Source organism: Anomalospiza imberbis, chromosome 5 (assembly GCF_031753505.1).
Source record: "Anomalospiza imberbis isolate Cuckoo-Finch-1a 21T00152 chromosome 5, ASM3175350v1, whole genome shotgun sequence".
Classification (NCBI taxonomy): domain Eukaryota; kingdom Metazoa; phylum Chordata; class Aves; order Passeriformes; family Viduidae; genus Anomalospiza; species Anomalospiza imberbis.
Window position 1 is genome coordinate 5,811,914 of NC_089685.1, and position 232,381 is coordinate 6,044,294.

Below are 232,381 nucleotides of genomic sequence, written 5' to 3' on the forward strand. Positions count from 1 at the left end.
CAGGAAGTTTCTCCTCCCATGGGATTCAGATTGCAAAGAGCAGAAAATGGTCTTTGCGAGGAATCCTTCTGGGACAAGGCTAGCCAGCCCAAAAGACTACATTTGTCTATCCCTTCTAGGCACAACGGTGGGACACAGTGTGTGAGAAAGCACTGAAATGAGAACACAAAGAGATTTATTCATGCTGCAAACTTAAAATGCAGTGGGCAACTTCCCTTCAGCACAAACAACTCCTTTTATAACCTGTTCGAAGAGGTTTTTTGTATCTCCTTATTACTCAAGTAATTAATTTTCAACAATGAATGTGAGAGGACACTGCATTAACACAGCAGGTAAATTTGGGAAAGAAAAGAAAGAGCACTAGCCCTTAAAATGAGATTTATTTGTGAAGACTACATCTAAGTTTCTAATGGCACTCTGAGCAAAATCAAGGTTTTCTGCTTTCATTTGCTGGGCTGTCTTCTTTCATTACAGAGTGTCCTAGCGCAAACTGATCTGCCACACTCCTGAATCCTTTTATCTCTCATTAACTCTCCTTTTTTTTTTTTCTCATTGATCACTTCCTTCTCATGCAAAGACTTGATATGTTTAACCTTCATAATCTTCCTACTTTGCAGTTGTGGGTCTGTAATTACAGGCTGTTTGAGGGTTCAGCCAGCAATAAATCAAGTTGTGCTAACTGAACAAAAATTTATACAAAAACCTTCTCACTGAAGTGGTCATTTTGCCCTTTTTTGAAAAAAATTACAGCTCAGGAATAGCATGCAAACTTATTATTTATCTGTGTTAGGATTATTTTCATACAATCATAGAATCATTAAGGTGGGAAAAGATCTCCAAGATCGTCAAGTCCAACCTTCAGCTGAATACCACCATGCCCACAAAAACATATTGTGAAGGGACAAACTACTCAGTTTTTTTAACATGACCAGGGATGGTGACCCCACCACTTCCCTGGAGAACCTCTTCCAGTGTTTAACCACTCTTTCAGTGAAGAAATTTTTCCTAATATCCAACCTTGGCCCACTGTGGATGCAGATGAAGTTGTCCCTACAGCAGGTTAGGCTGCATGTTGTGGGCAACCCAAGGGAACTGTGAATGACCAAATGTTGGTTTGGGAGAAGCCCATCATTAGAGGACAATTGTCTCACGTACAACAGCGTGACATTTTACCACTACAAACATCCATTCCTGCATGTCTGAGGGACTAATTAGAAAGGCAGAGCACAAGATTATCTCATTTGGCAAACGCAACATCGCAATCCAGCTGTGGAGAACATGTGGGCTGTGGATCCGGCTTCTACACGTGTGGGTCTCATGAGGTCACAGCGACTGAGGCTGTGCCAATACTGGGGCAACCCTCAGACTTTTGGCCAAGTAAAGGCAGGTGTATGGCAATAGCTGATGACAGAGACTCACAGGTCTTGAAGCTGTTTGGGTGCCTGATGCCTGTGTCAGTTGATGGGAGATACCTGCTGGCACTGAATCTCCATGCTGCACTGGCATGCAGAGCAGTACTGGCTAATAATTAATGCTTTGCTACTTGCTGGTAACACCAAAATTACTTCTCTTTGTTGTCCCTCAATTTTCACACTTCATGTTCTTCTTTTTTCTCTAATTTACTGCTGTTGAGTGAGGACTGGCCGGAATCTCCAGGCACAGAATGTGTCTTCAAAATTCCAGTACTCCAAATAGCTGACAGCAAATTCACATTCCCACAACCACAGGCTGAGGAAGCAAGAAAAACAATTTTACCTCAATTTTACAGTGCAGAATCCTGATGCTTCAGAGCTGGAAAAGCCCAAAGAGAGTGGGGAGATGCAGAAGTGACACAAGGAGAAGGTTTCTCGCCACTTTTCCTTTGTCTCAGAGGGTAATGGCTGCATATTAATGCCAAGTAAGATTGTGCATGTTCTTTAGCTTGGCACAATAACTCCTGCCTTGCTCTTTGTCTGATCTCCTGGATATAGCAGTTGACTCATCTTCCAGATCCTCAGCTCAAATTTCTCAGTGTACCAGCAAGCCAAACAAACCTTCCGTGTGTCTCAGTGGTTTCAGGATCCTTCCCTCTCATTTAAGTAGTTCTTGTAGTGGTTTCAGAATCCTTCCCTCTCATTTAAGTAGTTATTGTTGTGGTTTCAGAATCCTTCGTTCTTATTTAATTAATTATTGCAGTAGCTAATGGCCACCAAGTGTGCTCTCTGTTTTTCCCTGTGGGTTATGAAAGTCTGATTTGGAGATGATTTCAGAAGGCATCTTGTAGGAGCAGAGGGTTTTGCCACACTGACCCTCAAAATTTTATTTATACTTCTGGTGATCCTTCACTTCCAGGCTAAATGTTGCAGCAAAGTGAAAGGACCCAGCGGGGGATAACCAAGCCAAAGCTCCTCCTGCACACTGCATTTTCAGAGAAGCATTTTGAGACTGCCAGTTCACATCACCAGGGCTAGTTTCACGAGCTGCCATCACTAAGAAGCTCCTCTTTGGTTACTGCACTGTGCAGCACAAGCTGTTCAAAACAGAAGGGCTTTGTGGCCAACCTGAGCTGTAGTCTTCAGCAGCTCCTCATATACCTCAGTGTCCCACGGATGTCTGAATGCCATTTTCCTTCACAGAATATCAAGAGATAATAGTGGGAGGAAATCTGTATCCTTGAAAAAACTTCTTATTGGTGGCTGGTGAGTAAATTTTTGGAGAAATTATTATATGCCTAGAATTAAAGAGAAGCTTTGGCAGGATCTTGGAAAGCAGAGATTTTGTCCATGTAACATTTCAGTGAGCAAAGTTGTGCCAAGGGAAAGAAGATAGGGAGGGTTAACAGTAAAAAGCAGCAGCTTTCAACTGAATTTTAAAAAATGGAAAAAGAAGATTCTGTGAAAACATTCAATGTCTTCTTACAGTGAAAAACCTGAACTGAGTATTTCCCTTTTTTCTTTTTTGCATTTCTCAATAAGCATATTATACTTTTTTAATGTTTTTCTCTGTAGGGTGTTAGTGTTACTAAGTGGTGCTGGTTCTTGAGCCTCCATTTTCAATACCTCACCATGAAAGTTTTGCAGCAAAGATGTGCCAAGGCTTGCATTTGACTCTGTAGTGCTCAAAGTCTTCAAGTTCTCATTATCACTATGCCAACTATTAATCATTCGTTTGTTGTACCATAAAAAATATATGCCCTCAACTAGAAAGCATGTTACAAATCACTGGAGTACCCTCTGAGCTGATCTGTCTAGCTCTAGGTCACCCAAAGGAAGGCCCAAATACAGCTCTGAGTATGTCAAAATGTTGCATCAAACCTTGTGGTTTGGGTCACCAGAAGAACAAAGTAGTCAAGTAGCCAGTGTGGGCTTTGTGTGATTTCTCAAAAAAGTAAATGCCCATGATATAAACATTTGCTCTAAAATGTGGAAGTTCAAAGGTTTGATAGTCGCACACATCTTGCCTGGGAGATGGCAAGGTGACCCAGCACACCACCTCCAAGGAGCTGGATCTTCATGCAAGAACAAAATTTGAGGTCTTGGAGACAATATAGGCACGTCTGCAAGGAACTCCATTCTCCAAAGTAAGGCCAGTGAGATTTTCCTTGGACACAGAGCGACACTGGCAGGGCTACACCATGTCACACTTGGAGGTGCCGCGGAGGTGCCTCTGTCGTGCAACACAGCATGAGCACATTCTCTGTGTGGTCACAAACCAAGGGCCAGCACGGGGCATCTTCTGCTCTCCTCTCTCCTTTTCCCAGCCCCAGCTGGCTCTTCCTAGTCACTGGTACCAATACCAAGAAAGACTTGAGGACAACATCTGTAAAGACATTTGAGCAGCCACTTTAATGAAAATTAAAAGTAGCTCTCTTGGCCACACTGCTACACCAGTGCCCACAGCAAAGTCCACCCATTTCCCTTCCCCTTTCCAAGAGCAGCTGAGGCAGACTGGTCCATATCCTGCCTGAGCACAGCAGCCAATGTGAACATTGGTCAGCAACTTGACTTAGGTTTTCTATGGGATGCTTCATGGCCCTTAAACATTAGTGGGGCAGGACCTTCATTCTTATTTCAGACTCTTTCTGTTTTCTCTTTACAACATGACGCTGAGGGTGAAGGCAGAGCCCCAGGCCAAGGGATGAGAAGATGCCTGAGGGTGCAAAGCCTGGTTAGGAGCATGTGGGAGAACTGGTCCAGTACTATTTCCAGAACCTGCAGTGAGTCACCATGGCAGCCAAGTGGCTCTGCTGAGTTAGCCTGGCAGCAGCCCCTGCAGCCAATGAATATGGTCACAGGGACCATCACCAAAACAGACCAAGAAAGGTCACTGGCAGCTGGAGACACCCAACCACCTGGGAAAACCTTAGCCCTCATCCTGACAGGCCACAGTGAAGAGTAAAAGCCCACACACAGCATCACTTAGTCTTTGGATTCTTTTGAAACAATTAATGACTTTTTTCCTGGATCAGTGTGAGCTTTACACAGTGAGAACAGGCCTAAGGCCATCATTTGTACAGGTCACTGGCACTGAGAGCTGGCAAAAGGCTCTGCAGTATTAGTAGCCATGGTATCCCAGAGCATCTCCTTTGCTCCATAAGTGGGTGAGGGGAATTGATTACTCACTTTTATTTGGTACTTGTGAGATCACATCTGGAGCCCTGGGGCCAGTTTTGGGCCACCAAGAGAGTGGTCAGATGGTTGGAGTGAGTCCAGTTTGGTTATTGTCCAAGATGCTGAGGGAGCCGGAGCACATGATGTGCGTGGTGATACTGACACAGAGAGTTTGTTCATCCTGGAGGAGACACAGCTTCAGGGGAAGTGGGGAAGGATGGGATCTTACAGCTGTGCTCAACAACCCAAAGTGGACAGACACAGATGTTCCTCAGGAGCCTACAACAAAAGGACAAAAAGATCCATGGACAGGACAGGCACAAGAATTTGCAGGAAGGGCACTTCCAATTAGATACAGGGAAGGAAAAGTTCACCATGAAAGGCGTTAATCTCTGGAATGGGAGTCAGGAGAGGAGGTGAGATCCCTGACCTTGGAGACATTCAAAATTCAACTAGGCATGGCCCTGAAGCAACCTGAGCTAACAGGGAAGTCGGCCCAGCCCTGAGCAGCACATTGAACTCGGACCTCACAAGGTCCTTTCCAGTCAGAATTGCTCTGTGGTGCTGTGATCTTTTATTTAGGTGATTCCTACCTCGCTAATCCCCAGCAGCACATCACTGCAAACAGCAGCACATCACTGCAGAATACATGTTACTTAATCCACCACTCTTTGATCTTTAGGACTGGAGACAGTGAGGGGATCACTAGATGAATCCAGCTCTGGAGGGATCTTGTCTGCAGAGATTTATGACAGCTAACTACATTCATCTCTCAGCCTACATGGCATTTTATTTTCTTTTATCTGTCCCCTTCCCCCACCAAATCCCTGTGCCCAGTGTAGGAATTCTCCTCAGTGTTGTATAGAATCTGAAATAAAGAATTCAAAGGTGTGTTAGTGCCACCAGGAAAGGCTTTAGAATTAGCTGGCTGCTGAACATCTTCTATTCAGATTAATCAGGGAAATAATCACATACAATGCTCATAAATAGATGGATCCTGTGTTCCTAACAAAGACTAAACTTGCAAAAAAAAAAAAAATCAAAGGGTGGTTTGCATCTGAGAACAGCAAGCTTAGCAAGTGGAGAAGGAAAATCTTCTCATGGTATTTCTGTTCAAGTCCAGACTCAGCATAAGGTGATCACGTTATGTATTTAAAAATTAAAAACTTCAATTTTTTTGAAGGAAGCTTTATCACAAGGATTATCTACAAAGGCTACACAGAAAGATGTCACAGCAAGGAATAATGTGCCAGACTGGATAGGAGCAGCAGAAAAGGGGCTCCATGATGCCCAGCACAGCCGAGATCCTGCGATAACAGCGTCTTTATTCCATAAATGTTTTTCCATAACGCTTGTAGCTGAACTACCAGAGCACTTTAAAGTCATGCACCCAGCAATATGACTAACATCTGTCATGTTTTTCCTTTCATCCTCTCCCCAGGGGCAGAAGCTTGTGCAGTTGTGAGGAGGGGAAGTTAATTCATACACATATTGGTGTGCATGCATGTGACCCACGGACACGTACATGCTGAGAAAATCTTCTTCCTTTAATTTGCTTTTTGTCAGTAAGTAAGGCAAAGAGCTAGAAGACGTACTTTCCACTGGAAGATGTACTTTCCACAGCCATCAGGGTGGAGATTTGCCACACATTTAAAAGCAGAGATGCAATTCTTTGAAGTTCTGAAATCCCAAGGTAGCACATCCAGAATTGCATCTTACAGGCAAACATTATCTTAAAAAACATAATCATCCCTCCTCCAGAAGTTCCAGCCCAGAATAACCATCTGTGTTCTCAAAACAAAGATTAAAAAACAAACAAGTTTTGGCTGCAAAAAGCAATGTGAGATGTGGCAAGGCAAGAGATGTAATGGTGTTCTATTCCAAAGCAAGTATTCAATGCTTTTATTACAGTGAAAAACAATAATGGGATACAGAGCGTACATGATGTAAACACCTTTAATGCAATTCTAATTTTATTGTTGCTTCAAGATCATAGATTGTTATGGCAACTAAAGAGGGAAGTGGGGGGGGAACCTGATCGCAGCATTAATTTGATATCAGATTCATTTGTTCCACATTTGTGCTTCAGTGCTTGCATAATAAACAATCTTGGTTAAAGAAAAATAATATTGTAGTTATAATAATGGAATAATGTAGTATCCACTTAACCCCCACGTCTGGTTAAAAAATAAAAAATAAAAAAATATTAAATCCATTATGAGTATATTACTGTTCCAGCTGCAACCCAACACACATTATAATCAATAACACTTGTAGAGCAGGAAGGCAAATTTTCAGAAATACAGTCTATTAAAGCCCTGAAAACTGCTAAACTGACAATTACAACAGTGGCCCAGTGTCACAGCTGTAAACTCCAGGAAGGAGACTCAGCAGCAGGAGAAGATCCCACCCCACTCCCTCAAATGGGATGTGGACACTGCAGCCCCAAAGGCTGGCAGGGATTCTGCAATGCTGGCAGCTCCCTGATGCAGCCCTGCCTGGATGGGGAGGGGAATACCTCATGCTTTGTGAACCTGAGCCATGGTGGTTGAGCTGGGATTTGGTTTCTAAGCTCAAACTGAGTGTGAGAGAACTCAGTGCAGATGAGCAGCTCCCCAGTGCTGTTAGAGCACTTTGCAGGGATGCCACAGACCAGCTCAAAACCTTGCACTGGCCATCAAAGCCAGGAACCTGAGCACACAGACCTCCATCAGGGCTTGAAGCAACTTGGTCTAATGAAAGGTGTCCCTGCCTGTGGCAGGAGGGTTAGAACTCCGTGATATTTAAAGTCCCTTCCAACCCAAACCATTCTGTGATTCTACAATCCTTCCTGAGAGTAAAAACTCTCAGGAGGAGAGTACTGCAAAACCCTAAAATTTTCCACTAACCAGAGTGCCCATTCTGCCCAGAAGATCAATAAGTGTAAAGTGGAAAAAAGATTGAAGCTACTTAAATGAGGATTCTTAAGGGAACCATATCCATCTCTGATAAAGTGAAAAAAAAAAAATAGGTTGCATCAGAGAAATGGAAGATACATGCTATTGCCCTCCAAGGAATGTGATGTCTGCAGTTTACCCAAACATAATTCTGAAGGCTCTGGGGCATGAAGTGTGGCTTCACTTTGAAAGGGACCCATTATTAATAGTGTCATGGGTTTCTGGGATTACTGTGTCTCAGAGGTTTATTGTATGTTCATTTGCTCTGTTTACTAGCAAAATGTTTCTCCTCCAGATTCTCATCTTCCAGGGCTGTAAATGCAGCTTAGGATCTGAAAGTCAAGATGAGCTCTTCCAGGGTCATCCATCAAGAGTAATAAAGTGTCTCCTGGAGGTTACACATGGGTAAGCAAGAGCACAGCCTGACAGCAGTGGGATTACACCGTGTGTACTACAATTAGAAATTAATGATCACTCCTTTCAGATAATGCAGAAGAGAGAAAAGGCTCCAGTTCCTGAGTTCTGTTAGTACACCAGGGCTGAGGACAGGAAAAATGGCATGTGCTTCCCCAGAAAACACAAATCCCAACACACGTAAAGCATCCCGGCTCACCGAGGTGGGAACTTGCCTTTTCTGTGTCCTTCATTTTCAGAGAAGTAGATTTCCCTTGCAATTCTTTCTTAGAAGAGGTGAAAGTAGTAAGGCACGATGTGGCCTGAGGGTTAGAAAGATGAACACCCTGCTAATGCAGAGTGAATTAAAACATGAAAAATGGTTTCACACAATTGGCTAATAAATGGCAAAATGAGAAATTAGTTTGTTCTGTTCCCAAAATAGAGTCTCATTCAAATGTGAGCCTGCAGTGCAGCTTTCAGTAGCATTGTCCTGTGCCTGGGAGCCAGGTAAAACTCTTTCAGTCCAGCTGTTCAAAATCTACCTCTATTATTCTTTTAGCGACAAAAAAAAAGCAACAGGTCTCTTTACAAAGGACTACCAGAGCCAGCAATATTTGCACTTACAAATTATAAATGACCAAACCCAGTTCAACAGAAGCAGTGTCACATAGCTACCAGCCTCTACTTCAGTGTGATTTAATTATTCCTAGCATCACTGCTTCATCATTTTTAAGCTGTTTTCATATATGACAAAGAAAAACAATATGTCATAAACCAGCCCTCGTTGGCACTTAGTGTATAAGATGCAGCAGTAACTTCTTAATTAGCCAGAGCCCCAGAGAGATCTTTTTAATCTCCTCTACCATCAGTCAGTCCAAAGCAAGGAGACAAAGACTTTCAAAGTTTTGGGTGATCAGGGCTGACTGACCTGCAGCCTTTGAAAAAGCTTCAGTCTTTGCAGGACAGGCCACCTCCACCAAGCTGATGGCACAAAACCTGTGCTCAGGCTTGCACCCTGTGACAAACATGAACTTCTAAGTTCTCCTGACCTGCCAGCATAATCTTTAATAACTGACATGTCATGCAGAGTTGTAGGAATTCATTTGCATGGTTGAACCAGCCATGACGGGAAGTGGAAACCTGACAAAACTTCAAGCAGGAAACAAGGTGGAAACAATAGGCTTCCTACAGAGGAGACTAAATTAGATAAGACAATGATCCTTTTGAGGATTGAAGGCCAGGAGTTGCCTTTATTTTTCATAAATAAACATGAAATTGGTGTGTTTATCCAGGTACTTGGGTAATGGGTTTTTTTTTATTTTTTTTTCTCACAGACCATCATCCAGGGCTATAGCAAGGACAGGTTATTTGCACAGGAATTGAAATATTTGTCCTTCATAGTTCATTTCTCATTTGACATTCTTTATTCCTGATTGTTCTGCTTTAAAAGATAGAAGCATCCAGCCATGGAAAAGCAATAATCCCCAGCAAGAGAGGAAGCTGATGACACAGCACAAATGGTGCACTTTGTGCTTGGTGCCTGGCACTCAGCAGCACCATGGGAGCTGAATCCAATGGGGGGTTCTGCACAAGCCCATTTAGCAGATTCTTCCAAATAACAAACTTGCTTAAATGAGGCTCAGCCCATAAGCAAGAGGCAATAAAATTTAAAAACAACAGCAACAACAACAACAACAAATATTGCCCAACTTCTCCCATTGGGATTTTGCAAATACTGACAACTGGGTCATGAATACTGGCCACAGGGTCTTGAATGGAGAGCCTCCAAATATTATCCTCATGTTTCTTCTGGAACAAGACCCCTCAGATCAGGAGTTCTGGTGCTGCCCATAACCTCCTGACTTAGGAACCATCTGAAAATGACTCCTGTAGTAAAAAAGTCAATGTCCTGGTCAAGTAGATAAATAACAGGCATGACATGTCCCTCTGCCAGGGGCTTGCAGCATAAAGGGTCTCTTTATGGGTGCTATAAAGGGTAAAGTTTCTACAGTGCTGTTTCCTGTTCTCCTATTGCTGATCTTTTTTCCTTACCATCTGTTGCTGTTCTGGAGATAGAAACCACATCCTGAAGGAGAAGAAAGGATTCTTAGGCAATTTAGGCAAACTCAGATTTCTACTCCCATCTCTTCTTTTCAATATGGAAGTGAAACTTCTAAAAGGTCTTTTCCAGACAAGAACTGAGCATCAGGAGGGATCTTATAAGTCCCATCACCATGCTGTTTTAGAGTATTGCTGCCTAGAGCTGAAGTGTGAATTCAGATGTGAATTTTGGATTTGAATTTGGTCACTTTTGACCAGAATGCTACTTTTAATGTCTTTTTGATGGTACATTTTGGATTACATTGGCTTGACTTAAGAGAGCAATCAAGCAAATGCAGTGAGCCCTCAGAGGCTGAATCTGCTCTTCTTTTCCATCCATAAAGTTGGATGGAAGTAGTTACCAGTAGTATAAAATAATTGTACCAGTAGTATAAAACAACTTTCAGTTCTGAAGTTGATTTTTACAGTGATTTTGAGTCTTTCTTGTTGAAGTTTATAATGTTTGGATCATTTTGCTTTTTCATGCAATTTCCTGTTTATGATCTCTCAACAACTTACAGTGATTAATGGAAGCTCCAGCACACTCTCATATGACAGAGGAGACACAGGATTACAGCAGTTTCTTCTTCAAGAAATGAAAATTGCACTCTCTAAGCCACTAGAATAAAGTAACTGGTGATGAACATTGACTTTAATGGCTACTGGGGATGGCTCATTCCACTATTAAAATCCAGCCACTTGTCAGATGAGGACACATCTGCCACCCAGGCATCTGCAGACACAGAGAAAAGCAGCTTGGAGATGTCTGTGTCAGGGTCACAGTGCAACAGAAATGGAAACTGACCTTCAACAGAAGCAGCTTTCCTTGCCTGAAAATTATTTTTTACATGAAATTTTAAAATAAATATAAAATAGACATTTCAAAAGGACTGACCTCTTTCAGTTAGGAACAGTTCAAAGCAAAATGTTTTCACCAAGTTCGGATTAAATATTGGGAAATGTAATTTTTTTTAGACTCTATCCATTTCTGAAAATACTCTTGGACTTGCAGTGTTTTCAGCGCAGTGGAAATGCTGCTTACAACACCAACAGCCCAGAGATGAGCCCCAAGACAATGCAGATGGATGGGAAGAGATATCCCATGTACCAAAAAACCTGGAGCCCAAAGAGACGAGTCAGGCAAAGAGTGAAAAGAGATGGTAAAAACCAACCAGCTAGTCTAGGTCTCACAAATCCCACTCTGCTGTGTCTTTTATGGAATCCCACAAAAAGGATGTTTTTTCCTTGCTTTCAATTGCAAAGGACTCTCAGCTGGTACTTTGACTGGCCAGGCATGAAGGTGGGGCTTTAATTCCTGATGTTTCATTCTTTTGTATGATTATAATTGGCTCGGGCTTAGAAAGAAAATAGAATCACAGAATGGTTTGGGTTGGAAGGAACCTTAAAGATAATCTAGTTCCAACCTCCTGCTGTGGGCAGAGACACCTTCTACTAGACCAGGTTGCTTCAAGCCTCATCCAACCTGGCTTTGAGCATTTCCAGGGATGAGCAAATGATTTGTATTTAATGTGTTTGGCATCCATTCTTTCGCCTAAAGGGTAGCTCAGGTGAGTTTCCTGGCAAACACAGACTATTTTCTTTAGAGAAGTAAAAGCCATTATGCAAATCTGGGAGCCACAGGACTTGTTTCTCCCTCAGCCTTGCAGATAGAGCCAGCTCCACTGAGTGCATGGCTCTGTGGGCTGCCCTGATATCATCCCATTCCTGCCCTGACAAAGCAAAGCCCCACGGCCATGGTTAATGTGGCACAGATTAAAGACATCCTTTGCTAGGCAGCTTTCAGCCAGCACAGCAGAGCTCCTGCTGCCTGAAAGCAGTTGGGAAAAAACACCTTTAGTGACCCAGGCAATACCCAGCCATCCCATGCACTCATTGCCCAGGGAAGAGACCTCTTATCTGTGAAAAAGCGCATGGCAGGATCAGTTTAAATACGTTAAGTTCCCTCTGAACATAACCAAACATCACAGCTTGAGCCCTTCGTCCAGGATTTCCTGGATCTTTTTACATCCTGCTCTGGGCTCACAAGGAGGTGAGCCAACCTTGAGCCTCTGTGTGTTGCACAAGGGAACCCTCTGGAGAAACAGCACATCACTCTTCAGTGATAAAAGCATCTCCTGCCCTTCCTCTAGCTGTTAATAGATATGCAAAAATTACCTGCTTTGCATAACCAACAAGCAGTAGTTGTCTGGAGGACACGTCCTCCTCTGTGAACACGAGACCTCGAGCTGCTGCTGGTGGCTGTGGGCTGCCCAGGGTGGCCCCCATCCCTGGGAAGGGATGCTCTGCCCTTTCTCTGCCATGTCACCCAGCAATGAATCTCTCAGCTGTAGAGTACATGAGTGGGAGGCATGCTGGGAGGCATCAGTTCTTATCCCCTGATGAAGCCTCACGTACAAAATCTCCTGCAAAAGGGAACTAGTCAGAGGTGGGAGAGACTCCTCGACACAAGGCAAAAATAACATTCCCCTCTCCAGCTGAGCCCAAGAAGTTGTGCAGGCATGCTGGGGCACCCAGCCTGGCACAGTAATCAGCCCCACAGTGCTGCAAGGGCCATGGTGAGCAAGACAGAAGGCACAGGGTGTGGGGCTCCCTGTGAGCCCAATGTGGTGGGTTCATGCCTGGAAAAAAATTCAGATGATTGCTAGAAGAGGTTCTTCATTATTTGCAGTAGACTTCCCCTCGTTGTGATATTGCCCATTTCCTTTGTCCTGGAAGAGAGGTGGGCTCAGCCCCCATTTCAGCAAGGCTGGGAGAGCAGGGAAGAGTGGAGCTAAGTTAAACTCTAATTATGGACTTAGTTGTCTAAGACTTTTATATCAAGCTGGCCTTGGGGTACAAAGACTGGCTCTTATGGATTTCAGAGGAGAGGCCATCCCAACTGGTGGAGGCCAGGAGATGTTGGTTCATCCTTGAAGCTGTATCAGAGTAAAAATGAAAGGCCAAGGTGAACAGCTAGGATGGCTCTCAGCACAAACCAGCCTCCCATGCCTATCAGGAACCAGGCTGACCTTCAGTGCCTGCCCACCCATCCACAGCCATAGTGGATGTAAGGATGGGACGTGATTAGCCCATAAAGACATAAAATGTGGCTGGCTGGTGAAAGCTGAGTCAGGATTTGGCAATTCAGGGCTAACCAGAGCCAGTGAAACATCTTAGGAGAAAAGCAGCAGGGGCGGTGGGGGCTGAAAATAATGAATGTGATGACAAGCTGGAGGGTGGGAACTGATGGAGAAGGTGATCTGAAGAACAGACAACCAAACAGACAATCTAAAGACAAGAATCCACTGGGTGAAATAAAGGCAAGAGCAATGGAGCAGTGGAGGCAGCAGGGCAGCCAGTGTGAGACAGTAGCTGACAGACAGGGCAGGCAGTCAGGGTCCAACCAGTCAGAGGGAGGCAACTCCAGAGCATCAATCTGTCATTCCCCTGGTATTTATTCCCCTCCACCTCCCCTTTGATTAAATAATTGCCTTTTCATCGAAAAAACCCCTTTTGTCTCTGCTACTGGCAGCCTCACTGTTTATTATCTAACCCAGCCCTCCCTAAAGTCATCCTTCCCACCACTATGCACGCACAGCCTCTCCAGCTCACCCTGCATTCAAATGTTCATGCCCCATCTCATCCAAAGCCAGCCCAGTGCACCTAAATCTCAACATGCTCCCACGTTTTTCACTGCTGTGCAACTGGGACACCACTCATCACATCACCAACCAGCTGAGCAGATGTGCCCCTGAGTAAGGCATGTGGGTACAGCACCAGAACTTCTTTATCCCCACCTGTTAGAACAGAAAACTGCTGGAAAAAGAGAAATAGCAAAACCTAAAAGCAATTACCTGTGGTATTTGGGATTACGTATGCCCCGACAGTTGAAAAATGTCACAACCAGCTCTCTGTACATCTGTGACAGAAGAGCTGGCAACTGCTCCAGGTCACAGTCAACCTTTGCTGAACTCAGGCTGGCCCCACAGAAATTAGCCCGTCCAGCCCCAAATTCCTGCCCACACATCCTCACACCTTTCCCACCACATGACCATAAGCTTGGAAAGGGGAACAGTTTGCACCCTGAAAAGGACAAAGAAATCACAGTTTTGAGTAGAATTCAGTAAAGAGTTTGGAATCAGAAGAAGGAGAGGAAAAGAAAAAAAAAGTAGAAAAAGAGCTCCCCCAAATCTCACAAGTGTTTAATGTTTCCTTCTCTGAGATTTACTAATTTTCAGCTGTCATACAAAATTTGAAGACTCCAAATAGAAGAAATACCATCAGAATGGTAAAAAAGCTCCTACATAACTTCAAACTACTTTTGAGCAGGGACTGAACTAATTAGGAAAGCTTGGTCAGGACAGTCCTAGAAAGAACATCATTTAGGATTGTTGTTTGCTTTGGCCCCATCAATGAAAACAGAATTGTTTTCAGTGTGATTCACAACCAGCTTGTAAGGTTCTTGGGAAAAAAGAAGGAAAAGATATGCAAAACTTCTTCTTCTGCCACAGCTGGCTCCTCAGGAGAGTAACCAAGGCAAAGGCAGAACAGAGAGAGAAAAATTGAAACAAACTGAATTTTTAAAAAGTTTTCAAAATCCCTGCTGGGGTTGTTCTTAATGAAGGATGTCATGGCTCCTTTTCTAAAGTGTGCTCTTGAAATTCTCTAAACCCAGATTTTCAATCACTAGAAACTACTTATTTTCCATGTACTGTTTTCAAAATTCAAAAAGATGGAGAAGAAAACCACCCAGTTCAGCCATTTCAAGTGGATTTCTTTTGGCAGAACAGAACTTCATATTTGGGACATTTGCCACAAGACTCTGTGTTTGGAACATTTAGCTTGTAGCTCCTGGCAGCTCTGGGAGACACAAGGTGCTGCTCAGAACAAGATATTCCCATTTCTCAGCTGTGTGAAGATGCAACACTGTGAGCCCCTTCTGTTACTTTGCTCCAGCATCTGGAGAAGGAGAGAGGGAAAAATCTGATTTTGTATAAAGATGCACAGGCTCAGCACAAAGGAGGAGCCAGGATATACATCAGGACTAGGGGAGAAATAATCTTTCAACTGACAGTTTTCATTGGATAAGGAATAATTTGAATCCTCAGCAACTGAAAAGTACATTTTTTTTAATCCAAAGAGGTAAAAAAATCAGCCTTTCTCATTTTTCTCAGTGAAATTTTGCTGGAAAGGAATATATAAATTCCAGCAAATGTGTTGAAAAATCTTCTATGTGACTTTTTGTTTTTTTAATTGTGGGGGGAGGTGTTGAAAGGGAAGTTTAAAAAAAAATAAACTTACCACCTGTCTTTTCAGCTTGTGGGTGTCAAGCTTACAAAAAAAACCTAACAGCAATGTCAAAATCATAGCCAAATTTAGAGCAAACATCACTTTTCATATGAACCAACCACATTATTATGCAACTTTTAAAAATGACAGATGATAGTTATTGAAAGTAAATGATAATGAGTGTTCAGATGGAAGTGTTAGAAAATGCATAGGCAAGCATACAACTTAAGCATGCAATTTGTGTGTGTTGAATGGAAGCTGTAAACTATATATTTTAAGTGAAATGAGAGTGAAAATTCCCTAGAAGAGCTGAGCCCTACAAGTTAAATTAGCCATTCATATGCTGAGTTCCTAAATAGATGTCAAATTTCATGTGTATGCATATATTATAGATAATTATTAAAAAATAACATTTAATTTCATTAAACATTTTATTTCATTAAATAACATTAAATAATGTAAATATATCAGTGTGTGTACATAAATATATGCATACACACATATCTATGGATTAATTTTTTTAACATATTTATGGGTGAACGTGCACACACACATCTCTATATGTGTTGCTGGAGGCCTGCATCTTGTGCACATATGACTGATCCTATTTTGACATAATGGATTTGTAAAGTAGAGTGGCAAAGACCTATAAAAATGAACTCTGCTGCAAGGACAAATTAGCATGTAGTGAGAGCCCTGCAGAGGATATCAAGCATCCAGACATTTCAGCCTACAATGTCCTGCAACAAAGAGATCGCTCCAATTGCCTGTAGTCATAATTTTTAAAGATGAGAAACTAATTAGCGGCATTATCAGCATAACTTTATCAAAAATTCTGTATTTTTCCCAAGTTGGAGAATGAAGTGTACAGGGAAAACGTTGACTTTAACAACACAATACGAGGGCCTCAGTGGGTTCTCAGTATAATAATAATATCAATAACAAAAGCAACAATAGTAGATAAGATAGGTTTTATCTTTTTCCACAGTGGTTGGTGGCACATCCCAGGTACCTGTATCAGTCTTTCTTCCTCTGGCCAGAAATAGAAAGAAATTAATTCAACCCCACCCCCATTTACTGAAAATATTCAAAATCTACCTCAGGGTCCATTATAGAGGGATGCAAGGACAGAGAGGACCTGTTTTGGTGGAGTCAAAAGAAGAAGTGAGAAGAGGTTCCTGGAGCAAACTACTCTCAGAGCTGCATGTTGGGGAGAACAAGCTGGGGAATGAACCTACACAAATTGACCTGCACCTGTGGGCACAGCACAGATGGCCCAGGGCAACCTGAAAAATCAAACCATTGGAGTAGATGCACTTTCACGATGAAAAAAATTCCCAAAAACAAACCAACAAAAAAAAAAACCCCAAGTGTCTTCTCCTGGTTTCAGCTGGGATAGAGTTAATTTTCTTCCTCATAGCTGGTGCAGTGCTGTGTTTGGGATTTAAGATGTTGGTAACACACTGACATTTCAGTTGTTGCTAAATAGAGTTTATCTAAGTCAAAGACTTTTCAGTTTCCCAGGCTCTGCCAGGGAGGAGGTGCACGGCCAGGACAGCTGTCCCACGCTGGCCAAAGGGATGTTCCACACCACAGGACATCATGCTCAGTACATAAACTGGGGGAGAGTTGGCCAGGGGACAGACTGGACATCAGCCAGGGAGCAGTGAGCAATTGTGTTCTGCATCACTTTTCTTTTTTACTATTTTATTCCTCTCTCTCTCCTTTCCATCACTATTATTAATCATTGTTATTATGAGCATTATTATTATATTTTACTTTGTTTCAATTATTAACCTCTTATCACAATCAGTGAGTTTTACTTTTTTTTTCTAATTTTCCTCCCCATTGGGGCAGGGGGTGGGAATGAATGAGTAGTTGTGAGGTACATGGTGGTGTCTCCTTTCACTGTGGTAAAGATGGAACAACACCATGATCTACCCATCAACAACTCTTCACTCTCAACCAGGGTCATCAGAGACGTCTGAAGTCCAGGGACAAATAAACTTTCACAGCCAACCATAGATTTTTAAAATCAATATTAAGTAATTAATCAAATCAATTAATTGTTTTTAAATTAATATTAATTAATTGATCTAATGTCAATATTCAGGCCAGAGAAGTGCAAGCAGTGATAACACACTCATAAAACCAGTTTGTTTTATGTAGCTTTTGTTTGCTGCCTGGTGTTGTCAACTGTCATGATTTTACCAAGAAACTCAAAATAAGTGGTGCTTTTCCTGCTGGCCAGCATTCCTGAAATTGTATTTGTACTTCGTGTGTCATTGAAAGCTTGAAAATTTCAGTCTTGTATATACCTCTTCCTAAAAAGAAAGCAAAAGCAGTTTTAGTTTTCTTTTTAATCTTCATTTTCAAGCCATTGTTGGAATTCACAGAAGTGAAAAATTATGGTGGACCTTGTATCACTGAGCATCCAGTGACAGAGGTTTCCACTGTGGGTTTTGAGGTTTTACATGAGAAACCCACTCCCAAACTGTGCATACCATGAGCTGCAGAGGCCAACATAATTGCTGCTGAAGGGCCAAATTATCCCTGCTGGCACCTTGAGCAGATGCTCGAACCTGAGGCTCCAACAACTGGACTTGGGAAAAGTCACAGGAGCCTGAAGAATAATAAAATCATGGAAATATCTCCCGAGGGAATGCATGTCACTCAACGCTTCCATCAAGGAAATGGCAGACAAATTTCAACTGACAAACACACACACCCCAGGAGCAGCACTACCCTGGGTGCCAAACCCATCACACCGGGGAGCAGTGATTGCTGCACCCCTTCAAACTGCGGCCTCATCGCTCGGGGGCAGAGATCCATAGCAGACAAACAAGCCCCAGGCGATGCAAACTGCCACACTTCCTGCAAAAATACCCTTCCTCAAACCCCCAAATCAGAAATAGCCCTCACAGGAAGGGAATACCCTGCTCTTGCCCTTCCCCTCCCACACAGATGCCACCAGGAAAGAAGACAGGAGAGAAGAACCAAAGCTTTGCAAGGAACTTTCCCATCCAGAGAGCAGAAGGCAGCAGCATTTCTTGAACAGTGCTCTGGATTTCTGGGTTTTGTGTCACCTCTGAATGGAGTGAAATCAGCCCAGGGGGAGTTTTGCCAAAAGTAGTCACTGAGGTGAGGTCACTGCTCACACAGAAGCCCTTTCTCACTTTGGGAATGATCAGTTCAGCTGAGCCCTCAGCACTGCCTACAAGTGTAGCCATGGATGGTGCAGGGACTTGAGCAAAGCACATGGATTTCTTCAACAACTTCCATGGCTTTTGACTTGTTCTTCTGTCCAAAAACTGAGTCTGGAAACACACCTGGTTGCACATCAAGGTAGAGGGAGAGCAGAGTTATAAAAATCACTGGAAATCTATGTAGCAACTATGTTGTACCTAAAATATTTTCTCTGCAGATTTAATCAAAGCATCCTCCAAATCTCATCCATTGGGAGTGTTTTATTTGAAAAACAGATGAGGTGGTGTTTCAATGCCAGGCCTCAGCTCTGAGGCACCAGATTTAAAAAACACTGTGGGATTTTGGTGCCTGGGTTCACAACAGAGCCCACAAGGCAAGTCAGCTCCACTGGAAGTTAAGCTTAGGACATGGGGCTGGCAGGTATGACATGAGATCTAAACAAGACTTCTTCTTTTCTGGACTGACACCTGCATTGGGTCAAACAAATGAAGCCCTGACTGTCTGCTCTGCTCTGACTGTGGTGCTCTCTAGATCAGCTTCATCGCCACTGAAAATAATGGGAGCTAAAGGCTTCAGCATATACAGAGAAACCGAATGTAGGTGTCACTTCAGGCTGAAACCCACCCCGAGTTCTAGATGTAAAAGGACAACCCATCCTTTGTTACCCATCTGCTTTGCATGGAGAATTTCCATCTTGTCTATCTACAAAGATGGGAGAGCAGCCACAGGGTGAATCACAGAATGTCTGGGATGGAAGAGACCTTCAAGATCATCGAGTCCAACCCATGTCCTAACACCTCAACTAAACCATGGCACCGAGTGCCATATCCAGTCTTTTTTTGAACACATCCAGGGATGGTGACTCCACCACCTCCCCAGGCAGGCCATTCCAATATTTTATCACTCTTCCTGTGAAAAACCTCTTTCTAATATCCACCTTATATTTCCCCTGATGCAGCTTGAGACTGTGTCCTCTGGTTCTGTCAGTTGCTGCCTGGAGAAAGAGACCAACCCCGACCTGACTACAACCACCCTTCAGGAATTTGTAGAGAGTGATGAGGTCACCTCTGAGTCTCCTTTTCTCCAGGCTAAACAGCCCCAGCTCCCTCAGCTGTTCCTCATAGAGCTTGTGTTCCAAGCCCCTCACCAGCCTTGTCGCTCTTCTCTGGACACGCTCAAGCATCTCAATGTCCTTCCTAAATGGAAGATGGACATCAGCTGGGATGGCCACTGGCCAACAAACTGACAGGCATCACAGACAGAGGAAAGTAGCTCATGGTGATTACCAAACCAGCTCAGAGACTCCTGCAGCTGCCCAGAGACTGAGGTCAAAGCTGGGCCAAACCTGCAGACTTGCTCATCTGGGATGTGACTTTTGGTGAGAGCAGAGGGTGTCTGTGTTGTGAAGAACAAGCTCTATCAACTGTGCAAGTGGTTCACATGGCCAGCAGGGTTTTTGCTAGAGCAGTGTAGAGCCTGAGGGATTTACACTTCACTCTTATCCCTCTACTCACCACACAGCTCTGCTCTTGTGAGCAGCAAAGGATCTACCAGTCACCAGCTCGAGAGTTCCAATGCAGCCAGCTGCAGACCCTTCCCACTGGGTGTTGGTATGAAGAAGATTTACAAAAGCAGAGATCCTGCCATTCCTCCTGACAGGTCCAGTTGCACACTCCATGCATCGTGGTCATCTGTGGATGATGCTTAAGAAAACATCCGTGAAAGAGCAGAGGGACTGAGAGGTGCAATATTGCTGAGCTTGAAGGGACAACAGCAAGGACCCTGCTGAAATTTCACCCAAAATCTTCATCACTCCTGGGAAGGCTGGACCAGCTAGAACGCGGTGAGACACCCTTTTTTTTAAAGGCTAGACAAATTTTCAGAGGCTGTGTCGGGAAAGCTGGAAAACCCAAAGAAGCAAGTGCCAAGAGGCAATGGCCTTCTGGTACATGAAAAGTGTGCTGAAAAAGGCAAGGGGCAGTCTGTTTTCCAGGTCCGGGGCATATAGGACAATTAATAGGATTAAGTTAAGAAGAGGAAGATTCAGTTTAAATGTGAGGGAAAAACTTTCCAGTGGCTGGGAAAAATAGAGAACTGGAATAAATTTTTCAGTTGTTGAGAGGTTTATGGCCCTATAACTTTTGGGATTTAGAATAATATAGTCTATTTACACTACTTACAGTATCATTGTATTTACATGGTTTTATGTATTCTAATAGTGACTTACCAGCAGCTGCCTGGTTCTTTTTGAAGCTGTGCAATACTAATATCTATTTATCAAAGTACAGTGCATAAAAATGATGCCTAAGTTTGGGAAAAAGTTTTTGCATGTCCCAAGTGGACAACATTCTGCAAAATTCAGCAAAAAAAATTTGCAACTGCTTCTGCATTCCGTGTTCCAGCCCAGAGCTGCTATGAGTTATGGTAGCTTTGGGAATGTGGGATCTTTCAGCAACCTGCTCACCTACTCTGATGTGGTTCTTCACCTTGATAAAACTCTTTTCTCTTGCACATAGATAAAAGCACACACATATGCACAGAGATCTTTAAAGGTCTTTAAAGTCAATCCCGGCAAGTGGAAACAAAGAATATTATTTGAGATGGGCCTAACAGATTGGATTAAAAAAAAATAAATAAATGAAACCAGCAACAAACAGCCCTTCAGTGCCCATGTGCCAACTTTAATCCCCTCGTTAATTAAAAACGGCCGAATTATAACCCCTTTTCAAAAATGAGGTTTACAGCAGAAATGCCAGCTGAACAGACCCCTCAGCGCAGCAGCCCTGCTGCCGCCTCCAGACCACAATCGCGGAACGGCAAAACATATTGGCACCGCCTGGATCCGCAACTGGAGTATTTGCTCGGTGCCGTCTCTGCCCGTTAATTGCTGTGTGCCAAGTGGTCCCGGCACAGCCTCTTTATCTGCCAGCCTCAGAAGCGCTGCCGGCGGCCGCGCACTCCGGGGGCCCGGCTTGGCCGGGGCTGCCGCGCTCCGCTGCCAAGCGCGGCCGAGCCGCCCGGCCCCGCGGCCGCTCCCGGCGGCGGCGGCAGCGCGCTCGGCTGCCGGGCCGGCGCCTGGCTCGCTCCGCTCCTGGCTGCCGAGCGGCTGTGCAACAGCTTGCGGCCTCGCTGGGCGGGCTGCGATGCTCCCTGCCCGGCTGCGGCAGCTCCGCTGCTCGCTCGTCGGGAGAGGAGCGCTCCCGAGCTCCTCGCTTCCACCGTTCTCCTTCGGATAGCTCAGCGCTGGAAGCCTCACCTGCCTGGAAAACCAGGCTGCCTCTCCCTTGTGTCCTCTGATGTCCGTTTGTTCTTTGCTTAAATGAAGAGCTTTACGAGGCGAGGTTGCTCTTAATTGTGGGTTTCTACGATACCTTTTATGGTGCAACAGCACCCTGATATCAGCTATTAAAACCTGTCAGGCTGAAGGGGAAAGGCAGTCCGTAAAATGGTTTCTGCCTTTGCAGATGGATTCCCTGTACGAATCCAGGACCAGGGGCCAGATCTCCACTGGAGCCGTGCCAGTCCACACCAGCTGTCAGCACAGCCACCGAGGATCAAGTATTTCTGTGCCACCCCATCTCTTCATCACAACTGTCAGCTCAAGCCCCACCACAGAATATTTATTAGTGGTGACAACAGGAAAGAATAGAAATATCAGCTCTTAGGTTGACTTTTACGATGTCAGTAAGTAAAAAATATACAATTTTGTCCTCATAAAGGGATTGAACTTGGTGGAGAAGATACAGGGGGAAAAAACAAATCCTTGGGGCTTAGGAGTAGGTTTGCTTTTTGCTTAATGAAGGATTGGCAAAGGACTTGCACTGCATGAAACCAGATATTGCTCTCAAATTCAGATGCTGAGAAATGAAGCAGACAGTGAAAGCACTGAAGCACTGGTGTATCCATGGGTCTGACCATGCAAAAGTTATAAACAACTAAGTGCTAAGGGTTGCTCTGTACTGAGAGACAGTCTAAAGTCTTTGCATTTACATACCAGCTTTCATCAAGGCTTAACCAAAGTGTTTCCAATTTCTTTTTGTTGTATTTTGTGTTGTGTTTATGTGTTGGAAATCAAGGCACAGAGCCTGCAAGTCAGGGTGAAAAAAAAAGGACAAAGACAAATTCAATGAGGTGCCAGTGGAATTCAGGTGCTTAAATGCACAGAAAACAATATTTAAACTCTCTGCTCTGCTGTTGTCTTAAGAGATATCTAAATTCCCAGTGTACAATTCTTCACTACTCAAAAATTCCTTTATTTCTCTCCTCTACAGTAAGGTAAATAATTTGCAATCCACACTGAAGGCCCTCAGTCCAAGCCCCTCCATCCCCTTGGCATGATCCAGCACCTCCCCTTCCCACCAAACTGGGGCCAATTCCAGGGCAAAAGAGCAAAACTCCGTGTGTCCCTGGCTGTGGACCGTGGCTGGTCGGAGGAGCTTCCCAGAGAACCCGTGTTTGGGACTAAACAGGAGTTAAGGTGAATCTGCACAGTCTGTTTTTGCCAGCTGATTTATGGCATCACCTGGAAGGTGCTTGAGTCTGACTCCAACTCTCGTTTGGAGCCCCTAAACCCCAACCAGAAATGGAGGAGTGGAGATCTTTGGGTTTCCTGCTGGGGACACACATTTGCAGGTGCCCCACAGGGACTGCAGCCCCGATGGCTCTGCCTGCAGCTGCAATGGCACTCGGCGTGGGGGGCTCCTGTCACTTCACATCCAAGCTGCTAATAAGAACTCCCTTGACTAGGAAGACATCAGAGCAGAGGACAAAACCATCTCCTGCTGAAGTGATTATATTTACTGTAAAACACGGAAGCAAATGAAATCTCTGATTGAGAGAGAAGGAGAAAGCTTTTAATCCTGGTCTGTGGCGCTTGCCAGATTGACAAGTCTAGAAATACAAATGGAAGAGTAATTATACAAGACTCACGTCCCTGCTCAGATTTATTTTTCCAAATGTAAGAAAGAGAAAGAGGCAGAAAAGACCTGGCTTGTTATACTGGTTTCCATAGCTGTTAGTGCAAATTGATTAGAAATCAAAGCTCAAGATGTTCCAAACTACTCAAAAAAAAAAAAAAAAAACAAAACTTCTCTCTGAGCTGTGGCACAATCAAAATGTTATAGATGACACAAGACAAAGGGGGAAAAAATTAAGAAAACAGCCATTTGGGGCAAAGTCATGCTTTCATTGTTACAAATCCTAGAGCTCTTTGTGGAAGAAGGAGGAAATGTCTATGCTACCTGGTCCAAACAATTTTAATGTGAGCAAACTCTAAAAATATCCATTAAATCTTTGAACTCAGTTGCTAAATGAAAGGGATAGAGAGGACTAAACAGTGAAGTGTCTGTCAAGTTATAGTCACTAAATTCTGGGAAAAGATGCATCAGGGCTTCAGATCAGGGCTGAACTTGGAGCAAACGCATTTCTTCGAGGGCCCTTGAGGACACTGTACTTTATAATTGAACTTGTACTTCCAATTTCAGACCTGAGCATCCATCCCAAAAGGCATTTTAAAAAAATACAGCATAGACAGCATTCATCTTGCCTAATTCAAAACATCCACGCTGGAGACATCTGTGCCTCACTGAGCCTCCCATCCTTTGTAGCCATGAAGGGAAACAGGCACTTTTACAGCATGCTCAGCTGACTTATTTTAGATATCAGCTTTAGGGCAAGATGAATCATGCCTTGAATGTGCCAGTTTCCCCGTGGTGCCAAAGCAAGACTAGACAACCAGTTTGTTTGCTCAGATGAATCCCACGTGGCTGAGGCTGATAGATTTGTGCTGTGATCTGGCTGAATGTGGGCTGTCTGTGGTTCCAAGTCTTACATCATCCCATGGAGAGTCCTGTGTAGCTGTGCCTCAGTGGATCCTTAGAGGTGAGCTGGAAAACAGCAGCTGCCTCCAGATATCATCAGTCCTGACAACTGCCATGGTCTGCTAATGAGTCTGGATGGCTTCCCTGGAGAAACAAATCACCTTAAACATGTAAGTGGTCCCCAGAGATTTTATAAAGTTTGAATCAAGCAACGATAGATTCAGACTAATTTCAGCAATGTTGGTATGGACCTGTAATGGGAATAATTTGCATGCTCAGTTTTTGGGTTTTAGTGGATGTATATTAATGCTCCAGATAGCAGTATCAAGAAAACAATTTACATTCTAGTCTTTCCTCCTTTGCTGAGGAGTTTTATTGGTAAAGATTCACACTGCACAAGGATATTGAATATTGAACAGGAGCTTTCCTTCCAAATTTTGTTTCCAGGAGGGCTTAAGAAAGATAACCAGAGTTTTAGGCAACTGATTAAAAAGCCAACACTCCAAACTCTGGGCATGTAGGTTTCTGGCATTATTTCTGTTATGGTCATAATCAGCTGCTTGCCCATTCCAGCTGCTAAAGCACACTAGACAAGACTTGAATTCCAAATATTATTCTCATCACCATGGTATTCTGTGCACAGATCCCCAAAGGTAATTAAAGAAGTTTGAGACTCTGACTCCAAAGGCCAGGTCCATAAATAATTTCAGCTCTCGCAATTAGGTAACATAGTGTTTTGTTTTGAGACTTTTGTACCACGGGGAGTGAATCCAGAAGCTGCCTTGCCTCCAGCTGACAGGGAGAGAACAGGGCACCCCCACAAGAAAACACTCCCAGAGCAGAAAGTCAGGTCAGTGCAAGCTCACAGAGGATGCTGCACCCAGGGACACATCTGCCAGCTCACCTCTCCTGGAGGCTCCTCACCCAGGCTTGCAGGGAAGCAGCTCCATCTCCTCAGGGTCTTTGGACAGAATCCTCCTTTCCTCCTGGGTATCAGTGTTAAAACCTGTGTTAAACACAAACGCAATTGGCACACAAACAGCAGAGGAAGACGTTTTGGTCCCTCCCCCCTTCACCTGCCAAATTCACAGCAAGACCTTTAACTGTGAGGTGACAAAGCAGAGACCCTTTGCTATGCTGACTGTTTGGCCCAGTATTCTCATGAACATCCCAAATCCCACATTATTTTCTAGAGAGCAGCAAAAGCAAAACCAAGTTACTTTTCTGGGAGAGGCCAGTTCTGAAAATTTATCTTTAATCCTCCCTCCCATGATAAACAAAAATAACTAGACATCCAAGTGTATCTTTTCCTGCTTTTACCTAACATAAAAAGTACAACTGTTGAGGCTGAGCAGCAGCAAACATGTAAATATAGAAGACTCATAAAGTGCAAGGAGAGACATAATCAAAGTCAGACCCTCCAGAACTGGGTGGTGGTTGGGGACAGGTATTATGTGTTGTCATATTATATTTTACTTGCATCATGTGTACATTTTGCTTTAACTGCCAGGTCCCTTCTGGACACCACACTTTCTAACCTGCATGCAAATATTTTCTTTTGGGAGTAGGGAGAAGAGAGCAAGTCATAGAGCTATTAAAAGTGATTAAAAGAAGAAAGAGCAGAGGGTTGTTTTAAGATAGGAATGGAAAGTCCTGGGAGCACCAGTCCCTAGGACAGGTTCCACCTTCTGCATAAGGGGTAAAGGACTGGCTTTGCCTGAGGAGCAGCAGTGTTTGTCCTGGATCTTCATCCTGCAAAAAAAGCAATTAATGGATTTTAATATGCAATTTTTTACACTTCTAAAGAGGGTTCAGGAAGCACAGGATCAGTATTACTCAGTTGCATGTTTACTCCTTTTTGGATCCTGCAGCTCCAGGTTTTTTTCTTTCTGTTTTGTCCTTCTGTTCCTTTCCTTCTGCTTCAAGGATGAATTGCTGGTAATCCATCTCAGGTGTGTTGTCAGTCCTAAACACTGTCAATTAAGTGTCTTCTGAGGAAGATTTGATCAAGCTGCCTTCTCAGTAATGAACATCTTTTTCGAAATTACAACTCTAAATTATACTATTTGCCATAGTGTAAAAGCTATGAAGGAAAAGAGAATAAAACCCTTGGGAAGAGACATGTACTTTTCCCTCAAGTTCTCTTCCATCCTTGCCATCTTCCATCAGTCTGACAAAAAGCTGTTTGTAAGAGCCTCTTGAAATGAGGAATCTAATATTCAATCACAAAAAGATTAGCCTTTGACTGTACTTCACTGCATGCTACACTAATACAATCAACACAGAAAATGTTATCCTGGAAGAGGTTAGGGGACAGGATGGAAGACCAGGTGGTGTTGGAGACCTAAATTATAAAGATTTATTTTTCATGAAGCATGACTTTTATTTGCTTCTAACTTTAGGAAGTAGCAGTGCTGGAGATGAAACACACAGCAGGAGACGTTCAGTCACGTGTGCAAGGGCAGGTGTGCTGCTGAGTCACTGCTTGACCTGTGGAAAGGTCAACAGGTCCCAGGAAGGTCCAAAGGTCCCAGGAAAACTGGGATTACTTTGGAGAAGTTAATTCACAGCTAGAGCAGCCTGGACACACCATGCCCAAAGTGTCGCTGATGGCAGGAGGAACCACAGGATACCAGGACAGAGTGTGGGCACTCAAACGTGGGAGTGCAATCCACAGAACATTTATCACCTGAGGCTCCTAAAGGGCCATAAACACATAATTTTTGCCACTGTAATTACCCAGCTATCTGGAGTTTTGCTGCTGCACTCAGAAATGTTGTCATCTCAGCAGGACTGTGCAGGTTTGCATCTATGCCATGTACGTGCCTGTTGGGATCTGCAAATTAGGTCTTTCTGTGCTTAAGTTCCCTGAGCAGTCTCAGCTTTTTCTTGCGTATGAAGCACAGGGGAGGACGCTTTGCACAGATTTTCTCTCATGACCCAGGAGCTCAGACACCTCTTTCAGAACAGGAGATGGGACACATCACCTCCCCTCCCAAAACTGCTGCAGCACAGGAGGAAATCTAAAGCTGGAGAGAAAGAGAGAGAGATCACATGATTGTGCAGCCCTGATTAAAGCTCTGACCCTGCACAAAGGCTTGGGATTTCCAGTCTCTGTACGGGCACCACATCTGCATTTTGCATTATTTTCAGTAAGTCATGTACCAGTTCTGCACATTTGCTGCCTCAGCAGCAGAAGAGATGTCTGATCTCCCACAGCATAAGCCAACCTCACAGGAAAAATGCATCACATTTTTGTGGCATGCGCTGTCAGGTGCTAGGATAAACCAGAGTTCAAGGAAAACAGAACTGATGACAAGTATCATTAAATCTCCAAGCAACTTTTTTCCCCCCTGAGATGTCCTTCCTGAAGCCACAGAGAAGGACATTCGATAAATACACGTGTCACCATTACTTACATCAGTAATCTAGCAGACAAGACTGTGGGATTGACATGATGGCCACAGGGGCTGAATTTAGGTCACCTACAAAATGAATTAAAAGCTTCTCCTTATCTCAGTGCCTCATCTCCTCCTCACTCACACCCTTGTAGGGCACAAAGATGATGAAAACTAACCCACTGATTGCCAAGTGACTTCTGAACACCACAGCTCCTTAATTAGGGTACCAGACCACATTAAACTGGTGCAGCCACAACAGCAAAGCTCCAGATTGTGTTTGTCCGCGTGTAGTTACTGCTACAGATCTCAGTGATCAAGATTTGTGTGTCAGCTTGTCTTAAAAAAAAGAAAAAAAAAGAAACTAAAAAAGAAAATAAACAACAAATATGAAAACGAAACAAAAACTCCAATAACAAAACAAGAAGAACCCACACATGCAAGATTTGGACATAGGCTTGCATCAGACCAAATGGCTGGTGACACCTCTGCTCCTTATTTCACCTCCACTTCTGCAGAGCGAGCTGTGCAGCAGAGATAGCTTTGGGCTGAACGACAGACTGCAAGCACAGACTACCAGCTAGAAGGGCCAGTCGAGCCCTCTGCTAGGAAAACAGCTCCCTTGTTCCCATTTTTAAGTGATTTATGGTTTTATAAAGCACACTAAATGCCCTCAGTGCCCAGATTTGCATCCACTCATTACTGATGCCCAAACAAACCTGCAGCCAAGACAAAAGCACATCCTCACCAGAAATAAAAGCATGTTTGAGTCTTCTCGAGGCTGAAGAACAGCAGATGGTGTTTTCTAGGTGTCTGGAAAGTTTGCTGGACAAGGTGGATAAAACTTGAGCTTGGCAGCTAAAGGAGCCCAAATCCTTCATCACTCAACTCTCAGGTGTGGAAAGGACCCTAATGTGATGGGGTTGGGGTTGCAGTGCTGACAAGAGGTCTGGAGTTTTAATCAGGAACATTTCTTGTCTTTGGATCTGCTTGGGCACCTAGGAACTGACCCTGTATGCTCAATATGTAAATTCATACTGTGCCAACAATCTCCTGGGCTTTCTCTCCGCAGTCAGCTTTGCAAAATTCCATCGTTTTGGCTAATGATTCTGATGAAAACCAGGAGCAACATGCTTTGCTGCTGTCTCAGAAACAAAGTGTGATCCCTGTGTGAAACCTCCTGCTCTTCTCAGGACTGGTGGGGTCTCAGCAGCCCATCTCTGGGGGCTGGCCAGCTCAAACCAGTGAGGCTTGGCAGAGATTAAACAGAGGTTAAAATTACTGCACAATGGTTTGCATTCACTCCGATGTATTAGGATGAGATTAAATGAGAGGAAGGGGGACTTTCCTTTTTCGGATTATCTCTAGTATTTTGGGGGTTTTGTCCTTGAAGAGCTTTCTGAAAGGTTGCCAAAAGAGGCAGCAGTGTGTAGCCAGAGTATAAAGCAGCATCCTGTGGGGAGACAGGAGGGTGGCATGTCCTGCCCAAAGCCATCTGCCTGCAAAGGGAGAGGCTGCACGAGAGAAGCAGGCGGGCAGTGAAGATTCTGTGTTTGTGTGTGGGGAAGGAGGCAGGAGCAGGTGCTGGACAGCCACAGATGCCAGGAAGGGCAGTGGAACGAAGTCAAGCCAGAGGAAGAAGAGGCTCCTGGGGATATAAGTCAGGTCAGAGTGATCAGGACATGCATGCAGGTGGCACCCAAACAGATGATCTCTCCCCATTCAGAGAGATATTTTAGAGTCTAATAGACCATGGATTAAGACAACGAATTTAGCCATGCCTCATGTTGTACTTTAGCCTGTTCCATAATCACCGCAAGACAGAATTTGGCTTTAATCATTTCTCATCCCAGGGACAAAGCCTGTTTTCACCCAGTGTGCCAAGACATTCTGTGAGATTAAAATTATGTCCCTTGCAAGATTGTCCAGATCCTGCCTTCAAGGGTCTCTTTCTAATTGTTTTCAGAGGCTGCCAGCCTTGCAGGGTGTAGCGCTAACTTCAGAAGATGTGGGGTGGAAAAGCCTTTTTAAAATTATTTTTTAAATCAGAGGAAGACACGAGGCTGTTTAATTCCATACAGAAGATCACTTCTTCCTGCCAAGCAGCAGTGGGAGCACAGGCCTTGGAGTTCACGGTTCGAGAGTGCAATCATTTGACATGCAAGCACTGCCAGGAGGCAAAAGGAGGGGAGGCCAGCCTAGGCTGAGACTCTGTGACTGACCTTCCAGGAGAAAATCCCATTTTGCAGAGCTCTTCTTCAAGGACCTGGCTCCACAGACATTCAATGCATACATCTGGGCAATCAGAAAAAAATAACAAAGGTATCAAGGTCAAAAGTTTGGACTTAAGATTATAAGGTTGGGAAAGAAAAAAGGGGCTATAGCCACCCAACAATAACCCAAAAAGCCCTCATTGGGAATGGCACTTGGATTTTGGAAGAATGTGTAAAACTTTGATTTTTTTTTCAGTCTTACTATTTAATTAGGACACTGAAAAATGCAGAGGAGCTAAATGACAACAACAGCAACAAGCCCAAACACACCCTGCCCTGAGACAAGTCTGTTGCCTGCCATTGAAAAAAGCCCCCAGGTGACAGAATGTACTGTGGTAATTCATGTCTATGACATTGCAGTGACTGGCTTTCATGCACTCACCATAAATTACTGCGAGTCAAACAAAGCAGTCTGAGGAGACAGAGAGACAGAAAGGAATATTCAAGGTTCTTGATTATTTATCAGTTGGCTGAAACATTCAGAGACCAAGGAGGGCATTACATATCCTACCCAATGAATCACCTCACAGCAAAGGATTTTACATTCATGTGAAAGTTTCCTCTAAGGGCCGGAGGGAAAGGATGTGCAAACAGCTTGACTTCACTAAGGTAACATTAAGATGGCAAAAAGTGGCCAAAAGTTGTTGAAGCCATGAATAAACTGCTGATTTCAGATAAGGTCTGTGTGACACAAAGAGGTTTCAGCAATGTGGACAGTGAACTTGGATCCCTGGAAGCCACACCAAGGATGCTTCGTTAGAGAGAAGTTATCAGGCTAAATGCATTTCCAGTTTCACTGCTACCATCTTTAATTGAAATTAAGGACAGTTAAACCACATAATTTATTCCTCCCTCCTTGCCCTGTGCTTTTTTCAAGCTATTTCATGCAGCCACCTAAGCAGCTTAAAGTCTTTGCCTTCCATGAGTTCACAGTTTGGCTCTCCCACGCCTCACAAATTCTGCACCATGAAAATACCACACTGGAGAACAGCTGAACAGAACTTTGTCTCAGATGACATTTTAAACCATTCAGGAAACGCTGATCACAAGTAGATATTTTCCAGTAGTTTTTTATATAAATAACATTTAGGTTTCTGCCACAAGTCACTTGTGTTCCTCCATTCGCGGGTAACAACTGCGAAGTGCAGCGATTAACCTGTGAGTGCAGTGTGATGGGAAGAACCAGGCTGGGAGCAGCAGAGAGCAAATAGGAGACAAAGTACTCACCTAATATTTCTGAGAAACCAACATGAAAGGCTTGTAAACTGCTATAATATTTCCTTTTTCTCTATCATACTTACATTTCCTTTGCATTACAAACTCTCCACTGAAGAGCACGGGAGACTTGGCGCTGGCTTTTTACACAGCCATTCTTAAAAACATTTCATCAAGGTGGAAAAAAACTTCAAAAAAATCCTAAGGCCCTGCATGTGATGGCACCCTTCTCACTGATGCAGCCTCTCCCACTGGATTCAGTCTGTTCTTGCTAACAACATATGCAATGATTTCTGCATGAGCCATGGGAGATAAGGACCCCCATGGTTCTGAATTGCTATCATGCCGGACTGCATGTAAGTGATAACGTAGCATTTTAGGATAGAAAACATTGAGTATTTTACTCTCTTGTAACCTCTTCTTCATCTTAAACTGTCTTTCATATGATAATTTGAAAGATTTTCCCCAGACCTTGTATCTTTAGTAGAAGTTAGACAAAGCCTGAATCATCCTTTGTTTGGCAAATGTTTTGCTGTGGATGCATTTTTAAATAAACATCTGATACAAAGACCTGGGCACACAATGTAAGAGTGGGATGTGCTGCTGTAATTCCTCTACCCAAATATCTCAGTACATCTGTGATGCTGCTGCATCACCTAACGTTAACATGTGCAATTTATAGGGAAGAAATGGAGAGAGAAAATGTGCTGAAATAACTTGCCTATAGCAATATGCTGAGAGATCCAGTGCCAGGGCTGGGAATTAGAGCTCAATTGATTTCTGGTATCCAGGTCCTTGCATAATTCACTAGGTCACAGTGACAAGGTTTAAATTTGGGACTAATTGAATGTTCATATTGGCATTGCTGCTTTTTGGTCTGGCTTGATACAAAGTTGGACAGGGAGAAGGATACAGAGGAGAAACTGAAGTCTCTGGAGGAAAATCCAGGGAGGGGGGAATAGCTGGAAGAGAAAGCTGCTCTGTCCTCCTCCTGTTATCTCAGTGGCAGGTTAATTCTGCATGACAATTTAAATGTCAAACGTAGTGGATCTATTTCACCAGGGAAAAAAACCATCTCCTCAAATCCCTGCTGACAGAGCAGGAGCAGAAAGCACCTGGGGCCCCAGTGGGCTGCTCTAGAGGAGAGAGCTGAGCTCCCCAAGAACCATAAAACTGCCTCCAAGAGCAGGAACATCTCCTGAGGGAAGTGACCATGGACCCAGGGGTCTTACTGAAGTCACCCTTGAGCTGCTGTGAATAATCATAAGCAGAAACATGAGATGACAGAAAATATAAACATTAGGGTGAATGTCTTCAAAGGAAAATCCTCTCAAAGGTGTGAAAAAAAACCACAAGTGGGTCAGGACAATCACAGCTTCTCCCTTCCCTGGGCTGTCCATCACATCTGGTGCAAGATTCCCCTTCCCCCTTTGTTGGGCAGGTGGTTTGAATGCTGCAAGTCCTCCAGCTTTCCTCTACCTCCTGATGGAGTGTTGAGTGGTTGTGCTTGCTGGGAAGAGGTTTTCCCAAAGCAGCCACCCTTGGGAGCAGCTTGTGGCTCCCAGCATGGCTCCAGAGCCACTCCAGGTTTGCTGTGTGCCTAAGCACACACACTACAAATAATCCTACTCCTCCCCACTGGAAAGACAGAAGAGTCATTTTCCTCCTCCTTCATCATTCTGCTGGCAGAGGAGAGGACTCACATTGCTGCCCTGACTGCGTGGCTTGTCCCCAGGGATGGATCCTGAAGAAACTGCCCAAGTGGCTTCCCCTACCTTGGCAGTATTCAAGCATATCCTTCCCAGGACTTTCTCCTGCAGGACAGCAAATTCCAGGAGCTTGGGGTAGGATGAAGCTTTAATTTTCTTGTAACCTCCAAAGCAGCCAGTTCTTCCTCACTCACATGATATTCCTTCAACCTCCCATTAATTCATACAGGATGTCCCTGGGATACTGGAAGTACTCCAGCTATGTTTCCTGCTGTAAGACCTGCAGCAACACCTGCTTTTCTTCTTAAGCCACAAATGCCACAGATTCTCCATCTGCTCCAACCTTCAGGTCCTCTGGGAATGGTGCTATCAGGTACTCCCAGAGGAGTGCAACGGTGAGCAGGTGATGTGTGTGCAGAGGCCAAGTCAGGCCAACACAGTCTGTTCCCCAGAGGTAGGTGCTATCAGTTCCCAAAGGTTTTGTATCCCAGTAGCTAAATCATCACCCAGACTTCCTAAAAGAGCATCCTAACAATTTCTTCCCCCCCCCCTCAAAAACCCCTTTGTTTGGACTGCCCCATGGAAATATTTACTTTTCAGAGTTCATTTAGGAGCAGGAGCAAACCACAGCTGTTCCCATCAGCAAAGGTGAAGCCTGCTCAGCTGCAGGTCTAAAAACCCTATTTCAATTCTGCAATCCCCATTGAGAAGATTTGATTGAGCTTGGTAATATTTAAAGTTAGTGTTAAAAATTAAAATCCTCCATTCATGTGTGTGTCGATGTCCCCTGCCCCCTCCCTTGCCCAAAAAAAAAATCAAATCCAAAGCCTTCGGTAACTCTGAACAGAGGAAGTTTTTGAAGTTCATATAAAAAAAGAGAAAATAATCTGGTTTGCTTTTTCTGGTTGTTTTTTGGGCTTTTAACTCATCCAGTGAAATATATTCAACAGAATTATTTCAGAAAAACTTCTGACCAAAATCGCACAACCTCTTTAAAATGCATCACCCAATGCCAGCAGGAGAGAGAGATGCTCTGAAAGAAAGGGAATGCTCTGTGTCCTTTTTATATGTCACCACCCGGGGTGTCTTCCCAGTTCACAGACGAGCTGTACTGATTCCTGCGCTGGAAGCTCTGGACACGCTGATGGAACAGCCAGTTCTTCCAGATCCCTCATGCTCAGACAGTTTCTGTGGGTGGGATCTGTTTATGGAAACGTAAATCCCTTGGCTGGGCTCTGAAATTACTTAGAGCAGCTAAGAAGCCACTGACCAAAATCATTACAAATGTTGCTCATCTCCACAGGGTCATTTGGAGATGAGCAGATACAACTCACCTTTGGACTGTCACCAAAGCAATATTAATAATTATGAAAAATAACTTGGGCTTTGCACGACATCACAAATCTAGAGCACCGTGTCTGGAATTGGCCTTTCCTCAGTGACAAATTCTAAACAACAAACATTCATAACACAAGTCCATGAAGTATTGGCTGTAAAGGATAATAAATCCTTTGGCAATATGAGGAGGCTAAGAAAATCTTCCTGGCACAAGTATTGTTAACACTGTCTGTGCATTCCAATGGCAAGTGCAGCTGGATTCCCAGCTCTAGAGGAGGGTGTAAATAAATATTATGCAAAATGTTACGCAAAATATTCCTTCCAGATAAACGCTAGCTGAGCCATATACCTGACTACTGTCTTTAAAATATTTACACCTGGGATAGGTAAAGAAATAGATAATTTTTTCTTATGTCTCATCTATAATATCTCTACATATCTCTACCAGCCAGAAAAGACACCAGGTGCACAGGAAATGTATTTAATGCTGTTTCCCTCTCAAAATCATTATCAGGTTTTAATTCAGCTCCTTATGGCCAAGTGCCCATCCTATGCTTCAGTCCTCCAAGATATTCTGACCCAGACTCCGAGGTCTTTGAATACTCAGGGTTACGATCAGTAAAACACTGACATCTGAGCACACAACCAGATGTGGTGAGACAACAGAGTGAACTATTCCACAAAAATCACTGTATAATGTAGAGAAAGGAAAGCTAATCTGTCACGAGCAAGCAGTGCTGGACATGGCCTGTGGCTACCTAACAAAATACAGCGTTTCTGGGGAAAAAATAAAGGTCTTTCACCTGACAGCAAAAGAACCCCAAACCCAGCAGACATGTAAAAAGTTGTGAGCTGCAAAAAATACATACAGTTAAAGTACAACTACTTCAAAAAAAGGAAAAAAAAAGATTAAAAAGCAGAGCAGAAAGTGGCAAAGTCGGGTTGAAAATACAGACAAGTAATAATGGAGAATACAAAATTCAATGAAAACTTTATAAACTTCAAGAATTCAGCATAATAAAGAAGGCAACTTGAAACAAAGAAATCCCAAGTGTCAGGTACAGCTTTATTGTTGGACATTAATGTTAAAATTGTAAACACTGATATCAAAAGGCAACTTCATGTAATCGCATTAGTGGGAGACAGGAATTGGTGGAGCTTTTCCCAGCAGATTTCCCCAGGGAATAACTCCTGGCTCAGTATTATTTTATATTTTATCAATGTTCTAGATGCTCATGTAAAAATTTCTGTAGATGACAAACAGATAGGATAGCAGTAGATGATAGAAATTAGTTTTACAAAAGAAGCTGGGTTTGGGGGTTGTTGTTTTTTTTTGTTGTTGTTCTGACTTTGGGGGTTGGGGGTTTCTGAAGGATCACAATACAAGCAAATTGATTCAAACATAACTAAACACAAAGAAATCCTTTCGGGAACCAGGAACATTTCAACAAAGAATTGGAAGCCAAAGCATTATGAATTGTTGTCCATCACAGAGGTCTCGATTCAACTGATCTTTGCTTGGGAACAAAAGCTTTGTTTCATGGGTGCTTCATATTAACACACTTATTGAGCCAAAGTATTTGCATATGGCATTAAAAAATAAGAAAACCTGTAAAGACCTGTGATATATAGCACAGTCACCCATCAAATAGCATCAGTTAAATTCTCTCAGTTTGCAGAGACAAGACAGTAAATGCTCTTTGGAAGTCACTGCCTCTGTAAATCCACTCTCTACTCTGGAAATTTATTTTTCTAGACAATATTTAGGCTCCTCAGCTCTAAGTTTTAAGATGAGTCAGCTAGAAAGAGAGAACAGAAACATGTCAAAGTTTCCTTTATTTGTTCTCATTTTTAAATCCAAATAATAGATGTATTCTTTAAAGTTTCTGCAACTCGTAAAACCCACATCAACTATTGCTAAAAAACCCCAAACTTACAGGCAAGGCAGGTCAATGATTTCTCTCTAAACTTAATGGGCACTCACAGCCTGATCCTGCCTGTCTAGGGACAAGTGATGACCTGAGCTGGCAACCAAAGTCACAAACACAGATTGTACCTCATATGACAACTGTTCTTGACTATGTTTAATTACCTATTAAATAATCATTTCAGTCTCACAGGACAGAGACTTGTTCAGCCTTTCTGTTCAGAGATGTTGCTGAGTGGCTTTTTATTATTGTTATTATTGTTATTTCTCTGAAAGAAGCCCAAGAGAAGTTGTCTCACTTTCATAGAGAGGTCTGGGTCCTCCATCACACACAAGCCTTTGTGGGATCTTTGTCCTTGATTTCAATGTTCTTTATATCTGACACCTCTGAACAAAAGATGTGAAGAATTTTCATAGATATTATAAGTTTCTTGAAGTTTGTTAAAATTAATACAATACATTTCTCTCCTGCTACATCTTTGCATTGTGCTGCCACTTCAAACACAGAGCCCACTTAGCTTCTTCTGGAAGACTTCAGATGTCAAGGCTATGAGGGTCCTCTTGGAGCAGTTACAATAAAAATCTCATTTCAAATACAAGCTTTTAAACAACATCTTTACAGAAAAGACTCCCATTAAAATAACAAAAAAAAAAAGTTTTTCAATGTGAATTAATAAATGTATTCCAGAGCAACAGGTTCATCTATACTGAAGACAGGAAAATGTTTGGTATCCTACAGAGAAACTCAGAGAGAACCAATTTAGTTCAGTACTTCTGAGAAGAAATAAAAGCATCATCCCACATCTGTGTATGCAAAAAAAAAAAAAAAAGAAAAAAAAACCCACCACCAAAACCAAAAAAAAACAAATAGTGAAATTAAAGATAAAAGAAATGTAATTTAAAAGAAAAATGGAAATCAGACACAGGAAGAGCTGTTTATACAGTGCCAACCCTGCACTGCACTGTATGAAATGCATCAGTAACTGTTATGAAGACCTGCCCAAAATTTTTAATCTCAGGCACCAAACATGCAAAGACTGATGGGTTTTTCACTCTGCTTATGGAAAATTCTCCCAGACATAAATATCCCAGCTCTGCTGAGCTCAGTGGCCTCGTGCACTCTGTATTTACAGTCTTGGAGGACTGATCTGTGATGGAAGGCTTTCCTCTTGAGGACAGAAGGAACTCTCCAGCTGCAAGCAAGAAGCAGGGGAGGTTGGGCAGGTACCAGGCAAGACCCATCCAAATCTGCCCCAGCCTTTGCTGTGGTTGTGTGCCAGGTGCTTTCTCAGTTCCCATGGTCAAGGAGACAGAGATGGGGGTGGGCAGGGCTCAGTCAGCAGAGGATGAAGGTTCCTGGGCTGGCTGTGCCTGAGCCTGCACAGGACAGAGCTCCACGAGCAGAAGGTGGTCTGGCAGCAGGAAGGGCCAAGAGCAGAAACTTGGCAATGAAAGACTCGTCAGAGAGGTTTAAAACCTGCTGAGAGAGGCAGAGAGTGAACATCCCATGGGGACAACTCTGTGGATGAGAGGGGCAGCTCAGAGCTTGCAATAACCCCCAAAAACATGGCTGGGTTGACTTAAGAATTGGAAGAAAAGATCTGCACAGGACAAGGGCAAAAAAGATCTGCACTTAATGGACAAGGGCAGAGAGCGCTTAAATATTTAAGAATGTTCTTCATAGCTTTGAATTCTAATTAAGATAATTAAGTATTCTAGCTGACATTCTAAAAAAGCTTTTTGAATTCAAAGAGCCATTTTCATTTTCTTTTGTTAGCTCGCTGCAGTGAGAGGTTCAGGTATACCCACCTCAAAGCACCACCAGCATCCTCTAGGTCTATTCCGCTCCTAGCTGGGAGAGAAAGGAAGCAGGCAGTGACTGAAAAACAATGTCCTGAGCCAAAAATAAGTCCAAAAGGTCAGACTAGACTTATCACAAGTTGATGTGATAGAAAATATTTGAGAAATTCTGTTCAGCAAAACGAAGTGCAGTTACAAAGACACCTCAGGTATTAAATGTTGCAGAGCAGGGGAGGCACTTTACATCTTGTTAGGCTGACAAGCATATATTATTTTTTCACAGCAAAGGCAAAAAAGCAAAGAGGGAATTTCTCCCTAAGCATCCCCATCATTAACACAGGAGTTAAAAATAAAAGGGGTGCAAGGTTTTTCGTATAAACAACACTATCAATGAAGTGACAGACGGAAGATGCAGACTGGGGAGGTTTTATAAAGAAGCTCAGCTATGCTAATGGTAAAAATGAGCATCTGTTAGAAGCCAAGGATATAAAGACAGGAGTTCTAACTTGCCTTCCTAAGCAGCATGGACATTGGATCCTCAAATTACATGAATAGTGGCTACTAAGTCACTTGAGAAGTTGGGCACAACTCTTTGGCCTGCTTCAATAATTTAAAATAATTAAACGTAATTTCCTTATGGGAACACCATCATGGAAAGTGTTCCTTCAGCACTGTCTGCTCTTATGGCTGGAAACAATTCCAACCCCACAGCAATTCACTCCTACTGTATTGTTTAAAGAGAAAAGAATTGCAAGACAGAAGTTCATACAGCTCACCTCCCTTTTCTGAAGATAAACCCCTTAAAAATTACTTATAAACCCCCAATGGCCTCCACAGGTCGTGGTTAGGCTCATAGATGGAAACACAGTCCTTAGTTGAGCTCCAAAGACATCTACAGAGGTGGCCAACTTGGCAGCTAAGATTGTGCTGAGCCCCTCCAGCAAATAGTGCACACAAGGATGAATCCTTCTGCATACGGTACTCAGGGGATACACCCAAGGTATCTTTAAAAAAGGCAAATCCAGTGCAACTACCTTGTTAGCAGCTGGCAAGTCTTTTCAAATGTAAGCTAACTCTCCATCTTTGGATGGGTGGTTAAGTAATTTTCCTTTGTTAATCCAATCCAAGGCTAATTAGCAGTCATGGAAGTTTGCCTTCCCTCCTACAAGCCCCATTAGTCCAGCTGGAAAGGAAACTTGAGATCTCAGCTTAGGGTCATTTTAATATCAGAACATGATTCACTTCTAAAAGGGGTGGTAGACAAGGGAGTGTGGCCTTCCAGTTAATAAGAAAGTAATTATCAGGGTTGCACAGAACATTATTCTGGAACTCAAAGGCCTCTGTAAGAAACCACTTAAATGAACAGGGAAAAACATCACCTGACCAACCCTATTGAGTGCAACATGAAGGTTATAATAAAAGTGATCTGCCTATGTGCCCAAAATCACACATTCTGAAAGCATTTCAAAGCCTTTCAGACATAACATTTACAATGATAAATGTGTGCCCAGCGTGACACCCCACCCAGTCACTGAAATCGTGGGGTTTTATAATGGCATTTAAAGAGCAAAACTATTTTGCTCCTTTCTGAAGTTCAGCTACCAGAACTTTTCTCTGTGGGGAGCAGACAGAGCTGCACAATTTCCAGCAGGTCAAGTCCACAGATGCTTAACTCCAGAATTTATGATTTTCCCCTCTCCTTTAGTATTTGGCATAATTTGGACAGAACAGGGAGGACCAGGAGATGTGGAAACTGAATATATTCTAAAGCTTTGTTGCAAAATAAACAAACCCCAAAACCAGCACCCAGGAGGAACCATGAATACTTAGAGCAGACAAGGGGCTAATTTCTTCCCCTGTCAGACTTGGTGTGCCCAACAGAAAGTGAGCCCACCAGGAAAGCAATGGGAGCAGGCAGGATGGACAGTCCACGTGGATGCACAACTGCGTGGCAAAAAGCACACCAGAGGTAAGTGCTGCACTTTTACACATTATACAGCAAAATCACAATGTACAGCATCAAAAAAGTCGGGGTACAGCTCTGTACAATTGCAGCAGCTGCAAATTATTTTCTGTAGCTGTGAGCATGCTCATTGTATGGCAAGGAGAGACTGTTCCTTTATTCACTTTACGTGATGAAATATTTACAGAGAATTCTGTGCTCAGCCATCCAGCAAAGGCTGACTTGCTCCTTTGTGCTGACCAGCATCAAATTGTCGAATCATGGACACAACCTCCTACAGAAGACAGGTATCACTGGGGGAAAGAGCTCAGCAAAGCCACTGATCATCCCAGCCCCTCCAATTAATGGGGTAATAGATAAGCACCTCTATCACTTTTGATGATACAGGCACTGCTCACAGCACAACCACCAGAAAGACCTTTCTAAAGTGCTTATGATTGGCTTTTACACTCATAATTTCTGTTTTATGATCTCCAAATCGTGTACTTTGCCCCTTTTTCAGTGTTTTCTCCAAAGCAAACTGACAGCGCTGCAACTTGAAGACAGACTTTGAGATGGATTGGAGAATGCAATGAATTGACACAAAGCACGAAGCTCATGACAGGCTGACGCAACATTTGAGAGAAAACTCATTCACTGGAGAAGCAAACAGGTGGACATCTCTACTGGAATTGAAAAAACTCAGATGGAAAAAAACCTGACAAAGTAAAACCTGGGGAACAAAAAGGGAGAGCACTCTGAAGGGTTGTGGGAGTTCCAGACAAAGTCCAAACAAATTACATCAAAGAAAGATCTTCTAACACAGTTGCTTTCTTTGGAGACTGAAAGGTTGATTGGATGAGTTGTCTCTAAGGAACACTGAGGCCAAGAGGACTGTTTTAAAACCACTTTAATATAGACATGATAGCCAGTTTGTTCTAGGTTACCTTCATGGGGCTTGTGTCCAGGAATTTGAAACTGCTGAATGGACCCAAATCCTCCTCTTCTGAGAGGATGGGTTCTCCGTGATGTGTTTCAGCCAGGATACTGCTGACCTTGTGTGCTGTGTGCAGATTTGGGCACCACAATGTAAGGGAGATATAAACTATTAGAGTGCATCCAAAGGAGAGTAACCAGGATGGTGAAGGGTCTAGAGGCCATTGAGGAGTGGCTGATGGCACTTGGTGTGTTCAGCTTGGAGGAGACTGAAGAGAGACTTCATTGCAGTTACAGCTTCCTCGTGTGGGGAAGAGGAGGGGCAGGCATTGATCTCTGCTCTGTGGTGACAGTGACAGGGAATGGCTTGAAGTTGTGTCAGGGGAGGTTTAGGTTGGATCTTAGAGAAAAGTTTTTGACCCAGAAGGTGGTTGGGCACTGAAACAGGCTCCCCAGGGCAGTGGTCACAGCACTGAGCCTGACAAGAGTTCAAGAAGTGTTTGGACAATGCTCTCAGGTACAGGGTGTGACTCTTGGGGTGTCCTGTGCAGGACCAGGAGCTGGACCTGATAATCCTTGTGGTTTCCTTCCCTGTGAAATTTCAGAGGAACAAAACCCCGATGTTGCTAAAAATAAGCTTTACCAGCTTTACCACCACAGTACCAAACTCTGCTCCCAAAGGTTAAGGCAGTTAAGCATCATCACGTTTGAGAACCAGCCCTTCTGCTTCAAAGCTGTGTGAGTTTTACTATAAAACACACATTGCTGCTGGGTTCGGGGGGAGCCTTGCACCAGTAAAGTTTTTTCACTTACCTGTATTGCAAAACCCCAGTTTTCATGCTGAGTGCTAATGTGCTTGAAAATACCATCCAACCCATCTGATGGTAGCACTGGAGATGTACCATCAACCACTAAGATCAATTTACTACCTATGGAGTCATTCCCAGATCTGAGCTCTCTTTGGGGAAATATGGGAACAGGGAAAAAGAAGGTACAGATTAGACAAAGTAATCTAACAGACCTTCTGTTATTGAAAAAACCCAAGTCCTAAGGGACAATACCACAAAGTATTCTAAAAGATATTGCTGAACTTCCAAATACAATGATCGAAGTGAATGGTTTGAACCAAAAGCCAACTTCAGTTCTCCTAATTAAAGAGAGGAGCTCAGGCACCCCAGTTCCCAGCCCTGGCTGAAATTGTTTACCTCATTTCCAGCAGAAAAATCTGACAAAAGCAATGCATTACCAGGAAACAGGTGATTTACTTTACCAAATCAAACATATTGGACTGGCAGGTCAGCTGTAGCTCCAAGCTGGCATGCTTCTGTGGCAGGACACAGCATTTTGCAAGAAATTCTTCCTTGGACTGTGTGTAATATGGTTTTTGGTGCTTGACCCCAAGCAAAAGCAACCTTAGACTTTGGATTCCACCGACTTGTACAAAAGTCTCCACCCTACAGCATCCTTCTCCAACTGCCAAACTAAATTGCTTTCTGTCAGGAATTACCCTTTTGAAAAATTTCTGACCAACTGCAATACTGAGAATATAATTTTTGTTACCTTAATTTGCACATAATCTAGAAAGTGAAAGCTGAAGAAGCAAACGATAACCTCTGATATACAGCAGAAACAGCAGCAAAAAGGCATCACAAAGCCTCTGAAAAACATGTTGGCACATTATTAGAGAAAGAAGACAGAAGAATCACATCACACACAGCTCACCTTGACAAGGCTGACAATAAAATCAGTAAAACAAACAAAAAAAAGGAAGAAAGAAAAGTCAGAACAAGATAGCTTTGTTTTCTCATCATTCATTCTAAAAGTTCCATTGATTTTCTACTAACATATTAACTCCATAAGCACAAAGAAAAGCAGTTGGTGCGAGCAGAGAGAATCAAATCACTCAGGAGAGGGACCTACGTGTTCCCTGCTGCAGTAAGAAGTTCTCTTGGCACAAAGAATCCAGAAAATGGTGTCTTTCCCAGGATTTGGCAACCATTTTAAGGCTATTCCAAAATGACTGCAATTCTATTTCCAATTTCAACGGCTGGCCTAGTCATCTCCTCATTGCAACTCTGCCACTAAAAGCATTTAGATTGTCTTAATATTGCCCAAAAGATAAAAGAAACTGCAGCAAATTATGCAGTGGCTTTATGCCATCTAAAGAGGAGCCTGAACGATACTTGGTTAAGTAGCTGTTTAACTATGCTACGTTTACAGAACTCTACAAAAATGCAGTATTTAAAGGACTACAAGAAAAGATATATTTTCCTCTCACTGAAGTATCAAAAGTGGAATGTTCTCTGCGGGAAATGAAACGGTGGGCGTTTGATGGCATATTTTAAATAGTATTCTTCTTTGTGCATGCAGTGTAATGCCACCCAAGGGGGAGATTAAAAAAAAAGTCTGCAATTTGCAAGTCCATTTCAAAGTCATATTGAGGATGATGTGAAATTCAGGATAGGATTCTTGAGAAGAATCTCCCTGGAAAATGTCTGTGTACCTCAGGGAAGCTTTGGATTTCCTTCCCCACACTGGAAGGCTGTTCTGTCTTTTGACGTTTCAATGTTGTTTACTGCTTGCATCTAATTTTGGAATTATTTTGAGGTTTATTAAAATGGTGTATCTTTGACTAGCAATAAGGTACTTCTCTTCTGCATCCTCCACGATGTCTAAAAATCTCTGGCTTTTTTCTTTGAAACTTCACTGATAGTGGGGATAGAACAGTTACAACCAGGGATTCATCCTGCTGACAGATATTACAAAGGTAACTGGTATTTACACATCTTGGCCATGAGAACGGACTGCTTACTCCAGTCTGGTAATTTTGAAACAACTGCAAACAATATCACATGCTTTAAGGCTTTAGGTAGTGATCAGCAGGTGTAGGAGGGAATACTCTTCTTAACAGAATTCTGGCTAAACAGGTTTTCTCCTTCCTCTGTGTTGCATTCCCTGAAGCATTACAGACTGGCCACAGTTGGATTGGGAGAAAGGGAAAGAATTTTCCTGAGGTCAGATTCTCTTCCTTAGCTGCCCAGGCAAGTGGATGTTTAGATTCAGATTCATCACCAAATCTGGTGCCAGAATGCTCCCCTGGAAGGAGGAGCAGGGATGGCTTCTGTCTTCACTTGCAGTGCATAACAACTTGGTTATAGAGGTAAGCAAGCACCTGGATCTTGCCATCACATCCCACTCACCAAAAAGGTTAAGAGTACCAGTGATACCATCCTCCCTATCTTTCTTCCATGGCCTCAACAATTTGTACTGCACAAGACTAAATGCTTCAGTACCACACTGAAGTCATTAGAGCTAATCTAGCAGAGCATCCAAGTGAAAGGAAAAGCAATCACAGCATATACTCAAGGCCCTTTCTTTTCCCTTTAAATCCTAATTAATTTCACTAAATTTTTGCTATACAGAAGTTTGACATGTCTCCTTACTTAGTCCTCTGTGTTCCTCTGTGTTAATTCTCCAAATCCCTATGGCTGAATTTGTCTCACCAACCACAAGGAAAGCCATGACAACTAACTTGGACATGAAACTTACGGTTTATACACCTCAAAGCAGAGATCTTGGAAAATTATTAAACCATAGGAAGAAAAAAAAGGTCTCAAATATTTTATGTTGGTACTTACCACTCCACTGTTTTCAGATCAAAGAAAACAGTGACAGCAAAGCTCTTGTGAGGATATCTAATCCATGACACTGAGATGAGCCCCTCTACCAGCAAGGCACTGCCAGGGCTGTGTCTCCCTTCACTCTGCATCATCAAGTGGGTTTTGTTACTGGTACAAACTCAAATCTCAAATGGCTGTACCTTGAGTCTGGTTTGTCCAGTTAAATGAAAATAAAACTGTATTTTGCACTACAGTCAGATGACACAAGGCTGGGTGGCTTTTCTTTTAAAAAAATCAACTCAATAGCATCCTTCAAACATGTGAGAGAAGCCACAGTAAGACTATTATTTTGCATTTTGATCAATGCAATTTTGCAAATTCCTTATGCCAACAATTCCCTTTTAAACTGGTATTGGGTGAGATTACTAGAACAAAACCAGAAAATAATGATCGCAGTTTATGCTCCTAGCTTTTGCAAATGACAGGCTAAGGTTTAGCAGTGTAATAAACTATAATCAATAATCTTGCCACTTCTGCAATAATGCAAAAGCACTATATAGATTTTATCCACATTGCTTAGTCTAAAAATAAACATGTACAAATTAAATAGGATCCATCATATATATGCACATGATTCATTTATGAAAAGCAATTATTTGTGCTGAGAATAGCTAAAGTCCAGTTTGGAGCTAATCAAATAATTAAGAAGAAAGACAAAACAACATAAACTTAATTATTATTATTTTAACAGGTTAAAAATACAGTCACATCAAAATAGGGTACACAGTTATAAAACTGTTGCAGATGAAATAAGAAAATAGTGTGTATATATTTTATATATAAAAATCTACAGTATTTACTAATGCTGATACATATTTTGGAGCCTCAAGTTGTTTGCACAAATAAATTGTACAGCTTCGTTATGAATTACAGAACCATCGTTAAACACTGAGATTATTACACTTAGCCACAATATTATATACATACATTTCTAAGCTGCTGTAAGCAATCAGAACTAAAGTAAGCCCAAGTCATATTTATCTTCACAATTTTAGTTTAGGATTTCAGTGTAGTGCTTGGCTACAGTTACTTCGCTGCAGTTTGCAATTTTTAAAATATAAAATTGCCCAGTTATTAAAAATTACACCAGACACATTATATACACAAAAAAAAAGTTTTGAAACATACTAAGTAAATGTTACTTCCATTTGTAAAAATTGTTTTACTTCTGTACCTTAAAACTTACAGAGCCAACCTGCAGCAATAATAGGCACTAAAGCTCATTCTTTAAAGGAAAAAAAAAATAATATCCATTTCTATGTTTTTAGTTAGCAAACCTTACAAAACAAAAGGGAACAGGACAACCTTCCAAACTGGTGTTGATAACAACATTTAGTACTTCAGTATTAGAGAAATCTCTCTGTTCAGCACTCCAAGGACCTCTCCTGGTGAGACCCTCCTCTGCCTCAGCTCCCAGGGAGAGGTCAGCGCGTCCTGCAGCTCGCAGGACTCCATCCTACACGTGCCACTTCACCTGCTTCTAATTCCACCCCCAGTTCACAGTCAAAACAGAAAGGAAAACACGAAGTAGAAAAGGCTGCAAACACTAATTAGAATTACTTACATCAGCAGGAGTTTAAGGTTCCTGTTAACAAGTCAAGGTCATTTTAGTGTAAAACACCGCGCAGTGCGAGCCAACAGCACAGCAGCACACGCCCCACCACAGACAGGAGCCCACCAGCAATTTGGGGGGGAAAAGGGCAAAATACAACAAAATCCACTCGACAAGGGACACTGCATACTCACACAGCTCAGGGAATGTCAGGCCCGGAGCAAAGCTCAAACTCCTGCGTGCACTTCACAGAGGTGTCAACGAGCTGCGCAATTCTCTGATACCTGTGAGATTTGGCCCTGCAACCAGTTTGAGTCTGACAGCACAGCATGGCAAAAAGTGAAGGGTGCAGCACCATTTCTGTATCTGGCATTAGTCTCACTGTGCTTTAGTCTTTTGCATATAGAACAACATTCTGAAGGTAGATTTGGGTGAGAAAGTACAAATTCTCCATTTTTGATGCGCTTCAAAAGCTCCTAAACACTGCCCTGAATTTAAGCACCATTTCTTAGCCAGATTAGAGAGACATTTTTGGCTTTCTGTTTTTTCCTGCCTTCTCCTTCCTGCTGAGGAAAATGACAAACAGTAGTCAAAGGAGAGGAAATTAACTCTCACATATGATTAAATTAATAATCCCAAAGCATCTCTCCTGCCCAGAACAGATACTGGGATGCTGAGGCAGTTGTATAAAAATGACAGAAATTCCCATTCAAAATGAATGGCTTCTCAAATAAATTACAAAGAAAAATAATATGAAATAAAAGTACTTCACAAGCTTTGCCCAAAGTTAAATGCATTTCAATTTAAACTCTTTAGCTCTTTTCCATATGAGTTTGTGTACTGTAAGTGCACACTCACACAGCCGCACAGAGACACACACCTGTACAGTGCATTAACAATGTCAGTCAAAACTTTTCAGTGTGTTACAGGTTTTAGGCAGAAGGATTGTAACACGAGTTATTTAAAATATAAGGAGCAATGACAGCATGAACCACATGATGTATATGAGCTTATTGCTATGTCTGTGTGCATTAGATCACTTCCAGTAGCTTCCATGCAAGTCCAAGAACTCCACCAGCTTTCAACCAAAGTCTGAAACATCTCAGAAATAGTGTCGTTATTTTTGAACTCACATGAACCATCCACATTTCAGAGAACTGAGGAGGACTACTACTAACACAGTACTGTTCAACTGGTTTTGGTTCTTGCCATTTTACTAAGCTCAGCCAGATTCTCAGAGAAGCACAGACTCATGCATAGACAGTCCATCAGTTCTGTTCCGATAGTGTTGGGTTTGAGCTGATGGGCCTGCATATTGGTACTGTGGGGAACCATTCTCTTCCAAGGTTGGGGAAGTCCTGTATCTCACTGGACTATCCACGGAAACAGCAGGAAGACTACGGTCTTGTAAAGGTGTTGGTTGAAAATGCTGGTATTTCTGGAAATTATCCATGTGGCCTTTGTTAAGGTCTTGGCTCCAGGGCTGCCTGTAGGGCTCGTGTCTGTAGACGTAGGCGGCGTCCGGCCACTTTCTCTCCTCTGGTAAATAATCTGCTGGAGGGATTATGAACTTGACACCTGGAGAGGACCTCAAGTTGCTGGTGTATGCATCAACAGGAGCGACTTCTGTCTGAGTAGGGGCTGGTGAAAGAGCATTTTGGCGACTGGAAGGATAGGAATTCATTTGCAGTTTATTTGGGGAATAATCTGCTGACATAAAAGGAGCGTATGGCCTTCCAGAGGGGCTGGGTCGATTCCCGTGGTAATGCAGAGGTGCAGAACTTGTATTGCCTATACTGGAAACATGCTTTGGAGAACTCCCATAGTAAGTAGGGGGATTACTATAACCTGGCAGTGGCTGTTTTACATTCAGTCCATGAGATGGACCATCAGACTGCGATGCATATTTTGGAGATCTGGGTTGTGAAGTGTAAGTAAAATTATTGGGTACTTTTAATGGAGCTGGTATTTTTTCCATTTGCTTTCTTGGACTATTAGAAAATGCTACATGCCTAGGACTTTGTGGATGAGCTCTCTCAAGCATTTCTTCAACAACATTCTCGTTCTCAGTTTCATCCTCTGAAACATTGTCATACTGAGATGCATTAGACTCTCGCTTACCTTCATCAGCATCCAAAACCCTCACCTTTTGCTTTACATTCAAAGGCTGCATTTCTCCAGGACTTGGTGGTGGGCCCAAAACAGAATGGTTTACTGGCTTCCCTTTCACTTCTGCATTGACTTTCATTGTCTTTTCCATTATTTTGACATCAGATGGTTTATTCCACTTAGGTACAAATTCCCTTCTTGTATTGGAAGTAGCATTAGAATTCTGATTAGCAGCTGCATTGTTGTATAGACTTGAGTTGTCTTGCTCTGCTGGCTGAGGCTTTTTTCTGGTATCCACCTCATTCTTAGGCAAACTGTTTTGTGTTTCTACTGGTCGAATCTTTTGCTGTTTTAATGAAGGTTTCTTTTCCACAGAATTAATTCTTTTTCGGTCATTTGGTGAACTTTCTGGTTCTTCTTCTGTGGATGGTCTTCTCTCTGTCCTTCTTGCTGCTTGTGTACCAGTACTGTTCTGTCCATTAAGCACTGGAGTGGAGTTAAGCACAGAAGGCAGAGGTCCTGATGGAATCTGCCCCAATGGCTTCTTTGGAAATTCATCTTCTTTACCTAAAACAAGATCAGGAATAACATAAATTCACCATTGTGCAGGAACCTTTTTTGATCTGTTTGTCGTGCAAGCACAAATAGCTAGAAATTAACTGGGCCTCCCTCTGGGTCACCATTCTGCTGAACACCTCAAAGGTTCTTCTGTACACTGACATTGAACACAGATTTTCTTTAGCCTCTAATCCCAACCAGTTATTCCTTCCTACAGCTGATGCAATCTCACCAAGCTTTTGCTCTATCATGACACTGCTGAAAAAAAAAAAAAACATTTTCCTAGATACCATGTTGCTTACAGTACCTACTCTGTATGGAATCCTCCTCACATTGTTCCATTAAGCAAACTGCTTTGTCCACTTTAAAAATCCTTCCCAATATCACTCTACCAAGTGATTGTTTTCCATTCATTTATCATTTAATGTTCACCTCTAGCAAGTCACACTATCAGTTCCTCCCTCACATGCCTGAAGTTCCCAGATGACATCTTTGAACTGTCTCTCACTTCAGTTTTTGCGTGGAGCTCCTCATTAACATCTACACAATTAAGACCTTGTTCCCCCTAAACCTCTTCCTGTCTAGAAATTTCATCCTCAGTATGAAAAACCTCCAGTAAAGGCTCTATACACAGATTTTTTTTTTTTTTTCAGGTCAGCTTTTTATCCATACAGAACAACTGAAGCAGCTGACACCAATACTGGCCACGTCATGGTTTCAATTGAGTGTTCCATGGGCGGGTATTGCAGGACACAAGGACATCATTTACAGAACAAGGACATGAATGGAAAGTTCTCCCAGACTGGAGCTCAACACATTGCAACAGCAAGTGGTAAACATCAACAGTGTGGGGACTCAGAGCAACCCACACTGACATTCAGAAACAATGAAGAAGTGTTTCATGGCTCAATGCTGCTCACAGGACAATTCACATCAAATTTTCTACTGCAATCCTTCTCCTTAGCAGTCAACGCCCTCAAAAATTGCAGCCAAAGTATTTTATCATATCTACTTGCATATAACTTATTTAATTGTGTAATCCATTACTTTCCCATTATAAGAAGAAAAGGTCATGCACTTCTCATAAAATGTATTAATCTAGATTTAATTCATTTGATGTTCAGCATTAAAAAAAAAAAAAACCACAAAAGTTTAAACTCAGCATTACCAAACAAGTCCTATTCACTGTGTATCTATTTATAAACAGAAGCTTTGTTGTAATTACGGAGCAAAAAAGAAATTGCTGGCTACCCTTGCTTAAATGCTATGCAAAATAAATGATCTAAAATGATTGTTGGTAAAATAATTTTGTCTAATCCCTGCTTCTTCCTAAGGCAAGGACTGTAGAATCTCTTCCCATCAGAGATCAGAAAGTTAGCACCTCACTTTCTAGCTATTTGTAATTTAAATTCTTTTTGTTTGTCTATAAGGGTTCACAGGACTGGATACACACAATGTCTCTCCCTGACAAGGGCTGTAGTTACCAGTGAGCTATGTTCATTTATACAGGCTTGAGCAGGAGCTCAATCTTTGATGAGTGCTTCATGATACAGATACACTGAGGAAAGCCAGCAGCCAAGGTGACTGTTATTTGCTATAACAGCAATAACAAACTACCAGCATGGATCACTTGCTATATAAACAAAAGGAAAACTCTGAGTTTGAGCCAGCCAGGCCATTGCAGGAGGACAGCAAAGAACACAATGGTGCCACCACAACAAGAAAACTAAATAAAGGCACTTATTAGAAACAGCCTAGATTTGCCAAACAATTAAACTATTGTTTTCTTGATTTCTCTTTGTAAGGGCCAAAGGTCATATGGAAACCTAAAACCCACCCTTTGCTTCAGAATTAACTTCAAAAACCTCACTTCATATACAGCACACACAGCGGGGACCAGGCCTCAGCACTAAGCTCCAGTGAGTGGCTCTTGGAATTACAAGTCTGATGTTTGGTCTCCTTCCATATGGGCCCCCACTATTCCCAAATAAAATCCCGAACAGGGCTCTCAGACCTGCACCCCCCAGCAAGGGAGTGTCCCACCACTGGAACAGATGAGAGGACAAAGGAAGGAGTTGCATGTATTGCAGCTCTGCAATACACTGACTGCTGCACCAGCCTCTCCAAATTGTCCTTTAGTCTTTATGAATAGGAGTTCACTTTCTGGACTTGCTTCTGTTTGGCAAGAGGCATTTGTATCACTTAATTCTATCTGCATCCTCAAATACACCATCAGGCAAAGATGAAGATCTTGTCTCCTAAATAAAAGTGAATTTTGCACACAATAAATATTCCCGATACTTAAACCATAGATTGCAGTGCTTTCAGTCTTACTAATCTTGAATGTGAAAATAGCATGAAGTCTGCATTCAGAAACGATACTTTGGTACGTACGAAAACCTGCCATCTAAATCATACAGAACTAATCGTTATGGGCTGCTAATCCATTTATAGCCTCCAGGAGATCCAAAGTAGTTATGGAATAGCACAAGAAAATGGCTCTGCAGCGTTGCTAAATTATTTAATTTCTGGCCTTGTATAGAAGACATGTTTTAGAAAAAGTGTTTACTTTCTTCCACATTTTAGGTTAAAATATTCTAGTCATACATATAAAAACCTGAGGACCAGTTCCTCTGGTAGCTGCAATGCTTCCTTCATTTGCCCAGGGTCATCAGAAGCATGAACTGATTTATTTTCTCCCAGCTTTTACTATAAGAAATGCCTACAGAGCAATAGCAGATCCTTTAAATATGCTAGGTTGCACTATAAAGGTGGGGGTTGTGTGAGGTTTTGGTTTTTAATTTCACACACTTAAGGCTTCCTAATTACCATTAAGCTCTAATAAACCCAAGTGAGAACACTGCAGACATTTTTATTGAATTCTATCGAGGCTGCTTTGTGTCACCTTTCCTTCTCATTTCAGAGTAAAGGAACACCCTACAACCAGGCATATGTGGGCTGCATGGTCTAGATGATGCATCCTGTAACATGAATCACAGCTGTAAAATGACTACCAGAGAAATCTTGCCATGTCTGTAGTGAAGTTGTCAGAACTCAACATTAATTCACACCCTGAGTAACACGGAAAATGTTGCAAGAGAGTAATTCATTTAGAAAAAGACCTCTGCATTTCAACAGCACAATACCGTGTTTACAGCTGGTAAGACCAGAGCTCAGTGCAGTCAGGGACAACAAAATACAGAACAAAGAGAACATGTGGAAGAAGGCTCAATGGGAAAAGAAGAAATACAGGTTGAACCTGAGCCACAGGACTTCCACAAACTTGGTTTAACTTGACCTTGGATGCCAACAAGGGCACTGGTTGCTCAGTCACCCATATCTTGTGGAACTAAGCAAGGTGACATTGCTGGAGGTAGCAACTCAGGAATCAAGGCTACCAGAACAGGACTGGTTCTGGATCAAAAGTGCTCCAGCACTGATCACCTCCAGCCATGAAAAGCACTGAGAGGAAAGGAATTGTGTAAGGATTTATGATGTTGCAGCAAAAAGACATCTTGCAAACCAATCACATTCTGAAGGAAATATTTTGAAACTGCAAAATGGCTACTTAATTCTAATTGAAGTGTACAGATCATACATAAATACTTATACACACACAAAGTTGCCATTTCCAGTGAAAGAAGAACTTAAAAAAACAAAAAAAAACCAAAAAACACACCCACAAAGAAAACCTCCTGAAGTTCCAAAAAAGTTCACAAAATAAACAAGTAGAGGATAACCAAATTACCACTATGAACATGACTACAATGGGACACTCTTCAAAATGCCCAAAAAGCATGCCAGCTGTGTTTGGGAATGCTTTAAGCAGTCCACTATCAGCAATAACATCAAGAAACCCATGATGCTGCATGCTAGCAAGGAAGAAAGAAAGAAGGTAATAAAAGCAAAAAGCTGAGGATAAAAAACCATCATGCAAAAGCAAACAAAAGAAACCAACTCACAACAAACATCCCTACCTGAAGAGGTACACAAACAGCTCACCAGACAAGCATGCAAAAGCACCAATTCCTTCAAGCCCCATTTCTTTTACCTAACATTTTTCCACTCCAAATCTGCCTAAAGCCTCACACACAGCTCTCAACCATCTCCTGTACTACTTCAACTACACTCACTGTTCAAACTCCTCAGATTTGAGCAGGAAGAAATTTTAGTTGGATGTTTTAAAGGAAACTTAATCGAGTGTTTGTGTTGCTGATCCAAGATCTGAGTTAATTTTAATTCACTGTCTGACTGAAAGAAACTGTCAAATTCTGTAAGAAGTACTTTTGGGACAAGTGCTTTTCTATACAATCTGTGATATTTACATACAAGAACTGAAAGTGTTTTAAAACCAGAAGTCAAGACAAAGCTGTCTAGTTCAGCTGGGACTGTTTTGACCTGTACAATAATCAAAATGTCCGTTTGTCCTCTGAAGCAATCTGGGTAATGAGATTTTACCCAAGTCGCCAGTATTCCTGTGAGATATGGATGTCTCTACTTTCATCCTTCTCTCCTTCCTTCCTTCAACAGAGTAGGTTTCTAGACAGTTTAGTTACTGGCTTTTCCCAAAAACAAGCACTGTAATAGCTTGTATCAGAGTTTACAGAGCACAAACTATAGATTTTTTTATTTTTCCTTTAAAAGAAAGGCAGTGATTTAGTTGGCTTCTAGACAATATAGCATAAAATAAGCAAGCAACAAAGGAAATATGGTGAAAAATGGGTGAGGAAGGAGAGCAATGGAAGTAGAGGGAGACAACTTAAGCAAAACAAGACCAATCAGGTGCTTGTTTGTTGTTGGCAAACATATTCCCTGACATGAAAAGGAGCAAAGCAAATATAAACAGATCTGTTCCCCAAAAGACAAGAAAGACAAGCCATATTAAAGAAAGTTTGCCTCTCTTTACTTCCTCCCGCTCAAACAAGCCTTGGCCACCACCCAGTGGAAGTCGATCTCCACTACAAGACTTTTACAGATAATTGCTTCAGGAGGCACTGACAGAGCCTGTGCACCGAGTAGCAGACATATAATTGGAGTAAAGTGCTTTAAGTGCTCTCTCCGGTGAATAACAGTCTAGTCCTTAATTTCAGCACCAGAATACATGCACTTTGACTGTTCTAACACCATTTTCAAGGATAGTAATGGCCATAAAGAAAACTCTTAAAATGACAACTTGAAATTTTGTGTTTATTTTTGACCAGTGACTTCCCATCTTCTTCAGTTTACAAGACCAAGAGAATTTTAAAGAAACTTGAGGGCCTGCACTAGAAGCTCTAACTGCTGTCTGAAAGTCCTCCTTCCTTTATATGCCATCATTGGCAAAGGAGTTGCTAAATGAAATATTGCTGGACAACTTGAAGGGAGAACTAAAAGCACTGTTTGCCTCTCTTGCAGCTGTGTCACTTGATAGTACTGACAGCAAGGAAAACTTATTTTAGAAACATCTGCATTCAGATAAACAGATTATTAGGTTATTAGGCAGAAGATACAGGTGATCAGCTGCACATCTTGTAAGGTGCCCTTGCAAAAAATAAATTACTAAAATTAACCACTGCTTTACATTCCTAATTCAACACTTCTTCCAGAAAATACACTTTCTTGAAAAGTCAGTTTTAAACAGCAATATGAACCATGACCAACACAACTATTTGGATCATGTGTTGAAAGATCATGCAAGTTTTAAACAGTAAAGATTTTTAAATGATGCAAAGCCAAAGTCTAAAACTGCTAAGGATATATACTAACTGTATTAGTGTAACTTCACGTATTATTTTAGTTCATAGCATTGTAAAGTAGTTGCATCACACAAGAAACAAGGCAGAAAAAAACAGTTTAGTTTATTAAAGTATGAAGTGCATTGTCTGAAATAGCTACTTGTGTATTCTTGAAGTACAAGAGAAAAATCCAAAATTCCTCTGAAAAAAAACACAACCAAAAGAAAGACACCATCAGAAACAGGAAAGTCAAGCTGATTCACATATTTCTAATCCTTTGGCTGCCAGAAGGCTCATTAACAGGAGAGAACAGACATTATTTAAGAGATTACTGAGGTAGTATACATTTCTGCACTATCCCTAATTACTGTGTAAAATAGATCACTGAATAAAAGATACTGATAATAAATTTAATAACTTGCAAGATAAATATCAGATAAACATTTTTAAATTTATGGCAAATGCAAGATTCAAACTTTGCTAGTTTTCTCCGAATACAGCAAAGACTGAGAATACTAGAAGAACTGCAGTTTAAAGGTGGTATTAATCACAAGGACACAGGCAGATTCCAAATTTGCCAATATTGCTTTAAAATTAAGGTACAAGACCTTTTTCTTTGATTTAAGGCCTTCAGCTGCTGCAAAGTCTATTAAACTTTCAGTAATAAAAATCCAACCCAGGAGCCCCCTGCCCACACTTTTCAGAACCCTTATATTAAAGCACAAGTGAGAAACTGTTTCAAGAAGAGACCTGAGGGGCTTCACGCCTTGAAAATGGGCCTGGCTGTCTTGCTTACAAAACACCGGATTAATAAACTATTTTCCACAACATATTTTTAATATGGAACTTTCACTGGTAAGCACTTCTGTTTATTAAAGTCAGACACTATAAAAATCTATCCATATATAAATATTGTTTACTAAGCATTGCATTATTCATGTAGTCCTACAGGAAAAAAAATTACAGCAAAGCTAGAAATTCTGTCTATATCTTGTGAGCATTTATAGAATTTAGCTGCTGTTTTAAATAACAGACAAGGAAAGGATTTGCATCAAGGAATTTTGGAAATCAGTGGTGTATACCAAGAAAATTTTTCTCATTATGGTCTTAACATCACCCTTGAATTAAGGAAGAGATGGCTGAATTTACACTGGATCTGACTCCAGGAGAATATGTAAAGTCACACAGATTTAGGTGAGAGTGCTCTTCAAGAACCAGCTATGGTGTGGACATCCTTCATCACATTCCAGGCAATTCAGAAAATACTAAATGTCTTTTCTTCTTTGTGAGGCTGAGTCAGAGAAGTACCTTCAAGGACAGATTCTACGTACAGCTGCCACAGCCTCCCTTCTCCAAGGTCTCAAAAACCACAGCTCCCCAATCAGAGGTGAGCTTAGCACACAGCCCCCTGTCTCCAGAGTCATGGGAATAGAGGGATGCTCACCTTGGGGTGTAGGAACAGCATCAGAGTTCCAAACCACCCTCTGCAGGCTGGACTTGCCAATTATGGGCTACCCTACACTTGTCAGCACTCGACTAGAAATCAGCACAGAAAGGAAGAAAAATCCTTGGCCTTCTCTATGCAAAACAGACCTGGTATTGGCAAAATCAGTGCCAATCACTGATATCCAAAATCAGCAAGATCCCCTGAACACCCATCTCTTCTGGCTGAGCATTTTAAGGGCTTTGTCAGAGAGAAAATACTAAACAAGTCCCTTCCTTCTCTGCTCTGAAGGGAACAAGGAGCTCCTTAATTCAGTGAGAGAAGCCATGGAGGAAGTGAGCCAGAGAAAGCTACATCAGACATAAATAGACATCCACTTTAAAGTAACACAAAAGTTATTACCTCTTTTAATATCCTACTGCAGCTTACCCTACTAGGGCAGGAAAATCTATACAGCCTAACAAAGGATGCCAGATGGAAAATTCCACTGAGCTTAATTAGCTCACTGCTATTCCTGGATGACTGATACTGATGCAACTGCAAGATGAAGATTTTTTTTTTTCTTGATCCTAACATGCATTTTTACTTTAGCTCTTAAAGGTGTAATTTTTGCTCAGTGTAAAAAATAAAAAAAGTACAAGATAGACAAGATAGGAAGCAGTGCTTTGATTTCAGATAAGAAAACTAAAATAAACATGGTTTTCTTAGGCTACAGTGAATACTTAAATGAGCAGGCTGGTATTTTTGTGGTCATATCACATATAATAGTTTCATATGTTTTAGATGAAATCAGAATAAAAACAGTGGAATTCAAAGTAGTAAAGAGAGTAGAGCCAGACAGACATTTGCATGGGGGTTACATGGCCAGGTTTTGACAACCTGTGGGAGGGACCCCACCCTGGAGAAAGGGAAGAGTGTGAGGAGTCCTCACCTCGGGAGAAAGAAGCAGCAGAAGCAATGTATGATGGACTGAGCACAACCCTAATTGCCTGCTCCTCTGTGCTGCTGGGAAGGAGGACGTAGAGAAAAAAGGGGAGTGACATTGAACCCACGAAGAAGGGAAGAGTGGGGGAAGGTTTTTATTAAGGTTTTATTTCTCACTATCCTACTCTGATTTAATTGCTAACAAATTCAGTTAACTTCCTCAAGTCAAGTCTGTTGTCCCCATGATGGCAATTGCTGAGTGATCTCTCCCTGTACTTCTATTGATCCAGAAGTCTTTTTTTGTTTTCTCTCCTCTGCCCGGCTGAGGAGGGCACCTGGTATCCTGTCAACAACACATAAGCAAAGCTGAATGTCTAGAGAATGTTCAAAACCTGAAGAAGAATACTGCTTGAAGACAGTGATCAATAAAACCAAAATTAAGAAAGTGAAGAAAACGTTAAAAAATAAAACCAAAGGCTTATGAAATTCATACCAAGAACAAATGAGGCAGCCTCACTCAAGTAATAAGAGCAGAAAAATCAGCTAGGTTCCCAAGGATTAGGCTGAAGGCATCTTATTTCTAGTCTATGCAAGGTTAAATAATGTTCCCTTCTACCCCTAGCAAAAACATACCACACAGAAAGGCTTGCCCAGGTTAATCTGAAATCAAAAAGGAAAAAGCTCAATTCCAGCACCAACATACACTTCACTTTGCCTTTGCTACTCCTGTTTTAAATTTAAACCTTCTCATTCGTGTTCATGGAAAAAAAAAAAAAAAAACAACACAAGAAAGACATTTTGCTACTGATTTTTCTTTAGCTATCAAAATTAAGAAGCAATGTGGCCCAAAACATTTAGCATGCTGTCAGCTCACTGTTTCAGAGGTTACACCTTAAGTGTGCATGATGTGAAACCGAACAATTGCATCCCACTGCCAAAGTGTCTCAGGAAGAAGACATAGTCACCATTCCTTGCTGTTGGTATCCACAAGAAGACTCAGTGAGTCTCACATTTTCACACCCCTGTCACAAGGGGGGTGACTCTTATGTCACCTAAATCCTCCTTGAATTTTCTATGAAAATTCAGACTATTCTCAAACAATCTCTCACTTGAATACATTTTATGCTCTACCAAAACAAAACAAACAAGTTAGAAACAGACTTTCTGCCTTCTGCATCAAGAAAATTTCCAGTAAATTCCACATTTTCCACAGAAAATCTCAATATGACTTACATGCATGTGATTTTCTAGGCTGGAAGACACACTACCTCCATCAAGTAGCAAACTACAAAAATCTTTCCCAATTCTTCCCCTACCACAGTTTCAAGTGGAACTTTTCACTGATGAAATTTATTTTACCACATCCATTTAAAAAAATCTATGTGTCTACAGAGAAGTGTAGCTGTTGGGATAACCCCCTCACTGTTGGAAGATGACCATGAAGAACTCTGTGTTTAGGACTGAACAGACAGGACTCCTATGATCTATCTCCTTCTACCATGGTGGTGTGGAGCTGATGCTGGAGGACACAGCTGCTCAGATTTGTCACCCACTGCACAAGATGCCTGAGACAGCACCTGGCTGAAGTGCAGGGACAAAGAGCAACTTCTTCTTCTGAAGAGAAAGTCAAAACTGAAACTCAGCTTGGGGAAAAAGGATGGAGAGATGGTAGAATAGGAATGCTGTGGTGAGAAAGGGGAAGCAAGAGATGAAAAGGGCAGAAAGACTTAGACCTGTCGTGGGTGGAAGAAATCCTGCTGGACAGATTGTACAGAAATTCAGGAACTGTGCAAAACACAGGAATAGGGAACAAGAGAAATGGCAACTCTGAGAAGCAAAATAAGAAACAAATACACAGAAAGTGTTTGTACTTCAGAACTAGGTAAAACGGGCATTTACTTGTGATGAGTTCTGACACAGCCCAATACTACATGCAATAAATAATGCCAACAGAAACAGAAAAATTAAGATCATTAATGAAAGAACAAGTTATCACAACAATGCCACAAAGGCAACCTTTACTCTGACACTTCCTAACTTCTGAAAGCTAACCACAGCAACTTGATAAAGTTACTTCAAGGTAAGTACTGCCATGTTTGTAATTTTTAAAAAAATATTTTCTCACATACTTTTCTACAATTAGCAAGGATAAAGTAAAATGACTCTGAGTAATTACAAGAAAAATTCTATTTAAAGACTATGGAGATAGGGGTAGAGAAGAGAATAGAATCTTAAGGAAAAGAAGAGATCCTATACATTTCCTAAGGCCACATGAAACAACCATCTCTTATCTCAAACCAAAAAGTACAAAGGCTAAAAAGAAATGAAAACTATTCCATTAAATACCCAGCAAGCCTATCACTTGCAAAAAATTAAAAATCTGGATTTGACAAACAGAAGAAACTATTTGACCTGAAGTTTGGTCCACATCTAATCAATCTACAAAACAGTCTGGATTCTCTGACAATGTAGTGTTTAAGACACTTTGAAACCTTGATATTTGATCCTCTATCTGAAAGGTTTATAAATTCAAGTTAATAAAATTACCAGAACATGGTACTTTTCACAGTGCTTTGCCATTACCTTGAAAACAGTAAACAAAAAAACCAAAAGAAGAGGAAAATTCATGAAAGGAAAAGTGGTGATTTTACACTGTAAAATATTTTTGGATAAAAACTCCCAAAATCTATGCAGTGATGAAGAGGAAAATATTTGCACAGTTTTCAACAGCATTAATTAACATTTTTAAAATTACCAATGTGTGAATAACTCCAAATATCTAACTCTGCACATTTGCAAGTTTCTTACCAGCTACTGGTAAATCCAGCTTTGCTCGTTTCAATTCTGATATAGAATTTTGGAGCTGCTCTATTACAAAGTCATCTTCATAGAAGAAATCCTTGGCTAAAGACTCCTGCAGAAATTCTACAAGCTCTTCCATTTGTAATTTCATCAGATGCTCTATAGAAGGAGAAAAGATTACATTATACATTAAGATATCTTGATAATGAACACTCAAAAATGTACTTTAGTCATGAGGTGCTTTTTGTTTTCAAAGCAGAATGAAAACCACTTGTTAATTAGGCAGATAACAGATTTCTACAACTAGAGATCTAAAAATACATTAAAAATTCACTAGCAAGTCACTGTGGAAACCCTTTCTACGCATTATTCTTTACTTAGGATGGTGTTTTTCAAAAAGGGGCACCTTCAGAAAACTAACTACAAGTCACCCTCCTTCAGCCTTCTCATGTCTAACAGCTTCAGGCCTTTGTCAGCCAGCATCCTCAACTTACAACCACTGCTGTGGATCTGTACAACAGACATCATCTCTCTTATAAGGAGCTCTGAAAAGCAGATAAACATTTTAAAAATCACTATTTACAGCACCCTTGTTCACAACTGAATTAACTCCCAATGAAATGATGATGGTAGTTCACACTTCAGAACCATTGCTTCAGGCTCTCTGAAAATTCAGGTCCTATTTTGAAAGTCATTTTATAATTATCAGATTATTTTTTGTTTCCCTTTTTACACAGCAGTAAGGCCACGTGGATTGCAAGGCTGTGGCTGCATACCTATGTCTCTTTTTTCCTCACTGTACGCCATGAACAGTTTCAGGTGTATAGTTTCAATATGGAAACCATAAAAAAACTGTTTTGATGCTGTAATAAAAATGCTCTTGGCATGTATTCCACAATGACACCAACTGAATACCGTCCATGTTTTTGAGGGTAGACAAGAAATTGGGAAACAAATCAGAATCTGTCTTCTGCCAGCTTCTCTGCCAGCCCTCTCATCTTCTCTGCTGCCATGAGGTTCTCCCAGTGCTCGATCCTGGAGGAAGTTGCTGTGTACTCGCTAAGCAAGCAAATTCACATTCAAGACTTTTTCCCTCAGGTCTCTCCATTAAAAGAGTGGTGAATTAAAAAAATCACATAGATATCTATTTGCAAATAAGGAAGAGAAACCAAAATGTTAAGCCTAATGATTTGCCTCTAAATGTTTAGCTTTCTCAAGTGCAATAATGTAGAAGGTAACCTGTTCCATTTTTCAAAGTTGTTTATGAACAAACTAATGAAAACATCCCAGTGAGACAATAAGGTAGCATCACCACAGTTCAAGAAGGATAAACTAGAAAGGAAATTAAAACATTGATTCTATGGGCCCCACACAGACCTCTGCATTTACACAGATAAATGACTTCACTCAGAAAGCCAAAATCCCACAGGAGGAGTGTCTCGAAGTTCAGCTACAAGGTATCATCCTTAGAAATGCTCAAATCTATTTAGAAGCCAACATCCATCCTCAAAAGCTTTTTGGGTCCTCAGAACTTAGGATGCCAAGTCACTTTGGGGAACCAGGCATAGATGCTTTAGACAGTTCTGTTCAAAATCTCAAATTTAATTCACCCAAAGTCAAGAGATGAAGGAGAAGGTCACACAGACAGACTAGAGAAATTCTGGACTTGAATTACATTCTTGGACAAACAATGGCATAAAGTGCCACAGACTGGTGATTCCTCGTTGCTGAGGTATTTGCTGGTAGATTTTCAGCATTTAGTGGCACAGTCTTGATTCTTTGTGTGCTTTTTTGATTTAAATCCTGTGGGGGTTAAGAAGCCATTTTCAGACCATGAAACTACCACACTTTTCCCCATCGTTTAGTCAGTAATACAAACGACTTCAGGTCCAAATAACTTTCTTACTCTAATAAATACTTCTGTTTGACAATCACACTGCATTGGGCCCAGCTGAGATGGAGTTAATTTTCCCCACAGGTGCTCTCACAGTGCTGCACTGGTGTCTAGAAAAGTCCATCTTGTTTTCTCCTTCCCCCAGTCCTGCTGAGGAAGGGAGGTATACAGCAGCTTGGTGGGCACCAGGATCCAGCCAAGATCAACCCACAACACACACACATTACTAAAGCAAAGATTTTTAATTTTTGTGCATAAGGAATGAAAAATATCTGTCAGAAGCAGCATAAGGCACATGGAAAACTAGGATTTTTGCACATTAAGGTCAAACTACATAAAATGAGAACAAAACTAGCTGAACCTCTGATTAGGTTTCAAATATTTGGCAGATTTCTTTCTTACTTCTGTGCAGTTTCAGAATTGTGTAAGACATAGCAGTGAGAATCCGCTCTCCTTCAAGTATGTAGATATCCCATATCCTGAGGCTTAATGTAAAGGGAGTCTGCAATGACAGAATCAGGCAATGCTGTGAAAACAGTCTGCCCCAAGTCACAATAAAAACAGCAACAGAAAGAAAAACATACTCACACGATCAAGAAAACACTGGAAAAACCACTTGGTTGTGTAAAAGCTGGTGGGCATATTCTGGGAGTCCTGGAAACAACACATAAGTTGAAAAATACTTTCAAATTCCAAGTAATGCCTTGCACTTTCCATGAAAAAACATTTTCCCCTTGAGGCTAATGTACTCAATAGTCAACATAAATAATTAATTTAACACTGTTACTTCAATCCAACAGAGGCAAATTCTGGGTTTTATAGCTTTTCTTCATCAATTTCACCACCTGAAGAACATGCACTTAGAGGTGCTAAAGTATTAATACATCCTAGACTTTTATCATGTTCTTGGGACAGAGGTAGCAGAGGATAAAATCCTCTCTCAAGAATATAAAGCAATATTCAGGAGCAATCCAAGTTCAGGCACGGGGTCCATTAAGTCTTTCATTTCTCTGTAGCAAGGCTGACAATTCATGCCCAAGACTGAAAGGACTTCTTTACAAAAATACATATCCACCAGAAATTATTGGAAAACAACCAAATTCTTTGACCAGTGGACCTCAAACAGGATGTAGGCTGATAAGGAATTTTATTTCTTGATTAAGGGGTCTGATTTGTCCTACAGCACAGATAATCCATCAGGTATGACACCCAAAGATTGCTAAGGCTTCTCTGCAGCTTCATGGAGCTCTTTAAAGTCCTTTGCACAAGTAAGAAGAAAAGCCAAAGTAAAAGCTGAAAAGTTAACAAATCATGAATTTTAACTGTGGGATAACATCATATTCTATGCTTGCCAGATTCAGCTTTGCCGAAAATTATGGACCAAACTTGAGAACTTAGTTATACAAACACTGAATAAACAATGGACCAAATCCCTTTGGTTTATGTGCAGGCTTTACTTTTGTCTTTAAGGAGTTAACATTGGCTCATTTTAGTGACACACTCACAGGAAGAGATGAGGAAAAAGATGTTGCTGGAAGTGAGCATCTCTAATACTACCTTTTAAGAACTGTAGATGGATTCTGGCAGTACAAATGTACTGTTAAACAAAAGTCTTGATGCCTACTGGAAGGGCATTTTTTTCCCATTAGAAAAACAATTTGTATCTTACAATGAATATAGCCAATATTTAAAAAAAGGCATATTATTTTCTATTTAAAAGCATTAAAAGATGTAAAACTCTACATGTAGCTTAAATGGACCATTAACCCCTCTTATAAAGGCTTTTTTTTAAACAGAAATTAAAACTGGTTTATCCTAAAGTCACCTCTGTCCAGAGATGAACCTCAAGCTAAACATAGAAAAAAAACCCCTGATAAAATGTTCTAGCATCAGTTTGCTTACAGAAGCTCACACAAGGCCAAAGAGAAGAACCACACAGTGTCCTTAACTCAGAGGTCCAAAGTGAAACATACATCCAAATTAATCACTCTTAGGATCCAATTTTATAACTTTGTCAAGATGAACCGTAACTTTGTCTATAATGAAAACAACAGCACTTCTGCCTCTTCAAACTTCACTTTTTTTCCTGAGGTTTGCTTATTCTTGATCTAGTGGGTTCACCTGAACTGAAACAAGGTAGAAAGCTGTAAATTTGCATGGCTTGCATAGTGAAATAAATACTTACCAAATGCTGCTTAAGTTTGGACAAAAATTTCCTTAGAATTTTGTCATGATGTTCCTGAAACCTCATCAGTTTTGGAAAACCAGGAATAAAAAAACCTAAGAAAAGAAGGTGGTCACTTAACAGGTGTTTGTACTATAAAATGACATTAAAAAAAACATTAAGGCTCCAAGAACATTATCTTTCTGCAAGACCACTGGATCTGAAGAGCTATTCATAACAATATTTTGATGCCTCTATACAGATATGCACATACTCCTGCCTAAATAACTACAAGCGATAAATTCCCTTAGTGACAATTATTAGATCAAAATGACAAATGACAGCAGATCCATCAGTCCTACATTAGTCAAACCAATATAAGATAATGTGGAAACCACATTTATAATTATTCTTTAAAAGAAAACCAAAATAACCATCACCCACTAAAATTGAAATTATAACCCAGAAAATTCATGACAGAAGGGCAAACAGCATAGGTATCTACTAGAACTGTCTGCATGGAAGAAAAGAGCATAAAAAAGACAAGAGGGATATTCTAGCATGACAAATATCACGATTGTATCCTGTAAGTAAAGACTTGGAGCTCACACAACTGAAACAAAGGGCATTAAAAAGCCCATCTAATTATTTTAGTGATTACACATGGAAAACTCTAAGACCCCTTCCCAGCTGAGGCATCAGCAGAGTTAAAGTTATAAAAAAACTCCAATATATTTTAAGCAGTATGAAAACTGGAAGAACAAGTACAGACCCATAGTAGCCATGCAACTTAAAAAAAAGAGTGACTTAAGTCCCAAACCAAAAAGCAAACCCTTTGAAGTTACCAATTGTGCAAGTCAGTGCGCAGTCACTAAGGCACAAGATTTACCACCTCAGATTCACACAGGTTTAGCATTTCATAGGTACAAATGCAAATTCTACAATACTTAAGTGTCAGGTTGCATATTAGGAAATTTCAATAACACAGGCAAGGCATTTGGTGGTTTTCTTACTGTAAACAGTGACTACATCAAAGCTAATTAGCCATCAACAATAACAATAAAGATTCTTTTTCCATGGAAGGTTGCTCTTTCCCATTTACATACACCAACTCATTATCTTGAATTTTTTAGGAATATAGGAAGATCAATGGAAAGAACTTCCAAAAAAGCAGATCATTTTCAGGGTCAGATGTCTGCATTTTATCATTTAGAGACTTTGCATCTTCTGTACAATATGAAATACCAGAGAGGCCAAATTCATCTCTTGATTTCAAGTAGTTTCTATACTAGAAATTAGTCTGGCTAATGGGCTGCACCCAAAAAGTATTCCAGGTGGCTGTGTCACAGGTAAAATTGAAAAAAAAAAAAAAAAAAAAAAAAAAAAAAGAAAAACCTTGTCTGTGAGGAGAACCTTTTAACCATCCTAATCTTGCCAATATGATTCTAATTAATTATTTAGCCCACTCCTATGATTTCCATAGGCAGATGCCCATTTCAGAGAACTATCTGATGGTCAGTGGCATCAAGTGCAACTATACAAGTTTTTCTTCATGGATACTGGCAATTTGGAATTGAAATTCCTTAAACTTTAAAGAGTTGACAAATAGTGCTTTAAGCTACTTTCCCCAAAGAACACAGAAAGTGCAAACTATAATATGACATCAGTTAAGTTAGTTTTAAAGTTTCCTTTCCAGAATCTACAGTGATATTTACAGATGCACAGTGACATTTAAAACAGATAAATTCAAGGAATCACAGGAAATCTAGGTTTCCTGGACTTCTGGAGATTATCTGGTCCAACCTGTTGAAAGCAGAACCTTAGACTAGTTGGCAACATTTAATAAATGATACATTTGGAACATATGAGTTATAATTCAAGTTTTATCAACCTCTAAAAATGTAAACTTGCCTAACAGGAACTGCCATTTTCAGTGTGTATAACAAAGCTGTGTCACAATGGTTCATTTGCCCTGTGGAGAAGCTCATCAAGCCCTGGGCTTCTCAAAGCCCCCTCCTTCCCTCTCCCATCACTTGACAGGTGTGTGACCAGAATAAATGAGGGAAGGAGGGAGGTCTGCAACATCTCAAGCAAGTCATCTACCTGTGTTTATCCTCTTGTTTATCATGCACATGATTTGGTAAATAAGGACTGGATTTTGACTTACTTCCCCCAAATAAGAATTTGCTGTGAGTTTTGAGGAGCTCAATATTCCACATGGCTGCAGTTACACAGGTTTGGATTATTATGAAATCTATAGATTTTTTTGTAAGATGCTTTTAGTCTGTGTTACCATTGTGTAAAGCTCTAAGAAAATCTTTTGATATTTGATGAATTCAAAATTTCATTTACGACACTGACATCAGATCACACTTTTTTCCTCCCCCCGAGTTGATAGCTTTGCAGAACTGTAAACAGCAAAATAACAAACTATCCCTTTGTTTTGGGGGTGGAGAACATCCAGGAACAATGAAAAGCCTGGGAAGGAAGATATATATTACAGAATGAGAAATTCTTCAGCAGGGAAAAGCAGCTAAAGCTTGTTGGAAACTTGCTAAGAAGCCCAAGTTCTGGATGACATTTACTTTCGCAGGCTTCCAAGAACCACAGCTTTTCTAAATCACCAGAACTGTAACATCACAAAGGTTTTGGAATTCCTGAATACCAACAGCCATAGAATATGCAAAGATCATACTAAATCTGGCATGGAAAGAGAGAACTACCAATAACACAAGAGCAACAATTCCATGAGAGCAGGAAATTCTGTGTGAGGTAGAGATAAAACTGAGAAGCCTGAAGTTCATGCCTAGACACAAGTCCATTTTTTACTGCAGACTTCTGTCCTGCCAAATGACAGCACAGCTGCAATATTACTTAACACATTCTGTATTAGGCTTCCACTACTATTTTATTACTATATGGATGTCTACATAACCAGTTTTCAATTGGTTACATTCCCTGAGAGAATAAGAGAAGAGGAAACCATCTGATTTTCATTAAGGACTATTTGAAAGATATCACATATAAAAACCATTACTCTCTCTTATGGATGAGAGCTCCAGTAAGATCCAATCTCTCTCCCAAGTATAAAGCTCTCATTATGCTTTATTTTTGACCAATCAGAACAGAACAGTTTCATTTTCAAATAATTTACAGCTTAAATAGGAGAGGTTGAAACCTAAATACACTGACATGAAACTCCATACCATGCATAGCGTGCTTTGGACCAGAGAGAAGTTTCACCAAGGCCCAGAAGGCATCTTCTTCATTCATGAACATCAGGAGCAAAGCTGTGATCTGGCTCATTCCCTGACAGTATCCAACTTCCTGAAAATCATACAGTGGAAATATTAAAATGCTGGAAACAAAAGCCTCATAGCCATGAGCTTTTAGCTTTTCCTTGAGTTAGTGGAGGAAAGATGATGCCTGTCCTGATGGCAAAGTTTCCCACCAAACACACTTCATATTTAAACATTATTGATAGATAGAAGGGATGATGCACAACCCTCCAACTGGAAAGTAACCTGGAAGAATTGATTGCTCATTAAAACTCACTACTGATGATCAAAATCCCTGGTCAGTACTAATATTTTCAAGTTACAGTATCATCTTTTTGTCCAATGGATGCATTTCTCATTTAGTTATAATTTGGGGGTTTTATGGAGGGTGAGAGTATCTGGCTTTATTCTTGTTTATAGTCAGGGCACCATCTGACAAACACAGGATTTTTCAAGAGTGACCTGTAACTATAAACTGGCTCGAGTTTAGCAGCCCAATAGCAAGCAACTGTAATAAACCCAAAGAAAAAAATTATTGTTCCAAAACTGAACTTGAGTACTTCCTCTGCTATTAATTTTGAATTTTATGGCAGGAACCACCTATCTCTACCATTCAGCTGCAAAGATAACCCCAACAATAAACTATTTGTAAGGACAATTACTTAATTGTTGAGGAAGTTTTTTTCAGGTTTACAAGTTCTTAGCACAACTTTTTTCTAGAGATAAAACCAAAGCATAAGAACTACTACACATTAAGAGGAAATATACAAAATGAAGTGCAAAATAGAAACCTCAAAAATACAACAAGAAGTGCAAAATAAAAACTTCACTATAATATTCTCATCGTTACACTCTGATGATTGATTTTAAACATAATTATTCATGCAACTTGAAAATACCAGTCCAATATTTTATAGGAGGTAGAAAAGGTCAGACAGAAAGGTTACATTTCCTAGAACTTTGAAAAAATCCAAACAAACCAGTATTTAATTCAAGCACATGCTTTAATTTCTCTTTCCTCTGCTAAAGTTAACATATTTTATATTGACTTCTAGGGAGTTGCTGGTGGATTTAAAATGGTAGATGTACAGAAATGCTCAAAATGGGCCCAAGAAATGAGGGGACATTGCATTAAAACCCCAGTTAAATGTGGACATTAAGGTATTTCTTTTTCTTTTATTTTTAGATACAGCCAAAAGACATTACAAAATACGTAAGCTTCTAACCCTTATGATACAGTCTGGAAACCCCACTCTAATAAATCCCATTCAGGACTGCAGCCAAGACCAAGCACTTATGTAAAGAAGATGCAACCTTTTAAACTAATTCCAAATTTTTAAAGGTTATGAAATACACCTGTGGACTCCAACATGCATCTTTCTGTAGTATTTTCCTCTCCATCATCCAAATGAAATGGGAGGCAGATCATATAACTGGGGAAATATCAGTGACATAACACTCCAGCACAACACCAATTCATTATTCTTATTACAAACTGTAAGCATAGTTCAGTCTGTCCAATAAAACTCATAATTCAGATGCTTTATTTTAACTTCAGCTCAAAATATGTCAACAAGTAATTTTTTTTCTATGTACTTCCAAAGGTCTCTGAAATGTCTGTTGTTTTTTTTTTAGGGAGAAAGAAATGCAAGTTATTATCTTACAGCACATTTAGAGAAACCAGATTTAAGTGCGAAGGAACACAGCTTACCGTATTATATATGGAATATGCAGCTAAAATATGGAACAAAGATTGTTGCCTGGAGAAATAAGAGCAGAAAATGAAAAGACTATAGTATTATATTTTGTAAAAACAGAAAAACATAGAAGTAGTGAACTGCATTTTGGAAACATGTTTTCCCAATTTAACTTGTCTAGCACTAAAGAACAGGATAAACCACACTTCACAATGATAAGTGCTTCTGATTTCAAGCCTATTTTGTAATTAGCACCTTTATGATGTTTTACATGTTGAAATGTCTCAAAAATTATCTATATACTTTAGAAGAGAGTAGTGGCACATCATCACTTTTACAGACAGGTAAAGTGAAACATTGCATGGATGACATTTGAAACACTGATTTATTCTGAATGCCAAAATTTAAACTCCCCAAACCTGTTTTCTGTGCTTGCAGAACACTAACAGCTGTTACTGATTCCAAACAGAGATGTAGAAGTGAAGATGTGAAATACACAAAGCAGCCACAAAGGTGTCTTAATCTTGGCACTGAAATTAAAGTCTGCTCTAGTGACTGCTACCGTCAAACTGAAGAAAAACAATATTAACTCTGGCTCAGCATCCTGTGCTCAGCCCTCTGTTGATCTCTGGGTATTTCAGAGCTAGAATTACAAAGAGGTTTGTAGAGGTCCCTTGCTTTCTGTAAAACAGTCTAACTTGTGAAGGCAGCCAGACAAAAAGCCCCAAACAACACCAGCACAACTCTGCTCTTTCCAACTTGTGTATGAAGGTAACAGTGGAGAGCTCTCATAATCTTTTAAACTCACAGCTGCTACATGTCACCTGTTCAGGAGAGAATCTGGATATCTGAATGCCTACTTTCATCTATAAGTAAAACTACTAAAATTTAACAGCAGAGTTTTGCATATTGTCCTTTTTCTGTCCAGTGACATTTTCTCCCTGTTACTAATCGGTGAATGGAAAGAAATATTACCAGGCTAAATAAAAGAAAGCATAAGCCAGAAGGTGCTTGTTTTCTTTTGGGAAGAGGATTTATACTTGGAGAATTTTATCAAAACACCTGCATAGTGGCATTTTGGTTTACCCTCCTGCAGAACTGAAGTTTAGCCATTCTTCAGTAACCGAAGTGTTATAAGGTACCAGACATTAAGCTGGAGCTTCATTTCACAATGACAAACTAACAGGTCCCCAGTGAACACAGGAACCTCCTGCACCCTCAGCTGACCACATGAAACTGAGCACAGGAGCTCAATCTCATTCACAGTTCCATACACAGAATAACAGTGATTTCAGTATTATTTACACTAGATGGTAGCACTGAAGACCTGTAAAAGAATGAACCTTCAAAGACATACAGTCTACTTAAAAGTCAAACAAGCGATTGGCTTTCCCAGGGGACTTTATTTCAATGCTATGTGAAATGATTTCTGAATTTTTCATCGAGGCATTGCTGGAAATGCATAATATATGTACAGTAATTCCAAGATCTATTCCAAGTGTGAAATTGCTTTAGGCAGCCAAAGGCTTTCCTGTGGACTCTGAGGATGTGGTTACACCAGCCACAGGGACTGGAGCTGGCTCTGCTTGTGTTAACCCCAAACTGAAGAGGCAAAGAGCTCCTGTCGACATCTAAAATGTGTGCACAGAAGGAAGAGAGGCCTGAGCAGCACAGGCACTGCCAGCCCTGCACAAACGGATCAGAACTGCGCTGGCTGTACGGAACCACCTCAGCCTGGGAATCTCTGCTCTGTGCTCCTTCCTTAAAGCCATCTGAGAAATTCCCCTGATTCAAGTTTTTTCCACAAAATATCTAGGATAATAATGTAAGAAAATGTTTCTCTGAGTACCACTTTTTGAGAGCAGCTACCATAAAATCTGCCTTGGCAAGAAAAGGAGATTAAAAAATGAACTAATACAGAGATAGAAGGGGGAAAATACCCTCTTCTTCTCAGCAGGGTGCTGATGCTGCAAGTGAGCAACAATACTGATGTTTGCATCCCCACTTTTTTCACTATTAAGCATTTTTAAAGATGACAGCTGCCTAATACTCCTCCTTTAGTGGCAGCAAAAAATAACGAAACCAAACATTTTGAAGAGATCCAAAAGCACTATGGCCTATAGTTGTAAATAATTAAATGCTCACATAAAAAAACACTGCTTTATTTGGTTCTGAGTTAGATAATGGGAGAAGAATACAAAACCCAAAGGAAGGCTAGAATCTCTGGGGAGATGGAAGTTTACTTACTTCACACCGTATCTGTCCCGGAACATGATGTTGTCTCGGTACGTGCGGTTCACATCGAGGTCAATTTGCCGAATATCTGGCGAAGACCCTCGTGCTTGACGCTTCAATTTCTGGGAGTACAGTAAAGAACAGAAGTTTAAAATTGTGAACTCTAAATGAGCAGAAACCTGCTTGACTGTACAGTTGTGTTGAATTAATTGCCACCATGTGATTTAAAACAATACAGAATAGCAACTCACAAGATTAACGGTTTTAACTTCCAAAATAAGCATATATATGTACAAATTCTCTGCATCAGAAACAGCCACAGAGTAAAGATGTAGAAAGACCAATCCCATAATAGACTTTTTTGGACACATCATTCACTACCCATATCTAAGGCTGTTTCAGCATTTTAAATTTCTTATTGCCATTTCTGAGGCAGGCACAGCACTAAAGAAATAATTAATTTTGCTACTCAGGAACAAGAACCAGAGATGCAAGTGCTCTAGACTAGGCTTTAAGCAAATGATTTAGTGTGGTGTTCATACTTTTCCTGTCTTTTTCTCTAGCAGAAGTAACAGCTACATAGCTGCCAGTTATTATCTAAATATAGATAATGGACATTTCTCTAGTAATTTCCTCTGTCTTTCTGTTCTAAGCTAATTTAGTGGTAGAATATGTCTACTTTAGCACTTACTTTAGTGTTTTATAATTAAATCCATTTTTGTAATTGAATACTTATGAAACCTGCACAGGTTTAGACTGACACCTTATTTTTTGCACTTAAAATAATTTTCTCTTGACTCTCATTCATTTATTCTCACTTCTGTCCATAAAAGTTGAGTTTACAAGACCCTGGATTCAATATGGTATTTTTAAAATATTACTTCTATTAGAGAATACCACAGACAATCAAAAGGCAAAACTCTACAGACTTTGGTTGCAAGCAAACAAGAGTAAAGTCAAAAATTATAACAACAAAGGGATCAAACAGGGAACAATAGCATACATCAAGTCTGCTGAACACAACCAGAAGCTTTAGGCACATGAGGAATTACTTTTAAGTCAAACCAACACAACACTAACCACAATCTCAGCTATGTGCACCTTTCAGTACAATTTAAACTGAACACCCAGAATGATTTTTCCCCCTGATAGACAGAAAAGCAGCAAAGGGAAATTTTCTAGTTTTAAACACCTATGATTTGATGGAATACAGGAAGAGAAACACCCTAAGCCCTTGCAATCATGGCAGCTTCACATATGAGAGAACAGAAAGGTACCAAAAGTTTGAGAAACAGGAAGGACAGAAGGTTAAGAACTGGAATTTCCCCTGCAAAGAGAACTGAAAAAAGCTATTTGACCTACAATAAACATGTACTATCCTTCTAACTTTAAGGTGTGTTATTTGTAAGTGATACTGGCAGTGAGCAGTGTTAATATCACTTCAGGAAATATGAAAATAGAGAGCAGCAAGATGAGAATATCACAAATCAGATAATGATGGGAGAAACTCCTTCTTACTTCTGTATCTGAACTACAAACATTTCTTTGTTTTGCATTAAGCATTAGATGACATTAATAATTCCTTAAGATTATTTCACCTATTTTTAAATGCTTCTAATTTTACTTGGCATTCTTTCTCACAACTACATTATTCAGCATAACCTGTTTTACCTCCTTTGGATCTCCTACTAGTCTTCTTGAGGAACTTAAAATATAATAGTCAGGAAAAGCAGCCTGTTAGACTAACGAGCAAGAAATATGAGGAAGGTAACAGACACCAAATTTAGATAACATCAATACCAACACCCATCTTCTTTCATAAGAATCCTCATCTACTCAGACTCAATCTCAGCTCAGCTTTTGAATACACAGCCTTTTTCCTAGCTAAAATAAGCAATACATTGCAATGTAATTTCTGATTTTTTTAACACTGCAAAACAACAAAGGCTTAATAAAGCCTGTAGCTTTAGTATCTGATATTTTAAAATTAATATTAAGTAGAAATTCTACAAACTCACATTATAAAAGTCTTTCATTTCTTCTTTCATCTTCGGAACATCAAGCAACAAAGACCAGACTTGCCCTCTCAACTGCAGTGGGATCCCTTTATAAATTCTCCTATGAAACTGCAAAACAAGAAAACAAGGTAAAAATGCAGCAAAATTTACAAAGCTCTGAATAAAAGGAAGAGTGATGCACAACATGCTGAGGAGCAAAATGGAATTACACCGAGCACCCTAAGAAAGGGATGACCTGCTGGGGACAAAGTGTTCCAGTGTGTTTTGAACAACATGTCCAGCAGTGCCATTTGGGACCTCTTGACAGAATCCAGAGGCACAAGGATAAAACAGACACATAGGCCAAACCATCCCAGGTGATGTTTTCAAGCCAGGACTTTTGCATGTAGGAAGGTTTGTCAAAATCATATCACCTTTGCTCAGCAAATTTTGTCATTTAGATCCCAAAAATCTGATTCTTAGCATCACTATTTCAGGATAAACCACAAATAACTCACTGTAATTACAGTCTATAAATAGAAATAGCAAAAAAGCAAGCAGCAAAATCACAAAGCTTTAAAAACTATCAGTAAAAACCCAAAAGCAGAACTGATTTTTGCATTCTTCTAAAACTGCGACAGTATGCTCAAATCTATGTATGCAAGGAAACAAACCTTTTATGAGATCACAAAAAATGAGACTGCCTTTTCTAAAGCTAACAGATTTCACATTCTAATTCTAAACTAATAATCAATCTCCTACATACATATTAGAACATTTGCAAAAAACCAACAAAAGAACACAAAAAGGTGTTATCATCTTTTGAAGACATATCTAAGACAAGGAAAATTAAAAAGACAACTCTGACACAGAAAATTAACCTTTCTGAAGTCATGTTTTTTACCATTATTTTCATGATTACACAGGGAGACAATTAGGTTTAAAAGAGAACAAACAACACACAACTGCTCTCCAATTTTTTCTTCATGTTTATCCTACAATTAAGTGCAACATTAGACCTTAAAAATTTCAGTTGACAAAGCTACCACTTCCTTTAAACATTTTTTATAAAAGTTATGTTTGCAGCAAGAAATATTTTAAAAGCAATGTCTTCCTCAAAGACAGGATTGTTTTTCTTTTCACGTATTTCACATCTCCAGTTTTGGGAAATTAATGAACCCCTCGTTGCAGTATATTTCCAAATCTCCTGCCATTTGGAATATATCAGCTCTTTAAAGGTGTTTTTAATGCCAGCAAGGATTTATGTCTGGATTGCAGAATCTGTAACTCTTGCACAAGGTTATGAGTTTCTTCCCTTGTTCCTTTTTCAAATGAAAAGCATAAACTTGTGTAAGATACAACAGCCATCCTGGAGGCTGCCCACAAAAAAAAATGTTGTGCTTCATAAAGAAAACTTTGCTGCATTAATACAAAGAATGCTAAAGCAGCAACACTTGCAGTGTGAGCACAGCTGTGCCAGAAGAGCTTCTCCTGTAAAGATGAAGAACAACATACAGAGCTCCAAAGCAGTATCCTTCTCTACAGATGGATACCCTGAGCTCAGCTTACACAGGACTTCAGTGTGTGTCAACCCAGACACAAGGGTACCTGCTTGTAGGAGGGAAGAAAATTTAGTCTTTTGAAAGTCAAACACGCCCAACTGCAGTGAAGTCCTAGGAAGAGATTAGCCTGTCTGCTGGAAAGCAGAATGAGCCAAATTTGCAGTATCTATTCTGCAAATTTGGAAGAAAGCTATGGAAAAAAAATGCAGCAATTTATGTCCTTAGTGACAGGTAGTTTTACTCCTCAGACCCATGTCCAGCGACAGAGTACCTTCACACCAAACATTTCTGTCAGCTAACTATAATTTTTTAACTAATTTTCAAATGTCTCCAAGAACAAAAGGTTATTAATGAAGACAACTGGTTGAAGAATACATTCTCAAGACTACTGTTGTTGTATAAATTAATATTTTGGGAAAAGGTCAGGTAGATACAAAAGGCCAGAAATAAGCCTTTATAATAACAGCTTCTTATCCAAACAGAATTAAAACAATTCAAATCATCCATCCAAATTGTGGAGTTATTGAGAGTTTTTCTGGAAAATAAAACTGAAGGAGAAGAATCTCTAGTTTCAGAGGAATCCATGGCATTTACAATTTTCCCATCTTCTGCACTGCCTAGATTGAAACAGCCAAATGTTAGAAGAGTTCTTAAAGCAGTAAGTAAAAACTGAGAGAGAGAACTGTGGAAGCCCTTTTCGCAGAAAAGTCTGAAAAGTGAATTGCAAATATAACTTTAAAAAGAGCAGAAAAGACAGAGAGGTGAACAGTCTCGTCAGCCAACTACAGCTATGCAAAACAAAACAAAACAGAAAAAAAAACAGGAGGAAAGCAAACATTTTTAGTAGCTAAGTTCTGAATTGTTGCACTGCCTGACAGAATAAACCCAAATAACATTCACCATTTCAGATCTGTGTTCAACTGACTCTGCTGTTCCATCTATTCTTTTATTGAGGCAGAGAAAAAGCTCTCGGTCATCCCAAGCCATTACCAGATCCTGCCTACAGACTCAGCAGAACACAAGACCAAAACTTTCACCATCTGATACAGAAGAGAGAAATGTCACTCAGTCATGGCATGGGCTCCAGTACACAAACAAGAACATGGAAACGAGCATGAAAAAATTCATATCCAATGGAAAACTGAGAGGAGTGGCTGATACACAAGAGGGCTGTGCTGCCATCCAGAGTGATGTTAACAAGCCGGAGAATGGGCTGCCAGAAACCTCACAGAGTTCAACAAGGAGAGGTGCAAAGTCCTGCACCTGAGAAGGGACAGCCCCAGGCATCAGAACATTCCATGGGTCACCAGCCAGAAAACAGCTCAGAAAAGGACCTGAGGGTCCTGGTGGATACCAAATTGAGCAGGAGCCAGGGCAGGGCCCTTGAAGCAAAGATGACCAGTGGTGTCCTGGGCTGCACCAGACAAAAGTATTCCCAGCAGGCTGAGGGAGGGGATCCTTTTCCTCTGCTCAGCACGCTGAGTCCAGTTCTCAACACACAACAGACAAGGACACATTGCAAAGGGCTACAGAGATGATGAGACTTGACCACCCCTGCCACGAGGAGGGGCTGAGAGGGCTGGGACTGTTTAGCCAGGAGCAAAGAAGGCTCAGGGGGATCTTATCAATTTGTCTGTAGGACCACCCTGAAGGGAGAGCGCAAAAAGGACAGAGCCAGGTTCTGTGCAATGGTGCCCAGTCACACAACCAGAGGCAATGGGCACAAACTGAAACACTGGAGATTCCCTTTGAACATCAGGAAACGCATTTTCACTGTGAGGGTGACAGAGCACTGGCACAGGTCACCCAGTGAGGTTGTGGTGTCTCCAACCTTGGAAATCTCAAAAGCCATGAGGACGTAGTCCTGGGCAGCTGGAAAAGGCCCTGCTCGAGCAGGTGCAGGACCAGGTGACCTCCAGAGGCCCCTTCCAACCCCAACCGTTCTCTGACCCTGTGCAATGCTGCAGTTTTGTGAAAATGACACGGCTGTGCTACATCTTGGGGAGCGGGGGGGAACTCACACACACTTCACTGCAAAATTCATTTCTGATAATCATTCAGTCCCCAAACAGTTAAAGAAAATATAAATGAGCACACTGATTATTAGCTAGCTGAATGTCTTTACCATAAGCACCATGCTAGTGCCCTCTGCTGTCTTTTATGTCCTTATGTAATACCAGGTAAAAAATCTGCTGAGAAATGCTGCTTTGTATCTATATACTTGCAGAGCCCTCATCTACTTTCCTGCTCTTTCCAAATTAATAATTAAAACAGAGAGTAGAAAATTCAGGAAGATACTTTTTTCTTCTGCCTCTGGGAAGGTGAAATACTGAGTAATTTTAAATAATTTGTGCAGATTAAGGCTTTCTTAAAATAATCCCTCAAAACAAAGCACAAGCACATAACTCAGAGTTCAGATAAAAAGACACATCTATGAAAACATTCATCATTTAAAGAATGGGGTTATGGGATCTGGGATGTTTCCATCAGCACAGGATATAGAAAAAAGAAAGTGATCCTCAATACATTTGAACACAGGATACATAAAAATACAGGTTTTTACAAGTTCTGTAGCACATCTAAGCTGATATTCATCCAAGGAGGGCAGTCAAACTCTTGCAATTAGTAAGATGGTTGATCCTGAAGTAGGTAGGAGAAACACTAAATGAGGCCCTATCACCTGGGAATTTAAAGGAGCTTCTCATGCAAAACCAAATTGGACCAATAAATACACTGAATATACAGAATGAACTAAAACCCTTATAAAGCAAGAGGACAAAATGAAAATTTAGCTATCATCTCAATGAAGGCCATCATGTCCAACATGCAAAACCACCTGGAAAACACACAACCTCCCCTTCCTTGCCTGGCCCCCATCTCTCCAGCTCACAAACCCAACTGGTTTCTGGAAAGAGAAATGAGGCCACTGTCACACAGCACTGGCCTGAACAGTGGCAACTGGCATCATTGCTCCTGCACAATATGAAGTTGGTTTTCTTGAAAATAAAACTTTCTCAGCTGTCAGGCAGAGCTGCACAAGTAGCAAAGGGACTCTGCCACCTCAAAAAGAATCCGTGATAAGAAGCATAAGAATTAAAATCTGAAGTCTCACAAGAAAGTATATTTATAATGAAAAGAAAATATATTTATAAAGGCTGCTGCCTTTAGAGGTTCTTCAGCTTCTGTGGGTTGCATAAAAGGAAGAAAAAGGGCAAATAGAAAAGTTGCTCCATCTCATTCAAGAATCTCAGGAATGCAAAGATGGTTCTTCATTAAGGCTCTGTGTTCAGACTCCAAACTAACTGGAGACTTGATTATTATACTGTGTGTGAATGCCAGAACAGCTGGAAATGGCAGCTACCCTGATTGTTTCTCTTCTCCCTTTCCCCTTCAATTTAGGCAACTTCAATCACAGATAGATGAAGGCAGACAGGGAAAGACAGAAATACTTTGGTGGAAATACTCAAATGGGAATACAACATATAACAGTTTTATTTAATCTTTCCTGAAAGTTATGATCATACTAAGCCAGGAAGGATTTACTATCTGTGGGTGGTTGATTGTACCCTGAACTACTAAGCAGTAGAATACAAATAGGAAATAAAAGCACAAACTAGAGAAGGACCACGCTGAAATACAAACTTTGCTGCTCTGTGACACTTCCTGCATAAGAAATGACTGATGGGGAGATGAAAGCTTTATTTTGACAAATATCAATCAAGTAAAGACACAAGGGCAGTTGCACACTTCAGAGTGCTATCTCTAAGAACCATGAAAACTCCACTGAAAGAGATGCCTAAATAACCACACAGGAATCAAGGAGTTTTATACACAAAGAGCAAGCCATACAAAAACACCAGGAGACCTTTATGAATGAACAGGAGTGCCTGGACAATCTCAAACAGAAAAAGGAAGCCCATGGGGGGAAGCAAGGACAGGCAGTTTGGAGGAATACAGAGACCCCATCCAAGCAGCCAGGGATTAGTTAAGAGAGCTGAAACCCTGGTGAGCTCAAATGTGGCCAAGGATATAAAGGCAACAAGAAAACCTCCTACATAAGGAAGAAATTCTTCTCTGTGAGGGTGGTGAGACCATGGCACCGGCTCCCAGAGAAGCTATGGCTACCCCATCCCAGCAAGTATCCAAGGCCAGGCTGGATGGGGCTCTGAGGAAGGTGATCTAGTGGAAGGTGGCCCTGCTCACGGCAGGGGGCTGGAACTCGATGATCAATAAGGTCCCTTCCACCCCAGGCGATTCCATGATTCTGTGATTCTACACTGTTTTGGAGCTGTACATGGGCTCAATTTATTACATCATACTTCACTGCCTCTAAACTATTACCCAAATATGGTAGAGCCTGGCACATTTCTGGTCTCAATATGACAATTCTTCCATCTTTTTCCAGTTCCTCATGGGCATACATTCCTAATCTCTGTTCCCCACCTCATCTTTTTTACAAGGTTTAGCACAAGAGTTCTAATGGGAAAACAGCATGGAGTTTCCAGATGCCTCATCTACTTTTTTTTTATATATATATGTATATATTCTTATATATATATATATTCTTCAGCAGTCAAGATCAGGAGAAGATGTGAAGTGAAGCATCTCAAATGCACACACCCACCCACCACTGTGTCAATGTTTTCTCATTAATTTTCTTTGGGACATTTTGACAAAAAATAAAGTTGAACAGCAGCCTATAGGCAGCTCTGCAAGAGCATTGAATGAAAACTGTAGTTTGCAATTAAGCATATGACAGTTTGGGATAACAGAATCAAATATATGGATTCATTTACAGTATGTGTACAGTATGAACAGATTCATCCAAGGCAAAGCTCTCTCAGCTGTATATTATGAAGGCTCATCACGAACAGGCTGTCCAAAGTCCTGTATTTTGTACATACCTGCTGTATACCTGGGACCATCACTTTCTCTGAGTCTCCCTTCCTACCTACTTAATAGCACAGTCATGTCTCAAATGTGGCATTTTCCAAAAACAAGCCAATTATAATCTATAATCCTGTAACATTGTTACTGTTGTTCTTGCTGCTATGTTCCCTTCAGTGCTGTTTCTAAAGAACACTCATTTCAGGAGCAGCCCGACTGCACAGAAACCAAGGCAGTGTCAGGTGATGTGAGTCTTGTAACACACAGGCTGTTCATTTTCTTTAGCAATTTGTTCCTCTAACATTAATCACTTTATCCAGTCAAGTGAAGACAGAAAATAAGACTCAGGAACTGTTCCTGCAAATACTCCTTCCATGCTTCAAGAATGTGAGCTTGGAAAGCTGGTGCATTCTTCCAACCAACACACAGATAAAAGCTGCCTTTAATTGTGAGTTTTGCACAGCTCTGAGAACATGGCCAGGCTTTCCATAAAGAGCAGTGACAAATAATGTCTGGCTTTCAGCTGGATGCTCAGGAGGCAGCTGATTCTTTATTCTGTATCTTCTGGTTCACTTAGCACATAAAATGTGAGATAGAATAAGGAAAACACCCTTGTTTTTAAAACCTCATGTGCTTCACTAGAGTTCCACAATGAGTGAAAATTTTTCCTAGCCTCAAGTGAAGTTCATCCCTTTATGAACATATTGAATTATTTCAGCCCCTATTTATAGTTCAGCCTATAATTTGTTACATGAACTGAACTCTTTCTGCTCAGCTGATCTGCCAGACCTTCTGAATGCCTGGTGAAGAGAGGATTATTTATTTAAGTCAGTGTCTTGTGGATTGCTGCCACCAATGGCTGAAGAGCACAACCACTACTGCTTAGATGACACATGGTTATTGTGTTACCTGAAAGGTCATATTTGACATTTTCTTTGCTAACAAAGCAGCTGTAATAGAGGTTTATTATTGTCCCTTTGACTTGGGAACATATTTGATCTTAAAATCTTCTTACTGCTACATTAAAAAAACAAAGAAACAAACAAAGTCACAACAGTTAAGACCCCCTAACTTCTTCTCCCAGAGAAAATGGCAGGACAAAAAGTAGGATTATAAGAAAAACTTTAGGAACAAGTAATTATTTTTCATGCTTTCACGTCATATTTTAAGAAAATGGACTTTCTAAGAGATTCTGAGCTTTACCAACAGAAGACCCAACAGAAAATGCAAAGACAGCTTGTATTAAGCTGTCTTGTGTTAAGACAGCTTAACAGAAGTCTTAAGCTGTGTTGAAGAGAAAAAGGAATCCGAGTTTGACATTCTGTGCATTGTCCACCAAACAGCCACAAGACTGCCTACGAAACCCCTCCCACAGCCCAGTGCTGGGAATACAGCCTCTCTAGCAAATTTTTTTCCAGCTGAAATTCTTCCATAATTTAAAGATGACCAAGACCACAATTCCAGCAAATAAACTGCTCACAAGGAAGTCCTCACCTAGCTTTTAAAGCAAGTAAAAGCAATTAGCACTTAGTGGCCCACCTAACATGACCCACTCTGTCCACAGATTATTCTGCACACATGAACACACTGAACACAATTCCTTGCATTTGATCACCAATTTTGTTGGGTAATTAGGAATTACTGCATTTTGGAAGAACGAAAACCTTTATTCTTTCGTTGTGGGGTTTGGTGGTTTTTTTCAGATATCAAACACAGGCCATCTAATTTTAGGGCATACATTCTTTCCGAAATGACAGCCAATGACATTCAGCCATGCACAATTTTACCTTTTCACTATTCTTGTATTTTTCCCAGCTTTTCAGCATCTTAAGCCATTTTGTAGTTCTTTCAATTTCCAGGTTCTTTTGCTGAAAAGGAATTAGAAATTTTTAGTATCTCCAAACCAAATGCATTTAAAGTTATTTATGTTTTTTTTTAATAACAACAGAGCATTATGAACTTTTTATTCACTCATCTGAAAACAGCAAAGAGTAACGCCAGTTCATTTAAAACATCAAAAAAAAACCCAGCCAACCAAAAACCAAGATGAAACTCTTTCTTTTCAGCACTATGGACAAACTGCATTTTTATAAGAGGACATTAAGTAAAATATTTCTAGAAGTTTCTTTTTCACATATCTGGCAAGTTACAAAAAAACCCCCACAACTTCTGTTTGGTTTTATACTCAGTTTTCAGGCAAATAATTTCTGCTGCAAGCCACTTAAAAGTTAGTTGTCTCTGAAATGATCCTCTTTCCCCAGACTTGCCCTGAACATCATTAGCTTCTGTTTGCAAGTGATCACACAAACCATCCTTTCTTAAAAGGCACGAAGTTAAAAATGAACAATAACAAATACATGCAAGAGTGACAGCACAGGAGCAGAAGTGAGAATAAGCTTTAATTTTTAGACATTAAAAGCTAGAAATCCTTGCCATAATTCTCCTCCTGAAGAATTCAGGCACATTTTCATCTGAATTACCCTGTAATTTAACATAAAGCATTTCTTCTGAAGATCTATAGCTTAAATTTTATTACTGACAAGAATATTTCAGTAACAAGGTGACAGAATGAGAATCCAAATCAAAACCCATCTTCTCAAAAGAAACAGTTACATTAAGTAGTCTAGCAAGTACAGCCCTACTACCTTAGAGACTGCCCTTCTGTCTGTGAAAATATTCCTGGAGTTGCCATTCATTAACTTCTCGAATTTGGGACCCAAACAAGCACTTGGGATCAGCCATCTTAGCCCACAGAATTACAAGGCACTTTGGTACCACATGACCAAAAATGTGTATTTTGTTAGCTCCAATGATAAAGACTTTTAGCACTTATTTTTACAGTTCAGTTTTACATTTTGCAAAGTATCTCTGATTATACTACAAAGTTAATAGTTAACTGTGTGTTGTTACATGTTTTTAACGAGACTATCTCAATTCTCTCATAAAGCTTTGGAGCAGAAGATCCAGACTGGAAAGGTTAAAGCAGAAAAATGTATGTGTGTGGCTACTGCTTTCTCTTCAGAGTTGAATATAAAAAAAAGTAGTTAGTTTTATTGTAAAGGACAGCCCCTCTACCTCTAATTTCAAATCCAGGGATTAATAAAGACAGGAAGGATATTCATATGGCTACTGATTCAATCTGGTAACAATGTAAAAGTTTAATTTTAAAGCTTTGCAGGATACTGAAAAGTTATAAATACTTTCATTAAGTATTTATAAAGTCAATTGCATCAAAAATGTTGGGGGAAATATAAAAGAAAATTATTATTTATTGTCCCAATAGAATCCTAAATTTACTTCTAGCTTTTACCCATCAGAATTTGTGCATTCTTTCTTGGCTATCAATGCAATAAAATGGGCTTCTTTAACTTCCTGAACTTCTTTAATCCAGGAGCCCAAAGTCTTGCATTAGCAGAAGTATAACCTGATGAAGTTTAGGCCCACCCCAACTATGAAAGGTCCACAAAATGCCCTGGAAATAAGTTGGTTTGGATTTTCAAGTTATTTTTTGTTTGAATTCAAACTCTGTAAGCCTAACACAAGTATAAAAATGTAACGGGAAAAGAAGTGCCTCTACTCTTTCAACCTTGTCTACCTGCTCAATCAACTGCCCACATTCCTGTTCAGGTTCTGGCTGTACTGGGCAATATCTCAAATACCAGCCTTTTACATTTTTTTAAAAAGACATTTCTTAAGACTTTTTACAGGGGAAGGCTAGAAAAGCTATTGCTTCCAAGATTTCACAACACTGTTTCTGATTCTCCTTCACACTTGCAACCCCTTTAAGGAATCAGCATTTTCAACATCTCTTAAAGCAGCTGTTCTTTAGGCATAGTTTACACGGCAGGAATAAGAGGCAGTCAGGAAAGGTCTCTGCCCTTAACAGGTTGTTCATGTAATTGGTATGAAAAATAAAATCCTATCTGCTTCTACAGTCTTTTTTGTTTCTATGCTTGATCTGCTTTCAAGATTTTTGGTCTTTTGAGCCAGAAGCTCACTTCAACTGTATGTTTGTTCAAGCTTTTATGTCTTTATGTCAATTTACCCATTCTCAAGTGATGCTACTGTAGTCAAAATAGCAATTATTTTTGTGTTCAGTTCTTGAAAACTTTTAGCTATTTCTTTCCCTATCTGAATTATGTTGACTTTTATGTCTAACAGATACAACACTGGAAACACAGACAGATCTGAGGCAGCTCATTGCAGAGCAGAAGGATGCTGCTACTGTTCTTTCAGACAAATTCCACACAGTTGTCACCAAATAAAGGAAAAAAAATCCATTTATCTGTCTTCTGAGTACTTTTTACACTTTGAAGCCCTTTTGCCAGTGGGAGTAACAGAATCTCTAATTGAAGCAGAGCTGCTTTCCTACTCTCATGTCAGTAAACAACGCACTAGTAAAAGCACAAAAATCATGAAGTTGCCAAGCACCCCTCTCATGTGCAGCACTCCACCTTCATGGAGAGGACATGTGCCAGGGACTGAGGCTTAAAGCAATGCTTTAGCAGAAACCTCCCACAAAACCAGAACTTGCTGAACTGCTCCCCAGAGAATTTATAATCAAGTAAACCAATGACAAAACCTAACTGAAAATTACTTACAAAACATTTCATAGAACTTCAAAATCAGAGTCAGACTCCAGATTTCCTGAGGTCAGATCTCTGTCTCCTTTCCTCCTCCAGAAAATCTTTCCTCCCCTTGTTTTATCTGAGATGTGCTAGATGATCCATCTCGAGGTTAAGTAGTTAATAATGTAGGAAAATGATTTGATGCATTTAAGGCATCAAATATGCAGCAAAGTAATGAAGCACCAAAATGAGTAATTATTACTGTTAATGCAGAGTAAAGGTATTATGACCAAAAATACACACAGGGCAATCCCAGTCTAAGGGTTTTTTGTATCTGAGGAACAGATTCGAAATTCACAAGTATATCAACCAAAATTTTATATAAGTTGCACATTATATGAAAACTTGAGTTAGGAATACTTTTTTTTTAAATTCACAAGGCAAGAGGAAAGCATTGTGCAGAATGCTTTCAATAACGTAATGCCCAGAATAACGTAACACAGTAATCCTTATGAATGGTATCTAGAAAGTTTGAAAGATTCCAACTCTGCTGACAGGAGCCAGATAAAGCTCAGACCAGCAGAGGTCAGGATACCATCAGGAGTGTAACCAGGACTCTAATGCAGGAGCATCTCTGGATGTTTATTAAAACACACTAGACTTGCGATTTAACACTGACACCATAAATACAGTTTCTATGCTGACACTTGGAGACAGCACAATTTCGGACAGAGAACTGAGACACTATTTCCCTCAAATAATTTAAGGCTAACTACAAAGCCACAGTGAATCAGAGCTTCAAAACACATCTACCACAGTAGCTGCAAGCTGCCTAATATTTCTGCTCAGAGACTCATCCCCCCTGCTGTGTCCTTCTGATGGAAATGAAATTATACATACACTCACTGTGTTATTAAATGTAATGAAACATGGCAGGAAAAGGCAGCTATTTCAGGCTGTGTATGCAAAACCACACATGAACCAAGGCAAAACAAAAGAGACTTACAAGTTCTACTCTTTCACAGTAAGCATCTCTTACTAGCTTCAGTAAGCACAAAATAATTTATTTTCAGAAGCACTGCTGCTCTTAACACTTAAAGAGCTGAGCTGCCTTGAAAGAATTAATTCCATCCTTTTTTCATGTATTCTACTGATTTGTACAGCCAAGAGGGATAACTTAAACTTACAACTTTAAATACTTTATCTTGAGTTTTCTGATTTGATTTGTTCCTGGAGATAACAATAGACCCGACTGACCAAGGGGAAATACCAACAGTAACTAGGCACAGACAAGCAGAAATTCAGTTCCCCGTTATTTTTCCACATTCCCAACACATCAGTTGTCAAACTATTTCTCCAGAACCCTCTAGCAGCAGAAGGATTTTTGGACCAGGACCCGCAGCAGCTGCCAATAGGACCTGCATATCTGAAATACACCCAGCTCAGCAACTGGGTGTCGAGCATTACAAGAGAGGCCACCACACCATGGTGGCAGCAGGATTTTTGTCACCATTTCCCACAGCAGCAAAGCAGCCCACGCCCCTCAGGACAGCAGCACACACCTGGGTGTCAGTGCCACCACCTCGCTCACATCATCCATCCCCCTGCACAGCTGACGGCAGCGCCTGGCACAGGACCACAGCTTTCACTCTTTCAGGGCAGAGCTGGGTGTGAGCTCCTAAGCAGCTCCGTTTCCTTCACTAGGGCACATAATGGGAGAGGAATATTCACTCTCACTGATAGGAGCAAATGTAAAAACAGGCGGCCCCCAGGGATCTGTGTGTGAGTTACTGTGGCCTCAAGGATGACAGCTCTTAGGGGATTTAGAATGTGCTTCTTTGGAAATGTAAATCACTAAAATGCTTCATCAACTCATCTCACAATGATTTATAGTTTTAAAAGCTGTAAATCTGTAAATGCTTACTAGTAAAACCTGGAGGACAGTGGACTTACCTTTTCTATCACTGCATCATGGACAGGAAGCTCCTCTGGACTGAAAACAAAGAGAAAGTTTCTATTAGTCTTGGTTGATCTTGGCACAAAATTATTTCTGTATAGGCTCTTACAAGTCAGCACTTACACCAGCAATTTGTAGTAACAAGTGAACAAGAATTCTGAACTGTAAAGAAGAACTAATAATTTTAAGTACAGAACTAGGATTTTAAATCAAAGTAGCTGCCTAACTTAAGAAAAACATCACATAGCTTAAGGAAACTTTTTCTTTTCCTTCTGTAAAAGCACTCTGTGCTATACTACTGAACTGAAACCCAAATGATATTTGTTTTGTTTTCTTTGACCATACTACTGGTAGCTGATTTACCAACAAACATAAAAAGCTTCCTCCTTTACTACTGTGCTCAAGGAAAGGCACTGAGATTTTGCTTGACTTAGGAGAGTTAACTCACACGTTCTCAAAACCACAAATCTCACTCTAAGTAACAAGCAGGAGGTAGCAGAAAAATAAATTAGTTGTGTTACTAGGTACCTAATTAATACTAAAAATTAAAGTCTTTTCACTTCTTACCCTAAGCCTAAAAAGGCAGCTTAGGAATTGAAAGCTTGAAGAGCAACCTTTGACCTGATATATCTTCAGACTTCCCATTCCTTTCATTTCATTCTGAGGCCCTGACTTCTGTTTTTGTTAGCAAAGAAATTTGTGCTTTTCCTCTCAAAAGTAACTGGACCACCTTGATGCCAAGAGAGCCTGCCTTCCCCTGCAGCTTCTGAAAACACAGCAGCTCAACTGTAACAAGCAACTCCCTTCTGCTCTTGAGGTCAGATAAATAACACACCCAACAAAACCACGCTTAAAAGGGACTAAAACACAGGAAACATGTGAAATACTTTTAAAAGTTCCTACTGAGTCTTGATATTATGAAAAAAACCCTCATACCCACATCATTGTAGCTTTCTACAGGGAAGCTACTAAATTAACCACCAGTATTTTACACCTGTATCCACTCTCTGCAAGGGTGACCTTGGCAAAGGCTACAGAAGTTAAGGCTGCAGTCAGTGTAAGAATACTCTGATGCAAAACACTTGAATTGTATTCAATCTCATTTCATTTATAAGATGCTGTTTCAGATCCAGAAGTTTTATTTGAATAAAAGAAATACAGAATGAAGAATCACATTTGAACCACTTCATCTAATGGAAAAACTTGCTCCCATCAACACCTTCACAGAGACCGTACACAAGTCAAAGTTTCCAGTCCACAGCTCAGAAACTAATTTTAAACCCAAGACTGTTGCTTTTGAGCAGCATTGCAAAAAGCATCATTCATTTAGAAGCACTTAACAAATATATGAAAGTTTTCTTGCTGAACAACATAATCAAAAAAACCCTTGATGAATATCTAACGCACTAGAAACAACCTGTAGTCAGTGCTATTCGTAAATGTTAACAAAATTATAGTATTGTGCACGCTCTCATAACTCTATCAGCTGAAAGCAAGCCCTTCCTACGCCAAATATGACCTAGAAATTCAGCTTATTTGAAGTGGAAAGGAAAAGCAAAAGGGAAAAAAAATTCAATTTGATACAATCAGCTTGGGGTGGTTGTAGCTTTGTTTGATGCACAAAGACTCACATCACTTAAATTTCCAATTCTTCAGTGACAGTGGCAGGCCCTGCACGAGCCTCCCACAGCAGCCTCATTCTTCCAGCCCTACAAGGTCACACCAGCAGCTGGCTGGGCACACAACAAACTCTTTTTCCTCCAGCGCTGCCTGCAGCCTGCAAGGCAAGGATCTGCCAGCTCCGCATCCCCGCGGACTCACAGCGGCCACAGCAGCTCCTCTGCTGAACTGGTACCACCTGACAGCTTCTCCTCCCACTGCCATGGAAGCTGATCACATGAAAGTTAATCAAATCTCATTTTTTACAAAGGGAGAATGAGTTCTAGTGATTTATTAAGGGATTGCTCTCTGCTAATTTTGTGAGTTATCATCAATGTACAAATAAAAGGCACGGCTGAACCTCCTGAATAGGAAAAGGCTGCCCTCATGTCCTGGGAAGCAGACACCAAATTAATCCAACATCAAATTCATGCCTAGATCGCTCATTATGTTTTTGAGAGGCACAGCTCTTCACTAATACCACAGAGTCACACTGACATTCCACAGCAGCACATTAAGGCAGCCCCGTGTTTGTAGTGTTTTTATTCCTCAAGAGCTGCTGAGCACCTGGCAAACAGCACAGAAGCCAAATGAATTGCCCGAGGCTGCTTAGAAACTCACTGGACATGCAGCAGTTCCTGGAGATCATCCTCTCCATTAACAAAATGCCATCAGCTATGCCCCTAAACTCACATATGTAAATATTAAAATCTACCCTGCAAGGACTGAAGGAAAGGCAGTGCAGACATACAAACACTCTCAAAGCTCCTAAAGGTACTTTAAATAAATGTATTTCCATTTAGTGTGTTTTCTATGCAGAAACCTTAGAGATTTTCTTTTATTCGGTAGAATCAGACACAAAATCAATTAATGTCTATGAATCTGTTATTTTATTGTACCTTCTAGTTTTTCTTTATAATGATGCATCTTTTCCTTCCTTCCCCAGCCAAGCCAATCTAATATTGTTACACCTTAATTATTTCTTTTCAAAATGAATCTTCTCCAACCATTCCCAGTCTACTTAAACTTGCATTTCTCCATGGTTTTTATCTGCATACTTCACCAAATAATAAATAGAAATAGTGAAAAGTATTAACATAATATATATCCTGCCCTAAGATGACTGTTTAATAGCTGAAGTAATATTCATTTAGGGGATCCAGAGAGAATAGAACTGATGAACATCATTAGCTTGGAACCATACAATCCTGGATATCCAAAAGAGGAGTCACAGGGATGCTTTTAACTGAAGTCATGAAAATAAGGCCTCAGAAGAAATGGGATCTTAACACTCTGCTGTCCCCACCAAATAAAATCTGAATAGGTAAAGTCAGCTGTTAGATGAGCCAGGAATTAACAATCACTACACCTGGTCTTTGCCTTGCCATGAAGATAAGAGCTCCCAGCTGCAGCCACCTGGGATCCCAACAGCAGCTCAGGGCTCAGCCTGTCCCTGCCAAGCAGCTCTGCAGTCACAGCACTAGGAGAAAGGGCTGAAGATCTTGTCTCCAAGCTGGGAGCTGCAAAGCACTGCAAGATGAAATCCCAACTACAGTACGGTGCCTGACGGTCGCCCTGCTACAAGGTTCCTCAAAGACATCTCACTGGAAGAAAGTAAATAGTGGATTCCAAGGTCTGACTGGAATTTAGGATTTCTACCCATGGTCCTCACTGGTGGTGATCTGCAGCACCAGCCCAAAGCCATCCTCCCATCTTTCAGCCTGGACTACTTCCACCTTCTAGTGAGGTCTCTAAGACCAAAGACAAGATTTCATTTATTAGACCTGATTGAAAGTGCCTTTTTTTAATTGTGTTTTAAGAGATGAATGGATCTTACATCTTTAAATCCACCAAAGTGGCTAACACAGGTTTTCATTAATGTTTCAAGAAAACTTTTTTAAAAATTATGTCAAATGCATAATCATCTGTCGCTTCAGAATGTTAAATATGCAGATCTATGGTTTTGGCCATTACAGCAGGTGTTGTAATTAACCTCCTTGAGTAACAGTGGTAGTTGAAATAAATTGAAAAGTCTAAGACTTAACAAGCTTACAGTCCCCTACCCATTACTGCTGTTTAAATCAGTAATCTTTAAATAGCACTTTGATGCATTTGTTCAATACAAACACAAGGAAAGACTTTCTTATATTAGACACTCAAAAGATTTATTCTTTTCCTACATTTCTATTTGAATCCCAAGTATGCTCCCTGCTGACTCAAATCACAACATTTTCCTGTTTCTGGTTTGGCTTAAGTTTAAGAAATGTAGAGCCTCCTCTGTCCTTTGCAGATTCAGTTGAGGATGGAAGATATTTAGTGCAATAATCAACCTTGGTACACCAGTCACCCCAGAACTCCAAATTCCAGAGGATCAATTCATTACTTTACAGTTACAAGTCGGACAAGGCGTGACAACAAAATTTTCATTGGGGAAAAAAAAAGTGGCAAAAACTGACCACAATAAGACCAGAAATACTACAAAGCCTAATTGCCTGAAGAATAGTAATGTTCAACATCTTTTAGTATATTATATTTTTATTTCTCAATTTCTATTTCAGAACTGGCCGGGGCACTATGAAGAACTTTGGGGCTTGTTATCATGAAATATTTGTAGGAATAACTGTGATACACACAAGTCATCGAATTAAAAAGTAGATTACATTCAATATTTCTAGATTACTGAACCCAGCGTAACACAGACATTAAAAAGTTTAATCCTCACAAAGCCTGCAAAGCAGTACCTATGCAAAAGGTTTTCTCAAACTATTACTCAATTATTTTCTCATGCTCTCCTCTAAGTGCAATAGCATCACCTTGTAGCATTGCACAGAGTTTCATTTTAAATGAAAAGTCTTTCGAAATCTTATCTGGCGTCACATTTTCAATATAATCTGGGAGAAGTTTCTTGCAGAACACTGATCTTCATGGTCTCATGGAGTTAATCATGAAGAAACAAATGCTGTGCATTCAGCTTGTCATTTGTGACGCCCTTTTAAGTGTTTAAATCCATGAGGAAAACATACTTGCTATTACCCAGGAGACTTATTTTGAAGAAAGTATTTTTAAAATTTTTAAGAACAGTGATTGTATCATTTTGAAACCTTCATGATCAATAAATTTGTGAGGAAACATCCACAAAAACATCGGTAAAGTATAAAACTCCAAACCAAAAGTGATGTGAAATGAATTTGTAAGAGTGATCATGCAGAGGTAAGGTATGAGAAGGGAAGGATTCACTCAACAAGTGTCTGAACACAAAGAGCTTCAGTATAAATGGAGTTGTCTTGCTCTACAAAATGAAACTCAGATTGCTGGAGTAATGGCTTGCACCATTACAGTATCCAGACATATTAGGGAAAAGTAAACCTTCCCAAATCAGTACAGCTTTAAATTGTGTGATTTGTCAGGAGTGAGTTCTAGGAATCTATGGCTTTACTAGACACAAAAAAAAAGACTATATTCACACTGGGAAACCAATTCCACAGCAATAAACACACTAACAAGGGGTTCCATTAGGTCTGCCTCCCCCTCAGAGTCTGACGCATGGCACATAAAGCTGTCAGGCCAATATGGGGCATTATGGATATCTACAACAGTGCTTTGCAACAGAATCACACCTTCAGGGTAATTTGCAGAGGAATCCTGACTATGAATACTACTTTAATCTTAATCTTTTCAAAGGAAATTAAAGCAAAAGTGTTATTTTCAAAACCAATAACATACAGAAAAGATTTCTGAAAATATTAAGAAGGTAAGAAAGCTGTTGTTTTTCACAGCTAAAATTCTATGGCTTACTTCCTTCTTTCTATCTCACAATGTACTTACGAACTCACAATTTTGATTGAATCTGTCTCTCAAAATAATTGCAGCTCTGCTACTGTAATCATTCCCTTGGAATTTTCACCGAACAACCTCTGCACAGTATGGGGGTAGTGACTACAGCAGATTAAGAAACAGCTTTCAGAAGTTTTGTTAAAATTCATATGCAAGCCAAAGCAATTAATTAACATATGGGATAAGCCAGTGTGACATTCCACAATACAATTATCAGGAAACATGCTGCAAGAAAGAATTTAATGCTGGCAAAAGGTTGGACCACATGTGATTTTGTGACTAAAAATCACTTTTGTGATTTTTATTTGCAATTATTTGTGGTTTCTGTGGATGTTGCTGCCAATTTGCACAGCCCAGTGCCATGAACATGCAGCTCCTGTCCAGAAAGTCTCAAGCGATGTGAACTGTAAGAGATGAGACAAAATATAATTCAAGTTTTCTCAAATTCAACTAAATCTCAAAATGGTGCCTTTTTAGTAAAGTACTTGGCTGCTTGAAAGAAGTTGACTTTGCTGTTAGGTTTTTATTGCCAATATGAAAAATTATCACGAAATTCATAGCAAAAAACAAAGAACTGTGTTTTCACTGCCAAACGCTAAAAGTAAGTGCTGTCCTCTGTTTTTAGTGGAAAGGTGCGTTCTATATGAAAATTTGAAGTTTCCCCAGCATGGAATCAGAACACCTTTAAGAAAATTTATAATCTGCTGAACTGAGCACATCAGCATTTCTAGTGATTTTTGATGTCACTTTAATTGCACATAAATAAACACTGAGGTTAAAAATGTCTTCTCAGAACCAAGTTTTTAAAGAAAGGTAAAAATTAGCCTAAGCTACCTTAAAATTCCCAAGAGTCTAAAAGGCAAAGGAAAGAGAATTCCTTGCTTCTAATTTGCATTTGATAAATGTCTAAAATGCCTAGGACTTTCTCCTTAAACATGTATCTCCTGTTTTGTAGTACTGCTCAAAGGTTCCTTTCAGTGCAGATCACTTACACCATAAATTAACAGTGATCCATGGTTTGCATGTTGGCAGCTTCATCTGCATTAAAATTCATGCACTATGCAAAGCATATTTGAACATAAATTACCTAAGATGGTATTGTTCCAGCAATATATACTTGTTCACTGCTGAAGTTCAAAGCATTATGTACCTACACTTGCTTCTTTGAGGAAATAAACTTCAGTGGTCTCAAATCCCATTCTGGTGGGTTCTTCATTGGGTCAAGAGTAGCAGCATCTTTGCATTTCTAAAAACTGTGTCCCCTTTTAGCATCCTTTAAACCTGTGCCAGTGAAACACACTCTGGCCATTCCCTACATTCAGTTTCTTTCATCTTCTACAAATGCTAAATTTAGTAGAAAATAAATGAAATAAATATATACTTATGTTTTAGAGCTTAAGCAGTAACTCAAAACCATTGCACATCGCTTTATGAATGTTGTATAAATTAAACCATATTAACAAAGTCAATCTTTTTTTTTCAGTTTTGCTACCTAATAGCTCTTTTTATACAAGGAAGTACTTTATGAATTCCTAGTACACACTGGATGATCTACTCAAATCAAGCAGCAGCAGCTGTTAACAAAAAACCACATTATTTGTCCTTAGTTGGCAGAATTTCCCTGCAGCTTATTTTTGTGTTTGCCATCAATCTACAGGATTGCATTCACCTCATTTCCTTCTATATCTGCAGAGGATTGCAGAAGTGACAGCCTGGACTAACTCAGCTGAAAGAATGGATTTAAAATTCAAATTTCAACTCTAGTCCTAAAAATAAGCTTAGAATAAAGCTAAGCCAAAGAAAGGGGTAACACTGTGACATGGATTTAGGAAAAAAAAGAAGACCATACCATTCTGAATTACAGCAAATAACAACAGAACGTTTCCTCCTTGCACAGGAAGACCATGCATGAAAGGAAAGCTAAAGAAAAACCACACAATAGATCACCACAATAACACAAGGGAAAAGGGAAGACAAAAAATTAAAGACAAGAACATCTTAAATACTATTGCAAAAGAAATGAAATGCACAGTCCAAGTCACAGAAAAATTCATTGGTAACTTCTAGACACGTAACTTCTAGGCAACTTCCTCCTTCTAGTGAAGTCCTACCATTCAATACACAAGTGCAAATACATGCAATTGCAAAGCTCACAGGTGACCACCAGAGAGAAGGTCTGGTTCCTCTCCCTTTGATACATCTGTTTTTTTTTCTAGACAATTTTCATGAAACAGCTTTGAATAAACAACCACTTTTCCCCATCAGGCTGACAAAGAATACTTGTTAAAAGAGCAAGTGTGAGAAAAAGTGAACAACAAAGGCACTGAAGACTTCCTTGTAGTAACCAAAACACCTTCTAAAGCAACACTTCTGACCACACGCTCTTGCAAAAACAAGACCTCACTTTAAGGAAGCAAATACTGCAAACTGCCATGGACAGCTCATGCTTTTGGACACAACTTCAAATGCATGCTTGCAAAGAGAAGACTCACAACACAACCACCACCAAGAGTGCAGACAAATTCACAGCACAGTATTCACTTCCATCATGGAAGCAGAGCTGTAAACTCAGGCAGAACGGACAGGACTAAGGAAATTTTACAGCAGGTCCAATGTACTCCTCCACTGTCAAGGATGTTTAAGTAAAATTACCTATTTACCCTGGTCTCTGAACCAGCCTCACCACTTCACAAGTGCATAGTAAGCAAGGATTCATTTCAACTTATCAGGAATTCTATAACTGATAAATCATGTGTTTGCTGTGTTTTGTTACGTCATACAGAAATGCAATTAAAATATTATTGTAAAAGTAGTTCCCCATGGAAACAGGCAAAGAGGAAAATAAAAAGGAAAGGATTTGTCTAATGCTAGGAAGATGGACCTAAAAAAAGCATTTCAAATCTCAATAACCAACCCAAGAAAACTAACACTTCTCTCCAAAAATAAAGATAATATCCTCAGGGTATATTAGGGCAAAAAGGAAGAATATTAAATAGAGCTGAATCTGTGGTTGGGTTTTTTTTTTAAGAGCAGTTCCTCAATATGATTAGCAATGAATATTCTGCAGCAAAATCAGTCAAGGCAAGTGTATCACATATTAGAAGGCAGAATCCATAGCACATAATACAAGATTCCAATGGAGAGAAGAGAATTCAGCAGAGTTCCCATGGTAAATCTTAATAATGCCTCATGAAAAATTCTAGACAGTCAAAATGAGGCATATTTGTATACTGAGAAGAAAGAGAAGAGAAACACAACTTTTCTCTAATAAAAGAGATCTGAACTTTTTTTAAAATAAAGATTTGACTTTGGCAGCTGAAAGAGGCTGAACTAGGCACACTTCTTCCCAAAGGAGGGAAGAGTTTAGCCACTCTCCTGACAAGAGGGTCTGACCCTGTCTCACAAAGCTGAGAAGAAGAAAATGACAGCAAGTCCCTGCTGAATGACCAGCATAAATAAAACGCAGCAAGACTGACATTTATAATTGCACTGTTAAGAATAAACGCTTCATTGCTATTTTAGCACACGATCACATCACTTAACGTGTTTGGCAATATTTACTGTGCCTAGAAAATTAAGAATAGTGGTTCCGTGTGACTGTGAACAGTAACTTTGCAGCTCTTCTTGCAGCCTTGGAGCTCCTTCCTTGAACTCACATGTGCAGATTTCATGGCCTCAAAAGGAAATGGCTTTTAACTGAGCAGAGGAGATTACATTAGATATTAGAAAAAAGTTTTTCACTTTTAGCGTGGTCAGGCATTGTAACAGGTTGCCCAGGGAGGTAGGTGGACTCACCACCCCTGGAGGTGTTTAAGCAGCTTCTGGATCTGGCACTGGGTGATGTGCTTTAGTGGTTATGGGGTGACAGTGATGGTGCTGGGTTTACTTCTTACCTCTTCCAACCTTCCATCAGATTCCATGACTCTCCTACTAAGACTGTGAAATTAAAATTATATAAAAACCCTATGTTTTTAATGCAACTTTGAATATTGCCAAATTACATCAACCATGCTTCTTTCTTTCTTTCTTCCTCTTACCCAAAATCTCAGCATAACTTCTTTTGCTGCCAAGAACCCTCAGAGACCCTGTCCTTACAGCTCTCATCTGGAGAGAATTCACTCATGTACCCACCCAAGTCAGCAGGGAGAGCTGTGCAAGAGTTATTCCTCTTGGACACGTGGTTCAACAGCACACAGGAGAAAATACTAAGGAATACTTCAGAGACAAGGACTATTTTCCAGCAAGGCTACATACAAATTACCAAGAAATAGAATTCAAGAGGGGATAACTGGTTCCTCATCATATTGCTCCCTATCAAAAAGTTCAGCGTAAAATAATAATACCAGAGGGAAAAAAATCAATAGTTTCATTTGGAGACATTTAATGGAGTATCTCAATCCTTGACTGAGCTCTCAGTTTCTTTGCTCCCCTAACTCATTTTTGGAGCATGCTGTAGAAATGCTTTGGAACTAATAAAAATGCACTATGTTTTCTAAAGAGTGAAGTTTGATGGAGAAGAGCAGGTAGGTCTCATGTCAGCAGAAGAATGAATGAATTCTGCTATTTGAAAAGTGCCTCTGGCGATGTGATAATCTCCATCATTAGCAAAGTATTCTCAAAGCATGTTCTCTGCTTTCACAGGCTCACGGGATAAAGACTAAGGGTATGAGTCACATTCTCAGCTGCTGTAAATTTGTGCAATTCCATCAGAACCAGCGCAGAGCTACTGTAAGAGTAACACAAGAATCTAACCCAAATTTTGGAGAGAGCCTCATGAATGGGGTGAGGGGCAGAACACATCTGTATTTTCTACCACTAGTACTTCTATTGTACCACTCCTTAGTCTTCAGAGGATAAAACCTCGCTTGAACAACCTTGCAAAATAAACCTCCAATCTGCCCAGTCTCACTATGCTGATCCTGGAATATTTATCACCATAACAGCATCTGCCACACTAAATATATATCCCAGTTGCCAGTTAATGAGCAGGTAGTAAAAGGAAAAACTTTTAAAGTGAATCACCCAAGTCAGACCAAAAATTGTGACAATACAGGTTATTGCTATAATATAACAAGTACTAATATAAGTTAATACATAGCTTGATAATAACAAAGTCTGAAAAGAACTGATAGGGTGCAGGCTGAAGAAATAATAGTACTTTTAAGTTTTTTGAGTGATGTCATGTCTGCTACGATTTTCACAGCTCATCACCAAAAGTTACCAGAAAAATTCTGTTGCTGGCATTCATCAGGGAACAATGGAAAGAAAAAAGTTTCTGGAAAGTTGCAGTAAATAAACTGCAGCTTCTTCTGTTATTTCTACTTCATAACTATTAATGTCTGAACATTTAAAACACTTTCCACAATATATTAGTCAGAGTATTTAGGTCAGAATCTATATTTCCCAATGAGGAATAGTAAAATTTGGACTTGATCTGTACCTGCCCCAAATTCCAAAACCCAACATTTTTAAAATTTTACTTAGAAAAGCAAAACTGTGATCTTGACCAGATTTCTTATAAAAGAATACAGAACACCTCCTTCTCAGCTGGGTGATATACTGAGAGAGAAATATAAAAGACACAAGGATGCTTTGAAAGACCAGATAACATAAATCCTAATTCACAGCTAAAAAGGAAAAGTGTAGGACATTTTATTTTTTAAAAACATTTTTGCTTGGTCCCCAAATGATTGAAAGACTGGAATCTGTAGTTCCAACAGGTACCAAACAAATAAACCTGGCTGTTTCTTCTTCAGGGGGATGTTGTTCAATGCTTTACAAATTTCAGTACAAAGCCCCTCAGGACCTGGAGTACAGTGACCAGGGGTATGTTGGTGATGCTGCTCAGATTTGCTCAAACTTTAGCTTTCTGTGCCATTCTAGGAAGACACTGAGGCCATTTGGCTTATCCTGCTCTGACTTTTAGCCTGGTGTTGAAAGGCCCCAAAGAGGATCAGCTCTTTAAACTGGGGTTGACCTTTACAGTTGCAAAATGCTCTTCTCAGCTTCTCCCCTACTTCAGGATCACGGACAAAGTTTGGGCTGTTTTGCAAACTTCAATCAGCCAATGCTCTTGTGACCATTCAACCTTAACATGTGGAGCAGGGAGAGAATCAAGTTACTTCTTTCCTTGTAGTTAACAGGAGAGTTTAATAAAAAATAAAGACAAGGTTATATTAATGAAAAATACATCTTTAAGTATGTAAGACTTCAACAACAGTCAGTTAAAGCTTAAATTCTTATTTACTTATAAAAACACTGTCATGTAAATTTCCTGTTTCCTTTTACTGTAGTAAGACCTTTAGTTCTTTTTTAGCTATAAAAAATAACTCATAAAATTGTCACTTCTAAATAGACAAATCAATAGAGACATTACATAAACTGTCAGTTTAATGAAAAAAAATACCTTTTAAAACATTCCTAGTTGTAGTAGGGAACTTGTTACTACACAAGGAATAAGGTATTTATTTAGCTTTTTTTTAACCATTCCAAAGCAGCACCAAATCAACTAAATAATTCCAGGAGGTGGAAGGGGAAAATCCCAGATCCTGAGGCATTACTGGAATGCCTGCTATGAGCTTCAAGACGCTCAGAAACTCCTTTAGGCTTATTTTCCCTGAAGTTATTCCCTTATCAATGACTCCTGATAGAAAAAATGCAAATAGAAGTTATCTACAAGGTAAAGAAAAGGGCTGGTTAAAGAACAGTCCACACTGAAAATACTGAGGACATTTATTTTAAAATTTAGCCAGGTTCCAAGATAAGACAGACAAGAACTGCTTTTTTTGGGGTGCAGGGTCAACATTCTTACAATGCTGACCAAAAAGATACATCATATCAAACAAGAGGGGGGAAAAAAAGGAAAAATGAAAAATTGAGCACACAAACCCTGATTATTTATGAATACCAAACACATTCTGCCTTTTTTCATTTCCAAAATCAGCTTAAACAGTTTTTGTTATGACTATCTGTGAAGAGATCTTAGGCATTTCTACCATTCCTAAAATACTTGATTGCAGAAGTCATCCATTACAGGCTAAGCATTCCCTGAGCTCTATGGGAGTTCCCAGAGATGGGCTGCTGGGCCTCCATCAGCTGCAGGCACAGCTCAAAGCCTCCATCTCCTGCACTTTCTAGAAAAGAATATCCAATCTTGTCAAAACACTGACAGAATGTATATACAGACACTGGTGCTAGACTTCAGAGAAAAAAATGTTCATTTTAAAATTGAATGGTACTTTTCACATCAGTTTGACTGCTCAGCACTCCTGCACTGTCATGTGAAATCAGCAGCAGGATTTTTACTGGAAAACAAATTGCATTGAATAAGGACCATGCCTGAAGTTTTTCTGGGAAGGGATATGGCTGCCTTTGTTTGGTTTTTTGGGGTTTTTTTTTTTTTTTTTTAGGTTTATTGGTAACCACATTGGGCTTGTATAAAATATACTGGTCTGCTCTGTCAATACCCATGGTCATGACTAAGACAAGCTCCCTGACATGGGATTCTCTGAAAGAAACATTACAAATGTGAAGGTGTTTTTTTAATAGGCTATTCCATGTTATAAGAATATTTATTTAATTGATGTATTAATTCAATATACTATTCCATATATATTGTGTATATCAGGTAACACTGAGGAAAATCAACAGCACTTGGCAGAAATAAGTCTGTATTAATTAAGAGGAACGATACTAATTGGAGAGACAGAAGAGACACGTGGAAGGGGGTGTTGAGAACATGGCTGGAGTGGGAGGAACACCACGTCAGGGTGGGGGAAGACATGCAAGACACAAAGAGCAGAAGGAGAAAAAAAGTAAGAAACCAGGAGCAGCAGAAAGAAGTCATCATGTGCAGGAGCTCCTGCACCGCCTGCCACCTCACCAAAGGAACTGGGGTGATTGATCCAAGGCCAACCCAGGACAAAAAGGAAAGGAAGTTTGTCCTGGAGGCAGAGGGGAGACAGGTGTTTCCTCTAGGTGCCTGTTAAGAGTGTTATGGTTTGGAGTGTTCCTACCCAGCATCCAAGTCAGCAGTCAGAATGTCATGTTATCTGGCAGTAAATTAGGAAAAAAATTCTCCAGTCTGGTTTGCCTGCAACACCACATGGCTCAAATAAACCACAACCCACTACTTCCTTATAGCCTTGCAACTGAACAGTAGCTGGTAAAGGCCAAATTTTCTACAATTTAGCTAATAATAAGTGTTTCACTCTTCCTGGTTCCTGCATGCCTCTACCATACAATTTATGTTTGCAGTAGAGTAGCTCATAACTGCTACCATTTAGTCAGTGCCACTGAACAAACTCCTCCTATCTGCATTTTGTTTTGCACACTCTGGTGTTAAACATCTCGAGAGACAGTCCCCTTGGGCTCCCCACAGGTTATTTCACAGCTTAACTTTTTGCTGGAAACCTTCTTCCCACATCCAACTTCCCTCTAAAACTTCCCTTTATTCATTTCAAATAAGTCTCATTATTATAATGCTTTGCTACTTCTCACTGAATACACCTTCTTGTTCCCTAAATTCATTAACTCAGCTATATTTTTTTTTGTTTTAAATAGCAATATTAATAACCTGTCCACACCACTTTCCTTTTAATATCCAAAGTTAACTAGAACATTCACATTCATTTGCAAAGCTGCAAAACCATGTACTGTAGTAAACAAATTAAATTCTGTTCTGAAGGCAGCAGCTACAAAAAATTTAAGCTGATATTGGGTAAAGATGGACCTAACTCTTGTAAACAGTAAATACTACATCACTTAGAATTGACCAAAGATGCCAGATACCTCAGCTGAGGGTCTTATAAATAGGTTAAAGTAACATATTTTACTTGAAGGGAAATGTTATATCTGTTTCCAATCACAATCCAGTTTCTCCACTGGTAAATAAAAAGGCACTTTCCCTCTCACAGTCCTCTCTGAGGAAAACCTGAGCCCACTTCTACTGGTAAGGCAGGAAGACAATAGAAGTCTTCAGGTCCCTCAAGTTTACAAATTCCCAGTTTAACACACAAATAAGGACACTGGGACACCAGAAGAATTGCAGATCTAGACCAAAACTACTTTTGCAATGTCTCCAGCCTTTACATTCTCCTGTATCCTATCCAGTGGCAAGTTACAAATGCAGCCTGAGTGCTTCATTCCCTCAAAATTCTCTTTCCTGCCCTAGCAGCAATCCGCTGAACTTTGAATGCCCCTTCACAGAGCCAAGGAAAGCTGCAAACAGGACACAGACAAGGGAAAATAGAAAACTACTGATAGTAATCAAAGCCTATTGTACTTGAGAAAACAAGCCCTAATTTTGTATCAGGTTCCTCACACCCAGCACCCTTCTGATACAAAAGACACCTCTCTTAGTATTTTAAGATGTCAATATAAACAAGATTACAAATCCCTGCAGACCTTAACTAGGACACTAAGTTTGGTACTGCCCCAGATTTTGTTTTCAGTGTGCATCAGCCTGTCTGCTAATTTACACCTGAGAGATTGTAGGGAATTATGTCTCTCAGGGATGACAAACTTCTGAGGCTTTTGGCAAATCCTGCTGCATTTCAAACTCTCATAGAACAGGAGTTTCTTTCAGACACAGCAGGCCCAGTATGACAGCACACATGACCCAGACCACAGTTAAAATCTATAGCACAGTAGAAATTGTCATTTCAGGGAAAGGACAGTTGATAAGTTTATCCTAATTGTATTTCTTCTATTCTATTATTAGATTTCTTTATTCTATTCGGAGAGATTTTGCTTCTCAGGAAAATAAAAACATAATTTGCTAGACATTGAATTTGTCTTAATAATAAAGCAGCCTTGAGAGCACTCCCAGGTGAAATCTGCCCTGTAACAAGACATGGATAAGCTACAAATAGGCACAATTAGTGAAGAGATTATCTGCATACACTGTTAACCTGTGCAGTCTTTATGTAATTTAAATCTTTTAGCTTTCATCCCTTGAAGCTGACTAGATAAAGAATTAATTCTGCATTGGTGAGTAGAGATGTTCCTGGGCAAGAGGAACATCTGGGGTAATGACTGAACAGCAGCAGCAAGCGGAGAGGACCTGAACAATCTTTTACACCTAACACATAAAAATGCAAGTACCACAATACAGGTAACAGGAAAAGTTCAGGAGTTCACAAGGATACTAAAGGCAGAGGTGAACCCTGCAGTGGCTTCCATTACCTCTGCCCCAGAAATAAAATAACTCTGGCATCCTTTCTCCATAAGGAATGCTACAACTGCAGGCATGTGTGCTGCAGCTGGGCTTTACCAACACAAGGACCTCTTTGTGTGAAACAGATCTCTTCCAATGCCACACATCAAATTAACTCACCCCAAAGAAGCACAAGCAGTCTGCAGGTAAAGATGACTTTTAACTGACAGCTTGGAAAAACAAGAATATTGCAAAAAGGAAGGAAGAGAAGGAAAAAAAGTTCCCCAAAAAACAGAACATAAACATCCCCCTTCCCAATACTATGAATTACATAGGTATTACTAAGTTTCCACTTATCACTGATTTTTCTGGATTTAAATTTCACTTCATGTATTCAAAGAAAAATGCCAAACACCAAGAACCTCAGAGAGCCCTAGTATCATCAAAAGTAGCAAGTCAGCTTGTTCTGTTTCTGCAAGCTGCATATTCACCTCTGCCAACCACAAAAACCCTAATACAATTTAATACTCTAATCTTCTATTTGCCAAAAAGGAACAGATTATGTTACAAAGGAGGCACCTGTAGGGGAACTGCATCTGGACTCTGGCATTTTCTGACTTAAAGTTGATTCAACTTTAGGTCCCAAATCAGCAGAGATTTCATTAAAGTTGAAAATATACGAAACCAAAAGATATTAATCTTTCATGGACTGAGAAACACTTTTGCTCATATACAACCATTGAGTGACCTTAATGTGTTGAGATCTTTTTAAAATGACACATTTTAACAAAATTTTTATAAATCCTTCCAAGAACTTCAAGTTTGTTTACATCCAACTAAGTTATTCACAACCAAAATTTATCTCCAATTCAGCCTGGAATATGTTTTTTGTAGACTATCAATTTTCATTCCCCAATAAAACATTTTAAAACACTTCACTCGCTATGCAAGATCAAATTACAGAAAGAAGAACCCAGATAGAAACTGAATTGAAAAGCACAGTGAAAGATTAGCCAGCAGTAACACTTACACAGCAGTTTCCAAAATAGCTATTAAAAGCATAATACTTTCATCAATAGGTAATACAATAAAGAGCCTGAATATTCATAGTAGCAAAATTTTAATCTTATTTGCTTTACAAGCTTGCTACTTACTGTAGAAACCCAAATCTATCTGTGACTTTGTAAAGATGGTAGTCAGCATCTTCCCACGGTTCAATCTGAGCACCCTCACGTCCCTAAGGGGAAAGGAAAAAATAAAAAGCCAAATTTTATTTTATGACACAATAAATAAAGACACATAAGGGAGCATTCAACCACTGAAAGCATAACCCTTCTGACTCTTTGGGACATGGTGGCAGGAGGTTAGAAGAGGGGGAAGAGAACACCAGCCCTAAATTAACCAGCCAAGAGAAAGGAGAGCAGAACACCTATACCAGCCCTTACAAACAGTATATTCATCACAGGAAATCTCTTTTGGTCACTGCTATACACAAAATACATTTCAACCAGAGTCCCAGCAATCCCACACCTGTCGTTGAACTCCACAACAATCCCTCAAGGTCCCCAGAGTGCCCTCTACTCATTTCATTTCTCAAGTCCATCTTTCTTGAACGATCGCCTGCAAGAGCACATCCTACAGACAGTCCATGCTGACCTGCAGCAGCCATCAAACAATGCAGCACTGAGTTTTCCCTCAATAATGCATTCATGCATGCCCCATTCCTGCTCTCCAATTGCCAAAGGCTTGCAGAAGTTTAACTACATTTCAGCTCTACCTGCTTCTGGTGTAGACTATGCACAGGTTACTGGCTGTGAAATCAGGCCACCACTCAGAACACAAAGTGAATTGGGTTTGTGTGGCCTGGTTTTAGTAGCAGGGGGCTTCAGGGGTAGTTTCTCTGGGAAGCTGCTGGAAGCCTACTCCACATCCAATAGAGACAGAGTCAACCAGCTCCAATATGGACCTGCCACTGGCCATCGCCCACACCACACTGGAGCAGTTTGGTGGCAGGAGACCCCATGGGGGACCCATGCTGGAGCACCTGTGCCTGAAGGACTGACCCTGATGGAAGGACCAATGCTGGAGCAGCTCATGAAGAACTGCAGTCTAGGGGAAAGACCCGCAGTGAAGAAGTTCATTGGGAACTTCAGCCTGTAGGAGGGACCCCCCACTGGAAAAAGGGAGGAGTTTAAGGAGTCAAACCCCCAGGCAGGAAGGAGTCACAGAAACATGGAATGAACTGACCACAGCTCCCATTCCCCATCCTCCTGGTGCTGCTCAGGGGGGGAGGTAGAGAAAACTGGGAGCAAAGCTAAGCCCAGGAAGTTGGGCAGTTAGATCCAGTTTTTATTTTATTATTGTCCTACTCTGATTTGATAGGTAATAAATTAAACAGATTTCCTCAACTCAGGTCTGCTTTGCCCATGACAGTCACTGGTGAAGAATCTCTCCCTGCCTTTTTCCCAGCTCATGAGCCTTTTGTTACATTTCCTCTGCCCTGCCCCGCTGAGGATGGCAGTGACTGAGCAGCTTTGAGGAGCAGCTGGCGTCAGCCTGCCACACACAAGCAGGTTTTTCCTTAGTCTAAGGTGAGCCACTCATTTAGTGCACACTGTGCCAACCACCAGTAAGTCTGGCACATAAAACATTTAATGAACTCTACAAATGAGGCCACTGCTCTGTACTCCAGCGACACTTAAAAAGCCCGTAAGTGTTACAAAAATACCTGACTACTATGTAAGCATTGTAGGCACAGTCTGTGCCAGGCTTTTCCTGACAAGTGGTCCAAGAACAAACAAGGTATGATCAGGGCATTTTTTTAGCTCCCCACAACAAGATGAGAAACAATACAGTTCACCGATCTTTTACTTTTCCTGCTATGATTTCAGTGTTTGTACTATCATAACCAAAGACTAAATAAATAAAAAGCAAAATGAGAGTCCTTCTGATCTCACAGATACACTGAGCATCCTCAAACACCCCACTTTCACTACATCTAATACAAGACACTCCCTGAAATAGTCCCAAAATAACTTGCTATGCACCTGAAATTACTGAGTCATTATCCAGAATATCCCCTGTGGAGAGTTTAATTCACCCAGAGGCCAGCGTATCATTGAACATCAGATTAGTACTCAACAGAGTATTTTAAACAACAGCTAGCTGGAATTATGATTCACTTTTTAAACAGACATATTATGAAGACTCATTATAAAATGTCTTTTGAATTACTAAAAAGTTCACTTACTCTGTCATACTTGGCAACTATCTCTGCTCGTTCCTGGGCAAGTTTGATAGCAGCATCCTGCTCAGCATCTGCACCTGTAAAGGAATTAAAATAATGTTGTTCAGATTTTCTCCCTTGTGAAAAAAAGAACTGCAGCCAAATACTTGGAAAATCAACTTCAGGGAGACTATTTCAATGTAGAAATGCCAAAACTATTGTGTCAAAGCAAAATACGACCTTGGTACACGTCTTGAATTCTGCTCAAAACAAGGTACAGTTACTGCGCAGTGTCTTAATTGCTGAGTTTAGAATATTTCTGATTTTCCACCAGTGTAGATATTAAATACAGTAAAAAAATAATTCTGCACAATCCACTAACTGAAAGACTGAAGAAAGTACTAAAGCCCACTAACTGGCAATTCCACAAACAATCTAACAGTCAAAGAAAGCTGAAACATTCACTAGTGGCTTAAAACAAAATTGTGAAGTATTTACAGATTTGTAGAGCTATTGGAATACTGAAGAAATACTGCATGGCTTTCTACTGCTTCTTAGAAATTGCCTAAAACTTATTTCCCAGAAGACATGGAAGGACATCATTACAGTGTCAGAACTGCAACTTGGGCAACCCAGAGCTAGAATAAGTCTAAGGATATGACAACAGGAAGGTTGACAGGCAAAAACAAAAAACCAGTGTGTGAGCAAGCACTGGACATGAGGACGCTGCAGATGCAGCATTTACTACATGAGTGGAGTTAAGTTTTGCTCAGTCCAGTTCCCAGAGCAGAAACCACCTCTAGGACATGGACAGGAACGGAGAGCACCAAGAAAGGAAAAGTTGCTATTTTGAATATCCAACAACAGAAAGCACTTCAATATCCCAAATATAATTATATCAAACCAATCAGGTAAATCAGCTTTAATTACTAAGTTTGTGAAAGATCCAAGCATTGAATTCTTTTGATTATTAAAAAGCAACAAACTTCAGATAAAGCAAGGCTTGCAAAAGGTTTAAAATATAATTCAATCTAACACTGTTATAAAAATAACTCCAAGCATGCGGGTTTTTTTCACTATCTAGTTCATGGCAACATAATGAACTTCAGGAATTGTACATACCAACCATCTGGGCCATGAAATAGAAAAACAGATCACATATTACAGCTTTCTATCCTATGACATTAACACAATTATTTGTTCAAACCTAATGTTTCTTTAATAAAGGTTACCTACATATTTCTCAACATTTAGGCAAGAAGTTGTGCCAAGGTGGCCTTCTAAGCCATCTGTTAGAGATTTAACATGGTCTCTGCTTGTTTTCACTCCACCTTTCTCCAGGGGATCTCTAAGAGAACCTCAGTATGACCCACCATAGACACAAGTACCAGCATTTAGACAATAGCAGTGCTTGTCCCAAGCTTCCCCTAAAGGAAGGTCTGGCTGCTTCTTCAAAGCTTCCATTTATGATCCCCAGAAGTCACACTTGGTTACCCTCACCCAGCCCCCTCTGTCACCATCATTTGCCAATCACATTACTCCTGTTTATTAAGAATACATAGAGCTCTGTCATTTTCTCCAGTGCGCAGCAGAACCAGCACACGTGTATTTACACAGTTATTTGAGGGAGAAAAAAAAATAAATAATTAAATCTGCTATATTTGGAAGCTTCACATCTCTAATCTACAACACTGACAAATCATTTCCTCCCTGTAAAACAAGGGGTGAGTAGAATGATTTCATATTGCTCAGACTTTGGTGTGTCCAAGCAGGGCACTGCTCCTCCTGTGCTTTCAGGTGCTGGATCCTTTATTCCTAAACTGAAAGGGGACTCAAGACCCAAAGCAGTTGGGTCTCAGGTTTGCTTTTCTCTGACACAGCTTTACAGCCACTGCAGGGCTCTGTTACCCTGGCTGCCCATGTGAGCTCTGAGCAAGACACAGCTCCCAGAGCCCCATCACACCCAGGGGCACAGACACAACTTCACACCACTGCCAGGGCATTCCAGCACTCCCCCAACGCAATTACAGCAATCTGGCTCCTAATCTTTACTAGTTGACATGGCGTGTCTGCTGAACTGACAATGTCCACTAAAGCTACCCAATCAACACTGACAAAAAGCAGTGGATGAACCCTGGTTTTACTTTCAAAGTGGGAAGATAAAGGAATTGTAACCAAAATTAAATTGTGTTTCCTTCTGGAAGACAGATCTGTGCTTACAGCAAGTCTTTACAGAAGACTAATTATGAGTTTTTAAAAAGTAAACTTTTAACTTCCTTAGAAACCTGACATTCCTTCAGCAACTTCAAGTACTGATTGACCCAAATCTCCACTTCTCCAATGGACAGCTGTGGGGAAAAGCTCCCTCATTTAAAGTTTAAAGCTCGCCTGCTGCTGAGCTTCAAGAAAGAGATTTAAAGTCCTATCATTAATTTCCAAGTAGAAGAGATTAGATTTGAGAAAGAGTGTGGCTGAATATAAGTAATATAAGTTACTACTGTAATGCACAGCAGTCAATACATTCACGAAGTATGTAGCTGATACATTTTTTAAACAGAAATAAAAATGGTTTCTATTTTTATTTTAAAATGTGCTCAGAAGAACATATATATATATATATCTTCAAAAACACAGAGTAACAGTGTAAGCTGAAAAAACTTCAAACCTTTGCTTAAAAGAATGCCAAACTGTATTTGCACCAGAAAGCAAGTTCCTGATTTATGCTGAAAACATGGCCATGGCTTACCATCCCTTCCTCTGCAAAAGCAATGTGTGAATCAAAGTTTGGCATGTTCTGTGTCTCATGACAATTCAATTACATTTAGTGTGTAAATTATCATATTCATTGCCTTTAAAGTAATCCGCTTTGCTTTCTGCCAGAATCATCTTAACCTTCCAGCTGCACTGAGATAGTTCAATATTTCATTAATCCATCCATACTGAAAACCCAGAAAACAGCTTGAGATGGGGGCAAGAACTTTTCTTTTGGGAGATAAGCATTAAACATGATTTTTCTTATAAGAGAAAATATTTAAATACCTCCAACTTAGAAATTACATGTTGATTCCTGATAAAGTAAAAACTAAATATGGGAACAAGAAAATTTCTTCGGCACAAAAATGCATCACTATGAAATTGAAGACAAATAACTGGTATTCTAAACTCTTATCAGTTTTCTTCAGTGTTATCTCAGTGTTTTTGCAAGAAACAGAACTATGGTTTGATGATCTGATGAAACTTAAAAAAAAAAAAAAAAAAAAAATCCCTCCTTACTCTTGCTTTCATGCCATCTTCTCTCTTCTGTTCCACATGGAGGAAGCGTAGCCTACAGACACCAGAGAATCTTGACCCAAGGACTCCCTATAATCCACCTAAACATGTATTTTAATGTGGGGGTAGGGAGAATGTAGGGGGAAAAATTTTACAACCAGGTAACTTTGTATTCATTTAAATCACCGAGCTAAACCCTGAAGATCCCTCTTGCAGTCCCTGCAGAAACTCAGTTTTCCAGAATAAAGGAGGGGGAACTTGCAGGACTGTCCCTTATGTTTCCAGCAGTCAAGAAGAAGCTGATCAGCCTGTGACAGCCTAGCAGCAGCTCAGCTGCTCCTGGATGAGGTGACTAACACAGAGCCCATAGTTACACCTGGCTTTCATCACAGCCTAGCAGAACTCAGCTGCTGCTGAGGGAAGAATGACCAGAGGACAGTAAAACACTGGTCTTTTCCACAAAAAGAAAAGCTGCTGCTCTACAAGGTTTACTAAGTACCTACCTGTATTTTGAATTTTTTGTCTAATCCTGCATGGCTTCTAATCCTTTTCAGCTACATTACTGCAAACCAGTAAGGCACAGCCTTTTTTAAAGTAATCTCCATGTGCAATCCACTGAGCACACATCTCTAGTCCCTACAAAAGTAATCATACAACTTACAGGAATGGTCTTTGGGGTTACTCAAACTCACTAGTGCTGTTCTCTCTAAAACAGCCTGAAAAATGACTAGGCTGTACCTCACCTGCCAAAGGTAGCAACCATGGAGTAGCTCCCTCATTAAGGTAGTATGAAGCGAGTACCACCTAGAGCCTCAGTGGTTACTTACACTGAAGGAGTAGTAGATACAAGATACATTGCAGCGCTCATGCACCAGCAGCAGTATAATAAACTGCCTCTTACAGATGTGCCATAAATGTAAGAAGAATCACAGATTTGTTTAGGTTGGAAAAGACTTTTAAGATCATTGAGTCCAACCATTAACCCATCACTGCCAAGCCCACCATTAAACCATGCCCCCAAGCACCAAGGGCTTTCAAATACCTCAAGGGATGGTGACTCCACCACTTCCCGAGGCAGCCTTATTCCAGTGCTAGACAACCCTTTTGGGAAGAAAATTGTTGCTAATATCCAATCTAAACTACCTCAATGCATCTTGAACTCCTTTCATCTCATTCTGTCATTTGTTACCTGGGAGAAGAGCCCAGCCCCCACCTGGCCACACCCTCCTGGTAGGGGGTTCTAGAAGGCAGTAAGTTTCCCCTTTGAGTTATCCTTTTCTCCAGGATAAACACCCCCAGCTCCCTCAGTCACTCTGCATAGGACCTGTGCTCCAGACCCTATCACAGCTCCGTTCCCTTCTCCGGACACGCTCCAGCACCTCAACGTCCTTATTGTCACAAGGAGGCCAAAGCTGATTCCAGGATTTGAGGTGTGGCCTCGTCAGTGTTGAGTACAGCTGGCAATCACAGCCCTGGTCCTGTTGGCCACACCATTGCTGGTACAGGCCAGGATGCCATTGGCCTTCCTGGCCACACACTGGCTCAGGCTCACCCGCTGTGGAGCAGCACCCTCAGAAGAGATGCCTCTTTCCATGGAGCTGAGGCTCAATACACCAAGAGCATCCTGTGTAATCTTACCCCAAATTCAAAAAAGGAAATTCTTCCTTTTTTGTCCTCTAACCCACCATCACTGTCTATACAATTGCAGAGCACTCTGAAAACCCCGAAAGAATTGAAAATGTTAATTTGTTTCCCATTACTTTACTAAAATTCTCGCTTGTTTGCACATTACACATCCCACTGCTCAAAGAGCTGCACTGGCACAAATTCCTGTCTGCAGGCACCACCACCAGCTGCTACACATCTACACACTCAAAGCACACATCATAGCAATAAACAAACTCTCTGGTCATAGCAGCAAGTCCCTTAAATACTCAGGCTGTTTATTTTCCTTCCAGTTCATTCCCATAAACAACGAAATAAAAGCCATGACGTACACTTAATAGTATTTTGCTGTGGGTACACCATGTTCAAAAGGAAGAATCTTGGTAAATACCTGCACACCAATACTAAAGCTGCTCTGAACAAAAGGGATTAAGCATCATTTATTATACTTTCTCTTCATGCAAAGAGAATTTCTAAAACAGAGCAGCATTTAACATAAAATGAAGTAGTTAGTTAGAAAAACAATCCCTTTTGCATAGCAACACTTTGAAATATGTATTTCCAGAAGTTAACTGAGATACATTTCTTCCATTAAACATAATTCTATTCCTTAAACATTATTAAGTATTTAAAACTCAGTTATCACTAATTTCTAATTAGAGAGAATAACAGCATAATGTAAACAATTAAAGACCAGTATATAAAATTTTACACAATGCTTTACCAGTCTTTAGACTGTCATTTTCTTCCCAGTCCTTGTAGAGCTCTGTTTTAGTCTTCATGAAGTAAATCTGTTTGCTTCTAGACCATATTCTAAATCAGTTTATCAAAAATGACTGCGGGAAAAGTTCTCCTCCTCCACTTGCTGCATTTGCTCCACACAACTGAGCCACTTGACACGTGCTCCTTTTTCCAGACACAGCCCCTCTACAGCTCCAGGAGCTGCAGAGGCTGGAACAAAGATGCCATTTGTTAATGCCAAGTGTCACGAAGGCACCACGCTGGTGTTCTCCAGCCCAGCCCACAGCCCTGCATTCCAGCTCATAATAAACAAAAGGATTTGAACAAACAGCCTCAGAGGCCAGGGCTCCTGTAACACATCACTGTTCTACTCTTGGGCAAGAATTCTTACTGGTGTTTTCCAAGTGCTGCAGGAAAAGCGTCTTACTGAAAGGACTTACTTGAAATGGGGCTTGAGGTACCCTCCCTTCTGGCTTATTACCTAAGAAACCACAAAATTAGGTAACTCTAAAAGTAGTTTAGATTTCTGTAACTGGCATTCCCTACTTAAAGGATGGAGATTTTACATATTTTCTGATCAAAATCCCTTTAACCTTCAAGATATCTTGAGAACTTGAAACACCTAGGACGACAGAAGTTGACAACATTTTTGTTGATAAAAGTACAAAAATTCAGGAGTAAAGCTGAAAACCAGATCTCTGTACCAAATATCCGAGGCCAAGCATACAAAGCCATTCTCTTGCACAGTCTTTAGTCCCCACACGTGCCCTCTCACACTGCCATTCTGCTGCTATGTGATGCCTGCAGCCAGGAACCAGCCAATTCCATGTCCTAACCTAAGCAAGTCAGGACACACACACTGTCAGACACTTTGTGAAGCCAGCTGAAAGATGATCAGTGGCACTGGCACAGGTCATCCAGGGAGGCTGTGGTATGTCTCTCCATCCTTGGAGATGTTCATGAGATATCTGGACGTGGTCCTGGGCAACCAGCTCTGCATAGCCCTGCTTGAGCACAGGGTTGGACCAGATGACTTCCAGAGGTCTCTTGCAGCCTCAACCCTTTTGTGGTTTTCTTGCACTCAGAGAAGTGTTAAAATGCCCAGAACAGAAGATCTGATCAAGCGTGTTGGACTATTCTTTTTACCCCAGAGACTGCAAAAAGAACAGTTCCTTCAATTGTTTTAACCTTCCTCCCCATATCGTGTGGCAGAGCACCGAGCCTGGAAATGAGCAGCAGCTCCTTTGTCTTTACCAGTGATTACTGCTCATGGATCCCACCCAAGCCCAGGTGTCAACAGTTTAGTCTCTGTAATCAGTATGAGTTTAGACTAAGCCAGTGCCATGTCCACAACCAGGCACATTTCCCTCAAAAGCAGCATTTTCTTACTGCTGACACACACAACAGCAATCCTCTTGCTACACAGAAATCATCTTCCACTTTGCTCATAACAGAACTACTGAACTGAAACCAGCTACTTTCTGTGAGCATATTTGTGGTGAGGATGAAAAGAACTCGCACACAATGAACACAAGCATTTGTCCCATGTTAACTCTCTCACCCCTTCACCACTTGAAAACAATGTGCTTTTTAACATCACTGCTGCTCTTCTACCACACACTAATCTCAGACAGCAATAAGCCATATTACTGACATATATATATGTGTGTGTGTATACATATATATACACACACTATAGCTATACTAGGGATAGCTATACTGATGTGTATATATATACACTATAGCTATACTAAGGGATAGCTTCTCTTATGTCTCTCAAATTTAGCATGTCTGATTTTGTGGGTGTTTTTCAAGTGGACTTACACACAGAAAAGATAGAGTAAAACTCTTTGGAAAATCAATACATTGCATTATGCTATGCACTAAAAAAAAACCCATTGCAACAGCAAAACACATGCACTATCCCCCTCTTAATAATCAGCATTCAGAGTAGACACTATTGTAGTGTTACAGCATGAGGAGTAATGAGTTAAAAATATGAAAACAAAGATTTAACTTCCCTGAAGAAATGTGGCTGAACTCTCATCTTAATGGAAAATCAAGTTTCACTAGGGTAGAACTCTTGGAGTTTTGCAACATCCCCTATGAGACACTGCACATTCACCAATGGAAAATGGTCGCTTTGGAAATTAGTAGAATTAACTACTACTAAAAACCCTCTCAAATCAATTTTAAAGTGATCTCCAAAGGATTCAAGGCAAGGGCAGGGAAATCAAGGCAGCCTTGCTAAGCAATATTCCACAGAGGAAGCCTGTGTCAAAACATGAAATAAGAATTTAAGAGTCTATGTATCGCATAGAATTTAAATCAAATTCTCCATCTTGCTTTTAAGCAACAATGGGCTAAAGGGCTTACAGAAATACCACCAATATTAATCAATTACTGCAAAATGCCTATCATTTTATTTTTAATAACATAGCCTAACACTTTTAGTTAATTCAGCAATGAAAGCACAAAACTCAGAATAAAACAGAAATAAAACAGAAAAGTAACATACTCTAATAAAATACATCTTGGCCATTTAATTAGTCCTAATTTGCAATTTGTTTTTCTGTGTGCTTCATGTAAATAATTACACCTTAAAATTAGATCACTCCATCAGCAATACCTACACCTAACCAGCTGGAATCTGCAGTTGGAACGCTCATGTCATCACCTCACTACTGAGCCTTATGAAAGTTCCCACAAGGGTTACAAAGTGGAGTGACAAGATCTGGCAGGGTTCTACTGTAATTCCATTTCACAAAGTGTTGTGTGCAGTCGTGAGCCAGAAGATAATTAATTTGCTGAAGGTTAACATAATCAGTTGCAAAGCCAGAAGAAACCATAATCGCCAATTTTCAACAAGCTATACTGAAAAAAGTAAGCCCAACTTTAAACAATGCTCCTTTCTTGAAAGAAAAAAGAGGACAAAACCAACGCACAACCCGCCCTCCTGCCCAGACCTCTGTCAACACAACCCGAATCATTTATGGCAGCTCTTAATAGACTTAAGTGTAAAAACTCAGGCTGGGTATAATTTGGGACTTGCCAGTATGCAAAGACTGGTCTGGCTTGTGCCACAACTAGCTCATGTCTTATGTCTAAGCTTAAGTCATCCTTTGTTCTTCTCTTCCCAAGGGTGTAGTTGGTATCTGGCCTTTTCATGACAATTTTTCTCTTTCCTCAGTGCCATGAAAGAGCAGCATTGTGGCCACAAAGAAGTGGTCACTCACCTACACGTTTGTCTTTCAGGAGATCAAACACTGCTGAGCCCAGCGCTCCAAGCAGCTGTTGCAGTGGCCATGGGAGCAGATCTGCATCCCGCTGTTCCAGGGGACACTGCGAGCCTTGTGTGTGGCACACCTTCTAACGCAGCAGCCATGGAACAACAGAGACACAGCCTTCATGGGAAAACACAGGAGGTCTTCTACTACTGCAAACCATTTTATGGTCTTCCACCAAGATATTACATTTCTTAGAACTCCTGCTGTGGCTAGAACTGACCCCACTGTAACACAGAATCTGTTTCATCTACAGCTCATGAGTATTACTCCCACACTCCCCCTGAAATCCATGACCTTTCCCAGCACTAGCCCTAGCCTTTACAATTATGTCTTAATAAAATATGCTGCAAATCATCTGCTGCATTATACGTTAAGATCAGACACTTGACCTCAGAAGCAGTATTGACAATGAAAAGCAGAAATATTTCAGGAATTTTACCCTCAATCTAATATAAGTCAATGGCTTTTCAGGTACTGGTTATGATTTTATAAGCAAATTTAGCTAAAAATGCCTTTTATTTTTTTATCCCTTGTACTTTAAAAGTATATTATGCCTGCAGTTCCCAGAGGATTTTGAGAACTAAAATATCCCTTCTGTACACTGACACTGCTCATACTCGTACTTCTTTTAACCAAGACAGGCTACTAAACACACAAGCAAAACCATCTTTCAGCAAGAGTGAACACAGCAGTTCTCTGCAATAAATTTCTTCTTTGCTTTCCCAATGCTATAAATCAGGATGACATATAAAATCTTTTTTTCCCCAGCAACATAAATCAAAATAACATTAAAAAATTCTCCAAAATGCTGACATTATTTCCGACATAATTTCAGATTTCCTGTTTTGAACATCATAATTAGTGGTAGAATATGAATGTTTTCACAGCACTATGATTTGCTGTATCAATTTAAAGAGTAAAATGGTTCTAATGTTTTCAATTCTGACACAAAGCAGAACATTTCATAACAAGAACTATGCTTCCCACGTTAACAGACTTATATTTAAGTAGTCAGTTGCCACACTGCACTAATTATGTTAAGTCTCCTGATTAATCATTTTTCTCTCTGCATTAGTCAAAATTAATGAAGGAAACAATAATTACATTTTAAAATTCAGCGTTAATGATGTGAAGTCTATTCCCAGTTTAAACCATCACCAAGACAACACTCATACAGACTCTGGATGAAGTTTTTTAAAAGAGGGCAGTTCTTAATTTTTGAGGAAGCTGGTTTATTTCTTCTGTAGGGCTAGAGAGGGTACAACAGGTCTCTAGTTAGAAAATTTCATTGATATTGATATCGCTTTATACTGGCTCAAATAAAGAGAATTGTTGTTCTACACAGACGAGCTGTGAATACACTGACATAGCCACAGTCCAGCTCATCATTTAATTACACAGCCGATTTAACTGATTACAACAGGAACAAAAGGAGGGTTTGTTTTTGTAATACATGCTATTCTGCCACTTAGCAAGACTGAAGAGGTCCCAGCCAGCTCAGAAAAACACGGGCTCTGACTGAAGGTGGCAGGAGCAGACCTTGAGCAGCCCCATGGGGACACAGCAGCAGCTCCCCAGACCTGCCCAGTGCCCACAGCCCCAGGGCTGGCACCGAGCTGCTGCTCAGCTCAACAGGCACTGCCCAAACCTCGCCGCCCCGCTTGAGACTTTGGAAGAGTTCACGAACAAGCGACAGATGAGCAGCTCCTGAAATCACCACATTTTACTCCCCAGCTGCACACAGACCACCAGCCTTTGACTTTTCTGCCTTCTCCTGGAGAGACAACGAGAAGCACACAGGGATGAGTCCTTGCCCAAAAGCGTGAGAAAACCTCCCTGCAGCCTCTGCTCACACCTGAACTTGAGTCCCCCAGGTGCTGAGCTCATGTTCTGCCTATGTGGGCACAGCCTCTGCATGGGGAGACCTCAGCATTCATTTTCAAGCTTTAAATTCAGTTTCAGCCAATACACAACAGGAAAATAAGAAAATATTGTGAAAGTTGTGGCAGGATGAAAAGCATTTCTTGCTTTATTCCAGCAACAGCATGTTAGACGAGTTACACCAGTTACTACAGGCTGCTAGACAGACTGCTGTGATCCACACCACGGAGTGTGGATCTCGGGCATCCCTCCGTCTACCACTGGGATACACTGAAGGAATCACCAAAAAGCACAGTAACAGTGAGGAGGAGCTGCAGGGCCCTTCTGTTCAACTTTAAATATAATCCTAACATACTTAAAGCATTTCACAAAGGAATAAAAATACTGAGTTACACACTACAGCTCAGTTCACCGTAGATGAACAGCTTTCTTCAATTACTGAGCTATTCATCTTTGAGCAGATAAACATTTTAACTGCAGTAATAATACCTTAAGTACAAATAGGATCCTGTAATGGAATCCTCCGAAAAGTATGAATGGCACCAAGAAGCTCATATGACACTAAACCTTCTCTTGGTGGCTCTGTGATAAGTTTGAATAAGTCCACAGAAAGACATCAAGGCAAATTTAGATACCTGCCCTCTTGTATCAGTCAAGTTTACACAGCATGGAGCTGAATAAGTGGCTACTTACAATATCTGTCATTCACTTAAAAACTCAAATGACATTTAAGAGAGTGGAAGAAATGCTGAAATCCCCTCTGAACATGTAAAATAATTTTAAGTGTCAGGCAGCAGCAGATCCATGGTTTTTATGTTTCTAAAGTGGTTATAGGAAAGGCTGGAGGAGTAAGAGACAACCAGATGAAAGGTTAACAAGTTTGTCAAATGGCAGCAGAAACAGGGGAAGTTTCTTCATCTTTGCTATGAGAAAAGGAAGTTCGTGGTAGACAAGAAGGTTCTGTTGTTTTCAGTTTCAGTGATTGAGGACTGGTAAACAAAACAAAGTAAACAGCCATGGCATTTCCCATGAAAAACAGGAATTAGGGCTTCCAAGGCTGTCCTGTGTGCCTGGTCCCAGCCCCAAGCTGAGGGAAAACCCAGGGAAACAGCTGCAATAAATCCCAGCGAATCACATACCCACCGAATCACAATCAGGTTCATTAGCATTCATACTGCTAATTAGCAATACCAGTATGAATTTGTTTGCCTCCACCTAGTTTGCATCAGTTAAAACCTTTGTCAATATAGAACAACTTCAGAGCTTGGATAAAGCAACCCAAAGGTGGGGAGAAAGGGGGAAGCAAAAAGATCACAAACTTCCTGGCTGTGTATCTACATCACACTGTACCTGTAAGAAAAATCTTCTGCCTACATTAGATCCATCACCTTTATTTTTTTTTTTTTTTTTTTGCTATGGGAAGTACCAAATTAGATTTCAGATGTAATCTATCCCTAAAGCTTAGCAGAGTGTGCCAAAAAAGGTCTTGGTCTTTTTCCCCAACTTTTGACTCCAGTTAAGTACAGACAACACTGAAATGTCAGCACCACTGAGAGGCAGGCACAAAGCTGTAGCAGAAAAAGCCCACAAAACGAAAATGAAAAGACTTTTGTTTGAATCTTTGATTTTAAAGGACAATACAGGGTCAGAACAGAATTTTCCAAAGAGCTTATAAATCTCCTTCAAGTAAGAGATCACAGCAAGAGGCAGCATTTGGCTCATTCTTTGGATATTCTGAAAACATTTACAAGTATCCAGTGTTGACATAAGATGGCAATTATTAATTTACACTGCTGTTGCACAGAAACAATAACTTTAATAAGCAGTGCATTAGCAGGCATATCAGTAACACTTTCTTTTTATTGGCTTAGACTAAGATAAGCACTGAGGTACTACAGTAACACAAACCCAGCATCAAGTTTTCAGTGCTACTTCCCCCACAATCAGTACTTTTATTTCAGTACCGATGCAAAATGAACTACAAACACATGCTGTGAAGATCTTACTGCAAAACAAACATGATGTTAATTCTAGTCTAAGCCTTATACACAGCCATCAAGAAAAAAAATCCATTTGTTTACGCTGAAGTCAATAATGCATTGAACCTACTAATGATGATCTGCTTTAAAACCACTACACTCTGTTAAAGAAAAAAGGCAAAGCAAAGAAAACCACACATAACCCAGAAAAATCTATTTGTCACAGATTTTCATATCTCAGAAGAAAATCACCTGAAATTTTAAAAAGCAGTTTTAAACTCACTGAACTGAGAAAGCCTACTTCATCTGATACAAACACTGATGCAGTACTTTGGAAATCCCTATTCCAGTTTATCAGCATTAACTCTAGGACAATACACAAATAAAGCCTTTTCTGGATTCCAGTCCAGCCCATATAACCTATTTCATTCCCAGTAGATCTCTCTCAACCTCTCTGAATTTCATATCCCCCACAGAATCAAAATCCACGGGAAGAGTCACAGCTTGGTTGAGCCTGTGGAGCTGCACCTGGCAAACAGGATCCTGTTCCCTGGGAAAAGCAGACCCACTGCAGAACCCTCCCCTAGGGCGGACATGAGCTGCTCTCTCCAGCAGAGAGAAGGAGGAACACACCAGCTGGGATTTAAACACACATCCACCCACTGTCTGCTGTGCCTGTAGACATGCAATTAAGATATTCAGCACTTTGGGGAGGGTTCAAGTTCTCATTTGTGCAACTCAGATGGACCAGGAGCAACAGGGCTGACTGGTTAACCAGGCATGAAGCAAACAACCCAACCTCCACCAGACAAGAGCTTTGAGCTCTAACTAAAACCAGCTGCAGAAAGAAAACTTAGAGGTCAAACCTCTACATGAGACTATATGGCCTTTAAATCCCTTTTTTGTCTAGGAGAGGTAGACAGAGTAGTCAGGCAGGAAACCTTCCCATGAGGAAGGGGCAACACTCACTCTGAAATCCATCCATGGAAATTCTGCAAACTCATCTGTGAAATTTTCATCAGTGAAGTTAAACCCAAAATTACTTGAAAGGGAAAAAACATATTTTGGTCATGAATTGTGGTTCCCTCTTACCACTGAAAACATTTCTTCAGTACATGTTAAAATGACAGCTTTGCATTTCTGATGTTACTACAGCCAAAGCCTTTTCTTGAAGCAAGGAACTGTAATGCAGCAAACCAAAACCATCTCTGCACACATATTCCTGAAAGGTCTAGCAATAGGATGGGAAACAAAAAGGATTAACATAATGAACGTTCCTTCAATTACAACATTTTGGAAGGATAAGGAACTCTCACTCCATTGCCTTCAAACTGGATGAAAATCCAACAGCCTTTCATCAACTCTTCCTCTTCAGCAGATGTACAGTTGTCATCTATCATACAAGTCTGAAAGTGAATGAAAACTACCAAATATTTCTCCTGTTTTTAGAGTTTTCTGAAACCATTCAATTTAACAACAAACTTCTTGTTATGACAGCAGTTCTTGAAAGAATTTACAAACAACTCAGTCTCTCTTCAGGCGGGGGGAAAAAGAAGAAATATAATTTTTGACTTCAATTTGTTTTGCTATAATCCACACTATAGACAACAGCTTTTAGGATGCATTAGTCATCAGTATAAATCTTACTCTACTTAAATAACAAGTAGAATTTCTACACTTTCTCCTTCTCTAGCTCACCTTATTCCTTGGCAGAGAAAAATCCAGGTGTGTAACTATTAAACACGATAAAATTACTCACACATACTCTATTTGCCACCACCCACTGTTTTGGAAGAGCACACAAAACCTAAGCACTGACAACAGGAACCAGTGGTTTACATTATTGTGATAACGTGCTATAAATGTAGAAAAACAAAAGCATCAGAGAGTACTTTGTACCTGAGGTACAAGAGGCTGCTTAATCCCAGGGTAACAGTCAGGCCACCTCAGACACACTGATGACAAGTTTCTCTGAAAAATGAGTCAGCTGCACACCCTGGGGAAGTTCTCTCTCAATTAAAACAGTATCACAAACAGCCATTATTCTTCAGGTGCTATTGAGCCCAGGTGGTGTTTCACTGAATCACCAGCTCCAACAAAGACTCACTCACTTTTTCTCAGATAAACAGACAGGAATTTAAGCAAAAGCACAAGACAAATACATGGATTTGAAACTCAGCTAATCAGGCTTTACTGAATAAAAAAACCTTTGGTGGGAATGCAGGGAGAGGCTCTCCTCCTCTCTGAGAGGTCTGAATCTACTGCAGTGCTGTGGATGCAGGTGAAGGCTGCAGAGCCCAGAGCTCCAGGGCTGATGGAAGTGCAGCCCAAGCACTGCTGCTCAGCTTGGACACTGCAACCTTCACCCTGACACAGCCCCACAGCCAGGCAGTGACCTGTGCCTCTGCTTCCTGGTCATGTAGCACCTTCTGAGACTTGAGAAGCAGAGTGCTGAGAATTTAGAAGTCACACCTAATGACAGTACAAATGCAAACAGTAAGAAAAGAGGATAAAGAAAGCGGGGGGGAGGAAGTGTGATGTTTTAGCTAAGGAACGACATTTTAAGAGGATGATGTACCAAATTGCTAGACTAGAATTAGCTGTCAAGTTAAAGCATGTAGAAGTCATCATCAGTAAGGGGTATGGGATTACAACATTCCATCAAATCTGAATACCAGTCTTCCCCCCACCTTGCACTTGTTTTCCTCCTTCACACCTGTATATTATATCAGCACTATTTGGTATCTCGCTGCTTACACAAGCAATGCTGAAATGAAAGAAAAAAAAAAAAAAGTAAAAAAATCAAAAGCCTAAAGGAAAACTCATGGAGGCAAAATATGGATGCAAAACAACTGCACATTCTTAATAAGATGAAGAAAAAATAGAAAAAGAATTGGAGAAGAATAGGCTATGGCACAAGTTAGTGTGAAGGGTCTATGAACAGTAAATAACTGAAAAGCACAGTTTTCTCCAACACAGAATTGAGACTTACCAGCACAAAAAGAATACAAACAAGGTATAAATCAGCTTATTTTTTAAAACTTTATAGCCTCCTGTCAGGTAACTCCAAGTTTTAGGGATATAAGGGTATGACACAGGGAACTGCTGTATTTATAAGCCACTGTAATGATGTGACTATCAGATATATCTGCTTTGTGGCCACTTCAGGGCAAGCAAGGCAAATTTCTTATTCTTACACCTCAGAGGTAACTATTCCTCAGTGAAAGTGGTGTGCCATTACTGGTCCAATATCAAAAACTTCCCTGATACATCATTCAGCCATCAGTATTTTAAGTTCAAGCTTCTTAGCTCATATAAATAGAATACCAAATATTTACAGCCTTTCACTGCAAAAAAATAAAAATAAAAAAAAAAAAACAAAACACAAAAAAACCCAAAAAAAAAAAAATGGGACTGTAAGATTTAGCCCAGATTTTAATTGAAGGACTTTTCACATTTGGCTCAGAATAAAAAAGAATGCTTGGGAAATAAGCTCATCTAAAGTTTTTTTTTTTAACTGTGGAGAAAAAAAATAATTAAAAAATACAAAAGAGCTGCAATAGTTTTCATGTTGGAGCCATTTTTGTAATGTCTATGTATTAAAATAAATTATTCCCAAAAAAGAAGCCCTAAATTGTTTTTTCTTTATTTAGTTTTTAATTGGAAACAAAGGTTTTTCCACTAATCAGAAATCTATGAACTCAGCTGATGAAAGCTGCATGACAGATAAAAGGCAGGTAAAAATAGGTTTGAGAGGAAAAAATAAAAAATACCACAGAAAAGTTGTTTGAAATTAAAAAGGAATCACAAATTGCCAAGGCAGCTGAGTCAAATAAAGTCCAGATCAAACTACTAAACAGCAATTCGACAGCAGCCAGAATGATTCAGGTATGTCAAATAAGTTTTGTGTCCCCTTGTCCACCTGCAACCACCTCACATTCAAGTGCATTCTCATTAGCCCTAATTTGATTATCTCTTCTCCAAGCTCCTTACATCACGAAATGGTATCACAGCTAGAATGCAAGGGATAAATTGTTGACATTTCCTAATGGTAGCAATGACTTTAGAATTTCTAACACTTACCAGCCAAAATTGCTCAAAAATATCCCCTGGCATACCAGTTAATACTGTTTCAAAACCAATTACTACACACCAATAACTGGAAATGTTACAAAGCTTATGAACTTTTAACACAGAGAGATTTTACCTAGGAGTACATAAAAAGAGCAGAAAGGAAAAGACAGGAGGACATCATTTAGACATCCAGTCCTGGATTTACAGTGCTTGTTGACTACATCACTGCTCTTTGTCTCCTGCTCTGCTGGAAGTTACTGCTCTGGGCAGAGCTGGTAAACAGGATCATGTGAGTGCACTGCAACCCATGACAGAAAAGCCCAGCTGCTGAATTTGCTCATGCTGCCATCACTGGCAGCTTCAGGGAACGTGGACTGGGGAGAACTCACAGGAACAGAGGCCTGCAAAGTTTAAGTTTGCCCACATCCTCAGCATTGCTGCAGTGGGTTGACCCTTGGCTGGTTGCCAGGTGCCCACTGACCTGCTCTCATTCCTCCTACTTGACTGGGGGAGAAGAAAAGAAGAAAAAGCTCAAGGATCAAGATAAACAGGGAGGTCACTCACACGCATGAGAAAAACCTATTTGGCTAGGGAAAACTAATTTATTGGCAATTAAAAATAGCATAGGTCAGCCCATAACACTTGTGTTTTGCTGCTCCTTTATTGTGACGCTCTTCCCATGCTCCAGCATGGGGTCCCTCCAAAGGGATACAGTCCTTCACAAACTGTTCCAGCAGGGGCCTTTCCCACAAGCTGCTGTTCCTGCCAGAAAACCTGTTCCTGGTGTGGGCTTCTCTACCAGGACCATAGTTTCTGCCAGGAGCCTGCTTCAGCATGGGCTCTCCAGGGGCTGCAGGTGGATCTCTGCTCCCTCCATGGACCTCCATGGGCTGCAGGGGCACAGCTGCCTCACCATGGTCTTTCCAGAGCTGCCAATGACTCTCTGCTCTGGTGCTTAAACACCTCCTCCTGCTCCTCCACTGACCTTGGGGTCTGCAGAGTTGATTCCCACATATTTTTATCTCTCTCCTCTCTCACAACTGCTGCACTGTGCATTTTAGCATTTCTTAACTATCTTATCTCAGAGGTGTCACCAGCTTCACTGATGAGCTCAGCTTTGGCCAAGGATGGGCCGGTTTTGGAGCAAGCTGTGTCTGGCTGTGTCTAACCCAGGGGCAGGTCCTAGCCTCTTCTCACACTGGCCACCTCTGCAGCCCCAGTCACCAAAACCCTGCCACGTAAGCGCAGTGGCCAAACAGAAACTGCCATTAAGTTAACAATCTCAAGATGTAGAACATATAAAAACCCAAGTTATAAATGTAAGTCTTCAATGCTTTAGTGCATAATCTCTCGATCCCCCTTCTGCCCCTGAAACATCAAGCCTACCAGAAATTCCATTTATTTCCAAGAAAAACCTCGTTAGACTATTCTATCACTATTCTATCCAATGCCAAGATCATAAATCTGGGATAAAAGACTATTGAGGTTCCACACCATTCTATAAATAACATTTGAGTCTAAACTGGAAGAGCGCATTGAGAAAAGCTCCAGATCATCTCTATTTACTGCTCTCCACTTTGTGCTGGGAAGAGACTTGGAAGTATGCAAAGTTGGATTCCTTCCAGGTTCAACTATCTGGGAGATGCACTCCTAACCTCCAAGTTATGTTCTACCCAAGGTTTGATCTAGTCTGGAAAAAACTGCTGAAATACAGAGAAATGTTGAGCTCCCAGCTTTCCTCTCTCCATCTCTCCCTCCAGTGCCTCACTCCCTGCCAGCATGGACACAGTTCATGAGCCACTGTTATGTTAAACACCCAGCCCAGGCCTTGCACAGCTGTCTTTTGATTTGCCTAAGTATATTTGCTCATTCCTCCTTTTAGAGCTTATCTGCACTATTTATAGAATGGCTTTACATTCCTATTAGTTTCCAGACAATGATTTTTAATACATGTTCCATCACTACAAATACTCCTCTGCAAAGCTTTACACCTTATGTAAAACAGGCAATTATCACTGCACAGATTAGAAGGTCATTCCAATGCCTATAAACTAAATAGTAGTGGGAATTGGAGCCTGTGTAGCTTATTTTCTTTTTCATCTATAGATTTGGCAAGCTCCAGACTAGCATTCATCCCACGTTTTTCAAAACCTAGCCAGAGTACTAATTCACGGCACAGAATTGACAAAAACGTATCTTTGATTTGTGCAATGTGTGATCCACACTACAGTCTGTGAACACAACATTTTCTTTTACCCAGTGATGTGACATGGTGGCTTCAAGACTTGATGCAGCTGCTGCATAGATGGGGAAATTTTTCAAAACATTTTAAAAGTCTTTTCAATGTACAGCTGTCATCAGAAAAAGGAAAGGATTAGTCAGGTTTTTTCTTTATAGAAGGAGAAAAATTAGGACATAGAGCAATGGTGCAGCCATTTATACATCACACAGCAAAGTGCAACGCCTGAAATCAGCAGTATATTGCACACTGGGGAGCCCTGGAAACATCCCAGGAACACCCAACACTTGAAAGTGATGAAAAATTGTTCCACCAATCCAAACAATGTGACTTTAAATGAAACAGAAAATATTTCTCTAGGAGAGATCACAGCATATTCAAGTTACCAAAGTCCCTTCATTAGCACAAATAGTATTTCCTCTTCTATCAGCAAGAGGAAGTCTCAGATCAAGGCAACATCTCACATTCCATTTGAGACCTGTGAACTGCATTATAACCATGTCCTTCAGACTCCTGCTATTTCCCACCCAAAAATGAGGTTTAGCAACAAAAGCTTCACTTCCATTCTAACTGTGACAGGGATCAGTAAACCAGAAATATTAATTAAAACGTTGAAGTATTTACTTCTAAAAAAGAAGCCTTAAACTCAGCCTTAACTTCTGTAAGATACTTCTGACTAAGTGGAGACAAAAAAGGGCTTGAAGAGTGACCTGTAGTCAAAATACTTTGGGGGAGAAAATTAGCACATAGTGATATGGTGAAACTTGCCTGTTCACACTCATGTTCCTCTCCAAATGCTTACATATTAATCTTGCTTGGTATATTAGGTACATCTCAAAAGAAAAATGTCTCATCTAAAACAAGGAAAAGAAAAAACAACCAATTTCCCCTTCAGTTTCCAGGGAATAAAAATATTTTCCAGTCAATAAATGCAGAAAGTTTTGTGTGATCTCATTTGCCCACAAAATTTACAGGACTTTGCTATTTGCTTTTGGAAAAATAATAGGCAGAAAGGTGGCATTTGACCACTCCATGTTCAGATATAACTAAAGCCTGCAGAGGTGCAAGGAAGGGAAGGTGCAGCCATCACTTAGACCAGTATAACATGAGTGCTAAGAAAAAGACGTTTGATTTTTAGATCCTTTAATAGAAACCTATTTTTCAATGATGAATTAAGCCACACGGAAATAAAGAGACTGTTTTTCCTAGTATTCCACCTGAATTTCATTAATGTCTGCATTAGACTATAACAGTCCTGTGGCTAATGTGCCACAGGAATGGAGCATCCAGATTGTGATAATGTTCGGAAAGCACAACAGTGACAGACAAAAAATTACTGTTAAACAAAGAAAAAACAACACACCAAATAAACAACAACTACCACACACACAGTGGGAAGGGAGGAAAAAATCCCAACTGCAGCACACAACTTTCACTCCCCAAGGACGTACAGTTTCGACTGTGTGAATCAGAGTGATACCTGGCTTAAAAGCTACAAAACCCCCGAGGTCTTCAGAACACCCTGAGACTACAGGAACAGGTCAATCCTCTTGTAGAGTTATTGCTCTGACCACTAATTCCATGTGCAGTGTGCACTCGAGCTGTTCCCAGTGGCAGCAGAGAACACCTCAACCCAGCAGCGGTACTGGCCAAAAAAGAATATCCATAGTCCACAAGCTGAATGTCCACGAGCTTCTCCATGAGCACAGAATCTGCTCATGGGAGCTGTGGCCTGCCAGCCCAGACTCATTTTACACCAAAGGCCACTTGCACACATGGAGCCCTTGTGATAGGTCCCAAGATTTATACCCTGGCTTAGCATGCAGAGTTAAGGGACCGTGACACCCAACACAGGGGTCGTGCCGTTCTCCTGGAGAGAAGACTGAGTAATCATGTGCCTGCACATCTATTTCTTTTTCTTCGTTTGTGGTGACATGTAATAATGCTACAGAAAATAACAGTAAGGGAAAAAAACCTGCATCACCTGGAACATGAAGCAGAAGGGAGTAGAATCTGTTCCTTGAGGAAATTATTTTCACCAAGGACCTGTCCCCTCCAGGTACTGCTAAAAATGCTTCATTAGGTGCTTTATTAGCAAGGAGACAACAGCAGTCTTGGGCATCTGTGCACTTATTTTCTCATTTCCAGCAAGAATTTAATTAGCTGACATTAATTACATTTTCTGTTTGATCTGGAAATTCAGTTCGAATTAACATTTTTATGGATAGTTTAATACTAATGCTGACAGATAATTTCCTTTAAAAGAAACTGCTTGGACTTGCAAACAGAAGGACAAAATAGTGGAAGCTAATCCACTGAAAAAACAGTATTTTTATTTGCTGATAGACAGGATTAACTACAAAAAAAATTTAAAATTGTTTTGATAGCTGATTGGAGAAGTCTGGATGTTTTCCTTACAGGCTATACCAAAAGATCTAGAAGTTCAACAGGACAAAAATACTTTGAAGAAGCCAGATAAGATGTCCAGAGAAGTTGTGAATGTCAGTATACACCAAAGTACTGTCTAAGCCACCCAACTGCTATAATTACCCGTTGTAGAAAATGTCCAGCTGGGGCCCTGTCACTTTGAAATATTCACCACATTCTAAGCTATTGAATACAAACAAGCAAACATATTAGCATTTGTCTCTGCACCATTGCTTAATCGTATCCACTGCAATTTAATAAAAAAACCTGTCACCTTTTCAAGATTTTAAAATAAATTCTGTACCAGCTTCCTAATAACAAACATGGACATCAACATATTTAACACTGAATTCCAAATTCCATAAGTATGAGGATAAAATACTGAAAACTTAAGAACTTAACACATTAAAACAAACAGATGATCCCTCATTGCTTGAAGTGTACACATGGCAACAGCACCAGTTTTTCTTCAAGGAAAGAAATATACTTGCTTATGTAAAATAACATCAGCATTACCCTTTGACAGTCAACAAGAAAAGAAGTTCTACATGCTTGAAAACAGCATATGCACAACTGCCGTCCCACCAAAATCAAGATCAGAAAAATATGTTCACTTGAGCCATGAAAATACAAGACTGAGAATGAGGCTTGTTTTTCTAGATCCTTCAGGCAGAACTTCCCGGCCTTTTCTCAAAGTCTCCAAACCTAAACTGTCTAAGTTGTAAAATTCACACAGTGACAGAAGCACAAGAGCCAGTAGAGAAGGCAAGGCACAGGATACAAACAGCTTACGGCCATGTTCAGAGATCCAGGCTTGAGATCTTGGCTCTACTGCAAACAGAGTGGACAAATGCCTCAGGCAACACAGAATCTTTGTCTCAGCTGGAGCATCACTGAAACCAGAGAGCCAAATATACCCATCCTACCAGCTCGAGCTCAAAACCCCGTAACTCATTAATCTTCCCAAATGTTAACCAAAAACTTGAATGAATCATTAATTGTCCTCTTCTTTCAAGGAACCCAACAAATCCACCTTGTTTTCAGTTGTCTTTTCACCCAGCTGCAAGGTGCCTCCTGCTGCAGTGAAACCAGGACAGAGTTTGCAGATCCCCAAACAGAGCAAGTCAGATCAGCTTCAGTGATGCCAAAACAGCTGTGCTGATGTACACAGAACTGAATTTCTGTCCCATCTAGCAAAAACATGACTGCAAAACTGCTGTGCTCCTCCCTATTACACTACAGCACCATTCCCTACTCTTCCTTCTTGTTCAAGCCCACTTGTATAGGAATATTTTATCTTAAGCCCCCACATTTCCCACATGCTACAAATAAGAACCCTAAAATTGTATTTCAGGATTACTGAGAATATTACAGTTGAAAGTTCACAGGTCTAGGGTCACATCTTCCCAAAAATAACCCCAAGACATACTAGAATAACAAATCACAGTAGGAAGCTGGGGATCAGCTGCCTTTGCTGTGCTTACCTGCTTGTAAATTAGCTCATTTCAGGTAACTATCATTACTGCAGAAGGAGAGAACAAGTAGTGAGTGTTTCTTTTTTCTGTAGTTCCTCCACAGCTAAATGAATTCTAGCTGTCTGTAATAATTCTGTTATGCCACAGACCAATTCCTAAGACACAACATCTACAGACTGTTTAATGATGCTACCTACCTAGTAACCAAATACACAGACACTAAAGTAAGCCACTAACAGCTACATATGGTGAAGCACCACCAGGACCTTTCCTAATCACTGCAGCTGGCATCACACAAAGGACAAGAATAAAATTTCAAATGAAGTAAAAAGGTAATAAAATGTTAGGATAAGAAATTCAATAGAAAAGCCATGGTGTATATGTAACCCATGAAAGTTACTATTATTTAAGGTGAGACATAGCAATATGTCTCACAACATAGAGAGAGACATATAGACAACACAGAAATAGAGTGTATTAGGTAAAACCACTCTGGATAAGGCACTGTGTGTCCAGCTGTGCAGTGACACAACTGAAATATTACTTGCTTGTGTCTGTATCATCCTGAGGTGAATTCCTCACACTCCAGCAGAAGGAAATCCCACCAGCATTTCCCATTAGGCTCAGCCAGTGGTACCACTGAAGGAAGGTTGTCCCTATGGATTCACTCACATCCCACTGCTGGCTCCTCCCTGGAGCTCACAAGCACCTCTGTGGAACTGCAGCAGCAATGGATTAGTTAAATTAGTTAAATAAACTGAGCAAGGTTACAGTAGCTCAACAAGAATGAGAAGTACAGTGTACCACTCCAAACCACTGCATGGCTACACACACACAGGTGAAGCTCTGTAGGGATCTGAACTGGGATGGAAAGGCCAAGTGAGCAGCAGAGGCAAGGCAGGAGGAGTCATTTTTGCCAGCATTAATTATTTGTGAAACCACAGCTGAAACTTCAGCACAAATAATGTCAGAAGAACTGCTGAAATAAAGTTAAATTCTGTCACACTGCTAGAAACTCTGCCACAGTAAATTGTAAATAGAAGCTGTATACCTGTACTGAAGAGCTGCAGACTACAATATATTATCTTGGCTCCTGTGGGCAGAATTTCATATTTAATGACCCAAAAAAAAAAAAAAAAAAAGGTTTAACTGCCTGCTTGCAGCTCACTGAAGAGCTCATTTTTATTAATCTGGCTCTTCTGGACAGTCTCCTTTAAAAAATAAAGTAATTCAAGAATAGGTATATGAGTCTAGAGAAACCTTTACTTCAAAACCAGCATTTATCAGTTAACATATTCAACATGGATTATAACAGTATTATATGAAAAAATAAAATAAGAAATTCAGGTAACCCCGGAACTTCCCATAAGAGGCAAAATTCTCAGCCTTCCTTGCAAAGATGCTACAACAAACAGAAAAATCAAGGGACTGAAGAAAGTTTGTCATATTTTAGTAGATGCCTCAATGGAATGCATTTGATTCGAGTACACTTTTCCTCCACTATCAACAAAGGTAAAGAGAGAACACCATTACTACTTGATGTGGGACTTTTATTTTCTCCATCTTGCAACTAATCAACTTAGTCCATGCCCGCAGAAACAAACCAAACGAACACTGCTTATTTCTTGTCACGTCTTAAGTGTGCAACACAAGGTATCACCACAGTACTGTCTGCACTGAATCCAGGCAATAACTTCCCAATTTATTGCTGGAAAATTTAAACACAGTTATCCTTGGCTGGCCCAACATTTACACACCTCATAGGCCCAAACAGTGCAATGACCAAACATATGCCTCCTCTTGTGTCCCATGAAAAAAAATTGTATCAAACTCAAGTTTTCTCTCAGGTTTCTCTCTCTCACACTGAAATACTGCATCCCTTTTTAATTCTGTGATTTCAATTTAGTTGTCCCATCTGCTAGAAGTGTTTTAATACAACATCTCTTTTTATATCCTAACATCAAGGTGATGATCCTAATTAAGTTCTGCTGTAGCCATCTGTAAGAGGAAGGAGGGAGGAAAGAAATAAACATGAGTATTTCTTCAGTAATTTTGTACAACCTGGATTTCAACCAAGATTTTAGTGATGGCAAAGAAGAAAATAATTAGTAGATTTATACCCTACGTGGATTTCTCTAGGACAAGTAATATCTGAAATATTTTTTAAAATTCAGAAAGGTTTCAGATCTCATAAAATGTTTGGCTTCAAATCGGAACACTTGTCAAGAGAATTTTATACTGCCATGATTTATCATTTTATTCAAAGCAGACTTTCAATTTCATAAATAAAATAATGGCAACCTCTTAAATTTCTTTACAATTTCATGTTCACCTTCAGACTTACAGGGCATGTAAAGTGTTACTCCTCTGACAATAAATGACTAGTGGCAATTTTTTTCCTCTAATGAATCTGATATTATCTAAACATGGTACGGGTCTGGAGTTTCCCAAAAACTAAACCCATAAAAACCAAACCAAACAACAAACTCTACACTCTCAGTTTCACTGCAGTTGGAAGACTATGGAAAACAATTATGGGACTTTTTTTTTCCCCTAAAAATATTGAATAATTCAATTTTTAAACAGCACAAAATTATAAAAAGTATGGAAACGTGAGACCTTATAAATCAAAACCTACTGTTTATCTCACTTCATGTATTCACTAAGCAACACTCCCAGGCCCACTGAAGGATTTTCTGATGTCAGCCCCAGCAGCCAAAGACTGAAGACAAAACCAGAACCATAGGTCTTGCACTGGGAGACAAGGTGGACACTCCTGCTCACACTGCGTGACTCTTTGTGGGATTTAGTCTTGTAAACCACCTATTTATCAACCTCTTATGATACAGAAAATTAAATTTAATTTAACCTGTGGCACAGGTCATGGCCACAATGAAAACAGACTTGCCCATAAAAACTCAAATTAGACTCCACAACTCCGTCAGGCTCTTCAGCTACCCCATTAAATCCACATTTCAACTCATGAAGCATTAGTAATGGGCTTCTTTTAAATGGCATTCTGCAGGAATTTCTTCTGCAGGGATTGAATTTTCATCTCCACAGTAGCTGTGCTTACTGCAGACCTTATAACAAGCTTCTGATGTTGAATGATGGATGCAAAAAGACACTCTCTTGGCTATTAACTGTGCTTCTAAGCCTCAGTCTGGAAATAAATCCTGGGAAAACTGGAAGGCAGAGGAATCCTTTCCCCCTCAATCTTATGTACTATTTATAAAAACAGTTACTTGGTTAGGAACTTCAGTCCTAACAAAGTTTTTAACTTGATACTACATATGAAATATGCAATTAATACACTGTGCTCCTTTGGAACATTCACCTCACAAGAAATTACATTCTAATGAAAACACTTTTTAAAGGGAAAGAGAAGGATGGACCTGAGGAGTAGGATTTAAAATCTTTACAGTTTAGTAACACCAATTTGAAAGCACTTTGGTAAACACTTCACACATCATCCCCCATGTCTCAATACATTCACCTCACATTCACAGTGAGCTTCCTAGCAACTCTTTCTTTACAAGCCCATTTTTCATTTACTGAGAACAATACTGAGAATGAGTCATTTCTGCAGAATATAGCTCTTCATGTACACCAGATGCCTAATGTTGCATGCCGTGAAGAAAAAAAACCTAACGTCTACTCAAATTACTGTATCAATCACTAAAACCTGTCAGCATTTTGCATCTTTTGTAAATGTTTTCTTTGAAATACTTGAATGTTTTTTTAATGTTAAGATCTTAATACTGATCATCAAAATGCACCACCAGGTTCTGTAAGAGCTAACACCTAATTAGCTCAGTTAGTAGCAGCTTGAGAATACCTCCCAAACAATGACCAAAATTAATGTCTTTCGCTAAGGGAGTAAAACAAACAGGAAAAAAAAAACCTGAAAGCTTTAGAACTGAGAAAGAGCATTCCTTCATGCTTTTCAAAGCTTTCCCTTTCAATTGCATTGAATCTGTTCCTATAAATAAGTATTTTTATGGGTTTTGGTGTTACATCTTTTTAAGCAGTTCTTACAGTAGTTCTCTAAAATTCCTGCCTGACTAGTGAGGCACATGCAGAAACAGACAAGTAGAACTTCTGCCCTGTCCTTCTCTGGAAGCAGCAGAAACCAAAAACGAACAGTGAACAGTGCTGAAGCCGAGTAATTCACTGGGATGAAATTATACAACTCTTGGGGGGATGTTCACCCAATCACTGCAAAGTCTAAGGAAATAATTAGGAAGCTTCCCTTTTTTCTTTCAGAGGTAAGAGGGTAACAGCTGAGCCCAGTTCGACCTTCATTCCTTTTGTTTACTTACAGAGGTGTTTCATTACCTGACTTGTTACTATTAGAGCAGCCTGATGTTATTTGGTTTGAAATAAAGGTACTTGCCTACAGCCACATTTTACACATAAGGGCAGAACAGAAAAATGACACAGTAACAGGCAGATGCTGTAAATCCTAAATTATTCACAACCTATGCAATACAAAATAAACCACTCCTAGCAAATTAATTCTAGTAGGAATGACATTTTTAAGTTATCCCTACAAATTATTTAGCTCCTCTACAAACAAAATATTTAGCAGTTGCAAATAATTAAGATGTAAAAGATAAAAGAGTGTTTAATCAGTTCCTCATTAGATGTGTGCCCCATACTACAAAAGATAGCATTACTTTAGTAAAGAAAAAACAAATGTTCAACACACTGAAGTAAACAAGAACAACATTTAAGATCAATTGAGTTCAAAGAATCATTGATTGTTTCAAGTAGATTTTCATACACTTGCAAGAGGCACTTTGGATTTTGAAGTTAGTTGTAATCTAGAAATAATCTAATTGTAAAACCTAGTCAGCAGTGCAGCTGTGTACTTCCAGTCTCTCATTTCCATAAGCACTAAAGAAGCCTGGTTTTGCTCTTATTCTCATTTAGAGCATTAAGACTCTAAAAACTATTTTGATGGGATTACACAGAATACAACTGCTATTTTCACATCCTGAACTCTCCTGACAATGAAAATGTTTTTACCACAAAAACAAAGGAAAATCTTGAGTACAACAGTAACAGTTACAGATGCTGACAAACTCAATTTTCAGCATAATAAACATCACTGGGATTCTCTCTGAGAAAGCGGCAGTTGCAAAAATGATAATAATTATGCTTAATATAGATCTAAGCTAAATTATGGCAGCTGTACATGCCATAACAAAGAGCATTTTTAAGTATCAAGTATGCAATTTAACTACAACCAAACTCCCAAAATATTCTGATTCACAGCAAGTTACTGAGAACACTGAGTATATCCCAGAGCTGCTCTTACCTTTCCTGGCAGTGTCTGTTCTCCGTCTTGCTGGCGACACCAGATCCTTGACAATCTGTAGCACTTGAATCATTGCTCCTTAGCAAGATCAAAGGAACAAGGTGCTCCTCTAAAATTCCAACAGGTTTCATTACTACACCTTATTACATGGCTGTCTTCAGTATGCTCAAGCAAAACTGCTGCAGGAAGAACTCATCTACCTTCCCAGGAAGATTTCTGCCTGATGACTCTACAGGCTGGGGTGATGGATTTAAAGTGACTTCAGCACCAGGAAACAAAAAAAGGCAAGCAGTCCTAAATGTATTTCTACAGAACATTTTAGAATTCTTTACTGCAGAGAACACATACTGATTTCCCTAAATAAAGTTTAAAGGAAACGTTCACAAAGTGGCTAGAAAAATAAAACCCCTTGAAGCGACTGCCGACAGATGCAGCACGCTCCCCTGGCTCAGTAACTAACAAGTGTGGCTGCATCCTCTTTTCAAGTCAGTCTCAGTTCATGAAATTTCACGTAATGCTTAAAGACTCCGGTGCAGTGCAGAGCCAGTGTCAGACCCGCCAAGAGAACTAAAATTAAACCCAGCCTGCAAAAACTCCATCAGGCACAAGCAAACTCCTGCTAAAGACATTCATCGGGCTCCTTTTCTGCCCCCTGGAACAGAAACCTCTGTCACCCTTGTACGTGACAGGAATTCTCACACACCGGGAGGCACGCTGGAAATCCTGGGAGCATTTCAGGCGTTCTCTCACCCACCACCAGAAGCCCAAAGAACTCTTTCAGCAAAGGTATTGTCATTTCTTTCATTACCTCTGTCAGGTAATTTTAGGCAGGCAGATTGCTGTATGCGCCCGGCAACATTTCTAATGACGTTTGAAAAATGTACAAAGGCCCTTCAGAAGTGCTTTTTGCCAAAACCTCTGCAGAGCTAACCAAAAAAAAAAAGTAAAAAAATCCTGAGGAATCATGTTTTATGTGATCACTTTAAATAACTGTCAGGCCGGAAGAGGCTCTGTGAACACTTCTGAAAACTGAATTTCTACACAGCACAGCGATGCCTTGCACACACAGAGATCAATTTAGGAAGCCAACTACATGTTCTGAAAATCATAACATGAAAACAAACCACAGGCCACATTCTCTGCCCTTTAGACCTTCTGTTCCCATTGCTTAAGTGTTGGGGGGGAGAAGAGGTCATCTCTTTCCATTTTTCCATTTCCAGCTGCTCACATCACAAGCATTTCAGATTTTAAGATTTACTGGCGTATTTATCCACATCCATGTCAGTCTCTTGAATCATACAGAGCACAGGAACAACAAACTATGGCTATTATATGTCAGTCTCATTCACAGACAAGTAAAACCCTTCTCCCTGCCAGGCTGTCTGATTTATTCTCCCACTCTGTAAACATTCAAGTGTCCATTCAAGAGGAAGCTTGAAGAAACATTCTTCAAAATGTTACAGACAGAATCCTCAACTTTTCTATATTAAGAATCATTTCTAACTCCTGGACCTGAAGTTAAATTCCAGGTTCAATACCAATGACTTTATACCTAGAGAAGTTTGGAGAAGATCACTACAAGCAGACCCTTCCAGAACAAGTATAATTTCAGAACATTTAAATAAGATGTAAAATGTAGGGTTGTGCAGTAAGGTTTACCTGGAAGTCTGTTATTTAATAATCCAGTGGTCAAAACTGCCATTGGAAGATTTTTTTCCACAATTATCTCACCATAAGGCATTTGTTCTGTATTTAGCTGGGTAATCAAACAACTTCTCTCCAAGTCAAATATATAAAACCAAAGGAATATCATTACTTGCAACTATATTACATTGCAAATTTTCTCTAAAAAACTGACTTCTAAGTTCATGGTGCACAAAACACAACTACTACAGAACTACTAAACTTCTGATGGTCCTTATAGGAACATACTATGGATAGGAGGAGAAAGGAAGAAAAAAGAGATAAAGTTGAATAAAATACTCAGTAATAATATCCACTTAGTCTTCCAAAGCAAGAATACACCTTGCAGATCCTACAGTTGATTTTTAAACGAACTTGATTATCTCATTGCTACAGCAACATTCTCAAGTGCTGAACAAGGAGAGGACAGTGGACTGACAAAGGCTAACAGCTGGGAAAGGGGAGCAGAGGAAGAAAGAAGGATGACTTGTACCTACTTTTCTGAAAAATTATTTCAAAAGGAAGAAATTAAGCACTTCAGTACCTACTCCCAACTGCAAAAAGGAAGTAGTTCCTAACTGTAGTTCCTAACAGTAGTTCCAAACTGTCCCTTACCTTGATGGTACAGGTCCGTGTCCTCCCTTTTCAAGAGAGACACACAAAAACTTCAGGACTGGAAGTCATTTTCACATCACACCTGCCTTCCTCAATGTGAAACAGTTTCCAAAGTTGGTATGCACAGCAGTTTCTCCCTCTTCTTTATTGTGACAATTGGCACATAGAAAAAAACTGACAAAACTTGCAAAGCCTTAAAATAGTTTAGGAAAATGAAAACAACATTCCAATATGCAATGTAAAGAAAATGGTGCAAGTCTGAAGCGAGCATTATAAATAAGAAATTTCAACAAATCACTGAAACTTTGAAGAATTACACAGTAATCTTGGTGGCTGCTATTTATCTTTCCTCAAATCAATGTATACACAAAGACAGCAACATTAAAACTGCTATAGTATAGAGGCAATACCAAAAAGACTTGTAGAAATAAAACACACTAAATTGTATAATTTCATCTGTTACTTGTGAGTCAGAACTTGGTTACAGTTCACTCTTATCTTTGACTGGTACTGAACCAACAATCTGTCACTACAACTGCCACCTCTCAGGCCATACATCCTGATAAAACACCCACTGTGGACAAGGACATACCAGATCACAGGAATTCTGACAGAGATACACAAGGTGAACCACTAAGAAACCCATCATAAATTTAGTGTGACAATTTGAGTAGATTTTGTTTGAGAAAAAAAGTAGTGCTACATATTCAGTCACAGACCACTGATCTCTGCCAAGCATTTTTCCTCTCTGACAGAGAGCTTGCTAAGCAATATGTGCTTGATGATGTTCTTGGATTTTGCTTTTCTTCCTTGACTTCAAAATTGTAGGGAATACAGAAATCATGCACATGTTAACAACATGATGGAGTACACTGGTATTGAAAGGAACAGTTAACCACGATGGGATTTTATGGACCACTGTGTACAGCCCCTGATCTCTCCCAAGCATAATAATAACAATGACCTGCATCCTGATTAGTCAGCTATCATAATTCAGAATAAAAATGCTTCCATTAACGTAATTATAATTAACTGATCTTTGGAAGCAGTTCTTTTTCATGAAGCATATTGCCAGGAGGTAACACATTTAGAGCACAAATGATGCTGCAGAAGGATAGCTCAGTGGGTATTTGTCAAAGGTATTTGACAGGGGGTGGGGAAGATCAGAATTCGATTCTGAGGAAGACTTAATATTTTCTCTTTCTCTCTTCTTCTAATCTGTAATGTTTATATATTCACAGCATTCTGTCTAGGCTATTAAAAAACCATCAAGAACCCTCAGGGTTTTCCCAGGCAGCATTGCAGCTACCCAAAAAGTGCCTGCTTGTTGTGTCCTCGTTTACAGAAAGATGTACAAGCTACTAACAGAGAAAAACCCAACCCACTGCAATGGCTCGAGGGCTTTCCCTCATAGGAACAACAGCCCTGCAGTTGAGATGCAAAGTTACTGTCACTGTTCTTTTTCTATCTCTTATCAACCTGAACTGTCCAGAATTCAGATATTCTGCATATTGATTACTCCCAACATCTCTGCAGAAACCTGTGCAGCTCTGACTTCTTCATCCTCCCCTGTGTTCCCCACAGACAGAACTGTGTCCTGTTCCCTACCTGTCAGACTCCACACACGGTTAAGATGCCAAGCTTTCAGGCCTGACACCCCAGGGAATGGAGAGCCCATAACAAAATGGCCAGGAAATTCCTAGCCCAGGGCAGTCCTGTCACTAATGTTTCAATGGAAGCAGGATCAAGCCTTAAGTCTTCTAGAAAGCAAATAAATACACAAAACACTTCTGGTGACGCTTGTTCTGCAATAGAGCAAAGTCTGACGTTAGAGGCAGGAGACGAGGATTTACAAGGGAGCAGGGTGCATTTGCTCTTTGGACCCTCCTCTCTAAGCTGTAACACCCAGAAGCTATTGCAGCACCCTACGAGTCAGCAGGGCTGTGGGCAGGACTGTCCCAGCAGGGCTGTCTGGAACAGGGGCTGTAAAAACTCCAGTGCCATCAAAAGTGAGGGCACCTGCTCTTAATGACCCATTGGAATGCTTGCTTTAAAAGCTGCAGTTTCAGGAACCACACACGGCACAACTGCTTCATCGTCCCTCCCATCTCAGCAAGGAGGCTCAGAAAATGAAGATTATTTTCCCATCAAGAACCACTCTCTCATATGCAGGATAAAAGTTTTCAAGAATAGATTAAAGAATTAAAGAAATACAAGTCAAGCATCAGGAAAAAGATTCTTTAAATGTCAAATAAAAGGAAGAGTATATTATAACATTTGCATAGTCCCTTCACAAAAAAAAAACCTGTTTATTTATTGCAAAAATAATGAATTCAGATAAAGTCTATCCAGCAGCTAAGGCAAATACTTTAACTATCCCCACTATCCTCAGAAACATTTTGTTTTATGATACTCCCATCTTTTCCTGTCTTCAAATTATTATCTCAAAACAATTAGGCACTGAGCTCTAAAACAATATACCATAATACAAATTACTACTACAGCTGCTATGAAGTAGGTTATCTACTGTTTCTCACTAATATTTTTTATTAATTTTCCAATCTCTGAACTGAAGCCTACAGTTTTTTTCTAAGTTTTCAGTAATCTATCATAGCTGGACAAGAATTCTAGAGTTCCAAATCAATAACTAACTGTCCCCATAAATCTCTGAAACTTTAAATTCTTAATCGTCATTATTTTCTACAGATCATTCTCTGAAGCATGTAAGAGGCAAAAAGGAGAAAACCTCATGCTCTCAGGAATTCCTATGTGAAATTCTGATAGCCTTTCTTGAAAAAAATGTTTGCACCAGTGACACAATTCCATTTATTATTCAGGAGGTAATTTTTCAAAAGTGACTGCTTTTGGCTATGCATTTTTCAAAGCATTCAAAAAAATAAATAAATATCCTCACAGTCTTCTCAATGGTCCTTCAGAGTCAGTAACTGCTTAATCCAACAGAATTTGCATCCACTCAGGAGTATTTTTTTCTTCATTTTTAGCAGGTTTGCTACCACTTTTAAAGCATAAAACTATGGCTGCAGATCTAGGAGCCTTATTTAGAAGGCATCTTCTTGGGAAGAGAAAGTAGCTTGATCTAAAGGCTTTAAAAGTAATAATTTCAAGAGACAGCTATTTTTTTAAAGTCTGTTTTTCTTTGCACTTTAAGAAGCTGTTCATTAAATTCGGATGATGGAAAACGTCAATAAATGGTCAATGAAAGTAATTCTACCTGTTCCAGGAAAAAACCTTATAAACCCAAAACAGAAAAAGAAATGCTGTAACTGGGAATAAAGGGAAGACAGAAAAACACAGAGCCATATTCTGCACAGTACACAGTGAAGAAAACAGCTTACAGCACACAGTGAAGAAAAACTACACATTGCACAATGCCATCCCTGCTCAGTGCTCTCACTGTCACCCTTCTTGCACAGTTTTCACTCCCCCAGCTCTTGCTACAGCACATTCTGCACCTGGCTCTAGACTATAACACGACAGACAGCGAGTCTCCCAGAGAACCACGATGAAGCCAAGGGAACTGCCTGTGTAGATCACTTTTATCACTCTGATAACAAACACCAGACATTAATGGAGATCACTAGCAGAAGTTTGTGCTCATGTAAATCTTGATGCACTCTTCCAAAAAAAAATAGAAAAACTATTTACAAAAAGGAAAAAAGCATTTATAGATGTACAATTTATTTTTTCTTCCCAATAAATGTGTTTTATACCTGTCACCTCCATAACCAAAGGGTACTGCTGCTTCTTTTCTCCTGTATTTTCTGTAGAAAGTTTAGACATACAAGTGCATCTAAACTGCACCATTCAGCAACAGTTCAAAGGGTCCCAAAAGCTCTTAGATATTTAACCCATAAAGACCTGGCAAACGGAGTAGCTCAGGCTGCAGTGCAGAATTCCTTAGATACAGAGGTACTCATGTCTTTTGGGTCTGTGTGATTAGGATTGTGTTAAGCAGGCTACAAAGCATTACAGAAATGAGTAAGAACAGAATCACAGATTCTTATTGTGAATCATCAAATTAATTCAATTTCTTTCTCCTCACACACATCATGCCCTTCAAAGGCCAAATGATCACTTTATAAGGCCCAAGAAATTATCAAGAAAACAATAACAAAGCAAATGGAATTCCACCACCACTCTCCACCCCACCCACCCCCCCAAAAAAAAGGTTGTCTCTAATCAGTCCATTTTAAATTATTGATAAAATAATGTTTGGTGGGGTTTTTTTAAACAGGAGGAAGAAAGAGGATGGTAGTACAAGATCTCATCTCAGTGAATGCACACACCCCACAGGATTTCTCAGTCTTCCTCATATTAGATGGCAAGTTTTCATGTAGCTTTAGCTGCAAATGAAGATTTTTCTGAGAAGAAAAAAATTCCATACTAGAAGTCTCAAAAAGAAATCAGACATTAATGAAGCTGCAATTACAATAACAAAAACTATTTAAAATATATTCCCCAATAATATGCAGCATTTCAAACAGAATATGTTGCAATTTTACACTGCCTGGATTTGGGTCATGGCTGTAGTGCTAATCAACGAATTTATCTTAAGCTAAAGGATATCATTAAATGTTCTGTCAAACCTAAGCACACAGAAAGAAGCCACACTAGTCATTAAATACTTCTTTTGGTTTTGCTATATTAAACAAAAATCAAAACTATTACTATCTTACATGTGCAAATACTGAAGTCAAAGTACATTCATTAGTTTAATCAGGCATAGACTGATAAAAGTGAATGTGTGTTCAACTCAAAGAAAGAAGAAAAATAAAAACTTTGCTTTTAATTTAAACCCTTACTTGGTTTTCTTTTGAAGAGGACATGAATGAGACTAATAATCTTGTACCTCCCTGAGGCAAAGAAAAACTAGAAAATTCTATGCACTGCTATTTGTTAGCATGATTAAATCCTTCACTGCATGTACATTTCTAGGATGATATTTAATCCAAGTAATAAAATGCAGCTGTAGAGAGGCACCAGGAAGAACATCAAATCTTGTTAGTCCACTGCAAAATACACACTACTTTTATTAAGCCCATGTATTTGCAGCCATAGTTTGTGCAGCAAATACAGTGTGGCTTTCTGCCTCTGCAAGAAAAATCAAAACTTTCAAAATACTCTGTAACAGATTAATCTAACGCTTAAGGGTGGCATCTAATCCCACAAATGCAACCTACCTTAGTAAAGAGAAAAACTGTTAGAGACACATTCAAAGGAAGAACAAATTCAACATCTCAAAAGTAGCCAATGGAAATTAACCCAAAGGCCACACAGAGCAGAAGGAACTACCCTCCTATAAAGGGAAGTGTACCTGGGTCTGTTTGCTTCCTGCACTTGTGTTGTAATGGGACACACCATTACCTGTCACTTTCAGATTTCTGCCTCCTGCTCTCCTTCTGTGTTCACTCAGCATGCAGTCTTTCAAAGCAGATTTTAACTAAAGTGTTTTAAAAATCCAAACTTGGCACTTGAATGTGACAATCATGTTAACTGTGACTACTTACATGCTCCCACTGTTGAACAGTGCTCCTATTCCCTCATCAGTGAAAAAATGGTGGAAACACTTGGGCATCTGAGACTTCTTTAGTCAGCTTCACCTTCAGACAGTCAATTTATCCAAATGAAAAATGTCTTACCTACTTATTCCATGAACAAGAACACAGGGACCTACTAACACGGCCCCAGTTTTGGCAGATGGGCAACCTTAGTGTATTTACTGTTCTCTGTGCTCTCTGCAGCTGTACAGAATTTAATATCATGCCAAGTTTCAGCCAGCAACTGCCATGGTCCAGACAAGAAGGGTCATCACTCCACCCAGTATTACATTCAGGCACTGCAACCTAGCATTTTAACTCCCAAAGGCACTACACCAGTGCTAAAGGAACAGAAGTGCCATCATCCCCCCCTGCAGTGGATTTATCCTTGTTAAATTTCACTGAATAACATCCAGGTAACCTGGCCTTGTTACATCATCCTGTAAGTCCACTGAATATACAGTGTTAAACAAAACACAAACTGTGTTAGTTCTTCTAAATGGATGTTCCATTTAATGACTGACTGCATTAAGAAGAGGGAAGAAAACACTCAAGAGCCTTACAGTGAGTTTCACATAAATATTATTTCTTTTAGTTTGTTTTAATGCACAAGGAATAAATAAATACTGAAATGTCACCAAAAGTGACTCATTAGCCCTCGCTCTAAAAAGAAAACTTTCCTACCACATACTTAGAGCAAAACATACAAATATTTTGTCATTGCTTCTGATATAGAAAAGGGAGGTGGGGGACAGGGAAGGAAGTGAGGAGGAAATAAAAAGCAAAATTGACACTTTTCAATTTGTACCTCCTTTTTACAGCAAGCAAAAGACCAATTTTTTTCTCTCCTGTTCTCCAAGACCGTGACATCCTTCAAACACTCTTACAGTAATTTGATGCAACTGGGGAAGAGAGGAAGCTAAAAGCTTGTCTAGTTTTTGCAGCCAGATATAAAATAATATGAGCTGTAACTGCACTGAAGCTCCCACAGCAAAGAGGGTCTGCAGAGCAGCCTGACCACAAGCATGGCTGTAGCACAGCATCTCTCCAAAAACTTGGAGTTGCGGCCCACAAGTGTCACCTCAAAGCTAAATTTGGGGGAGAGCAGGAAATTAAGGTTATGCCATTGTACTGTTTGTACAACTCGGTCACAGTAGCACCACAAAATAAAACTCCTTGCATAATGCTGTATAAAATTCTACTATTAAAAAATAAAAGAGAAGGAAAAAGCTTTCTATTGAATGCAGCAGAACATTCTGGTGAGAGACTTACTTCCCTATGTCCCTAAAACTTCTGGCAAGTCAGTCTGACTGGTGCTCTAAAGAGCTCTGAGTAAGGCTTTCAGCACTCCACCACAGAATTAGGCAGGTTTTCAAAGAGCTTTTCAAGGCTAAAACAGAAAGACTGCATTCAAGAATCCTCTCCTATGGCAAACCAAACTGCTTTATTAATACAAAGTGCCCTTATACATCAGTGATCTGTTAGATTAATGATTGCCCTGGCCAAAAGCACTGAGGTTCTACAGCGTGTTGGTATGCCTTCTATTCTGGATACCATTAAGTAACACAAAATAAAACTGAGGAAAAAAAGGAAGAGAAGAAAGAAAACAACACCTCATACCAGCTTCTCAAACCAGAAGAACTTGGGAGTTCTACACAGATTTGTGCTTGCTTCAGAAATTTTGAGCAGGATAGGAACAGGTTTACCAATAGTCTTGAAAAAATTCCAGTGTTATCTTGCCAGTCTCTGACATAATTTTAGGTATTAAAATACTTTAATTATAGGGGAGAGGATCCTTAGTAATGAGAGCTTAAACAAGCCTTATAATCAGCTGCTTGATAGGATATCACCTTAGTGCAGCTACTTTGTTACCACAAACATCTGCAACCATCCTTGTAAATACTGAAGGGATAACAGGCTGGAGAGTTTAAGAAAAGATCTTAAATTTAAACAAATACAGAGCCAATAATCCCACTGATATTACTTACATAACCCCACTTCTGGCAACAACCCCAAATATTTTCCAACTGTGTTACAAATCAAAGAAGTCGTTTACTATCAGTAGCTGAGTAAAGCAAGTCAAAATAATTTTTCTTGAAACACAGTAATTTATCTTAAAAAAAACCACATCTTTTAAATCAGGTGCTTTATTTCTTGAATATGAACATGAATAACAACACAAAATAAGACTGCAACTCAATTATTTTTCATGTCTGTGATAAAGCTACACCACTGAGTAGCAGTACTTCACTTTTCCTACACAGTGCTGCATATTATTCAATCATTTGCAAGGAAAGTGAGAATCAACATGACTCACGACAGGCAAGGAAAGTTCTGTGAACACCTCATTTACACTGCTGTTGGGAAAGTTCTTCTTTAGTCCATTTCTGATCCTTCATCCCATTCAGCTGTTTTGTGAATTCTTTGAATCAACAGGAAATAACACCACCAATAGGGAGCTTAAAACTGCAGCCTCAAAGTCCTCCTGCAGAAACTGCAACATTGTTCTGTGACTACGCAGTGCCTGATGCAGAGAAGGGGGTGCCCACCCAAACATCTACATTTATACCTGTTGCTTTTCATCTGTATTTTAGTTGGGAATTTCTGCATCCTGCCCCCTTTGGAATGTACTTGAATACCACCCTCAACTTATCACAGGATGAATAGGATCCCAGAAATATGAATTGCTTACATAGTGGCAGATACTTGATACTCACTCCAGAGAACAAGGTTGCAGTGTTTTTGTGCTACTCACTCCTTCTGCTGCAGGAGCACCAAAGAGCCACGATAAAGGCATCATTGTGCCATGTTCTATATAAAGGAGCACAGAGAGAGGCCCAAAGACTAAGATTTCAATTAAAAAACTATGTAATGGGAGAATATTATCATGCCAAAGGCATGTACTCCTGTGTATGCCAATTAGTCATAATAAATCGGCACTCCTTACTGGCCATCAGTCAAAACAGAGGCAGACAAATGTTACAAGAGTATTCTCCTTTATTTATAAACACATAAATAGAAGAATTCTACTATCTCTAATGTAGGTATATAATTTTACATTGTAAAGAAAAAATAATTACATAAAATAGATATCATAGATAAAACATGTAATGAATGTTTAAATATACATAAATTATGATCACAGTCATCTTTTTATCATCCTTGTTGTTTCAGAGACACACACAACTAGAGTATCATGAAGTAAATAATTTCTAAATAATCCAATCTTCATTTCCAGTACAGACATGGCAGAATAAATGTGAAGTGCAAGTGCCTAAAAAGAACACATTTGGGGAACAGTGTGTGTATAAGAAAATACTGAACACCAACAACATAAATGATGGTAATTTTCCTGCCACAGCTCTCCTGTCAGCTCAAACCTAACAATAGTTTCCTGCCAGTGCCAACATTTTGGTTTACAAACAGAAATTATACCTCTTTAAAAGTAGGTGTCATGTTGCACTAATTTATTTAGAGAAGCCCCATCAACCAGCCAGGAAAAAGCCCACATGAAAGAAGATAGATTTGAAGTTCCCTTTATAGAAAAATAAATTTAAAAATAAATGCAACACCTTTTTAAAAATGTTCAGTCAATGTAGCTGAAATGTATGCAAAGAGATTTATAAATTTAACTTTACTATGCATTAATTAATTTAAATTAAACAGTAAATATTTTACAATACCATTTTGTTAGCAAAGCCCTACAAATGTGACATTACTGAACTTGAACCTACCACCTGCAAACACAGCTTCTGGATGTGATTAATGCATTTTTAACTGCAACCTCCTGCAAAGATGCAGCTTCATTTCACACTATGGAGATTGAAGACTTACTTTGTTCAAGTAAATACAAGACAAAATAAAAGTCAAAAACTGTTTATCTGCCTCTTTGACCTAAAAATAAATTTTAAGTGCAAGGGAAGCAATGACTTACCAGCTGTAAATATCCTAAAATGTGACCAAAAATAAAGGAAAGATTATGAAAACAAATTTTTAAATAGTTTTAAATCTGTTTAAATATAGACAAATTTCAAAAAGCTTTCATTTGTACTCTGATTTTTTTCAATAGCTGTACTATGAGAAAAAAAAATCCACAAGGTCTGAGAAGCTGCATTATTACATCAACTGAATAAATAAAAATCCAATATAATAAAATGCAAATATTAAAACAAGAAGTTAGTTTCTACTAACATGCCTGCATTTCCCCCATGTGATACGTCAGTTTTGTGTGCAGTATTTGGGTTCATATTTTATGGCTGCTCATGCACCCTGTGTATTTAGAGGAGCAGTTTAATTACAGTATTGGTGAGAAACTGGGTCATCCAAGATCTGATTAGCCCTCTGGAGATGCCTCTCCTTGCTTAGCATAGAGGAAGCCCAAGATTACCACATTCCTGAACAACTTAAGCTACAGTTCCATGCACACTTCCAGCAATGCAAACCAGCATTTACCAGAATCTCACCCACAGATCATTGATCCCCACCCCTGCACTGCTCTCCCTGCAGGGCAGCAGTGCATCCATGGATGCAGCTACCTCAGCAAGAGCTTAGGGAGCCCCCTCAATTCCAGTCAGCCCCATGAATGCTCCTGTAACAAGGAAGAATGCAGGAATTCAGGCAGGCAAAGGACACTGACCCATTTCTGGCATGGGCAACATTTTAAAGCGGCCATGAAATTTTAAGACCCCGAGTTCAGCCTTGGCTCCTGAAGCCCCTGCCTTTCGAATGAAACTTCATTCAAAACTTCCTCGTTGAGACCACACAGGTTTCTGCAACTCATTAATTCTGATCTCTGAATCTGTATTTTGAGTCAGAAAATTATCTCCAGCCCAGTTGCTCACAGTCTCACCAGGTACAAGCTGCACTATGAAGAAGAGATAGAGAGCAAGTAGCAGTACCCCAAAAAAAAAGAGATCTGAAAAGTTAAGACAACACAGAAGAGCAACAGTGAAGCAAGACCGAGTGACAAGTTCTCTTACTACAAGATTCCAGAGCCAAACATGTCTTTTTCATGCTTCAGCACCTCACTACAAAAAGGTTAATAGTGTACTACTACTGATGCAAATTCTCATGTGTCTCTACAGCTACAGTGGAGAATTCCATTGACAGCTTCAATAAAAGAGGAGGAAAAATTAAATAAACACTGATATTATCAATGAAGTAATTTTTAGGGGGTCGCTAATATACAGTAGTATACTCTTTGAAGAGTCTTGTGGGTTTCCTTCTTTTTCACACAGCTGAGTTGCAGGGGGGTTACAATTATTTAATTTTTAAAATTTTTTACAAACATTTCACAAATCTTCAAAGCCATCTTTTGCAAATCTGTATTATGGCTCTTTACAGTCCCCTGTATCCAACAACTCTTTATTACTCAGAGCTTCAGTTTTTCATAGAGAATTACTATTTCAAGTTTCAGGAAATATAACCCAAGAGACAGAATAGCTTCTTCTCAATTTCTCAAGTCACAGTTATTTATGAAGACTGGAAGATAATTGTGCTGTGAAATCACAACAATTGTGAAAGCACTAACTGCAGTTTCAAATTTGCATTTTATGACTAGGCTTTCAGGGTTCATAGTTCAAAACTGAAACAAAAACCTAGCATGTAACAATAATCTGACATCCTTTAACTATTCATTATTATATATTGTTAAAGTATTTTAGTTTATTTGTAAGTTTTCCTTCCCCAGCATGCAGTCGTCTCAGTGAATCAGAGCCTAGACTTCTTCCTTTCTTTCATTCAATCTCAGCTCATTGCAAAGAAGTGATGACTACAAAGCCTCTTCCACCAAATTCAGTTTTTAAATTATTTGCAACACTTTACCCACACTACATAAAATGCACAGCCACCTACACTTCAGGTAAAACAGACAAAAAGCCCCAGTATTTCATTTATGAACAGTTTGACTTGGTCCTCAGTTCACTACAGATTCATTCTGACACACCAGGAGGGGAGACTGGGGGGTTGAGGGGGGAAAATGAGCCAGCCTTCACTCACAGACTTTCCTTAGGACAGGGAGCTCTAGAGATGCCCAGAACACTTTCTTCAGCTACAAGCACAGAAATAATAACGTGTAGAATGGTTTGGGTTGGAAGTGACCTTAAGATCATCCAGTTCCTATGCCCTGCCATGGACAGGGACACCTTCCACTTGACCAGGCTGCTCCAAGGCCCATCCAACCTGGCCTAGAGGGACTCACTACAGCACTGCATCTTGATCTGGCTGACCTAAAATGTTAAGGCTGACCTTAACATTTGCTTTAGTTCCTAAGTTCATTGTTCATGAACAGGGAAATTGACAGCCAAAACTATTTCTTTACATACACTATGAGAACACAGAAGAAAAGAAACAAAATCTATGTTTTCAGAAATCCCAAAACCACTAGGTTCCTCTGTGAACACAGACTAGAAAGCCAGAGCTGTAATGAGAGGTCAGGTATGTAACCAACCATCAAACAGAAGCAGCCTTTAATCACACCACCATTGTGAGCTTGATTTGAACTAGTGAGGCAAAAACTGCCCCCATCATTACCAGGCCACACCAACCATCTGCAGAATGCAAGATTACACTGCACAGCAGCTCTCAAAATGTGTTCTCTCACACAAAATGTGTTCCTACCCTCAGTCAAACAGAAAGAAAACCTGAATTGATGGGAGTGAAGCACAAAGAAACAGGTGACCGTCCGAAACGCATGCAGCATTAAGTATTTAGTGTGTTAGAAATAAAACTAGAAGCAGAAAGACAAAGTCAGGAAAGAAATATTCTGTATTATAAAATTGGCACTGCATCTTATACATTTAAGGGGAAAAAACTGAAGATGTCAGCAGCTTGTTACAATAGCATGCACTAACCTTAAGTTTCACTGCAGCAGCTCAAATAATTTCATTGTACTGACCCTTCCTCAAGGGAGAAAAGAAGAGGAAAATCCCCAAAAATAAAGAGCAGAGTTTCTAACACTAAGAATTTATCATGACACTACACATTTTCTGGCCACTAAATATCTGGAGAAAATGAAGATTAAATCAGCTCTTTCTGTGGTGGGACATTCTAGGCAGTTCGCATTCACCAGGATTTCTCTGACAAGTTATCTTTAAATATAAAACAAATCAATAATCAACTTCACTTAGCTACACTTGGTACTATTACAAACCCTTTAAGGATCTGACCTCAGTGTCCTATAAGGCATACAATGGAAAAGCACAATTTCAAATACAAATGTTTCTTACCCTTATTATGACAACAGACATTTACAAAGCTATTCCACAGAAATAAAAGCCTTAACAGGGACTGCCTCATTTTTAACAGATTTTTTGTATTGTGCAACAAAAAACTACCACCATGAATGGTGAACTCTGCAGTTCTGTCAGTGCTCTACCCCAGTACAGGGAAAGATCTAGTACAACAGGATCCAAAGCGGGCACTTACACACCTGGTAACTATCAAAAAAGTTAAACAAAAAAGCAGTTCTCTCATTCACTTTCAAAACTCATCATTGGCTTAAAAATAAGGATGTGTGTGCTTCATAAGTACCAGGACATTAACAGATTTACTTCTGCAAGGCATTTAAATAAAATAATAAGCTTTGTGTGACAAATTTTATATGGTAAACAAGAAATCTGATACAGTAAAAATTACTTAAGCTAGTGAATGAAGTTGGCAAAAAACCCAAATAGTTATGATCTGCCTGAAAAGAAATTTAGGACAGGTATTAGAAAAATGATTTAATCATTTTAGGACTTAGCATCCACCACAGCCCTTCACAAAGATGAAGCGCCACAAAATGGTAATATATACTGAATCAAGTACAACACAAGAAAATAAGCAGGCTTTAATCATGTAGCCTGCACATAATAACATTCTGGAGTTTTTAGTGGCCTTCTGAAGGCTGAGATTACCTCATTTTAGATAGATTTTTTGTTTGAATGACACTAGGTGATGCACAATTTAGGAATACTACAGACTCCCACCATTTGTAATACATCTAGCTATTCTAGATGCCCACAGATTTTGTGAATAAGCACGCATATACAGAACTATGCAAATAAATGCAGCTTCATAAGATATGGTGCTTACCTTATTGACTGAGATATTTAGGAAAGAGGAGCATAAAACTAAGGACTGTGCTTATAGTTCAAGTTTCTCTCAAGCAAACCATAAACTCAGAAATTCAACATCAGCCAAATATAAAATATCTGATCATCTCTAAACCATATTTTTAGAGTGTGGCACTTTGTGTTGTGCCCTTGAAGCCCATCACAGCCCAGGCTTCAGCCCATTCTACCACAAGAATGTGGCATCCTGCACTGAAGAACACCATTACTGATGTACCACAAAAAGTACTGCCAAATTGTTGTCTTGCAATTGAATAAGGGTCTTCATTCTTCCTAATGAACAGCTGAACCCTCCAGCCTGGAATCAGCTCAAAATCTGACCAAAACCAAGGGTGTTTTGCTCTAGCACTGTCTGCGTGTGCTGTACGCAAACCAACATCACCACAGCAGCAGCCTGGAAGTCACACTTAGCACAGCAGCTGTAAGTCAGTTATTTGTTATGTGTAAGACTGCACAAAAATCAATGAAAAGCATGAAAAGCTCTATAAATGAAGAGTCACATACAGTGTTTGACAAATCAGGATGTCTGAACAACTGCCTGGAAAATTGTCCTCTATGCAGTACAGCAAATATTTTAAACATCAGAAAGTAAACAAGTGTGAATAGCAATATGAAAGAAAATCGAAATAAATCTGTATAAAAACTCTATAGCTCAGGAACTCCTTCAAGCCTTTTTTGGTGTAATTTTTCCTCTGCTGCATTTAGCAAGCATTTCCTTCATCATTTTTTTTTTTAATTTCCAGATGTCAAGAACAATCATTTTTCATTTAGTTTGACAAGAAATTTAACCAACAATTTTCTTTACTCATTTCCTCCCAGAAACTCAAATGGTCTTATTTTACTAACAAAAGATATAATTACCCTATGAACAAGATGCTTTTCCTACAGCATGTTCAGTACAGTTGTGTTGAAGCTGAGCTACATTACAAATATAGCTCCTGTGCAAATAAAGTTTTATCCTTATTTCTACATGAGACAAGGCCAAGTAACATTGCTGACAAAAGCTGCGTGAAGAAGTCTCACATCTGCAAAACTTATGAGACCCTCAAATACTCAAAGGAGTTCACTAAAAAGAGGTTATCTTACCCATCAGATATGACCTAAAGCAAAATTTCCGGTGTCTTTCATCTGTTTTTTTCCACCGTTACAGACATTAAGTTGCAGTTTTCTGTGGCTCAGATCATTCCAATACGTGCCAGAATTCCTCTGGGATCAAACCTCTATACTGGAATTTGACTAACGTATTTATTTTTTTCCTATAAAATGAAGTCCATTGATTTTATTTTGGATTTTTATCAGTTATTTTAATTTACTAGGCAGTCACAAATTCTGGAATTCTTAGCAAACCCAAGGCATTTTTCCCTCATAGTCATATGTTTTATTTATATTGAATAAAACAAACATCATCTTGTTACGGAGCTCAACTTCTTGAAAATGAGACCAGACTACAGAAAAGTCTTACAGAGCACACATTGATTGAAAATTTGCAGATTAAATTGGCATCTGGCAAATCTCAAGTTTATTTGGTTATTTTTACAGGACCAAAGACACAAAACTCAGTATGCATATACTTTCAAGGAATAAACACCTCCCGAAACCTACTACAGAAATACAGCTCTTCTAAACTACAACCTAAGGGTTTCTTTTTTTCTTAAAGAAAGAAATCTACTTACTCATGACTGGAAACTTCTTTGTATATAATCCAAGACAGGTCTTGAAGCAAGGTATTTTGTTGGAGAAGGTTTCTCAGAGGTATACATGTCCTGAAAGTGGGAGGAAAGTAAAAAACAAGTAATTTTTTTAACTTCAAATCACTAGAATATATGTTTACATATAAACTATCTTTCCTACTCTCTTTTCATCCTGTTTGTTTAAAAAAAAAAAAAAGGAAAACATATGTTGGTTATGACTGGGGAGCTTTACTGCTTATGTATGTATTTGGCTGTTTACCAACTCAAAATGTGCACCTTCCTCTAACAATCACATTATTAACTTGTGTATGTACTTTGAAAAAAAAGTGCTGTAAAATATAATGTTTAGTATCTCTTGGGAGCAGTTAAAAAATTAAGTATCTCTTGGGAGCAGTTAAAAAGTTAAAAGTACAAGACTACAATATGGATATAGTAACTGAAAATTCCTAAGTAATATTTTTATTCAGCAACCTCAGCTGAGTAGGAAAAACAATGCAAAAAACCCCCACTTTTTAAAACACAAGAAATGCAATTAAGGTTATTAAACAAGCACAGGTTGGCATTGACATCAAACATTTCCTTCTCAGAAACAAAACCTGAAAAAGTTACCATTTCCAGCAACTATAAACCTACAGTTCCATCAGTTCCTCATCGATTTCAGAAAAAGATACCCAAGTAGGGCAGATATGGATTCACTAACAGTAAGCCTGGCCCTCCCTGAAGCCAAATATAGAGGACTTAATCTCTGACAATGACAGCACAGCAAGTACATTTTGAAAAATTTATTATATAATCTCCCTCCTGCTGCTAAAAGCAAGTTTATCCAAGTCTGATAGAACAGTTAAATGGAAAAAACTTCACTCACAGCTGAGATGAAAAGAAGAAATCCAACATATCTACTAAGCTATACAGAGTTTTCTTTTACTAGCCGCACACATGGAAACTATCTGTAAATTAATTAATATTATGTGATATAGTTCTTCTTTTCAAAACAAATTAGAACCTGCTGAACCTCACCACCTGTGCTAATCCAGGCAGGTATCTTGTGCTGACTCAGATTTCAAGTCTCAACTCTCCTGAACTCTTCATGCTCAAAAAACCCTAAAGTAAAACGCAAAAAGACATAAGAAGAGACTTAAGTTTTCCTAAATTATGACTTCACGTAACGTTTACAAATCTACAGCACACAGCAAAGTAGTACAGGAACTACCACAGGACATCTCAAGAAGGTTTTTTTATCAACTGCTAAAACAATAAAAAAAATTAGATAAACATCAAAGCCACACACACCACGAAAAAAAGAAATCCAGCTGCCAAAAGGAAGCCTTTGGTAAAGCTGCAGATTGAAAATTACAACCAACTTTTTTTTTACTGAAAAAGTGACACAGGGAAGAGACTCACTAGGGAAAGAAAGCAGCTGAAAAAATCCACACACAAACATTCTAAATAAGCAGAGATAAACAAAAAGCCACGAGATGCTACATCAGTGAAGAGCAGTTTGAACTGCAGGCCCTGTCAACTTTCCTGCTAAATTAAATATTTAAGCACAGACAGCCAAATCAAAAATGTTAAAATGTCTGTTAAAACATATCATTAGAACTGCAGCCTTGTCAGCTTCCTCTTGATTACTGGTTTCAAAATTAGCAAATGTAACTTCCACGACATTTAATTATTTACTGGGCTAATAACACCTGTTATGTTAAGAACATCAAATGGATCAGATATCCCTCAAACCAGGTCCAAAGCATTTTTGACCAGTTTCACACTACCTTGGAGCTCAAGTTCTTCTTGAATCTTATGCATAATCAACTGGAAGACCAGAGTCTCCCATTCAACTCGATTTTCCAACGGCATTATCTCACCTTAGTTTTGTAAATATGAGCTAACAATCCTTTGCCTCTGAGACATCGTGTTACATGACATTTTACTGTGTGTATGTACAGGAAAAGGCTGTTCATTAGGAAAAAAACAAAACAGCAGCTCTGAAAACCACTTAAGGCTAATAATAGCTTAATTATGCAGCCTCATCGCTTATAAAAATCTTGTCACGTAACATTGAGGAAATGAGATGGGGATGATACAGAAGCTCTGTTCTACCTAAACGTGTGAAAAGTGAATGCTCCAGTGCACCAGAGCAACCTGACCTCCGACTCCCAGCCACAAAGTGCTGCTCCTGGATTGCCTTCAGTGTCTAAATATTTCGTTTAGCTATTGCTAGCATCTGTTTAGCACACAATGCAGACTTCTGGTAAATTCAGCTGTTGTTTTCTGAAATAACACTACGTGTGTATTTTATATAATTTCCCTTGTAAATAATTTTTATAAAAAAAGGAAAATTTTGTCTTTCATCTGTAATTTTGAGTACAGCAATAGCAAGCATTATTGAAAGTCAACACTACCAAATAGCAGACAGTCTCTGTTTTCCATTGCATTGCAACAGCAACACCTTTACCTTGGGATGTGTGTCAGAAACTAAACAGTTTTCACTTTGCTTTCTCAGCCAACCTGATTTATTTCAATGCCTGCAGGGTTCTCTCCTGTACAGAAATACTACCAACTACTACAAAACAGAAATAAAGACTATTACTTGTTCAGTGTCTTTCTGGAAGACACCATCTTGGAAAAACTTTTAATTCAAAACAGTGCCTGACACTCTTTCCCTTGCAATCAACAAGGCTATAATAAAAATAAAAAATAAAACAAACCACCAACCCACCCACACATACCCTTGATCTTTGTCTTTTCCTCAAGAGCTAACCCTTGTATTCCACCTCATGTTTCCTCTAGTGACACACATCTACTCACTCACTCTTGGGAGTATCACCTCCAGTAGCTGTGAAACTATTGGCATTTTAGCTGAGATTTGTCAGGAATACCTGCAGCGAGCTAAGCTCTTTGCAACTTCAAATTCACACACACTCATAATACATTCAATTACCTGTTTCCATAGCTGGTTGCCAGGTCTCTTTTTTACCCAATACTCTGTTTCAGGATAATTAGCAGGAGCCAGATTGCAAGCAAATTACAGCATATTGTACTTCTTTGCAGTATGACTCTACCCAGAGAAGAGATTTTCCTTTAAGCTGGCAATTAAAGATTCTGGTCTAGCCTGTGTGTGTGTGTGTTACTGTAGTATCTGTTTAAGTTAGAGACTAAGGAGTTAACATTAAGAATTTATACCCCTAGTTCCCAAGAACCAGGAATCACAGAAGCAGCATGCAACTGCCCTGCATAAACACACAAAGACAAAACAGTCTAAAGAGAGCCTGCCTTGCACAAATCAGTATTTTAGTGTCATTTACCGTCTTCTTTAAACCAAACATTATGGCCACTCACAGAAAACAGATTTCAGAAGCACTGTCTTTTAGATTTGCACACATAGCTGGCTGGCAAAACATTAAGTCTGAAATTGGTGGCTTCTGTGCTGTATAATCAGAGGGCAGAAGAACAGCTGGTTAAAAGGCAGTTCTACTAAATACTTATTTAAGCTGAATTAACTTATAAGTTATAATCAGAAACAACAAAAGTTTAAAAGGAGTAAAACTAAGTCACTTCAGAGCACAGTTATTAAAAAGAACATAACAAAAATGCCTAATACAGCACCAAGCCTCTGAGCTCAGTAAAACGCCCAAGACAGCACAAATGCACAATTCACGACAAAGTGCAACTGCGACTGTTTCAGAACCTACACAGAACCACGGACTGGCCACAGACGAGGAAGCACATGGAAGTACAAATGAAACAAGCCCAACGACACACCCTCCTTTGTTCATAGCAGGAATATTTACACTATAAAGCGTTGAGGCAAATCGCCTTTAGTTTCAGGCACTGCTGATTGGCCGCTGCGTTTAATACACACACGCCTGGTAGAGTTGGAGTTTCGACTGTCACACAGCAGCTCTAGATTGCAGGGCACGCAGCAAGCTAAAAAACCATAGAAAACAATTATTTAATTTAGTTATCCTAACCGAAATGATCGTCCACAAGATACATCTGTTGTGAACAGGGCAGATGTGGATTTGTTTTCACTCCGCTGTAATTCAGTGAAAGCTGAAAACCAGCTTCCCTCACAGCCAGTTTTGAGTGCAGCTGCCTCCTCCAAGCAGCAAATAGCACAAAGAAAGTTATTCTCGAGCATATGCGGGTGCACAACTGGTACAGGAGTTTGGACACAGTGACTTTTAAGTCACCACTTGACTCTCGTTCAGCTGGCAGCTCAGTGGCTTCGATGGTTTTCTACAGGCAGCCATCCACGCCACAGCAAGAACCTGAAACACCTGATAATAACTGGCTCTTTGCTGGCAGTCCCAGCGGAGGCTCAGGGCTAGGAGGGGGCCATGGAGACCCAGGGCTGAGCACAGCCTGAGGGACGCCCTCTCTCCCAGCCTGGCACTTTCCACCACATACCTGAAGTATTACAAAAAGCAGAGGAGGGAGCAGGTACAGAGAGAGCAACGGTGCCAGAAAGTCACATTAAAGGGTTCAGCCATCGAAATCCTCCCTAGTCCTGACTAGGGCGGCACTGTCGCCTGCCACATGGTCAGAAGAGGAGGCCCCAAGTGTCGGACCTCCAGCCGCGACTCCCTCAAGCACAAACCCACACACACAGGCCCCCCAGCCCCGCTCTGACTGCGGCCCCTCACGCCGCCACACCTCACTCCAACCTTACAACGGGACCAGGGGCATCTCCACAGGGCTTCCCCCGGGCTCCCCCAGCACCCCCGGCTCCGTCGCGTCCCACCGCCCCCTCCCCAGCAGAAAAGAGCAGGGAGCCTCCAAACACACACACACACACACACACACCCCTCCGCTGGGAATGGAACAGTCCGAACACCCCAGTACCCTGCGGGAACCGGCTCCCGCCACTTCCACCTCTCCGGCCTCGCAGGGGGTGCGCCCCCCCCCGGGGGAGGATGGTAGCGCCCGCCTCCCCTCAGCCGGGAGGAGCCCGCCCGCTTCAATGGAGGGTCCGCCGCGACACCTCCACACACACACACACACACACACACACACACACACACACACACACACACACACACACACACACACACGCGGCCCCCCCGCACCCCCGCCGTGGACGGCTCCAGCCGGCCATCCCGGGGCCGCACAATGGCCGCAGCAAAGTCCCAGCTTGTCCCTACCTTTGCTCGGCTTCCTCCTCTTCCCGGGGCCTCCCTCCGCCGCCTTCCCCAGCGGCGCGTCCGTGCTCGCTGCCCCGGGACCGGCAGCCTCCGACCAGGAAGTGCCCCGGTGTGCCACCGCCGCTATGGAAACCCTCCCCGCCCCCGCCCCGCCCCTCCCACAGGGCTGACCCGCCGCGGCCGCCATCTTGGGCTCGGGACGAGGCGCCTGCCCGGGGCCGCCCGCTGCTGTGGGGAGAGCGGTGGGACAAACACGGAGCGGGGCCTGGTGCCCTCAGAACCTCCTTGGCCGTGCCAAGGCTCTCAGTATGGACACCCATTCTCCTGTGTGCAGTTCTGGGCTTCTTAGTATGACACCAAAAACATCGGCATAAATCAAACTCCCGCACTCTTTTATTTCCTAGCGTTGGGGAGTAGGCATTACTTTATTCCCAGCTGGAGTGCATAGCAGGTAACTCCGGCCGTATGCACTCCGTTTCTGTTATAAACGCCAATCAATCACTTGGTTTTTAAAATTTTAAAAGTTTAATAATAATAAAATAGTTATAAAAATAGTAATACAATTAGAGTAATGAAAATTTAGAGTTAGGACAATTACAAGACAATAAAAAGCAAAGAAATACGGGCGTCCGGATGCTCTCGGGCACTTAAGCCCGATAAGCATGCCTTGTGAACAAAGGAATAATCTTTAAAAGCAGTAGCCTGTTGCATATTCATACATCTCATACATGATGCATAAATTCCTTGCAAATTAAGAACTTTTCTGGTTTTTGTCAACTTCTTCCCCTTAATCCTGGTGGTTCCATAAAGACGGAGAGAAGGTGGAAGAATGTTTGTCTTTTCCGATAAGGAGGCAGTAATTCTTTATGGGCCCCCAGCATTGTCATCTCTGTGTGAAGAGTTTCTTCATTATCTCATCTCTTGCTTGAATTAGTAAAGAACCCCCACATACATAGGTTCTATTTTAACTACAAAACTACATTTACCATACTATTAAAATGTTAATACAGCACTTCTAATCAATATAACATAATACATAATAGTATTCAATTTAATATTTGCAAAAAGCCAATCATAAAATATGCATTTTTCACAGTTTCCAAAACTTTTCATTCTCACATTTTCAGCAAACAAATTATTGTTCATTGGTTCTAAATTGCATAATTCTCTTCATTAATTACTGTTTTATTAGTTATTGGTTTCTTGCTTCTAGTGCTAATTAGTTCAGCCTTTTTATCAATTTTTCCCTGACACAGTCTACAGTGCTTAGGCTGTAATGTTTTTGTTAGTCTCTTCTGGTTACTCCAGTATGTCCTTGGAGGGCCATAAATTTTGGATCCTTGGAGCCCAGCTTTCCTCTGTTCATTGAAGCTTATCAGGGTTAGTCTAGCAAAACTGAAAGTTTCAGTGATCTAACAATAAGTCTGTCAAAACAAACTTAGCAGCATGCTAGCTAAAGTGGAAAATTACACTGCTTGAGACTAATACACTGCTTTTGATTAATTAAAACAATTCCTTTAAAAAATAATTAGGAAAGTGATATAATTTCCAACAATTTCTCCACTTGGAAGTGATTTTAATTATTTTTTTAAGATTATTTCCACTTAAATCACTGAATATTTGGCAAGACTTATTGATACCAACAGCACAGCGCTGGATGGCAATGAAGCCAAGCAACTGGGATCCCTGTCCTGGGATGTGGGCATTGGCCAGAGGATCAGGAAAAGACCAGGAACTCCCAGCCTCTGAAGGCAACTCTTGTTAAGTGTGAGGGAGAAATACCTTTGCAAGGAAGACTTTTCAGTGTGCCAAGACGAGTGGAACACTCGAAAAGTACCTGGTGCCTGAGAGAATTAGCTGTGCTGGAAATAGTCTTTTCAGATAACAAGCAATTCCCTAACAATCCAGACAGCGTCCAGTGTACACAAAACATGTCATGTGCCAAGTCATGGGGAGTGTTGGCATGGAAGGAGGGAGAAGAAGAAGTGGGCATTCTGGTTTGGCAGACTCCAGACACATGAAGAAACTATCTCCGCCCCATTATGGGCCTACATCTCATCCATGGAAAGACTGATGGAGGATTTCTGGAATTTAAGAGAGGAAATTAAAGAGGGCCACCAAAAACTTTTAGAGGAGTTTAGAGAGGAAATTTTCTATGTCCTACCAGGAGAGACCAGAGTCTGTGCTATTAGGAGCAGGCATCCCCCTGCTCAAGAGAAGAGGGGACAGTCTACCAGGTAACCTGTGGTTTTACCTGCATGGAGAAGACATGAGGAGCTGGGAGGGAAAACCCACCTCTGCCCTAGCAGCATGGGTATGTGAGTTGAGAAGAGGAATGAGTACCACAAGAAGCTCTTAGAGGATAAATGCTGCTCCGGTTTCCCGTGGGCAAGCCCCTAGGCACAACAGAAGGGATGATGTTATGTCCAAACCTCTCCAGGCCAGGAGGGACAGGGGTCACTCACATAGCTGGCAGATCGGGTACAGCTCCCACCCGTCAATGTGTAAGAAGATCAGGAACCTGGAAAACGAGCAGGATTTATAAATGGAGATGGATAGAACACAGCTTCACATCATAGAATGGAAGTGGAGAACCTCTCCCGTTCCTCCTGGAGCAGGGGACATCCCAGTCCTGGATGAGGACAGAGGATGACCCCAAACTCTCTCTGTTCTCCCCAAGGCTAGAGAGAGGCTTCCCAAATGCTTCCCAGCAGCAATTGCCAGCCCGGCCCTTTCCCTCTGCTTTGACTTCCCTCCATGCCCTAGCCAAGGGAAGTAAAGGAAGAGAAAATATTTAATTGTTCCTTCTCTCTGCAAGAGAAGTTATTTTTGGAGTCTTTGGGACAACGCAGCAGGGAAACATCATGATTTTAACATGAAGGAGCAGGGCACAACTCCAGCCTGGGCTACACCTGCAGCCAAGTGAGAGGAGAAGAGTCCTTGGTGCCTGTGGGGAACAGAGTTCTGAAGGGTACCAGGAGCTCTGAGATGGCATCCCACAGGCTGGATAAGGCACTCACTTAGTGTGACATGCCTCTGAGTAACAACTCCAGGCCCTGGAGCTGTACAAAAGGTGCAGAATGAGGGATCGACATTACAACCAGGAGTAAATTTGCAATATGAGTAATAAATTCATCTCATCTTCATTTATTAAACACAGATCAGATGGAACTCAGCACAATTCACAGCAGATCCAGAGTGATTAAATCCTCTATCAATCTCTTCAGGAAGACCACAAGCCTTTTTTTTAAATAAATGAGAGTGGCCCTGCTCCTTCTTTATTCCCAAAAAAAGCTGCTCCAAAACTTCAGTATTTTATAAGCTTAAATGTACTCAGCTGCTATACCACCTGCTGGGTTTGCTTTTGTTTATTTTCCCCAAAATGAAAGTGGTGGGTTTCAGGTGTTATTTCCAGCCCATCCCTTGCCTGATCTTGCCAGTGGCATTTCCAGGAGCTCTGCAGAACTGATGATTTAGGCAGAGGTTTGCCTGTACACACACGGGAGCATCAGCCCACATGGAGACTGCATTACATAGGAAGGGCTGTGTTAAAAGCAGGAGTCAGGTGGGATTTGGAGTAGGAGGGTTTGCCCTTTGCTTCACTATTTCTGGCTGCCTAAAGGAGTGTTTTCCTTTGGGTTGGGATTGTTCACTTTGCCCTCAGCCAGTCCTATTGTCCACAGCCTCTGCTCATTTGTTGAGGTTCAGGTTTCACCCATTCAGGCCTCTCTTCCTGCTTTTGGTAGCTCCTGCCATGGGAATCAGACTTGAATGCTTGCTGCCTGATGAAAGGGGCTATTTCTGTCCCCTCTGTCTGTCAAGACAGATTTTCTTAATTCTCCTTCCTTTTTTACCCAAATTTTCTGTCTCCTCTAGCATTTTCTTGCCTTTTCCCATTCACCTCTTTCTGTCTTATTCTGTTACTTCAATATTCTCTCATGTCTTTACCTCTTTCTCCTTTTATGGTGATTTAAGTTTCAAGATTCTTTCTCTATGAAAACTACACAAAGAACAACATTTAATACATTTACACAGTACAAAATCCCTTTTTAAAGGTCTCCTTAATACCAAGTAGTTTTTCAGTGCACTGAGAAGCATCACAACACCAAAAATGTGTCACTTACCTGTATCTGCTATGTTATAGAACTTCCCAGAGATCCTTTTCTACATTGAGTGCATAGACAGTGCACAATTAGCTGTGCAAAACTCAGAAAGCCTGGCTGAAGAAAACGTGTGGCTGTATCTAAACTGAAGCACAGGATGGGCGTTAAAACATGAATTGGGATATTTGCCTGAACCTGAGTTTTAGATTCTTGTTAACAGGAGTTCATCCTGCTCCCACAGCAGAAGGCAAAGGCATTTGGTGAAAAAGAGGGAAAAGCTATAATCAAATCATACAGCTTTCAAATCAAGGAAAAGTAGAACATAAAAAAGAGGAAGAAAAAGAAGAAAGAAGACAGAAGATTAGGTCTTATTGGCAATGATGCACAACAAAACAAAATGTCAGCTTTAACTTTTGTGTGCCTTATTGTGATTTTCCAGGAGAGTCACTGCAAGATACATTCTTGTAAAGTGCAGATCTGATGTAGAGTTACAGTAAGGCAAGGAACCGGGAATCTCATGACAGTATTTATAGAGTCAGCATTCAGAGCACAGTCACTATTAAAGTTTATTATCACTCACTCATAACCACCAGAATGTCAAGAGAACGCAAAGTTAACAGAAATAGAATCATTTCTGAGACACCAACAAATCTAAAAGCCTCAAAGGGAATCATTTTCATGAAGTTACAAGCAAATGAAAACAAGAGCCTGTAATAAAATGTTTCAATACTCTGTGCTGTGCTAGTGTATCCTGAAAAAGGTGTAATTACTTGTCTAATGTTGTGCAAAAGTTACATCTTTATGACCTTTCCATTTGCTGCTGGAACCAGCAGAAAGACAAATGTGAATGACTGATGGAGCAGAAATATATTCAGTTCATTCAGGTAAAGCTCCTTGTGAAAGATCAAAATAATTTTTTTCCAGCAATGTGGTATTTAGAGTCTTTTCCCAGCTCCGCTTCATATAGAATTTATGTAGCACAACGTGAAGTGGGGGATGCGAGTTGGGCTTTGCATTTAAACACATTCTTCCCCCTCTGCCTTGAGCCATCTGTGTTCGGTCAGCCTCCTGTTCGGGGTAAAGCAGCGTGAAGGTTTCCTACGAAGCCCTAACTGCAGAAATAGCTTGCCAGGGAAGTGGAAGTCCTGTCACACTTATCTTTTCCCTAACTAAGCCCATATGGCAACCCTAGAGTGAAACAAGCCAACGAGAGGGTGGGCATGCTCTCTCAAGCTGTTTCACACCCATAAGGAACAGAGTTCATTTCCCAGGGAAGGGCCACTACTGCATTTCCCAGGCTCAGGCTGCTCAAACACAGGGACATGAGGTGACTCAGGTTCCTGGCTGGTGAAGAAGGTGTGCTCACGGATCTTACTGAGGCTGATGTTTACATCAGGTACCCCATTTCATCCTGTAGGGAAGCCAAGGTTCCCTGCATACAGCCACCATCGTTAATAAAGGCACCCCTCACCTTTGGCAAACAAAGCCAGCTGGAGGCTGTAAAGCAGGATGAAGCTTCCCAAACTTTCAGCAAATACCTCTGAAGTGTAAACATGCTTTATCCTTTTTATGCAAGGAAGAGCCTTCTGAAAGGTGAGGCATCAACTACCAAATAACAGGCTGTTTTCCTCAAAGTTTCCTTACAATGCAGTAATTTACTGTCACATCCGGAGATATTTCTCCTTTGGTAACCTCAAGATAATAAGTAGGATTCAATCTGTCCACACTTCATATCTATCAACATCATGAAAGGTGGATTTTCTTAAATACTGGGTTGAGGGGAAAGTGAATTTGTGCAAGGACACACATACCTTGAGATATATGAGCCAATCGGCTTAAAATGTTGTTTTGCCCTGACCTGACAAGACTTGCTGTCTGGCAATGCATAATCCCTTTTAATGTACTCCTGGGAAGGTGATGGCTCTTTGAAAACCCTTCTGAACTGCAGTTTATCGCAGTGGCTGACACCTGAATAGGAACCACACAGTTCTGTGGAAGCCCTGGGACAAGCAGGTATTAATAGGAGTCCATGTTGATTCAGGAGACAAATGGATAAGGAAAGACTCTGAATCAACTTGCTATAGGTTTTGTGCAGAAGTTTTAAAAATTGTGTGTCGAGGATTTTGAAGCGGACATTGCCCATTGAGACACCTATTTCACTGAATAAAGCCATGAGGCTTTGTCCTGCACATCAGGATGTTTTCCTAAGAGCATGCTGCTCTCATTCATCTCCGTCAGAGTGATTTCAAGTTGTGCATTTAAGACTCAAGTAAGCTCCTTTGCAAACACTCTTGAGAATAGGATCAAAATGGGAAGAGATTACATGTAATCTAATTATGTTAGGTTCCATTTGAAATCCTTCAGTGTAAAAATTAAAAGAATACAACACAGCTTTGCAATATGCTGAGTTCACATGGAAGTGACATGAGCATGTGGAACTGAGGCAACATGGGAGAAAATACCATGTGTTGGGTATATAGCAATGTTTGCTTTAAATAATCTAAACCTCAGGACTAGAATGGTTTGGTGAACTAAAAATAAATTCTAAGAACTTTACGCCCTCTGTCATCACTGACCTCTGCCTTTTATTGTCTGGCCACGGCTTATTTGAAAAAGCTGATGATCAAAAGATCTATATCAAACAATCAACACCAAGCATGACACTTGTCAGCAAGGTTGTGTGGAGCAGCATTGACCTGAGGATCGGCACCTGCTCATGGGACAGACAGTGAATTCCTGCTGCTGAGTGCTCTGTACCTTTACACCATAACATTCACCTTCTGGTAGGGGCTGTAAGAACATTCATCGTCTCTAGAGATTGTTTTGAGTAATTTTTCATTTTCACACTCTTTCAAAATCACACAAGTGAATTAAATTAACAGCTGTAGGATAAGAAGCAGTTGTGTCACTAAAATTGCACCACCTTGTGATCCACACTGAATCAGGCCTCAAATTATGTATTGATACTCATGAGGGTTCCAAATGTGTTTGGAGGGAAGAACTAAAAACCCTGAGGTCTCATTCCCCTCATGCACTGAGTGCTGCAGGCGATCTGGGGGGAGGCTCAGATGTGGTACTTCCCCTCTGTATCATCACTAATGCTCCCAATCCACATGTGATCAAATTTAGAGCTGGAATATGTTTAGTTTGTTGGTTAGGTTTTGTGATGGAGGCTGTCCTTCCTAGACTTGAGCTTGAGCACTACTCAACTTCATTAACTGTTCTGTGAGATTCCTCAAAATTGGGATTGTAAAAAGTTCTTCAAAATGTCTTTTCCAGTTCTATTTCCATTATTCAGAATTATGTCAAAACTGGATTCAAAAAATCTGGTTCCTTTCTCCTTTCAATTCAGTCTATGAGCTTAAGAAGTTTCTACAAAATCCCCCTAAGAAAGAGAAAGTCAGATTGCTCTTCAGATTTTCGTCTGATTTTAGAAAACAGATCAACCTGGAAAATTCAGGCATGCATTTTGCCCTCCATCACAGCACTCATGTTCTAATTCCATCTAAGTCTACAGATCATTTGCCAGGGCTATTTCTAGCCCAGTTCGAGACATCTGGGCACATCTTGATCTCATGTTGTACTCTGGGTCTGATCACAGAAGAGCAGCAGGAGAATCCTCATGTTATGGGCTCTACGACCAAAAGAAACAAATACAGTTAAAACAATGAAACAAGTTCTGTACCACTTGCTGGTCAGATGGTATTGTGAATTGTTATAATTCATCAGCAAAACAGAGGAAGGAAGTGTTTTAAAGCAAGATTATATTATTTTCCTTGAGTTTTTGTTATGAAATCTTCCTGAGGTGAACTTTCAAAACTTGAAAACCCTTCCACAGGGAATGAATGGAACAGGGCAAACTGGAGACTTGCTGAGGAGTAGTTAAATACAAGGGAAAAGAATAGTATGCCAGTGAAATAAAAGAAGAATTCATTACCAAGCTTTCAGTTTGGGAAGACAAGTGAAGAAAAATGCTAGTGATAAAAAAAGAAGAAAAAAAGTACATAAAAATATATGGTGTTTCTGTCCTCTTAATAATTCTAGATTGGAAAGCACCCAGGTCTTCCCTCCCACTGGAGGGAAATAAGCCTGAAAGCTGAGAAAGCAGATAAGGCCAGTAGTGACATATTCACTATATAGGGAGGCTGCAATATTCAGCAAATTACTGCCAGCAAAGTGCCTTGAAATCCTTAAGAAAAAATGCTGAGAAAAACACATTTTATTCTTGCCGTCGTTTAAGAAACAAAATACATTTGAAAACCATGAGAAAAAAAAGTGTCTTAAATGAAAACGACCCATGACCATTAAGTTCACTCTAGTCAAATAAAATACATCCTGTTTTTGTAACTTTTTTATACAAAGGAGATCTTGGACTGTATAGGCTCTTTCCAGCCAAGGATTTGACCCATAGTTGAATTTTTATTAGAAGCAGGGGAGGAGGTAATGGAAAATACACAGGGCTGCTGCTGCTTCAGTTAAGATAAAGGGTGAAATCTGAATTTGGGAAAATGCACAAAATGGAGTAAGTTCATTGTACTTTCTCTCAACTAAAATTAGTTGGTACAAAAAGTTTAGAAATCCTCTGGCAGGGCAAACATAGCTACAGTATCAGTTAATTAAATGACACAAAATGTGTCACCTAAAATACATCCTGGACTTTCCACACAGTCAGGAAAATCTGTCACACAAGCTGCATCAGCCTTTTCTTGATAATTTTGTTCTGAAACAGCTGCATTGAGATAGAAAAGGACAATCATGTTGTGCCCTGCATCAGTCACCCCCAGGTCTTTTCCATGCGAAGAAGGAATTGTTGGTCCCACCCCCACACCCTTATTGTCCATAAAGAAATCTTTTTTTCTTCTTGCATAGACTTTGTGGGAGAGCTGGGAAGAGCCTGGTATGTGCAGAGGCTCCAGGCAAGCCATAGACAAATGGGGCCACAGGTGTAATCTAACCACTGCTTTTGTGAGACTGCTTATCCTGAGTTCTGAACTCTGTTCTACAGCCTGGTTCCTGCATGAAGTCCACTGAGAGGATCCCTTCCTCTGGTACCCCCTTTGGGTGGGATGGATCTCACTTAACCTTAAGTTAAGGTCCTTATGTCCACAGTGTATGTGCCTGTGTGTAGACCAGGTGTCAGGGCTCCCATTCTGGGGGCTGGAGGGCACTCAAAGGGCTTGAGGGCATGAGGCAGCTCATGATACAACCCTTACAGGTGACTGGACTGATGCCACCCTAAGCCCCACTCTCCAGACTTTCATTGATTACACTGGGAAATTGCTCCATCAGTACTTGCTGAGATCTGATCAGCAGTGAGTGAGTCTGGAGCCCTCTCAAGCTAACGAGCCCCAGTGCCTCCTGGCCACGCCGGAGCTTCCACAGCCACCTCACAGGTCAGCAGCTACGTGCAGACACCTAAATTTAGGTGTCTTAATCTGTGTGCTGAGTCTAACCTTTACATTAGGTAAATGAATCTGATTCCAGACAACTTGGTAGAGACACAGGTTTAAAATTCAGATTCGAATGACTTTGATGAAGTAAATGGAGAGCAGTAAAGTGTTTGGAAAATATAATCTGAAGTGCTGTGAACTGAGTATAAACCAGCACAAGAACCAAACAGGAATCTGCTCTGTGTGGTATCTAGTCTTTAAATATACTCTTACCTCCTACTCAGCTGTTCAGGTGCCAGAACAGGATCTGCATTTGTAGAAAAAGATCAGTCTCATTAGTCCTAAGGTCGTTATCTATTTTTGAAAAGAAAAAACACCCTTTGTTGTTGTTCATCCATACCAAAAGTGTTTACGTTAAAGATTCTTAAAAGAATCTTAAAACTGAAAGATTCTTGGTATTTCTGTTGCAAATAAGAATCAAGGGTTTATAGGTTTTAGTGTTTTCAGCTGGTAGCATTGCGTGTCCATGTGTTAGACATTTGGCATTTATACAGAGCACAAAACATCACACAGTGTATTTTTGCCAGAGATGGTCCATGTAATGGAATATTTTCAATGCTTAGTAAAGCATTCTCATGCAATGACAATGAGTGTCAGACAAATACCTTGCAATCAGGCAGCACTCCAAATCTGCTCCTGTGTTCACACTGGATATTGCTGATAATTATCCTTTTCCCAATCAAATAATCATATAAAACAGAACTGGAAGGAACACTGAGATGGGCTCATCCACTGCATTCTCCTACTCCCAGCTGAATCGACTACACCTAGAGTTTTAAAGTAAGTATACTTCAAAAAAATGCATTAAAATTTAAAATAATCCTTTGTTCCTTGTGGTTTTTATTGCAGGATTGGATTGCTTGATTTCCTTTTGGGGGATGGGAATTGGATCAAAGAAATAGGTCAAAAAAACCTCCACATTTTTTGGTATATTTGTAATCTTGGACAGAATTCAGCTACGAATTACCTGCACATACAAAGAAAGGAGACTGGCTTTTTTGTTACAGCTGTCATGTTTGGACATAACTGGAAAGGGAAGAGTAGAACTTGATATGGAGAATTATTCTTCATCTAAAGCCTGCCTCTTCCTACAAAGAGTAGTAAAGACCTCTAATGATAATAACAGGCGTCCAAAAGCCAGAAACTATTTCTGAGTAATATCAAGTCATGCAGGTCTAATAACAGGAACAGAACCAAATTACCCTCTTGCATGCATGTCAGTCTTTTTTTACAAATGAGTGGAAGCTGTAGGTGTGCAGCTGAGCAGGATGTAGTTTGGAGCCTGCAACATTCCTCATAACTGACCCCTTCCCATAGTGAATCAGTGTGAAGCTATAAAAAGAAAATGGGGATTCCTCGAGACAAATTCTAATCCCTGCTTGAGCAGATGGAAGAAACTGACAGAGAGCTCAGTGTGTTACAGAACTCCTTCAGCACAGGTCAAATCCTGAGGTAGCCTAGAGCTGATATAGTGAAGAAACAAGGGGCTATCAAAACATCTCATCAATGAAGCTGTTGAGCAGCCAGATCTCATTTCAAACCAGCATTAGTTTCTCAAGTTTAGCATGTGGATGCCCACCTTTAGTTCCTAAACTTGAGATCTGGAGCAGTATTTTCAACATAATATTGCAAATGTCCCTCTGTGTAGTCTGTGTGTTCCACTCCTTAAATCTGCTTAAAAAGGAAGTCTGGGGGAAAAAAAGAAATTAAATATAGATGCTCTGGCATATACCTATACTGAGAACAATCCCCATTTCTGGAGAAACCAGCTCTCAGATGGGGAAGAAGCAAGCCATGAGAGCAGCTGTCAAGGCAGGAGTGACAGCCACCCCCAGAGCCACTCTGTAGTGCTGGCTCAACATTCACCCACGTTCACTGGTTGTTTGTTCTAGCCCCTGCCTGTGCTCAAAATCTCTTACATCAGCTTCATTCCACTCCTGGGACTGTTACTCCAACAATCCTCTTTCCAGTGTCTCTTCTCCTTTCTCTCCTCTTTCTCTTTGTATTCTCAAACTGACTCTTACATCACCAAGGTACTACGTGCTTGCTCTCAAATTACAACCTTCACTTTACAAACATATTCAGCTACTTTTCTCCAGCTCTGAGCTTTTTTGGAGCAGGGAGTACAGTGTCTTCTGGGGAGAGCTTTGTACTTTCTCAGCCTTAGGCACTGGTGTAATAAACATGATTTACTACCTCCCTAATGTCCCTGTAATTTCACTTCTATGGATTGATCCAGATCTAGACAACTGATTAGTGCTAATGTGAACTGAAGAAAAGTAGTTGGTCTTCCAGTTCCAAAAAGCTGTGCCAGTATGTACCTCTGTAATTTTGGGAGCACTGGGGATTCAAGGTGCTGTCTAAATTCCTTTTTGTACTGTTGTGACTCCAAGACTGCACAGATGATATTATCACAGAATCACAGAATGTGTTGGTTGGAAAGGACCTTAAAGATCATCTAGATCCAGTCCAGTTTGATGGCACTGCACATCCCAAAGTTGACAGTAGGTTTTACATGAACTGTCATGAGTTGCCATGAGCGTCAATGCTTGAAAATTGCTGTGCCAGGTCCAGCAATGGAAACATGATGACAGAGAAATCTGTAAGAATCCAGCCACCAGCTTCAAACTGAACTGGGATTCAGCTGCCTTGCAAAGTCAGAAACTCTTCCATCCTCAGCAATTCAAATGAAACCTTGTGCCACTGTCAACAGCCAAATCTGTATGCTCATGAAAAACGTGAAGAACTTGAAAAACTTCACAGCTGCAATTAATTCATATAATCCTATTTCATTTGTCTCAGATGTCCAAACATGTGCTGTTCATCTCCCTGAAGGTTTCCTTCTGGGAATAGTAGTGTCAGCTAAGGCACCCAAGTTGCCAGAGCTGAAAGCCAAGCACAAAAGGTACTCCTGAAACAAGAAGAAATTAAAAAAAAAATCATAGAATATCCTGAGTTCAAAGGGACCCACAAGGATCACTGAAGTCCAAATTTAAATAAATTTACTACTTAGGAATGGTCTTCTTTTGCCTCCTCCAGAACTATGCATATAAACACTGATAAAGGAGAAAAGCAGGTGGCCATGTTTAAAAATAAGTGATAAATTAAACTACATTATTTCAAAAAGACCTAGCCAAACCCTCATATTTTGCATACTGTACAGGTCTAATTGAACAAATCACGTACCCAGATTTAGGTAAATTAATGTCAGTGGGATTAAGCAGGATGTAAATTGAGGAAGCATTTGATTTCCTTGCCTCTGATGAGAGGGAGAAATCAGCATGTATGTCTCTCCTGCTGTCTTGTGAAGCCCAAGCCCAAATTTCTCATAGAAGTGGAATGAAAAAGTGAAAATAAAAACAATTATAAACTAGTCAGTCAGCTGTTTAAAATAAATGAAATTCTAAAAAATCTCTAATGGGATTAGTTCATTAAAATGTTCATTGATAATTGATAAGTCCATTGCCATATTAAGAGTCTTTCCAGTACTAATTGGTTCAGCTCTCAATAAAACAGATGGATAATGATGAAAATCTCTAGTTCACTGTGGTGTTGCTGTTGTGCAGGAGGCTGTTCATAAAAACAACAGCGTCATTTTAAATGTAGGAGTTTAACAAGATTGTGAAGGTTATTTTAGCCTGGTTTCCTGTGGAAATAGGATCAGACTGTCTGTCTCCTGCTACATTTAACAGCAGGCTGGGGTTCTCAGTGATCTTAAGTATCCTCCTCTCCTAAGAACACCAAAGGCCAGACAGAGACTGGAGACCCAAATTACCACCCAAATTAGAAAGAAGTCATAGACTTCCCTGGGCTTCACTGCTGTGTTTGACCTGCCAAAAGCCTGCACTCTTCCCACCACAGCACATTTGCTCAGGTAATGGTCAGGAGGACTGAAGGATGGGGGGGAAGCAGGAAGGCAAGTGACACGGAGTGTTAGGGATTTTTATCCAATCAACTCGGGTTCTTTCTTCAACTACCAGACTAGTAAACACGGTTTGCAGCTAATTTTTATTCTGTCATGCACTGTTAAAATAACCTGAATTTCCCCATGTATGTAAATCTTTCTCCAGTGTGTCTGTGTGGCACAAACACAAACACCCCAAGTCTCAGCTCCCTTGCACAGCCTGTAGCTCCTAGCTGGGTGAGAGCAGGGCTGGTTCTGAGAGCTGTGTATCGACTGGCACACCCATGGACTGGTCAGGAGGTCACACCAGAGAGAGCACCACTGAGCCTGGGCTGTAGCCTTTTTCTCAGGGCAAGCACTCATTTCTGTCTGTTTCTTCAGCAATAATTTTCCGGCAACTTTTAGCATCTCTTCCAATCTCCTTGACAGATCCAGAGGACTGGCAGACATGATTTCCTGAAGCTTTTTCTTTTTTTTTTTCAAAACTAAAATAATTCTTAATTATAAAAAATGCCCCTTTTAATTTGTGGGTTAGTATTTCCTAAACAGAATAATTTTCTTTGCTCATTATGTATTACTGCTTCCTCTGCTTGGAAACAGGAACCACAAGCACTTTGACACAGAGAGTTACAGGATGTTTCTCCACAATATCAGACAGCTGTGTTGGATCAGGCCATCGCCCCTTCTTTTGTGCCAACACACTGTGAATTTAACATGTGTGGCCTTGATAAGATGGAAGTGTGTGGTGAGAGTATCAGGGCCAGCTGGATGGTCTGAGTCCAACCTGCAGCCCGGCATTTCCTTCCACATAAAGAAAATGCACACGAGCAGTTGGCAGCTTCCCTGGTGGCTCGTTATCCTGCCTCCTGGCTGTCAGGTCTGACACAACACCGGGGAGATAAGATGTACGATAAGGTAAAATACACACCATTGAGATATGTAAGTCACCACTAACCCAGTAATGAGCAGCGTTCTGTGTCAAGCCTCTTGCAAGAAATGTTACAAGGACACATAAAAACTTTCCCCTTCTCCTCCTCCTGCCCCAGTGTGGTATGGACATGACTGACTTCAGCTCCTGACTGAATTAATGTTTTCTGAGACTTCATAAACTTTTCTACTCAAGATGGATGTAGTCTGTGTTATCCCTGTGCAGCTTCTGATGTTGGTGGTGCCAAGGAACCATTAACTATTAGGATTCTGTCATTCTTGTGTTCATTTGTAAGAGTCTGGTATTCTTATTGGATAAAAATCCAATTTAATTGAAAAAAATATTTTATCTAGTTCTTATATAATGGTTGTAATGAGGTGAAAAGGATTGAAAGAAAATGAAACTAGCTGAAAATTGCCCAAGGAGCAGGAAACAGGTGAACCAGAAGAGTCCAGTAAATTCAATGTATTTTGCTACAGTAAAGTAATTACTAGCAGAGGCAGGGATAAGCTGGGTAGAGGATGCAATTTTGTGGTGAGAACTGTCATTTGCAGAAGGGGTTTGGAACAAAACCAGGCCACAATAGAGGGTGTTCCCAAGTATGGACAACTTCAGGCAAACTTTTGCTCTTGGCCCCAAACAGTAGCTACAATTTATCTCTTCTTTCACAGCAATGTTTTTGTCTGTAACCACAGCAAAGAGGCACTGACATCTGGAAGTGAATCCCGAGATACAGTTAGAGAGCCATCGGGCTGAGAGGATTCTGGTACCTCCTTCTTCCCTTGAGGTCCCTGGGCTTAGGTCAGTATATGTACCTTTCATGTGTATGAGGAGAAAGTTCACATGCCCTGCAAGAGGCATCAGGCCAGTCTGCCTCAGTTCCCTACTGATGATTTAGGCTGGGACAGAGCTGGTTTTCTTCAGAGTACCCTGTATGGGGCTGGTTGGGATTTGTGTTGGAATCAGTTGATAGATCATGGATATTTTTGTTATTGTTGGGCAAGGCTTACACAAGGTCAAAGCCTTCTGTGCTCCTCGCCCCACCACACCAGTGAGGAGGCCAGGGGTGCAAGGGGACACAGCCAGCACAGTTGACCCCAACCGACCCAAGGGATATCCCAGACCATATGGGGTCATGACTGGCATGTAAAATGGGGGAAGGACAGGGGGACATGTTGAGTGATGGTGTTTGTCTTCCCAAGTCACTGTTACATTGGCAGAGCCTGCTGTCCTGGGGATGGCTGAACACCCGACTGCCCATGGGAAGTGGGGAATGAATTCCTTGGTTTTTGTGCACAATTTTTGCTTTACCAATTGAACTGTCTTTATGTCAACCCACGACTTTCCTCAGTTTTACTCTTCTGACTCTCTCCCTGATCCTGTTGGGGGAAGTGAGTGAGCGGCTGCACGGGCTGAGTCCCCAGCTGGGGTTAAACCCAGACACTGGTGCAATGATGAATGGAGAGCAGGAGGAGCCTGGAGAGGCACTGGGAGCTCGTTTAGACACTGCTCAGCCCTGTAGGGGACAGAACGTCTCTACTGGTTGTGTAGGAAGCCTTGCAGGATTAAGTATCTAAATTGGGAACCTAAGGTTAGATCCTCTGAGGGAAGGAATGAATATCATCTTTTTTCCAAGCCTGTTATAGCCTCACATATTTTATAATTCTGGTCATTGTTCACATCTTAAGAATCTCACATACAAAAAAAAAAAATCTAACGTTAACGCCAGGAAAATATAAATCACTTTAACAGTGAGGACAATGCAGGATAAAAGATGAGTGCGGGGAGGATAAGAGAAAGACAGCAAATAAAGACTAGCAGGAATGGGTGTAGTGACAAAAGGGCTTTTGGTCGATCACTTGGTTCACAAGCAGAAGGGAAAATAAGAAGCAGCCATTACGTGGAGCAGTGCTGCCACACAGTGTCTGGGAAACAGCTCTGAGCAGTAACTGCATGACATTGCAGCAGAAGTGACTCTGGGAGCTTTATGTTTCATGTCAAGAGCAAAGAGGACACTGGATTGTTTGCTGAAGGAATGCTAAATGTAAAGGCAGGAGGCAGTAGTACTGCCAGGGAAGGATCTGATCTGAGCCTGACTGGCAGCCTTACTTATTAGCCTGGTTCACAGGCTGCTGCAAATTCTCAATGGCAGTCATGAAATTAAAACTGGATTAAAAGCCTTTCTTTTAGCAGAATAATCACATTTTTTAAAATATAACTTTCTCTTAAAGTACATGGTAAGAATTCTGATAGTCTCCTATACATTAATCCTGTAAATGATTTTTAATTACTACTTCATAATTAGTAATTAGAGCCTCTATAAAGAGAAGGCTGATATACAAATTACCTTTCCCAGACTTTTCAAAGAAAAAAAGCTAGGGCTAGGACTCAAAGGAGGTTTGGTAGCAGGGTCATGGGAATTTGAGGTGTGGACAGAATAAAAGGGTTTCATGCCCTTAGAAAATCCCAGCACAATTATTTTCCTGAAGTTTCTGTGCTATTTCTATCCTAATAGCAATATAGAAAACACAAATTGTCTAAGGACACAATACATATGTTACACAGACAGCACCCATCCTGTGGTGCTGGGACTCAGCTCAGAATCCTTGCTAAGTGGAAATAAAAATGCAAAATCTTTTTTCATCTTTTCTTTAGTCAGACCTGGAGGGTTCCACATCAGAGAAGCCATGGTGCACTAGTCTATCTCTTTGCTAGCAGAATCTACAAAGCAGAGAAATAAATTATTTTCCTTGGCCTGGGTGCAAGAACAGGACCTTGCTCTCCCTGTTATCCTGGAACTACTACACACCTGAGCAGAATTAAGCAGTCTTTGAGTTCTTAAGGTGCCAAACCCCTCTGGCTCCCAGTGGGATTTGAATGCCTTCAGCAGTGCTGAAAATCAGGTCACAAGATCCTCTGGGAATGCCAGCGTTTGACAAGAGATAATTTGCATGAAACTCTGCTAAGAATATGTCTGCCTCATGTTCCATAAAATAGTCCCAAGTTTTCATCATAGCATTCCAATTAATAGAAATTTCCTTATGGATAAATTTACTAATTTACGTATGTGGATGCATTTTACATTTCAGCTGCATCCCAACAAGGTCTGCCTTTGCCCTGGGTGGACCTGCTATTTATAGCAGCAGGTGCTCCTGCAAGATTCATATCCCATCTGGGCTCACTGAAAGCTAAGAAAATAAAGACCCAAATAAATACCTGTGCTTCATGAAGGAAGGCATCCTGTATCTTTATTGTCCATGCATGCTATCTAGAGACATGACAGTGGAGAGCACAGAGGGCTTTAGAGCAGGAAAGCACACCTGAATCTCAAAACATCTTTTCCTGCACAGTGTGATACTCTGATAGTTTCTGGAATGGAGGCCACGTCATGAAGCATGAAGTCACGTCATGTCCTTTGTAATCTCCCTTTTTATGTTTTATGAGGATCAATACAGCTAAAGGTTAGAAAAGCCCCGTCTGGTACTTGCAATCCTGGCTTCTGGCTGTCTCCAGTTGAAACTGTGAGCTCAGCCATAACCACAATGCTGCTGGCAAATGCTATGAAAAGGAAATCTGCCTGAAATCATAAAGTTTTTTCAGTACTTTCTCAGAGAAGGCAGCAGCAGGTCCCTTAAATGCATTGGGGAAACTGCAGCCAAAAAACAATCTGTAATGGGGGTGGGTGTGAAAGGAAACATGAGGTTGTCAATCAAAGTTAAGAACTGAATTTCCAGAGAGCTGGAAACACTATATAAAAAATAAGCTTTTTGGAGAAGACTGCAAAAATACTCTTTCCTTGGAAATGGACAGAAAAGGGACAAGCAGATGGAGAAAGAGAAGGAACTGGAAGAAACAAAAATCAGGTGGTATTCACTAGTTTGAAAGAGGTCAGTGGTCAGAGTTTCAGGGGATTGGGAACTCCTCCCAGAGCAGCACACGTTGTGTTCTCAGTGTGCTGGCCTTTGCCAAACCAAGCAGGGACTTTGAAACTGCTGAGATCTATATAAGATGATCTCATTTGCTTCTAAATGGGGTTTTTTTCCCTACAAATTCCTACTGCATATTGAAAGTAAATTTTGGAAGAACTTTTCAGTGAATGACCATGAGGTACAAACAACCCTGAGAAAAAGAAAATTGTCACATTAGGAAAGCCCAGAGCAGAATTAGCTCTCAGGTCTGACAGTGAACTTCAACACTGAAAAACATACATAAAAATTTATAAACCTACTATGCCTCTTACTGTAGAGACACAAAGCCCAGGAATCTAAGGGGTCATTGTGTTAGGCAACATAAAATCAGTACACAGAAAGTGCATCTCCATACTATGCTGTTAATATCTGTGTAAGTAAATATATTACTAAACACAAAATTCAAACGGTTCTTTTCTGAGGCTGATGTTCACAACTGAGAAGCCTCAATTGCCACTACAGTCGAAAAAGCTGCAGGAGTTCAACAGACACTGACAAAAACTGGAGAGACATCTGTGAACCTAAAAGTACTTTGCAACAACTCACAAGAACAGGGAGATCAGGAAGCAGGAGCACAGATTTACATTTACAAGGAGCATATGCTGGACATAAATCTATTCCATTTTAGGGTACGTGTATCGTGCGGAAAAAGGCTGCTTGGTCTTTTGGCCTGTCAGCATCTCCTGGCAGATGAGATTGTTCCCCAGCTGCCTGAGCCACATGACTGCCTCTCTTTTAGCTTGACTTCTAGAACACAGGTGACCAGAAGCATAAACAATATTCAAGAGAAGCTGTGAATGTACCTGTAAATCCCTAAAATACTCTGAATTTTAAAATTACATTTGAAGTTTAAAGTCGCCAAACCACCTCTTAAAATCACATTTGCCATTTTTTTTCTTTTTGAATGCATCATATGGACTACAGACTGACTCTGTAGAACCAAATAGAATGCACAAGGCCTTTCCCATGACAATTTCTAGATGATGAGTTCCCAGTGAATAAATGATGATTTTCTTAGCTCCCAAGTAGCCCTGCAGAACTGAATTTCATCTCATGCCAGTTACTCTGGGCCTCAAAGCAATGTCATTTTCTCTGTATGACACTGCTGTCCTCTCTGTCATGACAGATTCCACCCCAGTGCCACTGACAAGTTTGCTCAGCACAGTCCTAATCTCCATCCCATGGTGACAAATGCAAGTGCTCAGTGGAATCTGAAGTAATTGTCACATTTCTGAGTGCTCTCCAACACCCCAGCTACTCATTAGTGACACCACTGCCCACCCATGCCTTCCAGTGCAGGAGTCAGGCCTGAGAGCAGGACGGAGGGAGGCTCTGTGTGGATGGACTGTTCCAGGAATGATGTGTCCAGCAGCACCAGCAGCACCTCCAGTGCTGTGCCCAGTTCTGGCCCCTCAGCTCAGGAAGGGCACTGAGGTGCGGGAGAGTGTCCAGAGAAGGGCAGTGGAGCTGGGGAAGGGGCTGGAGCACAAGTCTGAAGAGGAGCGGCTGAGGGAGCTGGGGCGGCTCAGCCTGGAGCAAAGGGGCTTCAGGGGGACCTTTCCACTCTCTGCAGCGGCCTGACAGAAGGGTGTAGCCAGGTGGGGGTCGGGCTCCTCTCCCGGGCAACCAGCGACAGGACGAGAGGACATGGCCTCAAGCTGTGACAGGAGAGGCTTGGGTCACACATTGGGAAGAATTTCTTCATAGAAGAACACTGGGACATTGGGGCTGCCCAGGGAGGTGGGGGAGCCACTGTCCCTGGAGCTGTTGAAGGAAACCTGGCCGTGGCACTCAGTGCCATGGTCTGGTTGACAAGGTGCTGTTTGGTCATAGGTCGGACTCGATGGTCTCAGCGGTCTTTTCCAGCCTAATCGATTCTGCCATCCTGCGCCCCGGCAGCAGCACCAGGCCGGGGCCGGCCTTGGGCCGCGCTGCCGACCCCGGTGCCGCGGAGCTCCTCCCGCCCGGCCCGCTCCGCTCCGCCCCTGCCCTGCCCGGCCCGGCCGGGCCCGACCCCGCAGCGATGGCGGCCCGGCTGAGCCGGCTGCGGAGGCGCCTCACGGCCACTTTCAGCAGCGCCGCGGCCGCGGGAGCCGGGCAGGCCCCGCCGGCGGAGCCGCTGACGGAGCGGCGGCAGGCGGGGGGCGTGCGGTGAGCGGGGGCGCCGGGGGCTCCGGGACGCGGCCGCCTTGGGAGCTCGGTGACCGTAACTCCGCTGTGTTTCACGGCTTTTGCAGCACCATCGTCCTGAACAACCCGCGGCGGCGGAACGCGCTGTCGCTGCCCATGCTGCAGAGCCTGCGGCGGGACCTGCTGCACGACGTCAAGAGCCGGGAGCTCCGCGTCATCGTCATCGCGGGTACCGCGGCACCCGGCCGGGCGGGCAGGGGCACACACCCGCGGACGCGGAGCCCAAACCCGAACCTCGCTGGGAGTTAGGGGAAACGGGCCGGGAAGGGACCTGTGTGCTTCCCTAATGCTCCCGGGGCCTCCCGCGGCTGTCAGCACCCGGCAGGCCTCCCTGTCACGCTCTTGCTCTATACTCACCCCAGCTTCGCCTCTCCTGTACTTAATTCCTCATTCCTAACTCAGCACTAACGACTGACTGGCGTTTTGTTACGCTTTTGGTTTTGGCCAACGTGTCTAAGCATTAACACGTCTCAAAATGTCACTATTTTGGTGGGGGTATGAGGGTGTTTACACTCGGCAGTTTAGGGTCAGGGTTAATTGGTTTTAAGATTGTACGTAAGGAATGCTTTAAGCAGAACAAAAGCCAAACAAATAAAAAGTTCTAAGAGTTAGCACAGTAAAGCATTAACATCCCCACATAGGGGTTTTGTGCAGGAACAGGCAAAGGGAGGATGGCACTTGTTGCCCTGTTGACAGGTACAGACTGTGGTAAAAAACAGGGTTTCTGCAAATGAAGTGCTCTGCTTCCCTGGTCTGAGCCAGGATCAGCCTCATCATTGCCAATGGTTTGTCAGAACTATTTTTAAAAACACTCCAGTGAAAAAGAGACTGCAGTATCAATACTACAGACACCCATGACCCACAGATGTAAAACAGCCTCTCCCAGAGCCTGTTACAGTTTCCTGCCATTTACATATAAAGCTGTAGAGTTCGTAAAGATAATGAAACTTGAGCCGTACTTAAGCCATCTGTTTTTTCTCAGCTATTTTAACGTAACCTTCCTCTGCCCCCCTTCCAAACATCTCAGATAAATTGGTTTATTAATTTAGGATCGTGCTGTTTCCTATACATAGGAGAAAGCTCTGTGTGTTAGGGCACACACACAAGAGTAGAAGAGAGCTGATTTCACGGGGGTGAGTTTAAATATACAAATTCCTCATTTCAAACAGCAGTTAGAAATTTTGCAAAACACTGAAGACTCTTCTTTGGGAGTACAGTGTTCTGGGAGTTTGTGAGCACAATTGCATTTGGTTTTTTAGAAATTGCATGTTCCTATTTATTTCTAATTCCCCTGCTGAATAAAACACAAGAGAAGAAATTTCAAGAAAATAAAAGATTCCTCAGAGAATGCTTTGGGCCTTTAACGCAGACTTTGCATGGATTCTTCAATGAGGTTCAAAGGCAGATACAATTAATCTCCAAATATATTTTGCCAACTCCATGAGTTGACTGACAAGTGTCTGGTTATTTCTGGATATGTTGTGTCTCGATAATCTGATTCATAAGAAACAAACTGATAGGTAAGGTTTGATCTGCATAGGTGTAGCTGGAAATGTCACATCCATACAAATACCTGAGAAGTTCTGAAGGACTGGAAAGCATCACATTGGTTCCTTCTAGTGGCAGGTAGTCACATGACAGAGGAAAACTATTGTGAAGATTGTCTACCTTTATCGAGTGTTTTGATTTTAGCAAATCCAAAGTTTAGTTCCACGGATGCCTCCTCTTTTGCTGCCCAAACCCTGAACATGCTTTTGGTGCTTCTCTAGATGGCAGTTCAGTAGTGGAGAAAACACGCCAACAACCCTTCTGGCTCTCCTATAGCAGAATAACCTTTTTTCTTTCTTTTTCCATTGTGACCTTCAACACCATGACAGAAAAAATACTGATGCTTATTTAGCAAAAGTTAATAATTAATTCTGGGTACAATAAATAGGGACGAAGTATATTTATCAGTCTGAGAGCAGAGAACTCCAGCCTTGCTCCAGCTGATAAGTTTGTGTTGTACTAAGGAGCTGTTTTGAACATCCTTACACAAAACTGGGCCCAGAGGTGAAGTGCATTCTTTATAACTGACTTAAGTGTAATGGAAGTAAAATGAGACCTTGAAAAGTGGTAATGGGTGTTACTGTGCTTAAATGTTGCATTGCAGCAATTTAAAGTTACCACAAAACCCAGAAGGCAGTATTTGGGAATTCTGTTCAAAACTCCCTCCCCAAACTCCTTTTTGAACATTGACATGTCATTAACATCCCTTTACCTGGGACACTGATATGCTGCGACCCCTGATTTCTTTATTACTTCAGACTGACTTTTCCTGAAATTCTTTGCAGCTGAAGGACCTGTATTTTGTTCTGGCCATGATTTAAAGGAACTGTCAAGTGAAGATGATGTGAAGCATCATTCCCAAGTATTTGAATTATGTGCAGAGGTAAGCAATTCTTCTTGAGTGCCTCTGCCATTGCCTGGTGTTAAAAGCAAGCATTGGTTTAAGGAGGGACAGCATTGGTCATCTGCTTGCTAAAGTACAGATTATTCCTTCAGATTCCTTCCGATTCCTTGATTTTTGCTGCTCTGCTATTTTAATGCCTGATCCTGATGAAATTATGTTTGCCCTGGATTTCTCTACATGTAAATAGAAGGGCTAGAATGTCAATGTGCATGTCTCCAGCAATGGGCACAGTCAAGGTGTATTCCTTAGTTTAGCCAGTGTTCCTTTCAGCTAAGTATTCGGGCAATGTCTTTTCTAGAAGTCTAGGGATAACCACTTTCAAATCACTTGTGATCAAATGTTCTTTCCCAGCATTTATTTAGTTAAAATTTCAGGATCAGCCTTAACAACAAGTAGACAATGTGAAAGTAAGATCTGACTCACTGGTTGTCCAAGTTCTTGTTAAAGACACAGGTCAGGGAGGTGGGGAAGTTAAAGTGAATCCTGGAGCCTTTGGAGAGAATGGCAAAATCCCCTTTGATAGTGGTGGAGCTAGAATTTGACCCCTAATCCTCCACAGTGTGACAACAGTGAGTACTTTGAAACCTTTTGCTCTAGATCCTCCAGTACTAATGATCTCTAAGACATTGCTGAGCCCATATTTAAAGAATGCTGTAAAAGCCATGTGTGAAAGCCACAGGCCCTTCATCATCCTTTCATCAGAAAGGAGCCAAGATCCAACAGTTTGGGGATTTTTTGGTAAATAGAGAGGAAGGTACTTTTGATGGCTTCCGAAACAGGATTGTGTCGCCCTGACTTTCCATACTGACCCCTCTTTTGTACATGCAGGTTATGACTTTAATCCAGAAACTTCCAGTGCCAGTGATTGCCAAAGTAAACGGCTTGGCTACAGCAGCTGGCTGCCAGCTCGTGGCAAGCTGTGACATCGCAGTGGCAAGTGAGAAATCTCAGTTTGCTACTCCTGGAGTAAACATTGGGCTGTTCTGCTCCACACCAGCTGTGGCCTTGGGCAGATCTCTTCCAAGAAAGGTAAACTTCCTTTCCAGATATTCTTCATAATTCTGCAAAAAGTTGGTTCACATGTCAGGAGTTTTAGTTCCATTGCCTGAACTTTATTTTCCTGCAGTGCAACATTCAAAATACTTTATTTCAAAAGGCATCTCCATAACTCTTTGGACTGGGAAAAATAATAAAGGGTTAACTCTTGTTTAGGAAAGGCATCTTTCTACTGATGTGACTCCAGCCAGCACGAGCTCGCCCCAGCAGCCCACCAGCTCAGCAATCCCTTTCCTTTCCAACAGACAGCTCAGGGCTTTAGCCAATGATGTTCTCCCCTGAGGAGGAAACCCCTGCAAGTTTAGGATAACAATCCCACCAAGGCATCAATTCTTGCCAGGCAATGACATTTCACTGCCAGCAGGATCTGCCTGGCTGTAGATCAAGATGCTTTAAATAGCACCTAAAATCCTCCTATAGTGTCTTCCTGTTTTACGTCCTACTGATTGTGGCTGCACATCTCTCACTGCATAAAAAATAGTACAACCTGTAAAGCCAATTGGATTCATGCAGGCAGACGGTCCAAGCGCAGCAGGGCTCTGCTGAGATGCAGTGACTGAACTGCGCACATCCCATTGCTGGATAAAAGCTTCAGCTTGAAATTTCCCATCTGCAGGGACATCCTGTTCAAATAGAGTCCATGGGGGATTTTTCCAAGTCTGCTCTTGTGTGCAGTTGCAGCTGTTTCTGAGTTAGTATTTCTGGGCTGTAGAATTACCTTTTTAAAATGTGTGGGAAATACTTTTCTCTATGGAACTTTTCAAAGCAATAAGAACATTCCCTACGGTTCCCAGAATTGGTGATGTTTACCTTTTAACAAAAGAAGTTGCCATTGTTTGTAGCTACCAGAACAAATGTGCTAATGAGACTGATCAGCTCTTATGATTCAGGCATTGGTCAATTGCTCCAGGAGTCTTGGAAAACTTTATTGATACATAGCATTGAATAGTCACTGAGTATTTGGGGGATTTTTTTAATCTCAAACCTCAAGCACCAGATGCTGGAAGCAGCAGGAGACTGAAATAATGTGGCTATAAAAAGTCCATATTTAAAACCACTCATACTAAACTTAAAACTAGGACAGGTGTTTTCAAAAACTGTACTTAAAATACCAAGTTCAGTCATTTGACTTTGTAGATGATCCACTTCTCTTTTAATTCCTACAGCAAGCACTAGAGTTTGTGGGCTTTTGAAGAGAAACCCAGGGGTGTCAGCCTAGGACAGCTGGAATCAGCAGGCAGGTTTGAAGAGACCAGCTTTGGCCCCAGTCCTTCTCTTTGCTGAGACCTTTTAACAGGTCCTTGGCAGTTTAAAAGACCAAAAGACTTAAATCATTTGTGAAAAGAATAACTTGTACTTGAAGGAGGAGGCTGAAATTCCCCAAACAAAGCAAAGCACTGAGTTGGGTTGACTTAGTTCAATATTTTTCCTTGTTCAGGTGGCACTGGAGATGCTTTTCACAGGTGAACCTCTCTCTGCCCACGAAGCATTAATGCACGGGCTTGTCAGCAAGGTGGTACCAGAAGACAAGCTGGAAGAAGAAACCATGAAAATCTCTCAGAAGATATGTGAAAGCAGCAAATCCGTCCTGGCCTTGGGGAAAGCCACCTTTTACAGACAGATAACCCAGGACCTTGACACTGCTTACAAAATAACTACTAAGGTCATGGTAGATAATTTGACTTTGAGAGATGGGCAGGAAGGAATTGAAGCCTTTGTTCAGAAGCGTAAGCCTGTCTGGTCACACTCTCAGGAGGAGAAGAAATGAGTCCTGTCTCTAAACAAACCTTAGCTGTGCTTTATGATTCTTCACGCAGTTGCCTTTGGGAACTATATTTTTATTCTTACTGAAAGTTAAATTTCTCTTCTTACAAATGCCAGACACAATAAATTGACTCTAAGTATGTAATAAATGTTAAGAAAAATCAAAGAAGATGGGTTTTCTTTGATAGCAGTGAATTTAATCTGTGGTTTTGGAAGTAACTCTGTGCTGCAAAAAACAGTTTAACATGTCTCGGGTTACATAGGGAGTCACGGGGGCTGAGACGGAGGCTGAGATGGATCTCAGATCACCTTGTTCAGCATCTCCCCTCCATAGTTCTGGATGGGAATTATTACTTATTGTTAATAAAAGAGAACTGAAGGGCTTGGACACATTCCAGAGATGACGGTAGTACGTGTAATAATGGATTCCAGGACTGTTTGAGTGTTATAGACAGAAGCTTGTAACACAGTTGTCCATTGCTCCTCATATCTTCCTGTGAACTGTATGTGTCAGCAGTTTGTCTCGCACAAATCCTGATTTTCCACCATCACTTCAACTCCCAGCTCTAGGGAGTTTTGTTGACTGCAGAGAGGATGAGCATGGGTTGGGGTGAAAGGCAGTGTCTTGCCCCAGCTGTACTTTTCAGGCTTGTGTGTTAGTTGAGAAGTCCATCCTTGTGCTCAAAGCTGGGCTTTTACCAGCACTGGAGCAGTTCAGCCATGGATTTAAAGGCTTGACAACTTCCAAAAAAAGGGGTTCAGCTGCTCCCCTGGGTAATCAGTTGCAACCTTCCAGGTGAATTTTTTTATTAATATCCAGTCTGAGCCTCGAAGCAGCGTTTTCTGGCCATTCTCCCTTGTTTCATTATTTGGCATGATTGTGAAAGTTTAGCTCCATTGTCTGTGTAACTCTCTTGAAGCAGTCACAGGCTGCATGTAGACCACACTTAGATTGCTCTGTGCTAGACTGACAAGCCTTGCTTCCTCCACCCTCCCTGCAGGTCATGTTCTCTGGGTAACCAGTTTGGCATCCCTCCAGTAGACCAGTTCCAGTTTCTCCAGATCCTTTTGTACTGGTTATGCCAAAACTGGGCTGAATCCTAAATATGGCCTCACCGGATTTGAGCAGAGGAGCAAAATAGGCCTGCCATGTGCTGGCCTGTGAGTAGTGCTCAGTGTATGTTTCGTCTGCTCTGTGATGAAAGTGCACTGCTGGCTTGGATTCAGCCAGGCATGCCCTGGGAGCCCATTTCCAGCAGACTGTGCTCTGCCAGTCCACTCCTCACCTGTACTGGTATCCTGTACTGGTTATTCTTCCCAGGTGAAGAAACTTGCATTTCTCCTTGGATTGTGGTTGGTTTGGATTGAAGCCAGGGCATTTGGGGTGTCAGCCATTGCACCAATTTTGCAGAATCTGCAGATTTGCAGAGGATGTGTTGATGGCAGTACTGGATGAAAGGAGCCTTGGTATCAATCCATGGTGATCAACATGGGATGACCTCTCAGAAAACACATTTTTTCTGAAGTTCCACATAGCCAAATCATGAGGGCTCATCCATCTCATCCTTAAACAGATGTCTAAGCAAGACTATGTGAATCACAGTATGGATGGGCCTTTTTCTTTGTTGACAGTAGAAGCAGCCTAAAGGGTTTGGTGCAGACTTGGATGTCTTAAGTTAGATCAAATTATTCCTACCTATGGCTACTAAAACTTCAGATGTGGAAATATCAATTATACAGTTCCACAAAGCAAGTCCCTTTTCCATCTACAGGTTCAAAAGAAGAAAATTTTCATTTCTGCTACAAGTTTTAATTTTAAGAATGGAAACTTAAACTTTAATTGACCATTACACTGTTTCACACTGAATGTGAAAAACGTGCATCATTGGCACTAGCTGTTTTAAAAATACAAATTTTTATTGTTACTACCAGGAGAGAGATGGGTAAGTTTTTTACACACTCACCTAGTTTATACAGGTTAGAAACTGTTATGAGCAATTGTGAGATGGAAGAGTTAAATCTGGAGCCAAATAACTTTCATCATGTCCTTTCCAATGCAGCAAGATGCTGCACTTAAGACTCTGTTCCCACATGCTGCTCTAAAAGCATTAGGAAAGAGTAAATCGTTTTTTAAAATACTTATATTTAATGGCTATCTTGCAACTACTCAGCAAATCTCAACTGGCTCTTTTGTTCCAGGCTTTTAGAAATAAGTACATTATCTGATTTTTGCGGAACAGTGCCCTTTCCAGCTAACTGCAGTAATATAACGGTTTCGCTGGCCATCTTAAAGCATGAGCGACAGTTTAGATGAGCACACTCTTTCAGATGTTCAGAAATTCTTCTACAGTTGATTGCCATCTACAGAGTTTGGCATAATTATTAACTCCATTCAGATCTTGAAGAGAAAAAAAATTTGTTTTAACTCAGTTTTCACAGTATTTGTACTATTTCATGTAGTAAAATAATTACGTAATTATGTAATTATAGGATTATCCTAGAATGTTTTGGGTTGGAAGGCACCTTAAAAACCATCTAATTCCAACCCCAGAGACACCTTCCACTAGACCAGTTTGCTCCTGAACACTTCCAGGGATGGGGCATCCACAGCTTCTGTGGAAAACCTGTTCCAGTGCCTCACCACCCTCAAATTAAAGAATTTCTTCCTAATACCCAATCTGAACCTACCCTCTTTCAGTTTCAAACCACTCTGCCTTGTCCTGTCAGTAGTGCTTTTGTAATTAGCAATCATCAGTTCTAAAAATGTTGGTATCCACAGGAACATTTCCCTCTTGCTTGAACACTAGACAGAAAAGCTTCAGAAGGTTTTATAACATTCCTACACTGGTCCCTGAAGACTGACAAAACAACTTAATTTTTCATTTCTGACTTGCATGGGCTTTTTATTTTTGCCCACATCTGCCCTTATTGTTTAATTTAATGGATTTACAGGCTATTCCGGGGCAACAGAGCAGTTCCAGAATTGTTAATTAACTACTACAGCCAAGAAACAGCAAATCAAATGATAGATTGGGAGCCTTATCACCGTGTTTATCTGCTGCCTGAGGGAAGAGTTTGTCCCAAAATAGCAAGGATGCTATCCCGTGTCACCCTCTCCATTTTATTAAAGAATCTCTCTGCAGAGAAGTCTGCCAGGTAATTAGCCTAGTTTCAAGTCACCCTAACAGCATGTGGCTCTGGAAACGAAGTGCAACTCCATCTGCATACAGCCTCTAGGATGCAGCTTATCCTTGGAAATGACCAACAGGGACACATTTTCTATCCACATATACAGGAACAGCTGGAATGGAAACCAGTCATGATATGCAAGCAAGGAAATGCCAGCATGAATGGAACTAACTGCCTCAGAGTCAATGGAGGCCTTAAAGGAATGGCTTTGAGCTTTTACCTGGAAATTTTAGAAAAGATACAAAGGCAAAATCTAGAGGATGTGATTGTTTTACTTGGGATATAGCTTCAGGCTCCCCTCATGAACAAGGGAGATGAAAAGAAAAGCCAGGGAGCAGCGACAAGTAACACAAGGCACAAGATTATTCCTAATTCACGGAACAGGCAATGACTTGCCTCACCACATCACCTGGGGAATATGTACTGAAAGTAGAGTTAAACAGAAGACTTGGGTAATGGGCAAGGTATTTATACCCTGTGTTCCACAGAACCCAAGAACTGCTTATATAAGCTTTTATATAAACTTCATGGAGTTTCCTTAAGGCCACCAACCCAGAATTCAGCAGCCTGGATAAGAATTAGTTTGGGGTTGGTTTGAAGTAATCTCCTGTACTGTGGAGGAGAGAGCTTGAAAATACATCCTACAAAGGCCCAAAAAGCTGGATGTAGTTAACATTAAAAATACATGGCTACCTCATTGGCAGGAGTCAGCAGCAGACTTTTTACCACCTAGCTCATGATTTGTGAGCATTTGGATGGCAGGACCATGTCCTTCACAGAACTGCCTCTGGGTAATTCCTGTGTTGTCATCATTGCAGATGGGGAAATTGAGGCCAAATGTGCTGTGCTTGAGATCTCACGGTGAGCCCGTGGCACTGTAGCAGTGGCACTCGGAATGCTGACACCTGCTCCTTGTATTTCTTCAGCAACAAAGTTTTTGGTAAAATCAGCAGAAATGCAGGATGACTGCGTGCCCTGAAGTGACTGCAGAGACTTCTGAGCAGGAATTATGAGCTACTGCATCAAAGGCCTCTTGCTTGACATTTATTGGCTTTTTGATGAATGTTGGGGTAATTCTACTGTCAACAGTTTCTCATTAGAAGCCTGGCAATGGTACTTTCTGACCATTATCTTTCTCAATATCACACTGTGTTGCTACAAAGAGCAGAAATTTTATGTAAAACCCATCTATCTCTGTAGCTGCAAACTTTTCTAATAATTCTACATTTAAATAATCTCATGGAAATGCTGGCTGCTGTATCTGAGCAATAAGGAGACTAGACAAATGGTTAAATTTCCATGAAGACCTAAAGCTACAGGACAAATTTCATACTGCAACAAGCAAGATTCATTTGTCTTGATTCCACTGGCATTGCACCTCAATTATACTAATTCTGAATTTCACTGCTGAATAATGCATTCCCATCCTGCTTTACACTTGTAAAGGAAGGAAAAAACCATCAGAGCTGTACTTTTCTCTCTCTCCACAGTATGATGTACCACCTCCTGGCTGCTTATGGTCAATATTAAGAATCATTTTTGTCAAAACCATAGATTTTCTAAAAATAAAATAGTAGAAATAAACCCCTAATACCACTGTGTATTTGGAAAGGGGAAAACTTTGATGTGCCCAACTGTACTAGTTTTCATGCTATGAGTTTTAAAGCATTAACATTTATTTTAAATATTTGTATCCTGGAGTCATAATAGTGGGAACATCATAGAGCTGTTGTATATTTTATTGATTATGGTTGTTATAGACAAAGAAATTAAAACAGAACCAGATGATAAAATAATTAATGGAATTTCTACTACTGAAATGGGTTTGATTCATGACTAATATTCATAAGCTACTTAATATGAGAGCCTTTAATTTTCCCTCCTAGAGGCAGGAGGGTCTTTCCAGCCTGCCAAAACCAAGATTAGTAATGCTGTGGACTCTAACTAAAAATAAACTTTCCCACCAACTCTTTAACCTCACTTTGATGGCAGTGCAGATTAACCTGTTGGATTTAACACAGATTTAGGTCTCCATCTCATCCACCAGTCCTGCTGAGGCAACATCCCCTCCCAGAAAGGCAGCACAGGTATGGATGGCAGTGTCTGTGTCTGTCACTCAGCTGTCAGAGCCCTGTCAGGAGCTCTGATGTAAAGGGCCAGGTCTGAGGGAGCAGAAGCAGTCCTGCTTCCTGAAGGAGTTTTTAAGGACACATTCCCTGCAGCAAGGGAATGTTGACATTCAGGCTGCCTCAGCTGCTGATCACAGAGAAGGCATGAGGTCTCCCAAAGTGGCACTCAGGTTTTATTCCAGACCTGTCCTCCTATAAACAATTACAGTGGATGAAATCATGTTTGGAAAGATGAGTGATGATTTCCCTGTTCACTCTGCCCTGTCAGCATCAAGGAGAAAGTGAAATATATACCTGCTTTGGTCGTCTCCACTTCCTGGCCCAAAATCATTCTCAGTGTAGACAGTGAGTGATGCTTCTGGAAAGAAACAATAAAGAATTAGTAAACCATATATAGAACACAGGGGAAAGGAAAAAGGAAATGAACACATGAAGTCATTCTTCTAATGTGGTCTTCAGAATATTTTGTTTCTTGTACATGTTTAATGAACTACAACCTTCATGCCAATAAAACTTTATAATCTGTTGTTTAAGGGAGTTAATCCTATTTTTTAAAATCCCCATTCTGAAGGTCAGGATATTGTATAAATATAGACAGGGTGAATAATTCTAAGTTAATCTCCCTTCTCTTTTAGGACCTCACTAGCATGCTTTTTTTTTTGTTTGTTTGTTGGTTTGGTTCTGAGACCTCAGTGTGAAGTCAGAACTTTTCTGCTGTTTTTTTTCTCTCCCTCCTTAAGGGTTAATTTTGTTTTAATAAATGCTAAGATACTTACATGACTAAACTACTCATTCTTACATGGGTCCACAAATCTGAGACGTAACAGATGGAAGAGCAGGGTAATGAGAGAATTTGGCTCTCTGAAAGAAGGCCCAGCAAGAGAAACACTGAGGTGCTCTCCAGAGCACCCACGCAGAGGACAGAAAAACTGACGTAATTTACCCCTTTTTCATTGGGACCATGCAAAGATGACCAGCCCCTTATTCATTAGCCTGAAACTATTATTAATTATCAATACTATTACTTATTTTTACAGTTTCTATAATTTCTGCTATAATGTATTTAATAAAATGACAGCACTAAAGTTCAGGAATTTAGATGTTTATATCTCCTCCCCAATAATAGGCTTGGAAACTGATCTGAATCGCTGAAATCAGAAGCCTTTTCTACTTGAAATGGGGAATAAAATTTATCTAGCAGCAAGAGAGGACTTTGTCCTTTTATAGAACCTATGAAAAAAACACTTAGTCCCTTTTATGTAGTCATCACATTAAAATGGAAGTTGTCAAAGAGAGAAGTCCTTTTTCTTTGCTGTCTGTGGATGTTCCTGTAAGCTTTTAGTCTTTTTCCACATGAACGTTTATTCAGAGCAAGCAGCCCAAGTATATTTCCATTGACAACCTGAAATCTTTATGAGGCACTGGATGGTTGAAATGCAACACCAATTTATTCAGTGCTCATAACAAACACAAACAATAAATTTACCACAGGAAAAGTTGGTAAAGAGCTCAGTAGCAGTGCACAGGCTAAAACCCCACCTCTTAAATGTCGTAGACCTTTCTGACCCATTCACTATAATATTTAAATGCAATTCATTAGATAATTCTGAAACCTAAATAAAAGGAAAAAAAATTAAAGCTCTGGATAAAACAAACAATAACAACAGACAAAACAAAACCAAAACAAATAAAAAACACTGATTCACTTTCTGGCTTTCTCACAAAACTCCACTATGACCTTGGGCAAACTGACAGAGACAGAAATGTGACCGTCCAGTCCAACCTTCTTTTACCACAGATCATTGCTTCTGCCTACTTTACCCCCAAACAAGATTTGAATTGTAGCTTTGGGTGAGCTAAGGAGTTATCTAATTTCGTGATGAAAAAAATTTGAAAAGCAAAAAAAAAAAAGAAGATGCCAACAGTGTGATCCATTCTCCTTGCAGTCAGGACTTGTGGTTTACTTCTGCTTTGAATTAACCTGACTTCAGCAGGGAAACAGAGCTGCCTTTTTGTGGGTTCAGGTAGACCTTTCAGTATCTCCATGACTTACAGGTAAAATGGGCCTGATCACTGGGTTTTTCACTATGTTTTATTTGAGTTGTCCCTGTACACCACAACCTCTAGAGGGGAAATTTGGCTCCCATTCCCCATACACTCCATGCCTTGCACAACAACTCACACTGGACTTGGCTTTGATGGAGGATGACTGATACGTGATTGATTGATTGATTGATTGACTGACTGGTGTGTAGCATCTAAGTTACGACAGTGATAAAGGACTTTTAAAAATCAAGCAATAAACCCCAAAAATCTCTGTCTGAGGGAGGATGCTTCCGTTTTCTGCAAATCCCCAGAACTCCTTGTTTCCTGTAGAACAGAAAACACTCACCTTTCAGGGAGGGCACCGTACACCGAACTGTCGGCAGAGGGCAATGGCAGCTCACAGCTTGAAGCAGCTCCCGGAACCTGCGCCAGGCCGGCGCTGCCAGCCCTGTTTTCCTACTGGACTGCTCCCAGGGAATGAGCCCCGGTTTATTCCGAAGAGCACATGTGAAAAAGTACCCCCAGGAGCCTCGCAAGTCAGGGGTCTGAGCTTTCTTCTCCCACTTTTCCTGCCTTTGCATCCTCACCGATTACATTGGAGGACCAGTTGCAATCTGATTCAAGACAGACAGCTCGGTAAAAAATTCCAGGGAGCTCTTTGGAAGCAAGAGTTCTGCTTTAAGGAATACACCTGTGAGCCATACAGCTGCGTCTGGGCAGCTGGACCATTCAGCTGAGCACAGTTTGGGAAAGACTGTCTGTTCTGGCTTTCCTGGGGAGTCTGAATTTTAGATCCAAATGGGTCTGTGTAGTTTGGTAAGAGGTTCTGGATGGAACAAATGATTCAGAAAGATCTTCCAAGGAGGCTGTGTCAGCAAGCCAGGTAGAAGAGGCGAGTTAAGTGTGACAATCATGTCTTCATGCCTCAGGCTTTCAGGAATAGGATCCAGAGGATGGGCCTCCCAGCCAGAGCTCAGCCAGCCAGAATCTCAGTGCTGCCTCTTCCACCCACCTTAACTGGTGAGCTAAGTGGCACCATCTCTTCCCTCCATGACTCAGTTTCCCCAGCTGTAAAGGAAATTCTAAAGTTCTGTGTGACACACTAAAAGCAGTAAATGATAAGAATTAATCAGCTGTGCTACTCACAGCTTGGTGGTGAACTAATGTTCTTGTCATTGCTGGCCCAGAGTCTGCTAGGCAGAGAAAAAACCGCTGAAGGTGTTAGTCCAGATGGACTGTAAACGCCAAGGCACAGCAGGAGCTGTTGAAAAATAAAAATATTCTCTCAAGTCCTCTCCCAACAGGAACAATATTTCAATTGTAATGCAGATATCCTACTGAGTCATTCCGTCCCTCAGGCCAGGTGAGCGCGCTGCAAGTCTGTGAAGGTAATCATTACACTTTTGTAAATATGAACAAATTCAAACGCCAGGTGTGTCTCTATCTGAGCCTCAGTTTTACTCCTGGCTTCATAAAAAGTAAGAGAGCATGACCACCAATCATGATACTTTTAGTAATTGAAATTTCAGGGAACACTGGTTATCAGCCAATTCTCCCCAGATTTCCATACTGTAGAAGAAGGATGGGGGAGCACATTCACTGTTCAAAGCCATCACAGTGAGGGAAATCTACAACTTCAAACACCAAAAGATCCAGTACAGTGGGCTGTGCTGGAGCAGCAGAGGAATTCAAACAAACATCGAACGACCAGATCTGGAATGCAGTGAACCCAGCCAGGTCAACAAGAACACCGATAAGGTGGCAAGTGGGGTCTAGCCCAGGCCAAACCCGCAGGAGCCCATGGCAATGGGGTCCAGGTTATGCCAGCTTTGTGCCCAGCAGCTTCTGGACAACTCTCACCAGTGGACTGAGTGGAAGATGTAATTTAACTGCTTTGCCAGTTTTCACTACAGAGGCTCCACTCAGACCAGTCAGTTGTGACTCAACACCTTTTCCACCAGACAGCCTCAGCCCTGCTGTACAGGTGTGCTCCCACAGAGCCAGGACAGGGGTGACCTGTGCTCTTGGCTTTGTTTTCCTCCCTGCCACTTCTGAGCTTTCCCTGACTGGGAGAAGCTGGTTCAGGCAGGAGCCATTGCAGACTATGTCCATCTGTAGCCACAGATATTGAGCCACCACCAGTGACATCCCTAAAAGCAAACAACTGAAATTGCAAATGTTACCTCAGAGCGATAAGTAGCAATAAAAAAGACCTGGCAAGACAGTATTTTAAGCCAAAAATGTGCTAAATAAATACTTTTGCAGCCTGTTTTTAATCTTTTCTTCAGCAAAATTACAGTGTTGGTTTTAGGAAAAAACGTACAGAATATCAGTTTTAAGCAAAGGGTTTTTTTCTTCTTAAGTACAAACAAATTTTAAAAGGTTTAAATGAAAGTTTATGCAAGCATTTCCATATAAATTAAAAAAAAAAAAAAAAAAAAAAAACAAACAGAAAACAAAACCAAAACACTCTTTCATGTGGACAGAGAGTTCCTGCTAAGGCAGTGGTTGGTTGCATGGAGGATACAAAAATAGCTGGTAATATAAGTGTATGCGGGACGCCATTAAGAAATCAGGTGCTAATGAGACTGCTCGGGACTGAATCACAACTGCCTGTAGCTATTCCATGACAGCTCTTCCAGGAGGTGTCTCCAGCCACCATGAGTCAGATTCCTGCCTCTGCAGGAAACTCCCTATAGAGAAGCTGCCAGGTATGTCCTTAAAGGCAAAGGAACCACGGTGTTCTCAGGCTTTAGCACTTCAGACTACAAGAACAGGTCACAGAGGCAGCTTGGAGTGAGCGTGAATAACAGCAGCCTGAGAAGTCTCTGTGCACTGGCATAGGCAGGAACCAGCTGCACTATAAAGGTACAACAGATGGCTGTGAGCCAGGTGTGTTCCTGTTGGTCCTTTTATTGTTGGCTCCGCCACTCTTGTGATCTTGAACACAGGCCTAGAGGACAGACTCTTCACTGCCTGAATTAAAATCTTGCCCTCAGTTACCCTAGGCAAGGTTAATGACTATAATTTATTAAAAGGTCTATAATGACTTGTTAAATGATGTTGAAAATGGTAGTTGCATGAAAACAAGTTACAAAGTGCCCTGACAAACAAAATGTTTCCCCTGTACTTGCTTTCAAATGGAACACAGCAGCTAAAAGTAATCCATTTGTCACTTTTGGGGGCCAAGAACAATGTATTAACTATATACATTTGCATCTACCACACACATCCAGGTGCCCTATACTGTTCTGTTTGTTGGTACCTCAAATGCAACTGTGTGATGGCTTCCTTCCCATCATCTGCACTCCATGGACTTGACAAGAACAGCATCTACAGTGGAGTCTGCATGGAAAGCACCAAGTGAACCCACTGTGAACCACCTCTCTCATTGCTGTGCCCCTCTAGCAATGTGCTCCCAGTGAAGCAGCACCCTACCTTGTGAGAACAGGGAAAGAATCCATAGGCAGTACGTCCCAAGAGGCAGGACTGGCAGGAGAGGAAGATGCACAGGTGACCTCACCTCTTCTGTCTGTACTGCTGTTATTCATAAAACACTTTCATAGCTATTGAAGAAAAACTTGATATTACAGACTGGCAATGCTTCTTTGGTATTTAGCATTTGCAAGGGCCCCTGCATGGCTGGAACTCAAAAAAGCCTCCAACGTTCAAATTATTTTCTCCTGTTCCCAGGGTCATTCTCTCTCCCTACTCTGTTGCAAATCTCCTGATATCCTGTGTCTGAAGCTCATGTTGCCAGCCAAAAATGATATCCAAGCTCAGACCTAATTGTCTAAGCTCCTTCTATAGTTATAAAGAGGAAGAAAAGCTTCAAAAGATCAAAATCCCCGAAATGCTGGGAGGTACAGATCTGCCTACCTGCAGCTGGTAGGGAACGGATGTCTCGGAGCACTTGACCTTCATCAGGGAACTACTCAGGAGCTGGAGCCTGACACATTGTCCTGAGCATGGGAATATTTTCAAGAGTAGAACAGGGAAACTGTTGAAATCCATAGAAGTTCGTACAATTTTTTTTACATGTTATTTGCACTTGTATGTAGTGACTTTGCACTTACTTAAGGGCCTGAATATTGCTCTTATCTTGATATAAGACTTATTTGAATACTTCTTTTTTTCCTAATTTGGGAAGGCCTCTCCCATTCCAGCTTGAAAGGTGCACATGGTAGCAGTGTCCTGACCTCAGAACAGACCTTTCAGGGAAAGATCTGATACTGGTTGTCCCACTGCCTCTTCCATCTGTCTTTGCACAGCATCAAGGAAGAAAAGGGACAAAAACCCAGCAGTAAAAAATGTGCTTTCATTCCTCACTTTCAAGAGTGAGATTTCCTTTTTATGGAGACATCTTTCAAATTATTTACTATTGCAGCCTGATATTTTTAATGGTACCTTCTTCCATCAAAAGAACAAGTTATTCTGTAAAAAAGCCAGTTCTTTGCCTCTGCCAGCTGCATGCAAGTACAAAATTACAAAGCACTCACTTAGATGAAGTGAATACTTCATTAAACAATTAAGCAATAAGGCAGAACAAAGGCTGTGGTTTCCAGGCCTGGTTCTGTAATTGTATCCTGGAGCATTAGGAGAACCAGTACTCAAACACAGGGTTGCAATTTAGGTTAGGATTATCCTCTAATAGCCTTGTCCTGTGGGATTAGGATTTTGCCATGATGAGGGATTATTTTATCCATCAATGGCAATGTAAAATACATGATTTGTCCCTGAAGATCTGGAGGTGAGGGTTTCCATCCCTTTTTCCTCCTTTCACCTTCTTGTTATAGGACCTTGAGTAGAAGCTTTTATCTCTGCTTTTACTTTCTGAACCATGATGGGTATCCTCCAATCCAGTTTTAATGGAGGTACAATCACAGAACCCAAGTTCACAAGTAAATACCCGAGCGTCCCCAAACACACTGTGGACACTCTTGAGGGACACTGAGGATGGAAAATGTGAGCCACTCTGTTGGACAAGGTTAAGTTTGTGCTGAAGTCTGCTGTTCACCTCATATAGCACATGCAGCCACTGGACTGCCATGGAAAACTGAGAGGCTCGTGAAGAGATAAGGCAGAAGTGGGTTTCGATGGCTGATAAGCAGAGCCTGTTTGGATTGCAGATGACATTTAAATGTCTAAAGTCCATCTACATTCTGCTACAGAAGTCTAAACCCCTTTCCCGATCTAGTAAAGGCCTGATTCAGCTCCTAATGAAATTACTGGGATTTGTTCCACTGACTTGAAGTTGACCCTGGGCAGAGCCCACAACCCACCAGAATTCCTTTCCAGAATAACCTGAATGACAGTGGCAAGTCCTCCCCTGAAACATGATCTAAAGGGAATCCCTCCATCCTGCTCTCCTCCTCCATAAACCATTTGGTCCTGCTGAAACAGAAAATACAGTTTAAATGCAAAATACAGCTTGCTGTATCACAGAACACCCTGTCCTTGGGAACTGGAATTAAGATCATCCAGGAACATATCATGGGCCAATGGAATACCATTAGAAGAATTAACTTTCAATTCTAAAAGAAATCAAACCAGAAATTAAAAAAAAAAAAAAATTAAGAAAAAAGGAAAACAAAGGGTAAAGAAAAAGAAAAAGAAAAAAGCACAAAGCTCAAAACCCCGCAGCAATTTAAAAAGACAGTTTTATTTCCAAGTATATGCATTTTGTGCTCTCTCAAAATAATTTTCTATATTTCATTGATTCTAGATGCACCTCTCCCCTTTGGAAATAATACAATTAATATTTAATTCAATTCAGTGACATATGTCCCCGTTCCCCACAGGAAAATAAGTTGCATTAATTTCAAACTCACTGACACTGGAAAATAACCAGTTGTTTATAGTCGTTGGGACATATGGGAGAACAAACTTATCATTAAATGTCAGAAAACATATGTTTTAAATAGCAGAAGCCAAGAAACAGCTATTAAAATCAGGTCACTTTTAAACAGATACTGCAACACCAGTAGAAAGCTGTCCCACCCCCCTCTAAACAAAACACAGGAAAAGGGAAATATTTACTCTAAGAGTAGGATCTGCTGAAGGAAAATATGACAGATTCGATCTAATAGAGTATTTAGGAGCCAAAACTAGAATTTAAATGAAAGTGAGATACTAAGTGTCAAAAATACACCCCAGCTCCCCTTTCCCTCCCCCCAGGTGAACTGCAGACAAAGCCTGAAGGCAGCACAACTCATTCGGGAACTTCCTCTTCAGCCTTCTCCTCCTACCTGCAAATCTTGTCTCACCGGTGAGGTGCACTAACACCAGAAGTAAGGAGAGGAGAGAAATTAGGTCTGAGTTCCTAGACAACTTACTAGCATGCCTGTGAGATCAGGCAAGGAAGAGGGATGTGGCTTCATGGAGAAAGAAGCAGTAAGAAAATCACAGCGGCAATAGCAAGAGTTCTGGGGAACGAGGGTAGGTCCCAAGGCATGGGTGGGGTGGGGTGCTGGCAGAGGAGGCAGAGGGGATTTGGGACAGTGAGCGGGCCACTGCAGTGCAGGGAGGAGATAAGGCAATGAAGAGGGAAGGGACAGCAGGGAAACTGCATATCCAGAGGGCAGAAGGAAGACTGTGAAGGTTGGCTGGAGAGATGCTAATAAATACAGCTCACAATGCCTCCAGCTCTGCTTCTGTACAGGCAAAGAACCACGGCAGCCTCAGGGCCATTTCTCAATTAATTTATAACATAACCTGGAAATTAGATATTCTTTTGGCTCAATCACAAACAGGGCTAAACACTAAAGGCCTTCCTAAAGAGTACCAAATAAATACTTACTGTGTCTGCTCTCCACAGATCCTATCTTGACTGTTTTTCACAAGTGATGGTATCTCAAGTAGTTGTCTAGGAAGTGCCCATCTAGAAGACTCCATTATCTCTGAACCACCAGACTGTTAAACTCCTCTCTCACTCTCCACACATGTACCCTGATCACCCAGGGGAGGGATGGAAGTTGCTCTCTACAGCTCAAATATATTCCTGTCCCTACAGCAGTGGATCTAGTTCACTATAGATCTCCCTCAACCTAAATATTTTCTCCTACAGCAGTCAGTCCAAACCAAATGAAAAAAACATCTGGGTAAAAAAAAAAAATACAAGCACCTCCCAAAAATAATCAGGCTGGAAGTGACCTCAAACATCATCAAGTCCAGTCTTTCATGGAGAAGGGAGCCTTGATGAGATTATGTAGCACCCTGTTCAGTGACATCTTGAAAACCTCCAGCTCTGCCTGGTTCCTTGGGGAGCTTGTTCCAGTGAGTGACTGTTCTCACCATTAAAACTGTTTTTCATATAAAAGAAAACCTCTCCTCGAGCAATTTGTACTCATTGCCACTTGTCTTCTCCATGTGGCTCCTTGAGAAGAGAGAGCCTCCACTCTCTTTGTAGTGACCCTTTAAGTGCTGGAATACTCTGATAAAGTCTCCCCAAAGTCTTCTCCAGGCAGAAAAGACCTAACTGGTTCTGTCTTTCTTCACAGGGTGGGCTCTCCAACATTTTGATCATCTTGGTGGCCGTTCTTTGGACCCTTTCCAATCTGACTGTGTCTTGAATTGCACAGACCAGGACCAAACACAGTACTCCAGGTGTGGCCTGGCCTCTTATGGGTTCCTGGGTTATGTTGTCCCAGGTGCAGGACCTTGCCTCTTGTTAAATAAACCTCATACAGTTCTTGCTAGTCCACTCTTCCAGCCCTCCCAGGTGTCTTTGCGAGACTGCTGTCACTTCTCACATGTCCACCTCACTACCCAGTTTAGTGTCATCAGCAAACTTGGGGAGGGAGTTTTCAATCTTGTCTTGTTTGTTTTAAGCTGTTTCACTACACAAACCTGCCTGACCACAAAACAAAAGCCACAGAGTTGGCAAGAGGGAGGCAGCAGTGACATCTGGGCTGGGATATCTGACTGCTACTGAGTCACAGGCAAAGCCCCAAGTTTTGGTTACTGTAAGTTTATTTTATTGCTTGGAAATGCATTCTGCTAGCTGAGCACTGAAAAGCAAAGAGTGCTGTGACATTGAAGCCTTCCTTTGGCTCTGGCTGTAAGTGCCCAGCCACAAAAAGGAAGTGGTCAATCAAGGGGAAAAGTTGTATGAATCAGTCCTGGAGCACATTTTGTGTGGGATTACTGATTGTAAACAATAATAGTGACCTGCTGTTGGTACAGTACTTTGTACAACAAGCCATGCTCTTGTCTGGAGGTTTCCTATGGCCACTCTTATGCAAATAACAAGCCATGATAATACCATGTTTATCACAACACTAAGTCAACCATAATGACTGTAAATGTAACCTGACCTTCACTTTGGCTAAACCCTGTTTCTTTCATGGTTATCCGATATCCCAGTACATATTTATTTCCCTATTTTGTCTATCTGTTGCCTGTTCTTTTATTTTACATACACTGCCTCACACAAGAGGCTCTGAACTTTAACCATGGAGCTTTTTCTATGCCTACTGAAATTCAAGTAAAAACCGGATAGCTTCCCATCAGTCTATGTTTTTTTTTCTGACTGCTCCATTCTACCAATTCTTATCAAATCCAGGACACATACAGAGAAAAAGAAAAGACAAACCCAAAATGAAAACTGTGGGAAAAAGTCCAAATCAGGTGAGTAAGACCCTCTTTGATCACAGTTGCTTAGTTCAGTGTGTCTACTCTCAGCTATATGCAGTAACAAATACAATAAGCGCATTCTGTGAGAAGAAACATGAATTTTGGCCTGTAACACGAGGGAAAGGAGTCAGACTGGCAAGAGGAGTTTTATGAACATGGGCTTGTTCTCGTGGCTCTGTTTTGGGCAGCATTACCAGCATACTGACACTGACAGCTGGATGTGTCACCCTCCACTGAGGCTGGAGGATGAGAGAAGAAATTAGAAACGCACATAAAATACTGTTTTGCTACATTAAGTAGCAACCAGAAATGTCAGTATCACATGTTAATTAATGATTAATGCTGGAGGAAGGAGATGCATACCTGACATATTTTTGAACTGGTATAACAAGTTTTCACCGAGCAGAGGAGGGAAGATCTCTATAATACACAGTAATGGGCTGTGTACTTGGAACTGTGCTCCCTAAATTTCCCCACCTTCAGGATAGAATGTGTCAACACACAGCTGGTCTCCGAGAATAAACTCAGTGCCAGGACTAGTAATCAGTAATGCTGAAGAACGAGGAAAGAGGGAAAAAAAAACATACTAATGGTTATCAAAGGGACAAAAAACCTCTTTTGGACTCACCTGTTGACAGGGCACATTTTTAATGTGAGACTACACCTGATATTACAAGTTGACAAGAATAAATCAAGAAATAAAGAAAATAACACTGTGGAGCTAATAAAGCCCTGTAACTGTAAAATCTTCCTCAGAATGATGTCCTACTTAATAAGGAGAAATTTAGCTCAGGCCGGTTGAATTAGCATATAATACATTGCAAAAATAATACATTGAAGTTATCTCACCTTGATGAATCTCAAAGCACTCTCTCTCTCTGTGTATTGATGTTCCCACACTGGAAATCTGTAAAGTGCAAGCTTGCCTTTAAGTATATTTTTGAATTAAATGTTCCCAGAACAGAGATGCTCTCCTTAGCTGGGGTGTCCATGCTATATGCATTAGACACCACTCCCAATTTGCTCCTTGATGAAATAAGGAGCTTTCCTCTCCTGTGCTGTTGTGTAACAGTTGTTACACAGGATAGGCATATGATCCCGTACCAAGCTGTTGCCAGAGCCAAGAATAAAAGAGAAAGATGGGATTCATTTAGCCCAACATCAGCAAGCTCTAAACTGGGCCCCCAGACAAGAGAGACACAGAGGACTCTGGTCATGCTTCACCACTACAACCACTAGAGACAGGTTTCCTCACAATGTGATTTGTCCAGCCTCTCTTCAACTGGTGGAAAGTCCCTCTCTCTCTTGGCTGTAGAATGACCAAAAAGCTTAAATTAGGCACCAACTTTAACATAACAAAAGATTACATAACTAGAGTCGTAATAATTTGCTTTCCTCCTGGACACTGCTCCTGTAGCTTTGGAGAACACCTGAAAAAAAAAGTTACACACTGGGAATGGTCTTACCTTGTCAACACTCACTGACCCACATTGTATAGCTCCCCCTTCCCTGTTCTGTAATGCCATTTATTTAGGTAGGCCCACATATTTTGGAAACATTTCCATCTTCCACACTTTGAGGTACTTCTTGCATTAGGAATATTTCAGCCACCACAGCATGGGTGAAAATAATGATTTCTGAAAGCAGCTTGAAATTTTTACAGTGTAATAGAATTCAAACTGTTAATTTGCTGGCTGCTTTGGCCTTGCACAATGAAGAAGGGAGAGGACACAATCACCTGATAAATACCTGTGACTGTGACAATATATTGGTAATAAATAAGAGTACAAATAGGCAATATTTGTTATTGAGCTCTTAAGTATATGGGTGGCACAGATTAACAAGGCATATAAACCTTTTCACCACTGAGGAGGCAGACTCAGGCAGTTGTGACAGTAATTTTTCTCTTTTGCCTTCACCATTTCCCAGTAGTTTAGTGGAGGGATAAGCCCCTCAGACACCAGATCCAACACAATTTATGCCTCACAGAATCATAGAACCATAGAATGGGTTGGGTTGGAAGGAAACCTTGAAGATCATCCAGGTCCAACTCCCTGCAACAGCTTCAACTAGACCAGGCTGCTCAGAGCCCCATCCAGCCTGGCCTTAAACACTTCCAGGGATGGCGCAGCCACAACTTCCCTGGGCACGATCGGGGCAGGTTTTACCTCAGGGTTCTCTGAGGCAGCCAAAGGTATCGCTGTCCCCTCTGCCACTGGGGCCACCATGGCACGCAGCTCTCTGCCCTCACAGGGTGCCTGTGGAGACCCATGGCCCCCACACAGCGAAGGGACACGGAATCACAGAATCCGCCCGGTCGGGAGCGACCTCAGCGGTGAAGCACGGGGTTTTGTCCAGACACTTCTGGAATATCTCCGGTGAGGGAGACTCCACAGCCTCTCCGGACAATCTGTTCCAGTGCTCGGTCACTGCTCAGGACTGAAATTCTCCCTCGTGTTCAGGTGGAACTTCCTAGGCATCGGTTTCTGCCCTTTCCCTCTTGTCCTACTGGGTGGCACTACCGAGCAGAGCCCGATCAATCCTCTGACACCCCTTTAGATACCGATAGACATTGATGAGGTCCTATCTCAGTCACCTCTTCCCGAGGCCGCTCAAACCCATCTCCCTATTTCCTCACACGTGCGATTCTCCAGACCCTTGACGAACTTCGTACCTCCAACACACCTGCGCTCCTTGCCAGCGCAGCCCCCAGCCCCGGCCGCACCGCAGCCGCCTTTCGGAAGGGCACACACACTCCCTGCCTCACGCCCTGCCCCGAGCGCCGGGACAAAGGCGGCGGTCCCGCCCGGGCGAGGCGGAGCCGGGCCGGGCCGAGCCACCGCCCGGCCGCTTTATCCGCCCGCCGTGGGTGGCGGCCGGCGCAGTGCGCATGAGTTCGGGGCGGCAGCTCGGCGGAGCCCGCGGCGCTGCTCCGACCACCTGCCTGTCCTCCGCCGGGGCTCGTTCCGCCCTCGGCTGGGAGAGGCGCGGACCCCGAAGCCGGTGAGTGCCGCCCCTCCTCGGGGGGCTCCCCTGGCCGTGCGCGGCTCCCGGCTGAGGGGGTCTTCGCTCCCCCGGGCTCGTCCCCGCCGGGTCTCGGGTCGCTGGCGTGAGGGGGCGAGCTCGCGCCGCTCCGCCTGCCCCCGGCTCGGTGTCGCTGCGGGGAGAGGCCGCGGAGCTGCGCGCCCCTGCCAGCCCGCCACGGGAATGCTTCGGTGTTGCTCTTATTACTCGCTAATGGATTTTTAATTATTCTTCCCTCCTGCTCCAAGAGCAGCGGCGGCCGGGACGCCGGGTGCTCCGTGCGCGGCGCGGGCTCTGGGCGGCGGGCGGGACCGGGGACGGGGACCGGCACAGCCCCGCAGAGCAGCTTGGGGCTTGCCTCAGTTGTGGTACACGGGCGGGGAGGAGAAGCTGTCAGCAAACTGCTGCCCTGCCGTGTGTGCGGCTTGGCTTCCCACTATTGAGCTGTTAAGAATTTTGTTACCCCTGTGGATTTCTTGTTCTTCCCTAGCGTAACCTAAAATTTGCTTCTGCTTATCGGTAACATTAAGAAAATATGTATAAGCAAAGGTTTCATACCTGTAAAACTTTGATGTATGCTGTTCCTGCCTGACTAAAGGTGATGAGGAACAGCTGCCTTGTGCCTCCACTTTGCTTTCCTTGTCTGCAGTTTAGGGTTTCCATTGGAAAAGCCGTCGGTGTAAAGAGTAGCAGGTTTTAGTTCAGGATACTTTTTTCCCCTTCCCTCCAGGTGCCTTCTCCATCTGCAGGTGGTAAGCATGAGATAGCTGGGGCTTCTTTAAGATCTTAGGTGGTTCGGGTGAGAGGTTTAGTGCCTGTAAAGAGAAAGCACAGCCTTAAAAACACTCTTGGGATTTTCAGTAATCCAGGATCTCAAGGGCATGTTTCCTGAATAGTTTTTCTTTTAGCGTGGTAGCGAGAGGAGGTTGCTGGAAGTAGAGCTCTCTTGTGCTTGGTCCTGTGCATGGGTGTACAAAGAGATGATTCCTGTGGTAACAAGCATGCAGATGAAATAGGAAAGAGATAAGACAGCCTCTTCCGAATTTTTCTAAACATTTTCCAAAGATGTTAAGCTGTAACAAGTATCAGAAATGTAACAGTTATTTCCTTTCCCCTCCCTTTTTATGAAAGACTTCTTTCTAAACCCTAAAGCATAAGTTTTAGCTTTAAAAGCTTTTGCAATTTCTGGCTTATGCTAATAAAAAGGTATTATTTTAAGACTTTGACACAGATCCTTGACTAATGCAGCATTGTAGATGGCCTTCCTTGTATAGGCACTACTTAAAAGAATTATGATTGTAGCTTTTCTCCTTTACAGGAATTAATGTTGTATAAGGGGGGAGCTGATGTTTAAACAATAAAAGGGAAAAAAAAAAAAGAAAAAAAATGCTGTTTGCTTGGGTCTCTAAGAAATGAAGATACTACTTATTTCTCAGAAATTGAATAGATTTTCCCAGCAGTGTCTTTCTTACCAAGGATTTGTTTGGGGGTTTTACTATAAGCAGTGAATGAGTAGAATGAATTTTTATGACTAGAAAGGCAAGTAATGCCTGGCATTAGAAAGGAACAGAGAGATTTATATATTGCATCTGTTTTGTCAGTAGTAAAACTCCTCTCATCCTGTTAGTTATAGCTGCTTTTTCTCTGCATGCCTCTGAGAGAAATATTAACTAAGAATGTTGGCAGACGGATTGCTGGTTGGATATAGTAACTGGAACAACTTAACTCTGAGCAGTTGACAAGTCTCAGGCTGACTGACCTTCTGAAATACTGGAGCATGAAAATAAATGAGCATATGAATGTGGCTTTCAAAGCCAGCCAGACAGGCTGTTACTGTTACAAAATCCTCTCTCCTTTTTTATTTTTTTTAATTAAGAAATAAAAGCAAGTGATTTTAATTTCCAGTATAACTAACTACTTAAATGTATTCTTTTCAATTGGGTGTGTATGGATGATCCCTGTACCAAGTAAAGTCCAGGGCCAAGACTCTACTGCTCTTTTTTGCCAGTGCTGTTTTCAGCTTTGTTTACCTTGGGCAGGCAGACCTTTATGTACTTACATAGGAATGAAATGTCCAAAATTACTTCATTTTTAAAGTAAACACCCATGCTTTGTGCTTCAGACGTCCTCTGCTTTCTTCCCCACACCAGCACAGCAGTCACAAAAAGAAACGTAGGAGAGCAGCCAAAAATCCAGTTGTGAGACTGTGACACAGTTGTACTGGGGCTGAAAACTGTCTTGCTATCCTAAATACTGTGTAAAACAGGATTTGGCTCACCATTGCTATGACTGTAGCAGCAGTTACATAATGAAACCCTAAACCCCAGCAATGCTGCACCTGTAACAAGACAGAAGTTGACTAATTACAGAGGCGTCTGTGCTTGAAATTGTTTATGTACACTTCATGGTTCTAAAGTGTTGGCTGTCACAGATAGCACCACCCTGATGTTAACAGGGGCGATTTAAAAAGAGTAACATGAAAAGAATGGGATGCTTTCCTTGTTGAAATTTGCATAAGGCAAATTGAAGTCAGAGGAGAACTCAGCCATCACCTGGATGTGTTTAAAGCCCCATATAGGACTGGAGAGGCAGCTCTGGGTATCACATGCAGTTCTCCCACTGAGCAGGTGCTGGTCATCAAATCTCAACTGGAGAGTACCAGTGAGAGCCTTGTCATTGCTCTTAGTAAGACCTCAATGTACAGAAAAGTAACTACCTGTCACTGGCTGTGGTTTTATTTTTAGTGGGGGCAGGAAGTGATTCTGTCACTCAATGAGTGGGAAATGTGAGCACTTCAGGCATCTTTGGTGGTTTAATCCACAGTGTTGTGTAGGAGCCTTTGCCACTGGCCTTCATTTCGGTCAACAAGATTCAGCTGATGCTGTTGCTGATGTGGTGAACTGGGGACAGAGTTTATTTGCAAGGGAAAAGGCAAAGATGTGTGGGCACATCTTTTCCCATCTTGAGGGTGGACTAATGTGATTAGCATCATCAAATCCTGCCCTGCCATTCCACTGCCTTAAAAGAAGGAGCATTTCCCAAACACTGCAGAGAGCAGTATGAGGTAGTGATGAGCTGTGCACTTGTGCTGGCTTGGTTGTATGTAGTGAAGTCTCTGAGCCATAGGGTCTCAAAACAGTAAAAAGGACAGTCTTGAAAATCTAGAAAGACCAGTTAATAATGAAGCACAGTACGGAATCCTCGTTTTCTGGTATGTCAGGCTTGGATTAACGTGGTCAAAGGTGTGTCCTTAAGCACTGTTTCTGAGCAAAGCATGACTTGGAGAATTCAGTGTAGTAATGCAATTATTACTTGGGCGATGAAAATGTTGGTTTGTGATTGTTTCCTTTCTTTTTAAGTGGTTGCTACATTTGAGATCCAATTCACCGAACCATTTAAGCATGTGATGGAATTTCCTAGTGAAGTCAGACAGATTTAAATTTTACTGAATTGGTGCCTTGCCCATCTAGTTCTTTAAAAAATGTATGTACACAGGATTAGTTATTTCACTGTTGGCAGCTCTCACAAATTCTGGTGTGAATTGTATGAATGACATTCAGTGTGTTTTTTGAGGCTCCAACGTCCAGATTTAGAGGACTGAGAGAATCTTTGTTTTTAGCTCTAAAACCAACGGATTTTGTAGCTCCCCAGCCTGCAAAGGAAAGTTTGAATTGTCACAAGTGTGCCACAGAAAACAGAAAGTTTAAAACAAAATATTGGTGTTACATACATTGGATTCTGGGAGACTTGCATGATTGTTGTCACTCTATAATTACTTTGATGTAGTTGCATATCTGTCATGGGCTGCCATGAGAGTCCCCTGAGTTCACACTTGGCTGAACATTGTTCAGTCCTACTTGTCACCTGTTCTGCAAATCAATATTGATGTCCAAGGAAGTGTCTCTAAAAATGCTGTTGTCCTGGGTCTCATTTAGTAGACCTTACTGTCATGGATTCTGTGTATTTTTTCTTTTGTTCTTTTTCTGTTAATGGTCAGCATTTCTATTTGGCCATTTTGTGGTGGCAGTCTCTCTAAACAAGGGCAGGAATGTTTCCAGGTTACTGGATGTTAAATAGCCATGACTGTTTCAAATACACGGGATTTTTCATGAGCAGATAAAAACTGTGAATCATATTCACTGTTATCACAGGTTTCTACACTTATGGAGAAGAAAAGTCAGAATTTAACCATGTTGGCCAGTTTTGGTTTACCTTGGTTCCTAAACATCAGCTGTTGTCTGTTGTTACTTCAGTTTTGTTTTGTTTCTTTCTGTAAGAACAGCTTATAAATTTACTGTCTGATTCTGTGGAGTTTTTATGTGTTCAGCAAAACCTCATCAGTTTATTTTGTGTACTCCTGGAGTTAATCAACTTGCCTGTGAGGTTTGGCCTCTGTAGGCAGTACTGTTACTTAGTCTATTCTTCTACCAGAAAGCTTCAATCTTACTGTAAATCACAAGAGTAGGGTTTCCCCTAAAGCTCAAGGATTTTCTCAGTATTTCACATCCTGAAGGCAGTAAGAAGAATTCAGTTGCTGATAGCCCTGTTCACAAGGAGGAAGTGTGTCCAGTGTAACTAACCATCAGTTAGTTTTGAGGACTTTGGAACAGCAGTGGCTCAGTGAAGACATGTCGTGGGCCAGCTGGTTTTGTTCAGCTCTGGTCTTGTACAGCTGGTTCAGAGGTATGTTGCAGGAGCACTTAATACAAGGAAAAATTCATGAGGTTATTAGACACAAATACCTGACCTGTTTTGGGAAGCCCTGTGGTCTCCTGACCACAGCACGCAGGAATCTCAATGAATTCCTGCTCTCCTTTGCCTTGTTTTACTGCTCTGCTGCCAGCTGTCAGAGGATAATAAAGATCTCCAATCTGCCCCTGTACCATCATTTTTATAAAAACCATCCCATGGTAACACTTCTAATGACCACAGAGTGTTTCCAGATGTTTTTTTCCAGATGTTTAACTCTCCAAACTCCACCACCACCATGGAGTGCAAGGTGACTGACAGTGTGTGCATTGCTATGTCAGTGCACAGCTGACAGATTAAACCAGTCTTGAAGTTCACTTGGGTACATCTTCTGTTTCAGTTGAATCACTGAGAAAGAGCTGGTTAAGAACAAAGGCAAAGTCTGTGTGATGCTCAGAATACAACAAGGCTTAGAAATCTATCTTCAGAAATGTTTCATGCAGAGAGTGTTCTAGAAATTGTATGTGTAGTGAAAGGGACAGACTGATCTTGTGCTCTTTTAAAAATGCATGATAATTTTCTAAAAATTGTCAACTCACCTTAAGTATATTGTGCAGTTAATGGCCTGGTGCTGTCTGCTGACTTTTGGCTCCTGTCTTAGGTAGCAGTTGATTTTTAGCATTTAAATGTCTTGCACTTTTGTGGTATTGATCTTTTTGCCTATTAAGCTAGTCTTCAAACAGGATTATTATAAAAAATTCTTTCAATCTCCTGCTACTATAGAAACAGTCCCTTGTAAATGCTAACATTAAACTTCAGTGGAGAAGTAACCTTAGTCAGCAAAACTATAAAAATATCCTTTTTGAAAGGACAGACCGCACCTTATCTTTGATGGCAACTTAATACATTCTCTGTGAATTATTTGCCTCTGTCAAAGCAAAATTAAATCTTTGGAGGTGAAATTCAGTGCTAACTTCAGAATGTTTCAATTTCCTCCTTCTACTCTCTGAAAAACATGCATGGTATGTGACTTGTATTGTTTTAAATATCTCATGAAAGCTATCTCTAGTGTAACCAAGAAGTAATCACTTCAGATGTTAGAATCGTGTCTGCCCTAAGATGCATTTCTGGTTTAATATCTGCGGTCCTCTCTCCAAATAGTACTGTTCCTATCACACTTCTGTGCTCCTGTGTCATGATCTGATATTTTTTTGTTATTAATCCCTAATGGTACAGGCACTCATCTCTTAAGCCAAGCTAAAAAATACCCAGCTACAATGACTGAACAACAAATCCCATTGTGAGAAACTTTCATATTTAATGCATCTCTGAAGGTCAGGAGGAACAGCCGCCTGTCTTCCTGCTGTTCCTTCTCTCTGAGCAAGGTTACCTTATTTTGGAACCCTGCTTGTTACCTTGGCAATGCTACTGAAACAGTGGGGTCTGGAAATTCACTAGATCCGCGACTATTTCTGTCTTAAACTTATAAAGTCTTTCACTTAATAGAGATGACATAAAGAGGATGAAGGGACTTGGTTAGGAGAGGAATTTATCTGTAAAACATGCTGTATGTATTGCAGCAGTGCCGGGCAGCCTCACGTCAGCTCTAGCTGCCCTAGACACTGTACAAAGGTGTAGGAGTTTCTTAAAGCATAAAGAACCCAGCAAAGGGGAGAAGAAATAATGTATATGAATGGATTATGATTTTCTTGACGTGTACCTTTGATGCGTTAAAGACGATGTAAAAGGTAGAAGGGGTGCGGGGGGGGGGAAATCTTTCCCCGCAGCTTTTCTGCAGGCTCACAGACCATTGCACAGCTCCCAAGCTTTTCTGAAATGAGTAAAACTCCCAAATAAGCCAGAGCTTTTAACACAAAAGCAGGACCAGTGCAGTAATGTTTGATACTGGCTCTTGTGTGGGTGGCTCTCTGAACCAGTTGCACTCACTGCCTTTAGTCATTGTTCAGGAGCTTTGTGAAACATCTGAACTGCAGCTCCAGAATGAGTAATGGGAGCTTGCTGGGAGCAGAGGTATTTGTTATTATTTAGAATTCATGACTTTAATGTTTACTGCTGCTGAATCTGGGTGTTCCTGCTGTCCTGAATGCAGATAGCCTACCATGAACTTAGTCCTGGTTAAACTGAGGTATTGGTGTTGGAGAAGGTAGAACAATACTCTTAAATACTTGTCCCTCAAAATCTGGGCCTCTTGATTTGTTTCTTGTTAACATCAATTAATATCTTCTCCTAGCTAGTCTTTAAATGTGGGTTTTATTTGTGATATCTATTGTAATCTGCAGCAGTGACGTCTCATAATGGAGTCCATAAAATGTTCATAGTTTTGAGTGTAGTTCTAGAAATCTCACAGTCGTCTATAGAGTCACTGAGTGACTGAACAAACATGGCATATTCAGTTTATACTGGGGACACCTGGATAAATGTTGATGCTGCAACTTAAAAGTGCTGAAGAGAAATAACATTTGCCTTGTGTCGAATGTCAGTAGAAGTACTCACCTCTTGCTGGTCTCTTTTCCATCTGAACATCACTTTGACAGTCATAGGATGGAATCTGAAGTCAGTGGTAGTTCTCTGTGAATTTCAGCAGTGTCAAGATGCACTGATAGTCTCACCATCTAAAAATTATATATGTATTTGTGTGTGTTTGTTCAAGTGTAAGATTTCAGAGGAGTCAAGATTTTCACTGATAATGTTGGCTTCCAAAAATTGCACATATTTTCTTGTGTGGATGTGTTTCTGTGTGGCTTTTCAGCATCACAGGGTTTGTTGTAGATGGAGCTGCTGTTGCAGGATATGTTCCATGATTGGGCTGCTGTTTTCCTGTGTAGCTTTCTGCAGCAGCCAAAGGTACTGCCTCGGTGCTCCTGTGCCTGCCTGTCCTGAAAGCTTGAAAACCAGGACCATGAGCATGTTTCTACCTCTCTGGGCATTACTTCAAGCCCATTATCCTGGGGATGCATTGTATCATTCATAGCTAAAGTTCTTAATAGAAAAAAATGAAGAATGTTCTTTTTGTGTAAAAGTAAGGCTAAATTTGATCATTAGACCTAATGTTCATAAGAAGGGCTATGAGATGTTTTTGTTGTGGCAACCCAGTGCTCTGGATTGTGGATGTGCTTCCAAGACTTGCTGGACTGCAGCCTAGCTACATTGTGTGGGAGCTTTCCCACAGGACACGTTGGTGCTGTGGCACAGGCGAGGCACCTCTGGTAATGTCATAGCTCTCTCCCGGGAGGAGGGATCAGCGGGATGGAATTGTTGCTCAGTATTGGCAGATGTTATCTCACTGCTATGAAACACTAATCAGCTTACCAGAAGGCTCTGGTTTCTCAGCCCTCAGCCCACAGCTGTGGGGAGCAAGGAGAAGTAATCCGATTGAATTGGAAATGCAGGCTTGACTTTGCTTCTGGTGTCGCCTCTTGAGCCACAATAAAGGGAGAAGCACTTGGGAAGCAGGAGCATCTCATTTAATTTGTGCAGTGTCAGGGGAATGGTGTCCATTTCCCAGCTGGTTGCATATAACGTGGCACCTCAGAACCAGCTGTTTTGAGGAATGTGTCACTGCTGTCCACGGGTCACAACCAGGCTGGGTGAAAAGATGGACTGTTAGTAAGCAAGGCAGTTTCTCATTGCAAAGGGTGGTTTAATGTATCACAGCAAGAAATGAGCTAGGTTCTATGGTTTGCCTACCTCTTGTGATGCTGTTATTGCACTTAGATGACATTTGTGTTTGTGTCCTTGAGAATCAAAGAAAAAGTTCTGCCAGAATGTTTTGGGAGATTATGACAATTCAGAGGTTTTACAGAACTGGCCATTGGGAAAGCTTAAAAAACTGGGGGCTTTTCCTCCAGTGAGTGCTGGTGCATATGTCTGTTTTGGTAAGTGTCTTCCAAATGTACGAGTACTGTTTCTTCATGGCTGAGTGAAATAAAAGCTCTTGAAGCTTTAAAAGGCAATTTGTAATGTGTTGATGCAAAAATGGCACCAAGTTCTGCTCATGGATCTTTCACCAGAAGCAGGTGGCATAGAGCTGCTTCGGTAGCATGAGTTAACTGCAGCAGTGTTAGGAAATGAATGGGGTTCTGTTTCCCTCCTGTGATCCCATAAATAGAATTCCTGTTTAAAACCAAATAAAGATAAAGATACTTGAGCTGTGCCAGTTGGTATCTCAGCCAGTGGGATTTTATTAATGTTAATGATGTGCCATAATGGAAAACACAAGCTGAATTTGTAGGACAAGGATAGATGCAGCGTCCTTGCTTCTAACTGTCCATAGACATCTGGTTTGGAAGTACAAGAAATGGGGTACAGAACCTTTCTATATTGGATTTTAGTCATCTTTTTGAACAGAACCAGTGTTTTAAAAGATGCCCATAAAGCAGTAGATGTGTTTCAGGACATAAAGATATGCCCTTTATTAACTTGTGTGGCATCGTTTTTTGCCATTTATTTTCCATTCCTTTTCAAGTGTTTTAACAAGCAGATTTAACCCCATACCACATTGTTCTCTGTGTTCCAGACATGAATAAAGCGAGCAGCCCCACATAAGACACTGATGGCATTCTGTGCTGCGTCGGGATCAATAGGTCAAGAAGGTGTGATGCCTAGGAATCTCCTGGTGGATTCTCCTGAAATGGCATCCGAAATCTCTCCAGAACACACGCATGGGAGCATGGAAAGGACTGGAAGTGTGGAGAACCATGGCAGCCAAGCTAGGTGCAGAAATCTTGCCTTGGTAAGTGTTTAATGAGCCTTGCACTTAGTGATACAGATTACATTAATAGCTCTGTGCCACATCACGCGATTTTTGTTTTATTAAGATTGATTTTTCCCATTTCTAATCCTATGCAGTTGCTGGTGTTGTCTCGGTTGTTCAACTCAAAGGCCAGAAATAACTTCTCAGTTTCAGTATAACAGCTTGTTATTCTGGTCTGATTGTCTCTGAGAGCCTGGAGAGTGCTTCTCTCCAGCCCTTCCTCCCAGAGAACCAGGAATGGCAGTAAGGGCTTCTCTGCCCTTGCTTTCTTAAATAGCTCATAAAGAAACTTAAAGGACAGTGGTTGTTCTACACACTGCTTTTGCTTAATCTCTTTGTTGACACTCCTGAATAAAGGTCTCAGCTTATTCCACCTTAATTAGATGAGTAACAAATACATCACCATAAACAAAGCTGTGCTCGCATTAGTGAGCATGAGTGTGTGGTCATTTAAATCGTGAGTGAGTAACTGAGGGAGTAGGATGCACTTCTGCATTCTTCCCAATTAGCAGGGTGAATCAGGCAGTGAACTCAACAGTACACTTTGTACTGTGACAGGCTAAGCCTAGAAAGCACAGGTATGGCTCCTTCAAATTTTTTTTTGTCATTCCAACCATTTGGAAAGCATCCATTTTTAACTGAGGAAAGAGCACTCTGGTTAACATGCTTGCTTGGAAATCTAAATCTCTGTCTTGCCTTAAATAAGGAATTAGGCTTTCTGTCTCCTTCCCTCTGCCCTCCCTGATAGTTTCCTTTTCATGTGGTAGTTTTCTGTGAAAGAGTAAGTGGCAAAACCTGTATTTATCTGTATACCTCAGACACACTCATGGTTTTGTGCTACTTTGTGAGCTTTCTGGCACCTGGAGGCAATTCAAATGCAGGTCCTTTTTTTGTTGTTTCTACTGAAAATACTTGCTGTCAAATATGACGCTGTATCCTTTAGCCTGTGTTGCTAGTTAAAACACAAAACAAGAACGACGAAATTTAGTTCCTTAACTGTTCCTGATCTGTTGTAGAAAAAAGTTGTGAAGGGTCAGGATGGGAGAGGTTAAGTACATCATTTGGGCTCAGGAAGTTAGTGTATGTTGTTTGTTTTATGAAAGCTGGTTGAATTTTAGGGAATTATGGTGGAAGTAGTAATTTGCTGGAGACAACTTAATTTTACACAGAATTGCAAGTTAATTTTGCTTATTACTGTACCACTAGTTTCCAGATTAACACAGTAATAGTCAATCATGTTTCCTTGGGTTTTATTCTTAGCTGCAGTAGCAGACATGGGACTAGACATTTGAAAAAATCAGTATTGAATAACAAAGCTGTGTATAAATCAGTTTGTACAGTCTCATCCCGTGTTTGCTGTGTCAGAAAATTACATAAGTTCCCGTAGTCCAACTAGATGCTGCCATGTGATAACCCATATGACGATGCATCAGCTAGAATTGGAATCCCTTCCTACTCTGTAATGCAGTAATTTATAGATGGAGTAAAGTTAGCTGCAGGCTTAGGCAATTCCCATCAGACCTGTGAATTAGCAGTTCACAGAGCCTTTGATTTGTCTTATTTGAGTTTGTGCATGAAGACAGTGAATTGTGTACCAACAAACTTAATTGGGATGCCACAGATCCCCTTCCATGATTTTTCTTCCAGCAGTGTAGTAGGTGGCATGTCCAATAAGGCTGACAGCTTGCATGTGTGGAGTAACAGGTTGGACAATATAAACTCTTCTCAATACAGGCATCATTTCAATTTCTGAATTTGAGAAGGGGTCTGTGTTAAACTGAACATGAGGGAAATGCTGCCTATTCTGCCTCATTGCTGGAAGATTCTCCTGGAGACATCATCTTCTTGCTTCAGTAGTTTTGTTATAAAAGTTCAGAAGATGCAGAAGCTTTGATGGCCTAATGAGAGGAAAGGGGTAGATAACTTTGTGTAGACAAAGAATTTCTATTATGCCAGTTCTGAGAAAGGTAGGGTTGTATTTTCAGGCACACTGGACCTTCACTGGACCCTGAAACAGAAGCAACTAAAGACCTAACTGCCTCTTCATTTATCACTTTCTTGGGTCTGTTCTCCTAGAGGCATAGCAAGAAAGGTCAGGGTTGGCTTTGATTTTTTTGGGTTTTTGTAATGGCATTGCAAAGGAAAGAAGTGTGACAGTGCTTCTTATGACAGGCCTGTGCTGCTCCAGGTTTCTTCCTACTTGATTGTAAAAAAAACCAGGCTCTTAAGCTTCTCAGTGTCAAACTGCATTAGTTACTAAATATAACCTTTGTATTGCATCTGTGGAATTCAAACAAACCCAGGGATGTGATAATAGGTACAAACACTCAGACTGGCTTTAGCCTTTGCTGACTGCTCACAGCTGGTTTGGCTGACTCCTGGCTGGTCCTGCATCCTGTGTGTCTGTGCTGGCATCGCTTGCTGGGAACAGGTTGTCAGTTTAGGAATGACTAGGAGATGGACATCAATTTCCATGTGCTAAAAAGGTCTTAAAATTCTGTATGTGGGATCCTTCCCAGTCAGCTGTTGTCAGTTCAGTTTAATTTTGCCAGATTTCTCAGCTTCTCTTACCTATGTAGTGATGCTTCCAGTTATCTTTGACAACTGCAGGCTTCTAAGTCAAATTCATTATTTTAGAAGGAAAGCAAGATGATGCCTTGATTTTAGGAGTATTTCTGTAGAAATTATAGATGTTCAGGTCTGGACTTACTTGGCTGAATCTGTCACAGCAGGTTGAGTTGAGATGGGAGAAATGTATCCCTTGATATCTTCATCTCACATTAATGTTGGTAACCATAAAAGCTGTTACATGTGAGGACTAATTTGCACATATATTTTGGTTTCTTTGTTAAAAAGAGGTATCCATGCATCTGCTTGAGAGAAGTGTTATTTTCTCAATGCATGGAATCAGTTGCACTTATCCAAGGGTGAGGGCAAACAAAAACACTCTGTTCTTGGCAATTCTAGCTTCCAAAACCCAGTCTGTAATGACACTGCCAGACGTGTGGTATAAGAATTAACTTGCCATGAAAGACAGTTGCAGCAATTTAAGGACACTTAATTTGAAGATAAAACTAGGTCTTGGGTTTTTTTGGAAGCAATTTGCCTTGTTCCATTGACTGAATAGGCACAGACCAGCTTCTTAAAGCCAACCCTTCTTTCAGTGCTTGTCTCTGGTAATTGGGCTGGGTATCTATTCTCAGCCATGAGTAACTGCTTTAGTTTCTAAGTGTGAATAATGTGCTAGGACAATTGTGCTACCTGTAAAAACTATGGCAGAGGTGCTGGTTGTACCTGAAGTGAGCTGTATAATTGGAACTGCATTAATAATAAGCTGTGTCAGTGCCTTGGATCTGTTGCTACAACTTCAGTACTTTACCCTCTGTATCTGAACATAGATATATTACTGAGTGATAGCTTTGAGGGATAGTGAGTTCTTGTTATTCTTGGTGGATCACACTGTGTTTTATATTTTATTTTTTTGCCTTTGGATCAGACAGATCCCTGGTTAATGCCACAGTTCACCACCACTCTTTTTAGGGCAGTGGTGGTCTCTAGAATTTGTTCAAGTGACTTTCATTTGATCACTAATCAAATGGCTTAAACTGGGAGAGGCCATGACTCTAAAGAGATTTTGTTTGTTCTGATTATTTCTTCAAACAAGCTTCCTCTCTGGCTCTAACAAGACTTCATAGCCAGTCACTGAAGATGGTTTGTCATTCCTGGATCCCTTGTATAGTATAGGTGACATTCTGAACGTTGGTTACGTAGACATGAAGAGCAACTATGCTATGAGTGGTCTGAGCTGGCTCAGTGTTTTGTTTCACACACTCAGCCATTTAACTCAGGGGTGACCTGGTTGTTTTGTAGTTCTGGTATCTCTTGTAGCTTAAAAATTCTTTGTTACGATCCTTATCCTTTTTTGGATCAGCACAGATAATTCAGATGCAACAGACCTGGCATTCTAAGTGCACCATGTTGGTATCTCTTTACCTCAACCTCCCTGAAGAGAATCCACTGGGAATCCAGTGTGGATTTAGAGGTTCTGGAAGAGGACAGATCATGTGTCTGTTAGCCCACTGCCACCTTTTTTCCTCACAATTTGAATGACTCTTGTGATGTTGAGCTGCACTTCAGGTACATTCAAGGGAAAGTCCTGAGAAAGACTCCTTTCATAAAATGAATGTTTTTCTTCCTTGACGCTGATACTCCACAGGCTTTACTGGATTACAAGACCTTTCACCATGTCCAAGGACTTTGCCAAATAACAATACACAAAAAATGAGAAGAATTTTTGACTGTTTGCTTTGTATGGATACAGCTGCCTTGGGGCAGGTGGAAGCCATTCCTTAGAGGGTGTGGAGAGAGCTATGCTATGCTTCATCCACTTTAAGCTGATGTTAGTATGACCTGGTAACAGTGTGCCTTGGAAAAAGAAGAGTCTGACTCCTAGCAAGGAATGATCTTGCTGTAAAATGTGCTAGTGAGACTACAGATCCTAAAGGCAGTTTGGGCTCTGTGCACAAACTGTATCATTGTGCTTCAAACAGGTTCTGGTAGATAGAGATTATTCCAGCAGGTGGGCATATCTGCTTTTTAAACCATGCTAATAGGCATTACTGAATTTCCAGAGTGTTTTCTTCATGTGTTCTGCTACTTTTCACACAATACTTGCAATAAAGTTTCTGTAATGTGAAAGTTAACTTCCGCTTGTCTCACTGTCAGTGCATGTAGAGAAGATTTGTTGTAATTATATGGGTGGTCAGCTTTTTATAGCTTAAAATACACACAGGGACACAGGGCTGCATCTGCCCACCACCCATTCATTCTCTCCTGTTTTAAATGTAACATGCTCCATTATTTGAGCCTTCCTGTGCAGCTAAGCTTGGAGCACTCCATGCTTTGTTCTGGACTGTGTCCAGCTTGGCTGCATCCTTTCCAAAGTTCAGGAACTGAATCTGAACTCTGTGTTCCGAATGAGGACGTGCTGTCATGTCATCACCCTGGTTAATATATCCCAGAATGAGATCTGCATCCCTGAACAGCAGATTTTTTCCCTCTTTATGGCACTTAAACTGACAGAATCACAGATTACACAGGTACCTTGCAGTAACTTCCTCTCAGCATCATTTTTTTGTTCATCTGTGAGTTAATTTTTGGGGGCCATGTCATAAAGGTTTAAAATCAAGGTATGTGACATCTGGTACTTGACATCTTGTGGTCAAGTCAATAACCCTCTCATGAGAAATGAGCTTGGTGTGAAATTATTTGATTTTTAATAAAAATTTAGTGGCTTTTGCCTGACGTGTCTCCTAATTTTTCTCAATGTTGGTCTAACAATTTCTTTTTCCTTTTAATTTCTATAGGCTGATCAGCCTAATTTTGTTTATCAAAGGGATGTGTTCAGAGTTTAAGTAGATACTCAGCTTCCTTTCTTTAAAAGTAGGTTAGGAGTAATTTAGTCAGTTTATGACTTTAGCTCATCTAGTTTATCTTTTAAGTACTTGTAGATAATTTGTTTCCTCACTTAGGACCTATTGATTATATGCTTTGCTACCTCTCATGAAGCACACGGGTACAATTATGCTCGTAAACTGAAGAAAACAACACTAAATATTATAGTCTTCATCGAATGAAATGGTACTATCAAAACCATCAGATAGTGGGTTGTAGAGGAAGCACTTTTTGACACAGCACACAATTACACTCTGGAACTCCCTGCCTCAGAATGCTGTGCATGCCAGTCATTTCCATGGCTCAAACAATAAGACGAATTCATGCTAGAAAAGCTCATTAAGGGCTATTAAATACACAGATGCCAATGCATCTGGGAAATCTTTAAGCCATGTGTTGCTGGAAACTGGAAGGATTTAGGGGAGGAAAATACATAGGCATCCAATATACAGCAACACCTCCCACATCCTCTCTCCCTAGTGCTGTGTGTTCATAGCTGCTGAAGGCTACTGAGCTAAATGGGCTTTTTGGTCTGATCCTTTGTAGTAGTTCGTGTTCTTACCTGTAATTCACATGCTTCCAGCTTCAGGAACACAGCAGTACAATCCATTCAATTTCTCTTTCCTGTAAATCTGGTCAGAGGTACTGGACTTCTTCTGTGCTAAAGCTTTTGTGTGTGTTCTGTTACAGTTCCTGCACGCAGGGCTTTCCTTTTCACCCCTTCTAACAAGTAGAACTGTCTTGTTACCAACAGACTGTGGCCCAAGTGGTGCTACACTGGCCTTTGAACTACACCTTAGAATAGTTTGCTCCCTTCATGGTTCTTTTGAGGAGCACCCACTCACTTCTTTCTTGTGGAATTGTGCCTATTAATTCTTCAGTGAAGCTGTCAAGTGATTGATAAATCAGTTGAATCTGGCATTCTCCTGGTATTTTGCTAGTTGAAGTTTGGTTCCTTAGCAGATTTTAGAAGATTTTTTAAGCGCTGAAGATGTCTTGGGATTTCCTGTGCTGTTCTGTTTCTGTCAAAGCTGTGCTGGTATCAAGATTTTAGATCTGGATGTGATGTTCAGAATTTCTACAGATGTGTATGAAAAATTGTGGTCCTCTGGATATTAAGTCCTTGTATTGAACAGGTAGGAAAGGAATCAACGAATCTTTTCTAGGAAATAGATTCTATTCTTGTTTTCTTTCTCTTATTTCTTTATTTTTCCTCTCTTATATCGAACAGTGTTATAACAGACTCTTTCCTGTTTGGCATAAGCAGGAAATTTTTGGCTTCACAGAGATCTAAAATATTAATGCCAGCTGAGCATACTCAGCTATTTCATCTGTTTTCCTCCCAATTTTTTTCTGTCTGAGCAGTCTTTTTAATCTTCCTAATTTAATGTAATTTTAAGCTGAAGCACAATATTCAAGTTTCAAATTCAGGCTGTCTTTTGACAGTAGTTTTAAAGTTTGTAGTGTTAGGTGTATGTGCGATTTAGTTTAGGGAGGTGTGTTTGTGTATCAAGAGTAGGGAGTAGATGGAAACTATGAGGTGAATAACTCAAGTAGCTGAAAAGACTTTTCTTTGACTATTAAACACAGATTCATCAAGAAAAAAGGAGGCCTGGAAAACCAGCCTGGAAAGAATATGGACTGTTCCAGTACTTGGAATAGATGGAAAATGAACTAATTGCAAATAGACTTGGTAGCCTTAGTTAAAACTGGCACCTTTAAGTTACAAAAATTCCCCCCATCTTTCTGAAGGCTTTACTATAATACAGGTAGTAATAAAGCAAGTAATACAGGTGGGAATAAAGCAAGTCACTGCTTGCTTTACATCTCTGAGCTCCTTTGGTTTGACCAGCCTGAGTAGTTTTTTTTTTCCACTGTGATTTTGTGTCTGAAATGGGATTGTTTCCTTGGCTGGCAAACTGAAACATATCTGGCCTGAGGGAGTTTCTATCCAGACTGGATGCCTTGCATCTCAGTACAGTGCCCTGACTTAACACTGCCTATTCTCCAGAGATGTTTGTTTTAGTTTTGTTGTTTGTTTGGGTTTTTTTTTTTTTTTTCTGATGAAATGTGACATTGATCATCTTGAAGGGAAGCTGCATGAGGAAACAGAACGAAGTGCTAACAGAGATGAAGTTGGCCTTTCACATCTTGGTATGCTGTTTATTACAAATGTGTTTGCAAAGAGATGGTTACTCAATTTAGATCCTTTAGCTAAAGGGACACAGCAAGATCCATGAGAGATGGTTAAATCAGGCAAAGCTCTCCTGCAAATCTTGCCTATCACGGAAAAATGTTCAGTCTTACAGCACAGAAAAGGATGCAAGGAAGTGCTTTTGGAAGTCTTTGCTTCCTTGCTTTATTCTTTGCTCAGCTCTTGATCAAACAAGTTAAGCCAATGTGGGAGCAGTTTTTTTTAGGTGCACACAGTAATTCCTGTACCACACTCTGGATTTGTTGCCACTATGAACTTCTTAAACACAATCCCATCTTCTTTTCTTTTGCCTGTGTAAGTCTGGCTCTTACAATGAGCTCACCCACCCTCAACAAAAGGCTCTTGGAGTTGTGTTTAGCTCCAGCTCAGGGCTACCCAACAAGGGCTCCTTTCCTGTCATTCTCTCGCCTACTAGACATAGCAGCCCTATGAGTATTTGGGTGGAGAAGGAAGGAGATTGCAACATCCATTAAGGAAAAAAACACACACACACACACACACACCAAAAAAAAAAAAAAAAAAAGGAAGGCTTGTCTGTCTCTTGCTTTTCAAGTGCAGCTGTAAAACTTTCCTTGGCCTTTGAAAATTGACATGTGGTGGGTGCTGAGCTGTGGACTACGTCAGCCTTTGAAGTTCATCTTTTAAACCAGCAGTGGCAAATGGCATCCAAACTTCAGCTTTTGTAGCGGTTTTGCTGCGAGCTGGAATAAGTTACTTATTCTGATAGTACACTGGATATTAAGATTAAGTTAGAAATAACCACACCTCTGTACATCTTTCCCACCCACCAAATGTTCTATTGGCCACACAGGCTAAGAGCCTCAAACCACTTATTTTCTCATCTGTAACATTCTGAGTGCTTGGAGATCAACCGCCACTGGGTACAATGCAGCACATTATATTTCTTCATCTATAGGCATTATTTTGGTACAGAGCTATGTTGTTCTTACTTTTAGTGCTGAGAATGGGGATAAAAGCTTTATTTGTGCAAGGAGTTAACAGGTAGAGCTGCACACAGGTTTTTTTTTAGTCTAATCTAGTGTAAGATGATCTGAACAGGCACAGTGAGTTTGAAGCAAGTTGTGCTGCCCTAGCAAGAATGTGCTACCTCTTGAATATTTGTACTGCATACCTTTATGTATTTACCTAAATTCTCCCAGCCCTCCACAGAGAAGTAGCCTTTTTACCCTGTCTGCACATGCAATGAGGTGTCCTTGGTGCTTCTTGTTGATTTACTGACAGCAAAGTTTCCAGTGTATGCTTGGCGGGGGCGAAATTCAGTCCAGAAAAGGGAAAACCTCACTTGCTTTTCAACAATATATACTTGCATTCCAGAATTTACATAGGTCTCTTGGGAAATATCTTTCCTGTATCCATTGTCTTAATGCAGTGCCTTTCTTAATCATTCTTTGTCATCTCCAAGTTTCTGGAAAAGTTAGTGTTTCCAAGGGTGGAGTAAAAAGAGTTAGAGCATTGCTGCCCAGCTTCACATAGTCATAATGTGTTAATCAAGTTAATTAAGAGCTCTGACTCAGAGAAAATGAAGACTGGTCAATCCAAGCGATTTTTTTTATCACTTCTGTGGTCTACAGGATTATTTCCTGCTGAAGAAAATAGCCTAAGGCACTATACTGCTAGGGAACAGGTCTTCATATTTATTCTTGGCTTTTCCTTTCTGTAATTCAAAGGTAAAATCTTTAGAAGCCCTCTCCCTCCTTACTGTTACCTCTTCATAATCTCTTACGTACCTCTGGATAGTTTATAGTTTGTAGTGGCAGAGACACTTCTCAGCTCCAGCTTTGCTTCTAGAAGTCAAGTCACCCTTTGGACTTGAGCAAAAAGGGAATCAACCCATTTCTGGGGCTGTCCTGAGTGCACCCTTTCCCTCCCATGTTGTTCCCCAAGCCCTGACCCTGAATCTGACACAGAACACAGTTTGGCATCAGAAGAAGCCATCCTAACCCCTGCAAAGGCACAGGTCTGTGTAGGACTTTTTTCTTTTTATTTTTTTTTTTTAGTAGTTCTTATGGCTTTTATGACCTTTTAGTAATTTTCTCTGTACAACTCAAATGAAGAATTCTTTGCTAAACTAAAGCATGTAATACCAATTGCTGCTATTTTGGTTTTTAATTTTTTTTTTGACCTTTAGCACTGTAATGTCTAAATGTCTCTTTGGGAAGGTGTCAATCTTTGTTTTTTTTTTTCTTTTTTCCCCATAGGATGATGAAAGTTTGAAATACTTAACTCATGAAGAACAGGATGTTCTCATGTTCTTTGAGGAAACCATAGATGCCTTAGAAGATGACTTGGAGGAGATGGCCCTACGTGACAGTGGCATCCACTGTCAGTCCCCAAGGTCAACAGAAGAAAATGTGTCTAGTCATTCAGAGACAGAAGATATCATTGATTTAGTGCAGTCAACACCTGAAAGCAGTGACCATGAAGGCCCTTCCAGCAGAGATACAGAACCAGGTAGTTTGGTTTCTTGCAAGTGTGGATTTTCCCTTTGATCCAGCCCTGACCTACTCCAGTTCTCTGTAGAAACTGTTAAAGAACTCATTACTACCTCAAGATAAATTTGTTAGTCATTGGGAGCTCTAAAGACAGTGACTTTAATTTGCCTTGGGGTTTTTGAAATTCTTGCTGCTACTGTAACATTTTTCCTAATTTTCCCTTTTCCCTCACGGGGGTCATGCATCTGATGAAGTTGTTGGTTTGCTGTCTCAGTCCTCTGCCTGGAGACTGCGTTGTCACTCTTGAGCCACTGTGTTGCCACAATCATTGCAACAAGGCAGACTGTATGCTCCAACCTGTTCATGCTCTGCTCTTCTCCAAGACATTTTTAAAGGGTTTTTTTTCCAAGAGTTTTAAGATAGCAGATTGTTTTCAGTGTTACTCTGTGTGGGACTGAAAGGCATAGGATCCTATCAGTGAGTTTGTGACAAGATAGCATATGGCATGATGTTTTTGTCACCCTGTAGCATGTTCTCTCTGTGTTTGGACAATGAACTCATCAGCTAGGACACACAGTGGGACGTAATGTGTCCTCTCCTGGCTGTTTTAATAAAAAATAAGAACTGCAAAACTCTTATGAAAGAGCAGCCATTGAAGCACAGTGAAGCAACATGCAGACTATGAGTGAAAGGCAGAGAGAGGGCTGTGATAGTGACACATGGCAAACGTGGTGATTTGAGCTATAGCATTGCCTAACAGATGCCATTGCTGGGACTTGTATTTTCTTCTGGCTGTGTGGGCTGAGGTTGAGTTAGAAAGGTTAGGGAGAGGGGAGAAATGCTGCTAAAAGAAGCATTTTATCTTGCATTCTGCTCTGTGTGAAGAGTTAACGATGTCTCTGCTGCTTTGCCTTTTAGTGTTGGATGCCCCTCGGAGAGCCGAAAGCCCTCAGCCAGCTGTACCTGCTGACCTTCCCCCACACCCCCCTGCACCACTACCAGCGGTGTCTGAGACACTTCCTCTTCCTCCACCACCCCCTCCTCCAGTGCAGCATCCAAAGTTGCTCCGTTCCATCCCCACTCCTCTCATCATGGCCCAGAAGATCTCTGAGCAGCAGGTGGAGAGCCGGGCACGCTTCCCCGGTGCCCTCAAGGAAGGGAATTCTGACAGGAAGAAAGCCCCAGTAGCCAACGGTGATTATTCCACAGCACCCAAGCACCCTCCTGCCCCCGCCCCCAAACTGCACCGGTTCCCAAGCAACATCAACATAACAAATGTCAGTGGCAAGGAATTCAGCGAGACGATTTCCAAAGCAGCGGTTAACGTCCAGGAGCGGAGGGCTCAGGTGCTGGCCAACATCAATGGGGGAGCTCTTCTGGCAGCTGAACTGGAGGAGAAACTGCACAAAAACGATTTCTTGTCACGTAACAGAAGTTCTTCCTTACGGGATCTCTCCTCTGAGCAAACACGCTATGAAGCCCTGACAAAACTCGGCCTAGTTAAGGGAAAGCCAGCTCAGGACCAAGTGGACCATGCCCCAAGCACTCAGCAGCTTGATGTGCAGCCCAGGCAGTCAGAGGCTGTTCCCAATGGATATCAAAACATCCATGAGGTTTTAAAAAGTGAGCCCAGCCCTTTCCTTCCTATGGGCAAAACTGTAACAATCAAACCAGAGGTGGCTCTTGCCACTAACAAAGTCAGCTGCCCACAGCAGAACACAGAAAAAAGTTGCAATGATTATAAACAACCTGGTGTAAGCCTGGACATGAGGAGGAGGTCAGGTTCTCTGCCTAGACCTTCAGGGTTTCGATCCCAAGGGATAACGGTGAAGTTTTCCGGCCGTGGCTCAACTGAAGAAGCCAGGAGAGAGGCACTCCGGAAACTGGGACTCCTGAAAGAGACTGTGTAACTTGGATGGGAATGTTGTGGCAGTAGGGGGAAAGTCATAGCATGGCTTTGTGCTGGAACAGCCCCAACAGGATTGGGATCAAGTGGACTGGAAGAAAAAGGGGAAAGTTCTCTGCTTCAGGCGAGCCAGGAAGGTATTAGACACTGTGGAATGGCCACTTGTGTTTATCCCAGAAGGACTAGCACCACGTAGGGTCATGTATAGCAGTGGGGTTTGGCTCTCCTTCCTACAGAGATACTCATCTGTTGCTCTTTGTGACTAAGAGGAATTTTATTTAATTAATGCTGGACTGTAGCAGGCAGCATCTCGTTAATGAAGTGTACAGTGCAGTATTGTTGTACATAGCAAGCTGAATGGCAAATCTTGCTTTTGCTCTTTCTGAAGCCAAAACAAAGAGCTCCGTCTGTCCTGCCCAGATGTCTGTCTGTCTGTCCATGGGAGCTCAAGATAAAGTCGCAGCTGAAATTTCTGACAGTGTGACACCCTTCTGTGACTTTTTGTTGTCTGTGTTATCTGGCTTGGCTTCTTTCCCTGCCAGTGTTGGATGGGAAGCGGAGTCTTCTGCTCCCTCACTCTCCTCTTGACTCAAAACTGTGCACAGGATGGCTTCTGCTTTGACCTTCTCCTGGACAGAGCAGCCCAAGCTTTGAATGGGTGACTGCCTCACTCTGCTACTGCACCTGGAGTCTGCCCTCCCCTCCCAGCCACCTGCTTCTGCGTCACGCCTGAGCAACCCACGTGTCCAGGGAAAGGCACCGGGAGAGCCTCAAGGGTATGCACCGAGCGCCGGATTTCGCACTGACAGCCAAAGAGTCTCCTGACAATCTGTGACCCCAGCTGCTCTGTCCCAGGGAGGATCTCACAGCAGAGAAGCCATAGGAACAAGTTAACTTGGTACCAAAAGCGAGACCTGTATGTCAAAAGTTTTCTCTTTTATGTTGAGGCTCCTGGGAAGGAACTGCTACTTTTTGAACAGTAGCTGTACTACACAAATTATAAGTTCTGTTACTTCTAAAACTGTCATTTGGTCTTCCTGTCGTTTGACAGCCCTAATAATCCTCTGTTCACAGCCTTATTTGATTCTGCCCTGCCAATGCATAACAGAAGTTACAGCCAAAATTCTTGCAGGCTATGTGGAGTTTCAGGAGAGCTGCACATCTCTCCTGAATGGTCCAAGTTGGTGGTATTTTGCCTTTGTTCAGTAGACAAGCTGGTAAAGATGGTCCCAAAATATATTTGTGTGTTAGTATGTTTTTTGGTTTTTTTAATATGGCAAAGCTGCCCTTCCACATTGAAACTCCTTCCCTTTTTGTATTACCTGAAAACATCAAGAATAGCCACTTTAAAATCAAATGCCAAACCCTCAATTTTTTTTGTTGTTATTCCCTCACATTTGATTTCTCAGTGTTCTGGATTTTTTTTCTAAAGGGAAAAACTGACTTACTCTCTGCACTTTCTGAAGCCTCGACCGATGCACTCCTTCTCCAAAGTGGCTGAGCAATAAACCTTGGAGAGGAGGGGTGGCTACAGCAGAAACTGACACACCCTTTGGCGAGGAGCTCTGACATAACTGTGATAAACAAGTTTGTAGTTCTTGTGATAAAGTATTTCAAACTTGCTGAGCTGTACTTGTAAATGAAGCTGTCGTGAAGGAAAAACCTTTGTGTCATTCTCAACCTGCCTCATAAGTTAAGGGTTTTTTTTGTTGGGTTTTTTTTTAATTATCTGCTTGTTGTTTAAATTTTTAATTGTGTTGTCACGGTATCTGGCTGGTTCTGTTATGTAGTTATTCTTTTCAGCGTTTTCACTGGGTAAGTGATCACGTTCCTCATTGTGACAGGCTTGCTATACATAAGCAATCAGTAATTAAAATATGTGGCCGTTCCTGGGCTGGCAGAGCACTTGGGCATGCATAATCAAACGTGAGAGGTGCTGCTGGAGCAAAAAAGGCTGCTTGTGTGCTGCAAGTAAAGCACAGGCTTGTCCTGCTGGGCTCTGAGTCTGCAGTCCTAAATCAGAAAGACTAGGGAACACAGAAAATACACCCAAGCACATGCTGCAGTGCAGGCTGGAATGGAGGCTGACATGTGGATGATACATCATCATTTATTAACATAACCTGCTAAGTAAATTTAAATGTTTCATGGCCGTTGTGCTTTTAAGTCCTGGTAAAGCAAATTCTTCATTATGAATGTGAAGTGCGTACGAAGCAATCTCCACATCTAATCATTTCTTGCCAGCTCTTCTTGGAGTTGTTTACAGCTGAGAGCCCTTGCTAAGCAAATGGGGGAAAATCCCTGACACAGTTTCATTGAAATTCAGTCTAGTTCAATAACTCTGTAATGTCACCCTACTTAAAGATACCCCAGATATTTAATATCTAAAGTTGCTGTATGCTGAATTAGCTGGATCATGTTCTCTCATCCTTTGTGCAGGGCTGTGTCCTCAACTGGTGGGAAGTGAGAGTTAAATCTTCCTTAGGTAAAGCAGTTTCTGCCCAGGGAGGACTTGGAACGAGGTATTTATTGTGGCCCTTCATCATAGCAGATAAATTCTTCTCTGTGCCTAAAACTGTAGTGAGTAAAGCCATGTACTAAATGAAGTTAAGTCTAGCTGCTAATAACCTGTATATAAATTTAGCTCTATTTTGTGTATCTTGTTTTGTGTGTATATGTTGCTGTGATTTTACTTTATTTCCCTTTGTGCTAGAGGTAACTGTCTTGCACAAATCTGATAAATCATCTATTAAACTAGAATAAACCCAATGAAATGATGGCTGATGGGAGGTGCCACTGTGTTCTTTGCCACCCAGTAACATGATTCCTTCTTGGAGGAAGGAGGTGACTTTTTTTTCTTAATGGCTAATACTGATTTAATAACCTTTCATTTTGCAACTGTGGATGTGTGTGAGCCAGAGCCCAACCCTGTCATGGCAGGTGCTGGAGGAGGGACAAAAAAAAAAAGGCTATGTCTGACAAGAGATGTGTATTCTCACTGCTGGGCTTCAGTAGCTGTGATCATTGTCCTTGCCAGAATGAAGTTCATCCTGAACAGTGTTTGAATTAGACAAAAGCTTCTCTCTCACAATGTTTTGCATTATTAAAATGACCTTTCCAAGAGGAAAATTTTATATGTGAAAGAAGAATAACATCTTTGTTTCCAAGGCTGTTACCATAAGTGAGTGTGGTCCTGCTGAGTGTGGAAGCCTTCCTTGTTGCACAGGTCAAAGTTCCCTGTCAGAGAACATTCCTACCCATCCCTTCTACAGCTGTTTGCTGCTTTTCTGTCTTTTGAAGAAGGATTTCTATGTAAGTTTTCAGGTGGTGTTGAGCATTTGTCCAAATATAATGTGTCATAAAAGAGAGAATAGAAATCACTCTAGAAAAAAGAAATACTTCCCATTTTGCTTGAGCTACTTTCTTATCCCTGAGGCTGTTTGTGGTGGTAGCCAAAAAGCAGCAGCAGGTGCAGCAGCCTTGCCTCCAAGCTCTCCAGGGCTGCCCCAGGGCTCAGCTCCATGTCTCAGCCATGGCAGGGCAGGTGGCCTTTTGTAATTGTGTCCAGCTCCAGCCTGGAGCCAGAGGCAGAGAATTTAACTTGGCTGGATCTGTAATGAAACCTAAAGGAGGTTCCAGTGCCTCACCCGTGCTGGAGGTGAAGCCTCACAGCTGCCCCAGCACCTGCAGCCTTTCAAGTGGCTGCAGCTCGGGGAAGAAGCTTTTGATGTTTCGACTCCTGCTTTACACACACACGTGTGGAATTTGTTTTCTCCCTTTAGAACAGACATCTTCAGACAGTGCTATCCATAGAGGGATTGGGGGAGGCAGGAGGCTGAAGGGAGGGGTGGTAGTTTTAACCCTGCAGCATGGGCAGCTTTTCAGTCTTGTTTGTGCCTCAGCAGAGAGTAACTTGCAGCTCTGCTGAACAAGCTCAAAGTGTTGTGTAGCTGAACCCACCAAAGTAAAAATCACAGCCCTTCCTTAGCTGGCTACTCACTGTCCTTCCTGGCAGAGGGGGAGCCAGGGAAGCACAGGCACAGCAGCACCTGCTCCAGTGGGATTGCTCTGGAGGCAGCTACAAAGGAAGGGCCTTGGAGCAGGGCGGCAGCACTGGGACAGCTCAGGGCCCGTCCCGGGCACCCCCAGCTGCCTTTCCACTGGCCACTTTTCCAGCCACTCATCCCCCAGCCTGGAGGGATCCATAGGGCTGTTGTGACCCAAGGGCAGGACCTGGCACTTGGTGGTGTTGAACCTTATTCCCTTGGCCCATGGATCCAGCCTGTCCCAATCCCTGTGCAGAGCCTTCCTGCCCTCCTGCTGATCAGCACTCCTGCCCAACTCCATGGCACCAGCGGACTGCCTTGGTTCATCAGTAGTGATGTCAACCAGGGCTGGCCCCAGCACTGAGCCCTGGGGGACACCACCGTGACCGGTTGCCACCTGGGTGCAGCAGCATTCCCCACCACTCCCTGGGCCCTGCCCAGGCAGGATTAACCCAGCCACTGTCCAAGCCCCGGGCTGACAGCTTTTCCAGGAGAGTGATGTGGGAGGTGGTGTCAAAGGCTTTGCTGGAGTGCAGGGAGCCACGACCACAGCCTTCCCTTCATCCCCAGGTGGGCCACAGAAGGAGATCAGGTTGGTCAGGCAGCACCTGCCTTTCACAAGCCCCTGCTGGCTGGGCCTGATCCCGTGGTTGTCCTGCATGTGCTGTGTGATGGCAGGGGGGATTATCTGCTCTGTGACCTTTCCTGGCACTGAGGTCAGGCTGACCAGCCTGTACTTCCATGGATTTTGCTTCCAGCCCTTCTTGTAGAGGGGTGTCACATTGCCAATTTACAACCCAGACCTCCCCAGGACTGCTGGTAAAGGAGGATGGAAGGGGGCTTGGGGAGCACTTCACTGGCTCCCACAACAGTGGGGGGTGGAGCCCACCTGCCCCATGGACTGCTGTGGGTCCAAGTGCTGTAGCAGCTCCCTGACCATTTCCACTCGGATTGAGGCCTGCCTTCTGCTCCCCATCCCTGTCTCAGGAGATGTGTACCCAGAGAACAACTGGTCTTGCCGTTATGCACTGAGGCAAAGAAGGCAGGAAGTACCTCAGCCTTCTCCTCATCCTTTGTCACTGTGTTTCCTCCTGCATCAATAAAGGATGAGGATTCTTCTCAGCCATCCTGTTGTTGCTGATGTATTTATAGAAACTTTTTTTTTTTTTTGCTTTTACAGCAAGATTAAATTCCAGTTAAGCTTTAGCCCTGCATAACCCTGATAGCCTTGAATTCCTTCTGAGTTACCTGCCCCTTCTTCCAAAGGTCACGTGCTCCTTTTTCCCGAGCTCCAGCCAAAGCTCCCTGTTCAGCCAGGCTGGTCTCCTTCCTTGCTGGCATATTTTTCAGCATGTGGGATCATCTACTCCTGTGCCTTTAAAATTTCCTTCTTAGAAGCACATCCAGCCTTCCCATACTCCTTTGCCTTCCAGTGTTGCCTCCCAAGAGACTCTGACAACCTTTTCAGTGAGAGGAGGCCTTTAATTCATCAGCCCTCCTCCACCTGCTCTTGCTTTTAGATAATTCCTGCATCCCATAGAGGCAAAGGGAGACAAGTCATCATCCCAATGCTGATTTCCAAAACTATAAATACCTTTTCCTCTGTGGTAAGGAGGGTCCTTAGACTGGATGGAGCCAAACCTTCCAAGGGAACACACCCTTGTCTTGTGTGCTTTGTTTTTATTTGGTTGTCTTTCTTCCCCAGAACAGGGCTTCTCTTCCCATGTTAGGTGACTCCTCCCAGATGAGGAAATGCCTTCCCTGAAAAGTCCTCGGTGCATCTCTGACTACATCACCAAATGTTCAGATGTGTTCTTACCTCAAGGGAACTGCCAGGAAAGATTATTTTCCACTGGGCCATAATTACCTGCTGCTACTTCCAAATGGCCAAAAAAAGAACACCAGGAGAGGCTTCAGTAACTTTGGGATTAAACTGAGCAGGCACAAGGAGTGGTAGGTAAGCCAGCTGGCAGGCTTGAAGAAGCAACTCAGCTTCATTTTCTCCTTTGTTCATGGGTCTTTGCACCTGCCCCTAAGCTTTAATGAATGTTTCACAGAGCCCCAGGAACCACAGACTAATTCTGAATGGTTCCCAAAGCTGCTGAGCCACTCTTACCCAGGACCATTACTGTCTTCTCACAGGGGTGTCTCTGTATTATAAAGAAATGCAGCTGCTCCAGTATCCTCACCTGAAGGGCAAAGTTTTTTGGGTTTAGGGGTTTTTTCCCCCTTTTTTTTTTTTTTAGTAAAAAAAAGTATGTTGAAGGTTTGAATTTAAAAGAAAATAAATACATAAAATCCTTTGCTTGACCACTGAGTCAGGGAGCAGCTCCAATTCCCACAGCCTGTGCTACAGCCAGCCAGGGACTCTGCTGAGCTGCTGCTCCAGGTGTGTCAGAGATTTTGGCCTTAGTTCTCCCTGGTGGCTGCTGCACCCAGTTCAGCGTGCGCACCGATCCCACAGCGGTGTCACCCTGTGCACCCTCCAACCTCGCCCTGCCCACCAGCTCAGCCCCTGCCACGTGCCCCAGCAGCCACCTGAGCACTGGAGCCTGCACTGGGCAGAAGGAAAGGGTTGTCTCACCTCATCTACTGCAGAGTCCTCCTGCTTTGTTTGCTGTCAGCCCCGTGTGGAGCTCAGAGGCACCTGGAGCAGCGGGGGTGGGAAGTGCAGCTCAGCAGTGCCTTTCATCCCACTGAACAGTGAATCCACCAGGACATCCTCCCTCTCCCTTTCCTGCTTTGCAAATGGAAAAGCATCTGGGCACAGGGCTGGGGTAGCCAAGGGAAGTTTCATCCAGACACCGGCCAGAGCTGGGGCATGGCTGCTTCAGTGGTTACTGCTGAACATCACGCTTCTCTTTCTGAGGTGATGCACAAAACCACGTCCCTGCTCTCCCAGTAATGCACGCCCCCCTCTCCTTGCCAAAGCCCCCACACAGACCCTTGGAAGGTCCCACGTCCTTGAGCCAGGCCTTGTTCAGCCCAGGAGGGATTCAGAAGCTCAGTGCAGCTGTGGCAGCATCCGTGAGCGTCCTCCCAGAGCCAGCACAGAGCCCTGGAGCCCCCAGCCCTTGCTGGGCACAGCCCACCTCGTGCCCAGGGCAGCTGTCACAGCATCCCCCTCTCACTGCTGGCTGAGGCTTCCCGTGCAAGTCCCTTCCCTGCCTGATCGAGCCTCAGAGCTCTCTGTTAGGACAGGATTGCTCATTTCCTCACAGGGTTGGGAAGGTCAACTTCACCCTTAAAGGTTCGTGGTGGTTTTTTTCCCATAATTTCCAAGGAAGCTCTTAACTCCCTGAGATTCTGTTATTGTCAGCATCAGAAAATTGTGTAACTTCTTTATCTGTTCTCTGCGTGCTTATCCATTCCCATAAGGAAGGGCAAGGGCTGCGTTTCCCAGCTGGGAAACAAGGGCAATGACGTTAACCCAAGGAAAAAGAGCAGAGATGAGCTTGACCTTTGGGTTTCCAGGCTTATGGAGTAATCCTGACTCACCCTTCCTCTCCCACCACCACACCTGCCCCTTTGGTAGCATTCCCTTGGCAGCCCAGGAGAAAATCCAGCAGCCTGGAAGCTCAGGCTCACATGTGCCAGGAGTTGCTCATACCCTGATTAATGAAGATAACTCACCTATTGTACTGATGCTCAGAGGGTGGAATGACACCAGAAGGAAAACAGTATCCCTACAAGCTGGTGTGGCAGGAGGGGAGACTGTTTCTTCATACCTAAACATCTATTAGGAAACAGCTGTCAGCACATTTCTATTTCCAATATCCAGCCCTGTACAAGAGCAGAGGATCCACAGGGTCTTCAGGCTTCACGACACAAACTTCATTACTGTGGATCATTTCCTGCCTCCTAAATGGATTTTACTTTGCCTGATCAGGTTTAATTTTTATTTATGCCATGAGTTTTCCAGTGAGCTCAAGCTCAGGAAATGGGCACTGTGTGCAATTCCTGGTGCATCCTGCAACAAACCTTTCTGCTCTGTGCTGAGAGCAGAGACTTTTCTCTGCAGTTTGTCACCCTGCAGCAACAGTGAAGTCTTCTCTGGACCCAAAAGCTGCTCTGATTTTATATTACCTAAGACTCACAGCCAGTAAGAAACCCCTGGTTTTCATGGGTGTGGGATGTGGGACCAAGCTGAAAAATAAACTTAGTTTATTTATCCCTCTCAGGCATTTCAGTAGGAAAGGGAGGGTTAGACTGTGTAAGTCCTGCTGCTGTGTCCATCTTTCTACTGGAAAAGAAAGTCTGCCACAGGAGGGGTGAGAAGCCCGTGTCTGCCAGGAACAGCTCAGCTGGATTCCCGGAGAGGAGTGGACTGAAGCTGTGTCTTCCTCCCAGGAAAGGGCTCTTCCTGCCCTGAGCCCAAGGAGGAAGCCAGAGCTCCCATCACCACTTGAAAAGGTGCTCAGAGCAGAGAGAAGAACAGCCAAAGCTGCCCCTGAGCTCCTTCTTGAGGATAACTTGGTTATGCTCACTTCCATCACCCCAGGGAGGAAACTCCCAGCAACTTGTAGCAATTCAGTTTGGGAATAATAGAGCAGCGAGCCCAAACCTCCCTACAGGTGGGTTCTGAAAGCCTCACTGACACATTCAAGTCTTGCTTCCCAGAAGAGCTTCTGATTTTTAGTTCACCATGAACAGATAGATGTGTGTGCATATGTATATAATAGATATAGTGTAAATAATTTAAAAATTGAAAAAAAAAAACCAAACCAAAACAATTAAGGGGAAAACACAGCAAAGTCTTCAAGCTGTTGACTGACTCATTCTCCACAGCAAACATCACTCCCCTTTATCCCCTGCACAAGAGAAACTTTCTTCCTGCAGGTAAATGTCAAAGAACAAATAAACATTAGCAATAGCTAAATGTCTTCCTCCTTTTTAAGTGTCTCAACCATTTTTTTATTTGCCTGACGGCTTGGATCCAGGTAATGGAGGGAAGGAAGGAGGGAGGGAGAGAGGCTTTTTTACAGAACACTGTTTGCTCTTCTAACAAGGATCATAAACACAAAGTGTTTTAAGGGCACAATCACACCCCGACAATAATAACTTAAAAGCAAAGTTTATAGTTCAAACAATGCAAGTAAATATTTTGACATTTGCTCATTTGTTTGATTCCTGTTCAAATAGTTTCCTGTTCCCAGTAGACTGGGATTTCCTTAGGAGTAGCTGGAAAAAACCCTATTTATAGTGGACCTCTGAGAAGAGACAGCAAAGTGTCAGCTCAGAGGAGCACTTTCCACAGGGCTGAAGAGTGCACAGCTGAGGAAAACCTCAGCGTGGAGCAAATTAGTGATGAAGCTCAAAGAAGGGAAAAAATGAGGAAAAAATTGATGTATTTATCAGGGGGCAACAGCAGGCTCATGGCATCATTATGGATGGATTGATTTTGAAAACATTCACTCAGCCTGGTGAGGATACACGGCGCCTGAGCTCCTCACAGCCCATCCTGCTGCCCTGCCAAGTACACAGTGACTGCTCTGCTGGAACAGCCAAAGGAAAAATGCTGAGAGCTTGAGGAAAGCAGGCAGCCTTCACAATAGAGGTAGTTTTATAAGCCTGAATATACATAAAATTGTGTGTGCTGTGGCACAGGTGCATGGATGTGCTTTATATTTGTATCTACGCAACAGAAACAGCCCAACAGATTTCTTAAGCTGAAGGCCTGGGAAGTCGAGATTACAGCAACTCTGCAAATTCAGCAATTCATGAAAAAAGATTTACAGCTTTTTTTTATCACATGACATCATTGTGGGTAGAGAAAGATGCCCCATAGCATCAGCTGGAGTTCAAGGTGCTACCTGCAAGTACTGACATTCCTGGGTCAAATTCCAATTTCAGAGCTTCCCAGACACCCTGGCTCCATCCTAGAGCAAGGGCCAACACAACACCTCAGCTCCAACAGGCTTTCAAGTGATGCACCATAAATCACGGAATGGTTTGGGTTGGAAGGGACTTTAAAGCTCATCCAGTTCCACCCCATGCCATGGGCAGGGACCTCTTCCACCAGACCAGGTTGCTCAGAGCCCCCTCACAGGAGCCAGGGATGGCCTCGGACCCATCC

At 41.2% G+C, this 232,381-nt stretch overlaps 3 protein-coding genes and 6 long non-coding RNA genes across 22 annotated transcripts; 4 read left to right on the forward strand and 5 right to left on the reverse strand.

Annotated features, from left to right (window-relative positions):
* Positions 1 to 2,549: 2,549 nt before the first annotated feature.
* LOC137473629 (uncharacterized) lies at positions 2,550 to 8,646 on the reverse strand. The gene is made up of 3 exons (XR_010998896.1): positions 6,185 to 8,646; positions 4,602 to 4,868; positions 2,550 to 3,798 (listed from the first exon to the last, which is right to left on the reverse strand). It is a non-coding gene; the product is annotated as an uncharacterized lncRNA (long non-coding RNA).
* An 8,568-nt stretch (positions 8,647 to 17,214) lies between these two features.
* On the reverse strand, positions 17,215 to 22,006 carry LOC137473631 (uncharacterized). 2 transcript variants are annotated; one of them, XR_010998899.1, is made up of 3 exons: positions 21,889 to 22,006; positions 17,815 to 17,933; positions 17,215 to 17,634 (listed from the first exon to the last, which is right to left on the reverse strand). It is a non-coding gene; the product is annotated as an uncharacterized lncRNA (long non-coding RNA). The 2 variants fall into 2 exon arrangements; XR_010998898.1 differs by lacking the exon at positions 21,889 to 22,006 and adding an exon at positions 21,351 to 21,472.
* LOC137473630 (uncharacterized) lies at positions 21,566 to 23,488 on the forward strand. The gene is made up of 3 exons (XR_010998897.1): positions 21,566 to 21,871; positions 21,982 to 22,201; positions 22,789 to 23,488. It is a non-coding gene; the product is annotated as an uncharacterized lncRNA (long non-coding RNA).
* Positions 23,489 to 23,740: 252 nt separating this feature from the next.
* On the reverse strand, positions 23,741 to 26,823 carry LOC137473632 (uncharacterized). The gene is made up of 2 exons (XR_010998900.1): positions 25,241 to 26,823; positions 23,741 to 24,480 (listed from the first exon to the last, which is right to left on the reverse strand). It is a non-coding gene; the product is annotated as an uncharacterized lncRNA (long non-coding RNA).
* An 18,395-nt stretch (positions 26,824 to 45,218) lies between these two features.
* On the reverse strand, positions 45,219 to 156,121 carry USP6NL (USP6 N-terminal like). Of its 12 annotated transcripts, none has more exons than XM_068189453.1 (17): positions 155,932 to 156,121; positions 153,517 to 153,666; positions 150,773 to 150,862; positions 133,133 to 133,241; positions 104,796 to 104,869; positions 102,700 to 102,782; positions 85,893 to 85,932; positions 81,159 to 81,239; positions 72,944 to 73,051; positions 70,938 to 71,047; positions 68,705 to 68,753; positions 66,922 to 67,042; positions 63,737 to 63,831; positions 62,140 to 62,205; positions 61,954 to 62,053; positions 59,664 to 59,816; positions 45,219 to 48,782 (listed from the first exon to the last, which is right to left on the reverse strand). In XM_068189453.1, the coding sequence occupies exons 4-17, from the start codon at positions 133,203 to 133,205 to the stop codon at positions 47,341 to 47,343; spliced, it is 2,595 nt and encodes an 864-aa protein (XP_068045554.1). In that variant the 5' UTR covers positions 133,206 to 133,241; positions 150,773 to 150,862; positions 153,517 to 153,666; positions 155,932 to 156,121; the 3' UTR covers positions 45,219 to 47,340. The 12 variants fall into 12 exon arrangements, with proteins under 12 accessions (XP_068045554.1, XP_068045550.1, XP_068045552.1 ...); XM_068189449.1 differs by lacking the exon at positions 155,932 to 156,121 and adding an exon at positions 155,455 to 155,528; XM_068189451.1 differs by lacking the exon at positions 155,932 to 156,121 and adding an exon at positions 155,444 to 155,467.
* A 6,896-nt stretch (positions 156,122 to 163,017) lies between these two features.
* Positions 163,018 to 199,201, reverse strand: LOC137473650 (uncharacterized). 2 transcript variants are annotated; one of them, XR_010998908.1, is made up of 3 exons: positions 190,257 to 199,201; positions 187,359 to 187,422; positions 163,018 to 163,668 (listed from the first exon to the last, which is right to left on the reverse strand). It is a non-coding gene; the product is annotated as an uncharacterized lncRNA (long non-coding RNA). The 2 variants fall into 2 exon arrangements; XR_010998907.1 differs by lacking the exon at positions 163,018 to 163,668 and adding an exon at positions 185,190 to 187,256.
* On the forward strand, positions 165,875 to 168,502 carry LOC137473637 (uncharacterized). The gene is made up of 2 exons (XR_010998903.1): positions 165,875 to 166,264; positions 168,287 to 168,502. It is a non-coding gene; the product is annotated as an uncharacterized lncRNA (long non-coding RNA).
* On the forward strand, positions 176,274 to 181,915 carry ECHDC3 (enoyl-CoA hydratase domain containing 3). Its single transcript, XM_068189496.1, has 5 exons — positions 176,274 to 176,435; positions 176,522 to 176,643; positions 178,808 to 178,905; positions 179,755 to 179,955; positions 181,421 to 181,915. The coding sequence occupies exons 1-5, from the start codon at positions 176,308 to 176,310 to the stop codon at positions 181,748 to 181,750; spliced, it is 879 nt and encodes a 292-aa protein (XP_068045597.1). The 5' UTR covers positions 176,274 to 176,307; the 3' UTR covers positions 181,751 to 181,915.
* A 1,391-nt stretch (positions 199,202 to 200,592) lies between the features above and the next one.
* On the forward strand, positions 200,593 to 225,043 carry PROSER2 (proline and serine rich 2). The gene is made up of 4 exons (XM_068189495.1): positions 200,593 to 200,747; positions 209,995 to 210,210; positions 220,120 to 220,372; positions 221,272 to 225,043. The coding sequence occupies exons 2-4, from the start codon at positions 210,031 to 210,033 to the stop codon at positions 222,261 to 222,263; spliced, it is 1,425 nt and encodes a 474-aa protein (XP_068045596.1). The 5' UTR covers positions 200,593 to 200,747; positions 209,995 to 210,030; the 3' UTR covers positions 222,264 to 225,043.
* The last annotated feature ends 7,338 nt before the right edge of the window (positions 225,044 to 232,381 follow it).

What these genes read in the sequence shown, in the direction of transcription:
- USP6NL (XM_068189448.1), bottom strand. Translation starts at nt 133,205, where the DNA reads ATGATTCAAGTGCTACAGATTGTCAAGGATCTGGTGTCGCCAGCAAGA. An exon ending in AATACAAGAATAGTGAAAAG is followed by an intron (nt 73,052 to 81,158) that starts GTAAAATTGTGC and finishes CTTGTTTTGCAG; the next exon opens with TTTCATAGGAGAATTTATAA. An exon ending in GCTGGATTTACCAGTAGCTG is followed by an intron (nt 48,783 to 59,663) that starts GTAAGAAACTTG and finishes ATCTTGTTTTAG; the next exon opens with GTAAAGAAGATGAATTTCCA.
- ECHDC3 (XM_068189496.1), top strand. Translation starts at nt 176,308, where the DNA reads ATGGCGGCCCGGCTGAGCCGGCTGCGGAGGCGCCTCACGGCCACTTTC. An exon ending in CGGCAGGCGGGGGGCGTGCG is followed by an intron (nt 176,436 to 176,521) that starts GTGAGCGGGGGC and finishes CGGCTTTTGCAG; the next exon opens with CACCATCGTCCTGAACAACC. An exon ending in CCGCGTCATCGTCATCGCGG is followed by an intron (nt 176,644 to 178,807) that starts GTACCGCGGCAC and finishes AATTCTTTGCAG; the next exon opens with CTGAAGGACCTGTATTTTGT.
- PROSER2 (XM_068189495.1), top strand. Translation starts at nt 210,031, where the DNA reads ATGGCATTCTGTGCTGCGTCGGGATCAATAGGTCAAGAAGGTGTGATG. An exon ending in GGTGCAGAAATCTTGCCTTG is followed by an intron (nt 210,211 to 220,119) that starts GTAAGTGTTTAA and finishes TTTTCCCCATAG; the next exon opens with GATGATGAAAGTTTGAAATA. An exon ending in CAGCAGAGATACAGAACCAG is followed by an intron (nt 220,373 to 221,271) that starts GTAGTTTGGTTT and finishes TTTGCCTTTTAG; the next exon opens with TGTTGGATGCCCCTCGGAGA.